At 40.6% G+C, this 212,563-nt stretch overlaps 2 protein-coding genes and 2 long non-coding RNA genes across 7 annotated transcripts; 1 reads left to right on the top strand and 3 right to left on the bottom strand.

Annotated features, from left to right (window-relative positions):
- Positions 1–4,565: 4,565 nt before the first annotated feature.
- LOC122460979 lies at positions 4,566–62,648 on the bottom strand. The gene is made up of 3 exons (XR_006282661.1): positions 62,559–62,648; positions 62,121–62,161; positions 4,566–4,599 (listed from the first exon to the last, which is right to left on the bottom strand). It is a non-coding gene; the product is annotated as an uncharacterized LOC122460979 (long non-coding RNA).
- Positions 62,649–66,318: 3,670 nt separating this feature from the next.
- LOC119858917 lies at positions 66,319–80,497 on the bottom strand. The gene is made up of 4 exons (XR_005294052.2): positions 79,920–80,497; positions 78,692–78,849; positions 73,724–73,815; positions 66,319–66,601 (listed from the first exon to the last, which is right to left on the bottom strand). It is a non-coding gene; the product is annotated as an uncharacterized LOC119858917 (long non-coding RNA).
- On the top strand, positions 68,985–102,546 carry ENO4 (enolase 4). The gene is made up of 13 exons (XM_038410460.2): positions 68,985–69,173; positions 74,435–74,563; positions 77,372–77,562; positions 79,711–79,856; positions 82,380–82,549; positions 82,832–82,963; positions 85,105–85,170; positions 92,760–92,927; positions 95,119–95,244; positions 97,729–97,924; positions 99,006–99,073; positions 99,640–99,757; positions 101,820–102,546. Exons 1-13 carry the CDS (start codon positions 69,018–69,020, stop codon positions 102,029–102,031), a joined length of 1,878 nt encoding a protein of 625 aa, XP_038266388.1. The 5' UTR covers positions 68,985–69,017; the 3' UTR covers positions 102,032–102,546.
- A 731-nt stretch (positions 102,547–103,277) lies between these two features.
- Positions 103,278–194,711, bottom strand: SHTN1 (shootin 1). Of its 4 annotated transcripts, XR_006282753.1 has the most exons (18): positions 194,538–194,711; positions 179,681–179,733; positions 171,862–171,922; positions 166,735–166,829; positions 164,536–164,704; positions 161,639–161,736; positions 160,581–160,662; positions 153,383–153,477; positions 139,092–139,238; positions 136,933–137,086; positions 131,447–131,543; positions 128,320–128,402; positions 125,639–125,748; positions 120,239–120,292; positions 115,864–115,990; positions 114,824–115,007; positions 105,189–105,703; positions 103,278–105,086 (listed from the first exon to the last, which is right to left on the bottom strand). XR_006282753.1 is itself a non-coding variant. In XM_038411550.2 (17 exons), exons 1-17 carry the CDS (start codon positions 194,596–194,598, stop codon positions 105,481–105,483), a joined length of 1,893 nt encoding a protein of 630 aa, XP_038267478.1. In that variant the 5' UTR covers positions 194,599–194,711; the 3' UTR covers positions 103,278–105,480. The 4 variants fall into 4 exon arrangements, 2 of the variants coding, with proteins under 2 accessions (XP_038267478.1, XP_043374854.1); XM_038411550.2 differs by having other exon boundaries at positions 103,278–105,703; XR_006282754.1 differs by lacking the exons at positions 161,639–161,736; positions 164,536–164,704 and having other exon boundaries at positions 194,538–194,695.
- Between the last annotated feature and the right edge of the window lie 17,852 nt (positions 194,712–212,563).

The raw sequence follows: 212,563 nt of genomic DNA, 5'->3' as shown, positions 1-212,563 counted from the left end.
CATTGGCCATTACCTTTAGGTCAGTGACTGAATGCTTTCAAAAATACCACCCAGAGTTTCTACTGAATCCTCCCATTAAAGCTGCCCCTTAGAGAAGGCAGGGTCCTTGTGAAACCCCAGAAGACAGAGCATCCTTAGGCAAACCGCACATACGGCAGGTCATCTGTGCAGCATGCCTTCTCCTCCTACCAGGTCTTCCATATCTCCCCTGTAGCAAGATTGTCACAGGAGCCTTGATGCCATTAGCTCGGAGCCCTGTGGCTATGCACTGTCCCCTCTGTGAAGGAGGAGCTGTGGCAGAAGATTTACAGATTTATGATAAACAGGTTTACAATAAACGTGCTTCTGACAGATATTATAGTGATGAGCCCTTTATAAGCACCTAGAAAGACAGACTTCAGCCAAAAATCCACTGTGTGGCTAGGGGAGAATGCAGTGCAGTTACTGCTCCCGACCCTGCCTCCTCCTCTGTGAGTCAACCATAAGAAGGGACTTCCTGCACTGGCAGAAAACAGAGAGGGAAGGAAGCATGCAGTATTCTCTCCTGAGCAAAGAATTGGAGCTAAAGAGGTGTGTCAGTCACCCCAACATTTATACTAACCATTAGCTGATACACTTGCACAGGGCCAGTTCCAGGCACCAGCTTTCCAAGCAGGTGTTTGGGGCAGCATTTAGAATGGGGCGGCAGTCTGTGTCCTGCGGCAGCAATTTGGCAGCGACTGCTTGGGGCGGCAAAATTGGTAGAGCTGCCTCTGCTCTTGCAGAAGCCCCAACTGCTCCAAGGTTCACATAGGGATCTCCCAGGGAGGTAAGGACACTATGCCATAGAGCTGCTGCTGCTTCCCTCCCACTTTCCTCTGCTCCACTCATGCAGCAGAGGAGAACATCTGGCCTTTAGTCTGCTTTAATTATATATTTAGAGTCTGGCTCAAAATTTGAACTGTTATTAAGCAGCATAGGAAATAGGAAACAAAACAACTTTCATTTAATGTCATGGTTTCCTGACAAGCTAAAAATTTCACATACAATTAAATACACTTTAACTGCAACTGATCTGTGGCTTTACAATCATGTATTTAAATAACAAACAAAAATCTAGCATTGCAGGGAAAATATAACTTACAAGCAAGTTTTCCTCTTTTTCTTTATCTTTGAAGCAACCAAAATGCCCACATAAAAATAGCATTTGCTAGATACAAACATCTTTTTGAATGTCAAGGCAGTGACTACATTACTCAATATCCCACCAGGTTGCCTAAGTTACAGACTCAGTTGTAGGTGTTGTGAATAATGCAGAAAGAGCATATCCAAATGTGTGTAGCAACTGGTTACAAAAATCAAATCTTTTTCTTGTACACTTAGCATCACTGTTAAAAATCTAATGAGTTGAACCATGTTAGAAATCTACTTCAGCTAAAATATATGTCCCCGTCCAGAGCAAAAAGCATACACAAGACTGTGGCACCTTAATTTTTTCTTGAGGCTTTATCTATAGAGAAAACTAGGTTATAGGAAAATAAAGGGGTGAAGGAAGGATCTTTTCCCTTTGCCATTTCTCTCCCTCGTGAACAAATAAAAACAAACATTTCTCATGGTGGAATTAACTTCCACAGAAGGTCATTGAGCTGATTTGGGGCTGGGAAGGTTTCTTTTTTCTTTTCTTTTTTTAGGAGGTCTGTCATTTTTATGGTCATTTTGACATGCTGTTTAGAATTTGGGGTTTTAATGGCTAAGATTCTGATAAGCACAACTGGAACTTAGTCTAAATAAATAAATAAATACAAACACAAAGCTAAATATTGTGAATTGATTTCTAAAAAGACTGGATAACTATATGATCAGCAATATCCTCTGTACTTATGAAGACTCAAATAAGATAAAAAGAAAAGGAGGACTTGTGGCACCTTAGAGACTAACAAATTTATTTGAGCATAAGCTTTCGTAAGCATAAAGCTTATGCTCAAATAAATCTAAGGTGCCACAAGTCCTCCTTTTCTTTTTGTGGATACAAACTAACACGGCTGCTACTCTGAAACCGGTCAAATAAAATAATCACCTTATGTTCTGATGGGATTTGATCACTGCATGGGTTAGGAAGAAATTCTTTACCCTTTCCAGTACAGTACTGTAACAATTGCTATGTGCTTTATGGGGGAGCAGGGATGGGGAGGGCAGGAGAGGAGAGGTTTGTTTTCCCCTGAAGCGTCAGGTATTGGCCATTCTCAGAGGCTTGATTCTGACTTGATGGACCATTGGTATTTCCAGGGCATCCATCAGCATAGAATCTAAACACCAAATCCTGGAATTACAATTTACAGTGTGCGGACCATAATGGATGCATCATCACCCTAATAATAGCTAGGTGTGTGGGCTATGTTCCATCCCTGGTCCCTACTTGGAACTGTGACTTAATACATCATTTTTTTTCATATTTACATAGCAGCTTTCATCTGAAATGATCCTGAAGCACTATGCAAACTTAAATTGTTACATAGATCAATTACTTCAGCCATACTGATATGTACCTACCTCTGGGGTGAAACACAGCAACACTACACAGAACTTCAGGACAGGGAGTGAAGAATACTCTACCAATTCAAACTACAGAGGGAATTGAAATCAGCAGAATGCAATTAATGGAGCTGGATTGTAAATTACCAATTCCAACTCAATACCCATTTCTCAGTCAGTCAGAAATGTTAATAAATTTAACCTTCAGCAATGCTCCTGCTGCATCAAGCCAGCTTTAAGTAACAGATTCTAGGGCTTGCTTATACTAGCCTTTTGTGCCCCCAGTTTTTCACCATTACTGCCAGCAGTCCAGTTCCACTGGTGGTAGCAATGGTGAGAACACTACTACACACAGGGGTCCAGGTGGCTGCTGACATTTTATACCCTGTGTGATTTAACCCTGCTCACAGCATGTCTATCTGACATCATGTTTACATCACTAGGATGCCACTGCCTTATTTAAGCCAAAACTCCCATAGTTGCTAACACTGGTGGAGCTGAACTGGTGGTAGCACTTGTGAGAAATTTGAAGCAAAAGAGCCAGTTGCAGGCAAGACTTCAGACTTGGGCTAGCCTAGGAAAGTCATTGACTGGGCCCAACCCTGTGAGATGCTGAGCAGCCTCAGCACAACAGAGAGAACACTGAAGCAAGAGGGACATGGATGCATTGGCAGAAATGGATAAGAGTAATAACTCTTTCTAAACTATGACTTTAACAAGTGCTGTCAGTCTCTCGCTCAAACACTAATGGCCATACCCAACCCCCTAGCCAAACACACAAATCCCATTAGCATCAACTGAAGTTGCATGAGCAAATCAAGAGCAGTATATGGCCATTTTAGTGTTTGTGACAGCAACACTGACAGAATTTATTACAATCAAACACTAAGGGCCATATAATACCCTGAAGTCTACCACACAGCTCCTATTGGTGTCAGTGGGAGTTTATATAAAGCCCTAAAAATACACTGAATTTAAAGCAAAATAAAGGAAAGTTGCATACATCAAATCTGTCAAAAGTAATGACAGCATGACAATCCCTGACATAGGGCATTGTCTACCTGCTCTCCTGGTATTCTGTAAGCAATGGATTCACAGTCCAAAGAGCTGTTGCTGTACACTTTCTGGAACATATGACACATTCTCTGTCTGATTTTTTTGTTGGATTTTCACAACTATTATTTCAAATTCCATGTTTTATGCTGACTGTAGATACTCTTCCCAGATCTCAAGACTTTTCAAATTCCCTCAGTTCCTCTTGGTTCACGTACCAATCTCCTCCTCCTTCTAATATGTTTCTCCCCAAGAGCAAGTAGGCACTGGAGAATCTTCCTCCATTCCTAAAACCATTTCTTTTTATTGCTACTTGGTCCTTTGCAAAAGGTAAAAAAGTCTTGGGTGAAAAGACTAAGTGGGTACATTGAAGCAAACGAGTGGTTTCTCCAAGAGGAGTATGTTCCTCTAGTCCCCTTCTCCAGTGTCTGTCCATCTGTTTTATAAAGTTACCTATCCCTGTGGTATCTGAGCATGTGTATGAAAGATGTACAATTCTTTATTCTCAGCACAGATTCACTTTACCCCTGCACCGATTAACAGAGTAGACTTTAGGGCAAATCTATGTTGAAGATACTACGAGAGTGTTTCCAATGCTCACATGATACAGACTTCAATGGCACAGACCTTCAGTCAAAAGGTTTATTCATTTTTAGGGAAAGATTTTTAAAAGCACAAATGGTAACTAGGTGACTAACTTCCATTGCTTTTTCACTTTTTGTTTTCCTTTTTTCCACTCTGTAACTTTTCAAAATGTCTCCAACTTTGAAAAAGTTGCAGTGGCCAAAGAAAAAATGAACACACTGCAACTTTGCCAACCTGTAGTTTTTCCAATATTGAGTTATTATTATGTGTTACTTGTATTTGTGGAGCACCTAGAAGCCCTAGTCATGGACTCATTGTGGTAGGTGCTGTACAAACACAGAGCAAAAAGATGGTCCCTGTCCCAAAGAGCTTACAATTATGCTGTACCTGTTCAGTGGAAAAAAGATGGCTGTCATTCAAATCCAGTGCCTTTTGCCACCACTAGCATTTCTGAAAGATTAAAAGAAAGTGGAGATAAGGGTGCAGTTTATATGCATTATATAACTTACAGTGAGCACATTATTCTATGAGCATACACACCCTATTTTATATATATAGTGAAAAATTCAACAGACATTTCATATCTTTAAAAGGTCAACTTAATTTTGCCTCTGCAATTACTTCTTTTATAGTACATTTCTAATTGTAGCTCCTAACCGAAACAAAGCTGCGTGTGTGTAGTGCACAATAGATAAACATAGTTTTGTTTACAGGATACGTAAGATGCACAAGAATTTACAGGCTGATTCTAGAGGGGCTAAGCTCTTCAGCTCCCATTGAACTCCTCAGGAGTTATGAGTGCTCAACACCTTTGCGAATTAGGCCACTAGACAGATAGGGCCCGATTCTGGCACCCTTACTCACTATGGCCTCAATTCAGGAAAACGCTCAAGCTTGTGCTTAAGTGCTGTGCTGAATAGGGGCATTGTGCAGTATTTTCGTCTGCAAATAGTCTCACTGATTTGAATAGGACTGCTCAAGCTGTAAATTACTACCCGATGTAAGTAAGAGCAGCAGAATCTGATCCTTTAAAAATATCCCCAGCAAGGAGTGACTTTAAAAAGGTAACATTGGGTGGTGTTAGGGGAGAGGATTCAGAAACTGAGCAACATCAACAAACATTTAGGCACACAATTGTCATTACAGAAATACATAAAGCACCAGACTCTATCTAAGCGTGTTTTCCATGGTTCAGTTAAATACCAGAACAAAAAGCAGTAATTCTGCAAGTTAATCAGCACATGATTCACATGATGCTCAAAACAAATTAAATAAAACTGGAAAATCTGCAACTAGGAGGATATAAATTTTCCACAAACTGAATAATCTCAGAGAAAAATACTGCCCCAGATTTAGGTCTCAAAAACTGTTTTCCAAAGGCATGTGTCTGGTTACATTTTTTCAGATCATCTGAGAAGATGTGTTTAGAATATGCAAAAACAATAGAAGAATGTATCCAACCAGAGCCTCAAGATTAATAGAGGATAAAAGAGAATAGTATATCATAGCCTTATAGTGTGCATTTCAAAGGTCATTAGATTTCACCTTCCCTGTCTCTATCTCTTGGCGCCTGTATCACTAAATGAGTAGGAGGCAAGATAAATATCACAGTGAGATACACGTTTTGTGTGGAGGAATAAAATAAGCTCAAAAGTCAACTGAAAAAGTAACAAGTGACTTTCAATGGTGGTATTGAACAAATAAGTGAAACAAAATGATTAATTTTAAAACAAGGTATTTACACCATACAGCAAATCTTGCACTTCTGACCAAAGCTTGACCAAATCGGTTAATTAAGGGATGTGGTCTTCTAACAAAGGTAGGAGTGTATTTGATGATGCTTAGTAAGGGTGGCCCGTTGTATAGTTTTCACTGTAGTTAAACTAGTAATAAAACATATTTGTAACTAGTTTAGAAACAATAATACAGGGTTATATTGTCATTGTAAGAAGGGATATTACTTTTTAGCAAGGTGGTTGCCCCAAGTACTAAACTTAGAAATGACACTTGTAATTAAACATTTTGGGTCTGAGTCACCACTGTTATTCTGGTTTTAAGATGGTGAAATGGAGTCCCCCTGGCAAAAAAAATAATGGAATGCAGAGGTGAATCAAGCCTTTATTCTCAAACAGAATTTGGTGTTTATTTCTGGTTTGAATTGTATTTCACCATCCCTTGGGCTAAGCAAAAGGTATAGCTTTTCGTATAAAGATGAACTACAAATTTGGGTTTCTCAGAGCAAGGAGTTTCATGGGATAAAGAAGATTACTCTGCATCAAAAAATTAAAAATTCTGTGCACAATATTTTCAAATTCTGCAAAATTCTGCATATGTTATTTGTCAAAATAACACAATTTAATCACACCACTTTCAATTATCTTGGGTCATTTATTTCAAAATGCCTGTCAGCAAGTATGTCTGTAACAATACAGACAACAAAAAAGATTCAGAAAATGTTTTTTGACAAATGGATTCCTTCCTAGGCATACAGTATTAATATAGAACTCTAACTACAATACAGAACCATATTTCACACCTCTCCCCCCAAAGCAGTGTAAAGATTCAGGAGAGTCAGGGGCAATGGATGACGTAAGGGAGAGAGAAATAATTGCTGGGAAGGAGCCTGGATGTGAACTTGGAGGATTCTTGGGTATGGGTGGGGAAAAAAGTATGGAACAGGTTTTTTGTGGGGTGGGAAGGGACTGTTAGGGAGCTTCCCCATGCAGACCCTGGCTGACCCCTAGCCTCTCCCATTCAGTCAGACATGTGTCCCTCCACCCCGACTCAGACACCCAATCCTCCCATCCCTAAATAGCTCTGCACTCCCTCCCCCATCACCATGTGGCCCTGCACCGCCCTCCACCCTGTGGCCCTGTGCCTCCACTCTTACTCAGCCCCTGCCCCAGTCTGTCCTCCCCCACTAGCCCTTATGAGCACCTGTCTGACCTTCCCCAGCACCCCACACTGTCTGTCTCCCCATACCCTTGTGTCTGCTGACATGTCCCACTGTGAAAAAGCTGCTGCTGTGTTCTACTGCCACAGCCCCCTCTGGTGGGCAAAAGGCAGAACTGCAACAACTTTTCAACAGCAGCTTTTCTCTGCGCAAAAAATTAAAAATATGCACAACTCATTAATTATGTGCACATGCAGTGGCATAGAATTCCCCCAGGAGTAATAAAGTAAAGAGAACTGTGATCAATTGTTCTTCATGTCTACTTGAGGTAGGACAAGAAGTAATGGGCTTAATCTGCAGCAAGGTAGATTTCGGTTAGCTATTAGGAAAAGCTTTCAAACTATAAGAGGAGTTAAGCTCTGAAATAGGCTTCCAAGGGAGAATTCCCATTACTGGAGGTTTTTAAATAGAGGATAGACAAAAGTAGATGGTCCAAGTTTACTTGGTCCTGCCTCAGCACAGGGTGCTAGACTTGATGGCCTCTTGAGGTGCCTTCCAGCCCTATAGTTCTATGATTACCTCTGAGGGAAAGAGAAGAGCTATTGGACCAAGTGTTGCTCTCATTTACATTGGTGAAAATCCAGAGTAATTCTATAGACCACACCAGTAACATGCAAACAGAACTTTAGTTAAAACAGTGCAATATAATTCTCTCTTATGTTGGTTTTGTTTACCTCTTTAGTGCATAGACAAGCCCTATATTAACTGGTGATGAGCAACACTCCATACTACACTGAAGGATACACCTCCCCCATTTTAATTCTCAATCACTGAATTCCCCAAGTGTCTGGTTTAAAAGATGGAGAATAATACTCTTTCTTGTGGAAAGAAAATACATCAATAAGATCCAAAGTCTGATAGTGCTCATTGAAAAAACATTGAATAAGGAGAGGGAATTTATAATGAATTCTACTGACCTCCAACAGATGTTTGGCAGCGTCAATAGGGCTTTAACTCTGGGAATTCTTATAGTTTATAGATGGAGATAGAGACTAATCAACCAAAAGCCAGTACCCAGGTCAGAAACAGAGCTGGACAAATATTGCAAAGTATTTGTGAACATTAATTTGGCTACAGACTATGAGTTGGTGTCAACAGGCTTTGCATCATTTTAGATTTATTTTCTATGAACATTCATGGCCAGTGATTTGTATTTGTAAGAATGTTTTTAGAAAGCAAAAGCATAAACTGTTTGTGGAACATTATTCGCACAAAGATTTGAGACAATCGTATTCATATAAAAAGTGTCATTTATCCAGTCAGGAAGTGGAAATATTGCCATGTGACTAAAGTAGCCTATCACACACCATGAATCAGGAAAAACAAAATAGAGACTTCTCTAATAGCAGATATGTTCACACAAAGTATTCAAACAATTTCAAATAATGAACAGATTTGTAAAAATCAAAGTTAAAGGACAATTTGCTAATATAGGGCTAAAATCATCTGTAAATTAATAATTACAAATAATTTGCTCAATGCTATTCCAGAGTACTGAAATGGATAGTGTATTGATGATTGTTACCAGGGTTTCTCCAAAGTCCTTAACATGTGACTTTGTCTTCATTTCCAATGCACAGCTTTCCTTTCCTGAAATCCTCCCTCCCCCAACACTGACTCCAATTTCAAGAAGTCCAAAACAAACATTGCAACTTTGTTTAATATCTAAATTTCTCACACTTTAGGTGCCTGCCCTTAAGACCATCTGGTAGCTTTCTTCTCTTGAGCACAAATTTTTTATGGAATTGGCATTTCATCAGACACAGAAGACCAGATCACTCCATCACTAACTCCAATGATCTGCCATTCTGAAATAACAGATCAATGCCAGTTTTCAGAGATCGCTAGATACAGCTGTCTAGAACTAAACCAAAAGACCTCGCACCAACTAGAAAGCCAGTCTATTCCTGTGAATTTAAGAATTTAATTGTGAATGGTTGCAAATAATAAACAAAAAGGCCATATTCTGCAACAGGGACAGTACTGTCAAAGATAAGTGGGGCATGACAATCCTTTCTCTAAGGAACACTGTTCACCTTATTAGAATTAGTTTCACAGAATATTTTTTTATATAATTTTATATAAAGGCTGCCTAAAAATGAATACTGGAATGTGACACTACTGCTGCTTTTGCTACATAAACATAGAAAAAGATTTTTTGTGTGGGTTTTTTGTTCTCTCTCTCTTTTTCTTTAATTCTATTAAATCCAAAAGAATTACTAGGCTGAACCACAGATTCTGTTCTTGGTTACAATAGTGTAAATACAGAGAGACTCCATTGACATAAATGAGGTTACATAACCGTAACTGAGATCTGAAATGTGTGTCTGAAATATTTGTTTTGACAAAGTGTGCGGGTAATGCTATGATTAAGATAAATATGCTATTTATGTATCATTATTTAAATATAGAAAAATTGCACTAAAATGTTTAAAGACCAGAAATATCTTTCCCCACTATTAAATCCATTGGGTGTGGTCACAATACTCCCAATAAATATTTCTGATTTCAGCCATCCATGCCAGCAGAAAAGAATGTTGTTAATTTGTCTTCTAATATTTAGCCTAAACTGCTTTAGTCTGCTAATTTAATAAACCAAGAATTTATTCAAAAGAAAAACTAATACTCCCCTAAAAATGTTTGCCACTAACTACTTTTTCTTATTATCAGAAAGATGATGCTGAAGTTCCTATAGGAAATGCACTGACGACATATTCATCCACATCTTCACTGATAAAAAGAGAAATGTATCATATTGATATGACTAGCTGCAACAAAAGGCAAAAGGTCTGTTTCCTATTTCAGCTATACGGGCAATCATCTTGCAAAAGATGCATCTGATTATTGTATACGTTCTATATGGCCATATCTGAGATCAAACTGGGACTCATGGACCTACTCAGGTCTTTTCCAAGATCCACAGAAGGACTGTGATCACAACTTTCATACATGGCCTCATTCAAATCAATTGAAGGGCTCCAATTGACTCAATGAACTTTGGCTCTGGCCCCAAAGCACAGGTGTTACAAGTACACTGATATCTGGACAAAATATGGTGGAGTTAACACAAGAAGCTATGTTTCCAATACAGTTACTATTTAGCTATCACTTTATTAATATGTCTTATTTCATAATACTGCAATTTTTTGTTTCATCAGAATAATGGCCATACAGTTTGTATTCACCAAAGGGTGGGGTTGTTTTTAATTTAAAGTATGCTGCATGGTGTGACACTGTTCTAGGTCATTGTTAAAAAGGGAACATAAGCTGAAAAAGAGACAAGATTGACTTCAGGATCCTGCAAGCCCAGCTGATTTTAACAAGGACACTTGGAAACCCAAGCAGATCAAATGCACAGAGATTTAAGTGAGCCGTCCTTCAACTATCCTGCTTGATATAAGGTTGCCTGGCTCTATAGGAAAGTGTTTATAAAGCAAGTTTACATGTTTGTTAAAATAGATTTTGTGGAAAAAATATGTGTGTTTAGACCAGGTGAAAGTCCAGTCAATAAGTCATTTCCAAAGATAACTGCTTGCTCGGCCCAGTAGCTTGAACAGTCATAGGGAAAGGAATAGTTGGCACTATTTATAAATAGTGAAATGTTTGTGAAAACAATTTTTACAATACATCTCTCAGCCTATTGCTGGTGATAGCCCTGTAGTTCAAAGCTGTGACACCAACTGTATTGTGTAAAAAGAAAAGGAGTACTTGTGGCACCCCTACCACAAAAAGGGATTATGAATTCTGCTGCTTTTAGATTGCTGAGCATAATGGACACAACCTTACATTACAAATTTAAATAGTGGGGAACTTTAGGAAGGAGAGGCCACCGCTAACAAATGCCAGGCAGTAGGAAGAATTTCACAGCAGAGTTAACTCTGGCTCTTACTTGGGTGTTGCCCCAATCCCCCTCCCATCCACATATACAACCTCTAAGCCAAGTTTGTGGTGCTTTTAACCAGGGCTAGCTGGTCCATCCTGGGGTATAGGCGAACATCCAAATGAGACTTTCACTTGGGCTGGAACCTGCCCATTCTGCAGTGAGGATGCAGGCTAAAATCACTTTAGTGCTGATAGTCCTCCAATACTTTCCCACTGTTCCAATCGTGGGCACAAAGGGACTGACAAGTTCTCCTACAATTCAGTGGGAAAGAATCATAGAGTGCCTCAGCTTACTGCAGGAACAAGATCAATGGGATGTGTGCCCTGAAGTCCTAGCAACACACACACACGTGAGTGCGCACCAGTGAGGACACAGTAACTTGGATACAACTTTGCAGTGCGGCTGCTCACATGAGTTAGCTCTGCAGTAAAGACATATCCTTCTTGCCTGTCAGAGGCCAGGCAGCCCTTACCTGGGTAAACTTCCACTGACTTCAATGAAATGTGAAATATCTAATTTCTGTTGGAGCTTGTCTGAATAAGGATGTCAGGGTTTGAAAGAAAGAGTATAATTTCAAAGGCAAAGAAAGAAAACCACTGTCATTTATAATGACAGGTTTCAGAGTAGCAGCCGTGTTAGTCTGTATTCGCAAAAAGAAAAGGAGTACTTGTGACACCTTAGAGACTAACAAATTTATTAGAGCATAAGCTTTCGTGAGCTACAGCTGCATCCGATGAAGTGAGCTGTAGCTCACGAAAGCTTATGCTGTAATAAATTTGTTAGTCTCTAAGGTGCCACAAGTACTCCTTTTCTTTTCACTGTCATTTAGTATCTGTTAGTACAGTGCCTAGCACAATGGGGCCCCTGCCTGGATAAGGCCTTCAGGCACAACTGTGGTGTAAAGAAGAAAAAGAAACAAGAGATCAAGTGTTTTCATTAGAATCCTTCTTCTGCCAGCTGAAGGAGTTTCCCAGCATATGTAAATTAAACGCAGAAGTTCAGCAAACTAAAAATACAAAAGCAGTCACTGTTTAAGAAAATGGAAATCGCACATTCTGAGGAACATACAACGAGAAATGACTGCACAGAGAATAGTGCTGAGAGATAAGAATACTGTTTTCTAAAACAAGGTCACTGCAGAAAAGGTTTCAGATTCCTGTTGGTGTTTATAGTCTGTGGTGTAAAGCTATCCCAAAACAGATCCAAAAGCATTGATTTTGTAAAAGTAAATTTTATTTGTCATCCTCTCTCTCCCTCCCCACCCCCCGAGGTGCTACTCTGTCAAGGCCTATGAACTTCAATGTGGATACATGATGTTGATGAGATGTGAAATAAATAGTTATAGGGAAACAAGGTTGCTTATGTCTAATACTGCTTTCTGTTCATTGATGTGAGTACTGAGAGGCTTTTTCTTAGATAAATGAATCTGGAATGATATTATTTATAAATTATATTCCAAGTTACAAACTGAACATACAGACACCACGTGTGTGAGTGATGCAGCTGTTTCAATGAATAATGAAATATGTTATCACATATTATTCTAGGTATTTAAGAACTAGCTGAAGCAATTTTGGAACTATTAGTGATTATATTTGAGAACTCATGGAGGACAGGTAAGGTCCCAGACAACTGGAGAAGGGCAAACATAGTACCTAGCTGTAAAAAGAGGAACAAAGAGGATGCAGGGCATTATAGACCAGTCAGCCTAACTTTGATACCTGGAAAGGTACTGAAACAAATTAAACAATCAATCTGTAAGCACCTAGAGAATAAGAGGATTATAAAGAATAGCCAGCATGGGTTTGTCAAGAAAAAAAATCATGCAAAACCAACTTAATTTTCTTCATGGACAGGGTTACTGGCCTAGTGGACAGGGGAAAAACAGTAGATGTGATATATCTTTACTTCAGTAAGGCTTTTTACACATTCTCATACTCAAACTAAGGATATGTGATCTAGATGAAATTACTATAAGGTGGGTGCACAACTGGTTGACAGATGGACTTGAAAGAGTAGTTATCAATGGTTTGCTGTCAAACTGGGAGGATGTATCTAGTGGGGTCATGCAGGGGTCAGTCCTGGATCTGGTACTATTAAACATTTTCATTAATGATTTGGATAATGGAGTGGAGAGTATGCTTATAAAATTTGCAGATGACACCAAGCGGGGAGCAGTTGCAAGTACTTTAAGGGGTTGGATTAGAATTCCAAATGACCTTGACAAATTGGAGAATAGGTCTGAAATCAACAAGATGAAATTCAATAAAGACAAGGGCGAAGTACTTCACTTAAGAAGGAAAAACCAAATGCTCAAGTACAATATGGGGAATAATTGGCTAGGTGGCAGTACTGCTGAAAAGGATCTGGGAGTTAAAGTGGATCACAAATTGAATATCAGTCAAGAATATGATTCAGTTGCGAAGGCGGCTAATATTCTGGGATGTAGTAGCAGGAAAGTTGTATATAAAACATGGAGGTAATTGTCCCACTCGGCACTGGAGAGGCCTCAGATGGAGTACTGTATCCAATTCTGGGTGTCTCACTTTAGGAAAGATGTGGACAAATTGGAGAGAGTCCAGATGAGACCAACAAAAATGATAAAATATTTAGAAAACCTGACCTATGAGGAAATGTTAAAAAACCTGGGCATGTTTAATCCTGAGAAAAGAAGACTGAGGGGTGACCTGATAACAGTCTTCAAATATATTAAGGGCTATTATAAAGAGGACGCTGATCAATTGTTCTCTATATCCACTAAACATAGGACAAAAAATAATGGGCAGCATTAATCTGCAGCAAGGGAGATATAGGTTAGATATTAGGAAAGCTTTCCAACTATAAGGGTAGTTAAATTCTGGAATAGGCTTCCAAAGGAGGTTGAGAAATCCCCACTATTGGAGGTTTTTAAGAACGGGTTAGATAAACACCTGTCAGGGATGGGACTAGGTTTACTTGGTCCTGCCTCAGATCTGGGGCTGAACTTAATGACCTCCTCCTCAAGGTCCCTTTCCAGACCTACATTTCTATGATCACAGTTAGGCTTGGAAAGATTAATTTTTTATTGGTAAATGTCTGTAAACATTGATTTCATCATACACTCACAAGTGGATAAAAATATATTTCCATCAATAATAATCAAAATTTACAGATAGGCAAAGTAAGAAAAAATGCTGCATTTCAACTTATTAGAATTTGATTTAAGAATATTTACTTTGTATATTGACATGTGATGTTGCCAATTTGTGTGTTAATTGGTATAAAGCTTTAATTTTTTTGAATCTCAGTGTCTATTGTCATTAAATAATTATTGTCTTGCTCTCATATTTTCCCACAACTGTGAAAATTTAAATAAATAAAAATTCTTAAAAATAAACATTGATATTATCCCTTGAAATTATAAAAAAAAAACCATTGAATTCTGCCAAGCCTAATTATATTGACTTTTCCTTTCCTCTCCAAAGCACTTAACAGACATCATGTAAATAATACACAGAGCACCCCAATGGTACACTTTAAACTATTATCATCTTTGTTCTACAAATGCAGAGTCTGGGACTCATATTTATAGTCTGATTTTCATAGCTTCCACTGAGTTCTATAGACATTGGTGGTGCTCAGCACCTATGAGATTCAGGCTGTTGGGATCATATTTTCAAGAGCATCCTCTAATTTTGGATATTCAGTTTTAGATACCACAATCCTGATTTTTCAGAGGTGCTGAGCCCCTGCTGCTCTCATCGACTTCAGTTGGAGTTGCAAGTACTCAGAGCCTAAGAAAACCAGGCTCTTGGGTCCAGATTTTTAAAGGTATTTAGCTGCTTAAAGCCGTAGATAAGTGCCAGGTAGGATTTCAAAAGCACCTAGGCATCTAACTCCCATTAGTTAGGCACTTGAAAATTCCACTCGGCACCTATCTGCATCTTTAGGCATCTAAATCCCTTTGAAAATCTGGCCCTAGGTATATAAAGTTGGGCATCCAAAATCATAATCAGTCCACTTTTAACAATTTGGACCAACATGGCTTTTTCCAGGCAAGCATTTGAATCATTTCCCAGAGATTTGTACTCTTGGGCAACCTCATCCCATCAACTTGACAGTTCTCCATATGCATCTGTAACGTATGCTTTTGCTACATCTACACTATGAGCTGGGGATGTGATTCCACCACAAGCAGACACAGATTATAGAGCTAGCAGGTTAAAAAAACTAGTAACAGCTGCAGTAGCACGGGCAGTGGTAAGCAGCAACATAGGCTATCCAGGCTGAGTACAAACTAGCCTGAACACCATGTGTATGTACTCGGCATGGTGAGTTGGTGTCTAAGTGAGCCAGAAATCACACCCCATCTTGTAGCATTGATATGCCCTTTGGATGCATTTTCCAGATTCACTGTTGTGCTTCACAAACGTGGAAATGTACAGTGGGCAGAGGCTATGGCTAGGAGTTGTCCTCACAGTACTGTCTTTAACTGTGTCCTGATACAGGATTAGGAAGTTTCAAGGGCTGTTAAGAGTTAGGTAGCAATTTATAGCGTTTGCTACCACATTTAAGGGTCAAAGAAGGGTATTCTTGCCTACCTTTGAAACCCATTTGTTAGCTACATTTGAGCAAATCTTATCTGGATACATACTCAGATTTCTGTAGAGAAGTACAAAGTCCTAGCTTTGATGATCATATTCGTATTCCCTTTCAGCTCACTGAAGATTAACAGTCTCATCAGCATAGTCTCTTCAGTGTATTATGCTGTTGTGTTTGGCTAGAGGCTGTTGACCAGCAAAGCTGAGTGAGTGCATTAGACAGATGCTCTGCAATTCAGGTCTTCTACCTGGGAGATCAACATTCTGCTGCCATGTAACTGAGCCAGCTTCCCTTAATTTTTGTCCCAGCTGGAAGTCTTAAGTAACTTTATGTGACTGAGGTTAACTTGTCACAAAGAATCTCCCTTCTCCTGCCCCCAGCTGAAGCCCTGAACTATCAAGACTGTGTAAAAGCAATAGGTTTGAGCCACACCCCAAACTGAAGGGAAATAGACCCAATGGATCTAAAGTTGCTTGGCTGCCGGACTGCCCAGAAGAGCTGTCTCAAGGGTTGAGGAGACTGGCCATGGCCTGAGAACTAGGCCTGCCAGCCCTGAAGCGAAGCCTGCTGCAGAGCAATGGAGAATGTGGGCGCTATAGAAAAAGAATAGGAGCAAGTGAAAGATGGATTTGGACAAGCTGTTGAAATGGGTTATGGACCAGCAGCAACAACAGCAGTAGTAACAGACCCAATGGCTCCAGCAGTTGGCTGCACAACAGCAGCAGCAAGCTTTGCAGCAGCTACAGCAACAACTCCTCAGCAAATTAGTGGCCCAGCAGAGAGACCAACGGCAACAACTGGTGCAGCAGATGGCCATACTGTTTCATCCCCAGGGTATGCTGCGGAGTTTGGCTTTGGCCCTGGTCCAGCCCCAGGCCTAAGTCTTCCACTGAAGCCAACAAAAATGGGCCCGGGGTGACCCAAAGGCATTCCTGATAACCTTTGAAAGGGTGGCCATGGCGGCTTGCTGGCCCACAGACAGCTGGGTCACTCTGTTAGTTCCCTATCTGATAGGAGCAGGCAAGGAGGCATACTGCAGTCTCGACATGATTGCTACACAAGACTACCTTCAACTAAAGGCAGCCATGCTAGATGCCTTTGATATGTCCGCAGACCATGGGAGGTGAGCCAGTGACTGAGAGAACATTTTGCTGGCGGTGGCTCCAGCCCAACAAAATGTCAGGAGCCCATGTAGCCAAAAGAACTGTCCTAGACCAGCTCAAACAGATTCTCCCGGCTGGAAGATGGGAATGGGTGATATGCCACTGTCCCAAAACCCTCTCCAAGACTATAACCTTGGTGGAGAATGAAAAGTTCCCAACTAGGCCCATGGTGGAAATCTCTCGGACCTGTCCAGTCCCACCTCAACTGACCCAGGCAATAGAAGGGAGAAGGAGAAAGGGGGAGGGGGAGCAGATGGACAGGGCTACCTGGGCCAGCTAGGGGGGCAGATAAAGAATGGTAGGCAGGGATGTGCCTCTGCAAAGACCAGGGCTTAAGAAAGGCAGGAGACCCAGGAGGCAGCATGTCTCTGAAGACAGTGAGGGTGGCAGGAGACCAGACAGGGCCTTGTCCAGAGCCAGGACACTTCTGCTGTGACTGCCCGCATGTAGACTGCCTCTTCAGCCAAATATGGGTGGCCAAATCCAGGGCCCGTAAGAGGGGCTGACGAAACTATTAGTGCCTTTACAGGTCAGTGGCATGAAGGTATGAGAAGTGATTGACTTGGGGTGCTGCCAGACTCTGGTGAGGGCAAGTCTAGTGGGGCCCGAAACAGTTCCAACAGGCCCTGTCTATTTCTAATGCATTCACTGGGATGTGCATCCTTACCTCAAGAAGAAGGTGCAGCTGAGGGTGCAGAACCACAATGATATGACAAAACTGTTATATTCGATGATAATCAGGTGAGATTGGAAGTTTTTTTAGGAACCAGCTAGGGTGACCAGATAGCAAGTGTAAAAAAATCGGGACAGGGGGTGGGGGGTAATAGGTGCCGAAACAAGAAAAAGCCCCCAAAACCGGGACTCTCCCTATAAAATTGGGACATCTGATCACCCTAGGCTTAACACAGATGCCAAAGATGAGGAGACAGTGGAGATGCAAGCCATAAAAGCGAAGGAACAACACCATGGACAATACCTCAATTGGAGCGGGACAGACTTTCTCCAAGGGGGATAAAACCGCAGGAGAAATTAAGTGAGCTGGCAGCAAATGACATATTTTCAGATAATGTGGATTTCATTGACAAAGAAATGACCCAATGTTCAGACAAGCCTACAAACAGCTCGCCTAGGTCGATATTGAAGTGGTGGAACCTCGATTCCTGAAACAATGGCCACACTTTGAGGTATAGGGAGAGAAAACAGAGTTCAGAGAAGCTAGGGGAGGTTAAAATGTAACTGCTTGTCCCCAAGAAGTACTGCAGGGAAATACTACACCTGACACTTGCCATACCCTGTGAGAAGACATCTTGGCCAAGGGAAATCTCTTGACCGACTGATGGTTCATTTCTATTGGCCAGGAGGTACGAGAGTACTATGTCTCCTGCCCAGAATGCCGGTGGGCAAGTCCAGGGAAGGTTCCCTGGGCCCCGCTAATACCCTCACTGTGGTAGGGACCTCATCTGAAAGGACCATCATGGATCTGGTGGACCCACTGGAAAAGAGTCAACCAGTTTCCAGGCCATACTAGTCATGTTAGGCTATGCCACATGGTACCCTGAGGCGATTCCACTCTGCTCAACGAAGGCAATGGCCCTTGCCCTGGTGGTCATGAAAGTGAACAGGTGGGGATCACTAGGAAATAATCACAGATCAAAGTACCAACTTGATGCCCCAATTTATGAGGGAATTGTGTAGCCTATTGAAAATAAAAGCTTTAAGAATGTCCATGTGCCGTCCCTAGTCCAATGGGCTGGTAGAGAGATTTAATAAGACTTTGAACAGTATGTTGCAGAAGTTTGGAGCCTTGGAACCTCACCACCGGGACCAATTACTTCCATCATACCTGTTCACCATCTGCAAAGTCCCTCATGCGTTGACGGGTTCTCCCCATTTAAATTACTATACGGGAGGTAGCTAAGAGCAATACTAGACCTTCTTTGAGAGACATGGACGGAATGAAATTCCAAGGCCACAAACTCTGTACAGTATGTGCTACAGGCAAGAGAGAGGTGTGGTGGGAGGCATAGGTGCCGACTCTGTGGGTGCTCCGGGGCTGAAGCATCCACAGGAAATATTGGTGGGTGCCCTCCACCCACTGACAGCCAAGCTCCCCGCCCCAGCTCACCTCACCTCCGCCTCCTCCCCTGAGCGCACCGCGTACCCGCTTCTCCTCCCAGCACTTGCCACCGCAAAACAGCTATTTTGCGGCGTAACAAGCTGTGGGAGGAAGGGGGGAGGAATGGGAATGTGGCGTGCTCAGTGGAGGAGATAGGGAAGAGGCAGGGCCGGGGTGGGGATTTGGGGAAGGAGTCCAATAGAGGCAGGAAGGGGGCGGAGTTGGGGCAGGGACTTTGGGGAAAGGGTTGGAATGGGGGCGGGGCAGGAGGTGGAGCAGGGAACAGGTGGAGCCGAGTGGGGGGTGTTGTGCAACCACCGGTGCCAGGAGAAGTTGGCGCTTATGGTGGGAGGAGGCCTGCAGACATAGCAAAAGTGGCAGATCCAAAAACTCGTCCAGTTTTTCTAGGTGGTGTTTTCTGCAGTTCCAGGGCAGACTCACTTAGTGTTCCATCACAAAGAGACCGAAACAGGGGAAAAGGTGAGAGAGAACTTTCAGCCATTGCTAAGGCACATGTGGGAAATGGTACAGAAGGAACTGCAAGCTATGTTAGACTTTGGGGTGGGGTCCAAGAGTCACATTATGGTGAAGCCCTATAATATTAGTACCTAAATAAGATGGGTTGACCAGATTCTGCTTCCAGAAGGCCAAGGTGGTGTCGAAATTTGATGTCTACCTGATGCTGAGGTTGACAAATTGTTAGAGAGGTTGGGGCTGCCAGGTATATCACCACTCTTGACCTAACCATGGATTACCGACAGATCCCCTTGACTCTGGTGTTCCAAGAAAAGATGGCCTTCTACATGCCATTTGGCCTATATCAATTTAAGAGGATGCTGTTTGGCCTACATGGCATGGCAGCCACCTTTCCAAAAGCTGATGGACAAGGTGCTTTGGCCTCATGATCAGTGTGCAGCCGTGTTCATCGATGACTTCATCTATAGCAAGTCTTGGAATGAGCATTTAAACCATGTTACAACAGAGTCTTGCAAATCCTCAGAAGCTCTGGATTTACAGTTAACCTTTCCATGTGCCATCTAACTAATCGAGAGGTGATGTACAGGGAGTATAGAGTGGGGATGCCTGCGTCCCTTTGTAGGAGGGGTCCCAAACTCTGGTGCAATGCCCTGAACCCATCACAAAGAGGCAGGTATGACACTGCTTGTGACTGGTGGGCTATTATAGGTAAATTATCCTAGATTTTGCCATGAAAGCAGCCCTGCTGGTGGACCTGGTGAAATATGCAGCCTTCAAGAAACTAAAAGAGCAAATGATTAAGGAGCCTGTCCTGTCCACCCTGATTTTTCAAAACCTTTAGTCTTGCGGAAGGATGCCTCTGATGTCAGCCTGGGAAGTGTCATACTCAGTGACAGAGATGGAGGCATTGGCTGTAAAATGGGCCATTAAAGCACTCCACTATTACTTATGGGGATAGCCTTTCCATCTTGTGATGGATCATGCACCCCTCCAATGGCTGAACTCCATGAAAGACCATCGTCTCCAAATTATGTGCTGCTACCTCTCACTACAGTTGTATAAGTGTGAGGTACTGCATCAAGCAGGAGATGCCCACAAGAATGTGGACCTCTTTTCATGGGACAAAGGAGACTCAGCTGTGTAGAATGAACCTGCGGTGCTCAGCCTGAGGGGAAGGGCGTGTGATAGGATTTACAGACCTCACACTAAGGTAAAAGGGGTGGTGGAATAGTACTGGGAGATGAAGCCTCACCCTTCAGCAGCTGCCAGGCAAGCTGCCTATGGAGGACCTCTTTAAAAGAGAGCTTCGGCACTCTGGCATGGGTACATGGAGGAGAGGTTGGGTGGCCAATTCTCTAGGATTGTTCTGGAGTCTCCATGAATTAAAGATGAATCTTTAATTAAAGATTATATCATGTGATGAAACTTCCAGGAATACGTCCAACTAAATTTAGCAATCCTAAAGAGAGCTTGGCTGAAAGAAGGTGGACAGGCTGCAGCCACTGAGGCACAAGCAGGGAAGGACAGGTACTGTGAGTAAGACTTGGCCAGAATCCCACTTCCCCCGACTAAACGGGGTGGGGACAATTGGACTGTGGAGGTGAGCTGGGAAGCATCCCCCCACCCAGCAAAAGCCCTAACTACTGAGATGGTGTAAGCAGTAGGCTGGGGCCATACCCCAAACTGAAGGGAAACAAGGAAAGTAGGAAGTGGCCTGGGGAGGCTGATCTGGAGTGGCAGCCAGCAGGGACTGAGCCACTCCCATCTCTCTCCCTTGAGGCCATGGGCCATGACCTGGTGGAGAGAGACAGTCTGGGTGCCATTATCATTCCCTCTTCTCCCTGGCTGCTTGAGAGATCCCAGAGGACTCTGGGGAGAAGACAAACTGTAGCTTTACTGCCGGGCTCCAAAATTGCCTGGAAGAGCTGCCTCAAGGCTTGGAGAGACTGACTGGCTGTGGCCTGACCACAAGGGCTGAAGACCCCTGAGAGAAGCCTGCTACACCATCCCTTTTCCTGATTCTCCTCTTCCCCTGTCCAAAAGAGGCCACCCGCATCCTCCAACTCTTTCCCAATCACCCACAGCAACTCTTTATAATTGAATTCTTGCCTAAAATTCAGTACATTGCAGTTAATATATTTGAATACAATATACCTCCCTAACACCAAGCAGAAATGACTCAGTTGAAACCAATGGATTTTATATCCACCAGTCTGGTGGCCTAGTAATAGAACTTTGTCTTGGGGGCCAAATCCTGTGAGATTCTGAATCCCTGTGACTCCTAATGACTTCAGTGGGAGTTTCATATTCTCAGCATATTTTAGGGTTTGGCTCTGGCTGGGGAGGATGTTTAGGGCTCTGGCAGACCCCAGAGAACCTTCTTCCCATCCCAAATTCCCCCATTCTTGGAGGTTTGGTACATTTTTTGTTTTGTTTTTTGTTGTGTTTTTACAATGAATATGTAAAATTAGAGAGGAAGGATGGTGCAGTGGTTAGAACACAAGCCTGGGACTTGGGAGACCTGAGTTTAATTCCCTGCTCTGCCACAGATGTCTTACGTTACCTCAGGCAAGTCACTTTGTCTCTTTGTGCCTCGGTTCCCCATTTGTAAAACAGAGATAACAGTTCTTCTCTACCTCACAGGGGTATTGTGAGGGTGAGTATATTAAAGATTGTGAGGTGTTCAGACAGCATGGTGATGTGGGGGCATAAATATCTAAGATAGATAGATAGTAGAAAATCAGAGGGTACATTTTCATTTTTGCAAAACTGGGGGGGGGGGAAGTATTTTACAGATTAGCTAGCCCTTCATCTAATTTTACAAACTATGTTTCAGTTGCCAGCAGTAGTGACCCACACAGAGTTTGGCCAAAAGATGTCAGTATCTTTCCAAGACATATGTATGTAAACTAGGAAGAGAGAGGGAAACAATCATGTGAGCCTTTAACGGGATACATATCTGATTATTGTCTTTTTATGTAGGTTATGATCAATTACTAGTCAGGCTGTCTCCCTGCCTTGGCTCTGCAGCATAATATAATCTTCCACATACGCTCTGATGCTGCAGAAATGCCAGATTTAATTTATATGCCTGAATCTGAGTACACGTAGAATGCGAAGCTGAGGCCAAACATGGATTTACAACTAAAATAACCAAAAAGGAATAATGCATTAGTATTCTATTTTTATACTGCAATGCAAAATGTTGTAATTGTCAGACTTGCCTGTATGGCATCCATCCCAATGAACCTACACATGGAGCCTATTAAGATATTAGGTCCAGATTCTCATACTCTAGCTCCTGCTGAGTAGTATTTTACTCCACGAGCAGTCCGATTGAAACTGGTGAGGCTATTCTGAATCTAAGCTACTTCTCAGCATGAGCAAGGGTATCATAATCTAGCTCTTCTCTGAGCATCTAATCTCTTATATAGCACAAACTCACTATGCTATGTAATGCAATTCCATCACCTTAACCGACACATGTAACTAAGTCTACATAACACATGTAGGTAAGACTGAGTTGAAAAATCCCAACGCTAGGCCTGCAACAGCTGTGAGAGAAACCCAAAGTTGTGGGGCCACCAAATCTCAAACACAGTCTTTATTCACTGAATCTGATTTAAAATGTGAGGTATACATACAAAATTAATTAAAATCTATACACTGTACAATTGGGTCAACATTTAAAACTAAAATCCATGCTAAATCCTCACATCAGCCCCTCTCCCTCATTCAATCATTTCCACAGGAAAACCTGGGAGAACATAAAAACTTTGTGGTGTGACCTAATAGATGTGGTGTGACCCAATCAATAGATGCTGGTGGATCAACTGGGAAACCAAGTGCCAAAGACAAGAACCCCTCGCTAAAGATTCTGTCTCCAGCTCCCTCTTGTTTAAACCAGGGGGCTGTCCAAGGCTCTTGGGTTATCCCACTGCAGTAGTGTGGGAGAAAGGTGCTTTCAGAATCAATCCAGACTCAAATCATTTAGAGCTTTATAGGATAAAATCAACATCTTTAAACAAGTGAGCAGCCACATTCCACACCAGCTGAAGTTTCCAAGTGATCTTGAAGTGCAAGACAATGTACAGTGCATTGCACTAATCTAATCTGGGGGCGACAAAGGAATAGAAAACTGTGGCAAGGTCCACATGTGAAAGGAAAGATTACAACCTCTTGGGCAAATAGAGATGATAAAAACATTCCTGGCTACTGCTGCTATCTAAGCATTCCAAAGCCGCCAAGGACATCTTCAGAATAATGTGATGTGATCTTTAGAAAATCCTCTCCAACTATCTAATTTGTTCACATAGTGGTCAATTCGGCCCTCATATAACCCTGCATAACTCCCTTTATTGTCAGCCAACTGAATTAAAAGTGTGTAACCAAAGGAAGAAATGGAAATCTACTAATTGCCAAATTACTGTAGATGGGCTTAAACTTGACAGTCAAATCTGAATCAGCTCACAATTTCACAAAATACTTAGCGGTATGAAGAGTCTACCATGTGAGGATAAATTGTAAATTTGGGAATACAGAGGACACACAGCATACAAGTGGAGGACAACGCTCCAATGATGGACAACACATCATGTAGCTATATACCATATTGTAAATCATAACTTGTGTGTTCCAAGATTTTAGATTAATTAATAATAGATAATGGACTACCATTCATGAGTGCCTCATTGCTGCAAACATCTTCGGTATATCTATTCAAGTACACCACATCAAGCCTTCACTCTGCTTAGTCAAATGGCTTCGCAGAAAAATCAGTACAAATAGTAAAAAGAAAAGGAGTCCTTGTGGCACCTTAGAGACTAACAAATTTATTTGAGCATAAGCTTTCGTAAGCTACAGCTCATTTCATCGGATCATTCAGTGGAAAATACAGTGGGGAGATTTATATACATAGAGAACATGAAACAATTGGTGTTACCATACACACTGTAACAAGAAAGTGATCACTTAAGGTGAGCTATTACCAGCGGGGGGGGGGGGGGAACACCTTTTGTAGTGATAATCAAGGTGGGCATTTCCAGCAGTTGACAAGAATGTCTGAGGAACAGTGGGGGGTAGAGGGGGGGAATAAACATGGGGAAATAGTTTTACTTTGTGTAATGACTCATCCACTCCCAGTCTCTATTCAAGCCTAAGTTAATTGTATCCAGTTTGCAAATTAATTCCAATTCAGCAGTCTCTCTTTGGAGTCTGTTTTTGAAGTTTGTTTTTTTCTTTTTTTGAAGAATTGCAACTTTTAGGTCTGTAATCGAGTGACCAAAGAGATTGAAGTGTTCTCCAACTGGTTTTTGAATGTTATAACTCTTGATGTCTGATTTGTGTCCATTTATTCTTTTACGTAGAGACTGTTCAGTTTGACCAATGTACATGGAAGAGGGACATTGCTGGCACATGATGGCATATATCACATTGGTAGATGTGCAGGTGAACGAGCCTCTTATAGTGTGGCTGATGTGATTAGGCCCTCTGATGGTGTCCCCTGAATAGATATGTGGACAGAGTTGGCAACGGGCTTTGTTGCAAGGATAGGTTCCTGGGTTAGTGGTTCTGTTGTGTGGTGTGTGGTTGCTGGTGAGTATTTGCTTCAGATTGGGGGGCTGTCTGTAAGCAAGGACTGGCCTGTCTCCCAAGATCTGTGAGAGTGATGGGTCATCCTTCAGGATAGGTTGTAGATCCTTGATGATGCGTTGGAGAGGTTTTAGTTGGGGGCTGAAGGTGATGGCTAGTGACATTCTGTTATTTTCTTTGTTGGGCCTGTCCTGTAGTAGGTGACTTCTGGGTACTCTTCTGGCTCTGTCAATCTGTTTCTTCTCTTCAGCAGGTGGGTATTGTAGTTGTAAGAATGCTCGGCAGAGATCTTGTAGGTGTTTGTCTCTTTCTGAGGGGTTGGAGCAAATGCGATTGTATCGTAAAGCTTGGCTGTAGACAATGGATCATGTGGTGTGGTCTGGATGCCTCCAGCTTTCATCCAGATCACAGAGAACACCTCAATCTTTTTGGTCACTCGATTACAGACCTAAAAGTTGCAATTCTTCAAAAAAAAAAAACCTTCAAAAACAGACTCCCAGACTCCAACGAGAGACTGCTGAATTGGAATTAATTTGCAAACTGGATACAATTAACTTAAGCTTGAATAGAGACTGGGAGTGGATGGGTCATTACCCAAAGTAAAACTATTTCCCCTTGTTTATTCCCCCCCTCTACCCCCCACTGTTCCTCAGACGTTCTTGTCAACTGCTGGAAATGGTCCACTTTGATTATCACTACAAAAGGTTTTTTCCTCCCCCCCCCCCCCCCCCGCTCTCCTGCTGGTAATAGCTCACCTTAAATGATCACTCTCTTGTTACAATGTGTATGGTAACATCCATTGTTTCATGTTCTCTATGTATATAAATCTCCCCACTGTATTTTCCACTGAATGCATCCGATGAAGTGAGCCGTAGCTCACGAAAGCTTATGCTCAAATAAATTTGTTAGTCTCTAAGGTGCCACAAGTACTCCTTTTCTTTTTGCGAATACAGACTAACACGGCTGCTACTCTGAAACCTACAAATAGTAAAGAAGATTATAAACAAAACCCAAATGCTGGCAGAGTCAAGAGGTTTCTATTGTAAGAATATCACAACACACCTCTCAATGGTTTATTAGAATCATTGGTTCAGAGACTTGTGAACAGAAGATAGAAAACCTTAATGCCAAAAGCTTATTGAGTCAGAGACAAATAAGCCAGAAGTAGTTACAGAAGAGCCAAAAAGCCAGGAAACTAGAAAAGAAAAAATGCTCTAAGAATGCGAAACAGTTACCCCCATTGCAAGTGGGAAAGAATGTTAGATTTCAACCAGAGAGTGGCTTGCAACCTACTAAGTTAACAATTATACCATACACATCAAACTCATACATTATAATCACCCCTCAATGTCAGTTCAATGAGAGGAACAGAATATGTGTCTAGACAAAATGAAGGAGGCCACTGGCTCTCTGTTTCTTGAGGACATCCAAGATGCTACTGGCTGTGGTCCTGTGCTGGCAGAAATAATGCATGACAATGAAACATACAGGAGCAGCAGACACAGGCTCCAGATGATGGAACCACCTTTGCAGCTGAACAGTCACTGAAGTAGGTTTTGAGAACAAAAAGAAGCCACGTGATCAGAAAATCCTTGAGGTTCACAGGTAGCAGCAACTGACAAAAAGGCAGATTGATCTCATCTGGTTAGAGGGCTCAGGGCTGCCTATTCTAACCTTCCTTCTAGACCTTTCTGTGTTTGATTAAACAGTTTGAGATTATTGATGTTAGGTGATGTGTGTTTCATTTACATTTGATTTTTTTTTTAAATCAGGAGATGTAACAGAAGCTGCTGGAGTCTGTGGATACCAACCCCTGTCTACATGACATGATTATAACCTTTAGTTGCAACTGATAGTGACTGGGAGCAGGGAAAATAATACACATGTATTTGTGTAATGCCTAGCATTCATGGACCTGACCTAGTGGAGGCTCTAGGTGCTATCACAATATAAATGTTAAATAGTAATAATAATTATCCATATTTCTGTGTCTCACACCTTTATCATAGCTAATTCTTGGGCTTACATATCATTCCCTCTCCCTCACAGGCTAGCTCTGCTAATATTTTTTTGCTTCCTATGCCCGTGACAATAATTCAACTCTGATGTCCTAATTATACATTGCAGTGGTTTCTAGGTCTTTGGGGAGCAAAACGGGATATGGCTGCATTATGTGATAGAAAATGTTCTCTGTCACACTTGATTGTCCAGTATCAGGTCAGACACACACCAAAAGGTACCTGCTGCTTTTGTCACCCCTCAGGTAACTCCCACTATAGGCAACGAATGAGCAGTCTCCAACTGCGGGCTGCACTTTCAAAGAGCATTCTGCCCTTTCCTACGCCAACCTAAAAGAGCCTTAAGTCTAATATGTGGCTATGTGCATGAGCAACCACCCAACTCAAGCCCCATCATAGACACTATTATTTGACCAGGGGAAGATTTTCAAAGACACCAAGACAACAAGGTCCCCAGCTCTCACTTAAAGTCAGTAAGAGTGAGTTGTCTAACTCCCCTTGAAAAAAATCTCCCCCTAAATAAGTTCACTGGTGTCTATAGTAAGGACTCTTAGATCTTGTTTAACTTAGATTTATCTTTTGCTCTTCACATTAGTTGTCTTGTATGGTCTTGTAGGTTTCATTTGTTTAAAATGCTTTGATTTTTTCTGCTACTGAATGCTTTAGCACTTGCCATAGTTGTTTCTCAGAATAACTGTTTTAATGGTTTTTCTGCTGCCCTTTTGGCTTATTATTTATTTAGCTTATTCTGAGTCATGCTGCCTTTTCAATCTCTTGCTGGGCCTATTGTTCTCTTCATGTTACTGTATTATTTGTTCAACTATATTAAGATGACTGAAATGGAAAAACAGGATTAAATCCTTGTTGTTAACCTTTAAGACTGTAACAAAGTCTAATGACAAACTGGAGGGAGTTCAGAGAAAAGCAACAAAAACGACTAAGGTGCTGGAGGGATTGATTTACAAGGAACAATTATATTTAATTATTTTCCATAAGCAGTCACTAAAGAATGTTGGGTTGCCGTGTGAAGATATATATGATACCATCTACAAACATTTGAGAGATGTAGAGCCAGATTCTCAGTTAATGTAAATCAGTACAGATTTATTGAAGTCAATGCAGATTCTCAGTTGGTATAAATGAGTTTATCTGGCCCGTAATCTCCAAGGAATTATTTGGTATCATTCAAGGAGTTATAACTATGAATAATGGGGTGAAATTAAGAAAATGAACATTTATGGTGACTATCAGGAATTTTCCAGAAAGTAAGTTCTAGGTGATTGTCCAAAGTGAAGGTGCCTGCACAGTTACATGTCGTCACAACAAACCACTAGAAAATATCCTGTAAGGAACAATCTGACACTGGCAAAAACAGGGGACTAAATGACCTCATTGGTCTCTTTCTTCTCTGTTTTGTAGGGTTCTATGGTACTGTTACTCTTTTTTGGTCTGAGAAGTTTTCAGAGTCTTGTGGGTTGTATCCAGTAGGAGGAGAAATTGACAGTGGATGCAGGTATATCTTTGATGCAATCCTATCTATTTACAGAGAATGTACATAAAGTTCTGTTACCCTGAACACAATGGGAATCAAACATCGTGAGAGTTTATTTGCTCACAGTTCAAAGCCTCTTTTCAGACAGCATTTTTCTCATACAGCTCTCTCTCTCTCAGCATCATTCTACAAATACTTCTGTCTGGTTGTCAAGCTTCCTTGCTGCCTTCTCTGTGTGCTTCTGTGGTATTTCTGCTGCTTCTCTGTCTCACACACACAGCTGCAATCAAAAAAATCTCCTGCCTCTGCATTTATCAGGCCCCCAGAAAACCCCTTGGATTGCATGGCCCAGCCACTGGCCTAGCTTGCATGCAGTCTAGTCCTTGGGTGATGTTTTTTGATTGTTTCAGCTATCGCTAAACAAAGGGGCATTTAATTTTACCCTAGTATAGCCTGAATGGAAGTCAGCTACTGTGCCCAACAGCGTCAATGAGGAGGGGCAATTGCCCAATTCTAACATAACAACACTAAGTATCTGAGGGACTTTTCGGATGACACATCACTCATTGAAGTCACAGAAAGAGTCCCATTGATTTCACTGGGAGGTGAATCAGGGCCATTTTTCAGATCCATATATCTTTTCATGTTTTATGTTCTTCCTTAATTAATCTACATCCCTTGCACCTTCCGGTAGAATTTCCAACTGCAGGCCATTTGAATGCTTAGCTTCTCTGTAGTGGGAATTTCTATGTCTTATATTTATGCAGCAGACTTTCTGGGTATTTCTAGAACAGTCCCAGGATTAACTTTTAAGATTTTTATTTTCTGTTCATCCATTTGATTAACATAAAGCACTTTGAATAACCTGATTAATGCTAGAGAAATTAATAATAAATAACCACAATGGCACTATATATTTTATATGCACACATTGAAAAAAACCCTATTGATCAGAGTTACTCACCTTCCAAAATCCACACCAGCAAATTTCCAGAAGGAGACATGCACTCTTAACATCTCATAACTTAATCATCTCTACAGCAAACTTCTTCAGTCACTTCCAACGCAGCTGTCCTCACAGAGGATAAATGGCCATATTTTCAGGAGTGCTCCACACCCAACATGCTGAGTTCTTTTGAAAATCTGGCCACCTATTTTGGTGCCTAATTGCGAGCTATGCTCTTCTGAGAATCTGACTCTCTGCTGTCCATCACACTCTGTAAAAGACAGAAAACATAGTTTGAGTCACATATGTGAAGGGAGAGGGGAAATTAAACATTGCTTATTAGGTAAATGGAGGTTCCACCCGCTCCCTGGAATCAAATTCAGATTAGAAAAATAATAAATTGGATGCCAAACTTTGAATACTCAAAATAAAATTTAAAAAAAATCACTTTTTGGTTGATAGGAACCATTAGTAATTTGGTAACAGTGACTGAAACTGGGTTTTAGGGGCAAATCCCTCTGGGTGCAGGAGGCTGTAAAAGGCCCTAATGATAATGAAACAGTGGGGTGCCACTATACAGGCAGTGGCAGGGATTTGAAAGACAAGACAAAGGGACTGAACATCTCTTTGCATATCATGGAGCAGAGCTTCATGGCAATCTCTTCAGTGAGCCCAGGGAGAAGGAATTTGGGCATGCAGCCAGTGGGTCCTCAAGTATGTGGTTCCTTGGTCAAAACGTGCATGTAGAGGCTGCACAGTGGGCTGCCATAGCAGATTCCATGCAAGTCTCCCTTGTATGGTTGTGTGACGGGTTCGATCACAGAGACCCCCCCGGGACTGCCACCTGATGTGCTAAGACTACCTCTGAGCCCATTTTCCCTGGCAGCTTGGGACTTCAGTACCTGGTCTTGTTGAGCCAGACACGCTAGCCTGCTGCAAACACAGACCCAAATCTGAACCACATCCCCCAAAAGCTGCAGGCTTAACTGAAAACAGCTTAAGAAATGCTCCTGTCTCCAGCACCCAGACACCCAGTTCCCAATGGGGTCCAAACCCCAAATAAATCCGTCTTACTCTGTATAAAGCTTATACAGGGTAAACTCATAAATTGTCCGCCCTCTATAACACTGATAGAGAGATATGCACAGCTGTTTGCTCCCCCAGGAATTACTTGCTCTGGGTTAATTAATAAGCAAAAAGTGATTTTTTCTAAATATAAAAAGTAGGATTTAAGTGGTTCCAAGTAATAACAGACAAAACAAAGTAAATTACCAAGCAAAATAAAACAAAAACATGCAAGTCTAAGCCTAATACAGTAAGAAACTGATTACAGATGAAACCTTACCCTCAGAGATGTTGCGATAAGCTTCTTTCACAGACTAGACTCATTTCTAGTCTGGGGCCAATCCTTTCCCCCAGTACAGTCCTTGGTCCAGGTCAGATGGTAATAGGGGATTTCTCCTGACTGCAGCCCCCTTTGTTCTGTTCCACCCCTTATATATTTGTTGCACAAGGTGGGAATCCTTTATCCCTCTCTGGGTTCCCACCCCACCTTCTAAATGGAAAAGCACCAGGTTAAAGATGGATTCCAGTTCAGGTGACATCATCACATGTCACTATAAGACTTCATTACCCACTTGCCAGCACATACATATACAAGAAGACTTACAAGTAAACAGAGCCATTTACAACCAACTGTCCTGGTTAATGGAAGCCATAAAGATTCCAAGCCACCATTAATGGCCCACACTTTGCATAATTACAGTAGGACCTCAGAGTTATATTTCATATTCCTAGTTTCAGATACAAGAATGATACACTTATACAAATTGGATGACCACACTCAGTAGTTTATAAGCTTTGTCATAACAATTTACAAGAGACCTTTTGCATGAAGCATATTTCAGTTACATTATATTCACACTCATTAGCATATTTTCATAAAATCATATAGAGTGCAACATCACAGGTTGCACTTGGGGTCCAAGATCTAGCCCTTGAAAGGAAGCATCATCTCATCTTTAACCAAATGGATTATAGTGGAGTATGGCCTTACCTATGAAGCCCTAAAACTGAGATTTTCCCAGTGCCTAAGGGAGATAAGCACTAAAATCCCATGGGAATTCATTGGCAATGGGGTGCCTAACTCCCTTAGATACCTCTGAAAATCCCAGCCTACATTATTTAGGTTATGATTACTCCAGAGATGGCCTCTCTCCCCTTGTAGTATCATAACTGTGGAGATCAATGGCGGTTCTTGCTCTAACACCCCCTTGGTTTAATCAGAAAGGGTTTGGAGTAGGGCTGTCGATTAATTGCAGTTAACTGAAAAAAATTAATCATGATTAATCGAACTGTTAAACAATAGAATACCAATGGAAATTTATTAAATATTTTTAGAAGTTTTTCTACATTTTCAAATATATTGATTTCTATTACAACACAGAATACGGTGTAGAGTGCTAACTTTTTATTTTTATAATAAATATTTGCACTGTAAAAAAGATAAAATAGTATTTTTCAATTCACCTCATACAAAGTACCATAATGCAATCTCTTTATTGTGAAAGTGCAACTTACAAGTGTAGATTTTTTTTTGTTACATAACTGCACTTAAATACAAAACAATGTAAAACTTTAGTGCCTACAAGTCCACTCAGTCCTACTTCTTGTTCAGCCAATCACTAAGACAAACACATTTGTTTATATTTACGAGAGATACAGCTGCCTGCTTCTTATTTACAATGTCACCTGAAAGTGAGAACAGTCGTTCTCATGTCACTTTTATAGCCAGCATTGCCAGGTATTTACATGCCATATATGCTAAACATTCGTATGCCCCTTCATGCTTCTGCCATCATTCCAGAGGACATGCTTCCATGCTGATGATGCTTGTGAAAAAAATAATGCATTAATTAAATTTGTGACTGAACTCCTTGGGGAAGAATTGTATGTCTCCTGTTCTGTTTTACTCGCATTCTGCCATATATTTCATGTTATAGCAGTCTCAGATGATGACCTAGCACATGTTCATTTTATGAACACTTTCCCAGCAGATTTAACAAAACACAAAGAAGGTACCAATATGAGATTTATAAAGGTAGCTACAGCACTCGACCCAAGGTTTAAGCATCTGAAGTGCCTTCCAAAATCTGAGCAGGATGAAGTGTGGCGCATGCTTTCAGAAGTCTTAAAAGAGCAACAGTCAGATGTAGAAACTACAGAACCTGAACCACCAAAAAAGAAAATCAATCTTCTGCTGGTGGCATCTGATTAAGATGATGAAAATGAACATGTGTCGGTCCGCTGTGCTTTGAATCATTATAGAGCAGAACCCATCATCAGCATAGACGCATGTCCTCTGGAATGGTGTTGAAGCATGAAGAGACATATGAATCTTTAGTGGCACGTAAATATTTTGCAATGCTTGCTAAAACAGTGCCAAGAGAATGCCTGTTCTCACTTTCAGGTGACACTGTAAACAAGAAGCAGGCAGCGTTATCGCCTGTAAATTGTAACCAAACTTGTTTGTCTGAGTGACTGGCTGAAGTAGGACTGAGTGGACTTGTAGGACTTATTTTTTGCACATAATTCTACATTTGTAAGTTCAACTTTCATGATAATGAGATTGTACTACAGAATTATAATGGGGGAATTGAAAAATACAATTTCTTTTGCTTTTTTTTACAGTGCAAATATTTGTAATAAAAAAATAAATAGAAAGTGAGCACTGTACACTACTCTGAAAACTGTACACTTTGTATTCTATGTTGTAATTGAAAGCAATATATTTGAAAATGTAGAAAACATCCAAAAATTTTTAAATAAATGGTATTCTATTATTAACAGTGTGATTAATCACAATTAATTTTTTTAGTCGTGCAATTTATCACAATTAATTTTTTTAATCGCTTGACAGCCCAAGTTTGGAGGCATGATATTCTTATTGAGGGATTCCTAATACTGGAATTTGTTACTGTCTACCAGAACCCAAATATATTGACCTTTGGATCATGCTGCAAAGCTCATCTTTTCTCTCAGGCTTTTTTCTGGGAGTGTAGACTTAGTGAATCAAACTGGATGGCAGAAGAATCCTGAGGAATGTGGGGCTGGTAGGATCTTTTATTTTAAACCCTTGTCCTAATTTGTATGTTACACTATTTAATTGTTTTGGACCCTTGTGCCAAGCTGCAACTGGACATGTTTTAAAACAAATAGAAATAAATAAGTGGGATGGTACTAATATGCCATATAAATTTATTTCCCTGTTTTATATTTTCTTAGTTTAGAAGAACAGCGGTGATTAATGAAGAAGGCATTTCCCGGCTGTTGATGTCCAAGGTAAAGGGTCACCTATTAGACATTAGCTGCCAGGAAGTGCTCTCCCCAGCAATTATTATTATCTAATCAATGCTAACAGAGATCATATTTCAAGCACTCAGCCATTCTTTTATCACTATCCCCTGCCACTGGCTGTGATTTAATCAATACTCCTTCCTTTCTTCACCTGAACAGAACAGCACTGGCCACTGAAGCACCCGGAATCCCCAACTGTTGAAGCAGAGCTATAGGCAGGAATCTAGACCCACCCAATGATATTTTAATGATATCTTAAAAATACAGCATAACTGAACTCTTTCCTTGCCCTCCCCCTTCATGGGCCAACTCTCAATAAAGACAAAATGAGTTTTGCTGTTGACTTCAGTAGAAGCAGAAACCCGGAATTATATTTGGCCACCCTAAAAGTCTTCTAGTGGTCATTGGATCAGAGATTCTGGACTTCAGAAGAAACTGTAGATTAAACCCCCTTGAAGTTGCTCTCATACTCCTGGATTTATAGGCTCTTTGTGCATCTATTTAACCAGATCCTCATTGCTCAGTCAGTCGCCATGAATTGCAGTTTCTAAGAAATTATTAAAAGCACATTTTGTGAAGTCCCATACAGAGAATGTGAAGCAGGCTCCTAGCCTATATCCTACAATACACTGCCATCGTGTGGTGCAGTACATCAATTACAGGATTCTCATAATACTCCAATGCATTAGCTCTCATACAGTGGTTCTCAAATTTTTTTTAGTGGTGACCCCTTTCACATAGCAAGCCTCTGATTGCAACCCCGTTAATAAATTAAAAACACTTTTTAATATATTTAACACCATTATCAATGTTGGAGGCAAAGCAGGGTTTGGGGTTGAGGCTGACAGCTCGCGACCCCCCATGTAATAACCTCACAACCCCTGAGGAGTCCTGACCCCCAGTTTGAGAACTCCTGCCCTAGTATATTATCATAGGCCTTTCATATGTCTTATTTCTATTAATCCTCACAGTCTTCTAGTTTAAAATTACCTTGCAAATCTTCCCCATTAAAAAGTAGTAGCACAATGTTATTTTTTTCTAAAATCATAATAAAGGTTAATTTTTTTGCAAAATTAGTCTATAAAAATATTATTTTGTTTTAAAATTTGACTAACTCCAATTTCTGGGTATAACTAAATTTAACTAGTACCACATATACTTTGCTGAAACATGCAGTGTTGGCATAAGAATTATCCATCATGAAACCTAAATTACTGAGTTCTGCAATTTATACATAGTGAGTATGTCTGTCAAAAATTAAAAAGCTAAAATATCCCAGAGGATAATCAGAATGAGTTAAAAATTACATGGACAACTTTCAAAGTGAGTATTCTTAAGGCTACATCTACACTACCTCTTATGTTGACATAATTTACGCCACTCCGGGGTGTGAATAAAATATCCCAAGCGACATAAATTACACCAACATAAGTGTTCCTGTGCACAGCACTACATTGGCAGGAGAGCTTCTCATTGGCAGAGCATCTTCAGAAGACTTGCTGCAGCAGCGCCACTGCAGCAATGTATGTGTAGAAATGCCCTAAGTATTGCACCGGTTTCGGCCAATGCATATGTATGTGTTTTTACTTATCTAATAATGTTTTGCAATTTTTTTTAAACCTAAATGACACTGATTGGCTTCCTTAGATATGCCCCATCTCCATTCTCTCCTGACAACACCTTGCTGTCCTACCACTTAAAGGACACTGCTGTGAACCTAAACAGCCTGCCCATGGAAATCAGGAGAAAGACTCATTAACCTCAATGGGTTTTAGGTCAGGCCTGTGGGGCAGAGCAGAGATGTGCTGGCAAGGAGGAGCTCTGATAGACATCGTACCTGAATTCTATAGAATGTAGGAGGTGCAGCAAGAATGGCCCCGAGTACCTAATCAGTTTTGCTTGCCACTGTGGAGATGGGCAGAGGTAGCAAATGTACTAACATGGGCATAGGGCTTAATAGTCAGGAAGGCTCCTTGCCCTTTCCTCTCCTTTGCATACTCAGGACCAGATTGTGCAAGTTCCATTAACAATCTGGTCCTAGGTGCTCTGCACAGCCATGCAAAATTTCATTTTGTTCTTTATGGTACTTAAGAGCTAAGACTGTATAAAAACTCCGTCCAGCTTCTGCAATGCAGGGAAGTCAATGACAGCTGTGAAACATACTTTGTTTTTCACTTTTGGCACTGAAGTTAGATAGATCACTTATTAAATTGGTGCTAAAATGCCATACTGGTGCAGTCAAAGCAGCACAGCCTTAGCTACAAAAGGAACAAACCCTGAGAATTTAAAAATTATATATATATAGGATGATACAGATTCTCATACCAGATCCAAACCAATGGGAAGTTAATCTGATATCCCTTTGTGTAGCAGGGACCAGTAACTTGCTTTGGAGGAGGAGGAAGTTAGACCCCATAATGGACACCAGTGCAATTACATATCTATGGGAGAAGTTTCTTCCTAACAATTAATCCAAATACTATGTTCTGAAACAAATTGGGACTGATACTTCTTGTCCTCTAGATAACGATAATACAAATATCAAATCCTGTGTTTTTCCTTTACTAGTGCCTTGTGGCAATGAGTTCACAGGTTAATTCCACTTTGTAAAACAAAATGTTCTTGTTTTAGTTTAAATTTGTTGCTAATTACATCATGCATCCCCATGCTCTTGTATTATGAGAAAGAATACATAGGGATGCCCAAACGACCACCATTCATTACGTTGCATATCTGTAGTCACTTCCTTCCAAATAATCCTAATCTTTATAATCTCTTCATACAGAAGTCTTTCAAAAGCCTCTAATCATTTTCACTGCTTTTCTCTGATCCTTTCCTATTTCTGCCATATCTGTTTTGAGACGGAGTGCCTGTAAGTGAACATAGTATTCTAGGTGAGGGCATACCATATAATAGCACTGTATATGCTCAGCATTATTCTGTATTCCTTTTTTGATACCATTTAAGATTTTATTCCCTATCCATAGTGATGTCCAGGGCCGAGATTCTGTGCTCAGAGTCCAGCGGGAGGGACATGCTAAGCTGGCTTTAATTTGCCTTTGCACCCTCCTGCTCGGGGGCTGCTCTCATGTGCACGGCATAATTTAGACAGCTTTGGGAGCTAGGTTACAGCAGCCTTCTCATTCGACCCCATGGGCTGCAGTGCTGCTTCATCTCTCTGAAGTGCTGGGTGCCATGGCTCTACCACCATCCCATCATTCCTATTTTCCCTTCCCTCTCCGCCAGCATGCCAGGACAATCCTTGGAGGCAGTTTTACAACAGTCCTACTCAGTGCCTGCTCTGGGGGAATCCTCCCAGGACTGGAACCAAGACTTTTCGAGGGCCCTTTATTCCACTCCAGCCCTTTTACAGTGTTGTAAAGGGACTGAAGCAGGGTGAAGAACTCACCCTGGTCTATTTTCCTGAGCAATTAATCACTAATCACTTTTGAAAATCATGGCCTACCTTATTACAAACCTAACCTATGCTTACTATAGGGCTTACTCCTGCTTCCATGGGAACAGGTCTCTGCGCTTCATGCAAGAAAAAGTGTTATAGGGTCAGGCCTTAGGCCCTTATACTGCCATGAAGATCAGGAGTTCCTTCACAAACAGATGCTGTGAAAAGATTAATCATAAATTGTTAAGAAACTCCAGTGCCCCCAGACAGCACTAACATTCCACAAGGGAACTCATTTACAAGAAGAATTTTAAAGTCCCAAGAGTTCAGTACTTTTTGAAGGAATTATGAGAGACTTCTCTAATGCTGCTTTTGGGTAACACCTAACAAATCATTTAAAAATGAAAAGGAACCTTGTCTTTAAATCAGTTTTCTAATAATTGTTTTAATTACAAAGATTTGTTTTATTAAATTAACAGATTTTTTATTAGTAAAGCATTGCTTTGCAAGGGAACAAATATTGTCTTACTAGTTAAAAGACTGCTTTTTTGACTTCTGGGAGAAATATTTGTTCATCTAAAAACAGCACAAACATTTTAAGTCACTCAGTGTTTCAGTCAAAAATGACTATATAGAGGTGAATTTCAAGCAACTGATATCTGTAAAATGTATGTTTAAGTTTATTAGAGACAAGCACAAGGACTCGACTACAAATCTAGTTTCATTTGATTTTAGTGGCATTTGCAGTTCATAAATTAAATATGGTTTCAATCACTTCTTCATTTGTTAACTGTATACTCTCATAGTTAATAGGCTTAATGCTCATGAAGAACTTTTCTTCATAGAGCGGCTTTCAAAACCTCTACCAGTTTTCTCCACTGGAGATGGCGATATGTACCTTCAATATTTCCTACCTGTCAGATTTCCCTAGAGAAGCTCTGCACTTGTCATGCTCTCTATTTTCTTGCGACAGCCCTCTCGTTTTCAAGGGCATGCAAAAGCCTAATCTAGTTTGGAGGAGATAGCAGAATCACAAATTCCACTCCAGGTTGCCCATTGAGATATCATGAGATTTTCAATTAAACTTGCTTCAATCGGGATCTTTTCAGGCCTGGTCCTACACCACAGACATAAAGCTGATTTTTGCCATTGACGTCAGTAAGTGCAGGACTGGGCCTTGTGACTCTGGTCAAAGGTAAGGAACTTAGCTTTTCTTTCATCAAGATGACCTCTTTTTTTGGATGAAATGCCAAACAGAAGTCTTGACAACTTTTGGTCATTTAAAGACCTCTCTGCAATTTTCACATGAGAAGGGGATATTCTATTCTGCTGCCTTGAAAATATCCCTCCACAGTTTCAGTTTGCTAACATATTCACTTCCTGTCATTAACTGTGTAATGCTGCTATGCACTGTTAAACAGTTGCTATATTTCACTCCAGAAGTGGCTGCATTTCAGCAGATGGTGTAGCAATTCCTGTAGTACATACAACACAATTTGCAAAGTGCTTTGGGTTCCTTCCACATGAAAGGTGCTATAGATTTAAGATTATCATGTTGCTTGATACACAGGTCTTAGTAGAGCCAGTTTTGTTACACTGAATTTGACCAATCCATCATGCTTTCTGCAATATTCAGCAGGTTCTATAATTCTCTCTTGGCAGGAGACAAAGTGTTAGGTTGCAGAACTCTTACAAATTCCCTCCTGGATCTCACAGATGCTGAAAATCCCGCCTTGCAGGGAATGCTACTTTCCAACAGTCTCTACACAGTCTCTGAAAGAGTTCAAATTCTTTACACCAATTAAAAGTATTTCTCCTCTCGTTTGAATGGCAGACTGAATGGAGATATTTGAGAGGTCTTGGTCTCCAGACATTCTAATTGATCTCTTGGCTGCAGTATACTGTAATTTGTATGGAAATACGCATTTCTCAATTTAGGCTGTCCTGCAGTGGTCTAAGCATAGTCATGTCACTTAAGAGGAACATTTATGAACCATAATTTTCTCCCTTCAAATTATATCTTTTGATTTAGGAGAAACATGAAGAACCTTTCCAAATACACACAGAGTGAGGACCTGTCAATATACATAGCTTTGATAACATTCTATATTGACTCAAAATATAAACACTTCAGAAGGGCCCCCAAAAGAATAAATAGGTAATGGCCTGAAAATTTTTTTCCTACACTAATGTACTTCCCATACTATCCATGGGTCAAATTTAGCTTTGGAGTAAGCAATGCAACTCTCATTAGGCTGCTAAGTTACACTGGCAAAAATGGTCTCCTAGGGTCTGTTCTGTTGGCGGGGGACAGGCAGAGCACAGTGCGCTTCCCTTCTTAACCCTTATGCTGGGGGATCTCTGGAATTCCCACTGTCCCATTATGTCAGTGTTCCCACCCGATTTTTGTAGCACAAAGCAGGTAGAAAGGAGTTGGAGATCTGGCCCATTTTTTCCCGGTAAGCAATTAATTTAATCAAGAGATGGACTCATCCGAGAGTTCTTTCTCCCTTACCTGCCCATAACTGATGGATACTTTTAATGTTCTTACTCTCTGATTTGCATTGAATGCTGCACAGAATGGGATTTGGTTTCTTCTTTTGTTTATGTTGGCAATATTTGTGACCCAGTCCATGCCTGCTGATTGGTTTCTCTTTATGGGTATTAAATAATATTTTAAAATACATATTTGAAGATAGTTACCTAAGATGAAAAGATGAGAACTACATTGCTGAGGTGTTTAATGCCATCCACCTGAGCAGCACTATAAAATGCTCCAGCTATTCAATGTGGAAAAGATCAGCACTTAAGTTGTCAAAGCCTTAGGCTGCAGTTACTCCTGCACCCCAGTGTTCTGGATTCTTTCCTATGTTTCCTCCCCAGTCCTCAGCCGCTCTGTGCTTAGGTGCATTATCCACGCTCCTGGCCATTCCTAACACTCCTTTCGTGTCTGATTTTTCACCTCATTTAGAGTTATGCCAAGCAAAAGCAGTGGAAGCAAGTACTATGGGTGAAATTCACCCTTGTGCAGAGAGCCACCATTTACATCCCACTTCAGGACTTAAGTGGGAATCTAGCGGTACACAGGGTCTCGTGGGGGTTTCCTGCAAAAGAGGTAGTGTCACCCTGGATGAATAGAATCATAATGAATGAGTACATTTTAGGGGTTTCTTTGCAAGCTAAAACAAAAACATAGTAAGAAAAGTGCTGAGAAACATTTTTATAGACAGGGCTCTAAGAAAACAATTCAGGTCTTAGGGCTTAACATTGCATCAGAATTTCCTCATTTGAATCCCCATTTGCAGCAACAGATTAGATAATTTTCTCTGTCTAATTAACCCTACACATATCACAGATGGCAGCATACAGATGGAGGTTTCTTAAAGGCACAACCCTTACATCAAATGGGATCGTGCACCTTCCAACACAAACCTAGCCCTACAGTCCTTACATCCAAGAGCACAGTTTTGCCTGAGTAAGGAATGAAGGATCGGGCCTCAAGCACTCCTAGCCCTATGTCAGTAACGCTTGACTGCACTCATGCTGTGTGCTGTCCCTCTGAGCACTCACAAGGCTGAAAAATGTGTGACCCTGCTGCATACTATTTTAATTTCATTCAGTCAAGGATTGCATATGCTGAAGTATAAGGATTTGGGTCTATACATGGTCTAGCCTCTTACCTCCAATCAAGCAAACATTGAATTACATTTTCCTATTCATAATTATAAAAGTGTCCAGTAGACATTCCAAAGAGCCAGTCTGCCTGAAAATCTAAAGTAATAATTCAGACTAACCCTTCTTTTAAACAAAATCTAAATATAAATGTTGCCAATTTTGAAAATCCCAGTGCTGCCCAAAGGCAGCTACTGTTATATCATAGATATAATATTGAAAACAACAAAACAAAATCTAGAATATTTAGCTCTCCTAGCATGATTTTCATCCGTAGATCTCAAAGTGCTTTTCAAAAAAAGATAAGTATAATTATTCACGATTTGCAGATGGGAAAAGCAAAAGACAGAGAAGTGACAGGACTTGCCCAAGGCTTCACAGCATGTCAATGGCAGAATTTGGAACTGAACCCATGTCCACTGGACCACACCAGCTCCCCATTTATATGTCAAAATAAATTCAGTTTCATGCAGATTTCACCATTTGATCTCCTCCATATCAGAGCAGTGGAACGTGTATCCCTACGTAATGACCCTGTGGCCACATTTCTCTTTTGTCCATGGCCAAATGAACTTAGGCCATCCTAGCCAAAAATAGGTGTGTCAAGGACATGCTATCCATTGTATGGGCATCAGGCATTGCTACCTGCTGTCCACATCCCTCTGTATTTATCAGTTCCAAAGTAGAAGGTCTGGTTCTCCAAAGTGCCATAATTCCTCACTTTTGTTTACTTTTCTTTGCCCACCATCATCAATTACCTTTCCTACTGGTGTTGCACTGACCTTTAAGAACCTGAATTCAGTCCTGAAACTTATCAGAATTCAAGAACCTGGGATAATGATTCATAAACTTCTAGTAGGAATATTTACACATGAATACAACCTGCTCCTTCTCCTTACTAGCACTAAGCTGACTTATCCTCGATTAAACCTGATTCTAAAGTATTTCAGGAGAAAAAACACCAAACACTTTTTCTTGCTACCAGCATTCACATACAACCAACAACAAGATACCCAGTGGAATCTCTGCCAATACATATACCCCAAAATGAGTGGCCTTATTAGAACAACCAAAGTGGGAGCTACCCAGGCACCTTGGCCAGACTTAAAACAGATACATTGGTCAGGTGGTGAGTCCAACCAGAATTGTCCATTTCAGGTAGCTGGTGGTATGTACAGAGTTGATATCTAACAATTACTGTGCACAATTGAAAAGAGCCGAGGGAACGAAGATTAAAGTCTCAGAGACAAACTCACCTTGGTTGTCCTGACCTCTCCCATTAGAAACCTCCCTACTCATTTGATTCTCGTTTCTTAGCCTATCTCAACATTTTCTTCACACAGCACTAAGGGCCAGATCCTTCACAATGCCAAAGTACTTCTAAGTGAGCAGGAGCAGGCCCTAAATTTCCAATCTATGTCATGAGCAAGGCGCACACACACAATTCTACATCAAAGCTCTTTGGAGGAAAATTTTCTTAAAATATTTGCCAGCCATATGCCATGAGCTGATTTCTAGCCTAAACTGCATAAGGCCAACTTCATGAGCTCCTTTCCATACACACAGGAACTAAAATAACCCCCAAACCTCATGAGGTAATTCTAATCACAGAAAAACAGTCTGTTCCTGCTCCCTCCTTCACCCCTTACTTTTGGGTAAACTAAAGGCTTCTGCCAAACACCTAACAGAGAGGACTCCAGTAACAGGTAAATTTCATTGTCACATTTGCAGCACAGTACAACAATAATAGGAAGAGTACTCCATTTTCCTTGTGATAATACAGCCTTCTCAACTATCCATTCAGGAACTGGATTAAAACTTTATAGAACTGATCACCATTTCTATTACTTTTCCTGTCAAATTCTGTTGAAATCAATGAGGGATTTAAATATGGTTATTGCAGTTTATATTTTGTCCTTTTTTACATTTGATAATTGACACCATTTTAGGTTTTGATAGTTTTATTTACTTCTCCCAAAAAGAGAATTAAATCCTTTCTATTATTGAAAAGTCTTGATTTTTTTCCAGAAGTGGTTCTGTTTATCAACAGTAAACTTTTTGACTATTGGTGCATACTTTGCATAAATGCAAAAGCAGCTCTCATGTAATACACCTGGGGTATAACTATGCAAGAGAAAATGCACAGAAAAATACAGGTTTTTCCTGTGACCAGATCTCATTAGTCAAAAGTTGGGAGGCTGTAAATGCCTCCTAGTGGCAGCTCTGCAGCTGAGTATTTTCCTCCAATTGATGCCTAGCAAACTAGAAATAGGCAAAAAAATACAAACTCTGTCCCTGCTGAAAAGTAATAAATACAACAGCCACCTCCAAATTCTCAGGTTTGGGCCATAGCTTCTCCTCTTCCCCAGATTAAATTAAACCCCAGATGTCTAAAACTTATTTTTTATTCCCACTTTAAGAGAATGTTCAGCAAATGCCAGGAATAGCTCTATTTTTTTTTTAATACTGTAAAAGGCTGAACATTCAGCTAGTCCAATGTGTTCAGATCTTCTGAGTGTTTCATGGAGATTTGTTAAGGATTTAAAGTAACATAATGAACAATGAAAAAGCCCGCTTACCATCCATATTTGTTGAAAGCTATTTTGTGCTGTTCCTATGCAACAAAAAATAAATGTATGTGAGGGTGTTCCATGCTTTACAAAGTCTACTCCTTGGTTGTTATAAGATTAAAACAATTTTCTCCCTTGGTAAATGCTTCCCTTGAAAAACACGGGAAGCACATAATTCATCTGTCCATTTATAGCTTCAATTTTCTTCTGGGCACTGAAGAACTTTTGATTGTGATTGTTGTTTTCCCTTCTAAGAAGCCAATGTTGAACAAGTGACAGACAACACAATTTAATATTTCAGTGACCAAACAGATCAATTTTTCATTTATTCTGAAGTTTTTTTTTTAAAAAAAGATAGTTAAGCAACCGATGTATTACAGTGAGGATTTTGTTTGGCAAATTAGTCTTCTCTATCCAGAAAATTTAACAGGCACTCATTAAACCTGCAGGGAGTTTAAAGGTAGCTTTAGTACTAATATATTTCAAAAAATACATTAAAAGATTTTTTCCCCCTCTGAATCATTTTCTTCTCTGTGCAATCCATCAAAACAGTTTGGAGATACAGTATGTCTTTAGCTAGGAGTAATAGAAAAAGAAAAATGCATTCCCACAAAACACTGTAGATTTCAATGTAAAAGAAAGAAAAGTGGAAAAGGTGAATAATGTACAGTACAGTTTGGGAGGGAGGGAAGATGCATCTGCCTTTGGAAGAAATAAGGTGTTCAAATTGACCGTTATGGATTGATGCCCCCCACTAGCATTTCACAACCATAAGAGCAGCTCTAAGGTGACAAGACATCCTATTTGGATGCCTGGTTTTCTCTCTCCATCCACTTCTGTTCCATTTTTTCTCCCTGTAGCCTCCTGGCTTCTCTCTGCAGGGCCCAAACATGCTGTCTGAAGTGCAACCATATAATAGGTTATGGAAAGCAAAATGGGATTATAGCATTGCATACAAGCTGGCAGCATATTTGGATCCAGCAGATTCATAGCTGGGCCTCACTTCCAAGATGGCAGTGCACTGCATGCAGGGCTCAGATTAGGAAAAAAAAAAAAAGTTCACCCACAAGCCACACTCTGACCTCCCCTCATGCAAAATTAGATGTCACTCATAGCAAATATTTATACTATGATCCTTTTCTTTCTGCATGATTTTACTAATAGTGAAATAGCAAATGCCGACACATTAATATGTTATCAATAGGCTTCAGCATCAACAGCCCATTGAAATGAAAGGGAGATGTTTACAGATCTCAGAACTATTCTTACAAGCACTCTGCAGACTTCGGTAGACATCACCACATTGTTTTATACTCACACGGTTCACATTATGTTTGCAACCATAAGCACTTGGAAGTAATTTAAAAAATTTAAAACTTTGATTAGGGAGTACAAGAAGGCAGACACTCGGGAGAAGTGCTTGCTCACCCTTTATTTATTCATTCTAGTGTATAACACGAAAGTAACAGAAAAAATAGCAGCAAATTCTGCAGTCTTTATTCCTTATCTAGGCAAATTTTCTGTTGACACTGGGCTAGAACCTGCTATCTTACTCCTCATGTGGAGTAGTCCTGTTAACCTCAAAGAGGATGTTTGTGTAAATTCACCAGAATATGTTCCTTAAACATTCATTTTGCCTGAGTAAAGTCTACAAGATTTGATTCTATATGTATCATCATTGGACTTACTGTATATTCTCCTGTTTAAAAACATTAAAATCTTAAACTATATTCATTACTATGTTTGTGTGTAATTTCTCCCTAATATAGCAACATTAGCATAGTTACAACAAATGACTTTCAGGTCTGTTTAAGGCTAAAAGCAGCAATTTATTGCCTCATATACTACTCGCAACCACGTCATCACTTAATTAACTGTCATGGAATCTAATTAATTAGACAACACAGACTCTAATCATTCTGGAATTTGATCTATTATGTTCAGCTGGAATACCCTCTGTTCAAGAATGCACCCCCGAAAGTTTAGATAAAGACAATGAGAATTCCTGCTTCTATTCTTATCTTGCCAGATGATCTAAAATAGAGTGAGAATGTTGTAGAATAATTTCATTACAGATTTTCTGTATCAGTGACTTCTGCAATACAGTGGATGTTTTTCAGGCTTTGAAAAAGGTTGTAGCTTGTTTCTCTGTTTTTTAAAAACCATTTTAACCTATTGGCCAAATACGTCGCTGTCAAAAATCTTATTGCCACCATATGAAACAAGATATTTCAATGTTATAAATTATTACAGCTGGATTATATAAGGAAACATCTATCCACCCCAGAGAAACTATTTTTTGTTTGAACTTCTGTATCAGCCAAGATCCTTGGATTACAATTCTTCCCAACCAGCAGATGGAGACATACCTAAATCTTTTGAAGATGTGCCTTGCAAATAATTTTCTGTCCAGCTCTCAAGGCTTGTCTACACTTACAGTGCTCCAGTGGCACAGCTGTACTGCTTAGCGAAGACATTACCTACACTGATGAATTTCTTTTGTCAGCAAAGTCAGTACTTCAACTTCCCAAGAGGCGGTAGCTATGCCGAGAGGAGAAGCCCTCCAGTCAACATAGCATTGTCTACACTGGGAGTTAAGTAAGTATAATTCATGGAAAATGCACACCCCTGAGCGACAGTTATACTGACATAAGTGTTATGATGGGGCAAGGCCAGATGGCTATAGAAAAGTAGTGGGAGATACGTATATTAGCTCCAGGCTAAACAAATCCCTGGTACCAGGATAAGTGAAATGGCAGCTGCCCCAGGTCAATTAAGACACCTGGGGCCAATTAAGAACTTTCCAGAAGGCAGGGAGAAGGCTAGGATGATTGGGATACCTGAAGCCAATCAGGGGCTGGCTGAAATTAGTTAAAAGCCTCCCAGTTAGTCAGGTGGGTGTGCATGTCAGGAGCTGTGGGAGGAAGTTGCGCTGTTGAAGAGGCTGAGTAGTACACACCATATCAGGCACAAGGAAGGAGGCCCTGAGGTAAGGGTGAAGTGGAGTTTGAGGAAGTGAGGGCTGCTGTGGGGGAAGTAGCCCAGGGAATTGTACAGGTCATGTTTCTAAAAGGTCAGCTACCATAGCTGATACTATTAGGGTCCCTGGGCTGGAGCCCAGAGTAAAGGGTGGGCCCGGGCCTCCTCCCCACCTTTGCCCCTGATTAATCACTGAGACTGGGAGACAACAGAGACTGTGCAAGGAAGGATAACTTCTCCTCACCTCCCTTGCTGGCTTATGATGAAAATGGCTCAGTAGACTGTGACCCTTTTCTCTAGAGAGAGAAGGGTTACATGCAGGGTCACAGTGAGCCTCTGAGGCTAGCGAAATCCACCAGGAAATGCGGGACCCACGGAGGCAAGGACAGAGCTTTGTCACAACTTTGTCAGAAGTGGGACTTTGTACACAGTGTGGCGGAAGAAAGAGTTTTAAAAAAAGAGGTTTAAAAAAAAAGTGCACTGGGGTTTTGGATTTTTTTTTTTTGGTTTGGTTTGTTTGTTTGCTTTGTACCACAATGGAGGAGGTGGTAAGAGCTCTGGTACAAGTCATGGCAGCCCATCAGGAGGCCACACAGGTTCAGGCAATGGCACAACAGGAGTCTATGCGGCTACAGCAGGAAACCAATCAATTATTGATGAGCCAGGTGACCCAAGATCGTGCCCTCTTGAGAGAGGTGGTGAACCAGCTGAAGATCCGCACCACCCAGGCCCAGGGGTCCAAAGGAACGTGAATCCTGATGGCCACTGGTTGTCTGCCAAACATGACGTCAAGAGATGACATAGAGGCATATCTCCTCTCATTCGAAAGGACTACTCAGGTGTGGCCCCAGGAACAGTGGGCCAGCATTCTGACCCCTTTTTTGTGTGGAGAGGCCCAGAAGGCCTACTTTGACTTGCCTGCCATGGATGTCACTAACTATACCCGTCTGAAGGCAGAGATCCTAGCACGATCAGGGGTAACGGCAGCGGTAAGGGTCCAGAGGTTCCATGAGTGGAATACCAAGAGAAGAAACCCCCGAGGTCCCAGCTATTCAACCTCATACACCTCGCGCAGAAGTGGTTACAGCCTGAGGAGTGCAGGCCGGAGGAGATTTTGGAAACCCTGGTCATAGACCATTACATGCGGGGACTGCCGCCAGATCTCCGCAAATGGGTAGGCCAGAACGATCTGTCCACGTACTACAAGATGATCACGCTGGTAGAAAGACAGATGATAGCCAGGGAACTGACCCGACTACCCAAGGAAGGCCTCTTTTGAAGCAAGAACCTGACCCCAACCCTGGAAGGTTGGGCAGCCAAACCCATGGGGAGACCTAGGTGGAAGAAGGGGGGGCCCGAAAAGCAGGGACCCCAGAAGGAAGGGATTGGCCTGAGTAGGGGGCCTGGGACTAAACCCCCTAACCCCTGGGATAGGGGAGTGATTAAAAGCAGTTATAGGTGTTATGCATGTGGGGAGTGGGGACACATAGTGTCCCAGCACCAAGGAGATTATGCAATGTAACTTGGGGGATTGGGAGGTCCCATGCTCCCTTATCCACCTCACGGGGGTCACATTAGCCCTGCATAAATTACACCAGGCCAGTGAGGATAAATGGAGCAGAGACTACAGCGCTTGTGGACTCTGGGAGTCCTATCACCCTCATATCGGGTAAGCTGGTAAAAAGTAGTCAGCTGCTACGAGCCAAACGCGTAGCAGTGACGTGCATGCATGGGGCCGTGAGCCATTACCCCACCATCCCAGTAGAGATAGAGGTTCAGAGAAACCCTATTGAGGTGACCGTGGGCGTAGTTCCTAAACTCCCATATCCTGTAGTCATTGGGAGGGACTATCCAGGGTTTGATAATTTACTCCCCCCGGAGAGGCTGGAGGGAGGTGGGGACCCTGAGGACTGCGACTCGTCACCGGGAGAATGTCAACCCCCGATGTTCTTTGAGATTTCTCAGGATCTGTTCTCAGCCCCCTGAAAGACCCAGAAGACAAAAAAAGAGAGGAAGGCCGCGAAGGCCTTGGGAACCTGGATTCTGACCCAGGGCCAGAAGACCTCCCTAGTAGGCAGATGGACGTGAGCAGCCAACAGAGAAACTTCCACCACAGAAGGTGAGCCAGAAGCTGCCCCCAGCCATGAGCTGTTGGAAGAAGCAGAAGCCGGCCCCTGGAAGCTTGGGCAGGTTAGTCCCAGGAGAGATACTTTTGGGCAGGACCAGGCGGAGGACCCCAGATATGATAACGCCTGGAAAAGAGGTGGCCGAGATCGATGGGATACCTGTGGATGGGAAGGTCCGGGGTCCCGGACTTTACTTTATAGTGAAGAAAGATCTCCTGTACCACGTGGTGCAAATGCAGGAGCAAGAGATACAACAACTTCTGGTGCCACGAAAACATCAAAAAGCCATATTGAGTCTCACCCACAGTCACCTGTTTGGTGACTTCTCTAGCAGTAGAGAAAACCCAGGCACGGATCCTGCAGAGGTTCTTCTGGCCAGGAGTATATGAAGATGTCCGGCGATACTGCACCTCTTGTCTAGAGTGTCAGTTACACAGCCCTCGCCCGCACTTGTGGGCTCCTTTGATACCTCTTCCAATAATAGAGGTTCCTTTCGAACGGATAGCCATGGATCTGGTAGGGCCCCTAGAGAAGACAGCTTGGGGCCACCAACATGTGCTTGTTGTACTGGACTATGCAAGCCGGTACCCGGAAGCTGTTCCCCTGTGCAACACAGCTTCCAAGACAATAGCTAAGGAGCTAGTACAGATCTTTGCCCGGGTTGGGCTACCCAAGGAGATATTGACTGATCAAGGGACACCTTTCATGTCCAAGTTGATGAAAGATCTCTGTTCATTGCTCCATGTACAAGCCCTATGGACCTCTGTATACCACCCGCAAACAGATGGCCTTGTGGAAAGTTTCAATAGGACCCTCAAGGCCATGATCAGGAAAGTGGTGAGCTGGGATGGGAAAGATTGGGATACCCTATTGCCTTACCTCATGTTCACCATCTGGGAGGTTCCGCAAGCCTCCACAGGTTTCTCTCCATTCGAACTACTATATGGGCGCCACCCTCGGGGCATATTGGATATAGCCAGAGAAGCCTGGGAAGAGGAGCCAAATCCCGGAAGGAACATAGTTGAGCATGTACTGCAGATGAGAGATCAGATAGTCCGAGTTACGCCCATTGTACGGGAACACTTGGAGAGAGCACAGGAGACCCAACGAATCCATTAGAACCACCAAGCGAAGCTTCAACAGTTCCAACAGGGGATCGGGTGATGATACTGGAGCCCACAGCAGAAAGTAAACTGTTGGCCCAGTGGCAGGGACCCCAAGAAATAATCGAAGCCATGGGAGAGGTGAACTATAAGGTGCGGCAGCCAGGCCGCTGGAAATCAGAGCAAAATTACCACATCAATCTTCTAAAACCTTGGCACAATTGAGAGGCATGCTTAGTCATGCAGGAGACCCTTCCTCAGGAGGATAACTTACATGAGCAAGTGAGGATATCATCCGACTTGATGCCGATCCAAAAGATTGAGGCAACCGACATGATTAATCGCAACCGAGATGTGTTCTCTACAAAACCAGGGCAGACGACTGAGACCTATCACCATATCTGCATGATCCCCCAGAGCCAAGGTAACATTGAGACCCTACCAAATCCCAGCAGCCAAAAGAGAAGAAATCAAGGCCGAAGTAAAAAAAAAAGTTAGAATTAGGGGTTATTGAAGAATCTTACAGTCAGTGGTCCAGTCCAATTGTTCTAGTGCCTAAACCTGACGGTACCATGAGATTCTGTAATGACTTTTGCCGACTGAATGAAATATCCCAGTTTGATGCATACCCCATACCACGCATTGACGAACTGGTTGACCGACTGGGTAGTGCCCGATTTTTGACTACACTGGATCTGACAAAAGGGTACTGGCAGATTCCTCTGACCAAAGAACCTAAAGAAAAGACAGCATTCTCCACCCCGGATGGACTATTCCAGTACACTTTCCTCCCTTTTGGGCTACATGGGGCCCCAGCCACATTCCAGCACCTCATGGATAAGCTGCTGTGCCCCCATACTAGTTATGCAGCTGCATACTTAGATGATGTCATCATCCATATGCCAGACTGGGGAACCCACTTGGAGAAAGTTGAGGCAGTACTACGCACATTAAGGCAGGCTGGCCTTACTGCTAATCCCTTTAAATGCACCATAAGGCTAGCAGAGGCTAGGTACCTGGGATATATTGTGGGAAGGGGCATAGTGAAGCCCCAAATGAATAAACTAGAGGCAATTCAAAACTGGCCCCAGCCGACGCGAAAGAAGCGGGTCTGTGCGTTCCTAGATGTGGTAGGCTACTACCGACGTTTTATTCCCCACTTGGGCAAGTCCCCTAATAGACCTGGTGAAGGCTCGAGGTCCAGACATGGTAAAGTGGACTGACGCAGCAGAGGGGGCATTTACAGACCTTTGGACGGCCCTCTGTAATGACTCCGTACTCATAGCCCCAGATTTTAACAGGGAATTTATTTTACAAACAGACGCTTCGAGGTGGGGTTGGGGGCAGTTCTGTCACTAATGGTGGGAGAAGAGGAACACCCAATCCTCTACTTAAGCAGAAAGCTTCTCCCAAGAGAACAGAAATACGCAGTAGTCGAGAGAGAATGCCTTACTGTAAAATGGGCTATAGAGACACTGTGTTATTACCTCTTAGGCTGGCGATTTACTCTTGTGACGGACCATGCACCCCTCCAGTGGATGCAGCGGAATAAGGAAAAGAATACAAGAGTCACCAGGTGGTTCTTATCCCTCCAACCATTCCAGTTCCACATACGGCACAGGGCTGGATGTCACCGTGGCAGCGCTGATGGTCTGTCATGAGCATACTGCCTGGCGTCCCAAGTTGCCCAACTCTATGGTGTTGAGCGGGGGGTGGGGAAGATATGTGATGGGGCAAGGCCAGTTGGCTATAGAAAAGTAGTGGTAGACAGATATATTAGCTCCAGGCTAAACAAATCCCTGGTACCAGGATAAGTGAAATGGCAGCTGCTCCAGGTCAATTGAGACACCTGGGGCCAATTAAGAACTTTCCAGAAGGCAGGGAGAAGGCTAGGTTGATTGGGATACCTGAAGCCAATCAGGGGCTGGCTGAAATTAGTTAAAAGCCTCCCAGTCAGTCAGGTGGGTGTGCATGTCAGGAGCTGTGGGAGGAAGTTGCGCTGTTGAAGAGGCTGAGTAGTACACACCATATCAGGCACAAGGAAGGAGGCCCTGAGGTAAGGGTGAAGTGGAGTTTGAGGAAGTGAGGGCTGCTGTGGGGGAAGTAGCCCAGGGAATTGTACATGTCATGTTTCTAAAAGGTCAGCTACCATAGCTGATACTATTAGGGTCCCTGGGCTGGAGCCTGGAGTAGAGGGTGGGGCCGGGCCTTCCCCCCCCACCTTTGCCCCCTGATTAATCACTGAGACTGGGAGACAATAGAGACTCTACAAGGAAAGATAACTTCTCCTCACCTCCCTTGCTGGCTTATGATGAAAATGGCTCAGTAGACTATGACCCTTTTCTTTAGAGAAAGAAGGGTTACATTCAGGGTCACGGTGAGCCTCTGAGGCTAGCGAAATCCACCAGGAAACACGGGACCCACAGAGGCAAGGACAGAGCTTTGTCACAGTGTGTAGTGTAGACCAGGTCCCAGGATGCAACTGTCTGTGCCTTCAGCAGGTGGATAAGCAACAGACTTTGCAGGCAGACTGAATAGAAGGGGAGGATGGAAGCATGCCTCTAAGGCCTAGAAGAGATTTCTCCTCATTACTGCGTGCAGCTGCATCAACTGCTTATAGGCCCTTGGAGTCATGCACAGGGTAGAGTCCAGCAAGGGACTAAGGGCCTGGTCCAAGATAATCAGCGGTGTGGGTGAGGGGTGAAATCAGACACTCTTCAGGACAAGAACGGTCTCATTTTGTCTTGTACACTGCTGAGCACATTGTCTGTCCTTAAAAAGACAACACTAATTATAATCCAGCAAATCAAACTCATTATTAATAATGTTATACAGCTGAAGTGATACCATGTGTGCATCACATGCAGTAGTTCCTACTCTAAAATATTTATTTCGTGTGGCAAACTATCAGTTGAGCTCTAAAGCCTTTTTAAAATTATTTTTAATGGTTTGATCTATAAAAGAATTACCCAGTCTATAAAGTCAGACTGTGTATAGCAATAGAATGAAAGTACCAATGGGAGACACGCTGATGAATTGGTTTGCTTGATCATTAAAACCTATCTAGCATAATTGTTTTAGCTGATCTTGTTTAAATCATTCCATGAAGCTGCCAAGAGAGTTCAGGGCCAGGTCAATCTTCTATTCATATCATGAAAAGATCAGGCAGATAAAATCCAATCAGTTACCTGAGGATTCTTGCATTTTCATGTAAGTATTCCCTGTTTAAAGCTTCTATCTGGAGAAAGAAGTCTGTTCCCCTTATGACCCCTTCAGAGCCTCATGTCAGCATATTTCAGCAATAACAGATTCTGCTGACTCCATACCAAAATGAAAATAAAATCTAAAACATGAAAAAAAAAATGGAAATTCACTAAGAGTCTGAACCATTGCTGACTCAGGACAGTGGGAGTATTCCCACTAACTTCAGTGGGAATTGGATCAGGCCCTCAGCGTTCAGTCCTGGCCTATACTGCACAGAAGGTTATCTCCCCACAAAGCAGCTTGGCACCACCTTTCCACAGCATTCCAGACAGCGAGTGGATTGGCTAATGCACACTACATTCCCAAGGGCCATGTCTAGCCCCACCAGAGAGCTAGTGCATATGCTGCAGTCTATGGCAAGTGTCAGACTTGGGCTGCCCCAAACTCCATATTGGAGAAACAGTAAAATACTACCCTACCCCCCGGCAATAAGGATCTGTCCTGGCTAGAAAGATTCCTGTGGCAGAAGATGGTCCCAGCTGTGCCCGGCTTCCCTTTTCTTCCCTCCACGTAACATGATTCAACTCTACATGTCTGCTTTGTTACGTTCATTTACAAAATACCTTTCTTGGAAAATACTAACAGAAAGGGGCTTTTTTTTTTTATTTACACAGCAGAAATGGAGGAGAAATTGTTATACTGAAAAGCAATAATAAATAATCAAATTACTTCCCAGACCAATGCATACATGAAATAGCTATCAACAGAGGAAAAGCAAGCTGCCCACTATGTTGGAACAGTATATATGTAGGGATTTTCAAATTCAGCTGGGACATGCAGTTAAATTTAAAGAGAAAACAGTTGAAATAATGTCAAGGTTCTGTTTTGAACCCACAAATGGAAAGAACATTCAATTAAAGGCTAGCCCTCTGTCCTTAACTCAGTCCATTGTGTTTAGTTTGTCCAAGGTTTTCAGCTTAAAACATGGTGACTAGATTTTTATATGCAGCAATTTTACAAAAAGCTAACTATATTAAACTAGGCCGTAGCTGTATGACCTATTGTAAAGATTCTCTGTGGGGACTGGGGCCAAGACAATATGCTTCCTTGAACTCTCCACACATGAATCATACATGCTCTTTATGCTCTAATATATGCTGCAAGCTGTAATTGCAAGAAGATAAGACAGGGACAGAATGAAAGTCTATTTAAGAAAAAAAAATTGATGTTGATCTGTATTTTGCTAAATAAAAATACATAAATTAAAACCAACCTGATTCATCGCCTAGAAAACTGTTTGCATTGTCACCACTTCTCCTTCACGTTGGATATGGATCTTGGACCTACCTGTTCAGCAACAAGCTCCTGTGTACTCTAAACACCCGGAAAGCACACAGGATGTTTTTCAGTGCTCATCAGATAAACCACCACATGCACCTTCCATTTCAGTTAAAGTAGTTAGGTATATGCCTGGAAGAGGAACTAACTCCAGCTGATGTTAACTGAGGTCACATGCACAAGCCTAGATATTGGTACTGCAAGTGAAGAAATCAGACAACATGCAGCTGGTTATGATGATTCAAACAAATGGCCACCACTGTATTTAACTGACCATTTAATGGAGAAGAATCTATTGCTATTACTTTGCAGCTAACCAGTTCAATGCCATGTTTATCAACTGGCCAGAAAGGCCCAAATCTATTGTGGGAAGGCTAACCCTCTATTCAGGATGCTGGAACAATGAATATTACAGTAATATTGAGCAGTTGGCTTCCGTGTCTTTGATTTCAATGTCCTCCGGGACATTGAGCACTACTTAAGTATTCTCACATCCACAACACAAGCAAAAATACTTTGCCAACATAGTCCAGTTTAAAGGAAAAAATCTCCTCTGCAAATTGCACCGTGGCTCTCTCTTGCCTAACCTATATCTGTTCTGCATGCTGGACTATTATTAATTTCAATGAAATTAATGTTGGACCCACTGTGTAAATCAGAGATTTCTTTCTAATGTGGCTGGATAAAACTCCTCCTGAAATATGGAGATCTTGCAGTTACCTCTTCACGTTAACAACAATAGCAACATCTCTTTTGCTAACACTATAGTACAGTCCTGATAAAACGAATATATGAACCCTTGGCTAGTCTCATTTATTATTATCTTGCTGCTTAAGGATAGTACTCCTTATTGGAAGAGAGCATTTCATAAGGTAGTAGAACTGAATTACTTTCAGGAGCAGAATGTTGGTGCTTCACTCCATAGACTTTGCTGCCATAAGAGACATTTGCCCTGCAAATCCATTTGGGTTATGGGTTTCAATTTTCCACTGTTTTACAGGTACAACTTTGTTACATACAATAGAGTTGTACTTGTTTTTCCGAGAGTTGAATTTGGCAGACTTGCCTTTTGGATGGGAGAGGGAATTCAAGGGACTTTTTTTTTTTTTAAAAGAGTAAAGATATGAAACTCAACATTCTATCTAATTCCAATTATATTCTTCCTACCTAACATTAAAAATATTATTGCTGTTGTATATTAGGGCATGCAATTATCAACACAGGATATAGCTTTTTTAATAATTTCCGGTCCTAAATTGCGTGGTATTGCTTTATGCTGTTAAATAGTTTATCCCAGAGCTGGCTGCATTTCAGTAGTGTACACAGTGATTCCTACATGCAGTGAAGTTTGGATTATTCAATCAGTGCGGGGGACATGAAATACATTTTCTTCAGTGGAAGAGTTTCTAATGGAAATCTTTAAGAAAATTGTGAAACTGGGTTATATTTTGAATAAGGAAGTTTAGGATAATCTGGGTTTTATTCTAATATTTTGTGCCACCAGTATCTTTTGGGATTATTATTTATAAAATATCACTGTTGTGCCTTGTGCTTTCAGAATATAGGGCCAGATTCTCAGCTAATGGAGATCAGTGTAGCTCTACTGAACTCAAAGCACAAATAATTTATACTAACTCAGGATGGTCCACAAAGTAAGAAATGCCCCAATGAGTTTTCAATCTAATTTATATGGATGACACATGTCAGGACATTCAAGAGACAGAGAAAAAGAAAGAAAGAAAGAAAGAAAGAAAGAAAGTATTCCAGCAGAAGGCGGAGGGATAAGAGTGTTGACAAAAGAATTGGAAGGTTTTATTTTGATTTCTGAAAGTAATATTGGGTTGCAGTTATTTGTGTGGTCTCAAAATGAGAGGTTGTATAAATGCAAGATAATTATTCATGACTGTGATAGCCTTTAAACTGTACAGCATCCAGGGTGCCTTGGCAGAGGTATTTAATAAGTGCAGGTATTATTAATTATATCTAACTGTCGTTTCTAAGGCATATCTATTAAAGATAGATCAGTAAAAGATTTTTTTTCTGGACACATCTGCATTCATTCCTCTCTCCTGTTTTTAGATTTAAACTGTGCAGTGCCTGGTTTCTGGAGCCCATTTTGTTTCTGCACCAATACCCAAGGTTTATTTGGAGGGCTGCTAATGACCTCCCAGAGATAAACGAAATTGCCGATTTAGTCAAGCCCATTCTTGACCTTGACACGAGACGGGCCGGCAAAGGGAAGAGCTCAAAATAGAGTGAGTAAAAGAAAGGGAGATCAAACAAGAGCTCAGGTCTGGCCAAGACCCCCCCACATTCAGCTAACACCTGGCTGAGTTGGAAAACATGACCAGCACAACCTTCCCGTTGGAGCCAATTGAAGCTGTCAGCTCCCAGCTTGTCACCCGCTGTATCAAGAGGCCCCCAGGCTCACACAAGAGCCCTAATTAGTCAGAAATGGCACTTCTGCAACTGACCCGCCAAGACCTTTGGCAAAGCATTTAACATCGTTAGTTAAAATTTTTATTTTAAAAAGCGTGAATGTAAATGAACAGCCAGTGCATTTCAATAGGGTTTGTCGGTGGCATCCTCTCCCCTCCACCACACCCACCCACGCTTTTTTGCATGAATAGTTCTCTTGTTTTCTCCAAAGGGGCTGGGGATGTAGGGAAGAGTTTCTCCAAGGGAACTAGACACATTCAAAGCATAAACAAGTCCTGAAATGATGAGACAATCTCTTACCTTTTAGGGTGAGGATGGGGTGGGGGGGTTTACAAACAGAACTAAACACAACCAACCTAGCTGTGACATGGCAAAAGCAGTGTCCCAGGCTGGCATAAACATAAAAAGAGAGGAAAAACAAATAGGTGCATGTGTGTTCATATGTCTGCATCTTTATGTATTTGCTCTTTTCACTTGTGTGCACGTACACTGACTGGGGCCCCAATTCCTAATTGGAATGTCTAGGTGCCCTAGCAATACAAATAATGCATATAAACAAGTCATATGTATAACCAGTAGGTACATGGGATTCAATTTAAAATTTTATAGCTAGCCTATAACACTGAATTTTCTTGCCATTTACCCAGAATCATCCTTTCCCCTCGCCTCCTTATTGTTACAATTATTACTTGTGTATGTAAAACAAGTTTGGGATAAATAATTTATATTATAATAGGGCCTAGAGTCCCCAATCAGAACCCATTGTACTAAGCACAACTTTATTGAGCAAAGTTACCAAAGTGCAGAAGTGTTTGCAGCATCAGGCCTAATCTTAGATTCTTAAGACTATAGGTTCTACTGCAATATACAAAAATAATAGATTCCCAGACTTATTTATAGAAACAGAAAGTATGGAAACATATACTTACTACATGTGTACACACACACACACACACACACACACAATTTAGCTCTTTTTATCCATAGATCACTTTATAAAGAAGGTATTTCACACATACATTCAATATTTTTAGGGCCCCCGCAAGCCACTCTGGAAATATATACTAAATAATTTACATGTCTATTTCTTTAAAAAAATAAAAAATAATGCAACTCTGGAAATTCTTCTCTGTAGGTAGACCCAGCCAGCCTTGTTTGGTCTGTGCTTTGTAATCGCGGTAAATCAAACAGGTAGTTTATTTTGACTAGTGTTCAAAATGCTCATAATTGATAAGAAGCTGGAGGAGGAAAAATTTCTACCTGCCTTCCCAGATTAGGAGTGTAAAGGGAGACGAAATGCTGCAAGACCTACTTACTGACAATAATCAGTGGGTAGGACAACTTGCCCATCATAATGGAGCATTTAGTGCTTTTAAGCTAAATACCTCAGCATATTAAGCAAACAGAAGAAAAGCACATTAAGAGATGGCAGAAACCTGAACTGTACAGTGCTTAGAAATTCAATAGTGCTAAGGTGCCCATGTTTGACCTCCTTTTCCCTCACATGCCCATTCCCAGTCTAGCTGTTCAGTGTGGCTTCTTCTCTCCAGCTAGGGAGCTCACTGAAAAGCTCTTGCTCCCCACCTACCTTTGTCACATTTTCTGCAGGTGCCTCCCACTGTGGCCACAGTCTCTGGAAGGGAGGATTCAGAGCTGTCAACAACTACAGGAGGCAACTTCACACAGCACTGTTTTAAAGGACCAGCCTCATTGTGTGCATCCCTGGACCTGGCAGCACGGACACCAGCTAATGAGATGAGACCCTTTTTCTCTGTGTGTGTATCCCTCTATTTCTCTTGCCTTTGTGTAATGATTTAACTTGATCGCTTTGGTCCCTTGGGTTGGGGGGAGATTGTACCAGTGATCAGATAAAGTAATTGCCTGTAAAACACTGCTCTGCAACAACTACTACGTCTTTGGCTTAAAATGTCACCGCAATTGAAAAGCTCTTAGCAGTTTAAGAATGAGGTTGCAAAAGAGAAGCAGCTGATGCATATAGATGCATCTCTGTCTATATGTAATAAGTTTACTGTGCACCCAGCTCCCCTGGTGTGTCATTCTGATTTCCGAGGGCCACTTTCGACAAATTAGCAGTTTTCATGGGATTAAAAGGAGTTAATCAACACACACACACAAATCCAGATATGGAAATATTCTTCTCAGTTACTTTAGTCCTACATGTGATTCGTTCCCACAGACATGAATCCTGCGAGGAGAATATTATACAGCTATAAATGCCTAGTGCATTTATATTTTCTCCATGTTTCCTGGTCCACTACTTAAACAACACCACACTCACAAAAGGGCTAATCTGAATGCACAGCCTTAGAAGGTTGTCTCTGTGTAGGTGGTGAGAGGGGAGGGTCTGGAGTGGGGTAGGAGGACAGGGGATTATTTGGATACTGCAGTTACAAACTGCTATGTGTTTTATGCCCTCCAAACCTGTCACTTGGCGGCAGCAGTGATACATAAAATGTTCAAATCAGAGCAAATCTACATTTTGTGAAGCTTTGCGCAATAGTTTTAATAATGACCACTTCCAAAGGAATGCTATGGTAGAGAGCAGGTTATTTAAATAAAACAGAACTCTTGTTTCTTAACTAATTAGAGTAAAATCATGAAATAGCTCTCTTCCAATATTTTATTCATCTCCCTGTCTCCCAATAGGTGACAGCATGAATTTCTGCTAAGAGTTTTTGCTAAGAGTCATATTTTGCATTGATGTAATAGCACACAATTTTAAGGGCACTCCCACTGGAGAAACATAATTTTGTATCACTAGTTTATTATTATTAAAAGCTGAGCATATTATATATATATAGCCCATAGAGATCTTGCAGGAAGAGGAGACTTGAGCAGTAAGTGGGCTTTTGATATTATCTTTACCATCATTACTTGCAGATAAGTTTAAACAAGAGAAAGCAAACACTTGTGTGTTAGTTTATTCAAAATATGATTGAACAAAGTTGAATGTCCCCTTCAAAAAGCAACTATTTCCAACATTGTATATTCCAATAATTAATTTTTTATTACATACACATAATCATTTATCATATTCATGAGTATTACAGCTGTCTCAAACCATGCTTGTACAACTTTTAAAGCTTTTATACCACACCAAACTACTATATATTCCCTATATAATGAATGACTGTTTGAAGCTACTCAGACAATTAGAATGTTAGAATAAATTCTTTGGAAATTTATCAGAAGGCAGAGTGCAGGTGAGGCTGCCAGAAGTACAATGCAATTTACTATATGGTCCCACAATTTATCATATGGCTAGTGTCATATGTAAGTACTAATTGTAGTGTTTAGTAAGGCACTCAAGAGGTCAGGTGAGTTGATGACGCTCAGACTTCTAGAAACATCCCGAAACTGATCGTGCAGTCCATTACATCAGTTTTATTCTAGAGTAACTCTATTGACTTCAGTGGAAAGGCCCATAATCTACAGTGTATACTCAAAGACTTATTGTAGCCATTAGGAGTCACTAAATCATATCTATCCTCACACTGTTCCTATTCTTTTATAAGGATAGTAACACAATTGGTGCCCCAGCGCCTTTATTGGTTAATTTTCCAAGTACATCACAAAACTCATCTTTTTGCATGGCTTTAGCAAAGATGTGGATTTCTTAGTGGTGGGATTGTAGACAATAAAAAGATACAGCAGGAGCCTTTGTTTTTTTCCTCCAATGGGAAGTCTGCTGACAAACAAATTATGGGCCTGTATATTGGAAAAACTGAACTATTGTTTATGATGTTTTGTTAAGTAATTGGAGCTGCCTGGAGATGAGGATAAATTGTAGTAAATCCCCAGATAAATCCTAGTAAATAAATATAGTGCATATACCCTTTATTACATATATAATACATAACAGAGTTTAGATATCACAGCTACATCTGGTCTTTCAGTATGATGAATGATGTTAAGACATTGTACTGGTAGTATTGCCGTTCATTGGATGATTTAATACAACATTGTTTCTTTGCAGTGTGAGATAAAGAGGATTCGGTAGAAGAGGGGTGGAGAATACAGTTCCCTCATACATAATTCTGTCTGCTGATTCCCAGAACAAACAACCGATTTCAGTCTTGTGTCCGGAAAGCAGACAGACAGAAGAACCGGGAAGACTGGCTCTGGACTACTTGATATAAGTGCAACACATCTTGAATGGAGATGGCAACTGCTACTTTTTCTTGTCCTTAAGCAATATGGCCTTTGAGTGAATTCTCATGACTGGCTGAGCTGGTGCAAGAGCAGTTTAAACACCATTTTATGGCAACCTCTGAAATTATTATTTACAGGGAGTAAACACCAAAGAAAAAGACCAGCCACCTCCTTTGGAACAAAAGCACAACAAATCTGACAGCAGCTAGGGAATATAATTTGCTCATCTGGCCTTTACTTTCATCTCATTATAGGCAACTCACTGAGGGGACCCAAATAAGAATTACAAACAGAGAAACCAATATAATGCGAAGAATTTAATTCAGAGCTATGCTACTTTTAAAAAAAAGTATTTTACTTCAAGGTACAAATTAATTTTGAATTAAATCTTTAAGAAAATAATTTATAGATCATCTGAAGAAGTGCCAGGTTTGACTTTATATTTAAAATTAAATAGCAATACTTGGCACTTCTATAAAAATGTAAATAGCATAAGAAATTTGTTTACAGTTGCTTTCCAATTGTTGCAATATACCAGTTTTATGTTTTGTAAATTTTTTAAAGGAATGGGTGATAGTACATTAACTGGTGGCATCATCACTTTGACATAATGGTTTGACAGTATCTTGGTAAATACAATTGTGTATATTTATTATTTATCTCAGTCTGGTCATGAAAAGTCAACAGTATACATGTCCTCTCTTCTTGCTGTTTAAAGTAGTGTGGGTAATTCTTATGAAAGATGTTTGGATACTTTAAGTACAGTGTAATTGTTTTCTGGCTGAAGCTGTGTGCACGATTGGTTTGCTCCACATACACACAACAGAACAGTGACCAAATGTACTGTATCACTGCAGGAAGAGAGTTTCCTGACAGAACATATTTTGCATCATTCTGAAGTTTTTTCACTCTGGTCTTCTGTTAATATTCATAGTAAATGAGAACTAGAAAGTTGAAGTACTGTCTCTAGTTTAAATAGTTACTTTGCTGTGGCAGTGCAGATCACTGTAAGTACTATTATTATATTTCCCATTTCAACAGCTTTTCAATGCGCTGCATATGGTTGTTCTTAAAATGATACATAAGCACTGACAGCTGAAAATGTAAAGCTTGGCCCTGCATTCTTTTCTCAGATAAAATCCTGACTATACTCTTTAGATCAGATTCTGATCTCTGTAACACTGAAATCAACAGTCATTCTAGATTTATACCACTGTAACTTCCATCATTATCTAGCCTAAGGATAGAAAGATCAGGTCTTTATGAAAATGTGTTCTGAGATTACACATATCAATATCTTTACCATTCTAAGGAATCTAAAGCATTAGGTTAATAATCAGTAGAATTTTTTTCTGCAAGTTGCCATATTGCATATTTTGTGGTCACTCACCTGGTGCGGTTTTCAGTCATTGTGTAGCACTGAAGAATATGCTGTAAAAATCACATTACTCTGCAGTTACAGGGTTTTACTTTTCCTAAAATCCACAGAAGCAAGTAAAAATTACTACATCTATCCATATATCTGATTCTTGAGTTCTGGTTGTTGTCAGTGTTTTAATCAGGAAATGAGAGATGGCACCTGCCAACTGAGTCATCTTGTTACTCCCTCCCCACCTCAATGAAATTACATATGAAAGGGGCAGAGGGATGACTGTCAGCCACTGCTAGGGACTCAGAAATTAGGAAACTTTAAAGTTAAAGTTGCAAATGCAACCTTAACTCTGTTCCCTTGTGCAATAAAAGTAATCACACAATTCCACATTATTTCTCAAATAATATCATAAACTATTTTTTCTAAAACCTTATATACACATCTTGTAATACTCACACTGCTAATTTCACTGTTGTGGCATTCCAGAATATCTTTGATTTCAAGCCATCTTCTAAGAGAGGATGTGGACATGCAAATCCCACTGACTTCAACAGAAACTGAACATGCTCAGCGCTACTCAAGATTTGGCCATCAGATAATTTGCACATTAATACCATCTTTAAATAAATGTTATCAGTACCTAAGAACTATGCATTGAAAATACTTTTTTTGCAGACAGATATGCCTTTGAACAGTCGTTTGTGTTAGTAGCTCAGTCAATGAAGAAATACAGACATAATTGCATTTATAGAGTACATTATTTAAATTTATGTAGAAGTGTAACTATTTTTGTGTCATGTGATTTGCCCTCAAAGTTTCTTATTAAGAAGGCAGAGTTAAAAATCAGGCACACAGCATTAACATTGGCATTTCCTGACTTTTGACTGCTTACCAATGCAACCTGACCATTCACTTAAAGCCTTTTGTGTGGAATTTCCTAGATTTTTAAAAAGAGGTTAAATGACATTTACCATCCTTCTGTGAGGTTTCACTTAAGGGTTATCAAGTACAGGACATGATTAAAGGCAACTATGGAAGCAATGGGTACATAAGTCAGGACCTCTCCGCTCCAAGACTTGTACAGCATTTCCCAAGGCTAAGGGAAGCTATTTACATCTGGCTTATAACAGGTCATGAGTAGGATCACATTATAGTACTGTAATATTAATTTAATATCTTGTCTGAAAATCATATTTATGTTATGTGAAAATTATTAGTAGTGGAAAAGAGGTTAAGTGAAAATTGAGATAAATGGGTATTGCAGAAATCTGAATTAGTGGAATGGAGAAAATAGTACATTTTAACTTTATGATCTTATGGGCTTATCCCAAAGCGATAGTCAAATCTTTGCTCCAGATAGTGCCATAGTGTTTGTGACATCCACTTTGAACTACAATCTAGTTGTGTGTCAAGTAGGATAGACCATCAGTCACAGCATCGGAGCTTAGGAAAGAAGGTTAAAAGTTCAAGACATGCCCCAAGCGATTAAGGTTGTAAAAGTCAGGGATGTACCCTAGGAAACAATGTGATTTCAGAAGAAAACATGATTACTCATTTTGTCTCAAAAAAACCCTATATTTATGTTAGAGAAAAATAATAGGAACTAATTCTGTGTAAAAACAACAATATTAATTTATCTTCATTTTGAATTCCATAATCCAGAAGTTTCAGTTCTCTGGATGAAAAAAAGGGATAAAAACTGTTTTCCCATCAGTGATTTCCAATAGCTGAACACTCAGCTAATACTTTTGCTCTATCATTATATTAACTTTAAAACAGACTTGTAGTTAGCTGTAATTTAAAATTAGTTATTTTCAATATATAAAGGATAGTTATTTATATCTATTATATGAATCACTGGCTCACCTGTAGTGACTGTCTCTCAATGTTCAGTCACATTGGTCAGCAGTTCAAAAGCTTACAATGGACATAACTGGCATATAACTCCTTCACTAAAGTTATGCTTAGTTCAATGACAAGACACTGGGGTCAGCAGAGTTCACTTAAGTGTAGGGAAGAATATTTCCTCTCTACTGCTTGAATTGCTATGTGAAATTTTGTGTCACACCAGAGATCGGTTAGGATAATCATTGTGGTACGTTCTGATCCTAAAATCTACACATGTTGGACCTAACTCCATGTAATTAATTAGAACCACATGCTTGTAGAAGTGAAAAATTTGCTGAATATATCAGAGTCTGGACTCCATTTCAAAAGTGCTCTGAAAAAGAAGGATCAGCTGTCTCTAAGCCACTTTTTCCCCCCAGTAAAAATCTGATTAGTTCAGGGGAGGCCAGCTCACCCAACGCTTCCATTTACAAACTCAAATATATGTTCTTATGTTTCTACTCAATAGCTCTCTCATGTTAGTTGTGGGTTTCTGTGGGGATTTTTGTTCTGTTTTTTAATTTTTGTTAATCTATGCTCTTTGAATAGGTTGCAAGCTTATAAAGCTATTTTACTCTTATTTTTGAAATAGTAACATCTTATTGTTACTTTGGTTTCAAGCATAACTGATTAATAAAGATATACATTTCTGTTTATTTTCTTATCTTATTATGCTTGAAATAAAAAATTTCACAATGATCTTTAACATATAGGCTTTGTGTATGCTCACAAGTGCATATCTCAACAGACAATAACACTGCCAAGAGAGGCATGGTTTATTGTGTCAATGATCCTTGAACTAAGAAGCAGTTAAGTAGGCCTTGACATGATCGCTCATAAATAGCCCCTTCATAACTTGTGTACAAACGAATCTTGCAGTAGGCCTTGAAATCATAAACTGAAACTACTCCTTATTATATCAATAACCTGTATATTAAGGAAAATTAAAATCTACACATTAGAATCTGCAAATAGATTAGAGAAATTTGAGGCCAGTTTTCTGAAAGCTTAGAAGCTACTCATGGTATGGGGACCTAAACAATTTGGTGGAATATTTCATTTTGGATTCCAGGGCTTTGGAGCAGTTCAAAATTAGGGTTTAAAATACTCATTTTATTTCCAACTACTTTTATTAAAACATCCTTTGGAGAATGAGCATGCTAAATGAAAGGCTACTAACTGTCATATTTTAGTCCTAAAACCATCTTTTGAAAGGTCTGAGCTACTGCTGCCTTGGCCAGAGCCTAACATACCCACAAGGAAGTGTCCTTGAGCTTGTAAAAGTAAATAGGACTAAAGCCACAACTAGAAATAGTCATCAAAGTTGTGGATAATTATAGGGGACAATGAACACTCACATGAATAATATTGAAACTAAAGGAGAAACATGGAATGGATGTGTCTGAACCACTATCCTAAACCCAAATATCCCCCAAATGTTGGAAAGTTTGGATGCAGATTTGAAGCCCAACCTAAATTTCATAGCTGGCCATGTACTATAAATAAAGGACTGAACTAAAACTCCAAGTCAGACTAACCTTAACTTTATGACTCAAGCCCATGCTTCCTAATAGACTACATGAAGCTGAGAGTGATGAGGAACACTGTACAAAAGTATTGAGGGATGTGATAAAGGTTGCCTTTGCTTATGAAACTAAAATATTGCAAAAGCAATACTGTACTTTAATTTGAGAGCATTTGGATTGCAAAGCATAAAAAGCAGCCACAATTTTGCATTTCTAAAAACATGGATTTATCACATACTCAGACTTGACTCCAAAAGACCACCCTTTAGTGGAAAGTGAGCACAGCGTATCCCACAATGAACTCTGACAAGAACATGGATGGCAGGGAGACTATGATCTTAGTTTCAGAGTAGCAGCGTGTTAGTCTGTATTCGCAAAAAGAAAAGGAGTACTTGTGGCACCTTAGAGACTAACCAATTTATTAGAGCATAAGCTTTCGTGAGCTACAGTAATGCATCCGATGAAGTGAGCTGTAGCTCACGAAAGCTTATGCTCTAATAAATTGGTTAGTCTCTAAGGTGCCACAAGTACTCCTTTTCTTTTTATGATCTTAGTGTATTTAAGGAGCAGAGCTCATGTCTTGAATCATAGTGTGGCAAAAACAAATCTGTTATTCAGTGCTTACAGATCTATGTGAAATCTAGGTATTAGACTGCCTCTATACTATGTTGATTCGAACCATATAACTGCTTAAGTTAGAAACTGTGTTAATACCTCAAACAAGCAAACAAAGACCAATGATTCTCTGTCCATGATATGTGTATTTTCTGATATATACCCTATAATAAAGGCAAAAAGGGATACACATTTTATTTGGAGCATTTCTCCACCCAGCCAACCTGCAGGTACAATACAAACATAAGATGTGCCTTTTGGGGGATTTTGAATCCACTGAGTGTACAGGACAAAAATATACAGGGTTGTTTTATAATGTTGAGAAAAGGGATGGTTTCATCCAAACATACTGATTCTGGCTTTGTAATATTGTTTTCTATTTCTATTATTTCACTATGATACAAATATATAAATACATCCTCTTTATCTGTATTAGGCATTCGGTAAAGATGTAAATGATGCAATCAATTTCTGAAATATAAAGAGAAAAATATTTTTAGTATTCTTCTGAAATTATGATATATATAAGGAAACCTGATGATCCTATTAGACTATTATTTAGACACTGAAGATGGTCTAAGAGAAAGAAATTGCACAGCATCCCTTCCTGCTATACATACTCAAAAAGAAGTTATCCAGTCTGTGAACTTTTTAATCTTACATGTTTACTAAGGCATATATTTTGTTGTAATGTAAATGGATTTTTACACATGGCAGTAGTGATGGCAAATTTACAATGTGTGTGTTTCTGTAATTTTAATCCTTAAAATATTTTTTAAATTACAGAAATTTGAACTTCTCATTATGGAAGACCAAAAAAGAACTGTGATGTATGGAAATACAATAATGACAATTTTAATAGTTGCCCAAATTCCTCCTCAGTTATAGGTGTGCAATCCAGTTAGCTTCAATAGGCTAAATTAATCCATGATATACCACCACTCAAATCCTACTGAGAAAGGAGGTGCCATTTGTACGTAGTCATATATCAGAACACAAATTTGTACAAGTGACATCTCTATCCTCAATTGATCTTTTCCTCGCAAGTATTTAGTTATGTCCGTTTACTTTAGTAACAAATACAAGTTTTTTTTTTACTTACTTACAAGTGTTTTACTTCTCTTAGCATGGTAGATTCAACAAAGCTAAGAGAAAGAGTTGAATTCCTTTCAATTAACACAGCTGTTTACTAAGTCCCCATTAATTACACCAATGCAAGCCTACTGACAATAATAGGGTTGCACAGGCCTCATTGATAGCATGAAATGGCTTTATTAATCAGTTAACTACACAATAATAGGCAGGATCATAGAATAAATCCTCCTTTTACAACATACCTGCAACTACTATCAGTGTTAATGGAAAATACAAAGGAAGAAAGAAAATACATATCATGTTAATTTTTAATCAGTATACTAAAATGATAAATATTTCTAAGAGAATTTTTACTATTATTTCAAATGGGTTATTCAATAAGAACCAGTAACTGTTAAAACTGCTTTCTGTTCACTGCTTCCTTAAAGTTAACCAGCCGTGTTAGGAAAAAAGATCTCAAAGCTTTCATTCAATCATAGGTAGCCTCAGAAGATGATTGGGGGCTTTATCACACCAATGCTTTATTTACACCCTTATAAAAAGGCACAAGGCAAGAAATTAACATTTTAGTCATCTGAAACTGAGTTTGAGGAACTCTATTTTCATTTGTTAGACTGTGACAGTGGGAAAATCCAAATAGCTACCCCCGGGCACCTTCTTTAAGGAACGCCTGGGGTCGGTTCAGAAGATTCTTCTGAAAAAGTAGACTTAGGAAGAGGAATTATGTCCTCAGAGAAGCACTGTGATATTTTAAAGGCAAAGGGAAATAACTGTAGGGATTTTTCTTCATTACCTCCCACCCCAGAGAAGAGAACATACAATGAGCAAGGTCTATTGGTTTTAGAACAGAGGAAGTTTGCAGCTAATATCATTTTAAGTATCTCCATTTTCAGTTACTTCAACAAAATTACCAACGAACCTGGCAACAAAGTGAAAGTTTGTTGGTGAGAAATTGTAGACTACAAATGATCATTCAGGTTGTGAAATGTTTCTTTTTTCATGGAATGGAAAGGATTTTTTAAACGCAGAAGTAAAGTTACTGGGGCGCTTGGCAGCTTTGTCCTCACTAGATTATTTCACACACTATCATCTGTCTCTTGTTCAGGATGTTAATCTTGTGCAATTTTGTTGTTCAGAGACTCTTTTACTACGAAAGGGAACTCGCTTGAAAGTGTCTAGCATTAAAGATCATAACCAACCCCTGGAAGAGTCTAAGAGAGTGCAGACCCTGCACCTTGAAAAAGAGGAGTCGTAAACATCTGACTCTCTAACCAAAGCAAGCCCAGCAACGTGGGAGTTCATAGCCAGGGCAATTCCAATCATCTTCATTAATTCCCAGCTGTTCAGACAGCCATGGCACCTGCCACCTCTATGTGCTAGTCACCTGGAGCCCAAAGGCCACTGATAGGGAAGAGCTAGGGTGACCAGATGTCCCATTTTATAGGGTCTGTCCCGATTTTTTGGTCTTTTTCTTATATAAGCTCCTATTATCCCCCAATCTTTCACACTTGCTCTCTGGTCACCCTCAGAAGAGCAAATACCCTCTTCCCCGTCTGGCTCCTGGGGAAAGCCGAAGGGACGGTAGGTGACTTGCCCAGGGTCACGCAGCAGCTCATTGGCGGAGGCGGGGAGAGAACCCAGGAGTCCGGGTTCCCAGGGGAGGGGCTGTGATCCCCCGACTCCTGGCAGAGGGCGCGCGGAGGGCAAGCTGCTCCGCGGCAGCCGCTCGCGCGAGAGCTCGGCGCTGAGGGGACGCGCTGCGTCTCCTAGCAGCAGCCGCCTTCGCCGCCCCATGGAGCCCGGCGGGGCACGCGAGCTGCGGCGGCGCCTCCCCGAACTCAGGCACCAGGCGGCCGAGTATTATCGGAGCAACGAGGTCCCGCAACGGCTGGAGGAGGCGCTCAACGCCACGTTCTACCGGCGTCCTGCCGACCTCTACGGCCACCTGGTACCTGCCGGCGGGGGGTCAGTGGGCAGGCGCCGGACTGGGGGTGGCTAATGCGCAGGCGCTGCACTACCGCTCTGTGCCCCCCCGCCTCCCCCGGCGGATCCCATAATCCCCCGCGCAAAGGGAACGCGAGCGGGTTACGGTTGAGGCTGGCAGTTCTGCTCGGGTGCAGGAGGGAGTGAGAACGAGGCTCGCTCCCCCTCCTCCTGCCCCGGCCGGGGGATGAGGCAGGTGGTCCTGGGCTGCTGTGGCATCACCCAGCGGGTGCTCCACCTGACTGACCTTCCCCGGAGATGCTGCTCGAGCCTAAGGGTACCCGCTCGCATGACATTATCGCCAGGCTTCGCTCTTTGCTATATTTCATCAAGCCCCAGCTCCTGGATTCGTGGGATTAGGGGACAATTTCAGTTTCCACCAAAAGAGTTATCAACGCTCCTGGCTGTGGAGCAAAGCTTAATAATGAGACTTAACCTGCACCCTCGCAGCCCAGAAATCAGAGGACAAAATGGCCCTTCCTTTTATTTAGCTTAAAACCGATTGGAAAACAATGTCACAGTGTGAGGCGTGGGGCATGATTTTTGAATGCTTGGGTTTGTCACTGCTGGAACGGCAGCATTAGATGGCCCCTTAAAGCTATTCAATCATGTTAAGCTAGCTCAATTGAACTAACAAGAGATTGCAAAGTATTTTCTTCTGAGACTGTAGGCAGATGCTCCTACAGCCACAACTGTTGTGCAGACCTCTGCCAAGCATCAGAAGAATGAAGATAAAGGGAGTCTGGTTAGTTTTCATGCTGCTATTAGTATTCAGATCCCTGTGGGCTTAGGTGAAATAGACAAGAATCAGGTGAGCTTTACCTTTGCTGTTCAGCAAAGCTCTGGCCAGCAGCCAAGTCAGACACTGGAACCAGTATGGCCAGTAAAATATCCACTCCATATAATAGTGGAATGGCCAACACCGTACTCTAGAAAGCTGTTTTAAAAAGGTTGCCTTCCCGTGCTTCCTCCTACATGAATGTCTCTATGATATTGAAGTCTTACATCTCAGGCATTATTCATTGCATTGTTCCATGTTGACCTCAAGTTTCATTACTCTCCATGATAAGGTGTGACCACTAGTTCCAGATTATGTTTTACTAGAAAGAAGGTAAATCAAACAAAATTTTATCACGCTTGTGATAGTTGATTTTTTTTTTAATGATACTTGTTAGTTAGGTATGCCTCTGCCTCCTCACTGCAGCTTTCCATACTATGTACCACTCTATTCACCAGGATTGCATCCACAGCTACACTGGTGTTTCTAGTTTCCAGCTGTTATGGTTCACTTTCTTTCTCATAAATCACTTTCTGGATTTGGTGATGGTTCCTCTTCTTTGCTAAGACCAGCTCTCTTTAGAAACCCACAAGATTTAGGGTGGTAGCCATGTTAGTCTGTATCAGCAAAAACAACGAGGAGTACCTCCCAAAAGAATAAATGGACACAAATTGGACAACAAGAATTATAACATTCAAAAAACAGTCAGAGAACACTTCAATCTCCCTGGACACTCAATAACAGATTTAAAAGTGGCAATTCTTCAACAAAAAAACTTCAAAAACAGACTCCAACGAGAAACTGCAGAACTGGAATTAATTTGTAAACTGGACACCATCAAATTAGGCCTGAATAAAGACTGGGAGTGGATGGGTCACTACAAAAACTAATTTCCCTATGCTGAGTTCCCCCTACTGTTACTCACATCTTCTTGTCAACTGTTTGAAATGAGTCACCCTGATTACTACTACAAATGTGATTTTTTCCTTTTGTTGATAATAGCCCACTTCCACTTTAATTGAATTGTCTCATTAGAGCCGACTCCACCACTTGGTAAGGCAACTCCCATCTTTTCATGTACTGTGTAGATATATCTGCCTACTGTATTTTCCACTCCGTGCATTTGATGAAGTGTGTTTTAGCCCACAAAAGCTTATGCCCAAATAAATTTGTTATTCTCTAAGGTGCCACAAGTACTCCTCATTGTTTCCACAAGCTTTAGTTCTTAGTCTTTTCTTTTCCCTCTTGGGCATTTACCACATTAACACAGATGAAACTCAACTGTAAATAACTAATGATTCCTCTGTGGCATTTTGACCAAGTCAGCTTTTGACATCATCTATATATATTCAGCTGAAAAAAGCTGAGAAGATTAAATGCTTCTCTTGGGCAAGAGAAGCATTCAGAAACAATCCTTTTTTCTCTATCCTCTTTCTTGAAGTCAGATCTCTCATTTGCTTTCTCTATAAACTTAGAAATATTCTTCCTCTAATTAATTTATATTATGAAGGCAAAAGTGATAAGGTGGGTGAGGTAATATCTTTTATTGGACCAACTTCTGTTGGTGAGATAGACAAGAGACCAACAAAAGTTGGTCCAATAAAAGATAATATGTCACCCACATTGCCTCTCTAATATCCTGGGACCAACATGGCTACAATCACACTACACAGAACAATGAAGGCAAAAGCAGCAGACATGATGCACTCGGCAGACATTATGTAGGCATAGCACTGCATATGAGAACCTCTTTTTGAAAGAGGGTGGCTTTTTTGAGCCTCTGGGATTGTTTGATAGTGTTTTTTTCAGAAACACTTAGAGCTTAAATGAGATCTATAACGTTTTACATCTTCAAAGTACTGTATATTAGTATTTACTTGACCAGTTAACTAATAAATTAAGAAGTATCACAGGATATTTAATGCTCCTTTAAGACCAGATCCTGTGAGTCGTCCTCCAAATGGCTTTAGCAGAGTTGTTCCTGATTAGGCTCTCTCCTCTGCCTTTTCCCCTCTGCTTTCTAGAGATGGACAGGTGCAGTCTTTTTTACATGGCTTATTCAAGGACAGAGTGCCCTATACCTGCAACATCAGCAACTCCTCAGTGGGCCGTGAGGGGCTTATTTTGTGTGTCAGTTTTAAGAGTAACTGCACCTGTATTCCTCCTCAATGGTCCACTCTAGGAATGCCCAGTCTTACATCCATCACCTGTCTCTGGGCAGGGACCCATGTTCCACACCCTTCTGACCAGGAGCTTTAAGGATGCACACCCCCTGCCAAACACTGTGATATCCTCAGCAAGCCATTCAGTATAACAGCTAGCTCCTGTGCATTGCTTTCTTTCTGAGGGCTATGAACAGTGGATTGCAGAATTAAATGTAGGCTTTGCAGAATTAAATGTTTATTTTTTTCTAATTAAGATTTTTTTGTTGATCAGTTTGCATTTTTATGATTTTTTTTATTTAACTTTTTATTTTTTTACAGCTGTGCGGGGTAGTATTCAGAATAGGGCAGTGCTGACAGTGAGGATGTAGGAAGTTCTTGTGAAACTGAGGGGCCAAAGACCCCAGGGTGGAACATGCGGGGAAAGCTTCAGTTGTTCTGGCCCCCTGCATTTGGAGCAGAGACTCCCAGCCAGGACTGGTAAGGAGGAGCATGAGCCCCAGACATGGGGAGGCTACCCCGCTGCTGAACAGTTCCTGCCTGGGAATGGCTCCCACACTTTTGGTTAGTGTGTGAGTGAATGGAGCCGTGAGAGCAGAGCTGCAGAGGGTTCCCTGCATAACTGAGGGGTCAGTGGCACTGGATCCCTGCAGGCACAAGGTGGAGGGAAGGCTGGGGTCCTGGTGAGGGAAAGCGGAGCTCAGGCCAGACTAGGGCCACGAGGCGGAGTTGTCACCCAGGGACAGAGCCACCACCATGTCTGGGGACAACAACTCCACGCCAGGACCATATCCTTCTCTACATCTTGTGTCTGCAGGTATTAGATGTCACCAACCCCACCCACTCACTCACCAGCCAGAAGTGTGGGAGCTGTTCCTGAGCAGGAATTGTTCGGCAGCAGAATGGCCTCCCCTCTAGCTGGGGGCTCATCCTCATCTTTGCAGTTCTGGCTGGTGGTCTCTGCTTCTCTAGACCAGGATAACCGTAGCCTCCCCTGCACATTGTGCAGGGATCAGGTGTCACCAGTCATGTGGCCAAGCAGGAAGCCATCTGCAGCTCTGGTGTCATGGCCCTGCTCCCTTACTACAGTGACAACAGAGCTGCAGGGCTGGCGATACCCAATCCCTGCAGGCACAAAGTGTCGGGGAGGCTGCGTTCCTGGCAGGGCAGAACAGAGTCTCTTAGCACTCCGCTGCCACAAGGGCTATTGAGGGCTCTCTGTACTGCCACAGGAGGTATTCAGCAGTGGAGTGGCCTCCCCGCTGGCTAGCACCAGCTTACTCATTCCCATGACAGCAGGGTTGCAGAGGGCTCCCTGCACTGCTGCCGGGCCAGTGACACCAGATCCCTACAGATACTCTGTCTGGTACCAATTGATATTTTTTCAGTCGATTGCAGTGTGTCAGCTGAAATGGATGTTAACTAACCGTTATTGATTAAAATTGAATCCTGCCAAGCCTAATTACAAGTTACCATGCAGCTTTTTCTCAGAGCACATTTATTCTTAGGGTAAAAGCATCACAGAGAAAAGATAAAAAACAATGAAAGTTATGACATGCTTATTAATAAACTTACCAGAAATCATCCGTCAGTCTTAGGGGTCCAGATAGGTCAACACTCTTCCAATTCCTCCCTTCCGGGTTGGTCCCCCCTTAGGATCTATGGTCCTGTCCATTTGTTGAATCAAAAGGAATGTCACAGGTGAATTCAAGTTCATTATTTTATACCAAAAACCCTTTCTTTGTTTCCTAGTCTCTGGAAAACCAAGCCTAAAGCAACATATGCAAACCACCCCAATGGGTGGTATGTCTTGGAGTTGCATATAATCCTAGGAGTAGTCAGCTCCTACTGTTTTTAAGTTTCTGGAGGAGCATTTTCCACCAAATGCATCCGATGAAGTGAGCTGTAGCTCACGAAAGCTTATGCTCTAATAAATTTGTTAGTCTCTAAGGTGCCACACGTACTCCTTTTCTTAATCATACATAAACCATTCATAAATGTAATACAGTAGTCCCTAGATATATGGCATGGGGCTGTAATATCTGTCACAATATGAACCTGAATAGAAATGAATAGTACTATATAGATTGTAAGCAGTAAGTATAAACCCAGGTTCTAGAGTGGCTCTTAAGCACACAACATAGGAATAAGAATACTGAAGTATCCTGATGAATACCAAGGCACAAAAATAGATTTACCCAAGAATGGATTTAATGCTAACATAAAATGAAAGACTTATTTACACAGAAATTGATTTTTTTAATCAAACTCTCTCTCTTCTTCAAGGCTAACTACTTCTCTAAATTTTCAAAACCTCCAGTAATATGCAAATTAATTGGAAGGAAGGTCCTTGATGGAGTTGGTCGATTGACATTAGAAGTGGAAATATTTTGCACAGTTAAAAACCATGAGAAGGTATGAGCTACATCTTATTTAGTTATATATCCTAACAGGACATTACAGAGATGCTCATCTCCACCATTGTTAATGATGGGTCATTTTAATTAATGAGACAAAATGGAGGAGTTAAATGTGATCAAGTTCCTGAATGAATTACTTTTGTAAGTCAGAATTAGCAAAACTCTGGTGAAAATTAACTATATTTGCTCTACCCTGACTATTGTACAGTATTTGCTGTTTTTGGAATAATAATGTTTTGTTTATATTTTAATTTGTGACCCACATCTGATATTACATTCATGTATGTTGTTATTTGTCATATAATTGTACCCTGGTCCTTCTCTCACAAAAACTGTCCTCTTATAGCCATAGTAACCATAAGCAAAAACTCCTCTTGACTCCAATGGTGGCAGGAGATAGCTTTTAGCATTTCTCAGACTTGGACCCTCATTTAACTCATTCTCCCTACATAACATGAGTTTTGTGTCTTGCTTTTCTTTCTTTAAAATGTCTCAATGGCACCTTTCTCAGTCTTCTTACACTGGTAATATGCTAGATGAGGCTCCAGTCCTGCAAACACTTGTGTGCTCAGTAGTCCCACTGAAGTCAACAGAATTACTCATGTGCTTAAACATATATGTATATGTGTTTGCAGGATCAGGGCTTTAGAACTGTCCCTGATCTTGGAGACAGCTCTGCTTGTATAAGCATTTTTATTTACTATACATTTATTTTCATTCGTATCTTTTGAGCTACATATCTTTCTATTCCTATTACACTACTGTATTTTAGAAAAAAAGCATGCAGTTCATGTGAATGAACAGGTTTTCATCCTGCGAGTTTAGGGCAGTGTACGTTTCACTTCATTCAAAAATATTGTTGTCTGTTCCAGAAATTCAAGACTAGTTCTGTGTACCCCTTGCATTAGCATTATTCCTCATTAGCATCCAAGGTTGTTCCATAGATGGCTGAATAGAGACACTGGATTTATGGCTTATTATAACAATCTATAACCCACTAACAGCCCCCTACCCCAAGCTACTTTTTCTTCTCCCTTCCCCTCCCCCCCCATGAATGGAGGAATGTTAATAGACCCTTCACCTTGAATGGTCCATTGAAACATGTGTTAACTATTTATGCTAAACAACCTATTCCACCTTATATTTGATGTTACACTCCCAGAACTGAAGGAAAGCTCTGTGTATGTTTAAAAGCTTCTTTCTTTCACCAAGAGAAGTTGGTCCAATAAAAGATATTACCTCACCCACCTTGTCTCTCTACTTCAGTACAGATGGTAGCTATTTACACTCTCCTAGAAGTAGAACTATGATTTACTTCATTGAAAATGCCCAGAAAAGGAGACAATTTATATATTTTTTAAAAAAAATCCAGTATGAAAATTATTTAAGGTTCATTTTGTCTAACATCCTTAATGCAATCATCCTTAGGAAATCTCTAAAGGATGCACAGTAGTTAGTGACTGATCAAAATGGAGTTCATTTTAAAGGTCACATTGTCATTATATGACACTTTTGACTGCAACAGTAGACAGCTTTTGTACCATGATTAAGGTTAAGATTCTGTCACTGATATTTTTAGTAAAAGTCAGGGACAGGTTGGTGGCAATAAACAAAAATTCATGGAAGCACACAACCTGTCCCTGACTTTTAGTAAAAGTACCTGGGTGGATAAAGGGGGACAAACAGTGCTGCTGGGGCTTTCAGCTGCTCCAACCCTGCTGCTGCTCCTGCAGCAGAGGCTGACCACTGCTGATCCAGCCCCACAGGGGCTGACCCAGTCCCAACTGCTGCTCCAGTGGGCCGGAGACTGCTGCTCCAGCAGGCCTGGGGCTGGCCGACAGCTAGCTATTCTGGGGGCTTCTGTTCCGGTGGCTCCGGGGCTGACGGCTGCTCTAGCTCTGCCCCAAAAGAGGTCATGGAGGTCCGGGAAAGTCACAGACTCCATTACCTCTGTGACAAAATTATATCCTTAACCATGATTCACCAGCATTTATACTTCTTTGATACTGTCCTTCACCCTCAGTTGTTTATGTAATTTATAGGCACATCTTCCAAAAATATTGCCAGGTAAATAACACTTACGAAACTTATTTTGACAGATGCTTATTTCAGAAGAGGAAATGGATGCAAAGTTTTGATTTTTTTTTTTTAAAGTTACCTATGGTCATCTTTTTTTAATTTTGTTTTGTACATTTGGCAATCTATTGTCAGTAATATTTGTAAAGAATTTCTATTGCCGAAAGATTTGGAAAAACACTAACTTACACAGAGATGTTTACACTTCAGCAAACCTGAAGAAGAGCTCTGAGTAAGCTTGAATTCTAGTGGTTAAAACACAAATTAGGACTCCTGAGTTCTATTCCTGGTGCTGTCACTGTTTTAGGTCCAGATTCTGCAATCTGATCCCTATCTCCATGCAGAGCCTCACTGAATTGGGATTGGATTGTGACACCATGTAGGTGTAAATTCTGTTGCCGTTGATCAGATCTGCAGGCTTGGAGCCTTATTTTGGGCTAGTCACTAAATCACTCTGAACCTTACTTTACCATCCTTTAAAATGAGTATAAAAATTATGTGACAGGAGAATTAACACATAAGTAATATTCATAAATGGTTTGAAAATCTTAGATGGAAAGCTGTAAGTTCAGAAATACGAGAAACCAAGAAAAAGCCTCAATTATGGGATCAATTAAATTGCTGGGGAGGAGGGCTATGTTTAAGCCTATATCTTTTTAATCTTTTAAAGTGATATTTCAAAGTTAGAAATGGAACAGTGTGTAAGCTTTTCACAATAATTTTGCAGAGCATTTGTTCCATTGTGGTTTCTTCTCATTCTGAAATCCTTGAAAATGCTTCACCTGAAGCAATTGATGCTGATGAGAAAGAAAGAAACGACTCTATTAATAGAGCCCTGGAATGGGTAAATGGATCACTGAATGAAATGCTCAGAGACCTGCAACCTGCTGACCAGTGTAAAGTTGATGAGCTGCTTGGGTAGGTCTTGCATATTTTTTCCACTGATTTTTACTGTAGTAAAACAAATTCTTGCAAATAATTGTGTTGTAAATAAAATAATTTGTGCAAAATCAATATTTTTTCTAATGTTGTTCCTAATTCTTTCTACACAATATTTCTGTGATATTATTGCTACTAGAAGCCTTGCACTATATTATTTCCACTGCTGTATATTTTTAATTAATATGAAGTTCATCCCAGCCTGCACAAAATCCAAATAAACCAGCATTGTGCAGAATACAAAGATGGGAATTAGGAATACACCTCCAACACACACACACACCCCTATTTTGGATTTATGACCTGGAATATCAGCCACAGTCTCCACACTGGATCCATGTAAGGAACTGATCCAATGCCCATTGAAGTCAATGGGAGTGTTTCCATTGATTTCAGTATGAGTTAGTACTGATCCAGTGGTCTTTCCCTCATCAGCTCATGGAGCTTGGGTTGCAATCTTCCTCAGCCAGCAGCTCAGCCACTGCCTCTAGTGCCTTGCAGGACATAAGTGATGTGAAAGGCCTTCCATGGGCCCTCAGCACTGAGATTAATTTCCCACATAGTGTATTTACAAATCTCTGGTTTTGATGGAGTACTCTTTCAAAATAGGCCACTCTGCGAGGATATCTAAAGCTCTTACCTTGGGATCATTATCAACCTCCTTTTGTTTCTGTTTTAAGTTTCTGATTTCTGTTTTAAGCTTCCTTGAAAAATACCTATTCTGTAATCAAGTTCATTTGTATTTTTCCATACAAACTTCTTCTGATCTTAGAGAAATTATGAAACTGTGGAGAATGGCAATATTTTTCCATTTATAATACATTTATCTTGTCTTCGGTAAGAAAAAATATAGGCTAACTTATTTTAAAACGCACCTGAAGTGCCCCAAAAGGTGTTTTGATTTTCCTAGTATCAAAAAAACCCACAGATTTAGTTGAACAGTTTTTAAAAAAATAAAATTGATGTTTGCCTTGGGAATTGTCTAATAATATTTTACATGTACAATATATAACATTTTTCATCCCAAATCATACTATAAACTGAATTTTTTTCTTCACCCAAAACCTTCTTTATGAATGGAGTCCAACATTAATAGGAGAGGGCCTACTTGGTTAAAGATTGACTGCTTTTCACTCTGGGAATGGTGGTATGACCTCTCTTCATCCTCTGCAATTGTAAGAGTTACTGGCAGCTACCTCTTGGAAGGGATCAGCTTTCTAACAGGAGCAGCTGCAGGAAGAGTAGTAGCCAGGACTTCTTTTTTACCTGTTGGAATGGAGTACATCATATACCTGACCAGTATAAACTGTTGCATTCCAAGAAAATTAGCTCTGTGGGACATGCTTAGTGGAGTGAAGCTTCACTATAGATGAAATTCATCTAATTGATGGGAGCCTGAACAAAACCATTGATTTACCACTTATATGGCCTTATTCCCACTGCACTGGGGTGAATTTCACTCTATATGTTGCTTCCATTGTATACAGCTGAAATACAGCCACTTCTAAAGCAGCAGCCATATAACCAGAGCTCAACTCTGGATAAGCAAATTAGGCCAAATTCTGACACTTTGGGGAAGTGCCATGGGATTTTTAATATCCATGCAAAGCAAATAAGTCTTCCTTTTGAGGGTCTTCTCTGTATAGAGTTCACATTATTTACCGTGGAAGGATAAAGAGCTGAGTCAACCTTGCTGAGTTTGAAGGAGTGTTTGCACTTCAAGCTGGTTGTTTAGACCACTAAGCCATCTCTGAGTTTCAATTCAATAGGATTTGAAATAGCTGAAAAATCAGGTTTAATTACTAAACAGCACTGCCATCCTCATTTGAATATGTATACTTTGCAGTTCTGTTACTTTTGTCCAGAGTTTTCAAAGTACATATCTATTAAGCCTTATAACATCCTTTTGTGACGTGTATTATTAAACCTATTTTAGAGATGGCTAGACTGAGGCACAAAGAAGTTTATTGACTTTCTCAGGTTCACATGAGGCGTCAGCAGCAGAATCATGAATAGATCTTAATTCATTTCCCAGTGTGTGCTTTTCCCACTAGCCCATGCCTGCTCCTCATCTACTTAATAATATTCTTAAGCAACTAATCATTATGCCTTTTCTTTTCCCATCAGTGAATACTTTGCAAAGAAGGTAGAAGAAGAAAAAGAAAGAAAGGAAATTGAAAGGGAAGAACAAGAAGCAGCAATTTCTGCACCTGCATGCGTTCCAGCTTTATCAGCTGTAACACCATCTGGCAAAAAAAAAGGAGTCAAATTAGGTTTTAGTTGATTTTCTTCTAATATTTCTTGCAAAATAGGTATTAATAAAGATGCTAGCATACCTTCTGTAGCTCCCCATGGGCACTGAAAGGTAGCAGTGCTTCTCTACCGTGCTTTTGTAGCAGGATTCCAGACCTCCTTCCTAGCCACTAGCTGCAGTTCCTCTCTACCAGAGCACCAGTCAGCAATGAGAATAAGTCATCTCCACTGCAAAGCTTGGGGAAGGGGGAGAAGAGAACAAAGCATGCTCAGTCAGCCACATGGGCTAGTGTAATGGAGCCTCTTTCCAGGTTGTGATTGGCCTAGTCGGAGGGGGAGGGGGTCCTCTTCTCATCCTGGGAATGAGAATGGAGGAGGATGTGGATGAAAATGATGGGGGAGGAAGTGGGAACCATAGGAATAAGCTGGAAAATGCGAGTGGAATGAAGATGGGGAGAAGAAACAATGGAGGAAGAGAAGAAAAATTGGGGAAGAATGGAGGTGAGAAGGCAAACAGTACAGAGGAAAAGGGAGAGGTCTGCGAAGAGAGGGAATCAGACAGTGAGGCAATGTGGAGAGGAAAAGCAGAAAGAATAAAAATGACAAAGGAAGGGGAAGAGAAAGTGGTATGAGCAAAGGAAAATGGGTGGTGGAGACCAAAGGTAATAAATATATGGGCAAAAGTAAGGAGAAAGAGTAGGTACATGCTACCTTCCTCACTTCCTCAGAGAAATGGTCTCCTTTCTATTATCTTGTTTCTGTGGAATTGGAGAGTGAGCCATCACCTCAGCTGCTGCTGATGCCTCATCATGTTTATCTTGTTATTGACTTCTTATTTTGTAAGATCAGTGTAATTTCTTGAGATTGTTTTATAGATGTGCACATTAATGCAAATATACATATATTGTCCAACTTAGATTATTAGTTATGCTATCCACAGTTATGTCCATCCTCAGATGTCATCTTTTGCTTTACACAGTAGTTTTAGTGGGTTTTGATACCTAACTGTCATTGACTACTTAGTTTCAGTAGTTAAAACTGATTTCTTGCTGAATGTAAAAATTGATAAATTCACACTTATTTAAGAAAGTTTTGGCTATTAGAAGTCAATGGGTGTGGCTAATGACTCACAGTGAAGTGGTAAAAAGAAAAGGAGTACTTGTGGCACCTTAGAGACTAACAAATTTATTAGAGCATAAGCTTTCGTGAGCTACAGCTCACTTCATCGGATGCATTTCCACTCTATACGGCTAAATTCAGTGCCTTGCATAATCACAGGTTTCAGAGTAGCAGCCGTGTTAGTCTGTATTCGCAAAAAGAAAAGGAGTACTTGTGGCACCTTAGAGACTAACAAATTTATTAGAGCATAAGCTTTCGTGAGCTACAGCTCACTTCATCGGATGCATGAAGTGAGCTGTAGCTCACGAAAGCTTATGCTCTAATAAATTTGTTAGTCTCTAAGGTGCCACAAGTACTCCTTTTCTTTTTGCGAATACAGACTAACACGGCTGCTACTCTGAAACCAGTGAAATGGTAGTAGATACTCAACTGCTGTTAGCTGGTTTTAGAATGTACTCTGTCTGGTTGCATGTGGCACAAAAGACCATTTCCTACACAGAGTCTTTGGAGAACAAAACAACCGTTTGCTTTAGCTTTTGATCATTCACTTACTTCATCCCTATTGGTGCTACTTTTTACCCTGTGGGTATAAGTCGTATAGAATCTATCACATACTGTAAATGTAGTTCAGGTCCTATTTTGATGAATCTTCACTTACAATACTACAAATGTACTCTGTTGCATTTGTATTTTGTTATTAAAAATTGCTCTGCAATGCTTATATGAAGGTTCAGATTTTCAAAAGAGCATGTATTTAGGAACCAAAATAAATGATAAGATTTTCAAAGGAGGTATGTTGGATGCTGAGCACTTTTAAAAAATCTAGCCCAAATTGTGAGTGTTGAACATATGAAAATCTGGTCCCTTCAGTTCATGGCTTAAGGGTGTTATATTATTCTTCTTAATGTACATATTGCTTAGCAGAAATCAGAAGGTGCACTTTGTCTCAAAGAGCTTATAATATAAAGTAGATAAATGCAGAAAATGATGAGAACTAGAAAGGAAGGGAGGGATGATGTTTACAACAAATAAAGAACATGCAAAACATGCTTTGTGTATGGAGTTTGAAAGATCAGATTATTACATCTAAATACAGAGAAGGGCAAAAGATAAGTTCTAGAAATCAGTGGTTAAAAGGTAGCTGAAGGAAGTGAATTTTGAAGGATTTAAAATCAGGAGGTAGAATGCATTGTGCAGTTGGAGATCAAGATAATCCCAAGTGATGAGAACTGCAAGATGCAACAAAAAATGGATTGATTAATTGAAATAAACATCAAATTAATCCTTAAAATCATAGTATATCAATTAATATGCATAACATTTAAATGGCAATATTTTACTTATTTGTAGGATGCTGATATTTTAGGTACACAACTGAATTTTAAACCAATAAAACATTTAGTAAATATTCTTAATCACTTTAGGGAAGAAGTGTTCTGTTGCAGAGAAACCAATCCCACCTGCAGAACCCATTGAACCAGTGCTCTGTGGCAGCATAGCCATTGGAGGATTATCACTTGCTGTTGCTAAAACTGGTGCCACCATTAACAACACACCTTTGTATTTACATCTTGCATTGATGAAACATGATCAGGTAATTGACAATATATTTTTTTTCATTTTGTCTCAGCTGTAGTCACTGTTCCAGAGTTGTGTACTTCAGGAATGTTCAGTGAAAAGCTGTATAGTTTGATACCCATTGTCAGATGACTCCTTATATGACACAATCCAAAACTCATTGAGGTCAATGGAGGAAATCTTTCCACTCACTTCATTGGGCTTTGGATCACGTCTGTAATGAAAATAAACAAGAACACACTTGGCTAAACAATAAGAGTTAAACAGTCTTATTTTCACATGGCTTTCTCAATTTCAGGATTTGCCTAAGGAATTGACTGTGCCACTACCAATGGTCACTCTGTTGAGCTGTGGAAAATCATCATCTGGAAAACTGAAGTTAATGAAGGAAGTGATGCTTATACCACCCACAGAGTTAACAGTTAAACAAGTACTGTATGCTACTATTTTTACTTTAATTTTATGACATCATAATTTGTTGACCTCATACCTTTTAGTTACAGTCCTGAGACAGTGATTTTTTTATTTCTGTTTATGGGTGAGGTCAGAGTTTCTTTAACAAAATGTTATTGCAGAACTGAATAGTTAGAACATGGAATGTTTTATATTGCAGATCTCCAAATATAAAGCGTGTGTGTTTCATGTTGTGTGTGTGTGTGTGTGTGTGTGTATATAAATCTCTCCTCTGCTTTTTCCACCAAATGCATCCGATGAAGTGAGCTGTAGCTCACGAAAGCTTATGCTCTAATAAATTTGTTAGTCTCTAAGGTGCCACGGGTACTCCTTTTCTTTTTAGTGGATCACAGGAATCAATTCAATTAAAAGCAGCAGCAGAGTTTTGTAATACTTTGGAAGCATATAATAGGCTTGTATAAAATGCATAATATAATTGGTATAATAGGCTTGCCATTTATAGGTAATAAATCATATCATTCAGTGTATAGCACACAGTAAAAGGATGACCACAAGAAAAGTACACAATAAGATATAAAAATCTTTGGGAACAAATTGTTTTTAAAATGAAGGGAACGCAAAGAGGAACAAAAACCCATTAAAGGGGCAGGAAGGGTGGATAAGGGCAGGCTGGGTCAACACCTTATTTGCTTAACTGTATGTGGCATTAAAGAATGTATCTGCACAAGATGCCTACATTAAAGCTGTACTCTGTTTTGTATGCCAATGACCTGAACAAAGTAGCTGAGCTTTACTCTTATTGTTTATAATTGTCACTGTAACCTATTGATGGAGTTAGAGACATTGTTCCTTTCAAAGACATAATGCCTCCTGGGTGCTTGAGGGGGGGAGCAATGAGAGATTCTTTGCTACAACATGCAGTAGCAAGAATAGCGTGACCCCTGTGTAGTTATGTTATTGACTGTGACCTCTGCCTGCACTAGTGCACCTATGTAGGCATGATTAACATAATATGAAGGCATATGATTTATGAAGGGAGGGTTAATCTTTTCCTTATTCAGTTGAAGTGGAAAGATGGTCTTGTGGTTAAGCAGTAGACTAGGACTGAAGATTGGAGTTCATTTCTGACTGCCAGAGCCTTCCTGTGTGAGCTTAACCTCTTTGTTCCTCCATTCCTTGCTTGTAAAATGGAGATCACAATACTTTCCTACTTCACGGAGTTGTGGAAGATAAATACATAAGTGTTTCTAAGGTGCTTAGATGCTAATCTCCTAGGGCTTGTCTGCAAAAAAGACGCTCAGAAAATTTAATCCAAATTAACTAAAAGTGTGAATTTAAAGTAGGTTAGTTAAACTGCATTAAAACCCTGGGTGGACACTTTGATTCAGAAAGAAAGTGGCCTTAATTCACTTTAGCACAATTCACTTTGGAAGTGAATTACTCTAAAACAAATTAAGACCATTTTAATTCTGAATAAGAGTGTCCACCCAGGGGTTCCATGCAGTTTAATCCATTTTAAAAGTTAATTCAAATTAATTTACTAGAGTATCGCTGTATAGACAAGCCCTTACATAGATAGATCTAGGGAGGTGCTGATTAGTAGGTATGGGCAGTTATACAGATGATATTTGGTCCCTGAATATCATCTTCCCAACAGGCTTGTGATTCTATCCACTGGGGACGACTCCTCCCAGCACATCCCCTTAGTTGAAGTTATATATTAGGAGTTGGAGCATAGACAGGTAGCCTTCTTTCCTGGTGCCTGCATCACTTTTTGAGTTTTGGGGCAGTCATCTAGCTTTCCCCCTCCTCTTAGATCCTAAGGGGGCAGACCAATGTGTCTGCTGGTTGTTAATTTAGGTAGGGTTCTTCTTAAGGTTCTGCTTACTTCCATTCAGCAAGACAAGGAATCATTGGTCCTAGCTCCACTGCTACTGGCCCTCTAGCACTGGAGAAGCTTGACCAAATCAGAAGGCCATGGATAGTTTGTGATTTGTGTTTGTGCTAATCAAACCTACAGAATAACAATTTGCACTGGAATGTGTGCATTAGGATCTATGTTTTTTTTAAATAAAATAATTTTCTCATGTTTTAATTTACATTCTTAATACAAAATAATAATTCTGTTTTGGATGACTATTGTTATTTAATTTAAAGGGTACTGAAAGGCTTCTGGAGATTCAGAAACAAATGATGAGGTTGCTGGATCCTGTAGTCAAAGGGGTAAGATAAAAAATAATCCTAATTTAATAACCTGTGGAGTTAATACTGTTGATATGCTTCATATGGCCTCTCTAATACTGAACATAAGATTTATTATTTGACATTCATATCTGTCACCTGTGTATATTGGAAAAATGGGCCTTGTATCAGTTTTTTGGCATTAGGGTGACCAGACTTCCTGATATTATGAGCCCCGATATTAGGGGCTTTGTCTTATATACGCAACTATCCCTTCCCCGCTTCCCCCTGAAAAAAAAAGTGTCCTCATTTTTCACACTTGCTATCTGGTCACCCTACGCACAATATAGTAAATGCATTTATTTCACACACCCACATATTATACACACATTATAGCAGAGCAATAGCTCTACTATAGTTAAGATTAAGGCCAGCTTTCTGTTTAAAGCTTGATTGTTCTAAGTGCCCTAAAATCTGTAGGGTAATTAGATTGCCTTGAAATATGGTTTGCTTAATGGGGTGGTGAGGTAAGGTCAGTGACCCAAATTTGGAACCATTTAACAAAGGTTTTTCCGAGATACAGTTCCAAGAAAGTACAAACAAAAAATAGTGTTTTATGAAGTTCACAGATTCTAGCAATTTTGAAGTTTGAAATCCACCCTAGGCAGAAATCTAAGCATGAACTGTAAATAGTTGTGAAAAATCTGCTTCTGTCAAGGGTGCTTTTTGCGATATATAATCTAAGTGTAGCAGAGTACTCAGAAGGTGCTGTGACTATTTTTGAAAAGAAAATAAATTACACATGTGAGTGCTCACTGGGAGGGAAGGGGTGATGGGTGCAAGAGTAAGTGGTAACAAGGGAAGAGTGTTTTGGTTCTTCAGTCAGGGATGGGAGTATTACGGGGAGGGGAGATAAATGGAAATGGGTAAAGGGAAGGGAAGAGGGCTTGGGGACTCAACTAAAGAGGAGAGGGCCGGAACTGGGAGATGGGAAGGGAAAAGACAGGAGGGAGAATATGGAGGGGGTAGCAGAGGAAGTTGGGGTTTTAGGGAACTGGGGACTTGTCAGTCCTTCTGTGTACATGCTGGACTATAGTGGAGCTCTACACCATTGCTGGCTGTGTATTCTGGGATCTGGAGGCCCCTGCTTGTCTTTAGGTGTATGAGCTCGTCTCCGTGAAATCCAGAAAATGAGTAATTAACATACACCTCACCTCTGTGTGGAGTGGGTGTGGATGGGCAGGGCAAGCCAGACCGTTTGGTGGAAGGAGCCTGGTTTGGAGGAGGGTTGGATTGGGAGGAGTTGGGGCATGGTTGGGGAAGCCTGACTGAAACTGTCAAGGTTTGGGGACGTAGACCATGGATGAGTTTTCTATGTCCGGGCTTGGTAGCAACTACACATTGCAAACATTTCAAAACACAACAGTATCCCTATTTCACAACAATAAAATGGACAGAATGGGGGAGGAGCTATGAAGAATCACATTGCAACTATGTGATCTAGTGGGAAGACTACTGAACTGGGACTGTTCCTAGCTCTTCCACTGACCTGCTGGGAGACTGTGGGCAAGTCACTTCACCTCTCAATGTCCCATCTGTAAAATGAGGATAATGACGTAAAGTTCTTTGAAGTATAGTGATGAAAAGCACTATGTAAAACTAGGAGTTTTTAATTATTACCTAGCCACAGAAGCATATCCATTACAAACCTAGGTGAAAACTACAACTGTCTGAATGAACACAAACATCTACCAGCAAACCCCTTTCTCCAGATCATTTACCAATCCTTTTCAACTTACTCATAAATGATCTGGAGAAAGGGGTAAACAGTGAGGTGGCAAAGTTTGCAGATGGTACTAAACAGCTCAAGATAGTTAAGACCAAGCAAACGGTGAAGAACTTCAAAAAGATCTCACAAAACTAAGTAATTGGGCAACAAAATGGCAAATGAAATTTCATGCGGATAAATGTAAAGTAATGCACATTGGAAAAAATAACCCCAACTGTACATACAATATGATGGGGGCTAATTTAGCTACAGCTAATCAGGAGAAAGATCTTGGAGTCATCGTGGATAGTTCTCTGAAGACGTCCACGCAGTGTGCAGCGGCAGTCAAAAAAGCAAACAGGATGTTAGGAATCATTTAAAGAGGGATAGAGAATAAGACGGAGAATATATTATTGCCCTTATATAAATCCATGGTATGCCCACATCTTGAATAATGCATACAGATGTGGCATTAGAAAAGGTTCAGAAAAGGGCAACTAAAATGATTAGGGGTTTGGAACGGGTCCCATATGAGGAGAGATTAAAGAGGCTAGGACTTTTCATCTTGAAAAAGAGGAGACTAAGGGGGATATGATAGAGGTATAGAAAATCGTGAGTGGTGTGGAGAAAGTGAATAAGGAAAAGTTATTTACTTGTTCCCATAATATAAGAACTGGGGGCCACCAAATGAAATTAATGGGTAACAGGTTTAAAACAAATAAAAGGAAGTTCTTCTTCACTCAGCGCACAGTCAACCTGTGAAACTCCTTGCCTGAGGAGGTTGTGAAGGCTAGGACTATAGCAGGATTTAAAAGAGATCTGGATCAATTCATGGAGGTTAAGTCCATTAATGGCCAGGATGACTAAGGAATGGTTTCCCTAGCCTCTGTTTGTCAGAGGGAAGAGATGGATGGCAGGAGAGAGATCACTAGATCATTACCTGTTAGGTTCACTCCCTCTGGGGCACCTGGCATTGGCCACTGTCAGTAGACAGGATAGTGGGCTGGATGGACCTTTGGTCTGACCCAGTATAGCCGTTCTTATGTTCTTAAACATTTCTCTTTGTTTTTAAAAAAAATTAGAAAATGGCAATAAACTTTGTTAACACAGAGGTAAGGTTTCTTGATGATATCTTGTGCACTTCCAGAACATCGAGTTCATCAAAACTCAAACATCTGAAAGCCAGGAAATAAGAGTTCAGGTAAATGCTCATGCAGCCTTAACTCTACTCTCTCTGAGTGGGTGCCCATAATACACACACTCCCAAGCGCTACTTGGACTTGCCCTATGCTCAAACACACAGCCTACTCCCCTGACAGAGTATCACAGTTGTCAAATTTTACAGCTCCTTCACACTTGCACATAAGATACCACCTAAACCTATATTTTCCCCTACCCAACATTAAAGCCACAGAGTTCTTTCATATCCCATCTTTCTACTGTCAATACCCATGGCAAGAAGTGCCCTACTACTGACACAACCTACACAATTCAGTATTGAAATGATGCAGATTGGAATCTCAAGGTACCCATAAATCTCTCTCCTTTGACAACATACATGAGGGGACTCAGACCCAGATCTCTTCGTATCAAAATCACAGCTCTTCCAAGCTACTCCATTTTATTCTTCCAGCATTTAGTGCAGCTACACTACACAGTGAACCCAGCTGGAGTGCATACAGATAATTTCCAGTGGTTATTGCCAGCTCTAGGGGGCATTTATCTTAATTCTGTATTTCCTTGTTTTCAGAAGTTTTAGTTTCACTGCACTTGACATTCTGGAAGGGCATGAGCCAGGCAACCTGAAGTGCATTAACAATGTCTTTTGCCATTTCTCTCTCTCACTCACACACACACACACACCCCATTTGGTAACATTGAACTTTAATCAGAAATGTAGAATAGAACATTTTCACAACACGAGACAACCAGTTATTCCATTATCCTTACAAGAAGAACTGCAATAAGAAGAAACCACATTCAGGCATAAGTACAATGTAAAAGAAATGACCCTGCTCCTGCAAAGGCACGTTTAACTTTACACACAAACTAGTTATACTAAAGCCAGTAGGATTATTGACAAAGTGTGTAAAGTTAAGTGTGTGCATACATTTTTGCATGATTGGGGCCCTAGTTATTCTTCATGTGCATAGTCAGTCCAGATCCACACTTTTGGGAGCACATATGCAGTTGGCACAGAAAGTGAAAATTTTCTGGAAAAAGCAGCAATGCACATTCTTCATTTAAATGAACATTTGGAGATGAGTTATTGTGTGGTATAAAACAATCTCATTACTTTGTACTGTACACAGAATACTCCTCTTCTATGTTTTCCAAAATAATGTTTTCTAAACCTAAAGGAGTACACTTAATGTTATGAGATCAAAGTTTGATCAACTCTTTTTTTCTTTTCTCTTCCTGAAATAATTATGTAATTCTTGGATTTTCCCAAACAAAACTGCTTCATTTCTTTTTCTTCAATGCCAACAGTCCAGCCCTCAGCTAACAGACAGTAAAAAAGGCAGTGCACACAGTGCAGTGAAAAAAGCTCCGGTAAGAAAACATATTTTAGTTTTAAGCTTCCAGAGGATTATTATGACCAACAGGAAGCCCAAACATTCTGTGTTATAAAATGTTCATTTACAGTGACCCCTTTAAAAGATCAAAGTCAAGACTTCTAAATTCCAGATAGGACACATTTTGTATAATCTAATAGGAAGTGTTTTTTTGGATTCTGTTAGCTAACACTTCCCCCCCCCCCCGCGAAAAAAAACCATGAGGGGATACTCCACGTAGTTCATCACAGGGAGCCCCAATGCATCATATGCATAGGGGAGGGATTTGGGAGGCCAGTGAGGAGGCAAAGAGCATGACCCTCTCACTGCATAGATCCTTGAGACAACTGCATATAAGGATTGTCCCTCTGTGTTGCTTCCTATCCCTGGCAGCACAACTGCCTGGGAACCAACTCTACCTTTGATTTACCACACTCCTCTGAAAATAGTAGAAAATAGTATTGTCAAGCTTCTATTTAGGTATTATAAACAATTAAAAATCAAAGCTATTAAAATAGCTTTGGATTTTGGGGTGAGGATTGTTATACTGAAGTTTTGCGGCTTTTGCTTAATATAAAAGGTGAGATTTTGTTTCATTCATTTTTAGCCTGAAAAGGTTGATAAAATGGTATTTTGAGAGTGGGCTGTGTAGTATATAAATCCCCATAATGCATGAAATGTCAATATACTATTTTATCAAAACCCCCATTTTGGTTTTTAGTAATTTAAATCATCCATATAAGGGACTTCTGTGTTCTGTTTCTTTGTGTCTGTATATAACACATTGCTAGCAGGCACTCATTTAGCCTATAGCAGTTCAAGACTGAGTCCCTGTTACATCCTGGTTCAAACATAGCCTGTTTTCCAGGGCAGATGAATTTTAGACTGCTCTTTGCTTTACTTAAATAGTTCACAAGGATGAAATAAGAGACGGATGTCAAAGGGTTTGGCTACACTACAGATGATACAACAGCACAGCTTTGGCACTGCAGCTGTACTGCAGTAGCCCCATAGTATAGACACTTGTTACAGTGACATTTTCTCCTGTCACTGTAGATAATCCATCCCCTCAAGAGGTGGTAGCTAGGTTGACGGAATAATTTTTCCATCAACTTAGGGTATGTTTGCACTGCAATTAAAACCCAGTGGCTGGCCTGTATCAGCTGACTCAGGCTTGCAGGGCTCAGGCTAAAGGACTGTGGGGCCTGGTCTACACTGGGGGTGGGGGGGGGCGATCTATGTGAATAACATAGCTGAAGTCGACGTACTTAGACCTACTCACCACGGTGTCTTCACTGCAGTGAGTCGAATGCTGCTGGTCTCCTGTCGACTCTGCCTGCGCCTCTCGTGGCGGTAGAGAACTGGAGTCGACGGGAGAGCGCTCGGGGGGGTCTATTTATCGCATCTAGACTAGATGCGATAAATTGAACCCTGCTGGATTGATCGCTGCCTGCCAAACTGGCGGGTAGTATAGACATACCCTAAAACTGTAGTGTAGATGTTTGGGCTTGGACTGGAGCCTGAGGTCTGGGGCCCTCCTCTCTTGAAGTGTCTGAGAACTCGGGCTCCAGCCCAAGTCTGAACATCTACACCACAATTACACAGCCCTGCAAGCCCAATCCCTGCGACCTCAAGTCAGCTGACACAGACCAGCCATGGGTGTCTAATTGCAATGTAGATGTAACCTTAGTGGTATCTGTACTGGGGCTCAGGTCAGCTTAACTACTTCTCTTAGCGACATAGCTAGGTCAACCTAAGTTTTAGGTGTAGACCAGGCCTCAGAAGGAAGCAAAAATAAAGAAATTGAAAAGAAACAACTTAGAGAAACCATATGAAAATACAAACTTAAGCCTTATCCTGGAAATACGATAGCATTCAGGTGGACTCAGGCACTATCCATTGCAGGATCATATTCTTATCTTAATGCTATATCTAGATAACTATGAATGAAATAAATTGTCTTTTCACTTCTTCCATCCAGTACAAAACTCTCTCTCTCACAGTAATATGAACTGTACCCATCTCTCCAAATTTTATATTTGAGAGAAGGTCCCCAAACCAGTCTCTGTAGCTAGTCTTCTGCTCCTTCTTATGGGTCTTACTCCTTCAAGACCTCTTGAGTTTAGGCAGAGACACTGTGTCACCTTCCCAACTAACTTCTTCCTCAACAGAACCCAGTTCTACTGAGTTCCCTTGGCAACCTCATGATGTCATTCAATCTGTTTAGGTGGTAGCAACAGTTTACCAGTCTAAGATTTCAGCTGTACTTGCTAGTATATACAAACGAATTTGTAGTACAAAGGCTCTACATCAAGGTAGAGGGGGGAGTCTGCAGTTCTGAAGGTATCAATACATATACCTGTTGTTAAGATCAACTTATTTATTACATAGACATAGTCCCATGCGGTCCCTGAAGGAGAGCTCTGTGTAAGCTCGAAAGCTTGTCTGTATTACTAACAGAAGTTGGTCCAATAAAAGTTATTACCTCACCCATCTTGTCTCTCTAATATCCTGGGACTAACAGGAAAGCTACAACACTCATTTATTACATAACATTTATAGCAGTAGAGTTTATAAAGCAACACAACTTTTGTAGCTGGTTAAACACTAAAGCAGAGCTGAGACACTTGATTTAGTGCAAATCTGCTTATGGCTAGTATATTCCCACATCAGAAACATTATGCCTGATGTTCAACAAGATAAAGACCATACCATAGCTATATTTCCTGCAACATTTTGTTTCCTCATGAGGGCTTGAAAGAGCTGTACTATGTCTTGAATGTTCCAATAGTGTCACGTTGAGGTACCGGATGAGGATAACTGAGTGGAAAGTGAGTTTGAAATGTAATTGACAGTTGCAAGGAAAAGGCATGATCTACAGCAAGGAAAACTTTTTCATAGCATTCATCACTCCTTAATGGAGATTGGGAGGGGAAGGGATCCACAGATGTGCAGACCAACTCCCATTTGTAATTTCATAATAGACTTTTGGCAATTACAAAATTTGCTTATGTGGAAAGGCAATATTAAGAGAGCCTTTACAGTATTTTGGCTGTCTTTTAATGAACTATAGCGGCTGGAAACAGGTGAGCCAGAACCATGGGACCAGCCATAGTTCCACAGACTAGCCTTCCTTCCATGGACCAGCTTTTGGGAACCTCTCATTACATAGTGTATTGTCCTTAAGGTTTTCAGTATCATTTGTGAGAGGAGAACATAATATTTTTCTGAGCTGATGTTGACTGAAATCCTACTGTCCTATAGCTACATATATGTTAATACAGACATTGTTTCTGTTTTATTTCCAGCCATCAGTTTTAAAGAGAATATCCCATTTGGGGTGCTTAATAACAGGGTGCGATAGTCTAGAACAACCTCTGATCTTAATGCAAACAGCTTGCAGGAATCTAGGTCTGGAACTAGGAATAGATGTACATTTAGCAATAAACTGTGCTGCTCATGAATTGATGGACTATGTAAGTTATTTTTAATATCTCTTCTTTAATTGATTTTAAAGTGATTGCTTATTGGTTCTTATTTGTTTTGTGGTAGCACATAGATGTCACAACCGCATTGTGTTGACAGTGTTCAAACATACAACAAAGACAAGTCTCCTGCCCTGATACACAAGGCTTTGAACATGTAGCCCCCGGTGGTGTGCACCACCCAAGGCAGCAGAAATGTTATGGGTGAGTGGAGGGAAGCAAGCTTCAGGGAGACCACTCATCCCCTTGTGTACTATACAGCAGAGCTCTGTAGTGACTCTCTGCATATGAACATGGGGAACAAGGGGCAGCTAGTGTGATGAGATATACCCATACCTACTAACAGAATGGGTCCCCAGGAATAAAACCTTGCATGGAGCAAGGCATAATGGGCCATAGCAGCTATTCCTCCTTATGACCTGGTGTAGCAGCTGTGGCTCGCTTCAGAGACACTTGGGACAGTTGTGACGAAGTCATCCATCCCTTTTCATGTGGGGTGTGATCCATTATTCAGGATTTGGCCTTGAGAACTTAAACACTGAAAAGCTAATTGTGTCAGCCAGCTTACTCTTATTTTTCTTTGAGACTTTTCTGATCAATCGTCAATTGTAGCAAACTGCTTTAATGGACAAATATTCATTACTAGTTAAATTGAGCAAGCCAAATTAATTTAATTTATGACCTAAGCTGGATGTGAGTCCAAGTTTCCAAAAAAGCCTTCGCTCATACCAATGTGCAGATTAATTATATACCTAGCTTCCACCCCCTCTTGCCTTTAAATGTCTAAATATCTTCATATTCTGCAAAGTAATGGATTCCTGCTGTAATCCATTCACACTATTCTTCCCCTGCCCCCGTATTTTATTGTACAACACCTGTTATGCTTTAAGGCTATACACACATCAAGATGTAGGGTACAATCTGCTCTGTAAAACAAAAAAAGATGCAGCAGCGAGTCTCAGATATGGGCCCATTCTACAGGGCTAAAAATAGCAGTCCAGGTGTTCCTGCTGGGGCTGAAGTCTGAGCTCTGAGACCCAGTGAGGGGGGTGAGTCTCAGAACCGGGCTCCCGCCTAGCAGGAATGGCTACACTGCTATTTTTAGTTCTGTAGCACAAGCCTTGTGAACCCAAGTTAGTTGACCCAGTCTCTGAGACTTGTTGCTGCAGGTTTTTCGTTTTTCTTGCATTGTAGATGTACTCAAAGACCTGTTATTGCTTGGTACAACTTCACCTATTGAACAGGAATATGTGGCACTCTTATAATTGGCTGTCAACATTTCTATGACAATTCCTATTTTGGCAGTGTTTATAATTTGGTCAGATTTATTTACCTCAGGCTGAAATTTTGAAAAGTATTTTTTGGTTATTTTTAAAGTTTAGAAATCATTCAGGATGCTTTTTTTTTTTTTTTTTTTTAAGAAAAGGTTACGTACTATTCTGTCTGGCGTAGTATTTAATTAGTTTTTTTATGTTCTGAGTGCTGTCAATGACAGAAACCCTTCATTGTTAATATCAGACATTTTATAAGACGCTTGTGGTATGTAACAGAAACTGTGCCAACTGAGGCCAATTTGGCACACACACAAATCCTATTTTAAGATGAACAGAACCTTAAATGATTAACAACGGGAACTGTCATAACATTAATGTTGTGTGAAAGTGATGAAAGCTAAAACTTCTCCTGTAGTTTGACATTCTGCCATTAATTCTACCTTTACCTAGACAGTATTGCCAACCGCAGGTTTGCAAAAATCATGAGTCAAGTCCCACAAATCATAAGAATGGCATTAAAACAATATATTTTGCTTCTTTTTCTTTGCCCTCTGGTTTCTGAGCCTTTAGAGTGCACTCATTTCATGTTTTCAAGCTTTTTTCTGCACCCATTAGGGCTAGAAACTTTGTGTGGGGTGTGTGTGAGAAAAGCTCACAATAAAATCATGAGAGTTGGCAACACTGCCTTGGACATGCACAGGTCTAAAAATAGCAGGAGGTAAACTCCATTCACCTCACACAAAGCCTGAGTAAATAGCTAATGGTCTCTGGACTGAAATAAGGGCTGTGTACCCTGCATTCACCTCGGGTGGGTTTTGTGGCCACTGGATCTGCATGATTGCATGGAAATTGTTTACCACAAAATTGTTACCATTTTTATCTTTTATACATTTAACTTATGTTTTTAGACCAAAGGAAAATATGAAATACTGACTGGAACACTCAAAAGTCCTGATGAAATGGTCGATTTGTATGTGGACCTAATTAATAAATACCCCTCTATTATTGCATTAGTAGATCCCCTGAGGAAAGAGGTAAGAGATATTTTGAAAGCTTTTAGATTATGCTTTGGGAAATATATTTTCTAAAGGATATAAGAAGCCATACAAACACTCGTGGGTGAAATTCACACCTATCCAGAGGGCCAGTACACCATTTATACACCACCTATATCCTACTTAATCCCCATTCTGAGCTTAAGTTGTACAAATGTGATGCATAGGCCATGTGTTAACTCTGCACAGACCTTGTGTACTCATCAGGAACCATGGAAGGAATTTCACTGAGCTTGCATGCGTTTACCAAAAATTAAAACCATAAGGAAAAAGTGGCATTTTTCACTCTCTTTGAGAGACCCAGAATGAAAATTTATGTCAGACTTCATTCACATGTCCACAAATTGGTAATAATGGTCCTTACTTTATATACATTTGACATGACACTTGATAGAAATTAATCCTGATTAGTGTGAGCATAATGCAGATACACAATACGTAATGTGTTTTAAAGAATTAAATGAAAATGAAGTTCTGGCAGATTCCACTTGCTAAGCCACTGTCATTTTAATTACACATCCTTTCTTGGGTGCTCATATAGTATTTTAGATACATTGCAAAAGTGAAAAACTACTTGTGCAGCAGGAAAAAAGATTTAGATATAGCTGTACATTCCTAAGAATCATTTAGTAATAAATTGCTATGATACTATCGCACCAACATTTACACTCATACTGCAATATAAACCTAAATTTGACAGTGCTGCTCAACAGCGTTAAAAGGAGTGGTAGAACCACATAGAATTAACTGGAGTATATTAACATTAGATTTAACTACCAATAAAATCAAAATTAGAAGAGAAACTGATTTGGCCAATAAATTATAATTAAGTAGAATATTAAATATGATATGAAGATATTTATATGGATGAAAGGGACAAATTTTATACATTTAAATATCAATAGTTTTATCATTGTTTCCAATTATGTTAATATATAGGTTTGCTATATTTCAAAATGACAAAAACACAACTATAGCCATGGAAATATATTTTCCACTGTTCTGCAGCCACATAATTTAATGTGGAATCTATCCCTCGGAGAAGAATTATGCACCAAATCCCTACATTTTCAAAACAAAAACAATGTAGCTTTCTAGCCTTCATGCTTATGAAGAAAACCTTAAAAATGTGAACCAAGGGTAAACCAATGCAATGTTGTCTTCCTGAATCTGTCCATAGCCTGAAACAATAGCTCTGAGAGGAGTGAACTGCCCAGTTCATCTCAATGGGTTGTCGACTCTGAAACCTAAAGGTGACCATTTAAATATGAACGTTTAAAACAATTTCATTGCTGATCATCCTAGCAGAAATGTATAGCTAGCTTTGCTTCTCTCACAGTTCTAAATTGAGTCACGCTCTTCCCGAGGTGCCAGAAGCCCAGATTGTTCCTTAGCTGCCAAAACTTCCAACTTCCCCTGACAGCTGCTGTGATGAAGTTATGTGCTTTCAGTATAGAAATCTGCAGAATATCAAAAATTGAATATGGGGCAGCTTAAAATAGTTCACTATTTAACAAAAACGAATGACAAAGCTTACAACACAGCTTTGCCACAAACATTTGAGCATTTTAGAATTATCACTAATCTGGACCCATTTCATCTGTCCATTCTTGTACAGCAAAACACTTTAGTGAGTGCTTAACTTTAGGCATGTGCTTAAGTGCCATCATCTTCAATGTGACTTAAGCATGCACTTAAATGCTTTGCTGAATTGGAGCCCCACATAGTGCAAATTTCTAATTACAGATACAGATTGTGTGTGATTGGTAGAGCAAGAATTATGAACTGAGGAAATTTACAAATCTTCTGAGAATTTTACCATCTATTCACAGATAGTTTGTGAACAGAAAAAAGGCCAACTTTTTTTGCTGTTCTCTCTGAGTCTGACTGCAGCTCTTATCTTCCTGTCTTGATACATATCATCAGGCCGATTATATGCCTACTTTCTGTTTCACTATTTCATATTTAAATGGGATATGGATTTTAAAATAAATAAATTTCTAGCTATTTAGCCATATTTTATGTTGGATCAATTGCCTGGAAACTATTTTATATTCCATTAGTTTTCCTTTAACCCAAATCTGCAGGAGTGTAATCTGGGTAGCAGACACCTACATTCAATTCATTTTGCAGTAATATATTAGCTGATGCTTTTTACCTGTGACTAGCTCTCTTCTTGCCTTTAGCAAAATCCCTACAGCCAAACAAAATGCCAGTGATATATTTGATTTGTGTCTGTTAATAAAAATAATTTCTCTATGTGAATGATAGCCCTGGGGCGAAATCCTGGTCCCACTGAAGTCAATGGCTGCTTTGCATCAACATTAGTGAGATCAAAATTTCACACTTGGTGTTCCCTATGCCCCCCACCACCACCTTATTTTCACCCCTCAACATTTTTTTTTATTGTTTTCCTAAGTTTGTCCTATAAACAACTAATCATTTACTTTATTGTTTACCCAGGATGGCCAGCAATGGAGCAATATATGTAATGCTGTTGGTTCCAGATGTTATTTGATTGCCGAAGATGCAGCCAAAAGTATTTCTAAACTTGTAGAGGATCAAAATATAAATGTACCAAAATGCAGTGGTCTTATAATAAAATATACAAATCAAACCAAGATATCTGACCTCATGGAACTTACCCGACTTCTAGATGGTGAGTAGTGGAAAAGTCTGAATTTCAAAACCCTATAATGAATACATTAGACAGCTACACCTATGCAATCTATAAATATGTAATATTTCACATTTAAATTCAGAAGTTGACAGTTTAGGACGTGCTTATTAAAAGAAATTAAAACTCATGGCTTGATTGCCAAATATATTTAGGAGTTCATATATTTTAAAAATATTTAAGGAATCCTTATAATATATTCCAATGCTTCAAATGCATCTGAGTGATACTGTGCATGTCTTGAATGTGTATGTATTTTCAAGCTATGGCTAAACTTTATATATTCAGGCACCAGAACTGAAAAACAAACATTCAAACAAAAGCTGAACTGGAGGAAGCGGAAACGTTATCTGTAACAAACAAACAAAACCAGATTGCTCCACAAATGTAGTCTAGACAGATAAATTAATGATTCTCTGTTATTGACCCTTGGTCGTTACTGTACGTAAAGTTTGTGGAAGGGAGTTACATTTGTCAGCATCTTAATTTTGTTCTTTATAGTTTCCCAGAGACTTTATGATGCATACATTTTTATTCATCTAACTGTTCCCCTCCTCCCTAAAATAAAACAAAATAAAAAACCACCATGTCAAAAATCAACGAATAGTGAGCTTTCGGATTTAAATCACACCAGGTGAGAGGGCTGCTTTTCATAGTGAAGAGGAATCACTTCTGCTAAGCAAGAGAATACATTTAGAATTAGAATACAGTACCTAGAATCCCATTCTACCATCTGGAATACATTGCCAGAATGATCAACTTAGCCTATAGTAGTTATAAGAATTAGGGCACAGATGCTAGGTGTCACCTTAGCCAGGCTAAAAGGAAATAGTTTTAATAAGGTAAAAGGAGAAATAATAAAAATGCAGACATGTATTATATTGCAACCGTTAAACAGATATTATTGTATACTTTTCTATCAGGAGGGCATTTACTCCATCTTTCCCCTATTTGTATTTAACCTCAGAGCGAGCCAAAGGACTTAATGTATAAAAAGTGAAATCTATATTTTTGTGAAATATATAAAATATTTACTAATGAAGGTTAAAAACTCATTGTATAGGTCAAAAACATATTGCCATATTAGGAAGTCCAGCTGGAGAATCTTCAGATGATAGCCTTGTAGATCTGGTATGTATTGAAAGCTGTTCAGTTGCAGAATTGCTAAACCATTGCTTTTATCATGAACTGGTATTTAGGAGAAAGGCTGTCTGTGTTTGAGAAAGACATATAAGCTATTAAAAGGGTTTTTTTCCTTAGAAAGTCACCTTTTATAGAGAGTTAATCTTTGAACTTTTATTATTTTTAAAAGCAAGAAAATTGCCAAAGCAGGATAAAGAGAACATACTTAAAAGTGTGTATTATCTATTGGCTTGCATTAGTTTGTAAAAATGTAAATGAATTACTGAAATTATACCTGAATAGTAACAACAATCTTGTATAGTACATCTTAGCTCTGATAGTCTGTTTGTATTGACATTGCATTTGCAAATAAACTTTCATTTCTTATGACAGTGATAATTAGTGTGCAACTCCAACTATATATTTAAATAAAGGAAAGTTTTATTCCCACATAGAGAGATGAGAAGTACTGTGAATAGGGTTTACTTTAGGACATCAAAGTTAAATAACTAGGAAGAAAGTGACTTCATTGCTAAACTGTGGAATTTTAAAATATGCACTTTTTTTGTCCTAAGGCTGTTGGCCTGGGTGCCAGGTTTATCAAGTTGGGAGGTCTTTCGCGTGGAGAAAGGGTGACCAAATACAACCGCCTTCTTACAATAGAGGAAGAACTGGCCAAGAACAGAACACTGCGTATGAGCTTCTTTTTTACTTGTTTTCAGCTTGCAATGAATAAGAGAACAAAGATTGCAGGAGGAATGATTGAAACTGCTCCACGGGAGGGAAAAGGAATGAAAAGACTATAAATAAGCAACAACAAAAAACTAGGATGGCACTTGCCACAACGTATATTGTTGTCCTAATGGATTATCTGTTTACCTGAATGTTAAAATAGTCCCCTTCTTGAGGAGTAGCCTACATCACATTTTTCAGCAGAATTAATTGGTTAGAATCTTCAAGCCCAGGTTGGCAAAAATAAGATAAAAGTTGCATTAAATTAAGGTTTCTCCTCACAGAAAATTTTAATTCAAAAGCAGATGTGTCGCCACCATAGCTTCAGTTTACAACCCATTTCACAGTAATATTCTTTACAAAAACTATGTTGAGAAAGTTCAGGTTGCATGAATAAGCATTCAAAAGTCAGGAAATGCTAATGTTAAGGATGCATTTGCAACGTGAGTTGTGTGTGCTCCTTATAAAGAACAGGAGTACTTGTGGAACCTTAGAGACTAACAAATTTATTAGAGCATAAGCTTTCGTGAGCTACAGCAGATGCATCAGATGAAGTGAGCTATAGCTCACGAAAGCTTATGCTCTAATAAATTTGTTAGTCTCTAAGGTGCTGCAAGTGCTCCTTTTCTTTTTACGGATACGGACTAACACGGCTGCTACTCTGAAACCTGTGCTCCTTATATGTACCAGGATGAATGACATGGCCTGCATCTTCTCTCATGCCAGTTTTATGCTGGTATAACTTCACTAACTTCAGTGGAGTCACTCCTGATTTTTACCCGTGTGAGAGTAAAAGCCCAAAATCTTTAATCCTTTGATAGCGTATTATTTCTTGCATATCTCAGATTTTTTTCACACAACTTTATATTCACAGGTATAGCATGTAATATAGTTTCATTTTTATACTTTAGATTTTTCTTATACATGATATGTGTAACTGTCAGCAACCATGTACTCTACATGTTCTATACAAGTGTAATAGCCTTCCTTATGTTCAATTCAGAGGGTGAGGCAGCTAAAGGAACACAGCCAGTTTAATTTTTTTTTTTTTTGGTAAATAAAATGTTTACCTATTATTATATATACTACTTACTTTCCCTAGCACCACCATTTTTTGCATGGGTCTTGGCTAGGACTATGACAAAAAAAAAAAATCTATGAAATCAGTTTACTTTACACATATGTAAAGACTGTTACAACTAAACAGCAATATAGTAATATAATAGCCCAAATAGAAGTTCACCATGTCCATTTTACTAGGAAGGGGACTTAGCTGAACCTGCATGTGCAGCACCATCTTTCTTATGTGCATTTCAAGTGACGGGGCACATAACTACAGCGGTATGAACTTAACTGGCTCATCAGTATTTTAGTATGCAGTACTTTAGTGCAATAAACAAAAAGATACCAAGCATTGACAAATGTTTAAAAATACACCTCAAACTTCAGCAGTTTCTTGCAGATAACACTGCTCTAGCTGTAATAAACCCCAGTAGCAAAATCCGCATCCACCTCTAACTACTTCCATCTCCACATGGATCAGGGAGAAGGGATGGACCTATCACTATGCCCTGAAGATTAACAAAGTCAGGCTATTATGGACCAAGGTTCTGATCCTGCAACCAACAGTGTACTGGTGAACTGCTACACCTGCATTTAGCCCCATTAGACTCTAAGGGCCAGATTGCAGAAAGTATTTAGGCACCTAAAGATGCAGCTAGGTGACTAGTGGGTTTTTCAGAAGTGCCAAGGCATCTGGGAGTTCGGTACCCTGCCACTTTTGAAAATCCCATTAAGCACCTATCAGCATCTCTAGGCACCTTAATACCTTTAACAATCTGGCCTAGCTTCTCTGTCACTTGTAGATCAGTCCCAAGGGAGGTAGTGAGTTTTCATTAATTTTAAAACCGTGTACTTACGTAAATTAAGCATAATACAGGCATCATTTGGGATTATATTTTTTTAAATCTAGTGTAATGTCTGCAAATTTGTTTAGATCAAGGAATTTTTTTTTCCATTGCAGGTTCAGGAGAAAACCATGAATTTGTTGATTTTGCTGAAGAGGCACAAACAGCAGAAGAACTTCTCGATGCACTCCCTCCCCTAGAGCAGGACTCATGGCCTTCACAGCATTCTCAGCCTCCGCTGGCCCAGGACCAAAATCCTGTTTCCTTACATGGTGGTACACTGCATCTCAACAAGGCTACAAAGATGGACGCATCAATATTTCCTTAATGACAGTTTGGCACTAAGTTGATATCAAAGGTCTAGTCCATCAAGATGCTGAGCATCCTCAGCTCTCATTAAAGTTAATAGGAGTTGAAGGTGCTCAGCATCACACAGGATTGGATCCTAAATTTTGAGTTTTAGGTTCTGATGATGCCGTTAGGTCTGTGAGGAGGTTAATCATGTGCTTGTATGGAACCCTACTTAAGTTTCCACATGGTTGCAAGGGGTTCCCCCTCGTTCCAATGCAATAAGGCGAGACTCTAGTGAATTCTCAGTGAATCAAACTTCAATTGTTTGATTGCCATTAATTCTACCGTTACATCTACCTAACAAACTATTTTTAAATGCCTGAAGTTCAGCATTACTTTGTTTTCATTCAAACACATCCTATTTTGATAGGTTTTGTACCTGTTCATGTTTTAATTGTCTCTAATTCTGCTGTATCTGCTACACCTTGTATTTAGCTGTGACATGACGAGTACCTTTTCCAGACCGAGAAGAGCTCTGTGTAAGCTCAAAAGCTTGTCTCTCTCACCAACAGAAGCTGGTACAATAAAAGATATTACTTCACTCACCCTGTCTCTATAATTCTGCTATAAGACACTGCACTACTAAAATAGGTGTTTATATTTCTTTGTATATATTTTAGCCAGGGTAAATTTGTAACACAAAATAATCCTACACAGTAAGTCATTTCTTATTTTAGATATTCTATAACATTTACCTGAAGATACTTTGTGTGGGATTTTCAAAAACTGCTCCACACTGACCTATCTCTACTCCCACTGACTTCAGTAGAAACAGAGTTAGGCCAGTAGGGAGAAGTTTTTGAAAACTCTTACTCATCATCTCCAAAACAAGATTTTGGAGTACTGGATGTTTTAATAGCATTATTTTTCTCTAGACTCTGCATAACTATATATACTTTTTAAACAATAACAGTCTATTTATTTTAAAATGATGTCTAAGGTTTATATACAAGAACAACAAACTATGGACAAGTAATAATCAAACACTTTATGAAAACAAAGAAACTTGACTGTTATGCTATTTCATCACACAACACATCCTCAATACCTCTCATCAGCCTGGTGTACATCAGGAATTTTGTCCTGATTTGAACAATTGATGGCCAGTTACATCAGTGTAAACCCCAAGTGTAGACAAAAAGAGCTGCACTTTGCACAGATAGAAGAGGTTACCCCATTTTCAAGTAAAGAATAACAATAATAAGATTTCACAGTGTCTGGGAAACTGTCAGTAAGATTTTTAATAAGCAACAGTGAAAAGATAAATAATTTATATCAGTGTAACAAATAGTTTACATAGAAGTAGTATTTTTTAAAAAAAACACTTCTGTTTTAGGATAGCTTGCGGTTAACATACAGCAGTAGTAGTAATTTGAGGGAAAATACATTTATAAAATTTTACATTTTAAATTCAGTGTAAGCAAACAGATACCTAAGTGTAAAATTAACTACTAAAAACCCACAGAAATGTAGATATACAATAAAGTGACAAATTTCCCCAAATTTAGGAAATACATTTAGTTAACTAATTAGATCAACCAAGATTTGCTTAGCAAACATGCCAAAAAAAAAGGCACAACTACCACATTCATGACTATCATTTTCTTTCTAACAGAGAAGCACCAGACAGCTCCATGCAAAGCCAAGCTAACAAACTGAAGACATTCATCCTTTTCAATAGTTAAAATACTATCACTGTTTCTTATGGGCATTAAAAAAAAATAGTGCATTCAAGTATATTACCACTCAACATCAGTAACACCAATCTTAAGTTTAAGTTAAAAAATAAATCCCTGATTACATTTGTTTGTTCAATGTAGCAGACAAGCAGAGTAAAATATTGTGCTGATTTTTAAAAGTGTCTATGGAATGGGGATTGGTAGTGAAGAGTAAGTTATATACCTGTAGCTCTATCTTCACTGGAGAGAAGGGCCTTGATAAAATGTGGCACTTGTGTCATCACATAACACAACTCATGCCACCACAGTATAAGGCTTACAAGGATCATGTTGTAAGTTTGTGTGTTAGTAATATTGGACCTCCTCTTGAAGTCAATGGGAGCTCTGAGTGCAAATCAATTGTAAGATTGACAGAGAGGCCCAATCCTGTATAAATTTACTCACAGGAGTCCAGTAAAATTTATTATTTATTACAGGAGCCCCTAGTGGCTCCAACCAACTTCAGATCCCCACTGTGCTGGGTGCTGTCGGTGCCATGAAGAGTTTACAATCCAAACAGACAAGATAGACAAAAGTTGGGAGAACAAGACGGGGAACTGAGGCACAAAAACATAAGTGATTTGCTCCACAACATATAGGAAGCTGTGTCAGAGCTGGGAACAGAATCCAGATCTCCTAAGTCCCAACCCAGTGCATTAACCACAGGCCCATCCTTCATCTTCAACTCAAAAGGATTTACATTTACTTCAGCGGGAGTTGGCTCATTAAAGCCAGACTACAATAGACTCCTATGCATAAGGGTTATTTACTTGTGTAATGATGTGCAGGAATGTATTGTCACACTGTGATCCAGTAAAGGGGGAGTGGAAATGTCCACATAGGCACAGCTTTTCAGGATTGGGTCTTGTTCATTATTTTCCTATTCCCACTCTATATTGAGGACTCACTCCACTGAAATCAATAGGAGTCTTTCCATTGATTTCAATGGAAGTGGGATCAGATCTTAACAGCAGTTTCAATTCCCACAGGCTAAGGAAGCATCAGTTTAACATTCTAAATTTAGAAAAAGTTACCAAAACTCCTGGTACCAAACTGGCAAACTGCACTGCCTGTTTTCACTGCTCGTGTCAACCGTTTACTGGAGAGACCATTTCACGTTTGTGCTTTAAAATGATTTAAAATAGCCTGTGTGGAGATGTTAGTGAGGAGGAGATCAGTAGAAGCCCTGTATTAAACAGGGATCAAAACATTTTTAAGGCAGTGTCTCAAACTGATTTTTATTGATATTACCCAGTCTAAATGAGGAAAGGTACTTCTTTGTGATTACCTACTTAGGGCCTGATCCAAAGCCCACTGAAATCAGAGGGAAACCTTTCCACTGACTTAATGGGCTTTGGATCAGTCCCTTATTGGCTTTTACAAAGTGTCCAGTTGTTAACACACACACACACACACACACACACACACACACAGAGTGGGATTTTTTTGATAAAATTAAAAAATAATATTGTGAGTAACCTATTATCTAGAAAAATACACATACGAGGCCAAAACAAAAAGGGATTTTGAGTTGTATATAGTTAAGTAACCTGCTAATGCATATACCAAAACTGCATACAATAGGCCATTTCAGTAAGCTATTACTGAATATAGTTCTGAGTGTAGAATATAGCCCTTGCCAATTCACCTAAGCAATTTACACTTACTGAGAAGGACTTCCAAAAATCTCAGCCTTTTAGCATAACAATTAGCAGTTAGAGCTGTCTGAATCTTTTGCTTTATCAACAGTAGTTTCTTTATATAATTGTTTATTTTTTTCTTCTTTCATCTTGTGTTGATTTATGATTTTTTCAAGCATCTGGTCTTTGGTTTGTGCTTGGCTGGCGGAAACAGGATCTAAAACTACGATCGATTCCATTTGATTTTCACTGCTAATAGATTTTCTTGCAAATCCCAAGTAACTAGGTGACCTGGGAAGAAAAGCAGAATAAATAGATAAAAGGTTTCTTTATCACATTTTTGGAACAAAAGTGAGCAGAAATGTATTTAAATTATTAACAGCATGGATGACCAGGATAGTTGCATTGTACTGACAATGACACACAAGTATAATAATCAGTTAATATACTAAATACACTATGAATTTAAGAAGTAAACTAGGAAAATTTAAGTTATACAGCAGCAAACAAGGGCTTTCAGACTATGAAGGAGAATGTCACTTAAAAATGACACTCTCTTTTCTGTGATCTCTCTATATCAGCTCATAGCTGGACCCCAGGTTTTAGGTTCTACATGTCAGTCAGGGAGGTGGCAGTAAATAAAACTCAGGATTTTCACACCATAATCCTGTAGTGAAGTAGGGAGAACCTGGCTTCTTGTCCACAACTGCATTCTGCCCCCTCAAAGATGAACACAGCCTAAATGTCCTAAACTCTGCCACATGCTACAGAGGTAGACTGAGATAGTCAGATATTCAAATTGTGCTCACCATTCTGCATCATTCTCAATGTAGAGCACTTCTGACAATCCAGCCATGAGATTCACTAACACGCAGAGGGGAATGGGCCCAGATTCTACACTTTTTGAGATAGACTAAATACTCTGATCGTTTGCTGTGGGGAGATCCTCACAGGAAGAAGAATATATTGTGGGTACTTGCCTAGGGAGACCACCACAAAGCAAACTGAAAGGGCTTGACTACTTTGGGGAGTTTTCTACTAGTGAAGTTACAAGTGTGCAACCCCCTAGTGTAGATAAGTGCACCAGTGTAAAATAGGGCTAGCACTTGTATGACTGTCTAAATGAGACTACAAAAGGGGTCTACTTGGGGCAGCTACATCCCTGTGACTAGGTAAGCATGGGCAGATGAACTACATCAGTGCAAAAATCCCTAATGTAGATAACCCCTAGATTCACCAACAAGTTGGTGGCTCTGCTCTCATGGAAGAGCTAACTACACGTGACTGCTGGATTCAGCTTCACATGCTTGCCTGCAGCCATTTTTTGCCCATCCCCAACACAATCAGTAATGCAGCTCCAAGCTGCCAGTAAGTGAACTTGAGTATTGAAAGGAAAAAACTAGAATCTACAGAAGGAAAAGTAGTGAATGTGATGGTTCCATCTATTATGAGCTGCCCTCTCATGTGACTGTCTGAGACAGAAAGACAACAGGGAGAGAGGACACCTGGTTCAGCAACTGAAACTCAAGCGATCAGATTTCATGGGCTCCTACCGGACAGACAGGGAGGTAGTAAATTCTGCAACCTGAACTGATGTAAGTAAAGTCACAGAAATAGCAAGTTGTACTGAAAGTTTGTATTCTACACCCTAAGAGTGAAATTTCTCATCTGGTTTACGCAAGAGACAAATGTTTTGCATCTACATTTCAAACGGCACATGGTTGTTTGTATTTAATGAAATTCCACGTTCAAGCAACCTTCACAAGCATCATGTCTAACATAAGAGCTTCAGTACAAGTTAATTAATTCTGAAATTGGCACTAATATATACAGTTGCAGACTCACTTGAATACAGTCAAAACACACAAAATTAACAAGGAAAATGCATCTTATTTTATGCAAATGATGCCTCACAAGCTTATTTTTGCTGAAAATACAAGGTGGGATATTTTGAACATTACAGAGAATGAAACTTTTCAGAGCAGTGTAACTACAAGAGGGTTATTTTAGAAAGTGCTACCTCTGAAAAGCTGATTGCCCAACACTATAAAAATGGTCAAAGCCATAAATGCCACGTTCATTTTTATTTCACTTCAGAGGTAACTATCTTTCAAATCTCAACAGCTGGACTATTTAATACAATCTGGTGAATCAAAGTATAATTCTGCACTGGGCTCACAGCAGGGAGTCTGCATTAGTGCGTGGCAGCCATCCAACAACTGATGCACAGCCAAACACTCTGAAGTCTGTTTCACTTACAATAAAAATGGATAAAACTGCAATCATATTTACCACCTTCAAGGACAGAAAAATGAAAGATTTAAATCTGTCAATATAAAATAATCACTGGATTTCTCCATGAAACTAAGTCCAGTGTTATATTTTCTAGTGTAAAAGAAGAATGACTATTCACAATTCGTTTTACTAGGATTTCCTTCTTCAAGTCCTTTACACAGCTACACCAGTTTGTTAGGACTGCTGCTAGGGAGTGTTATTATTTAAATTATAAATCCCATTTATATATCTCACTCGTAACAGTTCAAATACAGCTGAAATTTGGAATGATATAGTTTCAGCCCAAGAGTAAATATAACGTCATTTTAAAAAAGCGAAGAAAATTCCATGCGTTGTCAAAAAAAAAAATCAACTTTTATTGCCACAAATAAAGGTTGGGAGAGCAATTAGTGCATAATATGGTTAACTGCCTTTTAAATTATATATTACTATAAATCCAACTGACTCAGATATTTACTTCCAGCTCTATACAAAGCATCTTTCCATTCAGAATTTTACTTTAGAGGTCAAACTCAAATTATTAGTTGTGCAAATATGTATTGAAGACTGAAATATTCTCTGGAGTTCATATTTACAACAGAATAGTGCTGAAATCCACACATATTACATTTTTCAAAGTGACTAAATGTTTCTAATCTATTACATGAAACCTAAATACATTTTTACATGATAAACAGTAATATAACTGGCAGCCTAATGTGTCAGCTCCCCTGCAGTTTCGAGCAGGAGCGCTTGTAATTTTAACACAAAAATACTCACATTAACATCGTGACACAAGCCAACAAAAGCAACAAAACAAAGAGTTATGACTGACTGTCAATCTGAGAAATAGTGCCACTGTTGCTTTTGCAATAATTCTGATCTTGGGGGCAGCTGCAATATAACAGGACAAACTGAGGACCAGTTCTGCCAGCTCTGATATGGATTTTCCTTTTTGTCACTGGTTTGCATTGTAACTTTAAGATTATTAAAATCTGGTTTTCTGTTAATTATATCATTTTGTTATAGACATTAAAAGCTAAAGATTTCTAAATACATGTCTGGACAGAGTCTTGATCATTTGCAAAAGCACAAGCCCAAAAGGACAACATTAAGAGAGTGAAAAAACACTACTGAAACGTTCATGTTTCGATCCCACATTTTGATGACATTAACACAATTCTACACTAACTATGATTTCAGGAGAAAGAGCAAGGAGTCCTTGTGGCACCCTAGAGACTAACAAATTTAGTCTCTAAAGTGCCACAAAGACTCCTCGTTCTTTCTGCTGATACAGACTAACATGGCTACCACTCTGAAACCTATGCTTTCAGGATTTCTCTATTAATTTGCCATATCGAAGCAAAATCTCCTGAAAAGAGTGTTGTCCTCGTCCAAAACTAAATATGGTTTGAAGCTTTATGAAAGTTGTGGACTAGATTACCATCATATTGTGGGACACTGCAGCTTACACTACCTAGAAACCAAACCTGCGACTCATGTTCAGGTTTGAGGGTTGTTGTAGCTGTGTTGGGCCTGAGAGACAAGCTGGGTGAGGCAATATGTTTTATCGGACCAATTTCTGTTAGCGAAAGAGAGAAAATTTCCAGCTACACAGAGCTTGTCTCTAAGGGTATGTCTATGCTGCCCGCCGGATTGGCGGGTAGAGATCGATCCAGCGGGGGTCGATTTATTGCATCTAGTCTAGACGCAATAAATCGACCCGAGCGCTCTCCAGTCAACTCCGGTGCTCCACCAGGTGAGAGACGCAGGCGGAGTCAACAGGTGAGCGTCAGCAGTCAACTCACCACAGTGAAGACACCGTGGTGAGTAGATCTAGGCAAGTCAACTTCAGCTACGTTATTCACATAGCTAAAGATGCGTAACTTAGATCAATCCTCCCCACCCCGTCCAGCTTAGACCAGGCCTAAGACTTAGTTTGTCATATCTTTGTCTACTAAGGGTATGTCTACACTACAAGTCGGATAGTGATCGATCTATTGGGGATCGATTTATCGCGTCTAATGTAGACATGATAAATTGATCCCTGATCGCTCTGCCGTCGACTCCTGTACTCCACTGGGGCAAGAGGCGGAAGCGGAGTTGACGGGGAGTGGAGACAGTCAACCCCAAGCCGTGAGGACGCGAGGTAAGTCGACCTAAGATATGTCGACTTCAGCTATGCTATTCTCTTAGCTGAAGTTGTGTACCTTACATCGACTCCCTCCCCAGTGTAGACCAGGCCTAAGAAAAAACTTTCCTACAACCTCCCCCAGAAACTAAGGTGAAATTCACTCCTGTACTACAAAACTTAAGAAAATGGGCTGTATGCACAGAACTGAACAGGGGGTCAGTGTTTGTGACATTTATCTCCCTTAATCCACAGGCAGGTCACAAGGCTGCAAAATGCAACTTTCCACAGGCTACTAGTCCAACCTATGTGCCCTTTACAACTCCCTAAACCAGGGATTTGGGCCAAATCACAGATCAGTAACCTGTCTCCATACCCAACTTCAGTGACCCACTTCTGCACCAGGCTATTTGGGGAAGCACAGGCCAACTGTGGCCCTCTATAGAGGTGTGGCAGATATCAGCCTGAGAGTAAATTAACCCTTAGACCATTAACAAAGCAAGTGCTGCAGAAATACATATGAGAACACTTCAGAATCTGTAGCAGAGAAGTGAATAAAATTCAAAGGACTAAAGGCAAACACCTGTTATATTAGTACACAGAGATAATGACTTTTCACAAAACCTTCTTTACACTTTACCTCTTTACACTAGTTCTTTTCAAATGTGAGTTTCGGGAATGAAGAAATTGCCACAGTGGATTAGAACGGTGGTTCAGCTATTTCTTTTTCCTATCTCTGACAGTTGCCAATACCAGGAGAAAGAAATCTTCTAATAGACAATCATGGAATACCTTGCCCATGTTGGAAGTTCTTTCCTAAGCCTAGGCAGGTAGTAGTTAGCTACAAGGAATTTAACACTCAACAGAACTGAATTTTTAGAAATACTCCATAGTCAGTGGGCTGGATTATCAAACTACCTAAAAACCACTGTCACTTTTGTGCCTGCCGTAGCATGTACTCGAATAATCAGTGAAAGTCACTGAAACGGAATGGTTTTGAATATCGTTTCAGTGTCAGCTATCTGCACTATAATTTAGGGTATTTTTATACATTTTACACAGACACACACACACACTTCAGAGAGAAAGAGAATCTATGTCAGATACTTTTAAAACTATTTGTTAAAAATAAGAAGATTCTCAACTTCCAGAACATCCTATTGTCCTCCTCATTTTGTTGTTCAAGCTTAATTGTCCATGTTCAACCTGCATACAGAAAACCTTTGTAGTTGTGTCTTGCTGAGGCCAAGCTGTTTCCTGCAGTGTCAGTAGACAATTTAGTGGTGCTAGGATTACAGCTGAGAGAAGGAGAACAAATCCTTTAATTGTATAAAATCATCAGATTAAGCCTTCCCCTCTGTGTAGTTCATTCTGTTAACTGAGTCATCTACTGCCTGGAAACAAATGTTTACTAAGGGGAGGGGGGGAAGAAAGGAAGAGTGAGGCACACCTTTCCTTTCTCTGTGTACACACCACAGGAGCCATGGGAACTCCCTTTGCTTCCAACCGAACAAAACATTAACTAGTCTCTCCTGAGGAATTGCCATTAAATTAAGACTCCTGCTGGGATAAATGTTTGGGAGGACAGTTGTATGGGGAGTCGTCTTAAAGTTGAGCTAAGGCCCACAGTTTCTGTTTGTGACCCATTCCTTCCTTTGCCTCTCCTCCCCACCCCCTGGCTCCCGATTCCACACCAGCTTATTAACAGCTTCTAGCCTTCAATTTATTAACCTGTTGTATTGAAATCACTGGACTGATAGTCAAAAACAAAGCATTTTACCTCTGAACTAATTTTTCCAAATTCTGAAATATGATCAGTTAGTCTGTTTACAAGGATGTTTTAGAACTGACTTGCATCTACTCACGTGAGGCCCAGTTCTAGAATCCTGGCTCAGACTGTGGAGCGCTTACATATATGTGAGTTCTCCAATTACTTTATTTAAGTCACTATCTTGTAAGCACTTATACACAAGAAACTTTATTCATGTGTTTAGTTCCATTTAAGCCAATGGGTGAAATGATGACTGTACTGAATTCAATGGCAAAACTCCCACCATTGAGTCCAGTGAGGCGTGAGTCTACTAGTGTCAGTAAATTATTCATGTGTTTGGATTGCAAGGTTGGGCCTTCACTGACTATATGATCCTCTTCTGCAATGGGACTACTCACATGAGTAAAAGCTACTCAGCATGAGTAAATATTGCAGAATTGCGCCTTTAATATTAGCTAACATTCTTTACATACCACTCAGACAATGGGCTACAGAAGACTGACAATAAAGCAAAAAGCAATACATCATGCAGGACTATTTACTTGATTTTTCAATAGGGATGCTGTAGATCTTTACATTTAAAGTTAGAGCAAACCAAAGAAAAACAGATTACATGGGAAAAGTGTTCCTGTAATTAGGGAACCTGTACTCTTGCATGGCAGGGTGCACTGTAGGTGGTCTGACAAACCACCGAAAACAATAATAAAGGTCAAACCTTTGTCAGGGTTTAAAGAAATGTAAATGGTAATGAGATGGATAAAGCCCCTTATCTTGGGCGGGAAGAAGGAGAGTGACAGTTAATAATTTGCTTGTACCTCTTGCTTAGGTGTCTGGTCAAAGCAGAGTGTTTGTTTCTTACCAGCCTGGTTAACCATGAAATAAATCTAGGATGCTGCTTAATTACAGTTTCAAGTTGTCAGCTGTGTTCATCAAAATGATTTTGCCCTGAGTTCAGTCCTCCTTCCAAAGCAACATACATTAGTGCCTAGGGCAGGGATCGGCAACCTTTGGCATGAGGCCCATCAGGAAACCACCGGCGGGCAGGGACGGTTTGTTTACCTGCTGCGTTTGCAGATTCGGCCAATCGCAGCTCCCACTGGCTGCGGTTTGCCGTTCCAGGCCAATGGGGGCTGCGGGAAGCGGCGTGGACTGAGGGATGTGCTGGCCGCCGCTTCCCGCAACTCCCATTGGCCTGGAACAGCGAACTGCGGCTAGTGGGAGCTGCGATTGGCCGAACCTGTGGACGCTGAAGTAAACAAACCATCCCGGCCTGCCAGTGGATTTCCCTGAGGGGCCGTGTGCCAAAGGTTGCCAACCCCTGGCCTAGGGGCTACTCCAATGAATCCTGGCTGCGATCAACCCCAACTGACCAAAAATGCAGTTGGGTATCAATATGATGCAAGGCATCCTGGCCAGGTCCTCTTTTCCCTCCCAGCGCAGCAGTACAAAGGAGAAACGGCACCAGAGTCCCTACACCATCTATATTCCATTGGAGGATCCTGCTTGACAATAGCTTTGGGATGGTTTCCCCCCCAGTTAGGCCAGTTTACACCAATGGAACAGCATACCTCACTAGAGAACCTTGCCCACAGCATTTGTATTGGTGCATTAACAGATAGATTAAAATTAAATGCGTCTTTTAGGTTCCCACAGAATAGGCAAGCTGCAAAATAAATTAAGCTTCACATATGCTTTTATAGCACGTAACAACTGTGACTGTCAACACAAGATCCTTTTCACTGTCAATTCACCACGCATTCTGCAAGACCTTGGGCCTGCAATTATTTCATTTCCTTTCTTGCAAATGTAATTTCCACTTAGTTTGGGGGGAATAAAAGGTAGACAAAAAGTGGTAAGAGTCACAGAATTTTCTGATTATCTGTTCAAAATGGTAAATATCTATATAGACTAACAACGCAGTGTTTCTCAGAAACTAACTCTCCTCTACCGAATTGCCTCTGTATCAAGGTATTGGTTAAAAAAAACAACCACAACAAAAAAAAACCACAGCTACATTGTGGAGGTCAAATTAATTGTTAAATTTAAAATCAGAAAGATAAAGGGTAAGTATAGATCATATTTCTTTTAAGGACCCTTTTTGAATATATTTCAGCAGAGGAAGACACCTGATTGGAGAGTGAAATTTGCTTTTAAAATTCTATTGGGATTAAATAAAACTATAAGGCACAGAAAGGATATAAGGCCTTTCATTAAATAAAAACAAAACAAAGAGAGAGAGACAGAAAGAGATGAAAGCACCAACAAGAGTATAAAGCAAATATAAGTTCACAAAAAATATATCTGAATTGAATTTCCAGTTCATTTGTCCCGATTCTCCCCTTTGAACTAAGCAATGAAGACCTATGAGAATAGGTGTTCTTTTTCTACTGATGGAACAGGAAATCAGAGGTTTAATTAACCATGATTATAATATTCTGCTGATCTGATTTGTCTCACCTATTTCCTTTTTCTTTAAGTGACAGACTACCTGACAAACATCCTGGCAAGAGAACTAAAGCAAATCTGCAGACTAATTTCAAAAAGAGGTTTGCATTGTTATAAAACAAACCGATCCTCAACCGGATCTGTCTGAAATGTATATTTCTGAAGCAGGATTAACTCTTTGATCCTTAAATGGAACTTTGAAGCTTCAATCTGTTGTACCAAAAGAATCCTCTGTCTGTTGTGCCAAAATAGTATCTGATTCTACATTTTCTTTCAGCATCTAACTCCTGTGACTTCCGGATAGTTTGACATTTCCATTTCCTGCTGTTAAATGTTATTTTGAGATTGTGAAAATGTGCATTCCTTTTGGTCCATAGGGGGCAAAAACCAAAACAAACACTTTTCAATTGGTCAGGTTTATTTAATACTAATGTTGGATTTACAAACTGGCTGTTTTTTAAAATCAAGAATACACGGCCCACCTATATCCCCTCCTCTTTATTGAGAATGGGGAAAATACCGCAAGTATTCCTCCAAAAGTCCCACTATCTTTTTGTAGCGAGAGATCCTGAATATCTCTGGGCAGTAGATTCATTGACTCTAGGGTGAGAAGAGCCTTGTTATAATGGAGAGTTCAATCTCCAAGCGGGACTGAGTGATAACTTGTATGGACAGTTGCATATTGCACACTTTTCTGATTAACAAAGCGATGTAAATGGCATTAATATACACCAGTGAGATAGGTTTGGCAATAACATCTGACTGGATGTCCATAAATAGCATTACTTACCGAAATGTAACCTTAGAACTTGTGCTTCCCTTCATTTGAAGAGACCCTTCGCCCAACTCAGGTGTTTTGGAACTGAGTTCTGCCTCCAGAGTTTTCTTGTTCAATGCTGTTTGTGTAGTACCGGATTCTGAACCTAACACTGGCATGGATTTGGATTCTGATGTGGCCAAGACTCCAGCCAGACCTAAAACCCAAACAGAGTTTAGCATTTTTGTTACCCCTGCTTGTCATGGGTATTGAATCACAGATCAGCCCAATGTAATTCCAGTCAATTAGGTAGGTCAAATCTGTTCCTTAAAAAGAGTAGCTTCTAATTCATGGAAAGTGCTGAAATGCATTCCATTTAGAATCAGCCCCTCTCTCTCTACAGTGTCAAAATGCCATGGCTCAGTGCAGCCAAGCCTAGGATTTCAAAGGGTCCCATAGGAACTACAGAACCCCAGCTGCTGTGTGAATTCACTCAGCTGAGAAGCGTGGACTGGTGAGTATATTGAAGGTGTTAATGTTTCTCTTTTCTGCTATAAAAGGATATTTGAACAAAGCTTTAAAACCATTAAAAGCTGCCACAAGTACTTGTTCTTCAGAGGGAGTGAATTCAAGATGGCAGCTGTAAACTATCATTCCCCTATTTTACATTAGTTTATGAAACACACCTTTGCAGGAAGCACAGAGCAGCAAAGTCAGTCCAAGGACTTCAGTAATGCTGTCTGAACTCGGGAGCAGAAGGTTTACAAGGATGGGCGGAGAGCACTGAGACACAAAATAAATCTGTTAGTCTTAAAGGTGCCACCGGACTCCTTGTTGTTTTTGTCGATACAGACTAACACGGCTACCCCGATACTTATGCTAGAGAAAATCATGATGGCAGAGTGCAGCTATTAAGGGGAAGTGGATCAGTTGGGAAGCAATTAGAGCTCTCCCAAATAACATTGGGTGAACCTGGAAAGGTCTTAAAGACAGAGGAATTTGGCTTTAAATAGTTTTAATGCAAGTTCTATGAAACTCAACAGTAGGTCTATGAAGGGATCGAGCCAACTTACTACTGCTGTCTTGCTCAGCTGTCACCTTCCTGCGCCGTAAAATTCTTTCCAACTCAGTTTCATTGTTCTCTGTGTCTGTTTCAAGAGATTTTAAACTTCTTGAACTGGTGGATTTGTTGAGTGTTTCCTGTAGTAAGAAATATACAAAGGGTCATCAGAACACAGGCTCTTCCAAAACAGTAGATAAGGTCAAACAAGTGAAACAGGTATTGGAGATGGTAAGTGTTACCATTTTAGATTAAGTAAGTAACAGTTCTGCTCGGTCAGCACTATGAACCAAGAACTCCTGATTCTAATACTATCACAGAGTCTCTCTGGGACACTGGCAGGTCACTTAACCTTTCTACCTCAATTTACCTATCAGTAAAATGGGGAGAACCATGATTACAGAGCGTTTGTGAGGCTTACTGACCCATAATTAGCACAGAGGAGGCCCCAGGCAGTGGAAAATTCCATCTGTGGGGAAGCCTGCAAGGGACCTGGGCTGGCCAAAAAGGGGGCAGTGCTGGCGAGGGACAGATTATGTCTAGGTAATTTAGCACAGACTCCATGAAGACCTGACATCAAGCTAACAATGCCCTTTCCTGGTGAATCCCACTCTGTAGCAAGGAATCAAACTAGCTCTGAGTGGATAAATCTGGTGGATTATTTCTAAAGCGCTATGTAAATGCTAAATATCATTACTGGAACAAACTCAACTATTTACACAAATACTGGAATACTCCCCCCCTGTTAAAGCTGTGAGGAGCTTAAGATTTTACAAGAGGAATATCTTGTTACTAACAAACCTTCTCTATTAGCTGAAAGCCAATGAAACATTTAATTGACTCCTATAGTATGCTACCTTTTCTAAATGAAGTTTATTTATAGGTGACACACAGTATCTTACAAATCAGTGTGCAAAACTGCCCTACTAACCAAGGTTACAGCAGGTTCATTTAATTTACCAAAAGAAATACCCCCTATGCTCATGCTGATCTCGCAAATCCTTCAATGCCCACTAAAAACTCAAGTATTTTCATAGGCCTGACTATCTTTTGGTGGCAGAATCAGATCTCTGGTTACAGCTTCCTTTTAGCATACACAGAATACAGACCAACGTCATCGCTGCCATATACTGAGGCTAACATTTTTGTAGCCTCTGGCTTAGGCCAAAAGGCAGGGTCTGATTTTACAGCCCTCCTAAGAAAAAGTCTTCCTAAGCCAAAACCTCTAAAAATGCTGCCACTGGAATTTTAACTGGCACAAAGCATGCTCAGCATGCTCCTCCAGTCTGGCAGGAGTTACACTGCCACCTTGTCAAATACCAAATTGACTGTAAAATTGCCCTAGATGTTTATAAATACAGCTCAAAATTTGGGATGCGTATTTATTGCTTTCTCTCTCTCTCTCTGAGCCTCACTGTTGTTTGTGAGCCTTGTAAAGCCCGTTTGCTGGCAGTTGCAAAACACACATTTAGAGACCCACACAGCAGGTTTTCAGCGGTGTATCCCAGCTCAGCTCAGGCTAGGTCCAAAATGCTGTGTCAAAAAAATCTGAAGACTAATATTTAAAATAAAATAAAATAAAAAAAAAAACCCAACCGTGCCAACAACCTCCTTATGGACAGAATCTTTCATATGGTACATGGGCTTGATTCTCAGAAGTGGTGGATACACTCAAAGAGAGTTGTGAGTAATCATCTAATACACTAGGTTTACCCATAATGATATAAAGCTCATTTGCATGAAAGCAGCAAAATGTATTTATTCACTGTTGAACTGTGTTACTAAGTGGGAATTAGTTGTCAAAAATTATTATTAAATCACGGCAATCCAGCTTATTCCTCGCAATATTACACACGTGACAAGAAATAAGGTTACAAGAACACGTGTATTCTTTCCAGATGTTTATAACTACACCCCTCTCATTGTAGTATCTCAATGCCTCCCACAGAGTTAAAAAGAAATTCACCGACCGCAATGGTCTTAATTTTTTCCCTACTTCCTTCTGATGGAGTTTGGGGTACTCTCCCCCTTCCCCATTTCCTTCTTCTCTTCTCTTCCAAATTCCTTCTCTCTTTTTTCTCCTGATTGTCTTTACCTTCCTTTCGTTCCTCTTCTTGCTTCTCCCTCTTTTGCTAATTCTAGTTGTGTCTGTGAGAAAGCCAGGCCAAAAGAGTGAGTGTACGAAGTCCTTGAGACCTGTGGTCATACAGATATCCTCCTGTATGAATGCAAAGTCTTGGACCTGTTGTCAGACAAGCCCAGTCTTGCATTGTCATGAGATTCACATTGAAGTTGATAACTTCATAGCATCTCACAATTCCTCCCTAAAGGCATCATGTATCCTTTTAAAGAGACATGGGCAGACAATTAGTCTCGTGGGAGTCCACAAGAGAATATTGTGGAAGTGGAGTTACCTGGCTCTAATCTCTGGGACAACATGACCAATATCATCTGTTTCTAGGCCCTGCGTTGTGTAACTCACTGGTAACCAGTTGAGCTTATGGACATTGAGTTGGTTGCTTGCTGGTCTGAGATATCACACCACTGGTATCTTCAGCTCAGTCCTATACACTGTCTTCTATGGATCAATTGCTCCATTGGCACTATTTTCTGATACGGTATTGCCTTCCTACAGAGTTCCAACATTCATGAGCAACTGTTACTTATTGTTTTGGCTGCCAGGAAAAGTTTGGACTCCAGAAGTGGTATATTTCTGCAGAGAGTAATCAGTGAAGAGATACAAGATACAGTGTTGTACATGTATTCTCATGAATGGGGGCATTAGATTGCAAAATCAAACAGCAGCTTATAAGTCACAGAGGCAGCACTATTTCCAGGACTCCATCAAAATAGCTTTTTCCTCAATAAGTTAAAATATTTTACTTTGTAGCTATTCTGAAATTAACTGAGCTGGGGCGTTATTAATAAGTAATATTCCTCAGCATTGTACTAATGTTACAGACCTAAAAGTAAACCAAATAACTGAGTTGCTTTCCTTGAACTCTGCAATTTACAGAATGAATATAAATGTGTTTATAACAATTATATGGAGGTCTGCATGGAATGCACAATTAGCACAGTAACAACAAACACGTAAGTATTTATTTCTTCAGTACCCACCCGCATGTTTGTCATCTGACTGTGTATAATTAGTCTCAAGAATAGACTAGAATTTAGTTTATATAACACCTCTCATACTCTAAATATCCCAAAGATTACAAAAAGCATTGAGCTAGATACTGATAGCACAGTGATCATGGGTCTCCTCTTGCTCAGATTGAAATCCATGACTGAACTCACTGTGTCCTTTGCCATAAAGAACCGGCCCTTAACAGCAAATGGAATAGTCATTATGTACACTGCAAAAGTTCACTCGAAGCCTTGGACAACAGAAGTTAGCTCCTAACAGATGGAACGCTAGTCAGGACATCAGGGTGATCCTCCAGTCGCTTCACAAAGGTGCCACTGGATCTTTAACTTACAGTTAAAGAATAATTTCTGCCAAAGATGGACAGAACTACCTCCAGTTTAATATTACCCCAAGATTGCCACCCTTGCTGCAAATTCCCCTTTCTCAGCACATCCCACTGCGGGGCTTGAACTCAATCTTCTGAACTAGAAGAGAGAGTAACCAGGTAAGCCAAAGATGGTGGCATAAAATATCATTCCCTGTTTTAAAATACCATAATAATGGCCCTTAACACTGCAGTAGCAATGCGGTCAGCTGTCGTATTTTGGACCATTGCTGTACAATACTATAGTATATATTAATAAAGGTTATGTAAATCCTAGCATTGATTGTTAGTAACTGCAACATTGCCTATTGAGCATGTGTGCAATAATATTAACATATTATGGATAAAACCATGGGCTCACTGAAATCTATTGCAAAACTCCCATTGGCTTCAATGAGGACAGGACTTCACTCTATGCATGTGCTGAAGTGACACCTCAACTTTTAACTCTCAGGACTAGAGAAGCCAAGTAGGAGAAGCTATGCTGATTTGACTCTTATTCTATACAATTTAAGCATCTTATTCAGGAGAAGCAGCTACTGAACATGTACAAAGTACAGTGTAATTACATTACAAAACAGAAATAAACTGAGCACAGTTTGTTAAAGCTGAGCAAAATATCGAATATGAATGCTTTACTTAGTGACAATTCAATACATATATGTAACTATATATATAAATTTGTATATATTTATATCAATAAATACAGATAGAGAGATAAGAGTTCTGGGTCTTTAGATATCTATTCAGATATCAGGAAAGAAGGAGTCAGAGAACTCTCTCTATGGCTCTATTTATATCCATCCAACCATCCTCAAAAAGTCCTCTCATCTCACATGAAAAAAGAGCAACAGAACATAAATGTGTTCTTACCAGTATTCCCTTTAGTTCTTTCACCGCACTATCAGAGGCTTTTGGTGCTTCCGGCTGTAATTAAACAAAACACACACATCATCAAATCTGATTCTGCAAATACTGACTGTGGAAGACTTGTGTTTTTATTTTGTATTGTATTTTAGGACAAACACCACATGAATCTGCAATTTGTTGGCAAGGCCTATGTAAATGTATTAACTCACCACCCCTCAAAGGACAGCACTGGGATATTTAAAATGCTAGTATTTCTGAAAATATTCCAATGCTTGGAAAGATATTAACTAGGAATGAAGGAGAAAATTAAGTAACTTGAATTCTAAAAAGTGTACTTTAGTAAATTTGAATATTAATGTTTTAGCATAAAAACATTAAATAAAAATGAATGCAACAGAACCAGGGAGTTCAAATAAAATTCCCTTTTTACTACTGCTGATCTTGGTTCCCTACTTTTAGTGGCATCCCCACCTCTCCCATACCACTAGAGGCAGGACAGATGTGGAAGGGGACAGGTGAGGGGACATACCTTCAGCAGCCTTCTTTCCCATCTCAGAATCTTCCTCCCAGTGGGGGTGTGGAGAAGGGAACATGGGAATTTAGAGAGAGCTACTGTGAATGGCAACCAGGCAGCAATACAAGAAGGTGCAGGGGGAGTTTTCTTGCTCTGTCCTCTGCCCCATACTGTTCATATTAAGACAGACTATTGCTTATGCCACACCAGTGCCACATCATCATAGAACCCCTCTCTCTACAGCCACTTGCAATGTCCCCACCCTTTTCCAGGCTGTCTCACACTGCCCTGGTGACAACTCTGGGTGCCATTATGGGAGTGGCTGGTGCTCAGCATCCTGCAGGATTGGGCCCAGTGCACTCATTGGGAGATGCGGGTTCCCTGCTCTTCTCAGGATCAGGACTGCTGGAAAGCAGCAGTAAAATGTCAGCTTTCATTCAGACACAGCAGAACAAAATCAGCAGGTTAGGGTCTATTAACTGAGTAGCATCTACCCCTTGAAATATTTCCGAGTGTTAGGGTTTGGGTTATTTATTTATTTATTTACAATAAATATTCATAAGGTTCTCTAGGATACTAATTTCGGCTCTTTTCCTTTCAAGGAGCATAAATCTGACTACCTTAACTATTTTAATCCCCTCAGCAAAATGGGAGCAAAATGGAACAACAGATCCAACTGCTATCCAATGCAGGGCCCCAGGCATACCTCTACATATAGGTCTGACAGAGGGCTCATTATCCTGTAACTCATATCAGCCCTGACACCATCTCTGTTGTCACTCTGACTCTGGCAGACCCGGTGCCAGCTCATGCCAAGGCCCCTAGGTCTCAGTGAACACTGAGAACTGCATAGCTGGAAACCAGCATGGCTCACCTGTATATTAGCATTGTTAAAACAGATGTTACATTTATAAAAATATGATTAGACTTTATTCAATGCTCATAGGATATTGGATGTATTGATCTCACTTATAACATCTGTATCCCATGGTATAAAGTTATATCGAGTGTTCGCATTATACAGCTCCGTAACTGGGTAACTAACCAAACAGGAAAGGAGCATTAATGTAAAATGCTGGTCCCGCACACAAGAAGCGCCACTGAAACCAAATGAGCCATTGTGAAATAAAGACTTTGCTGATTGCCCCACACATACCCATGAAGAGGAGACAGGTGCAAATACTTGTCCCATGAGTTTGAACTCTGGGGGCAGGAAATAAAAATCCTTGGCCAGAAGGAACTGTGCTGCTTGGAATTTGGAGATGGAAAGGGAGCCCCAAACTGCTAAGCTTGGGTTGGCACTAAAGGACATAGAAAACTTGCATATCACAGCAGCTTCCATGATGTTCTGGAACCTAAAACTGTAACTCATTATGTTTACCTGCTTTAACCTTGTAAATAACTCATTTCTTTTTCTTTGTTAATAAATCTTTAGTTAAGTTTATTATAGGATTGGCTACAAGTGTTGTCTTTGGTGTGAGGTCTAAGATGCAACTGACCTAGGGTAAGCGACTGGTCCTTTGGGACTGGGAGTAACCGGAATATTGTGATTTTGGTGTAAGGGACCATCTTTCACAAAGGCAAGTTTGCTTGGGTGGCAAGATGGACCAGAGTACCTAAGGGGACTTTCTGTGACTGCATCATTAGACTGTTATTGTGCTTGAAGAATTAACACTTGTTACTTGGTTGGGGAAAATCTATCTATCTATAGGACTCACTACCAATTTGGGATTTATGCCTTGCTTCTTGATAGTTTGCCCTGAGGTTGACTCCAGACAGCTTGACAGTCATAATATGTATCCAAAAGATATCTTGTACGGTATTATATGTAAACTGGTGATGTGCTGGTCAGGAATACATTGCATGTACCTAATCCATACATATCTCAAAGAGAATCATGTATGTGTGCTGGGAATACGTTCTTAAAATGTTTTTGAGAGAGAGTGCATAAATCATGCTGGTCCTAGACAAAGGACTGTGGATTTACCTGTCTCACGGGCTTGATTACAGGCAGAAGATGATGAAAGTATATTTACATACAAGTTAAATTAAGCAATCACGCTAACAAGCAGCAGACAAAATTTATAAGCACTCTGGGGCACGGAGTCTATACTCCCAGCAAGTCTTCCTGGCTCTTGAGGCAAGGAAATATGAAGAGGAACAAAAAGACATTTTAGTTATCCATCACATAGGGGATAAAGGGGACAGCACCTTCTGATTCTATGAATGTTGAATCCTCTAATCTGGAGGGCTGGAGATGCTGGTAACCTGATGTGACGAAGAAAACTGCTTAGGCAAAGATTGTAACTTGCTAAGATTAAGATTTAGCCACTAGAAAGTGTGTTTTGTTAGCAAGAGAAAGAAGAGATAGATATAGTTACAAAGTATCACTTAAATCTGTTCTCTGTAAATAAACTTCTTTGTTTCACTATACACATCTGAGTGCTCTTATATTGAAGAGAAGAGTGAGTCCTCAGCTAGCCTAACAGGCTAGTGTGTGCACTGTGTCTTTGGAGGCAAACTTGACTGTGAGCATCCAGGGAGAGGGACTGGACATCTCTGGGGACCTGAGGAACTGGAGTTCACTGATAGTTACCTGCAAGGCAAGGATTAGCCTGGCAGAGTATCGAGGGTTTTGTTTATGAGGCAGACAGAGTGGCGTGGCAGGGAACTGACACACAGTCTAAGCTCCAGCAAAGCTCTCCCTTGTTGAGGCAGAGGGGTAACACAGAGGCTAATGGTTCTGGGTGCCCTGAGGAAAGTGTCACAGGGTCCCTCAAACCCCATAAAGGGGCAGCAGGGCCACAGCCAAGCAGGGAGCTTGATCTGCATTGGTGATGGGTGTGGGCTCAGACATCTTCTTTCGAGTCTCTAACAGCTCCTGTGCCTTCAGACATCACTGTATTGGTTACACCTAGGTAATGCTTCCATGCTTTTCTTTACAACATGAAGACTAGAAATATAATTTCTTTTAATGAAAGCTGGAATTCTGATGTCACCAGAAAACTCTTTGAGCTAAGGCTGGAGGTAAGAACGTGAAGGATCTGGGCCTTTATCTTAATAAACACTCTGAGGTCTGATCGTCCTGCAAACACTTATGGCCACAAAGAACTTCTCACATTAGTAGTCCCACTGTGTTCCAAGTTACTCGTTTGCATAAGCGCAGAATTGTCAACCCAATTATTCAAAAATCATGAGTAAGGTCTTAAAAAAAAAAATCATGAGAGATCTTTTTAAAATGTTTGGCTTAAAAATGTTGAGGCATCTTGGATGCATTGTATTTGTCATCTAGTTTCTGAGCTTCTCTGTTTCACTTGGGATTATATTTTCAAGGTCACCTCCGCAACCATAAGGATTAGAAATGTACTTTCTAAAAAAAAACCCAAAACAAAACATCAGAGTCTCACATAATCACATGACTCTGGCAGCTGCAGCTTTATGAAAAAAACACCAAGAATCACATGAACTGTGACAAAATCACAACAGCTGGCAAGACTATCAGCATTTCTAGGATCAAACTTTCACAGTGGTGAAAAAGCTTTACTTTTTGGCACAGGGCTAACTTTTCATTTATTTTCTTAAGATAATTGCTACTTTAATCAAGAGAAGATTTACTTAGCTTAAATATAAACACTTGAAAAACACTATCCCATTATCTTACTTTTGTGTACAGGCTATTTCAAGCTTTAATGCAGACATTAAACAACACTTTGCTGCAGGCAGGTTCACACATTACTGCTGTGTCTTGCATAAGGGGAAAGAAAAGAAATACTGATGAGATGGAAAGTACACGAGTCTGTGTTGTTTAAGGATCAAGTCTTTTAGAACGTTCCCTTTAAATAATCCAATCACATTCCTTTTCAGATTGTTATTTTTGTTCAGTTTCTTAATAGTTATGTTTGCTTAGGAATTCTAAAAGCGTGGCCTCTATTGTATTGTTAGGCTTGAGAAGGTGCTCTCTTTTAGTTTCTCTCTGTATCAAGGCAAATGCACCCGAGACCTTTCTTGATACTTCAAATACAAAAAGACATTAAGAATTTGAGAAAGTTCAAAGAGGATCAACAAAAATGATTTAAGGGCTGGAGGAATAACATGAAGATAAAAATAGCACAATATTTATAGCTGGATTACATGACGACTAAGGCCTCTATCTTCAGAAGTGACTCATGATTTTGGGTGCTCAATTCGGGAACCTAGCGACTGAGGCACACAAAAGTAACTGGTCACTTTTGAAAACTCAGGCTTGAGTGTGTACATGTGTACACCTGGGCATAGAGGAAGGCATAGCAAGCGTATAACATTTGAAGACTATCGGGGGGGGGAAGAATTCATAAACTTGAGGTCTGCTAGAATGCAGAAATAGGCTTTCTAAGGAACTGAGCCTTTGCTTGAGTCATTTAAAACTGTACTAGACAAAACTCTGGAGAATAAACTGTCAGAGCAAATCTTGCACTAGCAGAGAGACAAAGTAGCTATTCCATCTCTAATTTCTGTGATTCAGGAATAGCTCTTTTAGATTTACTTTTTAAAAACACATCTTGTTTGGGAATCACTGCCTTTGTTAGTCTCTAAGGTGCCACAAGTACTCCTTTTCTTTTTTGCTATTACAGACTAACACGGCTGCTACTCTGAAACCTGCCTTATTTATGTACCTTCTCTCAAATATTTTCTGCTCCTTCAATCTCTTAGGCTGAATGGTGTATAGTCTAACAACTAAACCCACAACTTTACCTTATTCTAGTCAAACAAGCAGCAAAGGAAAAGGAAAAAAAAACCCCAAAATTGTGCTCTGATAAATGTATTATGTATTTCAGCATACATTACGGTACCAGGCTTCCCCCAGTGTAAGTCTAAACACACAAAGAAATCAATGTATAATTATTCCAAACCTTTGTCTTAGGTCTGCTTGACTGATTAACTGGCCTTAGGTGAACTCCCTTTTTAATTCTATCCATCATTTCTTCAACTGCTTGTCTCTTCAGGTCTCCTACTTCTTCCCCTGTTCATAAGGCATAGATCATGTCAGGTTAAAGATACTAGATATTAGGAAGAAACATCAAGAAAACACTCATTTTAAAGAGATACATTATAAAAATGAGTAACATTCACAGCATGCTGCAAGTTATAAATAGTTAGTAATTTAGTCACAAAAATCAACGATCAAGCAACAATTAACGTACGATGCAGATAGCTGTATAACTGAAAAAATTCCTCGTCAGTGTGAGCAGGTGGAATATATACGCACTATATATAATCCAAACTTGCATCCTCCTTCAGTTTGGCTGTATTATTAATGGAAATGAAAACTACATTTAAACATAAACCTTGTTTTTAACTCAAATCTTGGCTGTTCATGGGGTTTTCCCACAGGAGCTCCTCCGTCACAGCCCCTAGCTCCCCGTACCCCAGAGAGGCACCCCTTACATCACTTTAAGGTATGTCTAGATGGAGATAACATGATCCACATGATAGCAGAACTCAGAAGAATCTACTTTGTATCTTTTTACAGAGTTGTAGCACCTGGATTTAGGGTGATTCAGGAACCTCACAATCATACGCAGGATCCTACAGACAGTTCCTCAGTTGGTGTAAATTGTTACAGCCCCATTGCCTTGAACTGAACTATGACAATTTACACAAGTTGATGATCTGGCCCTCAACCTTTCCATCCTGTTACAGACAGATCATTATTATTTATTATTTGTATTATCATAGCACCTAGGAGCCCCAGTCATGGACTAGGACCCATTGTGCTAGGTGCTGTACAAACAGAAGAAAAAGATAGTGCAGTATATAAATTCAGACCTGGAACCAGGGGCCTGATCCTGAGCAGTTGGAGTTGAGTTGCATGTCTTCAGACCCCAAGAAATTAACAACCCTGGTTAAATCAGGAGGTCAGATTCTGATCTCACTTAAACCACTGTAAATGGAAACAATCCCATTGGCTTCATTAGAGTTGGTCAAGATGGTCAAGTCAATGATGCCTACAGATGAGGCAGTATCGAGTCCCCGATTCAGCAAGGTACTTAAGCACATGTTTAACTTAAGCAATGGGGCTACTCAATGTGCTAAAAGTTATGGGCATGCTTAAGAATCTTGTGAATCTGTGCCCAAAAGTCTCAAAAGAAAAAAAAATAGAACAATGTGGCATTGATATAAAAATGAAAAACCTAAATACCACCAAGCGATCTGGCTTCCAAGAGACCCAAAAGCAGACCTGGCACAGACCTGCGAAATGTTCAAGTAAAACTGAAAATCCTATCTGATGAATTTGAGCTTTTCATACTAGCATATTGATGCACTAGAAGACATGACTAAAACCATGTAGTTGCACCATACAAAAAAGGCCAACCTAATTGAGAGAGACAGATGGAGAAATATGGTCAACACTATTAAAATCTGCTGTAGTGCCTAATATACAGGCATTTAAAGTAGACCCTCTCTCCCGGTAACACTGAAGATCCACAGAAGTGTAGTTACTATAATGTATATCAATTTAATGCCAGGCTTTAATTTCCCAAACAGTCTGTTTCAAATGTAAAAGCTTAACTGGCTGTGAGGAATAGGAACCACTCATTGTAAGTCCTTAACAAGGGTAAAAATAAGCCTGAAGTCAGATACAGTAACCAGAGCAAGAGACCTTTTCTATTCTTTTTTATGACCACTCAACCAGTAAGGGAAGAAGCAATTTATGTGTGACTGAAGAAAGATCAGAACTGTTAAAAAGTTTACTAATAAATAATGGAAGAATGGGGTGCATTATTCACAGTATTTCCTGCAATCACAGCTGGTAACAGTCAACGAAAAGGTATAATCAAAACATCTAAAATGCTTGAAGTTAAAAAAACATGATAAACGAAGACAACATAGGTCTAGCATTATTGAACAGTCGCTGGAAAATAAGATTAGCTTTTTATAAGATATACAGCTACAAGGTCATTTCTCTACTAGTAACTGGACCAAGATCACCACTCTCATTTTTCATGGGCTGGTAAACAGCTAACATCCACAGACTTCCTGTGTGACCTTGGCCAAATCACTTAAAGGCTCTGCGCCTCAGTTACCGCATCTGTAAAACGAGACTACTACTACTTCCTTACTCTCACTCTGTCTTGTCTATTTAGGCCACATTCCCGCAGACCATTACACACAATGAGAAAACAGTAACAATCCCGCAAATAATCACCTATGCACTTTCTTTATGTGCACAAGGATTAATGGGACTACTCACATAACTGCATAAAGTTAAGCTTGGGTGTAACTGTTTACAGGACTGGGGTCTTATAATGAATGTTCTTCAGGACAGACACAATCTCTTACTATGCGTATGCACAGCACTTAGCACATTTAGTCCTCCATGTGCCACTATCCTATTACTACGAATGGATGGTAACCATCATTAGTCTTTACGAACCTGTTTTGCATTAAAACTGGTGCCAGAGGCGAATGCTTCCAAAATGGGTGGGTTGTTGAAAACTATTATATTTCATTTTTCTTTTTAATTTCACACAAATATTGTTTGAATTTTCTAACAAGTGTCCCACGTTGCTTGAAATAGGATGAGCCATACCTGATTCTTGCTGAGGAGCTCTCTCTTTTTTGCTCACACTGCTGCTAGGATGAGACTTCTTACGAATCATGGACATAAGGGACCTTTTCAGGAAAATTAAAATGAAGACAGTCACACTGCTTTCTCTTATGAGCAACATCTATACTTTTAACATTGACCCTGAACGTATGTCATATATTGTAAAACGAACCAGCATTGAATGCTTGCTTCACTGATTTATAGTTCTCCTATTTACAAAAAAGAGGTGTTAATCATTTCCATGCAGAGACAGAGGTGAAGCACCCCTAAAAATACAACGATATTAGTTACTTTTCTTTTGTTGTTGCCAGGTATCATGCAGAACACTTAAGATCGGAGTATTAAAAGGTAACATGGCATTGTGACACGTAACAAATTAAAGCCCTCCCGCACAACAAAAAAAATGAATTGCACATATTAATGGCAAGCATTATTCTCCAGAGGACATTGCTAGAGGGTGATCATATCACTCCATCATTTTTCAATGAATATTTGTTAGCCTACATTTACCAGATCAAAAGAAAAGCAGAGTCTATGCGTTCTATTCAAACTAACTAAATAAAAAACCCCACCATGATATGCACTGTGAAATAGATACCTTAAGGCTAAGTATGCCACCAGAATTTAGGGGTTATTTTTAAAATAAAGGTTTACAAAACTTATGACCAACAGAAGTGTTTAATTCTATTGATTAGAAAAAAACATAAAACATTCCTCTGTAGTGTTTGCAAAACAAGCACTTCACCATTATGCTAACACATGAAACCTAAAAAGTGAAAAACTAGAAACCAACCAGAAACAGAATGTGAAACTGATCAGTCTATTTTCATTGTTCAAATTGAAAGAGAAATGCAAAAAGGAAACAGCCACCCTATACAATTCAGAGAAAATTATCTCTTTAATACTCTTTCAGTTTTAGTTTAAGTTATCAACAACACAGAGGGAATTTTGCTTTTAAAATTGTATCTTTGAACTTGGCAATGTACTCTTTTACCAAAAACAAAAAACAAAAAATAAAAAAACAACACACCACACTGTAGAGATGTTTACACTGCTACATAATCTTCTATGGCTAAATTTTATCTGTATATTCCTCATATACTATGACAAAACATCCCAAGAATACTTCAGAATAACATTTTTTTTCCAGTCAAGGAGACAGCCAGACCAAAAAAATACAGTTTCATTAAATAATATTGATTCCTTATAAAGATAAAATAATTTACATCTGGTTCATGTCAAGTTTTGAAATACCCATTTATATTTTAATAATCGTAAGTTGATGATGAATACTCTACTTATACTTACATTGTTGTTGCCGTCTTTCTTTGAACTACCTGTCATGGCAGCTGTAGCGTGTGTGCGTGCATGTATAAAATTAAAAACAAACTTCTGAAAAGATCCCACTTATTGCCCCTATTTGTCATTACGGATTTTTTTTTCTGGCAATCTGAGCTGTTACATAATATGCAAGTTCTTTTGGTTCTACAGACAGTAGATGATACACTTAAGATGAAATAGACTGTCTGCAATCATTCCTGTTTAATTGATCATAGCCTTCAAAAAAAAAAAAAGAATCCATGTCACAATTTAGCTACTTCCAACGTTAAGACACTCTTCAGTGTTTCTCTCATCATCAATTCCAAGGTCTAGGCTTGAAATTTTCCATACCATCTCAGATCACTACACCTTATGAAAGAAAAAAGAAAAGAAAAGAAAAGAAAAGAAAAGAAAAGAAAAGAAAAGAAAAGAAAAGAAAAGAACTGAACTGAAGATCCAGAAACCTGTCCTAAAATACTGATGTATTTAACTCCCAACTTTTAAAGCAATCCATAAAATATGTCCTGCAAAGATAGCTGTGTATGACAGTTACTCTGCACTTTTGAAATTCCTTCATCTGAGTTTCAGATCACATGTAAAAGTTACTCTGCTTTAGCTACTTCAGGCATTTAAATGGATTGTGTCATCCATCCTGATTAGCTATGGAATTTGTCTTTCAAGAGGTGCAGTTTTGTTCCTGGTATGGGAGGAATTTACATACTAAACATTCTATTCAAATGTGTATACAACTGTAATGGAAGTGAATAAAGTAGTTGGGATTGTGTAAAAGAATTAAACAAGTGACATGAGCTAATGAAAAGTAAAAGCAGCTAGAGTCCAAATACGGCTGTTCAAAAGTATATTTTACAGAATCAGCTAAACAATGACAGAACAGGTTGAATTTTCATTGCTAAGCATTGGAATTTTTGTACATTATTCCAATAATTTAACAAGATTTGCATACGTGCAGTAGGACAGAAAATTTCATTCTTAACCTATTAACAGCAAAAAGCAAAGGCCAAGATTTTCAAAAATGTGTCTGAAGTATGACTTCACTGGCAGATGGCAAGTGCTCCGCAGTTTTGAAAAATCAATCCACTTACTCGGGTGTCTAATTGTAGGCATCTAGGCAGAGATTTTCACAGGAGTCTAAGTGAGCTGAGCAATCCAGCAAAGCACTGGAACACATACTTAACTTTAAGCATGTGAATAGTCTTAATGTAGGCCTCTTCAAGCACTTAAAAGATCATGCAGTTCAGTGCTTTGCTGGATTGGTGCCTCACCTGTCAATAAATTTCAGTGTGATTTGGGTGCCACTATGAAAATCTTGTCTAATCTGTTGGATGCTGAGAAGGCTGATTATCCTACCTAAAACCTGGGAACCCACAAATTTAGCTATTTCCATCATCCACACTGGATGGAAAGGCAGATGGATCAAACCCAGCCCTTTTGCTTGCAGAGGATACCCTAACAGCAGTGATTCAGATAAGCACTTCTCTAGGTCACAAAGGAGTCTATAACTTCAGCTATCAGATAAACAGGAAGAACCACCTTTCAAATTCAGATCAAAGAGATACCCCTCCTTCCCTCAAAATCACTGTCTAAATAAGTTGCAACCGATGAAGTGAGCTGTAGCTCATGAAAGCTTATGCTCAAATAAATTTGTTAGTGTAAGGTGCCACAAGTACTCCTTTTCTTTTTTGCGAATACAGACTAACACGGCTGCTACTCTGAAAACTGTCTAAACAGGCCACTGAACTTGAGTACTTCTTGGAGGACAAACACTTACCGAATTGGATTGGGAGGAGGAAGCGGAGGTGGCGGTGGGGGCAGAGGTGGCGGTGCTGGATTTTCTGACCTGTGTATTCGTTTCTGGAGTTCATCAACTGCATAAGAGCAACAGAAAAGCAGAATGAGTTCTCAGCAAAAGCGGTTCCCTATCTGCTAACGGGTGATTTGAAACCAGAGTCCTAAACAGAAGTTTTGCCTGTAAAGAAAGCCACAGATTCATTCAAAAGCAAAATGGCAGCACTTCTCAATGGCTGACCTGCTATGACACTGGGTTAGTGGTGGTTTTTGCACTCATCTTCACCAAGAACACTGATCTAGCTGCATACAATTTCTATAATCAAGGCAACTTCTGAGAATTGAATGCCTAGTTGCATATTATTAAACTCTTCATAACCAATGATTGGAGCCTTAAGGAGAAACCAGAATGACTGCTACATTTCCTAGTTGTGAAAGGGACATCACATCAACTGGAAATCTAGTCAATTAAAAAAAAATCATTTCAGTTTCTACTCTTTACCTTGCGTCGCTTTGATAATTTTTTGCAGGTTTACAGTCATGTTCTTTAAAACATGTTTTTCTCTTCCGTTGCTATGTGAGAGATCTACACAATCAATGGGGGAAGCTACCCCAGTACAAAGAGGAGACAGTGAAAGAGACTATATACACACACACACACACACACATATAAGTGCTGTCAAGTGAACTTAGTGTGGGGGGGAAAAAAAAAGAGGAAAAATATATTTTTCTCTAATGTAATTTAGTTACAATAAATCTTAGCAGCTGCTTCTAAGTATAGAGGGAATTTCAGACAGATGGATTGGGTGGAACTCCCAAAGTGGATCCTCAATTCCTATTAATTATAAATTAATTACATTTTAACTGAAATCCCTTATGTGGCTTTACAAACCCATCTGAGATTCTTATGCTGATGGTGCCCTTTTTAATAATAAAATATGTAAAAGGGAAAAGGAGTACTGTGAATGCACATTCAAATCTACTTTGTGCTTTATGTAAATGAGTGATGGGAGGCTTAAATAATCTCTGTAGAGTCATTCATAAAGAACCTACTATCGTACAGAACAGCACCTGCATATCTTTACTGAAAATCATGTGCAATATTCACCACACCAAAGAATTTTCTCCAACACTAAAGACTATTCAAATGACTTCAGCAGGGCTACTCACGTATCTCCAGCTAAGCCTGGGCTTGAGCCTCTGATTCAGGAAAGCAGTTAGGCCTGAACAGGGAGGGACTTCAGCATGTTTTTAAGGGCTTTTCTGAATCAGAGCCCAAGTTATGGGTTCCCCATAGAATCACAGCAATATAGGACTGGAAGGGACCTCAAGAAGTCATCAAATCCAGACACCTGCTCCATTGCAGGACCAAGTAAATCTAGGCCATGCCTGACGGGTGTTTGTCCAACCTGCTCCTAAAAATCTCCAACGATGGGGATTCCGCAACCTCCTTTTGAAGCCTATTCCAGAGCTTAACTAGCCTTTTCCTAATATCTAACCAAAATTTCCCTTGCTGATGATTAAGTCTGTTACTTCTTGTTCTACCTTCAGTGGATATGGAGAACAATTGATCACTGTTCTCTTTATAATAGCCCTTAACATATTTGCAGACTGTTATCAGTCCCCCTTCCAACCAGTCTTCTTTTCTTAAGACTAAAGATGCCCAGTTTTCTTAACCTTTCCTCATAGATCACATTTTATAAATTTTTTATCGTTTTTGTTGCTCTCCTCGGGACTCTCTCCAATTTGTCCACCTCTTTCCTAAAGTGTGGCATGCAGACCTGGACATGGTACTCCAGCTGAGGCTCACCTGTGCTGAGTAGAGCAGGACAAATATCTCCCATGTCTTACATACGACATTCCTGTTAATACGCCCCAGAACAATACTGTTTTTCACAGCTGCATCATATTGTTGACTGATATCCAATTTGTGATCCACAACACCACCTAGATCCTTGTCAGCAATACCAGCACCTGGCCAGTTATTCCCCATTTTGTATTTGAGCATTTGATTTTTCCTTCCTAAGTGAAGTTCTTTGCAGTTGTATTTATTGAATTTTATCTTGTTGACTTCAGACCAACTCTCGAATTTATAAAGGTATTTTTTAATTCTTATCTTGTCCTTTAACATGCTTGCTACCTTTTCCAGCTTGGTGTCATCTGAAGATTTTATAAGCATCCTATCCACCTCATATTGAAAATATTGAATAGTACCAGATCTAGGACTGACCCATGAGAAACTCCACTAGATACAACCTCCCAGTTTGGTAATGAACCATTGATAACTACAGTAGGGTCTTTCAAAAAGTTGTGCACTCATCTTATAATAATTTTATCTAGACTACACCTTCCTAGTTTGAAATAATGAAATGGCTAATGAAAATGCCATGACGGACTTCGTTAGAAGCTTTACTACAATCAAGATATATCACATCTACTGCTTCCCCCCTACTCACTAGGCCAGTAACCCTGTCAAAGAAGGAAATTAGATTGGCTTGGCATCATTTGTTATTGACAAATCCATGCTGGCTATTCCTTATAGTCCTATTATCCTCCAGATGCTTACAAAATGATGACTTAATAATTTGTTCCAGTGTCTTTCCAGGTATCAAAGTTCAGCTGACTAGTCATGAATTCCCCAGATCCTTTTTGCTCGCCCTTTTAAAATTAGGTACTATGTTTGCCCTTCTCCTGTCTTCACCTCACTTGTCCTTCATGAGTTCTCAAAGATAACTGCTATCAGTTCCAAGATTGCTTCAGCTAGTTCCTTAAGTACTCTGATGAATTTCATCAGGCCCTGCCAACTTGAGCACTTCTAACTTATCTAAATATCCTTTAACCTGACCTTTCCCTATTTTGGCTTGCATTCCTTCCCCCTTGTTGTTAATTTTAATTCATTAAACGTTGAGTATCTGATCCAACTTATAGTGAAAATGCCTACCCAACAGTAGCCAGAATGACCTTATTAGTGTCAGTATAATGATGACAGCCTGGATTACATTTTCAAAGCATTGCATATGACAAGCACACACAATCCCCCATTCAAAATAATGGTATTTCCACATATATCTCATGTTTTGGACATCTGGCTGCCTTCTAGCCACATTGCACATGAAAAACTGTGCCCAAATCAGAATCTGGTGGAAGCTGGGATCAATTTTCAATTTCCCCACTCTCAGAGACACACTGTAATGATGGGAAACTTACACAAGTGTTCAATTCTCAGCATCTTAGAACTTTTATTTAATTCTTTAGGGAAGAGCAAAAACAATGAAGTTAAAAATTTATGGAAAAACTAAACTATCTAAATATGTGTAGCTTGGCTAACCAATGACTCAGAGGGGAGATAATGGAATATAATGATATGACAGATGTAAAACCAAAGGATGGAAAGGAATTCTTTAGTTTTCGGTTTTTTAAACTTAATCACATACTAAATTTAGAATGGCTATCAGAAAATCCATGGCAACCATGTTATCTGGGACTTTTAAAAATAGACTGAACAAGCGAGCCCTAAGAAAATATATTCTAGGGAATTTTATCTGCTTATATGTGCTTATCATGGTAAGCAAGCATCTAACAATCCTGCATTGATTGTGAGATGGACTGCATGATCTAATACATCTTTCCAGTTAAATTCTATGAGTCTATGATTAATCTGACACACACAAAATTGTAACATTTTTTCCAGATCGGTATGCTTTTTCTCCCTGACATTTTCCATCTACACATTCCAGCTGTGTTTGGATAGTTAAACAGTAGTTCACCAGCTGCTAACTATATTTTGAATTTATTATGAAATGGCAATTTTAAATAAAGAGAGTTAAATTACAGTTTTTAGCCTTTAATAGGCATGATGTTGTAAGCTGGTCAGGCACCATTCTAGCATATAAGACTTTGATAACTAAATTACAGTACTTGTTCCACACTGTATGTACTGTAAGTGATTTTTGTCAGTGTTCTTGAGGCTTTGGTTTAGCCTATAAACTGGACAAATAGCAGTCAGAAAGCCAGACAATTTTTTTCAGTCAGATAGTAAGGGGATAAATGTTTAGCACGATGCACAGGGAATTAGACACACAATTCCCAAGGATTTCAGCCATTGAAACCCACATGAGTCATGTAGTTAATTCCCTGTGCCAAGTTCTGAATAAAGTGTTTACCCTTTAAATGTCAGTATCAGAAGAGCCTGTAATATGAGGAAAAACACCTCACTTCAGCAGGAGTTGTTTTCTCACAACTCAGTCTGAAGGGTTAAATCATTCCCACAAATTCACCGATAACTGCTAGATCAAGACTACTAAATGCTTGTGTGGTTTCCTAAGTTGCTTGATAACTTCCACATATGGAAACATGAGAGCTTTCCCCTTCATCATCTGTACAATAGGGGTGCTACATGATAAGCCATGATGTATTATGTGTGTATGTCTGTGAAAGAATTAACAGGACTGTCATGTTCTATTTAGGTATGTCTTTTGAGTCAATGAAAGATATAAGTTTCATCTGAACTTAAAAGGATTATCCTTTCACATGTAAACAGTGCATTGAATCTTTACGTACTGTAGACTCGGAGTTACCTAAAGATTTCATTTTATATACCTGTGGAAGGTGAACAACCACCGACCATGCTGCTTAGTGATCAGACAGGAGGGTGGCAGGCCATCTCACTCTTGAAAACACAGTCCTGTCCTTCAGTGCTTCCCCCATCTCTCCCACAATTTCCAGTCCTTCCCTTTTAAACATAGGGACTTGGGGTCTAGGCCATTGAACAGTCAAGGTCTTTTCCAGCTAGGTTCTCAACCGACGTGAATGCTCTTGTAATATCCTCTTGAAGGGGAACCCTGGTCCACCCCCTCCACTGCTCCAGTCCAGGGCCCTATGGTGGGCAGCTACACTCTACCTTGCAGTGCTATACAACTGCCCCCCAGGCCATCTCCTACCCAAGCCTCCTTTAGCTTCCTAGAATAAACCGAAGAATTTTCTTCAATCAAGTCTCTGACCTGCACACTCAGTCACCTGACTCTCCTTTATAGGTTTGCACAGGTCTGCGCTGTCAGATCTGAGACAATGAGTTCCCAGGCGACACTTCTCCCTCAGAGCAGTCGTCTGCTTCCTTCCACTGCCCACCTGCCTCTGAGCTGCTCTGCTTCCCTTTTTAAAGCCCCTGCCTCTCGTTTGTGCAGGCCCTGCAAGTGTTGCTGGACATGGCTACCTGAGACCAGAGCTGTTCCTTAACCCCTTGTTCTTCAGTGAGGTTTGTATGCCCCATCACAACAAAAGTTTTACAAATTTTTCTACTGAATAGATTCTAGACACGTTGAGTCACTGAACTTCATACTGTGAAACAACAATTATGCACAGATGTTCATGGTTTCATCTCAAAAGTATCTTATATAATTCTATTAGGTCTGCACCAGTGACACTTGAGAGAATTTCACTTCTAAACTTAGTTTAATTAAGTGATTTTACCTGAATGCTTTAGGTTTTTAACTTTTTCTTCAGAGTTCTGCCACTTTAGTTCTAACTCCTTTTTATCCTCTTCCAGAAGTCCCAGCTGCTGCTGTAGACAACTGATCTCCTTATGTAGTGCTTCATTTTCTAGCTTCTCTTCTAATTCTTTAACCTGCAGATGGCAAACACTGGACATTGTTACAATAAAAAAATGCGCATTCTGTCTTTTGCCTTGATGAATAGCTGGGCCATCTACCAGACACTGTAGGCCTTGAGAATATGAGATTAGCAGGAACGCTGTAAACTGCAGTAATATACATGAGAAGACTTTTTAAGCACACATTTTTGAAAGAGTCACAAAGATCTCACTATTAATTTTCTAATTTAACTCCAATTTTGTTTTACAAACATCTCCAGACCTGAAATGTCTAAGACATTTTTTCTTTAGAGATTTAATTGTCTTATTTGAACACAGTTTCTTCATTTGAAGCAAACATGAGCTTTGTGGATTTTTTTTTTTTGTTTGTTTTTAAGTTAACTGATTCTGTTTAAAGTCTCCTAGTGCTTTGGTAATCCATACTAGCACTGCCTTTATCAGGTTTAGTGGCTGGTTCACAGAAGAGTTAAGCACCTACTACCAACTACCAGCTAGTGGAGTAATTCCTTTACCTCCAGCGTTAAAGGAGCATGCTTTCAAGACTTTATTCAGGAAAGAATATGCTCACTCCTTAAACTCACTCCTTCCGCAGTTCATGCAGTTGTCAATGGATGAACTACAGAATGACATCAGATTGAGTGGCAGCATTCAAGCATGTTGAAGCAACCATTTCCATAGCTATTAAATATATACAATTTGGTCTAGTTTACAAAAATCAGAGCTTTTCTATAAGCCAGCTATTACACCTCAAGTATTTTTTAAATAAATATATTATGTGAATCTATCTTTAGCTTTACTGTACATGTGAAGGTACAGCTACCGAGCATTACCCTATGGCAGTGGTCCCCAAACTGTGGTGTGGGGACATGGAGGAACATTCAGGGGGGCGCAGAAGGGCCCAGGCCAGACCCCATGTACCACCCAGCCCTGCTCTGCCCCCACGCTCAGTTCGCACCCCAGCCCGGCTCTGCTCCCAGTCGCAGCCACCGGCCCTGGCTTCCAGCCCTGACTGCAGGTTGGCTTCCAGCCCCAACTGCAGCCCCACTCCCAGCCGAATCCCCAGCTGCAGTACCAGCCCCACTCCTGACTGTTGCCCCAACTCCAATGTGGCCTCCAGGGGGGGGGGGGGCATGGACAAAAAAGTTTGGGGACCACTGCCCTATGACATACACACACTAAAAACTAAAGTGATTTATGGGTGCAGAACCTCAGCTGGTGGAAATGGTCATAGATCCACAGAAACCATACTACATAATCTTACTTCTGAGATGCCATCTTCCTCATGCCTTTCATAACTATGGAGTTTTCCACAGCACCCATATACACAGCATTTTGTATAATTTTTATCTTTTTCTATAGTTCCCCGATACTGTGGAATTTATACTTCCTTCTACTGCTCTCATTTTCCTGCATCTCTGGAACCAGGAACTACCTTCCCATTGCAGGATGCCTGGATCCTGCCTTCTTTTCATTTAAATCCTTCCTGAAAAATCACTGCTTTCCCCAAGGCACATAAATATTAAGGCATGTCACTGTGACATCATCATCACCCCTATTAATTTAAAAAGCAACACTCAAACTTATCCATTGAGTCTTCTAGTGCTTTGGTAATCCATACTAGCACATGCCTTTATCAGGTTTATTGGCTGGTTCACAGAAGAGTTAAGCGCCTACTACCAACTACCAGCTAGTGGGGTAATTCCTTTACCGCCAGTGTTAAAGGAGCATGCTTTCAAGACTTTATTCAGGAAAGAATATGCTTAACTCCATCCCTATTCAGAACATAATTTTAAGTACATGCTTAAAGCTAAGCATGTGCTTACCTGCAGTCTTGAAGAGAGATCCTTTCCTGAATCAGGGTATAAGTGCTGAAGATTTTGTGTTCAGACCCTATCAATGACCCAAAGAGACAGGGGATAGGGCAGGGACCAGACCTCTGCATTTAACTGTGCTGAGCACATTTAATAAATGGCAATCAATATGAGCTTTGAGAAGCTATCTAAAAATCCTATACCTGTACCTTTTGCTGGTGTTGATGTCTCTCCTCTTCCAGTGTTTGGGTCAACTTGGCATTTTCATCTAAAGCTTTCAATAGCTGCTGATCAGGAGCAGAATTTTGCAGAAGCAGATGACTTTGTCTTTTCAACTTGTTTTGTTCAATATACATCTGCCAAAAACAACACCCCCGCCAAAAAAAACCTGAATGATTAAGTAGTCTCCCATCTTAACAGAAACCAGATAAATAATGATAATAAACACAGTGAATCATCTAGCATTGGTTAAAAAACTCAAGGGTGGGGGAGGGGGGAGAAAGTTTACAATAGCTAAGTGCATAAAGTGCCTCCTTGTTAAGAGAACTATGTCATTTATTATGAAAATTGTGTGTGTTTGCAACACTCTGAAATTAAAATTCATAGATTTAAATTAGTATTCCCTGAAGAGATTAAAGCTCACTTGGTATACAAGCAATTACACAGTCAGTTCTTCACTAGATGAGAAATTCAGTCACTTGGATAGGAGCCAAAAGAGCATGGGGTCTGTAACAGTGACCATAGAGAGGCTCATGCCCAATCTAAGTGTCAGATGGTAGATTTTATTCCCGACAACACTTGCCTAGTTCCCAACACAAGCACCATTTACTGGGTGATGGTGGAGTGTGTGCGCGCGCCTACTCCACAGGGAAGGTGGTGCATTATGGTGTGATTTTAGGCTAGTAAAAATGGGGCTGAGAGATAGTCTCAGCAACTTACCTTTAAAGCCATTGTTTCCCTTTTAATTTTGAACTAGCCACTTCTTTCACTTTCCCAAATGTTGATACTTTTGGTTTAGGATGTGGGGGTAAACCATCAGGTTGGTGTCACTACTCCAAGCCTTTTAAATAGGCCACTGGGCCCTCAAAAGGGATGGCACAGGCCTTTGCACAGATCAAATATAGAGGGTACTTCCCTTTGTCTGCTGGAGAGCTCCAGGGAGAATTCCGCTTTCTTGCCATAAAATTCCCCAAGGAGCTACCTCTGCAGCTCTATGCTGCCAATAACAAGGGCTGTGCCTGAAATCAGTGGGGGGAGGGTGGGGTTGGGTGAGCAAGGAATCCAGGATGGGCCCCAAGAGAACCCGATCTTTGTAGCAGAAATGACATGTGTAACTAGGAGAGGAGATTTCTGATGAGAATGCTGGGTGTAGCACAGCCAGTGTTTATTCTGTGGGAGACACTTTCTATCATTTATGAAAAAACATCCCAGTACAGTGATTGTCCCCAAATTGTTGAAAAATTAATCCACTGTTCAGCAGAATGATTTATGACCAAATTATTATAAATGCAAAGTTCTATGAAATCTTGACAGTTTCCCTCACTACTTATTTCCTGGCCAAAGTTACCACCACAACTGTCTGACAAACTATTTCTTCCAGTCCACTATTATTGGACTTATGGGTATATTATTAAAAAAAGAAATGCAATCAGATGTCTGTGTATTTATTTATTTGGCTGAGTTTTGTAGCAAGTTTCTATCCAGCACTCTGTTGGGCTATGTTTCTGTTGGGCTACATAATGTATTATTATGGAGGTTGATAATAAAAAGGGCAGCTACTGATCTCGCTGAACTTAAAGGCCTTGTTTACTGTGACAAAGCTCTGTCCTTGCCTCTGTGGGTCCCATGTTTCCTGGCGGATTTCACTAGCCTCAGAGGCTCACTGCGACCCTCCACGTAACCCTTCTTTCTCTAGAGACAAGGGTCACAGTCTACTGAGCCATTTTCATCATAAGCCAGCGAGGGAGGTGAGGAGAAGTTATCCTTCCTTGCACAGTCTCTGTTGTCTCCCAGTCTCAGTGATTAATCAGGGGCAAAGGAGGGGGAGGAGCCCGGGCCCACCCTCTACTCCGGGCTCCAGCCCGGGGACCCTAATAGTATCAGCTATGGTAGCTGATCTTTTAGAAACATGACCTATACAATTCCCTGGGCTACTTCCCCCACAGCAGCCCTCACTTCCTCAAGCTCCATTTCACCCTTACTTCAGGGCCTCCTTCCTTGTACCTGATATGGTGTGTACTGCTCAGTCTCTCCAACAGCACAACTTCCTCCCACAGCGCCTGACTTCCACATCCACCTGACTAACTGGGAGGCTTTTAACTAGTTTCAGCCAGTCCCTGATTCGCTTCAGGTGTCCCAATCAACCTAGCCTTCTCCCTGCCTTCTGGAAAGTTCTTAATTGGCCCCAGGTGTCTTAATTGACCTGGAGAAGCTGCCATTTCACTTATCCTGGTACCAGGGATTTGTTTAGCCTGGAGCTAATATAGCTATCTCCCACTACTCTTCAATAGCCATCTGGCCTTACCCCGTCACACTACATTCCCACTTACTTCGGTATAACTTATGTCGCTCAGCGGTGTGAATAAGGCACTCCCTTGAGCGAAGTAAGTTACACCAACTTAAGCGCCAGTGTGGACAGTGCTATGTCAGCAGGAGAATTACCACTGTAGCGCTTCTAGTGTAGACTAGCCCTAATTTTTGATACAGTCTAGATGACTCACAAATGCAATCTGAGTGCAAAAACAGAGAGAGAATCGATGTGGCCTTAATATTAAAAAAGCCAACAAAGAACCCCTCATTGGGTAGAGCTATGCAGTGGAAAAGGCACTAAAGAATGGAAAGCACCCAGGGAAGAGAAAACTATGACTACAAGCTCCAGTCCTGCACTTGTATAAAAACAGGGACTGTTGTGGGGGTGTGGGACCACAACACAGCAGAAATTAGCTTCCTGTGACAACTGCAGTGACTCTTCTCTGAAACAAGGTAATGGTTTATCTTCCTCATGGTCACTTTGAGTAGTGGGCCAGGATTAAGTTTAAGTCAGCCTTGCTCCACCCTTGGTCACCTTCACTTTCAATACAAATCCTGGTCCCCTTCACCTTCCTTTAGAAAAGAAGAAAGAGAGCACAGTGCAGCAAATGGATCAGAGATTTCCTCTGGAGACCTCACTATATGGAACTAATTGTCCTGTGCAGTACTTATATACTACAGTGATGGGTGCTATACAAAAAACACTAAGATGGGCAGATGGCTGTATTTCTGACTATGGTATGCACAGCATTCCCTTCTGCACACTGAAACATGATCGGGGGCCATACTGTCCTACAAATATATGTTAAAAGACCCATTAAACAATATTAAAACTGTGCCATAAACTGACCAAAAGCAAAGAAGAAATTCAGATTTAAAGCTGGCTGCCCATCTGAAATTTTGAATGTCTGGCAGGTAGCCCATTATATTACATATACTTGGGTTTTCTAGATCAGGAGATTAAATCATAAAACATCTTTGAACAGTAATAATTTAACTGCTTACAGGTATTTCTAGAGCATTCCTCACCAGAGTATAAAATGTATTGTCTGCCAGGGAGAGCAAGACAATTGAGTCAGGTAAAGACATACAGCATTTAATGTTTACAGATTCTCATTACCTGACAGTGGAAGAGATCTTTGACCCTGATATGGCAATGAGCTCCATCCTGGCACCTACGTAGCACCCAACTGACTTCAATGAGGGTCTGCATGGACCCAGTGATCTGGCCACACAGATCCCAACTGACTCCATTGAGGTGGCATTCTGAGTCACATATTATGGAACATAAAGGACATATTAGAAAAATTGCTTCTATTTTACACCCTCATTTTTACACCCAGGATCTGTTGGTAGCCTGAATGCTCTCTTTTGTGCCTATAATTGATGCTGTCTGCAGTTTACTGCAGGCACTAAATTAGAAACAGAGTGAAAACTTCTTTAAATATCTCAAAAAGAGGCACACTGAAAATCCAGCACGCAGTTATTATGCATGAGCAGAAGCCATTTTAAAAAGGTTTAATTTCTGTGCCATGTTATTTTGGTTTGCACAATATAAGAACTATTAGGCTATCTGGTGAGCTAATATTTAGCAAGGTTTCATTTTTCAGTTATACTAGAATGAAGTAACATTGCAAATATGTACATTTAAAATTGCTTCTGGATTGAAGTATTTATGGCCACTTTCAGCCTGTATCACCATTTTATAATTCATCCATAACCCTATGGAAACAAGGTTATTAATGGAAAGGATGTCGCAGCCTTAAACTGGGATAACACATTTCCAGTAAGAACGACAGGCTTGGTTTATTGGAAGGAGAGAGCATTCTTTACTCAGAACCTACACTGACTCAATGCTTCACCAACAGGAGCTTACCATAGTATAAGTGGAGTCTTGGAATCAAATTGATCCCTGAATTTGCATTGCCCTGCATCCTCAGTTGTGGTTTAGGATCTGATCCAGCTCTACTGTAGTCTATGGGAATCTTTCCATTGACTTCAAAGGGTGCCGGATTGGGTCCTCAAATGGGGTGTGTAATGCTACAAAACCACAATGGTCGCATTTTACACTCACTTTGCACTGGTGTCTGTGATTTACAGGAGAGGCAAGGTAAAAAAGAATCAGGACTGGGAACTTCAAAGTTATACCACAGATCAATCTGGCATATGGAGTCTTGAAACCAATAATGCCACTGATAAACAATAACAAAGTCACTTAGTCACACAGAATAGTTGCCCAGTGAAATTTAAGTCCTCTCTGAAAAGAAAGACAGAACACGAGAAAACAGCATAACAGTTTCTCTATAATTCCGCTGTGGAAAAATGTTTAGCAGCCCAAATTAAGGTGCATGCAATATGTTATTAATAGAGCTGGTCACAGGGTTTTCAGTCAAAACATTTTCCTGCTAAAAAACGGGATTTAGTCAAAAAACTCAGTGTATTCATATGAAAAAAACTGAAATTTTTTTTCAAAATTTTCTTGACAAGTTTCAAAGCTAAATGAAAATTTTTACTTCAGAATTGAAAAATTTGTTTTCAAAATTCCAGATTTCGATCCTTTCACTCCCTTTTTTGCCAACAAATCTAAGGAATGAATGATGGCTATAATTTGGGGAGGGTTCCCTTTGTGCACTCTAACTTTTCCAAACTACCTCAGCTTTTGAAAGCCTACTGAGTGACAAAAGGAAACATTAAACACTGCAACACAGCCCATCAGTAGATTTTGAAAAAACAGAGAAAATTGTAATAATTTTATTTCAAGGTTTTCCTGTGAAAATCAAACATTTTCTATCAAAAAACTGAGTGAAAACTTTTTGTTCAAAAATGTCACAGAAAACTGCCTGGGTTTTTCAACTACTTCTACTTTATTACTTTCTTAGCATCACAGATAATGTGCATGGTGCTTACAATATGGAGAAATGAAGATTTCTAAGCCAAAAAATGCTTCCTGTGTATGAGCTTGACCCTGTAATCATGCATGGGAATAATTTATTCACATGAGTAGTCCCACTGACTTAAAATATTATACCTATGCTTAAGTATTTGCAAGATCAGGCCCTAAATTAAGGGAACAAAACAGGATAGGAGAGAAAATACTAAGTGAAGCAGAATGAGAGGGTAAAATATGATTATACCCTCATTTGGGAGGTCAATTTGTCTGCACTAAATAAGACATTAATTTTTATTTTATATATAAAAATTAAATGTCCAGGACCATCTAATTAAAACACATTTCAGCAGCACAGAAACTTGCACGTAGCACCAAAATATCAAACAAAGTGTTTGCTGACAGGGCAAAAGAATGTTCTCCAATTAACATTTTCCTGTTTTAGCATCATACAGAATGGATTATATTATTCTATATATTTCTAAGGCACCCAGCCTTGTTGTATTTGGATGCCACTGAATCCATTTAGAAACAGATCAGATGCTTCTTGGAAGAGGAGAAAATCTCTTAACCCTCTTCCCAACAGATTAAATGGCAGACTTCAGAGGAATCAGATCTAGGCGGTACACTTTCTAGAGCACACAACTTTGGCCATTTCACAAGTCTGTTCTTAGATGAAAGCTTGATGAGAGAGATTAGTCTTGTATCATGCTCTAAAGGTGGCAAGATTCAAGCTCAGGGTCTAAGACCTAAACATATCCCTCCTCTATTTCAATTATTTTCAGTTCAACCAGCTAGGCAGTGAATTAATTATTGTCACTAGGCTTGGAAGGATTACCGTATCAGTAAATGTCAATTTTGTCATTTTCACATAAAAATATTTCCTCAGAAGATAATCAAAATTTACAGATAGACAAAGAAAAATGCTGCTGGAAAGATTATTAGAGTTTGATGTAAGGATATTTATTTTGTATAATTTGACATGAGATGTTGACAATTTGTGTTTTAACAGTTACAAAGCTTTAGCTTTTTGAATCTCAACATCCACTATCATTAAATAATTCTTGTCTGACTCCTCCCATTATTCCCTGCAACTGTGAAAATTTAAATAGATAAAAGTAAAAAAAAATGCTTAAAAATAAACAGATATTATCCATCAAAAGTTAAAGTTGAATTCTGCCAAGCTTAATTATTACATACCAGCTTTTCTTAAGCCGTCCTTGGCAATACATAGACGCAAGTACGCATAACAAAAAGTCTTTCAAGGAGCACAGGTCTTGTGGTATCCACTTGCAGACATGTCACATGGTCATTATAAACGACTCAAACGCTATTAATGGCTCCAAAAAAGAGTTCTGGTGCAGCTCATCACTAATGCAACACACTCAGATCTCTGACTCAATTGCATGCAATCTCATGAGGGGCACAGGTCATCATCGTTTGTAGCAATTATGACAGTCCTTCTTAACAGTCACAAAAAGAATAACAGCATCTGCCCTTTTTATATAGGAAGGTTCAATCCTGGATTAAATAAAGTGCCAGCCAAGCACTTTCACAGGGCCCCATAATAAGAAGGGGCATCCTGAAGGTAACAAAGTTAAATACAGACACTGTACTGTACAGTTGATGTATACATACAGACAGACACATTGTACTGTATATACACACTTTTAAAATGCATCTGTAACGGTCAGGCATTGAGAGGAAAATTAAAGCAAGCTGCAGGCAGGGCATGGTACAGGGTTCTTTCAAAACCTATATTAAAAAGGGGACTATAAAAATGTGAATTTACCCCTGGATATAACCTAGGTTGGCCTCTTAAAATATACCAGCTGAATCCAAACCATTCTGCCGCTCACTATAAACATTTACAGAAGCCTGTTTCTTTCACCAAGTGATATGTTTCGGGCAGCGACTGTACCAATACCCAAAGTAAGAGCAGCCCTAAAAAACCTGCACAGCAACTCTACACTTGCTTTTCATTTTTCTCACATACAGGCAGCATAAAACAACAGCCTTGCACTCTAATTTGGAGGAACATACTACCTCATTTCTCAGCAAGGTTTCAAAAGTAATCTCAGGCGCAGGTATTGTATTTGAGCCAACGAGAGATGCTAACTAAGTGTCTACAAGTACTTTACAAGTATCCTTGTAAGGCAAGATATATGCTTAATAAATCTTTTATATTTAATATTTTATTAAGCATATGTGATTGCAGCATTAAGATCCTTAGCTCTGCTCCCTGCCCCTTCCCCCCCGCCCAGCACTGTCATATCTTCCTTTTATGGTATCTAACAGTTCGCTTTCCTTTGTGGAATACTGCTTTTCAGGTCTAGCCTCTACATTATTGCTGTGGCCTTCAAGATCCCCTCTCTGTGCCTTTGTTTTCTTGTATAGCATTCGACAAAAAACTGATGAATCTTAAAATGTCTCTTAAAACATGACACTAGCATTTTGATTACACTTGCCAAGATCCCTAGGTTAACAGCCCTGGCTTATTCAGGTGGATACAGATTTTCTATTCCCTCATCTTTCCCCCCCCCCACCATTTATTTAGTCCTTTTATTCAGATTCCTGTAGCTTTTACAAAGGATGACTCACTTTAAATCCTTTTCCTTTCTCCTCCTTCCTCACCACAGCTGACAATATTTACTCAGTTTCTTTAGAACCTCTAAAGAGAATGAATTCTAATGTTTGAAGTTGCATCATTTTTGATTAATTAAATACATATTATGGTGGTGCTAGCAGAATGACTATAATTAAAGCTGCACTGGATTTTTTTTTAAAATCAAAAGCTTTGATTTTCAAGTGTTCTCTCATTCCTACGTGTGTGCGCGCTCGCTCTCTCTCTCTCACCTGCACCAAGCACACACATTCCCCTCCCAACTGCCTGCACTTCAGCGGCAGATTCTCATCCCTTATAGCAAAGACAGGGGGCACAAAAAGCATCACAAATAAATGCACCCTATTCCAGCTGCCGGCACCGTTTCCTGACTACCACTATCTCAGTAGTAATGGTATCCTAAGAGTGTCACCTGGGAGATGCATAACCATGCAGGGAAGGGTTTGATTTGAATGGGTGGGCCCTGTCCTCCACCTACTGGACATGCAGAGCTCCCACTGAAATTAAGAGGAACTGCAGGTGTTCAATCTCTTTAAATAAATAAATAAGGCCCCTCTAGGTAAAGTGCCCCTATTTTCAAAATAAAAAGCCAGGACAATATTTCTTGGCTCAAAAAATAGTCATATAAAAGACAGAAGTGCACTATGATAAAGCGTGTGTGCTGGCATTACTATTACTACAGCTCATTACTCAACAGTGACACATGCATATTACTTAGAGTAGTGGCTTATTTCCAGGAACAGTGTTCAGAATGAGTTTATCATGAAGCTCTGAATAAGTGTGGTTAACATTAACTTTGAGCGAAAGAATGGCTTTGACAGGGTCTCCGCTCACTCCAAATATCGTTCATCACAATGAACTCAGGGGCCGGGCAGGAGGGTCCCATGGGCCGGATGTGGCTCGTGGGCCATAGTTTGCCCATCTCTGCCCTAAGGGCATACTTCAAAGGCCATCCCTTTCCCTAGGTGTTTGTGGTTGGAAGGGTGTGTGCTGAAGGCCACCATGTAAGAAAGAATGATTTTTGTTCTGTTCAATGGATTTTTATTTCCCTTTTGACTGGTCATTCCTGGTTATTTGGGGGAGGCTGCTAGATTTACTCTAGTTGGTACTGTACAAGTGCATTTTTAACATATGGCAGATGCCTTCAGGCACTCTCTTATGCATCATGTAAATCCAAATCTGCTTTGGTTACTAACTAATTAATCAAACAATTAAGGATTTAGTAACTGAACTGTACCTAACTGAAACATGCCTATACGCAGTGGTTCAAGACTATGGGCTTGTCTACACAGAGACATAGGTCCAGACTGTCAATGGGATTCAGGCTCCTAGCTACTTAAATCCTTTTTGAAAATGAGATTTAGGCTTTCAAGCCAGGTAGGCAATGCAACAGTAAGTGTGGTAATGCCTAAATACTAGGGCTGTTGATTAAACGCAGTTAACTCATGCAATTAACTAAAAAAAATTAATCGCAATTGCCATTTTAATCGCATTGTTAAACAATAGAATACCAATTGAAACAGTATTTTTCAACTCGCCTCATAAAAGTACCGTAATGCAATCTCTTTATCATGAAAATACAACTTACAAATGTAGATTATTTTTTGTTACATAACTTCACTCAAAAACAAAACAATGCAAAACTTTAGAGCCTAAAAGTCCACTCAGTCCTACTTCTTGTTCAGCCAATCACTAAGACAAACAAGTTGGTTTACATTTATAGGAGACAATGCTGCCCGCTTCTTATTTACAATGTCACCAGAAAGTAAGAACAGGCATTTGCATGGGACTTTTGCAGCCGGCATTGCAAGGTATTACATGCCAGATATGCTAAACATTCGTATGCCCCTTCATGCTTCGGCCACCATTCCAGAGGACACGCTTCCATACTGATAATGCTGGTTAAAAAAATAATGCATTAATTAAATTTGTGATTGAACTCCTTAGGGGAAAATTGTACGTCTCCAGCTCTATTTTATCTGCATTCTGCCATATATTTCCTTTATAGTAGTCTTGGATGATGACTCAGCACATGTTCATTTTAAGAATGCTTTCACTGCAGATTTGACAAAATGCAAAGAAGGTACCAATGTGAGATTTCTAAAGACAGCTACAGCACTCAACTCAAGGTTTAAGAATCTGGAGTGCCTTCTAAAATTGGAGAGGTACAAGGTGTGAAGCATGCTTTCAGAAGTCTTAAAAGAGCAACACTCCGATGCGGAAACTACAGAACCCAGACCACAAAAAAATCAACCTTCTGCTAGTGACATCTGAGTCAGATGATGAAAATGAACATGCGTCAGTCCGCACTGCTTTGGATTGTTACAGAGCAGAACCCATCATCAGCATGGATGCATGCCACCTGGAATGCTGGTTGAAGCAAGAAGGTACATATGAATCTTTATAGCACCTGGCATGTAAATAACTTGTGACACCAGCTACAACAGTGCCATGAGAACACCTGTTTTCACTTTCAGGTGACATTGTGAACAAGAAATGGGCAGCATTATCTCCTGCAAATGTAAACAAACTTGTTTGTCTGAGCAATTGGCTGAACAAGAAATAGGACTGAGTGGACTTGTAGGCTCTACGAGTTTTACATTTTGTTTTGTTTTTGAATGCAATTTTTTTTGTTCATAATTCTACATTTGTAAGTTCAATTTTCATGATAAAGAGGTTGCACTACAATACTTGTATTAGGTGAACTGAAAAATACAATTTCTTTTGTTTTTTATAGTGCAAATATTTGTAATCAAAAATAAAGTGAGCACTGTACACTTTGTATTCTGTGTTATAATTGAAATCAATATATTTGAAAATGTAGAAAACATCCAAAAATATTTAAATAAATGGTATTTTATTATTAATAGTGTGATTAATCACAATTAATTTTTTTAATCGCTTGACATCCCTACTAAATACCTTTAAAAATCTGGGTCAAGGTGCACGGCAAGCCAGGGTGTTTTCCATTTCAAAAGAACAGTAATGCCAAAGTACACCATGGAACTTTTACTGCAAAGAGCAGGGTCCACATGGCTAGTTAGCACGTGGCAAGGTAGCGCACTGTAGGTTCACACCCCAACTTGCTGCACACAAAGTCTCCATGTAGACAAGCCCTTACTGTTACTCTCAGACATACTATATCTTTACTAGTTTAAGTAGCTGAAACATTGTTCCACAGTTTCTGGGATTATTGGGAGCAGATTTTTTTTTTTAAAATACAGTAACAGCATAAGACATGTTTCCTGAAGAACGATGTGTTGCAGATCTAGTTCAGCATGTTGTTGTTCTTGTTGACATATTCTTTAGGGATTGTCCTTGGTAACAGGTTGTAGTTCTCTGAAAAAAAATGTATAGCCAATGACACTTGATAACCTGTCAACTATCTAATGAAGGCTTTTCTTTTTAGAGTGGTTCACTGTCATCCTTTTCTCACTTTTCTATTTTCAATGTGGATAAGATGCACAGGAATGCAAAAGGGGCAGTGTGATTGTTGAGCTGATTGTGACGTGTATCAGAAGACGGTAGGTGCCTGTATTTGACTATTTTAATTATAAATATATAGGGGGAAAAAAATCAGACCAACCACCTGCAAACAAATAAACACGGGAATCTTCTCTGGAAAATGCTGCCTCCTTCGCCCTACTCTTACTCTATTTCTGTTGCCTGCACTTGTCTTTTTTCGATAGTTTTCAAAGGAACAATAGGTCATTCATGTCTATGTAGATGGTCCAATCCTGCAAAGCCTTAAATACATGAGTACTCCTTATTCACTAAAGCAGTCCGATTGAAGTCAATGGGACAGATCCTAAACTGAAGTAAATTGTTACAGTTTTGAAATTATTGGAAGTTAAATGCCCAGATGCTTTTGAAAATCCCACTAGATACTAATCTGTGTCTTAAGATACTTAACTACCCTTTAATATCTGGCCCTATATGAATGAGTGATAACCTAGCAGAACATAATACCCTCGTCTTTGAAACTCTTATCTTTCTCCTTCAATATCTGTACTAATGAATAACTGGTCCAATTATTCAAATGCAAAGCTGAACAGGAACTAGAAACAGTTATTTGCTATGCGTGCAGCAGCAATGCACACTAGTTATGGAGCTGGAAAGCCTTATAAGCGTCATGCTGTCGGCAGAGACCCTCTCTTGGCTTATGGGCTGTTGGGAGGGGAGAATGAACCTGGTACCTTTGGTTCTAAAAGCCTCTAAGAAATCCAGCTCTGCTAGCCAAGCCTACAGCAGGCTCATCAACCTCTGTAGGCCTCAACCTCATCAACCTCTGAGCCTCTGTGGCCCAGTCACCAGCAGGAGGAGGACAAAGCATAGCACTGTGTGGTTGTGGGCTACTCTCACAGTGTCTTCCACCCCTAAAGAGCCCCCAGTTCTTTAAGGTTTCAGAGTGATAGACATGTTAGTCTGTGTCAGCAAAAAGAACAAGGAGTCCTTGTGGCACCTTAAAAACTAAAATTTATTTGGGCATAAGCTTTCGTGTACACGAACTAAAAACTATTTCCCTATGCTAATTTTTCCCCTCCTGTGACTCGCACCTTCTTGTTAACTGTTTGAAATGGGCCCTCCTGATTATCACTACAAAAGTATTTTTCTCCTGCTGATAATAGCCCACCTTAATTGATTAGTCTCGTTAGAGTTGGTATGGCAACACCCATTTCTTCATGTTCTCTGTGTGTATATATACACACACATCTTCCTACTGTATTTTCCACTGCATGCATCTGATGAAGTGGGTTTTAGCACATGAAAGCTTATGCCCAAATAAATGTGTTAGTCTCCAAGGTGCCACAAGGACTCCTCATTCTTTCAGTTCTTTAAGTTCATTCATAGCCTACCTCGGGCTCTCAGATCAACAAAGCTTGAGGGTTTTTGTTTTGTTTTTGTTTTGTTTTTTTAAAAAAACAACTTTTTCTACAACTCACTTCACAGATGAAGCATTATGAATACCCAAGTCAAGACAAAGGTATAGTTGGCAAACACTGCATCCAGTAAACATATCCACTCCCTTCCATAATCTCCCAGTCAAAAAATGCCCTTACCACACAATATGATCACTAGCACAGTGGGCGTAGTTAGATGCACAGGAGTTATCAAGCAGAGATTTCATGAAAGACTTGGTTAAAAAAATAAAAAGCCAGCCAGTTGGCCAAAAGAAATTTCGTGCCCAGGAAAGCACGTTCTATTCGCCTGCCTGCACCCAGGTGTTCAAATTTGAATGGACATTTCAAATGAGACCTAACATGCTTCTACCGTTACAACACTGCAGTTTTGCCAACTCCTATTTTACTGTGAGTCTTGCAATATTTGGTGTTCTCGTTAAAATCCTGGGTTCCAGAGTCACATGATTATTTGAGAATCTCAGCTTCTATTAAAAAAAGTTTTCTAGCCCACATAGTTATGGAGAAAATGGTTGATAACATAACCCATGTGTACCCTAAAGCTCAAAAACCAGGAAGCAAAGAAGAAAAGCATTATTTTTTATATTGCATGAGTTTTAAGCCAATCTATTGATTTTTCAGTGCTTGGGATTGGCAAGATTGAGCTAGAGTTTATTAGAATTCCCATGGTGAACAATATTGCCACCTAGAACAGTAGTTTTCAACCTTTTTTCCTTTGCAGACCCCTACAAAATTTAAAATGGAGGTGTGGACCCCTTTGGAAATATTAGACAGTCTGCAGACCCCCAAAGGTTGGCTGACCACAGGTTGAAACCTACTGACCAAGAAGGTATTGGGACAGTTATCACAGACATTCCATAACGCTCTCTCAAAGCTCATTTTCTTCTTTGTATTTTCACAACACTGAAATCTGCTCATGCCTCTCGCCCGCACAGATGATTGTTTGAAATCTTTACCAACACTGGGTCTCTTCTGAAGAAATATTCCAAACTGCAGACATATTTGCATATATCTGAATATCAAACTGTCTCATATTTCTTTGGCTGGGTTCACATATTTTGCCAGTAAACGTATTCCACTCCAAACCAGAGTGAAAAAAGAAAGTCGTCCTTGCAACATTAAGCCCATATTCTGGGAATATAAATTCTCATGTTATGACTGTCTGAGCCCTCTCAAATTTAATAGCAAAACTTAAAAAATGAAACAAAGGAACATTTATATTAATAAATTAAATTGGTAAAACGTATTATAGTTTGCACTTCTATGGCACTTACCACGCAATGATCCTAAAACGTCTAATGAACATTGTAGAATTACTCCTCAAACATATCTGTGAAGTAGGTATCATTAGACCCATTTTACAGATGGGAAAAGGTTAAGTGACTTGCTCAAGGCCACAGAAATGGTCCGTAAGAGGTCTGGGTTCCAAACAGTCTGCTTTAGCCATAAAACCATCAAAACCTGTTCTCACCTCTTGGTATTTTACAAGACCCATATTTTATGGAATTCTTTCATCTGCAGGATTTCTGTTGATCTACCCACCTCTTGTGCAAATGACTCCGCTTTCTTCCGTAGATTCTTTTCCAACTCAAAGTTTTCCTGGAGCTCTTCATATTCTTCCACTGCCAGTACAGACACTATTTCAAAAAAACAAAAACAAAAACAGACAAGGATGAATAAAAACAAGCTAGCAGAGAAATTAACAAAAGGTACAGTTTGTTTGATCAGGACATGGGACAAGATTGCTCAATATATTTTGATTCCTTACAAAGAACATAAAAATGTTTAGTTCTATCGGTCCATATTTCTAACCACCTGTACTATTCTGATTTTGTTTTGCCCTCCTTTTCTCCCCTAAACTTTCCTCTTTATATATGTAACTACTGGACTATTCGATACTGCATTATTTCCTTCTGGTCCTAAACTGTTGTGTAGTGTTGTTACGGACTAATTAAATTAAATTCCACCCTGAGATGGCTACCTTTCAATGGTGGGTGATATGATACACACAATTTACTTATAATTTAGGTACGTCTCTGTGTGTACACATGCTCCCCATGTGTACATACACATCCCAAGCTTTGTAATGTTTGGAAAGTACTTTGGGATATTTCTGGTTTTATAAACATAACAAAGGACATTATTTCTATTATTTGTCTCATGTCCTGTAACACTTGCAGTACATGGTGTGAAGTTGACTGTATACCATATCGAATTCTCTAAATTAACTTTTCCTCCCATAAAATTTTCAATAATACTTATTCATGTATTAAGACCTACGAAGTATACTATTCCCCCAACACCTTTATCCATCCATCTAGGCTTTTAATAATGGGACCCACTGTGACGGGTTGGATCACTGAAACCCTCTTGGGGCTGCCACTCATGTGCCAAGACTACTTCTGCCCCTGCTTTCCCTGCCAGCTTGGGACTCCAGCACCCTGTGTTGCTGAGCCAGACACGCCAGTCTGCTCCAACACAGACCCAGGGTCCGAACCACATGCCCCAAAGCTGCAGACTAACTGAAAGCAACTTAAAAAGAAAAGGAGTACTTGTGGCACCTTAGAGACTAACAAATTTATTAGAGCATAAGCTTTCGTGAGCTACAGCATCCGATGAAGTGAGCTGTAGCTCACGAAAGCTTATGCTCTAATAAATTTGTTAGTCTCTAAGGTGCCACAAGTACTCCTTTTCTTTTTGCGAATACAGACTAACACGGCTGCTACTCTGAAACCTGTCATTATGCAAGGCACTGAAAGCAACTTAGGATGTGTTCCTGTCTTTGACTCTCAGATGCCCAACTCCCAATGGGGTCCAAACCCCAAATAAATCTTTTTACCCTGTATAAAGCTTATACAGGGTAAACTCATAAAATTGTTTGCCCTCTATAACACTGATAGAGAGGTATGCACAGCTGTTTGCGCCCCCCAGGTATTAATACATATTCTGGGTTAATTAATAAGTTCAAAGTGATTTTATTAAATACAGAAAGTAGGATGTAAGTGGTTCCAAGCAGTAACAGACAGAACAAAGTGAATTACCTAGTAAAATAAAATAGAACACGCAAGTCTATGTCTAAGAAAACTGAATACAGATAAAATCTCACCCTCAGAGATATTTCAATAAGTTTCTTTCACAGACTGGATGCCTTCCTAGACTGGGCACAATCCTTTCCCCAGTACAGCCCTTATTCCAGTTCAAGTGGTAGCTAGGGGATTTCTCATGATGGCCGCCCCCTTTGTTCTGTTCCACCCACTTGTATCTCTTTTGCATAAGGCGGGAATCCTTTGTCCCTCTGGGTTCCCACCCCTCCTTCTCAATGGAAAAAGCACCAGGTTAAATATGGATTCCAGTTCAGATGACATCATCACATGTCACTGTAAGACTTCATTACCCACTTGCCAACACACATGTACACAGAAAGACTTACAAGTAAAACAGAGTAATCTATAGTCAATTGTCCTGGTTAATGGGAGCCATCAAAATTCCAAAGCACCATTAATGGCCCACACTTTGCATAACTACAGTTGGCCCTCAGAGTTATATTTTATATTTCTAGTTTCAGACACAAGAGTGATACATTTATACAAATAGGATGACCACACTCAGTAGATAAGCTTTGTAACGATACCTTGCAAGAGACCTTTTGCATGAAGCATATTTTAGTTACATTATATTCAAACTCATCCACATATTTTCATAAAATAATACAGAGTGCAACGTCACACCCACCACTGTGGCTAGTTAAAACCAAATCCATGAAAGGTTACTGGCTTAAATTTCATTCTTATTTTCCATGAGGCTGTTAAGCTCAGAAAAAAAATCAGCCCATGTTTTTGCTTCCCTCCACTCTTCTACCTCTTCCTCTTTTTCTCCGGTAACGATGTTGCAACATTTCTAGACACAGATTGTTATTTCATTGTTGTTGCATACCACTGAGCAAGGGTGGTATGAGGCTGCGCCATTCCCCCACCCATTCCTTCCTTATAAGAAGGAATAAGCAAGTGCACAGTATCTACTTACTCTGTCATACCGGGACTCAAGTAATCCTCTAACGAGCACAGGAATGTAAATGGGGACCTATTCCCATGTCAGGACGCTCCACAATCTAGCCCTATAAGAGCAATACTCAAGCCATAAAAGATTGTTGCATATTTTGTAAAGCAGAATGCATTTCCAGGAAACTGACATTTGACTACCAGAGATTAACGGGCTCTGTATCAACTGGTCTCTTTACATCAGAGACCAATGAGATCGCAACAAGAAAGTAACATCAGTACAATTGAGTGTAATGTATTAAAACAATGGTGATACAAGTGAGACTGATATCGCTGCCTAAAAAATTAGCCATAGCGAGGCATTGTGCAAACTTCCTCATATTGTTCTGCCCATACACTTCAATCCTGACCTGTGAGTAATATCAATAAACCCTTAAAAAAAAGTCTCTGAATGACTACTTGCAGACATTGCTCTCTCAATGCACTTCAGCTCTAACTGACTAAGGACTAGTTTCCAGAGTAATGACATACAATTTCATACACTACCCTCGGTAAATCCCCTGCCTCTTTGGAGACAAGCTTAACTATGTCTAAAGCAAAGCACAGTCAGTGGTACTTTGTGACATGGATTATAGGCTGCTAAAATCCAATTGATTATCAAATTACATTTCAAAAGGAAAATTCTTGAACAAAACAATTAGAAAAAACTTACAATAATTCACCAATCCTGGCCAAAATAATTTATTCATTCTACATGTACAGAACTCTGCAACAGAGTTGAATGGTATAAAAGAGCTAACAGGAATCGAGTATATGACAACTAGCAAATCGGTAATCTCCAGTGCTCTGCTAGCTCACACAAAGTACAGAGGGATCAGTCTATGTTCAAGTAATTTTGGCTGTCTGTGTATCCTATCTTATAGGTGGTAGGGAATTTCTACTACATGCATCTTTACCACCACTGGGTCTCAGACTTTAAGGTCAGAAGGGACCATTCTGATCATCTAGTCTGACCTCCTGCACAATGCAGGCCTCAGAATCTCACCCACTCGCTCCTGTAACAAACCCCTAACCTATATCTGAGCTACTGAAGTCCTCAAATCGTGGTTTAAAGACTTCAAAGTGCAGAGAATCCTCCAGCAAGTGACCCACACCCCACGCTGCAGAGGAAGGCAAAAAAACCCCAGGGCCTCTGCCAATCTGCCCTGCAGGAAAATTCCCTCCTGACTCCAAATATGGCGATCAGCTAAACCCTGAGCAAGTGGGCAAGACTCACCAGCCAGACACCCAGGAAAGAATTCTCTGTAGTAACTCAGATCCCACCCCATCTAACATCCCATCACAGGCCATTGGGCATATCTACTGCTAATAGCTGAAGATTAATTAAATTGCCAAAATTAGGCTATCCCATCAAACTTAGTCTTGAAGCCAGATAGATCTTTTGCTCCCACTGCTCCCCTTGGAAGGCTGTTCCAGAGGATGGTTAGAAACCATCTAATTTCAAGTCTAAACTTCCTGATGGTCAGTTTGTATCTATTTGTTCTTGTGTCCATACTGGAACTGAGCTTAAATAACTCTTCTCCCTCTGTGGTATTTATCCCTCTGATATATTTATAGAGAGCAATTATATCTCCTCTCAGCCTTCTTTTGGTTAAGCTAAACAAGGCAAGCTCTTTGAGTCTCTTTTCATAAGACAGGTTCTCTGTTCCTCGGATCATCCTAGTAGCCCTTCTCTGTACCTGTTCCAGTTTGAATTCATCTTTCTTAAACATGGGAGACCAGAACTGCACACAATATTCCAGATGAGGTCTCACCAGTGCCTTGTATAACGGTACTAGCACCTCCTTATCTCTACTGGAAATACCTCACCTGATGCATCCCACAACTGCATTAGCTTTTTTCACAGCCATATCACATTGGCAGCTCATAGTCATCCTGTGATCAACAAATACTCCGAGGTCCTTCTCCTCCTCTGTTACTTCCAAGTGATGCGTCCCCAGTTTATAACAAAAATTATTGTTATTAATCCCTGAATGCATGACCTTGCACTTCTCACTATTAAATTTCATCCTATTACTATTACTCCAGTTTACAAAGTCATCCAGATCTTCCTGTATGATATCCTGGTCCTTCTCTGTATTGGCAATACCTCCCAGCTTTGTGTCATCCGCAAACTTTATTAACACATTCCCACTTTTTGTGCCAAGATCAGTTATAAAAAGATTAAATAAGACTGGTCCCAAAACCGATCCCTGAGGACTCCACTAGTAACCTCCTTCCAGCCTGACAGTTCACCTTTCAGTGTGACCCATTGTAGTCTCCCCTTTAACCAGTTCCTTATCCACCTTTCAATTTTCATATTGATCCCCATCTTTTCCAATTAAGCTAATAATTCCTCATGTGGAACAGTATCATCAGCCTTACTGAAATCAAGGTAAATTAGATCCACTATGCTTCCTTTGTCTAAAAAATCTGTTACTTTCTCAAAGAAGGAGATCAGGTTGGTTTGGCACAATCTACCTTTTGTAAAACCATATTGTATTTTGTCCGAATTACCATTGGCCTCAATGTCCTTAACTACTTTTGCCTTCAAAATTTTTTTCCAAGACCTTGCATACTAGAGATGTCAAACTAACAGGCCTGTAGATACCTGGATCACTACTCCCTCCCCCCCCGCTTTCTTAAAAACAGGGACTATGTTAGCAATTCTCCAGTCATATGGTACAACAGATTCATTAAAAATTTTTGATAATGGGCTTGCAATTTCAAGTGCCAGTTCCTTTAATATTCTTGGATGAATCACCCACTCCAATAACTGAAATATATTGCTACACTAGACACTTGGCTGGTATTAGCCTACTCCATTGGATCTGAGCAGATGGATTACCCTTTTGCTCAAGCACATGAAGATATTTCAACAACACACTGTAGAAGGTGTTAAGAAGAGCCCCTGCTTCCATTCATCACAACGTTCCAGCAGACACTCCCTTGACCCAGTCTATCATGCTGATGATGCTTTTAGGGTACATCCACATGGCAAGCAGGAACCTGCAACAGTGAGTCTCAGAGCCCAAGTCTACAGACTCAGACACATGGGGCTCATGCTACGGCGTTAAAAATAGCTGTGTAAACATTTAAGCTCAGACTGGAAAGTCTATACAGCTATTTTTAGCACCGTTGTGTGAGCCCTACAAGCACAAGTCTGTAGACCTGGGCTCTGAGACTCGCTGCTGTGTCTCTCTGCTTGCCATGCAGACGTACCTCTAGAGTCCTCAAAGTGCTGCCTTCATGTTCTGTGATGTTCAAGCAATGGAACTGCATGTGAAAGTGAGGAAATACACAGAATCACAGAACCACAGGGTTAGAAGGGAACACAAGAGTGATCTAGTCTAACCCCTCTGCCAAGATGCAGCATTTATTGTGTCTAAACCACCAAGACAAATGGCTATCCAACCTCTTTTTGAAAACCTCTAGTGCAGGAGCTTCCATGACTTCCCTGGCAGTTTGTTCCATCGTCCTAGTGTTCTTAAATGATCTATGAAAGCTTCCAGAAAGCCCACTGATGTTTCTGCAAACTCTTTCCCTGTGCTCAACAACAACCTGTGGGATTCACAAATCACCAACAAATACAAGCATTTCCTGCTAAATATTCAAGCGAACAGCAGAATCCTGAATTTCACAACACTGCAGAAGGGCACAGACTACACTGATCCTGTGTACATCTTCCTATGACATCATAAATGGTCTGGAATCCTCACTACTTGAGAGACCACATCTGTCTCTCTGTGTGACATTTGCCAGCTGATGGATTCAAATTAATAGTCCCCACTTGGTGTAAAAAGGACAGAGCTGGTGGGAGAACATTCTGTGAGAAGACCATGGCCTATGAAACTCACTGTACTCCTTGGTCTGTAATAGCCTGAGTTGGAAGATTCTGGGGGGGATGGTGCAGGACCTACCTACCTGTTTTCCCATGGGAGTTGGTGGAGAATGATTGTGGGGGAATGAGTTGGAGAAGACTTCAAACAGGAAATGCTGTATGAATGGGGAAGATCTCTCTCTTTGAATATTGATGGGTGTAGCCCTTGTGTGTGCTGTTTTGAATGTAAAACTTTGTAATGTATCAGGAATTGTAGATATTTAAAATTAAGTACCTAAGTTAAGAGGAAGGTTGGTCCTTGTGGTAAGACAACAAACTGGGACTCAGGAGATCTGGGTTTAATTTCCACCTCTGCCACAGACTCCCTGTGAAATCCTGGGTAAAGTCACTTAAATCTCTCTGTGTCTTGGTTCCCCATCGCTCACAACTTTCACCTGTCTTGATTATGTAAAGAATGAGATTTTTTTTATTATTATTAAGAGAAGGGACTGTCTCCTACGTTTCAGAGTAGCAGCCGTGTTAGTCTGTATTCACAAAAAAGAAAAGGAGTACTTGTGGCACCTTAGAGACTAACAAATTTATTTGAGCATAAGCTTTCGTGAGCTACAGCTCACTTCATGAAGTGAGCTGTAGCTCACGAAAGCTTATGCTCAAATAAATTTGTTAGTCTCTAAGGTGCCACAAGTACTCCTTTTCTTTTTTGTCTCCTACGTGTTTACACAGTGCTTAGCACAACATGGCCCAAATGTCACTTCAGTCACTATGAAGATAAATTACAACACAATTTAAGAAAAAGCTCTGCAGATTATCTGGAGATAAAGTAGCAAGGGAGGGAGATGGTGAAAAAATAATGAACACGCACCTCGGTTACATTTTTCCAATAGTTTCCTCTGTTCATGAACTTCTGCTGTCAGAACAACTTTTTCTTCCTTTACTTTATTTACCTAGAAGAGTATAAAGAAGACACAAACAAATGAATAATAAATTAGTGAGAATCTAATTAACAGCATAATATATTATTGCATCTTATTTTACATGCAAAGATTTACTTTTAATAGTTGATTTCTGACCGGAGGGCTTACTTTCAGCTTCACATTGTAATTTTTAAAAGGGTTTAAGGGAGTTCCCCACCTGACTTATTGATATTTCCCTCCTCCAGACAATATTGTTTTCAAACTTTATGAAGTATTGCAGAACCAAATGGTTCTTTTGGAGATTGCATTGCCCACTTTCATGACACACACCAATTACAGCAGCAAATACAACATATTTGTACTTCTACATTGTCTTTATCCTGACAGATTCCAAGGTAACAGGTTAATGTTATTAGCTTACCCACTATTGACTGCATTTTAACACAAGCAAGCTACTGTTATGCAAATTTTTTGTGCGGGGAGAGGGACAAGGGGAGGGAGAGGATGTCTCTGTTTATTGGCCAAGAGCTGCTGCTTGTCATATTGAATGCAGGTGTAGGGCAGACAGGACAAATGACTATAAGTGGTGATTTGCATCAGTACATAGCTTACCCCAGTATGAAACAAAGGTACATGCCATTAGCTCAAAACAGCCCCTTTGCCCATCTAGTTACATTGGTGAGTGACTGCTGATGGCTAAAAATCAGGGCAAGATCCAACGCAGACAACAACACAGTTTAGAGCAGAGAACAACAATCCTTGGTCCACAAAGCCCTTCCTAGACATCCACACAAAATCAAATAATTTGGGAGGCAGGGGGGTACATTAAGGTGGTCAATGAAAGGACCAGTCTATTACAAAGTGATCCATAGTACAACAAGGTTGGTGAACCCTCCGATTAGATAGTATTCAATTAACTTCACAACTGACAGTTTTCAACCAACACTACATACAAAAGGTATTGAATGCACACTAATGGTCTCGCCTTCCATGCTACAATACATACTTCTTCAATTACTTCTACAAGTTTGCGCCTCAGGTTTTCCAGTTCAATGGCCAAGGTCTTCTTTTGCTCCTGAACAGATATAATTTGATCTTGCAGCTCTACATTTTCAGGAGGGGAAAAAAAAAATATTTTTCATCTTGTACTTAGGGTGAGGGGGAGGAGAAATCCAACAATTATGTGGATACAGCCGAGCATGAAACACACTGGGCTGCGAAGACAATACGTCAGTCATAGCCTAGGTTCCATAAATACATACACAGAAACATGCTTCTCTTAGGTGTCATAACAGAACTGCAGCGCGGCTACAGTTTCAGATTTGCTCTACCAAGATAATTTCCCTTGTCCAGTTCTTTTGTTTTTGCTTTTATTGCATTATGCTGAAAACTCTCTTTCTGCAAGGCAATATGCTGTTATGGGTGCAATGCTGCCAGATGCTGAAGACCCTCAGTTCCCTCAGGAGATGATCAGCACCTCACAAGATGAGGCCATGTGGCAACAGAAAAATATTTTTAGAGGCTGCCTGTAAAACAAATTAATACACTTGAATTCCTTTCAGATCATGGTCTCTTTCTTGTCACAATAAGATACAAAACAAACAAACAGGCACTTAATACTTTGGGAGGTTTTCTGTGAAGAAATATTCCTGAATAGCTGCCAATTTATAACCCTTGTAACATTATTTGAAGTGAGTCAGCATATAACCTTTTTACTGATAGAGGTAATTTTCTCCTCAGAATTTGTTTCTTAATTTATTTCATATTTTGATAATTAAATTACAATGGAATAAAACATTTGATTACTATTGCTTCTTATTGGGAGCATAAGGGTTTAGTTTAAAATTGTTGCTTAACCCTTAAAAAATAAAATAAAAAAGAGAGAGAGACACAAAGATACAAACTTACTGGTTGTATTAGTTCTCACTGAACTCGGTCATTCCCCTCCTGCCTTCCATTTTTCATAGTGCTGCTACTCTTTGAATACCAAACCATTAGCTTCAACATCTGTTCCTAGTCCACTGCAGACTGGGCAGAGATGGTTGCTGGACATATTGGATATTGCATATTGGGAGCAACTATTAAAATTATTTAAAATCCCTGGAAATATTGGACTTTTCAAACTTTTTCTTTTTGTCTGAATAGCAGCCTTCACCCTGCTCTCTCTGAGATGGGCACCCGTGGAACTTTCCATGCAAGTGGCTAGGCAAGTACATTGACAAGAACTGGGGGTGTTTTCTGTGTGCTGTTTTTGGAGCAAAGATCTCCCTGCTTAAACAAACGTGATCTCTCTCCAGGCAATGGGACAATACATTCCCTCCTACTACAGTGATTATTATACCACTGCTAAAATACTTTGCACTTCCATTCATGTATCACAAACATTTAACAAATGTTAAGGAAGACTCCCAGCACCCATGTGAGCTAGGCAGGATTATTTATTATTCTTCTACTGTGCAGAAGGAAAGTCTGAGGCACAGGGAGGTTGTAAGTTGCCCAAGGCCTCACAGTGAGTCAGTGAGGGAACAGGGAATAGAAACAAGCTATTCTAACTCCTGGACAACAGACCACATTTCCTTCTGTAATGGTGTCATCAACAGTGACAGGAGATACAATGCACCCCTCCCTTCCTCCCACCCCCACTGTGCACATGCTTATCTGAACCTTTGACCTTTCAGGTTTCAGAGTAGCAGCCGTGTTAGTCTGTATTCGCAAAAAGAAAAGGAGTACTTGTGGCACCTTAGAGACTAACAAATTTATTAGAGCATAAGATTTCGTGAGCTACAGCTCACTTCATCGGATGCATTTCCTCTTCAACTTCCTTAGTACCCTTCTCAGTACCCAACCAGACTTCTCCCTGCTCCCGCTCTTCTCAACCTCCAACTGGATCCTTGGCTTCTTTCTCCAAGGAGAAGTACTAAGAACTCTGGAGTTTGATCGCAGCTCTGACAGTGATTCGCTGTGCAGTTTTAGAGAAAGCATTTAACTGTTCTGTGCCTCAGCTTTCTCACTGGTAAAATGGGGAGAATCGTACTTCCCTACTACATGGGGGTGTTTTGACAATTATCTAGTTCATGTCTGCACAGTGCCTGACTTTTACATCCAGACTCTTTCTTCACTAGCATAGGCTGCACCAGTACAGTAATTAAGTGAGGTCACACAAGTTAAACAGAGTAATTAATGCTCAGGACCATAAAACACTTTGTAAGTAGTAGGATTACTGCTATTGAATTAGAAAGAGTAGAAGTTCTTTTAAAAAGGGAGCATTTTAACCCGTCTCATAATGATGAATTTGAGAAATCCATACATGCCCCTTGTTAGAAGCCTTGCCATCATAATCAACACAAGTTTATGCAGAATCAGGCTGGGAGAGAAGCTCTTATTCCAGTAGGGACTGCTTGCACAAAAAAAAAAAAAAAGGGAACTCAGAAACTTACTAATAAAGTAGAGTTCTCTAGGATAAACACCCTTTGTCACCCTCAAGCTTTGCTGTTTGTCCCAGTGCAAAAGTCCCTGTTTAACCCATTTTTTTGGTAGTACCTCATGCAAAGTTAGATGGACATATGGTTTTAATGGAAGGAAATATAGAGATACCAAATGAAACCTGACAAGGAACGCTGCCTTATATGCCTATTAAGGAAACTTTACGCAAACAGCAGCTGAAATAATGCCACAGGTGACCCTGCCCTTAGTCTTTTGTGTATGTAAAGAGTACCAAGTGACTGACATATTGCTGTTACTAGACTAATGCAAATGTTTATTTTATTGAGTCAACAACACTGAAATCTCTCACCCAAGTGTAGGACTACTCCATCATTGCATTGTAACTTGTTCTACAGTACGTATGTTTGATATGGTAACCGTTATCCAGCACAATGCGGTCTATTCAACAGCAGAGCTCACCTTTCATTTGCTGTTGACAATGCACTGAGTTGCATGAACCCGAGCTACCTTCAGTTTCTGTGGATAAATCATCGTCATCAATGTTAATTTCTTCTGTAATGATATCTGGCCCCAGTTTCGCCATATACAACATGCTAATTCTTTTCAGGGTCTTATTTTCTTTGTTCAACTGAAAAGTAAAGATACGCACAATATGTAGCTAAGTATATTCTTTTTCTTCTCTGTTTTAACCAGAAGATTTATCAATCATGCAGCAAGCAAGACAAAGTGATATTAGTTTAAAATACAGCACCAACACTAAAGAAGAGCCCAAGCCATGAAGTTTGGCCCCCTACTACTTTGAAGTGGTTTGGATCTGACATTATGGTTCAGTCAGGCCCCATTTCTTACTTCATATAAGAAATGTTTCTCTCTGGTACTCCTGGTTAGTGAATATCCTAGATAGGCTCAAATCAATTAACTAGCATGCTTACTTTAATCCTATATATTCTTTCTGATAGCTGCCACAGTTCCTGTCCTTCACCATACATTGGCATTAATAAAAGTGCTCATCTTAAAGAAGTCATAATTAACTTCTAATTATTTTGATGCCAGAGAGTTAACAACATAGGTTCAATATATGTAAAAAAAGACAGTCATAACACAGAATTGAAATCATCAAATGCACTATGGGTCATAACCACAGGCCAATGCCCATCCCAGTAGTTGGGTTGGATGCTAAGCAGATGCATGGCTAGGAAAGAACAATGAGGGAGCTTAAATGCATCCCTACCATGAAGCGAGTTGGTGCTGGCCAAAAGATGCTTTGGTCTCCCTCCCAGCTTTCCTTGGTTGCTCCACATCTGTACTCTGCCTGCATGAACATAGCCCCCCAAAGCTAAGCTCCACTGTGCACAAGGAGTGTGCAATGTTTGCATGCCCTTGTGCCAACATCCAAGCACCCCTCTCTGCCCCCACAGAGATCGGGTCCAGATCTGCCCCCAAGGACACGCACCGCACCCTGGCCTATACAATCTGAAAAATGCAGCCAGAGACCATACTTCCTCCTTTGATTAGAAGGGATACTCTACAGTTACTGAACTGGGAAAATGATCCTGAATTCTTTACCTAGGCAAAACTCCCTTCCATAAAAATGGGAGATTTGGTTGAGTACAGAGCTTCTTCAAACATATCTCACTTCCAAAGACTGAAATAAAGGAAGCAAGAGGAATCTTGCATGTTTTACGTCAGCACATACTAACAAGCACATCAGCCCTACTGGACAGTGCAAGTCTTTTAACCACCCATGTGTGTCACTATGTATGTTACAAAATAATGAACAGAGGAGAGGAAAGTTACATACATAAATTACTTTTCTTAGTTATATGCTGATTGACTACCTTATGAATTCTAATATCGTGTCATTATGCAAACAATTAAGTAAATACCTCTGGAAAGTACATTGCTAATGCATCTAAATTAAAGATTTCTTGTTGGTGTGATTTCTGCCACATCCCAAGTAGTACTCTGGGCAGACAAAAAAACAGCTGGCATTGCTAATGAAATTTGGTTCAAAATTGCTGTAATCCATTTTCTGATGAAGTGGCTCAGATGCATTTTGCACAACCAAAAATACATAACACAGAGATAAAAACATTCTTTAATAATAATGTACTTCTGATGAGATGGAATATAGAAAATTACACACTTGGTAAATTCATCAGACTAGATGCAATCAACAGAGCACTGGAGGTCACCTTTTGCCTGCCCTCGGTTAGCTTTCATGAACAATCACCTGAAATGTAATGCTTTGGCTGACTTTTTCATCTGATGCAGATACTGAGATGCCCCATTATTCCTTTATGTCACATGTGGGATAGTTTTAAACTTGTTTACCATTTAGCATAAATGCATATAAAATGGGCTATAAAAAGTAATGCTCCATGAATTACTGGTATCTTGCTTGCAGTTCCAAAAGCATAACTAATTAGACACTTCTAAAAGGAGGGCACTTTACATCAAAAACAACAAATACATTTTACAGTGTTTCACATATGAATTATAGTTTTTACTATCTTAAAGTTATTTCATATCTCAAAGAATGCAAACAGGCATTCTGCTGTGCTTACAGAGACACATACACCCAACACCCTTCTTTCAGAATGAGATCATGAAATCAGAATACAGATACAACTGAATAATTGTATTAATTGTTCTCACCTTAGAAGCCAAAGCTTCAGCACTTTCACGGCACGTCTTTTCAATTTCAAGGTGGTTCTGCATACAATTTACTTCCTCGATAACCATGTGAGAAACTAGAAAATAGGAAAATGTGTTTCTTACAAAGATGAAAAAGCTGACTAATTTTTTACTGTAATTGACACACTCATCCCATGATTATGACTACATTGTTTTGCACATCAACGATTTTTGAAAATGGTATTACAAACTCGGAAAAGCACAGCCCATACAAATGCATGTAGAGAGGAAAGGTTATGAAAACAGAATGAGAGATATACTTTGCAAGCAACAATCAGAATATTATTAACGATGCTAGCAAAATTATAATTACAGAAGTTTCGGATAGCTAAAAGCAAGTCATAAATTGACAGTTTTTAAGGCCAGAAGGGACAATTTTGACAATGATCATCATTTATTAATTGTATTGTAGTAGCACATAGGAACTCTAGTTGGACCAGAACCCCCATCATGCCAGGTGTTTTACAAAGAAAAGAAAGGGGGGGGGTGGAAGGGAGAGTGAGTCTCTGCCCCAATGCACGAGTTCCTTCAGAACACAGGGCCCTCACATGGAGTAGTATCTTACTCCACAAGTGGGCTCACTGACTTCATTGAGACCATCCCAGGCATAATGTAAGATTCGGTTGTTGGCTGAACACTATACCATAAAAGCCACAGAATGGGTATGCAACACAGCTTAGTTAATACTGCTGTTGAAAGTCTAACTTGGGCATTTCCTGACTTTATTTGTAATTTAAACCGTGCAATTGGAACAGTGGCATGACAAAGGTTTTTGTATTTTAAATTATTATTTATGGCTTGAGTTCTCTCTGCGCCTGGCACTGTACTAACATAAACTGAAGACTTTACAACCTGTGCTCCCAGTCCTGCTAAAATACACACAGGCAGACCTCAACACTCGCATGGATCCTTTTGTGGGATTGGGACCTAAATAAGACACAGTGATGATCAGATAGTAACACACAATGGAAATATCCACATTAGAACTTTTGAGATCATGTCAGAGTGACTGTGAAACAGGTAATTTGGTTTCTTAGGTGCTTATATGGTCCCCATTACCATGGTATCTGAGCACCTCACAATGTTTAAATGCATTTATCCTCAAACCCCCATAAAATAGGGAAGTACTATTATCCCCATTTTACAGAGGGGGAACTGAAGCACAGAAGGACTAAAAGGGGGATTTTCAAAGCACAGATGGCAGTTAGGTCCCTAACTCCCATTGACTTTCAGTGAGAGTTAAGCACCAAACACCATTTATGGCTTGGAAAATCTCTCCCTAAGTGACTTGCCCAAGGTCACACAGGAAGTCTGTGGCAGAGCAGGGAATTGAATCTGGATCTCTCAAGTCCTCAGGTTAGCAACTTAACCACTGCACCATCCTTACTCTGAGGGCTAGATTCTGACACCCTCAGTGTCCTAGGGCCCTGATTCTGCAGCCGACTCTGTGGTGGCAGATTGCTTTCCTTGCATGAGGTCAACTGCAGAATCAAGACTTTAATATGGAAATAGGACTATTCACAGACTATGATACTACACTACGTCAGTAAGGGCAGCAGAATTTAGCCTGAAGAGAGGAAAACTGAAAAATTCATTTGTATTAATTATTGCCAGAGTTAAAACTTAAGAGCTTCATACACTAAAGAAATAGATATATTTCTTCCCCCGAAACAAGCTTCAGAATTGTGATTGGAAAAATATTTTCAGACCATGAAGTTCATTAGACAAAGATATAAAAAAATGGGAACAGACACTACCAGTGCCCAGACACCACACTGATGAGCACAACAGAGATGAAATAGTTTAGGAAGATTGCAAAGTGCTGTCAGCTGAAAAGTTTTACCATTATTTTACAAATGTACTTTTGCCCTAATGCTATTTAGTCAATAATACAAGAAAATGTTATGTTTTGAAGTTAAAAATAACTTGGAGATTATGGGGCAAATCTTTGGCTACAGGTGAAAGGCAGGCCATGCAAGTTGGGCCAAAGTGACAAAACAGTCAGCTTGACGTTCCCTGATTCTGGGACCACTATGTGCAGGGTTAGTCCTCCATCTTTGTCCTCACTACGCACTTTTTAGCAACACAGCTGTGCCGCTACAGCCGTGCTGCTAAAAGGTGTGCAGCGTAGCCACTGTTTGTCAGCAGAAGAGAGCTTTCTCGCTGACAAAAAGCTTCCACTCCCAACTAGTGGAAGGCAGGAGAGCGCTCCTGCCAACAAAGCGCTGTTCACACTGGCACTTTTTGTTGGTTTGTGGGGAGGGGGTTTTTTTCATTCGTGGAGGTGTTTTTTTCACACCCCTGAACGACAAAACTTTTGTCTGTCATTCAGTTTCCAGTGTAGACTAATCCTTAAAGTAGCCCTTAGTCTGCTCTAATTTCTGCTGGCCACCAACAGCCTGAAAAGACCAAAACAACAGCTGGATATTTGCAAAACATTGAGGAATCCTGGCCAATAATCTATCTATCCTCAGACCACATCCCCTAAACTGGCAGTAGAGAGAAGAGGAACATTGGGGTCCCTCGACCATTGTGAAACCTCCTACACTGGGGTGATCTTTCTGTGGCCAGTTACGCTTGCTTTACAGAAAAACTACACTATTGGTATGGAGCAAAGCTGCTGCCCTTCACTGGAGGATGTGGAGGAATATATTTTATAGAGTAAAACTTAAGAAATTGACTATTTGTGCTTTTCCTTTTGTTGTTTTTGCATCATAAACTCAGAAATTGAGGACGGATGGATATATTATATATATATATATATATATATATATATATATATATATATATATAACACACACACACACACACATTATGTATATATATAGATATATAGATATAGAGTTATATATATCCACTAAGAGGGAAAGAACCCTATCCCAAATCCTGCATGCAAAACTAGTTAAAGTTAGGAAACCAGGACCAGGGTCACATAGCACAACTAGAGATTATTCTTGGTTCACTTAAGCTTAATTAACCTCCAATTATGATTAAATTCAGGAAAAAAATTCTTTCCAAATAAATACAAAAATATATTACTTCCTAAATCTGCCCAAAGTTCTTATTATGTTAATATTAAAATTCATAAAGCAGCACTAAGTGGCCAGAAACATCTCTAACCTTGATGTTTTTCAGGGGTAATAATAATCTGCAGCAAATGCAGGCCAGCCAAAAACCACTTAACTAATTAGTAGTTGCAGTCACCGAGAAAACATGAATCAACACTGTTATTACAAGTGGCACATTTGAGTGGCATCTAATTATGACTTGATGAGCACGATACTTGCATTATCAACATTACTACTGCATCCCATCAGGGACTAAAAGCTGCTGATGGCATTGACTGCGAGAAACTCCCACTCAATGGTACCGCAGCACCCAACAATCTCCTTGGCAGGGGCACCCTCACTAAATGACACGTTAAGCGTAATTACTGGTAGACATTGTAAATAAACAGGACTGGAAGTGAAAATTGTACCAAGTGCATAAGACACAATCTGACACATTGGAAGTGGCAGCCTTAATTGAGAGTTTCTTTGACTGCTCAAGATCATTTCAACTGCATTTCTCGGAGGACAGTGATTATAACTGTGGAGACAGACGGCATAATGGTATCAGCACCGCTGACAGAGCGGTGAATTAAATTGTATCTGCTGTTGTGTGAAAGCCTTGATGAGAGGTACAGATCCTTAGTGGTCTTATCATTATAACACAATGGTCATGTTGTCATCAACCTTGCTGGCTCCAATTGAAAAGAAATGATTGTGTGCTGAAGCTTTCCCCCCCACCACCACCTTCTATCTCTTGTGCTGAATAGAACCAATTTTCAGAGAGCTATGAAATCACGCAATAGGGCCTAAAATGCAGCTGCTTGGCATACAAACGGGGCCCCATTAAACTGGAATCACACACAATGTGTGTTTATGCCAGGAGAACAAATAGAAGCTGAGTACAGGCCAAGTTTATTCACAGACACAAAGCCGGTGTAGCTCTTCATCAATATAATTGCCTTTTATATTGTCATTTAAATAATGGGCTCTATTATTGCCTTAAAACCCTGATATTCCTGGCATTTTATCACTATGTTTACAAGGTATGTTCTTTAAAAATGTGAAAGGAAGATAAAGGAAACCTATAAAATTTTACAGCAAATATACTTTGAATTTTAAGCCTTAACTACTTGACATTTTTGCCACACTCTGGTATTCACAGTATCATAACAAAAACCCAAACAGGCTGCGTTTTTTTCCACAGGAATTAGACTTCTTATTTAAAGAATATCCTTGCCTTATGGAGCAATTATACAAGATCATTTGAGGATAGTAAAAGTTACCATTTTTTAGGTTCATTTTCTATAATTTATTTGTGAACAATTGCCAAAAAAAATTAAATTAACTTAGTCTCACACTGTATATTTTTGTGTGTGTGCTTTCCGTGTCCTGTATTTCTAATGGTCATCATGCATTGACACAAACCAGACATAACAGACCAAAATCCCATTGTAATGGTCCCTTATGAGGAGCTTTTCCACTAGGATACTTACACTCCCATTAGCTGTGCTTTGTTACTTCCAGACATCATACAGTGTCAATAGAACCATTACCATAAAAGTGTAAAACTGATCTTGACATTTTTCACAGGATAAAATATGACTTGCTATAAAAATTACCAAGGGACATCAATAATTTCTTTTCTTTTAGCAGCTTGACTCCCTTCCCACCAAAAAGATACAGCTATTCAATTTACATGGGTATAATAGCTATTCAGTTTACGTATGTATAATTTCAGAATAACTCAGCTGAGTTATACTGAGGAGAAAGAGCAGAATTTGGCTACTATCTTTTGAGCACTTCCCACCTGAAGCTGGCTTAACTGATTTCACCTATTGAGCCAACAACTGCTGTGCCAGCATTTAACCTGATGCAACCTGAAATGGTGTGCGACAAACCCTTTTAAAACCAGGCTTTGAAGGAGAAAATGCAATTGAATCTGAACCCCCGCATTGTCACTGCTGCACGGCAATGCTGAGTGCTATGGTTATAGCTCTTACTCTTAAGTGTTAATATTCCCATTCAAATGCCTACTTACTTTTTTGAAACTCTTCAAGTTTTTTGACTGCTTCATCACGCTCTTGTTTAATTTTGTCACACTGTACAGGGGAAGAGAAGACCGGAATTCACGTAAAACTGTGAACATTGTCATATAAATTAATAATCTGTACAATATTAATGTAAAACCATAGGGAAGAGAGAACGTACATGAACCTAAAAAGCAATAGTCTTTTTGCCCTCCTTCCCCCAAGATCTGTGGAGGATATGTATTTAAAAGTTGTTGTCCAAGATGTTTCAGATCACAGCTGATAAAAAACCTCTGGAGTTCAATCAGTATTGTTACTAGTGTACTGTTCCTGAAACAAGCACAGCTAGTCTGCAATTATTTTAGAAGTGTCACGTTGACCGGTCCAGATGTTAGTAAATTCTACCATACATTTTACAATAATAGAAGTAACATTAATGGCATGTGAGATGTGTATTATATTTATCAGAGATGCCAACCGCTTTTTCCACAGCGTCCTACATTTCTATACAAATATATATAGAATATCTGCATCTTGGGGGTTTATACTGCTGCCCATCATCACAGTATCTGAGAGCCTTCCGTGTAAACTCAACAGCAATAGTGAAGTCCATCGTGCACTGCATAAAGTCTCTGGCACCTCTCCCTTTTTGGGATCAAAACTGTATTTAGGATTGTTGTTGGGGGGGTGTCTTTGTGGGGGAGGTGGAAATAAGGGTTCTGACAGTTTTAGAGCAAAAGAGGTGTCAGTGTTCTCAGTGTCATTCTTATGATGGAAAGGCTTTTTCAAAGGAGAAGAATAAAATGAACACTTAATTGGTAACTTGCCTCTACCGCTTTCACAACTCCATATAATAGATATAATTCCACGAAATAATGAGTACAGCTCACATGACACATACTGTAAGTGATCATCCAAATCATGGAAAATACACGACTTTATGGGGAAGAATGACACCATTACAGAAAAATAGAACGTCATGAGATTTTTCCACATAATGTATCTTACACGCCCAAAGTAGGCAGGCAGTGTTCTTGCAGCTGTCCTGATCCCAGCATATTAGCGACACAAGGGGGGTGGGTAATATTTTTTATTGATTTTTTTACTTCTGTTGATGAGAGAGACAAGCTTTCGAGCTTACATAGAGCTCTTCTTATTCCTGGACCTGAAGAAGAGCTCTGTGTAAGATCAAAAGCTTATTTCTCTCACCAACTGAAGTCGGTTCAATAAAAATATTACCCACCCACCCACCATCTCTAATACCCAGCATAAGTACATTCTCTCTCACATGTAGCTATAGAAGACCACAGAAACTAGAGATGGAAGGGATCCACCAGATCAGTATCCTTACAGCATAACTATATTTCCAGATTATACTTTCAACATTTCCGAAGTTCATGACAGGTTAAACAGTTTTTGACTTTTAAAAGAAAAAAATCGTTAAATTTATGTTTCTATTTTCAGTTTGCCCACTAGGGGCCCCACTTCCAGACATCTAGGAGAGGGGCCCACAGCAACAAAGGACCTGATCCAAAGTCACAGTCAGTCAAAGTCAACTGGAATCTTTCCATTGACTCCAATGGGCTTTGGATCGGGCCCTCAGACAGGACCCACTCTTCAGCAGAAGCGGGTGCCACGGAGGACATCTCCACCGCAGCTGGAAGCCAGGCCTCAGCAGAAGCCACTTTGGGGGAAATCTTATGGAAAACATGAGGAAGAGGAGCTGCACTGAGCAAGTGACTGCCTATCTCAACATGTGAGTGAAGGGAGTGTGAGTAGCTTCAAAGTGGGGAGAAAGAAAAGGAGTACTTGTGGCACCTTAGAGACTAACAAATTTATTAGAGCATAAGCTTTCGTGAGCTACAGCTCACTTCATCGGATGCATTTGGTGGAAAAAAAAAACACCAAATGCATCCGATGAAGTGAGCTGTAGCTCACGAAAGCTTATGCTTAATAAATTTGTTAGTCTCTAAGGTGCCACAAGTACTCCTTTTCTTTTTGCAAATACAGACTAACACGGCTGCTACTCTGAAAAGTGGGGAGAGGATCAGACACCTGTTGCTGCAGGGTCGGCTGCTGCTGAGGATGGCAGTGAGGGCAGGAAGAGGATGGAGAAAGAAAGCTGTAGTGATTGGCAGGGAGCTGGATGGAATTGGGAGCTTCTTACTGTAACTGCTGGGGGGAGGGAGACAACCAGCTCCAAAGCCACTAAAGAGGGAGAAACAGCCAGGGGGAAAAGGCTGAATGAAGCGCTGTCTCAGTACTTTCTGTCTTTTTATATACAATGATTGAATCTTTTCCCCAAAAAAGAAAGGAAGGGAGAGGAAAGGACAGCGACACCTCAGTTTCCATTTACTAGGAAATTAAACTAAGGTCTTGTTGCTTCTTCCCCTCCCTCTCAGTTTTTCCAGCAGGAAGCCTCTGTCCTATCTCACTGCTAGGAGAGGGGCCTGCATGAGGGAGGTGGAGAAATGCATAATAAGATATAAAAATTACATACTTAAAATTGTTGTTTCGCTTGCCACTGTCACTGGAGAGCATCGCGCTCTTGCAAGGGGATTCTGTGTGATCCACTGCCAGCTAATGCTTAATACTGTAGAGCAATGACATGGTGCACTGATCCACCACACCTCACCCAAGGATCTCAAAGCACTCCAGAAGTTTTCACCCTCACAACACCCAGGGATGTGGATAAGCATTATTATCGGAGTTGTAAACATACAAAGAGATTAAGGGCCTGATCTGAAGCCTAATGAAATCAATGGCAGTCTTTCCAGTGAGTTCAATGGGCACTGGTTTGGATCCTTGGTGATTTGCCCAGGGTCACATTGAGTCACTGCCAGTCAATAGGACCCACAAAACCCAATGCTGTCCCTGGCCCTAACCGCTAAATAAAACACCCACCAAATCTCCTTGTAAAACATTTTGTTAAGATAATGTAACAAGGAAAGTTAATGACCCAGTCCTCAAGACCTTTACTCACATGGGTTGTCTTTGCATAAGCAGTCCCCACTGAAGCCGCTTTAGGACTACTCACATGAATAAGGATTAATTACATGACTAAGGCAAACACTTATGCCCATGAGTAGTCCCACTGAAGGCAACGCGATTACTCAAATGCCCAGTTATTCATATGTGTTTGCAGGATGAGAGCCTACAGGCTTGGCTCCTAATTTTGCAAACCATTTCCATTCTAAGTCATCATTTTCTCACACGATTTCATTTGCTGCTGTTATGCTTCACAACAAAGACAGGGGGTTTTGAGCATACTGACTTCAACCATGCAATCAGTTCTACACAGGTAGACTCTCCACCCCGATCCCACCCCTACTCGAAGTCCATTGAACTTGCTATGAAGTTTAGTCCATCCCATTTCTTAATATGAGAAAAAAAAAACGACAACTGTCTTCTTTTACTTCTACAAAAGTAGAAATTGCAAACAAACATGGAAATCTCAGAAAACATTTTCAGTTCAAGAAACAATTAATATTGATAAGTGATAACAATGAAGTTACTTATCAAAATTTAAACAAACCAATCAACCTTGCATTTAAAAGAAGAAAATGAATAGTTAAGGACATCAAATCTAGAACTGCCAGTTGCTCCCAAAACTACTATTCTTTCTCCAGTGTTAGCAAAATATGAAACACAATAACCCTGTTGAAAGAGAAACTTTAAAAATATATGCTTTGTTTGCATCAATAATCACATTGATCGGCATCAAATGCAAGAACACATGTACATAGCATTACCATTCATTTGAAAAAAGTGTGTTGTTGATTTTAAATACATATAAAACATTCCTGTGAAACAGTGAAAAGTACTGATCCATCTTCTTTGTTTCTAGACAGACGGTTGCTAATAGAAGATTCATTTTCAAACAGCCAAGTAATTATTTTCCTTTTCCCACTGCAGTACCATGTGCCATTTGGTCTCAAAGAAACTGCATATATACAGCAAACACAATGAAAACATACAGTTTCTCCTTTTAAAAAAATTGTTTTTAATTGAAATTTAAAGTACTCCAAATTAACAATCCCTACTCAGTGAAAGCCACACAAGGAAAGGGAAATTAACAATGCCAAACAGTATCAGAGATACTGTATTACATATACTGTTTCTTGAAAGGTATCTGTCTCAGTCCCTTTTGTGCTGGCAGGGTGACAAAACACTGCCCATGCTGATGCACAAAAGTAGTTCCTGTATGATTATCTACAGAAAGTATTCATAAATATGTATTCGTTCCCTGACTTTGAATGCTTCAGAGATGCACATTAAGTATCTAAGGGGAGGGGGGGGAGCTTAGTTGACTGTTAAGTTACCTTGACATCTTTAGTTCTAGTTTGTTTTTGTTTTTTAAATAAAAAGGTGACCTATAAAGGAAAATAATTGGGGCTGTGCCTTTTTTACTCCATTAAGATGTGTAAACCTGGCTGGAAAGGAATTTTTTTGAGGAAGAAGGGGGGACGGATTATTTGATTTTACCTTAAAATATTAGGAATGTCAGTCTTATTTTGCTCGATAAGTCACTGGAGATCTCAATGTTGATTGTGTACTTTCTCACACCTTAATAAGATGGGAGAGGGGGAAATTTTTGACTAAGAATCTTTAGTATCTTTTCTCCTATTACTTGCTTGAGTTTTAAAATGTTAGCCAAAAAGTGTTTTAAAATGCCTGATTTAAAACCACTTCCTCTCTCAATCAGGTTTTCCATGGTGTCTGACATCATGCTGTAGTTCTTCATAGAATCTTCCAGGGAAAAACAGGATAGACCAGACCTTAATTTCTAATATAAAACCAAGCAGGAAAAAACCTTAACACAAAACAAAAAAAAGTCTTTCAGGCCTTCTTTCTACATTAAAGATGTACAAAAGGCATGGATCTAGTTTTCATTTTTCTTTTCAGGTTACTTTTGACCCTAGCTGTTTGTTGTGTGATGAACTCTGCTTGAATTTCTAATATATACTAAATTCTTTTCCAAGAAAGAAAAATATCTGGCATGGCATCTTCCACACTCACAAAAAATGCACATCTTCATTTTGGGAAAATGGCCAATAAACTGCAGTAGAAGCACATACATTACTACCTAGCTTTTATATAGTGCTTTCCACATGTAGGTCTCAAAGCGAAGCAGTTATTTGTCATTATCTCCATTCTACAAATGGGTAGAGATGCAGAGGGGTGAAGCAACTTTCTCAAGGTCACAGTGAGAGAATGGCACAGCAAAGAACAGCCATGAGAACTCCTGACTTCAAGTTCTATGCCCAGTCAACCGGACCAGTGGTTCTCAACCAGAGGTCTGGGGCCCCGGGGGGGGGGGGGGGAGGCAGCGAGCAGGTTTCAGGGCGGTCCAGCAATCAGGGCTAGCATTAGACTCGCTGTGGCCCAGGGCAGAAAGCCAAAGCCCCACTGCATGGGGCTGAAGCCCGGAGCCCTGAGTCAAGCCACCTGAAGCTGAAGCCTGAGCAATGTCAGGGGTCACTGTGGTGTGGGGCCCCAGGCAACTGCCCTACTTACTACCCCCTAATGCCAGCCATGGCTTTTATATGCAGAAAACCAGTTATTGTGGCACAGGTAGATTGTGGAGTTTTTATAGCATGTTTGGGGAGGGGGCTCAGGGAAAGAAAAAAAAAAAAAAAAGGTGAGAACTCTTGCCCTGGACCATGCTTTCTCCCATTCACACTAAGGGCTTGATGTGGCAAAGTCCGGAGCATTTTGACCTTTCTCCTGCAAAAAACATAGGCACATACATAACTTTAAGCAGATAAGCTGTCCCGTTAAAATAAAGTTAAATGTGTTTAGGTGTTTTGCAGAATCAGGACCACAATGCTCAGCTCTAGCGTTAGGCAAAAAAAAGTCATCAAAAACCAAACTAATTTTTAATTTTGGGGGAAATTCTGAACAATTATATTTATTTATTTGAAAAAAAATCATTTTGTTGGGGGGGAAGGGAAGGAGGAAAGCTTTGACAAAAAATGTTGATCAGTCCTGCTGGAAACTCTGTGAAGACAGATATGACCAGTTCTCCTAGACTGCAGGATGAATCACTACGATACCAGGGTTGGAGGGGTAGGGGGTTGGTGGGAGCAAAAGAAGGAACCGGATGGAAAAATTAGAAAAAACTAGCCAGGGAAGAGAGATGGATTTTGTCAGGTGGAGGGAGGGCATGCAAGAGAGGGAGAAGCACAACAGAAAGCAAAAACAGAGTCAAATAGCTACTGACATTGCTGAATTTTAGTGGGGAAAACCAGTTTTGAGTTTCCTTTACTAGTCTATCTATTAACATTTTGCACCATATTTGCAACGTGGTTGCAACATATTTCAAAGAATGAGATCTGAAGTGTCCATATAACATCTTTCTTCCAAGAAGTAAAAACTATCCCATGTGCATTAACTGCTAAACACTCATAAAGAGGGAGAACTTTCACAGTTTGCCCACACTCCCTACCCCCAGCCCCAGCTACTTCCCACACTTTCTTTTTTGCAGATATCCACAATAAAACTACTTCCTCATTTACATGGTGCATTTACTGAATGGCAAAAACACCACCACACTCCACTTCATTTTAATGAATCAGGTCCCCCCCCACTCCGCAGTCAGCTGTTCATCCACAGCATAGTCCAGGTTCAAGATTGGAGAGTCTCAGGCCCTCTGAAAAAGCCTTGGGCACACGCCCCTCCTCCTCAGCCAGCCAAAACGGAGCTGGGCTGCCTCCTTTTATCTGTCCCTTCCACCTGGAGCATGCGCAGCAGGGGTAAGGGGTTGTGGTCTCCAGACCCCCACAGTGATTAGTCAGGCCCCATTACCCAGTGGGAGATTGGTCTATGCAGATCAGGTACTGAGTCTCCCAGTCCGGATTGACTCACTTTGGGTAGTTGGTCTTGCCCTAACACTCTAAAAATAGCTGCAACTTGGGCTGGAGCTCAGGTTCTGAAGTCTAGGGAGGATGAGCTTCAGAGCCTGAGCAGCAAACTTGATGCACTCCCAGAGTCACTGGCTGAGATTTCAAAACTGACTAGGAGATTTAACAACTAACAATTTCCACTGAAAGGCCACAGAACCCTCAACTGATTTCAGTGGAAGTAGCCTGGCTAAATCCCTGAGTCACTTTGGGGATTTCCAATGATTCTGAGACCTCCATTGCTTTACTTCTTACTTTAAGAAGCCCAATCCTGCAGTTTTGATTTGTCCATATGAAATCCAGGGGAGTTTCACCTTCATCAAGGCTATAGGTTCAGGTTCATCTATAATCCTTAATTCTATTAAAATGAATTAAAAATCTGGAGGGGAGACTGATTTCAAATGCTTTTTTTAAAAAAAAAGATTGCATTCCTACATTCACAAGGTATTTTTAGATTTTTTTAAAAAAAATATGCATTTCATAAAATGGTTCTGACAAATGAGATTCAGACCTGGGAGAAGCAAATCTTCCTGAGATACTTTTAAATGATTTACTTGGTCCACATGCATATTTGAACCACTTTTACACTGCGTGCTGCTCCACCCAAAGTTAAAAACCTACATTAGAAAATAATGTATGCTAGGCTTGGCTGTGTGATTGTTGAGATATAAATTTACCATTCAGGTATTGGAGGCATAAGGCCAAGAAGGATCTTGCTACATCCTTGAGGCACATGTTTGTCTCACAACAATCATATACATTGCTGTATGTTATTCTTCACCTCTAGCGTACAGTTAGCCTTCAGCTGCTACAAGAGACAACAAAATTCCCCTCGATATACTTGTACTCAGCTGAAGTCAGTAGACAGACAAAGACTTCCAATATCTAGTACATTAAGTGTTAAGGAAACATACTGCAGAGTACAAACCTCCTCTTTCTTTTTGTTGTTTGCTGCTCTAAGATCTTCATATTCATCGATAGCTATAAAAAAGAATTAAAAACAACATTAACATATTTTAGTAATACACTCATGGCCTGATTCCATAGCTGCTCCATGCACAGAATTCCCATCGACTTTCATATTCATTAATTTTAAAACTATCATGGTTATCTAATCTGATCTCCTATGTTACACAGGCCAGGGAACTTTACGTAATAACTCCTGCCTTAAACCCAATAATGTGTGGTTGAACTAGAGCATTTCTTTAGACTTCAGGAACCTATGGAGTGTCTACAGAAGAAGATGGGTCCTAAAAGTCAACAGCTTCGTCAACCAACAGGGAGTTAGAAAGAATCATAGTGACAGGGATTCACGTTTTTAAAACCAAATTAGAACAGATTAGGGATCAGATATTGTTTTAGTGCTGGTGTCTCATGAATCATCCTATCTAAGATATTTCTATGGCTTCCATTACTGTAATCTGAGTACATCACAACCTTTAAATGTATTTATCTTCACAACACCACTGTGAGGTAGGGAAATTCTATTAGCCACATTTCGCAGATGGGGAATGGAGTCACAGAGAGCCTAACTTCCACTGATTTAAATTGGGAATTGGACAGAAATACCTTTAAAAATCTGACCCTTGGTGACTTGCCCAGGGACACTCAGAAAGTCAGTGGAGAAGGGGGGCATGGAACCTGGTGTTCAGTGTCTCAAGACAGAGCCCAAACCACTGGACCATCCTTCCATCCCAATCACAAATGTAGTATATTACCTGAGAACTAGGAATTCCAGATTCCATTTTATTGTAAAAGAACTTTGATTTATACATATATTTATAAATGACATTTGTTTGCTCAACCTGCTGTGCACACAACTTTGCTGAATAGTTGCTTAACCTCAATGCAATGACCTGTGTCTTCTTAGACTTATTCCCACCCCCACAGGTTTGTCGTCCCTTCATTGTGTCATATGTGACATCATATATTTTGGTCTTCAGGACAGGGACCACGTGCAATCTGTCTGTCTTCTGAGGTACTGTGGACACCTTGTGGAAATATATTAAATACAAAAAGAAATATGGTGCAACTCTCCAGAGGGATGCATCATTAAACACAGCAACCAGAGTATCTGAATATTGTAGCCATTGTTCCTACCTTACCCACTCACTATCTGTCACTCTCTTTTCCTTTTGTCTTCACAAGAAAGTGGCACTGGTTTAACTTAAGCAAGGTGATACTTTTAAACTGATATAGTTAATCTGGGGCAAAAGGCTGTGTGAACAGTTAGTTTTGTTTAAACCAGACTTATTTCAGTTTGCCTAAGTCTATTAGGAATGGTCTTTAAAACAAAATAAAAAAGAGCGTCCACACCGCTTTTTGCGCCAGTTTAACTAAACTGGTTTAAAAAACAATTTAAGTTAAACTAATGCAACTCTCTCTCGTAAATGAGGCCCAAGATGGTAAACTTGTTGGCGATCTGCAAGAGTGTTTTTCTATTTAAGGTACTTATATATACCCTCTGCCTCCAGTACTGTCTTATCTAAGTACGTTATAAGGATAGATACATTAAAAAATTGCAATGTTCTAGTGAGGTAGGAAAGTGTTATTATCCCCATTTTACAGATGGATAACTGAGGCACAGAGACTAGCCCAAGGTCACACAGGAAGTCTGTGCCAGAGCAGGGAATTGAACCCAGGTCTCGCAAGTTCTAGGCCAGTGCCCTAACCACTGGACCATCTTGCCTCTGTATGTCTGCAGATTAGCTAACTCGCCATGTCAACTGCAAAAGGTAATGCAAGGAGGCTGGGCTCCTTAAAAGCAGCTTAGGCTATGTCTACACTGCAGGCAGGAGGTGCCACTGCAGCATATGTGCATATACCCAAGCTAGCATTGAGCTAGCTAACCCATTAAAAACTAGTAGCCACAATAGCTCAGGCAGCTACAGGGGCTAGCCACCCAAGTACAATCCTGTGCAGATTACGTACTCTGACAACTAGCCTGTGCCACTGTAGCTACACTGCTATTTTTAGCAAGCTAGCTCGCCCAAAGCTAGTTCAGGTATGCGTACACGTGCTACAATCACACGTGCCAACTGCAATGTAGACACGCTCTTTGTTAGCCATTTACATGAGAGTGTGTGGCGAAAACGAATGTTCTGGGCTACTAGAACAATGAATCTACTTCTATTTCCTAACAGAGGTTCTCCCCCCCTCCCAACCTTTGCTTGGCTGCAAACCCAAAACCACAGCATCTGTACAGAGCCACCCAGGGCTTTCAAAGAGAAAAGCACAACAAAATCACTGAAAATGTGACCACAAACCACATGCAAACTCACCAGATATCTGCAGATCTGAGAGATAAGGAAACTATATGGGGAAAATATACACAGAGAGAAAACAGAGCAATAAAATTAAGTTCTCTTTTAGGGAATTAAAAAATTAATTGCCACTAGCTAATAGTCTATTTATAAGAAATTTCTGGGTTTGCTTTATGACCGTGAAAGAAGAGGTTTGTAATCGCAGTAGACCCCAGGCACAGATGTGAAAATAGAGGTTCTTGTTGTCTTGGTAGGTATAGCTCCTTGGAAGATGCCAACAGTTTCTAGGTATATTTAAGGATAATGCAAACTTGGTATGTAGGACTTAAAATGACTGGATCAACAAACCAGTTTTAAGCCTGGAATTCCTACTGCATTCCATCCTACTGTTTAGTTAGCCCCATACACAAGTCAGTCAGTCAAGGTCTGTCAGGCCATGATTTTTTATTGTCATTAAGAAGTTGCCCCCTTTTCCCCATTTTAATGCACCTGACACAGACTCAGAAGAACCTTGTTTAATATTAAGATCTCTGCTACCATTATATGGATGACAGCTTCCAGAGGACACATGTAGACCCCTTTTACGGAATCTTTAGGTGAAGTGTTCTTAATAAATCTCTTCCCAAAGATAACTCACAAAAGTTTTAAAAAGTGGATCTATACTGTGAATCAAATTCTTGGTTAGAGTGGAACAAGGGTGGCACTTAAAAAGTATCCGATGAAAGATGCAACAACCTTTTTCTAGTGGAGCCTTTATGCAGGTTTTTGTTTAAGCATCAAGTCCATTCTGTATGCACTTGGATACCAAACAAAGTTCAGTGGCATCCCTAACTCAAGTTAGCCAGGATCAGATGTCTACAAGATTCACTTAACTCTAAAATTCCACGTGTGACTGAAAAGCATCATATAATTCAACAATGTACTGGGTAAATTCATGACAATTAATAATAGTACCAGGTTTCAGTACCATATACTTATGTAGCACTTTGTTTAAAGTCCTGTACCGATATTAATTACAGGCAGGCAGAGAATATATTATAGATGGAGAACAGAAACAGAACAGTGAAGTGATTTGCCCAAACCCTCACAGTTAGTCAGTGGCAGAGCCAGGATTTTATTCTAGTCTATTAAGGTTCTTCTACTATATCTATCATTGTGGTACCTGAGCCCTTCAAGAGTTCCCGGCTCCCAGCCCTGTGCTATTTCATACTGATTATGTGAATGCGAATTAGTGTATAGTAGAACATCACTAGTCTGCACAAAGAAAATGATGCTCTCTTCCCAGTAAAGCAACACATTATGAACCACCATGGTCAGAAGAGGGAAAAAGTGGTGATGCTCTTCCCAAACTACTCCCATAAAATTCTAGAATAGCTGGATGAAAGACTCAACAGTGTAACATCTTATCACTGTACACTGTCTATACTGTAAACATTAACTTTCAGAATAACCACCTCACATATAGTTTGTATGTATAATAGGGATATATCATACTTCTCATAGTTACTGTCATTCCATTTCAGTTATACTAATGTAAATAAGGATTAACTATTGAAGTCAATGGACTTAAATTAGTGTAAAAATCAGTGAGATCAGAATGATGCCTACTGTTCCTGACTAGCTGTTTGTGGACTCAGGAACACATGACTGCTTTGATTCAAGTCTGCAAAAATACCATGGGGCCACCAGAAGAGTGCCGATATGCTGGCCCACCACCACTCTGCTGAACATATTACTATTATTTAAAATATTCAAGCCACAAATTATCAAAATGATTGAACAAAGTAAATTCCATGTCTACACATTGATACCATGTTCACTTGGTCCCAAAATTCAATTGTCCCCCCAGAAACGGGTATTAGCGAGGTTCTGCTAGGCTGAACTGTAGCATACAACTAAAACAAAAAACGAAAATATAAATGTAGTGGTTGCTGTTTTACTGATAATGAGGTTAAATATATGTTTCCCCTGGAACTGAGTGTGCTAACAGCAGATTATTTGATATTAATTTATTACACAAATGCTAAAAGTGGATTTATTACTGGAACAATATCTTACAAGCAGAAGTACGCAATGATGAATTTGCTTTACAATGAACATTAGACAGACATACCTATGCTTATTATATAAAAAGTGCTCTAGTAATGCTCTCTCTATCACCCTTTTTTGCAGTTGCATATGATTTTTTGAAATGTTCACCTTTTGGACTAAAAATTTTCATGCTTAATCTCAGTTGACAGGTGTAATATTTTCTGTTTGAGCAAACGCCATTCAGCTGATTTTGAATAGATGAAAAATCCTCATTTTAATGTTAAGACTCTTTTCTCCCTCCCCAATTCTTGGACAGTTTGGAGTTTTCTGGGTTAAAAAATAATCTTTATTGACAACTAGGTGTGTATAGGGGTTGGGGGGGGAACTGGTTATAAATTCACTTTATGTGTGGGTGGTAATAACTTGTGCAAGTACCATTTACCGTCATAGCCAATGTCACTATGGACTGAAGGTTCCCTTAGTGGAGTCAGATCTTCAGCTGGTGTAAATCAGCGTGGTTCCATTGACTTCAGAGGAGCTACATAGAATTACCTCAAGTAGGGATCAGCCCACATGATCCAACATGCTCTTAATTCTCCAGCAGGAGGGAGCCTCTCTCTAATTTATAAAGCGTCTAGCACATCTGAATGCTCAGAAGACAGAAAATGCAATAGTATTTGTATTGTATTGTATACAAAATGGTAGTAACTTTAATTCTGTCCCCTTTTAAATATGCATAATGATGCAGCCTTTAATTACCTAATACCTCAAAAATATTATCCTATTTTTTCTTGCCATCTTTAGATGCACTAATGCAAGTTACTCCATGAATGCCAGACAGACACCATATAAAACATACACAGTAAAATGTACTCAGACAATATGAAGTTATAATAAAGGAAAGCATTATTTGTGTTGACACACGCAAACATGTACAACCCTAATTGTAAGTGGTCAGTCCTGCAAGGGGCTGGGCACCCAAGAGGGTCAATTAGGAATCTTGAGGGCTGGATCTTGCAGGAGTGAAACCTCTCTCTCTATTACTGGAGTGTTATTCATTTAACCTTATTTTAAATATTTTATTAGAAACACGTCAGCTTACGGAAAAATTCAGTTTTCAGCTTACTTGATTGTGAAGTTTGAAATATACTGACAGCTTATAAATTAACAAGGTACAAATATTGTATACAACAAATTCTTGTGTGAAATAAAAGAAAAACATTCTACAATATTTTAAACAATGTCAGTGAAAGTAATATTTGATCTTTAAGGATGTTTGAGGATGTGTCACATGAAAAACAAGCCAGCTAAACTTATACACGGACACAGTAAAACAGGAATTATAAGCCATATAAGCAGTTAATGCAACTTATAGTATTCCTCTGAGAAACAGCTTGCAAGACATACCATTCAACAACAATTGTCAGTGTCAGTCTCCAAAGAAAACAAATATCCTAGTTAAGTGTACTGTGCATGCATGATCATAAATCAGAAAAGAAGTTATATAGGCAGTCTAAGCTAATGAGGATCTTCTAGTATGATAAGTATTCAATAAAATATTACATACAAAAAACAACACTGAAAATGTTAAGGTTGCTAAGATGCACAGGATGGCCTATTTAAGGATGCATTAGCAACCTTTATTCTGGCATTTCCTTACTTCTGAGTGCTAGACTTGCAACCTTACATTCCTTTAATGTAATTTTCTAGATTTAAAAAAAAAAAAAAAAAGCAAACAGAGAAATTCTACCATGTGAAACCATATTGATTCCCTCACGGTTCATCAGCAGAGTAAGAATCTTTAGGTCCGCACCACAGACCTCTGCCACTTGAACTAACAGAGTAACTGACAGCAATAGTAGGCTGTCACCTTCTGTGTAGGCCAGCACTGGAAGGGGGATGAGACACTTTGCCAGTGGGTTTTTACAGCTATTTGCTGACAGAAATGGAAGAGAGAGTCTCTGGAATCCTGGGTTCTATTCCAGATTCTGAGAGGACCGTGCTCAAGCGGTTACAGATCCTTCTGCACATTCCCCTCTAAGCCTGCCCCCAGCCTGTCCTCATCCAAATCTCCACTCCCCACTCTTGACTATACATGCCAGTCCAAGCCCCCGACCTTACCATTTCCACTCTTCCCTCTTGCCCCCTGCTTGGGCCTGTCTTAGGGTTGCCAGGCGTCGGGTTTTCAAGCGGAACACCAGGTTGAAAAAGGACTCTGGCGGTTCCAGTTGGCACCACTGACCGGGCCGTTAAAAGTCCAGTTGGTGCTGGGCTGGCTGGCTCTCTATCTGGCTCTGCACGGCTCCTTGGAAGCAGCAACATGTCCCTTGGCTCCTAGGCGTATGGATGGCCACAGAGTCTCCGTGCGCTGCCCCCGCTCCGAGCATCAGCTCCGCAGATCCCACTGGCCAGGAACTGTGGTCAATGGGAGCTGCAGGGGCGGTGCCTGTAGGCAGAGGCAGTGCACCTAGGAGCAAGAGGGAGATATCGCCGCTTCCAAGGAGCTACCCAAGGTAAACGCCTCCCTGTGCCTGCACCCTGCCCTGTGCCCCAGCTCTGAGCCCCCTCCCACAACCAAACTCCCTCCCAGAGCTCACACCCCAAACCCCCTCCCATGCCCCAACCCTCTGCCCCAGCTCAGAACCCACTTCCGCATTCCACACCCCTCAGCCACAGGCTAGAGCCCCCTCCTGCACCTCAAGCCCCACCCCAAAGCCCGCACCCTCAGATGAAGACAGAGCCCTTCCCCCTGCACCGCAACCCGGATCCCCCTCCCGCACCATGAACCCCTCATTTCTGGTCCCACCACAGAGCCCACACCCTCAGCCCAGAGCCTGTACCCCCTCCCACACTTCAACCCCCTGTCTCAGCCTGGAGCCCCTCCCACACCCTGAACCCCTTGACCCCACTCCCCAGGCTCCTCCTACACTCCAAACCCCTCATCCCTAGCCCCAACCCAAAGCCTGCACCCCCAGCCAGAGCTCTCCCCCCTCCACACCCCAACCCTCTGCCCCAGCCCAGTGAAAATAAGCGAGTGAGTAAGGTGGGGGAGAGCAAGCAACAGACCAAGGGATGGAGTGAGCAAGGGCAAGGCCTCAGATGAGGTGGGGCAGGGGGCGGGGCAAGGGTGTTTTTTTTGTTTTTTTTGTTTTTGCTATTAGAAAGTTGGCAACCCTTATTCTGACTTCAAAATCAGACCGTTTCCTCCTTGCAGCCTGTCTGCTAGTACTGGAAGCAACGGAAGCACAGGAGACAAAGTCTCCCTCAGTTCCTATGCCTGGCATCATATCAGTCCCAGATGAACGGAAGGAGCAATTGTAGGAAGAGTTCTGCTCAGTCCCTGGCGCCCAGGGAGAACCATCACTCAGCACCAATGAAATCTTCAGTGACTCTACCTGTCAAATTCCAACAAGTCTCTATTGACCATGTGTGAACTGCAATTTTCAGAGTCTCATTAGTTGGCCAGACTCAGGTGGGTTTTCACACAGACAGCAAAAAAAGCACATCTCTACGGCTGCTACTCTGAAACCTGATCTCCGAAACCAGACTCACTGCACCACCCTACCCTGCCAAATTTCAAGTCCTTGTTCCAAAGCATGGAGGCACTACAGCTTTAAAATGAAACCGTCTGAGGGGTGGTTGTTTTTTAAATGGGAAAATCATATTTTTCCCTCACCTCTTTTTGAGAAATGACTAAACAGTTTTTGCTGAAATTTTCCAAAAATTCAGCCTAAGGCAGATACCTGGTATGGAAAATTAGGCTTTACAAAGCAATAAGCAACCCAAACCAGGGTCTTACAATGGAAAGTGTTGGGCAACATTAACAATAGGTGGCAGTACCTATACCAACTAAAATCACAAGCTAAAATGTTTGTGTGTCTAATGTTTCACATTTCCCTTCTTGCAAACATTTACGTAACCCCAATGCTACATTCGTGTACGTTTATGTATTTTTATTTTAAAGAGGTTCAAATGACCTCCACAGAATATGGTTGAGTGTCCTTCCATGTCAAATCAACCAAGGATTCCACTTAATCAGAGTTACTGGGTTGAAATGGTCATTTAATCAGATTGTAAATAAAGCTGTCAAAGAAAGCAAAGATCAGTCCATCATCTACTCCTCTAGATGAATACCTAATCTACACCAGAAAAGGTTTGCAGCAGATCCAGCTTACACTGGCAAGAGTGCTTTTGCTAGTATAGCTTAGGACTGGTTCTCTGAATGAAATAGGTTACATTGGGCAAAAGACCGAGTCTCACCAGTATAAATGACAGGTTTCAGAATAGCAGCCGTGTTAGTCTGTATTCACAAAAAGAAAAGGAGTACTTGTGGCACTTTAGAGACAAACAAATTTATTAGAGCATAAGCTTTCGTGAGCTACAGCTCACTTAAATGCATCCGATGAAGTGAGCTGTAGCTCACGAAAGCTTATGCTCTAATAAATTTGTTAGTCTCTAAGGTGCCACAAGTACTCCTTTTCTTTTTACCAGTATAAATGTGTCCACACTAGCGCTTTTGCTAGTATAGAAATGAGGTTTAAATAAATCGCATGCTTAACCAACTTTACTTAAGCAGTAAAAGTTTTATGTGCAGACCTGCCCTAAGGGGGTGATGGTGTTGTGATTCCAGTTCCTGCAAGCCTGGAAAGCAAGAGATTAGGTCCAAGAATCAGACTGGGTCGGTCCCACAGCACATTTCTCAAACAATAGTACCCCACCATAGCAAATCAAAAGTGTAGCAAAAGATAAGAACTGTTAATCACTGTTAGGGCATCAAAGGAGGATAACAGAGGCTCTACTTTATGTTCCCTGTCCTCTTCCAAACTCCAGAGTCAACACCTTGAAGTGTTTCAGATAAGGGTGAGTAGGTGTGGACCCCACTGGAGCTGTAGATAGCCCACTGGATTCACACTTAGTACTGCCAGAAAAACAATGTTATGCTCCCCATGTGTGCTCTTGCAGGGTGGGTCAATTTATGTAAGTGCACAGTGGGCAGCAATATAAGCAAAACTCCTGTAGCAGCCATACTTTTGCAGGGGAAAGGAGAAAAAGCAGCACAGAGAATATACTATAAAGATGCCAATCATCCACAGGACTTGATCTCCCATTCTATACAGATCTCCAGGATCTATGGGGCTGGGAGGCCTCTGCCACAGCCCCCATAACCCAACCTCTGAGAGGAGATTTAATTGGGAGCTTCCATGCTAGTTTACCTTGTGGAGTTTGAGCAGCATTATGTTTGGAGAAATACCATTACCCACGCCTATAAAAAGTGTCAGTAAGATTTCAAAACATTTATTCTAGTTACATGTTGCCTGCAGTTACTGAGTGTCCCTAAAGCCAGCTTATCTCTATTATCTGAGGAAGGTCATAAATGTCTAAAATGGTTTCCCTTTTTCTCTTATCTGCATTATTAATGGGACAGTGTTAGATTAAAATTTTTTATATAAAGGAAGCAAGTTTAGTTACCCGTTTAACAATACGTAGTTGATTACAAATAAAATAACTTCTAAAATCGTATTATTTAGGTTATTCACCTTTGGCATTTCCCAGAACTTGGATATGTCAGTAGAACTTTACAGGCCCATGTCCTAGTAAAATGATGCAATATGTAAACTACAAGGGAATAAATGTTGACAAATATTTTCCATTGGAATATTTTTTCTTTTTAAAAAAAATCCCAAACTCACATGAGCATGACAATACTTCTATTGTTCTTAGGTTTTGTAATAGCATAGGAAAACTCCCACATTTAAAATAAATGTATATAATTTATGATAAAATATTGCTCTTCATTTGCATGTGACAGTGTCCCATTTCAAGAATAGATGTGGATCTAGGGCAGAACATACTTGAGCCATGATATCTTTTCCCCAACTTATTTCCTGGAGTGCCATAAGCTCCATTAGATAGTTAACAGTGTTATGGTTGTCTGGCTGGAGATCCCTAGACATCACGGGTGAAATCCTGGCCTTATTCCAACCGAGTTCAATAAGACCAGGATTTTCTCCAAAGTGCCTGTGAGGAATACTTCAAAATGCGTAGTCATTTCAGTGATTGTTGGTATTTTGGAACCAACGGTGCTGATGGACAGCAGTGAGGACTAGTTGTTTAGAATAACTTTATCTGAATTTGTGTATTTGGTGTTGAATTACAGAAGTGTGTCCATTTAACAATTCATGTTTAACAATACGTAGTTGAATCATGAATGAACACTTATTGAACTTGTTCACAGGCCGGAATACAAGTTAGAGCAGCAGTGGATCCAGCAGTTGGGTTAGTTAGTGGGAAATTTAAAAACAAAAACAAAAAAAAAACCACCTCTAAAACTATCTGAAGTCTTAGAGCTGATGCTCAAAAAAAATTCAGCTGTACAGTGGAGGAGAGGGGGTAAATTTATACATCAGACTCATACACAATGTAAGCACCCATGCCAATCATTAGACCTACACCCTTCCCACTCAAGAGAAAATTGCATCATACTACTCTGTCCAATATATCCATGCAAATTACTACCAGCTATAGTTAAAAAGTTCCTTTTCAAAACAAAGCCATCTCATGATGCGCAGAGGACAGTTTAAGCACAGCTGAAGGAACTGTGATGTAATGTACACAAATAAAACGCATCTCAAGTCATAAATCTGCTTCAAAAATTAAAGGTGGAGCTACAAACCCTTTGTATCTGACTACTACAAAGCTGCAAACCCTTTGTATGTTAGGGTATGAGCTGCACTGATCAAGTAGATACATAACTGAAATGCAAGCAGCTGATAAAGCCAATTCTTCCAGTTCATCTGGCTACTTATAGATTGAACCAAACATCATGGCACAATACGTGTGACATATTGACAATAGCCTTTCATATCCTGAACAAAGCCTTATGGAATTAAGAAACCTTATTGAATTAGGGTTAATACTTCAGGGGTATACTGTATGAAAAACACAATTGAGTATGTGTTATTTTGGCATTGTATGCATCTTCTCTAATAGGGAGGTGTATGCTAACGGATTTCTTCCATTAACAGCCCTTTGAAGTTATCCCCTTGGAGAGGTATCCATGTACTTGTTCAAACTGGATTCTCCAAGGGCAAGAGACAAAGCAAGGTTTGTGTTTTTGTTTTGTTTTGTTTTGTTTAAAAAAAAAAAACAACCACCACCACCACCACCACCACCACCACCTGCTTTTAAACTAGCTCAGAGCCTTCTTCCTGATTCAACAAGGCACGGGATCCCTGGTTCACAGAGGGCCCCAATCCTTATGTTAGGGTTGGGAGGACTGGGCTTACTGAGGTCCCATAAGCCTGGGTGCTTGTTCTAAACTGGACAATGTATACCTTCAAATCAGCGGCACTGCGATGGGTACCCGCATGGCTCCACAGTATGCCAACATTTTTATGGCTGACTTAGAACAACGCTTCCTCAGCTCTCGTCCCCTAATGCCCCTACTCTACTTGCGCTACATTGATGACATCTTCATCATCTGGACCCATGGAAAAGAAGCCCTTGAGGAATTCCACCAGGATTTCAACAATTTCCATCCCACCATCAACCTCAGCCTGGACCAGTCCACACAAGAGATCCACTTCCTGGACACTACCGTGCTAATAAGCGATGGTCACATAAACACCACCCTATATCGGAAACCTACTGACCGCTATTCCTACCTACATGCCTCTAGCTTTCATCCAGATCATACCACACGATCCATTGTCTACAGCCAAGCTCTACGATATAACCGCATTTGCTCCAACCCCTCAGACAGAGACAAACACCTACAAGATCTCTATCATGCATTCCTACAACTACAATACCCACCTGCTGAAGAGAAGAAACAGATTGACAGAGCCAGAAGAGTACCCAGAAGTCACCTACTACAGGACAGGCCCAACAAAGAAAACAACAGAACGCCACTAGCCATCACCTTCAGCCCCCAACTAAAACCTCTCCAACGCATCATCAAGCATCTACAACCTATCCTGAAGGACGATCCATCACTCTCACAGATCTTGGGAGACAGGCCAGTCCTTGCTTACAGACAGCCCCCCAATCTGAAGCAAATACTCACCAGCAACCACACACCACACAACAAAACCACTAACCCAGGAACCTATCCTTGCAACAAAGCCCGTTGCCAACTCTGTCCACATATCTATTCAGGGGACACCATCATAGGGCCTAATGACATCAGCCACACTATCAGAGGCTCGTTCACCTGCGCATCTACCAATGGGATATATGCCATCATGTGCCAGCAATGCCCCTCTGCCATGTACATTGGTCAAACTGGACAGTCTCTACGTAAAAGAATGAATGGACACAAGTCAGATGTCAAGAATTATAACATTCAAAAAACAGTTGAAGAACACTTCAATCTCTCTGGTCACTCGATTACAGACCTAGGAGTGGCCATCCTTCAACAAAAAAGCTTCAAAAACAGACTCCAAGGAGAGACTGCTGAATTGGAATTAATTTGCAAACTGGATACAATTAACTTAGGCTTGAATAGAGACTGGGAATGGATGAGTCATTACACAAAGTAAAACTATTTCCCCATGTTATTTCTCCCCCCCACCCCACTGTTCCTCAGATATTCTTGTTAACTGCTGGAAATAGCCTACCTTGCTTGTCACCATGAAAGGTTTTCCTCCTTCCCCCCCTCCCCCCCCCATGCTGGTGATGGCTTATCTTAAGTGATCACTTTCCTTACAGTAAAAAGAAAAAGGAGTACTTGTGGTACCTTAGAGACTAACAAATTTATTACAGCATAAGCTTTCGTGAGCTACAGCTCACTTCATCGGATGCATTTGGTGGAAAAAAAAAAACTTTTCTTTTTGTGAATACAGACTAACACGGCTGCTACTCTGAAACCTCTCCTTACAGTGTGTATGATAAACCCACTGTTTCATGTTCTCTGTGTGTGTATATCAATCTCCCCTCTGTTTTTTCCACCAAATGCATCCGATGAAGTGAGCTATAGCTCACAAAAGCTTATGCTCTAATAAATTTGTTAGTCTCTAAGGTGCCACAAGTACTCCTTTTCTTTTTGCGAATACAGACTAACACAACTGCTACTCTGAAACCTGTGGTGAAACTGCAATCATAATGCATCCCCTTGGAGGGGGATTTTCTACTAGAATCCATAGAGTTGGGGTGGACTCTGATAAGCTCATTAGAATGTATGTAGTTTCTTTAGCTGCTTTTAATGTTTTTGCTGTAATGCTTTACCACCTTAAGAATAAAGGAGGCTTGCCTAGGAAGCACTGTGTAGCAGTTTAAACTGTAGCAATTACACCTATTAACCGTCTCTGAAGAGAAAGCAAGCAGGTGTCTTCAGGCAACCTGTCTGTGCTGGGAATATCAGGGTGAAGGCAGGAACTATGAAGCCTGGAAATACCTGTGTCAGCAGGGAGAGACATGTGAGTCTCCATCTTGGAGGGCAATAGCTGGGGAGTTGGAAGTCTGAGAGCGAGTGCCCTTGTTGTATGACTATGGGGAAATAAAGAAAAGGAGTACTTGTGGCACCTTAGAGACTAACAAATTTATTTGAGCATAAGCTTTCGTGAGCTACAGCTCACTTCATCGGATACATCCGGTGGATTAGAATTCTTAAGCAGCAAATGAACTTTTAGTTGTCATTATTTGTTCCGTACTTTAACACATCCAGCCTTGCTCAGGGGGACAAGTGACTCTGGAAGTTAGTTCAGAAATGGCAAGGAACAGTATATGGTTTTAGCTTCCCTTGGAAGATTGTTGGGTAGCTGGATTCTTACCTCATGAAACAAATAACATTTCTGCACAGAAAGGTTTTGCCTAATGAGCCTCCTTTTGGAAGATCTGTCTGGAGTTCACTGGGGTCCATTTTAGGAAATTTATTTGGGCATTTGATATTGGGTTTATTGTACAGGATTATTTTGCACTTGCTGGGAGGAAGAAAGAGATAGGTTAACCTATGTACATCTTAAAATATTTCGTTATCCCATCAACCCAAATCAGCCCACATCTATTATTCCAACGCCAACAGCTGACCTAGCTGCAGCAACCAACCCAGCAAAAACAGGTGGGTGCTGGGAGGCGATTTATATGCCCTGAAAAGGGAAGAGATTAAGCATCAGAACTGTACAAGAGAGAGAGAATGGGGAACAAGAGAAAAATCTCAAATCGGGGGAGGCTGGAAGGAGAATAAAACAGGCCTCAAAGTTAGGCCCTCCGGTAGAAATCGCTCCCTTAGGGGCCCCTTTATTAGCTCCGTGGGGGAGGCGCGAAGCCGATGCCCACGGCACTGCGTTCGCAGCGTGGCCTGTCACACACATCGGCGAGCCAGCAGCTGCGGAGTCTCACGCACCCGCCTGCTCCGCGGGATGGCCCGTGGCCTCCGCTGGTGCAATTGTCCTCTCGCCTGCCTGACCCTGCCACGGAGCCGGCGGCGGCAATGGCGGCAGCCGCCGCCGCCGCCCCCCTGAACCGCGCCAGACCGTCTCCCCGCCGCCTTACCTTGCGCTTTCAGGCCGGTGAGACGCTCCCGCTGCTTCTCCTCCTCCTCCGGCCCGCTCATGGCGCCCGCAGCTGGCCCGGGCACGCAAAGAGGCGGGGGCCGCCCGCACCGCACCGCACCGCACCCCGCCCAGCGCAGCCTCACCTGGGCGCGCCACGCTCAGCCCCGGAGCGGCGGCGGCCCGGCCTCCCCCTGCACATGCTCAGAGCGCCGCCGCCGGCCCAGCGAGCGCGTGCGAGGGGGCGGCGGCGGCCCGGCCCTGAGCCCCGCGGGAGCTGCAAGGGCAGGGCCGGGGCATGAGGCCCAAGGCAAGGAGCCCGGTGGGGAAACAAGGAGCCAGGACGGGGGAAGGAGGAGAGCAAAGGGGGTGGGGCAGCAGTGGGGGGAGGATTTGCTCAGAGCTTGCCCCTGTGCCGCTAGGTCTAGGTGATGAGGCAGCCCGTGCCCCAGGGCGCTAGTCCAAATAGACCGGATGGGAGAAGGGAACTATTATGCCCGTTTTACAGATGGGGAACTGAGGCACAGGGAGGTGACGTGACTTGCACAAGGGTCTAAGGCAGAGGTAGGAACTGCATTCAGCTCCCCCAGGTCCATTGCTTTAAGCACAGAAGGTCCTGCCTTGGGACAGACTCAGAGCAGATTAGGGGTGCAGGAGGAAGACATGGCATGTTCCGGGGGGGGGGGGGGGGGGGCAGTGTAATCTTGGGCAGGGGCAATGCAAAAGTAACATGTTGGGGCAGATGGGAGATGGAGATTAGTTGAAGGCAGGAGCAATATAAAGCAATAGGCTTTAGCATTCTGATTTTGATTTTTATTAAAGGAACAGAAACACGCCAGTGTCATAAAGAATCTAAATGTACCCTTAATAATCATCCCCATTAATGTGATCGGTTGTTATGGGCCAGATTGCGAACATCCCTGCTACAGGCATGGAAAGGTATTTGTTAGAAACCCCACGTCGTCCCAAGGCGGTTACCTCTCACAGTAGCAGATCCCAGGCTCGTGGGCAGCATGTGTTTGCTCTTAAGTATGTTTAGAAGAATTTGCTTTTTATTTTCTATAATTGACACATAGCACTGTTTATTTTTAATCATTTCCCCCTATTTTTAGCCATTTACATTTTCACAGTTGTAGGAAATTATGGGGGTGGTTGGACAATTATTTAGTGACAGTAGGATGTTGAGATACAAAAAGTTAAAGCTTTATTATTAGGGCCCGAACAAATTCACGGCCATGTAACGTTGTCCATCCCCCCCCTCTGAAATCTGTATAGTATAGGGTAAAAGCACCCAAAAGTCCAGATTTCACGGGAGATCAGCGTTTCTCAAATTGTGGTCCTGCCCAAAAGGGAGTTGTGGGGGGGGGGTCAGAAGGTTATTTTAGGGGGGGTTACAGTATTGCCACTCTTACTTCTGTGCTGCACTCAGAGCCAGGCAGTCGGAGAGCTGTGGCTATTGGCTGGGTGCCTAGTTCTGAATCCCGCCAGCAGCAACACAGAAGTAATAGGGGCAATAACGTACCATGCCACCCTTACTTCTGCACTGCTGCCGCCAGAGCTGGGCGGCCAGAGAGTGGCGGCTGCTGACCGAGGCCCCAGCTCTGTATGCAGCAGTGCAGAAGTAAGGGTGGCAATACTGTACCATGCCATCCTTACTTCTGCGCTGCTGCTGGCGGCAGCTCTGCCTTCAGAGCAGGGCTCCTGGCCAGCAGGCACCGCTTTCTGGCCACCCAGCTCTGCAAACAGCACTGCAACCAGCAGCAGTGCAGAAGTAAGAGTAGCAGTACCGCAGCCCCGGCCCCCTTACAATAACCTTGTAACCTCCCGCCCCCAGTTCCTTTTTTGGTCAGGACCCCTACAATTACAACACGGTGACATTTCAGATTTAAATAGCTGAAATCATGAAATTCACAATTTTTAAAATTCTATGATTGTGAAACTGACCAAAATGGACCGTGAATTTGGTAGGGCCCTATTTATAACCATTAAAAACACAAACTTTTACATCACATGTCAAACAAACTATGCAAAGTAAGTATCCTTAAATCAACAGATCACGCCTGTCTTTTTGAGCTTATGCTCAAATAAATTTGTTAGTCTCTACGGTGCCACAAGTCCTCCTTTTCTTTTTGCCTGTCTTTACTATTCATTCATTGTGAGAAGCCTAATTCAAAAATCTAAATCATTGGATTCTGATGCCAATAAGAACTCAGAAAAGAAAAAAATGCTGCCTAGATTTCAATTATTATTATTGGAAATATTTTTCCATGGATTTGTATGTGTGGTGAAACACACGTTTACCAATAAAAATCTAATCTTTCCACGCCTACTCTTATGCCAGAAAGGGGCAGGAAGGAAACTCTTTCCGTGCCAGTCCGCAGCGCAGTTGTGTGTGTGAGCCATTCTGTGTACATTTAATGAGCTTACTTGCATATAAGAAACTTCCATTTATCATCAATGCACCTTCCCCTATACAGTGATGGGAAGAGGATACAAAGCTGAGCCATGAGGCAAGGTAGGAGGAGACGTGTAAAACAAGCCGGAAAGGTGCACCAGTGGCACATGGTGGCCAGGAGAAGCAGCTGCAGGTCATTTGTCCTAGCATTTAAAACTTCCCCCCAGCTTGGAAGGGTGGATGTTTGGATCAAGGATTTTGGTCCAGGCCCATCTCTGAAGCATAGTATCTCCTCGTGGGATAGCGTGCTTCCGCCCTGCCCCCAATATAGATCCATGCCTTAAAAGGTACAATTGAGCCCTAAGGTAGTGAAAATACCCCAGCTTATCCTGCAGTTTTCATGTCACACAATGTTTAAGATAGTCAACCTGCAGAAATTTGGTTGAGCCTGTCTACCTTTTTCACTGACCTTGGTTAGTTTAGAAATCAAACATTTACTGACGGAAGTGTTAAACTTTCAGAGTAAAATACAGAAGTTATTGCAGTATATACAATGCATAACACATACCCCAAGAGTGAATTTAAGGTTGAACTTACTCTTAGAAACCAACTGCCAGTCATAAACTGCTGGAGGTGCAGTCCTGTGGTTCATGGTATCAGCAAAGCCTCTCAAGTGAATTACAGCTCTTGTGTTCACTCCAGGAATATCTATTAAACTAGGGGCATAGCTAGCAATTTGAACTTTACTCACACACTGACCAATCAATTGCATCTCCCTTTCCCTTCCTCGAGTATATCCATAATTTGCTAAGGCATACATAAAAAGAAAAGGAATACTTGTGGCACCGTAGAGACTAACATTTATTTGAGCATAAGCTTTCGTGAGCTACAGCTCACTTCATCGGATGCATTCAGTGCATACATGTCATTACACAAAATATGCTCATAAACACAGCAGGTGCAATTAGATAAAGATATCCACAGTAATAAACAAATAAAAAACAAAACAAACTCATGAGAGTAAACTACAAAGACCTGTTCAGTGTTTCTTTCTATGCCCCATTTCTTCATTCTCTTGTCCTCTCTTCCCAATCTCGTAGGATCTATTGCAGTGAGATGTTCAGTTTGTTCACATGCACACCAAACACCTACTGTGTATTTCTCCACTTCCTATCTTATAGCTAATTCTTGATCATTCTAATGCCCAAGTTCTGGAAAAAAAGCAGATGATCTGCATGAACTTATACTCGCAGTGATTTTGTTTCTACCTTTGAACATTCATATTTGTTCTTTGTGTGTGTGAAGTTCTCTAAACTCCTTTGTGATGTGGGCAGTGTTAGGATATAGATATTCAGGCCTGACTGTAAAGGCCTATACTCTAAGAATTTAGGTGTATTCATATCACTTGGCTAGTTATAGAGGTATAAAAGAAAGAATCAAAATCACTGTCTGCTAGTGTAAGGTCCTTCTCTTAGTGTGACAGTCTGAGGCCCTGTGCTTAGGCTAAGGCCTTTGGCTAAGCAGCAGAGGCAGCCATAAGCTGGGAAGCGTTTGGTCACATCCTCACATTCCAAACTAGGCACATTGAAATAAGGTGCTATTGGGCTGTTAGGAATACAGTCCTGTCCTGATAGTGCCTATCACCTCCAGAGAAAGGGAAGTGCCTAGAAAATGTAAAAGGAAACTTAGTTTGATAGCATCCTGTCTGGCAAGAACTCACTTATCAATAGCTGGGATGTGAAATCCTCACTTCTGTATTGTTTTGTCATTATAGTTCCCACTTAGCTATTGTTTGTCTGTATAATCGCTGTCAGGTTCTGTGATTGTTCCTGTCTGCTGTATTATTAATTTTGCTGGGTGTAAACTAATTAAGGTGGTGGGATATAATTGGTTACATAATCATGTTACAATATGGTAGGATTGGTTAGTTAATTTTCAGGAAAATGATTGGTTAAGGTACAGCTAAGCAGAACTCAAGTTTTACTATATAGTCTGCAATCAATCAGGAAGTGTGTGGGTGGGGGAAATGGGAACAGGGAATGGGGGTGGGGAAATTGGAATCATGTTTGACTAAGGGCAGTAACGGGAACAGGGACACAGGTGTAAGGCTTTGTGGTGTCAGAGCTGGGGAGGGGGACACTAAGGAAGGAAACTGGAATCATGCTTGCTGGAAGTTCACCCCAATAAACATTGAATTGTTTGCACCTTTGGACTTCGGGTATACTCTCTGTTCATGCGAGAAGGACCAGGGAAGTAAGTGGGTGAAGGAATAAGCCCCCTAACAGGCAGGTATTGGTTTGATCCCTTCATTTACAAAATGAGGTAACATCTGATACTGTATGAGCTGCAGCGTACACTAAAGATGACTGAGGGCTTGGCTACACTTGCAAGTTAGAGCGCATTAAAGCAGCCCAGGTGCCCTAACTCTTGATGTGTCCACACTGGCAAGGCACGTAGAGCACCCAGACTCTGCAGCTGGAGCACCCCTTATAATCCACCTCCACGAGAAGCATAACACTTGCTGCGCCCCGGCTGGAGCGCCGCGGCGCCAGTGTGGACACCCTGGTCTGTTAGTGCACTCTGATCGGCCTTCAGAAGTGTCCCACAATGCCTGTTCTAGCCACTCTGGTCATCACTTTGAACTCTACTGCCCTGCCCTCAGATGACCAACCGCTGGACCCCACTCTTTAAATTCTCTGGGAATTTTGAAAATCCCCTTCCTGTTTGTTCAGCCAGGTATGGAGTGCTCTCAGCGAATCTTTCCAGATAACCATGCCTCCACACGTCAGGTGATCCCCAGTATGGAGCAATGGTGAGGTGCTGGACCTCATCAGTGTTTGGGGGGAGGAAGCTGTCCAGCCCCAGCTGTGCTCCAGCTATAGGAATTATGATACCTTCGGGCAGATATCAAGGGACACAATGGAAAGGGGCCATGACCGGGACACATTGCAGTGCAGGGTTAAAGTGAAGGAGCTGCGGAATGCCAACCACAAAGCGCGGGAGGCAAACTGCCGCTCCGGTGCTGCCCCCATGACCTGCCGTTTCTGCAAAGAGCTGGACACGATACTTGGGGGCAACCCCACCTCCACTCTGAAGACCACCATGGATACTTCAGAGCCCAGTTCAACAAGGCAGGAGGAGGAAAGTGGGAGCGAGGGTGCTGAGGAGGAGGGGGACAGCCCATCATCCCTAGATGCATGCAGCCAGGAGCTGGTTTCAGGCCAGAAGGAAGGTAGCCAGTTGCAGCGGACAGCACTTGGGGAAGGACAAACAGCAGAGGAGGTGCCTGGGAAGTGGCTTTTATTTTGGGAAGGAAGTTGTTCAGTGCGGACTCTTGGGGCGAGGAGGGTTTGGGCTTCATGCATGCCTAGATGCGGAATAGGGAGTTGATGTGCTCTCTCACATCGCAGTAATCGGCCTTAGTGATCTCTTCAAAGGTCTCATGCAGAAGCTGGGCAACCCACTTGCGCAGGTTCCTTGGCAGAGCTACTGTGCTCCTTGTCTCAGTAAGGCTAACATATCTGCGCCACTGTGCTGTGACGGGTGGGGAGACCATTGCTGCACACAGGCAAGCTGCATATAAGCCAGGGTGGAAAGCCGCATTGTAGTAGAAGATGCTCCCTTGCTTTCCAGGTCACCCTCAGCAGCGAGATATCTTCCAGGATGAGCAGCTGTTGGCTCTCCCCAAGGCACAGAACTCCAGAGGATAGTACGGCCGTGAAACAATCAGTCCCCCTTGCCCCTGCACTTACTCACCATTTTGGGGCTCCCATGGGTTATGTGCGCTCGCTTTGGGACAGGCAATTTCTGCTATTGTATACATTGTCTTTAACTATGGCCGAATCATTGCTGCCTCTGTTAAGTGTTGCATTTTGGCTTTACAGATGCAACCTTGAGATCCCAGCCATCCTTTTTATCAACTGCCGAAACAGTGCAAAGAATCAGGAAGCATCCACGAAGATGCAAAGAGGACATGCTGCATGAAGTCATGTAGCAGTACCTTAATGAAAATAAAAAAGTGCAGGAGCGGTGGGAGAGTGAAAGAAGGGTCCGCCAGCAGAATGCAAATTGCTGACACCAAAGCGCAGAGCGGCTACTGAGCATCATGGAGCACCAAGCAGACTCGATACAGGCGCTCGTAGCAATGCAGGAGGAGCACATCCGCACCCACCCCTTGTCCCTGCAGCCCTTGTCCCAAAATTCTTTCCCTTGTGCCCCCGTGTCAACGCCAACCCACTTTCCCCAACATCTGGGTTCTTATCGCCACCAGCTGCCTCCAGAACCTGTAGCTTCACCACCCAGCCCTGCAAAATATGACCTTTACCCAATGCACTCAACCCCCATCACTGTGCATTTTAGCCAGCCTGAAGTGCAGCACTCATTGCACGGCCCTCCAGAGAGGAAGGCTGAGTATGATAACAGGACATACGCAAATCTCTGATTGTCCTTTCTGTTTCCCAAGTAGTTGTGTTTCTTTTCAATACATGAATTTGGCTTTGAAAACCTTCTTTATTATTGTATTAAGTAAAAGATACAGTAGCCCAGGAAAGCAACAGGCACTGCAACTCAGTGCATCATACATAGCAAACACAGATTTCTAACAACATTGGAACCACTGCACTTCACTCTCACGCAGGGCACCAAACATTACTGGTGGCTTTCAGCATCAAATTGCTCCCTCAAGGCATTCATAATCCTTGCAGCCACACATTGGGCCTCTTTAATAATCCTGCTCTCTGGCTGTTCAAATTCAGCCTCCAGGTGTTGAACCTCTGAGGTCCATGCCTGAGTGAAGCTTTCACGCTTCCCTTCACAAATGTTATGGAGGGTACAGCACGTGGATATAAGCGTGGGGATGTTGTCATAGACCAGGTCCAGCTTCCCATACAGACAGTGCCAGCAGCCCTTTAAATGGCCAAAAGCACACGCCACAGTCTTTCTGCACCAGCTCAGCCTGTTGTTGAACCGCTCTTTGCTGCTGTCAAGGCTCTCTGTTTAGGGTTTCATGAGCCACGGCATTAAAGGGTAAGCAGGGTCTCCAAGGATCACAGTGGGCATTTCGACTTCCCCTATGGTGATCTTCTGGTCTGGGAAGAAAGTCCTGGCTTGCAGCTTCCTGAACAGACCTGTGTTCTGAAAGATGCGTGCGTCATGCGCCTTTCTGGACCAGCCTGCATTAATGTCAATGAAACACCCACGGTGATCCACAAGCACCTGGAGAACCATAGAGAAATACCCCTTCCGATTTATGTACTCGAAGGCTAGGTGGGCTGGTGCCAGAATTGGAATATGCGTCCCATCTATCACCCCTCCACAGTTAAGGAAACCCATTTGTGCAAAGCCAGCCACAATGTTACCCAGAGTCACAGTTCTTCTGAGCAGGATGTGATTAATGGCCGAGCAAACTTGCATCAACACGATTCCAACCGTCGACTTCCCCACTCCAAATTGGTTAGCAACCGATCAGTAGCTGTCTGGAGTTGCCAGCTTCCAGATTGCAATAGCCACCCTCTTCTCCACCATCAGGGCAGCTCTCAGTCTCGTGTCCTTGCACCGCAGGGTGGGGGCGAGCTCCTCACAGTCTCATGAAAGTGGCTTTTCTCATCCAAAAGTTCTGCAGCCACTGGTCATCATCGCAGACTTCCATGATGATGTGATCCCACCACTCAATGATTGTTTCCTGAGCCCAAAACAGCGTTCCACTGTGGTGAGCATGTCCGTGAATGCCACAAGCAATCTCGTGTCGTATGCATTACTTGCGTCGATATCATCATCGGACTCCTCATCATCACTTTGTAGCTTAAGGAGTAACTCGACTACAATTCATGACGTGCCAGCGAGACTCGTCAGCATATTCCTCAGCAGTTTGGGCTCCATTCCTGCAGACTGAAGGGGAAGACAGTCTGTGCAGTACAAAAAACGTTGAAAGATGGCACCAAAAGTGGACGGAAGCACAGGGATTGCTGGGATGCGAACCGATACATCACAGGCCATTGGGACAGGACCCACAATGCCCCACACGCCCACGCCCCCTTCCCACAAGCCACAGTGCCAGAATGGGAAGAGGTGCTCTGTGGGATAGCTGCCCATAATGCACCACTCCCAATGCTGCTGCAAATGCCACAAACGTGGCCACGCCAGTGTGCCTGCAGCTGTCAGTGTGAACACACAGCAGCGCTTTCCCTGCTGCAGTGTCCGAGGGCTGGTTTAACTCCCAGAGCTCTACATCTGCAAGTGTAGCCAGGCCCTGAGTAGCTGATTCAATCACGCCCACGCTCAAGCCCACTAAGGACATGACTGCAACTGGAGTGCAAGAAAGATAAGCAATTGATTATTAAAACCGTAAATAAAGTGAACGGAACAGAATATGCATCCGATGAAGTGAGCTGTAGCTCACGAAAGCTTATGCTCTAATAAATTTGTTAGTCTCTAAGGTGCCACAAGTACTCCTTTTCTTTTTGGAACAGAATATACGCATTTCAAATCCAGCTAATCCAAAATTTGCTGGGATCCAACATGTCTGATTTTACTGAAATTGTGAACCATGTGTTCAAATCTAAAAACACACCGAGTCCAGGACTGCTCCCACTGAAGTCAGGGGGCCCAATTCTGATTTCACTCCACTGACTGATGGAATTACTCTGGATTTGCACCAACATCAGTAAACTCAAAATCAGGCTCGTTGACCTAGGAGTAGGAATTATCACTCTGTAGGAAATCACAGTCCATCCTGCACTGGAGGAATTTAATAAACAGGAGCAAACAAACAGGATTCCACACTGCTTGCCTTTCAGTTTTTCTTTCCTTGTTTATCAAGGAACACACTCTTTAGCCTAGTCCACCACAGTGAGTGAGTGAATGACAGATTACAAGTAAAGATATCACCAAAGAACTGGACTCCCTAAGATTGCAGTAAACTCTGATGTAAACCTGAGCATTTTCCTTCCCTTTTATGGATCTATTACTTGCATGCCCTACGTTGAAATGTTTATAATGATATAGGAAAAGCCATAAACCTTTGTATTTTGTTTTAGAAGATCAACATACAGATTCCTGGGGTTTACCTACCACCTTCTTATCCTGAACTACCAACCTTGCTCTGCATTAAAAAAAACTGGAGCCACTCAGCAATACCCTAAAAGGAATTCTAGGAGAAAACCAGGGCTGAGCTGAAATGTGCTCAGGGAGCCGACCTCTCCTTGGTCATGTTAGTCATTGTGAAAACTCAGCCCAGAGAGATATTATAGTTCAAATGATGCAAAGACTCAAAAATTATTTATGTTTTAAAGAAAACAGGAACCTGTTTAATGGTTGGCATGGTGGATAGTAGCTGAGTCACAAGGAGTTTGAGATTGGAAGCAGAAGATTTAAAGTGAGGAAATATAGTGAGGTCTTCAATGCGGTCAGGGATGAAGACAGGCGCTGGTGACAAAAATTAATCAGCCACATTCTCTCCAGTGATGTAATGACATATGGGTGTGGGGGGGATGGTAAACTCATAGAATTGGCTGCCAAAGCTCCTATCAGGGTCAGTGTTTACTCCCTGCCCCTTGCAAAAGAGCAGGTGTTTCATGCCTCCAGATCTGGTCAGATTTTGCAGAAGGCTCCACAAAATTGCACTTTGCCTGCCCCAATGACACCTGCACAGTACAAGTCCCACAGGAACCCATGTATTATTTGAAATATAGGCTGTGTTCCAACCATGTCAAGCACTGAGGGCTTAATCCTGAAAGTTGATGAGATTACTCAGGCGCTTAAGTTTAAAAACACGCTTCACTGGATCAATGCCAAGAGCGCTCGCCCCATTGCACAAGCAAGCCTTAATCCTCCTTTGGGGAATTTCATTGTTTAAAGACAGACTCATATTTAAATGTTTCATTCACAATTTCTAACAACAGACTAAAAATAACCTTATGTGCATCATTGAGTAACACCTTACAAACCTATTTCACAATACAGGGTAAACCTCCCTCTCGCACTTTTAATATATATATTCCCTTAAAAAAAAACTACTGCAAGCTGCTGGAATCCCTGAATCAAACTACATGCTCATTGTGAAGCATCAGAAAGTCCCCTTCCCTCCGTTTGGTTTTATTAACCAATGCGTGGGCTGGTTTTCAGATATTGAGCACTCACAACTTCAGTCCGCAGTCAAAGGCAACTCGTAAGACCTTGCTCAAAATTGGAGGCATCCAAAACCAGTTTTTAATCACTTTTAAAAATGTACGCCTCCATGCTTTTACCCTCACAAAACTATTATGACAGGCCTCAGTATAAGTTATATCAGCCCGGGGGGTGGGGAGCACTGCTATAGGCCTCCAGTGCTGGGGACAGAAATTGTCCTGATGTTATGAAAGAAGATACTCAGTCAAACCCCACATTAAAAATATTTTAAAAATTAATAGGTTACTATAGAATTGTGCCAAAATATTTCATTTACTAGAATCATAGAAGACTAGGGTTGGAAGAGGTCATCTAGTCTAACCTCCTGCTCAAAGCAGGACCAATCCCCCACTAAATCATCCCAGCGAGGGCTTTGTCAAGCCGGGCCTTAAAAACCTCTAAGGATGGAGGTTCCACCACCAACCTAGGTAACCCATTCCAGTGCTTCACCACCCTCCTAGTGAAATAGTGTTTCCTAATATCCAACCTAAACGTCCCCCACTGCAACTTGAGACCATTGGTTCTTGTTCTGTCATCTGCCACCATTGAGAACAGTCTAGATCCATCCTCTTTGGAACCCCCCTTCAGGTAGTTGTAGGCTGCTATCAAATCCCCCCTCACTCTTCTCTTTCTGCAGACTAAATAACCCCAGTTCCTTTAGCCTCTCCTCGTAAGTCACGTGCCCCAGCCCCCTAATCATTTTCGTTGCCCTCCACTGGACTCTCTCCAATTTGTTCACATCCCTTCTGTAGTGGGGGGACCAAAACTGGACACAATACTCCAGGTGTGGCCTCACCAGTGCCGAATAGAGGGGAATAATCACTTCCCTCGATCTGCTGGCAATGCTCCTACTAATGCAGCCCAATATTCAGTTGGCCTTCTGGCCTTCTTGGTAACAAGGGCATACTGCTGACTCATATCCAGTTTCTCGTTCACTGTAATCCTCAGGTCCTTTTCTGTAGAACTGCTGCTTAGCCAGTCAGTGCCCAGCCTGTAGCGGTGCATGGGATTCTTCCTTCCTAAGTGCAGGACTCTGCACTTCCATAATTCCACATTAGATCACAAGGTTTCAGAAGATTTAAATAATTATACAAAGGGTTGTTATTACTTTATGAAAGACTGTAATAATAATTACACTGAATTTTGAATTTATATGGCAATTTTCACTGGAAGTTTTCAAAGAACTCTACAAAAGTGGATATTATCCCCATTTTGTAGATGGGGAACCTGAGGCATAGCATGATTCAAATCTTGCCCTAGTTCACATGACAGTCAGGGGCAAAGTCGGAAATGGAATTCAGGGGCCAGATGAACCACTGCCATAGAAAATTCTGTCATAAGAAGCCCTTTAGGGAGGAAAATTCAGAAAGGTTCACCTTAAAACCCATACAATTAAGGTGGAGTTCCACACTCACATACCCCTCCCCGGAATAGGTGATAGATTGGCCCCCAAATCACATGTATCCTCTCAGATCATAGGGCTATCTGTGGGCAGTAGGGCTGAAGGGAATGAACATGCATCATCCCTCTGGCAACACAAAGGCTGTTTTACATTTTCTGTGACGCTCTCTCTTTGCAGGGGTGATTTAATACAGGCTCCATGAAGTCTTGGGTTGGAAGTGGCTCACAGACCCTCAAAGTTTGTATTGTGGGGGAAGGCTGTCAGCTGACTCGGGCTCACAGGGCTTGGGCTGCAGAGCTGCTGTAGAGACTAGGGCTTAGGCTGGAGCCCAAGCTCTAGGACCACATGATGGGGGAGGGTCCCAAAGCCTGGGCTCCAGCCTGAGCCGGAATGTCTACACCACAATTTTACAGCCCCATGAGTTTAGTCAACAGACATGGACCTGCCATGCAGTGTAGACATACACTTGGATCATTACGTGAGGGATGGGATGGGGGCTTTGGTTTGGTGACAGCTCTTTTGATCAGATCAAGGCCAGATGTCCCACCCTGGAATTCAGAAACTGTTCTGTCCTTAGCAAATGAATTTAAACAGTTTTTTCTGAGAAAAATCCAAGATGTTGTATCCATTTATTTTTTTAAATAGAGATTCAAGACCGATCATTTTCTTCAGTTCTGGTTAAGGTAGCAAAGTATTTTTAAAATAGCCTATCTATGTCAGGTATATGGCCCCCCATCATTTGAGTGCCTCACAATTATTAGTGTAACTCATCCTTACAGAATCCCTGTGAGGTAGGGAAGTACTATTTCCCCCATTTTACAGATGGGGAACTGAGGCACAGAGGGGCATCCTTTTAAAGATATTTAAGTGCCTAAAGATGTGATAGGCACCTAGTGGGATTTTAAAAAGCACTTAGGCATCCAAGTGCTTTTGAAAATCCTACTAGGCAAGTATCTGCATCTTTAGACACCTAAGTTCTTTTAAAAATCTGTCCCTAAGTGACATGCTAAAAGTCACACTCCAGGTTGTGAGAAACAAGCCCTTGACTGTAAGTCTCCCGAGTCCCAGGCTAGTATTCTAATCATTGGACCATCCTTCTTCTCTCGACAGTATGAAGCGACTGCAGTACAGACTGATTTTAAATTAATTCAGGAGCGAAGTTTCTATGTTAAACTAGTTAAATAAAATGAGCAGCAACCAGTTTTAACTATGAATTTTATTGATCTTCAGTGTTGACAGAAACTGGATTATAAGTGACACTGTTTACTGAAGGATCAATATACAACAGCATGAACTACATTGCTCTTTCTTTTGGCACAAATAAACGAAGAGGCATCTTCTGTACCAATGAATGTGGGTCCTTTACTTCGTATTTCTTCCATTATGATGTGCACACTGCATCAAAAGTACTATCAAGGATTCTTTTTAAAGATGGGGGGAAAGCTAGGATGTAATAATCAGTCCCCCTCCCAGTCAAAACTCATGACGTGCTTATGAGAAGTGGATATTCTGAAGGATTTGCAAAGTCTGTTCTCTTGAAGGAATGATTCACTGTTCAGAGGTCTCTGCTCCTGCATGGCTTTAGCGCAGATGATGTTTTTCTACTGTACCAGAAAAAAGATACTAGGGCCAGGCTGCATGACGCACTCATTTCTGGGGTGGTGTTACTGCTGCTGCAGCATGTGGTCCTTGGGAATCCCCCGGAGGACTATGACCGGAGCCAGCAAAAACTCCTGCTGGGAGCTTCCCCTGCAGTGCAGCTCATGCTAGCCCAACCTTCCCCTTTAAACCACAATCTAGCTCTAAATGCTTTATTCCTGTACGAATATTTACACAAGAAAATGAAGTGCCAGTTGTGTGTGACCCAATAGGGAAAGGGGCAAGCAAAATGCAAGGTGCTATCCCCACTCCATCCACACCCTTGCACAAGGGCTAGTCACATTCCCATTCCTTGCACTCCCTGACTCAAGCACCAGGAGAGTTTAGCGCTAGCGGCAGCACCGGACTCAGCAAAGCAGGCAGAATTGTGGCTGTATAAACAAACCAGCTGTGTAGTTTTTAATGACATCATTCCCCAAATGGCAATTTACGTAACAGGAACTATTCTAATCATTGGCCACTCCTAGCATGCCTTATTCACTTCTCCTAGCTCATGTAAACCTTTGGAATTTCAAAGATATTTCAAGGCAATAGGAGACATTTGCTGGCCAGCTTCCAGATTCTTTTCTGAATGCAGATGTTGTTAAATATCACTTTTTATTGCAGTCACTGGTAACAGCATTTGACAGCCAAACGCTTTGCTTATCTGATTAACTTCTCTTGGGGTTAAGGTAATTGACTTGGTTCTACCCGTGAAATATTCAGTACGACATATCCATGTACGTTATCTCACGGGGATTCCGTTTTTCTCTTTTTGTCTGCGTGATGGGGTGAGTGCTCCAGACAAGCCCTGAATGGGTTAAGGGGGGCCTGAGAGGCCAATTAACATACCAAGATGGATCTGGAGGGAGAACCCGCTTTAAATGATCATGAAGCCCAGATAGGCATGAGCTGACTGGTTAGTATAAAGAAAGGAAGCGTGTAGCAGAAAGGAGCTATATAGAGAGAATCTGGGAATAGAGGGTGTATAAGGAGGAAGTTTTAGGATCATAGCCAGGCCAGAGAAGACTGGGAAGCAGCCAGGGGCAGCAAAAAGCAGTGGTAAGCCCTGCTAAAAGAGCAAGATGTGGATACTTGTTAGAGTTTATACTTTTAGCTTACGATTTTTATTAGGGGATCCTAGGGAGAGGGCACTGAGTCCTGGAGCAGAGAGAAAGGAGAACTTAGAGGAGTTGTGGGGGAGAAAGCTTAAGGTATGAAGAATCCCAGGGAAGCAGCAGCAAGAGATGGACTGAGTAGACATTGGCTATTGGGTATAGGGGCCCTGGGCTTGAACCTGGTATAGTAGGTAGGCCTCAGTTCCCTTACCAGCCACTGGTAGGGTGGCATGAGGTTAGAGAAGGGGACAAGGACAATAGAGAGCCCTGAGAAAAGGGGACAAGGACCACAGGGCACAGAGCTGCAGCTCAAGACCAGATATAAGGACATTGAACTCTTATTTTATTGGACTCTCCATTACCCTGGAAGGGGCAGATGAAGTTGTGACAGGGCCAAAGGGCCAAGTAATGGAAAGAGAGCCCCACAGCACTGGAGCAACGGTTGGCAGGGGGTCACCCTTGGAGGGGAGAGGTGCTATGCCATGCCTGGCCAGGAGGCAGCATCTAGCATTAAGTGAACCCCTTCACAGTCTATTTATTTTAACTTGGTGAATAGTGAGGGGTGGGGGGAAGCAAGTTGTTTTTTTAGTAACTGGGTTTATGCACCTTTTGGGATCAAAGGCCACAACTACCTTAGCAAAAAACTTGGCTATCAGGAGAGTTTGTGGAAATTAGTGAATTGTAAGCAACTAAAATATCCAACTTTAGTTCCCATTAGAGTGCTGATTGGATAGGATTTTCAGGCATATTTCAATAGCTTATAAAGCCCAATACTATATTCTTTATGCAGGCAAAGCTACTGAAATCTGAGAGCATTTTGCCTGTATAAACAATCAGGATTGGGCCCATGTTTAAATCAATGATGAATATTTACTTATAGAGGCCCCAATCCTGCAAGGTACCTTTATAAAATACCTTCCATATGCATGCAGATATTTTATAAGAGGGTCACAAACACAGTATAGAACAAAAAATAACGAAACACTTTCAAAGGAGGGCATTAAAAATTCCAAGGGAGTCACTGATATGAGGAGCAACTATGGAAGCACATCCACCAGCTAAGAGCTTGCAAGAGCTATGGGAACAGAGATATAACGAACAATGAATAAAGTCCAGAGTTACAGCATAGTCAGATGCATGCACTTGGAGTCACGTTTCAAAAATAAGAGCAAGCCAAAGCGTGGAGAACTTTGAATGTAATGGATAAGAATGTGAATTCTATATTCAGGTTACCCAGCAAAACCACCTCAAACCTAATATTGAAATGGTAGGCTAAAAATGCTAACAAAAGGTTTGCTTTTCATGATTTGTCTCTCTTTGGGCCTGATCTTGAGAGGTGCTGACCACCCTCAAATCCCAATGAAATCAATGGAAGTTGAGGACAATTTTACAGCTCACAGGCCTTATGCTGTGATCCTGCAATTCATCATGCACCAGTGGACTGCTATGCCTGCACAGAGCTCCACTGAAGCCAACTTGCCAAAAAATTCTGCAAATATATGTTCGAATTTTAAGATATCATTTTGTGTTTGTGCTCCTTGAATATCCCTAATGAGGGGGTTAGCTAGCATGAATGTTCATGGAAACAATGAATGTAAGAAAATACTAGTGAATATTCACAGAAAAGAAACTCTGGATCCATGAATGTGAGTATTAGCATAAAGACAGTTTCTCCAATCAGGAAACAGAAAGATACCATATGTAGCTTGGAAGACACAAATTGTAAGCTGAGAGAACATCAGAAGCTGCTGTACTAGGGAGAAATATGAAAAGTTACAGTGGAAACAAAAAGAGGATTTAATAAGTGCTTACGGAGTTCTTTGGGAACATGCATTTAAAGCAAAGGGGACTTCATATAGATCATAAGTGTTATAAACAGACGAAGAAAGACAGAGGAACATGGATGGATCCTCAGATTGCAAATCACAGCATTTAAAGCTGAACTAAGCCCCTCTGCACCTCCTTATCCAGATAAGGATGGTTGCGATGACTGCTGTCAGCAGTACGAGTATGATTTCGATAACTCCTGGATTGGGGACCCTGTTAATGCCCTTAACTGCATGAAACTGCTTCTCTGAGTGTATAGCAGTGTGTCTGTGTGTGTGCACACACGTAATTGCTACACAGAATTACTGCACAGATAAACAAGTCCTAATAATAACCATAAAGAATAAAATGGCAATATATTTGAGTATATAATTAACATCATGAATAAGATTAAGTGGATCTATCTGCTGAGGTAATGTAAATTTTCCCATCAAAGCAAATCAAATCAGTAGTAAATAATAACTCTAGAACAGTATATCTGGGTAAATATTAGCTGTCATTGTTTCCCTAAGATGACAACTAACTAATCAACACACATTCATAAGCAGATTACAATGATGATTAATAATAAAAACAAATAATTCAGATTCATTTGAAAAATTTACCATTTGATTAGAGACCTTGGCATGACCTTTCCTAGTCATTCCCTCTTACTATGGCATATTTCATCTGCCTGGACAATGAAGGTGGAACACTGATTGAAGGATAAATGTGAAAAAGACTAAACACAGTTGGTATGGCATTTTAAAATACCGTAATTACAGTGCAATTAATGGTTGTGCACATTAAATGCAGCACTAAAAAATGTCTGCAGTTACAATTATAACTAGTCGCCTTTCAAAGCGGTATACCATATTTCCATGAATGTTTCTAATATTCCTCTGTTATAATTTAGGTGAAATACATATTTCCATATCTACTGGACTAGATAGGTTGTGAGCTGAGACTGCTGAGATTTGCACAACTCTCAATGTTTTGCTATCTACTGGGACAGCTAGTAGAAAAGAAACATTTGTGAGTGTTAGTATTTTATGATTATTCAACAAAAACTAAGGCAAATGTGATGGACACCATCTTGGCCAACAAGCCAGGGACCTCCAGAGCTAAAAGCATGAGTTGCTACAACTTGAGCTAAAGAGCCAAAAATCCTTAGCAGGGGTTGAAACAGACACATTGGTTGGGATCAAGCACAGAGGGGAACCTGCAATACACAGTCACCAGTGGGTTACACAAAAACACATACACATGTGAACACAGTTTGCAGTGGGAAAGGCTCCCCTGGATTTCAGAGAATCATAGAAATATGGGGCTGGAAGGGACCTCAACAGGTCATCTAGTCCTGCCCCCTATGTTGAGGCAGGACTAAGTACACCCTGATCATCCTTGACAGGTGTTTGTCTACCCAGTTCTTAAAAAACCCTCCAACGATGGAGATTCCACAACCTCCCTTGGAAGCCTATTTCAGACCTTAACTACCCTTATAG

This window comes from Dermochelys coriacea, chromosome 7 (assembly GCF_009764565.3).
Source record: "Dermochelys coriacea isolate rDerCor1 chromosome 7, rDerCor1.pri.v4, whole genome shotgun sequence".
Classification (NCBI taxonomy): domain Eukaryota; kingdom Metazoa; phylum Chordata; order Testudines; family Dermochelyidae; genus Dermochelys; species Dermochelys coriacea.
The sequence above is the reverse complement of the archived record's forward strand: the minus strand, read 5'-3'. Positions and strand labels throughout refer to the sequence as shown.

Bases quoted from the DNA above. Each gene is read 5' to 3' on its own strand.
- SHTN1 (XM_038411550.2), bottom strand. From the start codon at position 194,598: ATGAGCGGGCCGGAGGAGGAGGAGAAGCAGCGGGAGCGTCTCACCGGC. The intron at 171,923-179,680 runs GTTTGTACTCTG...TCCCCTGTACAG, and splicing joins ACAACAAAAAGAAAGAGGAG to TGTGACAAAATTAAACAAGA. The intron at 131,544-136,932 runs GTAAAATCACTT...GCTCTTATGCAG, and splicing joins TAAAAACCTAAAGCATTCAG to TTGATGAACTCCAGAAACGA.
- ENO4 (XM_038410460.2), top strand. From the start codon at position 69,018: ATGGAGCCCGGCGGGGCACGCGAGCTGCGGCGGCGCCTCCCCGAACTC. The intron at 79,857-82,379 runs GTTTTAGTTGAT...TAATCACTTTAG, and splicing joins AAAAAAAGGAGTCAAATTAG to GGAAGAAGTGTTCTGTTGCA. The intron at 99,074-99,639 runs GTATGTATTGAA...TTTTGTCCTAAG, and splicing joins ATGATAGCCTTGTAGATCTG to GCTGTTGGCCTGGGTGCCAG.